A 211,718-nucleotide genomic window follows, 5' to 3' on the forward strand; every position below is an offset into this window, starting at 1 on the left:
AGCTGATCACGGCTGGCCATATAAAGAAAATCGATGACCACGAGGCAGACAAGACGACTGAGTCCTGGTACGTGCCCCACCACAAGGTCACCCACAACGGAAAGAACCGCATCGTGTTCAATTGCAGTTATCAGATTGGACTACAGAATCTGAATAACCTGCTCCTGCCCGGCCCGACACTCGGCCCCTCCCTCCTCGGCGTACTGCTACGTTTTCGGCAGGACAAAGTGGCCATCAAGGGAATGTTCCTACAAGTACGACTGATGGAGGAAGACAAGCCTCTGCTGAGGTTCCTTTTTTTTTTTGATCCACTTTTTCTCCCATTTTTCTATATTTTCTCCCATCCCAATTTCGTATCATCCAATTCAACCCTCCCCTGTCACGAACGCTGTTTCTTGCCTCCCACAAGCCGGCTGCAATGTGGACTAAGTCATACATAGCACAAGTCCCCTCCGGTACTTGAGGTAACAGCAGTCGCATCTTTTCACCTGCGCAGCTCGATCTCTCAGTGGCGAGGAGTAACGCGTGGGAGGCTCACGCTGCCCCCGACACTTCCTGATTCTACTGCGCAGGCGCACCAACCGACTTGTAGGAGTCGCTTGTTCACAACGTTCGATCCCCACCCTTCAGTTTTCCCTCCCCGTAATACGGCCAATGTGTATTACTGCGGACGACCAGCTAAACTGAAAACAATGTGGAGAGCTGGATTCGAACACGCGAATCCTAGCGTCTCCACACTGGTGGCGAGTGCCTTGCCCACTACACCACCTAGCCGCCCTCCTCTGCTGAGGTTCCTGTGGAGAGAGAGGCTCGACGACGAACAACCCTCGATATACCAATGGGAGGTACTCCCATTCGGCACCACCTGCAGCCCGTGCTGCGCCACGTTCGCGTTACAGAAGCACGTGGCCGAAGACCCCGGAGCCGACGAGGAGGTCAGACACAGCGTGGAAAGGAGTTTCTACGTGGACAACTGCCTACAGAGCATACCTACGCCAGAAGAAGCCGAGAGCATCCTACTGAAGCTACGAGCCTCACTGGCCAAAGGTGGATTCGACCTCAGGCAATGGGCCAGCAGTGACCCTCAAGTCCTCCGAAGCCTCCCCCCAGAGACCAAGGCCGCGAGCAGCGAGACCTGGATGGCGACCACCCCAGGTGAAGCGCAAGAAATGACATTGGGCCTCGTCTGGCGTTTCAAAACGGACTCGCTTCATTACAAACACACACCCCTGACCACGGATCAGGGAAGGTCCAAGACTCTACCGACCACTCGGCGGAGTGTGTACCGAACACTCGCCAGCCAGTATGACCCAATGGGATGTATCCTACCTTACACCACTCGGGCGAAGATGCTGGTGAGAGAACTGTGGGACAAGGAGCAGGGCTGGGACGACCCCATACCCGAGCACCTGGCTTCCACCTGGAGAGAATGGGAGGAAGAACTCGACTCACTCCGAGATGTGACCATCCAACGGAGTTACTTCCCCCCTACAGTGCGGCTGGAGACGTGTCAGATAGACCTGCACGTCTTCAGCGACGCCTCTGAAGTGGCGTACGGATCGGTGGCTTACCTGAGAGCCCGCTCGAGGATAGCTCCCCGCAAGCAGCAGTCGATCCCGCGACTAGAGCTCTGCGCAGCTCTGGTAGGCGCGCAACTCGCAACGATGATACAAAGTGAACTCACCATACCGGTGCGTGAGACCACCCTATGGTCAGACTCTATGACCGTGCTCACCTGGATCCAGTCCGACTCCTGTCGGTACAAGGTTTTCGTCGGAGTCCGAGTCACCGAGATCCAAGACCTGGTAGGAGCAGCATGTTGGAGATACGTTGACACCAAGCAGAACCCAGCGGATGTCATCACACGGGGGATGTCCTTAGACGACCTCACACGTCCTAACCCTTACAGTGACGGTCCTGAGTTCCTCAAGCTCCCGGAGGAGAAGTGGCCTACCCCCACACCACGGGAGGCGAACCAAGATGAGTCAGAGATCAAGAAGTCTATGTTCTGCGGGCTGACGCAAGCCCCGGCTCCAACGGACCCGAACCTAGACGACTGTTTAACTCTTGAGAGTGCTCAGAAAAGGACATTCTTATGGCACCACCCGGAGACTCCCCCCACCACAGACCTCGACGCATCGAACTACAAAGAAGCCGAACTTCTTCTGCTAAAGAGAGCCCAAAGAGACTCATTCCCAGAAGAACTAGATTGCCTGACAGGGAAAAGGCCAGTCCCCTCAGACAGTCGACTCCTCACCTTGGCCCCAGAGCTCGACGCCCAGCACCTCATCAGGGTGGGTGGTCGATTGAGACGGGCCCCGGACGTGACCGAAGATGCTAAGCATCCCATCGTCCTCAACAGCCGACACAAGATAACCGAGCTGATCATCCAGAAGTACGACGAGGTGGTGCACCACGCGGGGGCCGAGAGAGTCTTTGCTGAGATCCGACGGCGCTTCTGGATACTCCAAGGGAGAGAAGCTGTACGTCGATTCCAACGGACTTGCCCAACCTGTCGCAAGTGGAGGGCACAACCTAGTATTCCGATGATGGCCGACCTGCCTCCCTGCCGCCTCCAACTCGGCGAGCGGGCCTTCCACTCCACGGGCGTGGACTGCTTCGGCCCATTCAACGTCAAGAAAGGAAGAGGGACAGAGAAGAGGTGGGGCATCGTGTACAAGTGCATGACCACCCGAGCTGTTCACATTGAAATCCTCCAGACCATGAGTACGGACTCATTCCTCATGTCCTTCCGGAGATTCCAAGCCCGGAGAGGAACCCCATCAGTGCTGTTGTCCGACCAAGGGACAAACTTCAGAGGAGGAGACACAGAACTGAGAGAGAGCTTCCTGGCTATGGGTGAAGAACTCAAGATCCGCCTCGCTCCTGCTCAGGTCACCTTCCAGTTCAACCCACCGAACGCCCCCCATTTCGGGGGAACGTGGGAGAGAGAGGTCCGTTCCATAAAGACTGCTATGTACACCGTACTTGGGGCCCAGACCGTGGTTGAGGAAGTCCTGATGACGGTCCTCACAGAGATCGAGGGCGTCTTGAACTCTAAGCCCCTCGGTTACGTTTCAAGCGACGTAGCGGACATCGACCCCGTCACCCCAAACTACATCTTGATGGGGCGGCTGGACCCTGCCCTTCCTCAGGCGGTGTACAGACAAGACGAGATGAACGGCCGGAGAATGTGGAGACACAGCCAAGTACTGGCCAACCAGTTTTGGACCCGCTTCCTCCTACACTATCTACCATCCCTTCAAGCCCGTCAGAAGTGGGTAAAGGACAGGGACAACCTGAAAGTGAATACCGTCGTAATGATAATAGACCAGTCACTACCCCGAGCTACGTGGCCGGCCGGCCGTGTGAGCAGAGTGATTACTGGTTCCGATGGGAAGGTCAGAGCGGCAGAAGTCATCGTCCAAGGGCGGACCTACACCAGACCTGTAGCTAAGTTGATAGAGCTGCCGGAGATCCCTGACTCCCCTGACGACGACCATGACCCACTGACTTTGTAGATTGTTTCCCACTCCCCATAACACAGTATGGAGAAGTTGACTTGACATTAATATTAATCTGTGCCCATTTATTTACTAATTAGGTGCGGACTAATTAGGAGGCGGCTGTTCTGAAGGGCCAGATTAACACTGAGAATCTACGTTTATTATTTTGTATAACTTGTATATTATTTATATATATAAGCTATATACCTTTAAGCTTCCGTTTGAATCATAGTATTATTCGCTCGCCTCATTGGACACCGCCCTTGACATTGGCGGCGCCAGCAGTCGCGCCCCCCAGACAAGTTCAAAGACGTGTCCGGGCAAGTTCAGACATGCCCTTAGCCGGCACATTGATTCCGGACAAGTAATTCGGTTGCGCTCTAGAAATCACTCTGAGTATATATATTGTAGAAGGCGCAGCAGCCATAGTGTGAACCTAATCTAATGTGCAGCTGTGTGTGAACTTAACGTAACGAGTATCAGAACACGAGGTGAAGTGTGAAGTAACCTAACAGCAGAACGAGTGGACATGTGAGCAGTGGAAGCCTACCCGCGGTGTATCGTTACGGATAGCTAGTAGCTACTTAGATACAACCCTAATATTGTAGAACCATTGTTGGTGTATTATAGTGACTTGTGTAAGTGAAGTAACGTGGAGAAGAGCATAGTTAAGACCATTGGCGTTTGGATCTAACTACACCTGAAGACCTTCATCGGGCTAGCTTCTAGGACCGATGAAGCTAGCTAGCTATCATCACTGCCGTCGGGCTTTGGATTACGAGCTATTACCCTGCCATCGGGCACTTGGATTACAAGGACTGGATCCGTACGAGAACCCCTTTTCTTCAGTGACCGCAGGAGTATCCGACTATTCTTCAATTCCTCTGGAGCTTACCACTCCGTGGGGGAAATCATTGTCTCCAGCTATACCCCTCGCTTGCCCTGTATCGCCTTCTCACTCCATGCAGAGCTCCGGTCGAGTATTCTTAACCTAGGAATTATTCATTCCCCCTGACTTTGATACTCTGACATTCTACTATCATTCACTATTAAAAGAGCAACGTACTAATTCAGTTGTATATTGATATTGCTATTAAAATACTGTAAACGTGATCTCTTTGTCCCCGTGCCGTCTATTGAGTGTCTGCCATATTTAACTAACTGTACTGTCTGGCAAGTAATAATATTAAACAATCTTTAATACAGTCCGGGTTTTGTAACCCCTCAGTTACAGCCGCCATCTTGAAGTCCCAGATGAGCAGTTTTTAAGCTGGGTTTTAGAATAGTTAAGTTATTTAAATATATTATTAAATTATTCAAATTTTGTTAATAACACATTTATTATTGCTTATAGGGACTTTAATCTTCAGAAATGTTAGCGCAATATGCCAATTGTGTTAGCGCGAATTCGTGTTTTTATAGTAAAGAGACATGACATTCTGCCTATTGGTTGGAAATTGTGTGCAAGTGCTGCCCAAGAAATATGACCTCAATCATATGCTGGCGCTATAATTGAACCCTTGCACTGAAGAACAATATAACAATATATACAAAATACAAAAAAGATCCAGGCGGAATTCTATAATGGTAGGTAACAAGGGGTTGAAGAAATATTGTCTGAACTGTCAGATGCAAACTGGCTGTGTGACTTTACTATGTTGTGTGACATAACCGAGCATCTTGCCCAATTGAATCAGAAGCTGCAGGAACGCAAACAAGTCCCACCCAAATTATTATTATTATTTTTTTTACTTTATTTTTTAGCGTTTATCGCTTTTCTGCATGACCGACAGAAACAGGTTGAAATGGGATGTAGAGCAGGGGAAGACATTCTGAGAAATGACGGCGGGTCCGGGAATCGAACTCGTGTCCCCCAGATCCGTGACGAGCACGGTTTTCCCCGACGCAGAAATAGCGCAGAGATATGCGGTGAGCTACGGGAGCTCCCCGTCCCACCCAAAACTTGACCAATATAGTTGGATGTATGGCCTCTGCAAGGTTGTGTGCAGCCATTTGTTTTTGTAACATGCTGTAACATCTGTCCCACATGTTCTTAGCAGCTCACACTTGTTGGTTGCACTATAGTTCTGCCCCTCTTTACTGTGACAAAAAGGTTTTGAACAAACTTAATCTCATAGCTTGTATTTGATGATATTCTTTGTTATTTACTTGAATTGTTTGATCATTGATTGCTGGCGTAATATGGGGTTCTTAACCTGATAAACTAAAAGGATGCATGTTAAAATAACATAAGCTAACATATATATATTTTTTTTTTACATCTATGCAAATGCATATGCAATATGTGTAACTTGAATAAGTAATAAATACAGAAACAATATGTTTAACAATATGTAAAGGAGTAGTTACATTTATTTTACATTACATTACATTTACATTTATACGGTCTTTGGCCCTTTGATGGCAACCATAATGCTGATGTGGCCCTCGGTGAAAATGAGTTTGACACCCCTGTATTAAACCAATGTATTAGACATCAAAGGGGTGGACATGGCCGGAGGGGAACGGAAAATATCCTGATTCACAGTCCTAATGTATTGATATATTTGACGCAACCAGAACAATATTTCCCTGAGCTGATATATATGGTTCATTATCAGGGTACAAATTCTATGTAAAAAAAAAAAATTCTCACCTTCACCTACAACCCCTCCCAAGAAGTAAGGGAAAAATACAACATCAAATGGGAAGCAGAATCAATTACATATCGCTGCTGTCGGGACAAAACCTCATAACTCCAAAAACCCAACTTTTCAGCAGATGAATAAAACGAACACAGATGTGAGGGTGAATAGAGTTAGGAGGTTTAGACAGATGATCGGTTTAAAGCCCAACTTCCAGGTTAAACCCTACTGATCAATTATGGGTAGTTTACATCATTGGTATCTAATTTAATTTTTTTTTTCTTCCATTTGACGCCGGAAATTTCACTCAGAAATGGTTAAAAAGGTCCACACACGAATAACATGCACGAGCAAATCTAAAAGCTTATCAGACGCTAGCACGGCCGTGACGTCACTTCAGGAAACGTATGCCTTATGCCCGTCCGGGTCATAGTACTACTCGATATATGGCGCTGGCTAACGTTAGCATTATGTCTACTGTCGTGAACCATTTGAGATCGGGGCATGTAGAGGAGTTTGGGGAACGAGTAAAATCATGTGCAGGTCCTCTTCTCAGACCTGTGTGGCAAAGCACTGCACACGCATCATGCAAGCTACACGTCGCTGCATGTTGATCAATGGTGGCCCACTCGGTGCATCACAGTGGGCTACTATTGTGCTAACAACGTGCCGCGGCGTCCAGCTTGTCGGCCGGCATGAGTGCTCGATTTGGGGTGGTTCTCTCCTCTTTGTGTGCCCCCGTTCTCGCGGGTGTCCTGCCGGGGAGCTTGTGGACGCGACAACAGCGGCGGCCGTAGGGTGTTTGAGCCTGTAGCGTTAGTTAGCTCATAGCTATCGTGTACCACTAGCGTTACGGCGGGCTCGAGCACCCTACGGCTGCCGCCGTTGTCGCGTCCATGGGCTCCCCGGCAGGGTACCCGTGGGGACGGGGGTGTACAGAGAGGAGAGAACCATTTTATAGCAATACAATAGCTACCAAGCTAAGCTACCGGTATGTTAGCTTCTAACGGTGTATACACAATATGTACAACGACACAATGATTTACATTATTACAAATATGGTAACGTGGTTGTGGCTTTTACAAATAGTGGTTAGCTTTAGAGATGGATGGCTATGATCACGGAGCAATAGTGTTGTTAGGTGAAACAGATACATTTTCATTCGGCTAGTAGTAGCAAGGCTCTCTGCCTGCAGTGCCTGCCACTAGCTGTGTGTGACTCTCAGAGCCCCCTGGTGAGCCCCCTGGTGCCCTGCACCTGTTGTGACGACATCATTTCGATTACACGCGCACGTTATGAACCATTGATTAAAATATCCACGTGCGTGGTGATTGTGTTGGGCAGACAAAATGTTTGATAAAAACGCTAAAACTGGGTCAATTTCAATACTTTTTTTTCCCTTCTTCATGAAAGTCACCGTTGGCCTAGTCCACATTGTTTATTGAACAAAAATACAACATGAAGGTTGGCCTTTAATGCTTTCCCATTGTTTAAACTTTGTAAAACCCACACACACATATGGAGGATGATCTACGGAGTTGATTTATATAAAAAAAAAAAATTAAAAAATGGAGTTAGGTTAAAGTTAGGTTTTGTCCCGACAGCAGCGATATTTAGGATTAAATATACCAGATTTGAGATTTGAAAAAGAAATCCAAAATTAACTATGAATCTCTGATATCGATCTGATATCGATCAAAGCAGACATAGCAAGATGGAATCTGCTGCCTTTCCTGGGCCCGAGCTCTAGAATAGACTCAATAAAAATGTCAAACACTGCCTGTAGAGGTCACAGAGAAACAACTCAGAGTGGGACAAAATGGTTTCACGGTTCGTGTGATAGGGGAAAATACCTAGAATTAGACTCAAAACACTGACATTATATTTTAAAAAAAGGGGGGGGGAATGGCTCTCCCCTGCCTTAAAGATTACTTCTATGCAGCCCAACTAAGACCATTGGTGTGTTGGTGCTATCCTGATTATAATGCAAAATGGAAGGACATAGAAAGTGACCTGATTAGAGGAGTACCTATACAGGCATTGCTTGAAGACTGGGGCCTGATGAATAATCTGACTGATAAAGAAAACCTATGGATCAAATTGCCACTCAAGATATGGAACAAAATATAAAAAATTAGAGACATGAAGCAAGGGTGTTGAGATGGTGTGCACACGACTCAGAGGGGGGGGGGGGGGGGGTTGAGAGATGGAAGCAGAAAGGTCTCACATTCCATTATAAGCTGTATACCAAGGGGTAATAGAGTTCTTTCAGGAACTGAAATTGAGACATGGATTTGAAAATCCCAACCTCAATAGATATCACCAAATATGTCACTGTTTAAATCAAACCATTACAAATAACTAGGGATGTCGTGATCGGGATCGGGGGCCAATCACGTGATTTTCAGAGGATCGGGATAAAAAATAAAAAATTATTTTATTCAACAAACATGACCATGTTCACGTCTTAAACTCATACTGAGGCCTTAGTTTTGGTTTTAAATTACATATCATCATTAATTTATTTGTCACACAGCAGAAGAATTTGCCAAAACAAACGCATTTCCTTTGATTTACACCGTCGCACAACAGTGACGTGTGCCGAAAATAGCAGACCTACAAGCTCACAACGCGTCGCTCCCGAAACACCGGCAGGTCCACCTGATAACTTGTAACACCTGAGCAGCTAGACAAAATGTCAGAAGTTTGGAAGCATTTTAAAATTGAAACCGAAGCCAGTCCAATAGCCAGTTGCAATGTTTGCAAGGCGGACGTTCCGCGTGCGTTCAACGTTATGTGATTAGAGCGAGCAAAGGAATGGGGGACGGCTGGTGCTCTGCCAAACAGCTGTATTGAATGCCTCACTTGAATGAAGAACGTTCACCTGGATAACGTCAACATTCGCTTTGTGAGGATTATTCGTCTGCGTTTCAGACCAAAATGGAGCAAATCATTACGTAAGTCGATCACTGTGAATGTATACTAATGTGCAAACAGATTGAAAATGTGAATATTTCTCATTTTGCTGCGTCCCAATTCTCCCCTTCACGCTATGGCTTGGCCCTACGGCTCCGTTTCGCGCGTTCCCGCGAAGTGTAGGACTGTCCCATTTCTCTTTGGATCAAGGGGTAGTGACGTTCCAGGCCTCCAAATATGGCTTCAAGGGAAGTGTGCCGAGATGCAGGCTCGGAAAGAAGGGAGAGATGGTATTTCCCAGAATGCACTGCAAACCTTTCACAAATCTAAAGAAAAAGAAAATGGCGGAGTGGTACCAGTAATTTAGATAAATGGAAGTATTGATTTTGAACGTAACGAATCATTAAAAAAATATACAGTTAACTGGAATATGTTAGTTTCTTACACATAGTTGGATTATGTAATTGGTTTGTCATGACAAACCAATTTAAAATCGCGAATTTGTTATCCTGGCTATAACCCTAGTTATATGATTACTGGCAAAGCGTCTATGGGATTGATTGATTGGCAATTTTATTAACAGATTGCTGGGTACAATACAGTACGGCTCAATACACACAATTGGGATGCAGACCAGAGAAAGACTTTCATCTTGTCAGGGTCCCCCCTTTTCAATTCATCATAACATTTATGACATACATATAAACAGTACTGTTACATCCAGATATTTATGACATACAAGATATACAAATTTACAGTACTGTTTAAGAGACAGAGTTTCTAAAAGAGTATATACATTTGAGGGGGAGGAAAACAGATCGCTTCTTGGCCCTGTTTCAACGCATGGTTGGCAAAATGCCAGAACAATAGTGTGGGTACTGTATTGGGGGGGGGGGGGGTCAATTAATTTATTAAAATGTATTTTCTACAATTGTTAATATTTGCAGTGCATTTGTATTCTCTTTACATATACATGTGAATGACTAGAATTTATATCAAGAGAACCTAGAAGTAAAAAGTTAATATGTACTACCACTACCAGTACCATGTAATACACTGCAGTACTCTGTATTAACCTGCAATACCATGTTGTACCCTGTTAGACCATGGTCATATTCTGTTGTATCATGTAGTACGCTATACTGCCATGTAGTACCATGCAATACCATGTAGTACTACTGTATATGCTTTATTATAGTCTCACCCATTAATTTTCTATTTGACTGACATACTGTATAAATATAAAGAACCTGACTAACGTTTGATTAAACTTGTGCTACAAAATAACAACACAAAATGTCAAGAGTTTGATACCAAAAACCTTTTTATATACAAGCATAAACACTGAAGACATTCGTTATAATGTACATGGTATGCAGAGCAAGCTTCATGGTCCTTCTGATGTAAGCTGCCTGTAAGTAATGTAAACAGTCAGCGTGTGGGTGTGTTGCGTCATTACGCTGTCGGCAACTGAGTGCTTAGTGCTGTCCCATTTCGTAGTGCAATTCACCCCGTGTGGCTCCGCTCTGAATTTTTATTTTATTTTATTTATCCTTTATTTATCCAGGAATGTCCCATTGAGATACAAGATCTCTTCTTCCAGGGAGTCCTGACCAACACGGCACACAACAAGTAGGGTGACTCCCATCAAGGGCACTCCAAGACGAGGGAGGGGTAGGGCCAAGCCGTAGGGCCAAGGGGAGAATTGGGACGCAGCCTTAGTGTAGCTTGAATGGAAAAGAATGATGAATGAATGCCAAAGTACAAACAAAGTCTCAAGCGCGCGCCGGTAGTATCGCGAGAGGTTAAGCGTTGGACTGTGGCGTCAGAAAAGACACTCCAGGCTGCACTTGAATGCACAGACTGGAGTGTGTTCCGTGATAACACAGCCAATATTAACGAATACACTGAAACAGTGCTTGACTTTGTCTGTACTCTGGTAGAAGAAACAATCCCCTCTACCACAATTAGAGTTTACCCAAATCAAAAGCCCTGGGTAGATAAATCCATCCGTGAGGCTCTGAAAGTGCGCACCTCAGCCTACAACGCCGGGCTTGTGACAGGCAACATGAATGACCACAAGGTGGCGAGATACAACGTCAGGAGAGCAGTAATAGAGGCAAAACGGCGTTATAGGGATAAAGTTGAACTTCAGTTTGAACAGGCTGACTCTAGAGGTATGTGGCAGGGCCTCAGAACGATGACAGATTACAAAGGCACCTCCCTCAAACTGAACAGTGACATCTCCTTAGCAAATGATCTCAATACCTTCTATGCGAGGTTTGAGGCTGCTGATGGAGATTCAGTGTTCAGGATAACAGAACATGAGGTTAGGAGGACCTTTAAGAAAGTGAATATCAGGAAGGCAGCAGGACCGGACGGCATCCCCGGCCGCGTCCTTAAAGTCTGTGCCGACCAACTGGCCCCGGTATTCACTGACATATTTAACCTGTCCTTAGAACAGGCTGTCATCCCCACCTGTCCCCAAGAAGTCCACCATTATCCCTGTACCCAAAAAATCTACACCCGCTTGCCTCAACGACTACCGCCCTGTAGCTCTCACCTCCATAGCCATGAAGTGCTTTGAGAAGCTAGTGAAGGGCTACATCTGTTCCTCCCTCCCCATCAACCTGGACCCCCTGCAATTTGCATATCGCCCCAACAGGTCCACGGAGGACGCCATAGCCCATGTGCTGCACACAGCAGCATCACACCTGGACAAGAGGCAGGGGAACTATGTGAGAATGCTGTTCATCGACTACAGCTCAGCATTCAATACCATAGTCCCCTCCAAACTCATAGCCAAGCTCAGGGACCTGGGCTTGAACTATGACCTCTGCCAGTGGGTCTTGGACTTCCTGACGGGTAGACCCCAGGTGGTAAGAGCAGGCAACTGCACCTCCTCATCCATCACGCTCAACATAGGGGCCCCCCAGGGCTGTGTTCTGAGTCCCCTCCTCTACTCCCTGTACACACATGACTGTGTGGCACAGCGGAACAACAACACAATCATCAAATTTGCTGATGACACAGTAGTGGTGGGCCTGATCTCTGCCAACGACGAGAGGGCCTGCCTGGAAGAGGTAGAGAATCTGTTGCAGTGGTGTCAGGAGAACTGCCTCTCCCTGAACGTCAGCAAAACAAAAGAGATGATTGTGGACTTCAGGAGGTCGGGGGTCAGAGACTACAGCCCCCTCAGCATCGACGGGGCACCGGTTGAGAGAGTGAACAGTTTCAAGTACCTCGGAGTCCACATATCCGAGGACTTGACATGGACCACACACATTGACAGTGTTGTGAAGAAGGCACGGCAACGCCTCTACTTCCTCAGGCGCCGAAGGAAGTTCCAAGTCAGTCAGAAGATCCTTAAGAACTTCTACTCATGCACAATAGAGAGCATCCTGACTGGCAATATCACCTCCTGGTTTGGGAATAGCACCGCACAAGACCGTAGCAGACTACAGAGAGTGGCCCGTTCAGCCGAACACACAATTGGAGGGGGGCTTCCCACTCTCCAGAACATTTACAACAAGCGGTGCATGGGTAAGGCTAAGAGAATTATCAAAGACTCCAGCCACCCAAACAACTGCCTCTTTGAACTGCTGCGGTCAGGCAAGCGATACCGGAGTCTCATGGCAAGCACAGAAAGACTCAGAAGAAGCTTCTATCCCCAGGCCATCAGGATGCTCAACGAACAATAACACTATGTAACAACCATCAAATGCACTCACAGCACACACATCCACACACAAACAACTCACTGCAGCACCCACTTTACACACTTTAGAACACCTAAACACACTTTATATTGATTGGTAAAGAATTTGCACTACAACCCATACCTCATTACACCTTACTGTAAATTGTACCTAAATTGTACCTCATCCCATTTCTGCTTTGCATTGCACTATATAGTATATTGTATATTAGTATATTGTATAGTATATTGTATGGTAACTCAGTTACTTCTACTCTGCATTGAACATTGTACATATGTACATACTGAACACTTGTGTCCACGTACGTGACTTCTATTTTTTACTTGGTATACTTATTTTATTTTATACTTATCTATTTTTGTCTAGCACAGTCTCTGGAGCGTAACAGAAAGAAGCATTTTGTATAAAAGTATTCTGTACTTCTGTATGACAACTAATAAAGAAACTTGAAAACTTGAATGCCCCTTTTTGTGTTTTGTTAATTTTGTGAGTCACTGTGAGTCAGATTTACACAACTTGCTACAGAAGAGCGACTAAAGTCCATTCAACTAGAATTGCTATCAAATTTAATTATTGGACCAAGCTTATCAAACGTTGCATGAAGCTTGTTGATATCTTATTTAGTTTTCAAGATATTGACCAATGAACTTCAAAAGGGCGTGGCTCAGCACAGAAATAGATCAAAGTCAACAACCGTTGGGCCAATCACCTAAAACTTGTGTAGTGTAGTAAGTACCTGACACATACCCTGGAAGTACAACTATGTTGCGCTACAAATAAAAAAAAATGGCTGTGGCATAACACAAATAAGACTATAAACAAAAAAGTGTTTGTCCAATCATTATGAAACTCACAGGATATGTATCATAACACTATGGAACCACATGTGTAAAACTATTTTGAAATCACCCAATAGGTGGTGCCACCAGTTCCAAATACGTGCATGGGCCTGGTGCATATTTGGCCATAAATCAATGACAGTTTGTCCAAACTAGGGATGGGAATTTTAAGGCATATCAATATGCAATTATTCTATTGAAAAACCTTTGGTTAATTGATATCATAAGCACACCCAACTAGCCTAAATTACCATAATTCTCCAACTTACAAGGTCAGCCCCTCAATCGTGAGTGCCGATGCCTCCCTAGCGAACAAACTCAACTCCTTTTATGTGCGGTTTGGGGCAAGCAGTGGCGATGTTAGCTCACCGGCTAGCGACGTCACTGACGCGCCGGCTGCCGCGGCGGGGGGTGGGTTCCGCGGCAGCCAGCACGTCAGTGATGTTGCTAGCCGATGTGCGGGGGAGAAACACACTCTCTCGGTGACGGAACACAGCGTGAGGAGAGCGTTTATGGCGGTGAACACTAGGAAAGCTGCAGGCCCAGATGGGATAACAGGAAGAATACTTAAGTCCTGTGCTAACCAGCTAGCCCCAGTGTTCACCACTATATTCAACCTATCCCTGGCCGAGTAAGTGGTCCCTGCCTGCTTCAAGGTGTCCACTATAATCCCTGTACCAAAAAACTCCTCCCCAGCAGGCCTAAATGACTACAGACCGGTGGCACTCACCTCTGTGGTCATGAAATGCTTTGAGAGGCTGCTCAAGGATTACATCTGTGCCTCCCTCCCTAGTACCATGGACCCATTGCAGTTTGCATACAGGACAAACAGGTCCACTGACGACACGGTCTCCCAGGTACTGCACGACACCCTTTCTCACCTTGACAGTCAGAAGGGGGGCTATGTGAGATTGCTGTTCATTGACTATAGTTCGGCTTTCAATACCATAGTCCCCAACAGACTGGCTGACAAGTTGATCGATCTGGGTCTGAACCCCACCCTGAGCGCCTGAATCCTGGAATTTCTGACCGACAGGCCCCAGGCGGTCAGGGTGGGTGGACATACCTCCAACTCAATCACCCTGAGCATCGGGTCCCCCCCAGGGCTGTGTTCTCAGCCCCCTGCTGTATTCGCTGTACACACATGACTGTGTGGCCAGGTTCAGCTCCAACTCCATAGTGAATTTTGCGGACGACACGGTGGTGGTGGGTCTGATCTCTGACAACGACGAGAAGGCCTACCGGGAGCAGCGCCTCTACCACCTGAGACAGTTAAGGAAGTTCAGAGTATCGGGGAAGATACTCCAGTCCTTCTACTCAGGAGCTGTAGAGAGCATCTTGACCGGAAACATCACTGCCTGGTATGGGAACAGCACGGCACAGGACAAGAAGGCCCTACAGAGAGTGGTGCGCTCAGCCGAGCGTACCACGGGTATTGCGCTACCTCCCCTGCAGGCTCTATACAACAAGAGGTGCAAATCCAGAGCCTGCAGGATAATGAAAGACCCCCACCACCCCAATAACAGCCTGTTCCAGCTGCTGAGGTCAGGCAGACGCCTGCGAACTCCAGCTACTAGGACGGAGAGGCTTAGGCTAAGCTTCTTCCCCCAGGCCATCAGAGCCTTGAACAATGAACATTGAGAGACACAGAAACTGAACTATCCACACACAAGCACATACACGACACGCACGCTGAGCACGCTCACACACTAGCAGCCACTTTAACACTCATGCCGCACACACGCACACTTATGGCCAGAGGAAAGGCCACTTAAAGTAGTATAACATCAGGAACAGTGTATTGCACTACTAAAGCTACCTAGCATGTCGTATATGCTCTGTAAATACTAATGTACAGATACCGAGATGGCACACCATGTACCTGTTTATTGCACTGTTTTATTGGATTCTATTAATATGTTGTACCACTGTATTTTATTGGATTCTATTATATGTTGTACCACTGTATTGCACATCGTCGCGGGCAAGACCAGCCGCATTTCATTGTATACCTGTATGCCGTGACAATTAAAACTCTTGACTTGACTTGACTTGAGGAGGTTGATGTCCTGGCATGCTGGTGCCGGGATAACAGCCTAGTCCTGAACATTGGTAAGACCAAGGAGCTGATCATGGATTTTAGGAGAATACAGCAGGGGGGACACACGCCACTGTGGATAAATGGGGCTGTCGTGGACAGGGTGAGCAGTTTTAAGTACCTGGGAGTCCACATCACAGAGGACCTGACATGGACAACACACATACTGTAGACACTGTGGTGAAAAAGGCAAATAACATGTCATGTGAACCTCCTAAAACCCACCAACTTTTGCCCATCTAAAGGGGGGCCCGGATCATTCTAGCCGTCCCTGTCTCGTTTCCCTACGTTGGAATTGCAATCGATCAAATATCACCAGGTGGTCTGTGTCTGAACTGGAATTGCATTGGCGTGAATACACGTTTTCCTTTTTTGGTAAGGGCTCCTCCTCCTGCTGGAACAGAAATCGATCACCTCGAAATTCCGTTGCCGCAGTGTATTTACTAGGGATGTCTGATATTATCGGCCTACCGATATTGGCATTAAAATGTAATATCGGTATCGGTTTTCAAAAAAATAAATAAAAGTTATATATTTTTTTCTTTTTACATTTATTTAACCTTTATTTACCCAGGCAAGCAAGTAAGAACAAATTCTTATTTTATTTATTGTGAAAAGTATGCATAATATTGTGTTTTTGGGAGGGGAAACCCTGCATATATCGGTATCGGTTGATATCGGTATCGGAAATTAAGAGTTGGACAATATCGGTATATTGGATATCGGTAAAAAAGACAATATCGAACATCTCTAGTATTTACCATCGAAACGTGTATAGACATATACACTGGTAATCGCGATACGATCACTTGGAATTATTCTTTTTGGAATACCTTCTGGCTAAGGTAAGGTATATTCTATGTCTATTTTACCGAACCTGAAACGTGTTTTTGCTAACAATCACAGTTTTGTGTTTTACCGGACGTAAAACATGTTCGACAAACACAATCCCGGTTTTGAGTTACAGTAAAACGACCCCCCCCCCCCCCCCCCACATGATGATTTTGTGAAGGTACATGGTATATATATAATACCTTTGATTTGGGAGTATTTGGGGTTTCAGGGGATCAACCAGAACGGTTTGGGCTTATTGCACATAACGCGTTTTTATCTCGCAATCTATGGAAAAAGACTGGATTATCTTGGAAATGTGCAATGTTTAGCGTGTAATAAACTACAAACTACAGTGTGTAGAAACAAACTATTTTTTTCCATGTTGGACTACAAGTAGTGTCTGTCAAATGAGTCACACCATTGTCTCTACAGCTATAATACAGAACACACACACAGCTCTGCAAACATCGTGAAACACAGCGAAAATTACCATTTTAAGCTGGCCTTAAAGCGGCAGAGATGGGGACAGCTTATGGCGCTGAAAGTGTTAAGAACCATCCCAAATCGAGAAACATTTGAATTTTGCCTGTGTCAACTACCATCCCAGGACCTTGAATCTGTTTTTTTTTTATTTATTTTTAGCATTTTTACCGCTTTTCTTGGTCACACAGGACCGACAGAGGAGAGGGCGAACGGGAGGAGAGGTGGGGAGGACATGCGACAAATAACGTTGGGTGCTGGGATCGAACCCGGGTCGGCCGCGTAGGTGCGCGAGGCACTATGGTATGCGCCACGAGGGCGCCCCTTAAATCTGTTTTCTAACCATCCTAGACACAATCTTTATTGTCCCCAAGACACCGGGATGCCCTTCATTTCAAGTCCTGCATTCATGACTATACTTCATGACTATACTTACTTGACTATACAATCACTATTTTAAAATATGGTGGCAGCTCAACTTTGGAAGGGGAACAATTGCAGCTAGTATCAATACAACACAACAGATGCAACACCCCGGACTGATTGTCGTGAGACACAATATTGGTACACTGGGGCAACGGCATGAGGCCTAATCTTTTGAAACATGGTGTGGTATTGTTTGTTACGTCAACAAAATTACGCCAAAGCACTTAGAAATACTACATTGACTATGAAAGTGGAGATGCTCGTCCTTCTCAAGTGTTCACTGCAGTGCACTCACATTTGGGGCACGTATGGGGCAGGCAGCAGCTCCATGTACCACCCCACTGTCTCACAAGCATTCCACTCCAAACACCAACATTGACATTTAACAAGCCTGGGGGTGTGATTCAGAAAACCTGAATGGTGTTTTTATTCAATTATATGTTGTCTATTTTCCCCGTTTTAAAAACACATATGAATGTGAACCACTCTCTTATAGCAGCAGCATCTATTCTTTATGGAATCCATAGAGGATGAGGCATGGTACAGGTAAATGGGGGTGGGGATGTGTGCAGAGAGGGAGGGAGGAGAGGGACGGCGGGTTACAGGGGGTGGAGGGAGGCATGTGCTGAATTCCCTGTCACCTTGGTTAAGAGGCTGTCTCCCTCCCCACCGCTCAAGCTTAACCACATTTCTGCCAGGGAGAAACGTGTCATTTAAAAAAAAATCCCAGCTAATACAGACTCATTCTGTTCCCAAGGACACCGTGCACCTGGAGGGGAAAATATACTGTGACATAGTAGACCTGACTGTTAGACAAACAAAAAGTAATGTTTGCTACAATATTCTGCCATAACTTAGGGACAAAATATCCTATTGTGATTGCTGTTTTGCCAGTTTCTTAACTCTTTAATTGCCAGACCCGAGATATCTCGGGTTAACTCGTCAAGCGTTGGACGCCAGACCCGAGATATCTCTGGTTTTGGTCTTTTTTTCTTTTATTGGCTATTTGTATTCATTATTCATCCACTGACATTGGTGTTGCCATAGGAAAGGATTTTGAGATCGCCAAAGTGCAATACCGGCCGCATCCTGCCAGATGGCAGTGTCGCCCACCCTTTGAAACCTTATATCTAACTCTGTGTTACATTCAAATGTCTCCGGGCGCTATATTTAGATGGAGTTGAGTAAGTCGCTTCATCCGACCACTTCGAAACGCATCTGGCACACTCGATCCATAAGTTGTGCCAAATTATGTCCGGGACCAGATGGACACCAATACTGGAAATCGCAATCAGACAATTGGAATATTTTTTTTGGAATACCCCCGACCACAGGTAAGGACTATCTGACATACATTTTTGCTTGATCCAACAATGTTTTCATATCCATCCAGCTGATCGGCTTCTGTAGTGTTCAACACCAATGCTGTTACTGGCCATCAAAGCATAAAAAAACTACTGTGCGTGCACAGGTCCTACGCACACTCCATGTTGATAAATACCAATGTTCTTACCGTCTATGCTTGTGCATGATTGTAAGCATTTGCATACTGAACCGCCCTTAATTAACTATCATATGGTCATGAAACACCCCCATGGAATGTAGAATAATGGACTAAGAGGACTTGAAACTTCACTGAGAGCGAGTCCTCCGTGATCAATCTCGCTCTCAGTGAAGTTTCAACGGAGGTCATCTATCTAACCAACAACAAATTGAAACTAGAAAGCATTCTTACTTGGAAACATGACACATAAAATAATAGTATTTCGCTTTTTATTTTAAACAATATTTAATCGCGTTTGGAGGTGGGTGTTCTGCGTCTGGTTCGTTCAAATTGATAAGTCCCACACTTTGCTTAGAAATGATCGTACGCACGGTTTACGCACATATCTGTGCGTACGCACCATTGAAAAATGAGGGCCCTGGCACGTTAGCTACAAGGCCAAGACTAATAGCTGGCACTGAATGAGTAAGGCCTTGGTTAGTAGGACAGGACCATTTTTTAAAATGCTTTCAGTAGTTCTAGAGTATCTCCCATTTGACTTGATGACCTCCACAGATGTCCTCATATCATAAAGAATTTATAGGCCCATGGGAGGCTAGTCTGACAGACTACTTCACCCATGTGTCAAACTGCATTAAAAACTGCCAGTATTGCAGCCTTTGAGATTTAGATTTAGCATAGTTTCAAATTGTGAAATCAGATTTGATATAGAGTAGACTATATTCACAGCTCTATAGTAGCAGGCAAAACCTTCAGTCTCTATTTCCCGTTTTTCCTCATTCTCCTACTTTCTTTTTTGTTCACACGCTGCTTTTATTTCGGATGGTGAGTGATATGGCCTGACTGATTGGGATCAGGTGAATGCAAGGGCTTACCCGTTCTCCTTTGGTGACTGACTGCCAAGGTGCTTCCTCCTTGACTGGAGCCACTGCACCATAGTTCATGAGAGGGACTGGGGTCTAGATTCTAGAAACAAGGAGACAAGTTTGGAACTAACTGCCACAGCCCTGCCCTCTGCTGGCAGTCGACATGAATCTCTCTCTCTCTCTCTCTCTCTCTCTCTCTCTCTCTCACACACACACACACACACACACGCGCGCACACGCGCGCACACACACACACACACACTCACACACACACTGAGTTGCTCATTTTCATTAGCGTCATCATAACACTCAACCAGAGACGAGCCATTGATTGATTGATTGATTGAAAAGTTTATTAACAGATTGCAGAATGGGTACAGTACAGTACAGCTCAATACATACAATTGTTAAGGGGATGCAGACCAGAGAAAGACTTTCGACTTGTTTACATCAGGGTCCCCCATTTTCAATTCATCATAACATATATGACATACATGACATACAGATAGACAGTACTGCTACATCTATACATTTATGACATATCAGATTTGCAAATACAGTACTGTTTGTGATACAAAAGTGTCCAGAAAAGGAGTGTATATACATTTGGCATAGAAACTGTACATTGGAGGAGGTTGGTTGGGTGGGGTGGGGTTGGGTGGGTTGGGTGAGGGCTGTACATTGGAGGTGGGGGGGGGGGGGGGGGGGGGGGGGGGAAGGGGACACACACACATTTTACACTGTACATTGGAATATTGACAAAGCCTTACTTGGTCATTTACTGTACAACTAGGTTAGGACATTTGTAGGGGCCAGTTTCGAATTGCAGTCTCACGTAGGTGTTTTTTGAGAGTGTTTTTGAAGGTGGGTAGTGATTCACATTCCTTTACAGCTTTAGGCAGGGCGTTCCACATTGATGTGGCATAATTGCGAAACGTGTTTAGTCCCTTGTTTGATCCGAATCTGGGTTTTACATGATTTGTGGAGCTCCCTCTGGTATTGTGATCGTGGTATTCACTGACCTTTGGGAAGTATTTTGACATGTACATGGGTACCTTGGTCGCGTAGTGTATCTTGTAGACCAGGCCCATTGCAAGTTGCTGTACTCTGTCGTCTACTCTAAGCCATCCTAGGTTGTCAAAGTGGGCAGGGGTGAGGTGGGTTCTAGGAGTCAGGTCAAGTAGTAGTCTGACTAGCTTGTTTTGAGATGTTTGTAATTTGTTTTTTAGTGCCTTTGAGGTGCTTTGGTACCATGAGGTGCAAGCATAGTCGTAGTACCCTTGAATGAGTGCTCCTGCTAGAGTCCTCAGGGTATTCTTGTTTACCAGAGCGGAGATCCGGTACAAGAATCGCGTTCGCTGGTTGACTTTTTTTATTACATTGGATGCCATCTTGTCACAGGAAAGATTAGCCTCTAGGATGGAACCCAGGTAGGTAATTTCATCTTTCCTTGTGATAATATTGTCACCCACTGTAACCGAGAAGCCGTCGGTCTTGCTGAGTTTGTTATTTGAACCGAAGAGAATGGACTCTGTTTTGCCCATGTGTAATGATAGTTTGTTGTCGGCGAGCCATATGCAGATTTTGCCTAGTTCCGAGCTGAGGGCTTTTTCAACCTGTAACTTGTTCTTGTCAGAGACCAGCAGGGCTGAGTCGTCCGCAAACAGGAACAAGTTGCAGTCACAAGCTGACGACATGTCATTTGCATAAATTAGGAATAGTAGCGGTCCTAGTATGCTTCCTTGTGGAACACCACAGCTCACTGTGAGGGGGGGGGGATAGTGTACCGTTTACTTCCACCATCTGTTCCCTCCCCTCCAGGTAGGATTGTATCCAGCTCACTGATAAAGTATCAAAACCAATTGCTTTTAGCTTGTCAATCAGAATGGTGTGATTGACAGTGTCGAAGGCCTTCTGTAGGTCCAGCATGACCATGCCGCAGTATTTGCAGTATGGTGTGATGGGAGAATTATAGTTTATGTATTTTGCGCATAATCACCAGAACTATGAAAGAGGATGCTGATGATAGCCAGGCTGTAAGCATCCTCTCCAAACGAGGGCAGCCTCCCTTCTGCATTAGCAGCAGGCTTCCTCGGCCACCGCAGTATCGTATTCAGCTCAATAAACTCCATGTACGCCTGGCTGCAGACCTCACGGGGCGACTACAGGCCAGGGTTTAATACTATTTACTATTTACAACAATAAAACTCTGTTTCGGATGTTTGTTATTTATCAAATATCATGATCGACCGCTGTACCCACTTGACCCACTATGACCAAATATGTTTACACATTTGCACAAGTTGTCTAATGTTAACTAACGTTAGCCTATAAACATCACTGAACACTTGCAGTCAGTGCAATTTCGGCTCACAAACTAAATAATAATTCTGATTTATAATTTGTTTTAACTCACCTGGGTTTCAACGGTGAAATATGTCAATTAGCAGGAGTTCATCAGGGCACTATCTATCTACCTTCCTCAAAAAGTAAGCGAACGCTTCCACGTGCCTTTCGCGTCAGTCGTAGGTGCTAGAGTGATTATGCATGCAAATTGGGGTGGGGTCAGTGGTTGAGAGGTGGTCGTTTTCATATAACTAAAAACTGTTTTGTGTAACTTTTATTTATCTTCAATATCTTCTGAAAATATTCAACATGTATCATACTGAATAATGATCTCTAATACGAGATGTAACTCCTTCAAACCTGATATGATACTGCATAATAATGAGCTGATACTACTATCAACTTGCATGGATTATTCATTTGATTCATTGCATTTACTAATAATTCGTTTTGGCAATCTGAAGGTCCCAGAATGGGTTGACACAGTGAAGCTTGCCAAACACAATTACTGGATGTTGTTGTGATGATAACTGGAGTAGGTGGGTGTGACTTTTTTTCAGTAACACAAAAACATATTTTTTTCTTACCTCAGGGATTTGTTTGTTAGTGTTGCCTAAAGCTTCTCAAATGATGTCTTTATAAACCAAATGTATTTAGTTGGCATTTTTGCGAAACCATTGAGTCTTTCCAAGTATTTAAGGAGGACAGATGCTTTAAATAACACAACAATTACAATTGTATGACATGAGGGTGTTCCCTTAGCTGCAAGATACCGTAAGTATGTTTTATGCCGCTGAGCGCTGACTTTATTTTAAGCAACATCTAAATGCCATTATTATTGGCATTGAACTTAAAAAGCTTAAGCTAAGTGGTTATATGCAACCAGTCACTGGTTTACTTTGTACATGCCTTTCTTATGAATCAAGTTTTGTAACTGTATGGGTCAATGGCAGCATCCACTGCTTGCCACCTGTACCCGCGGGGAGGAGTGGGCGTGGGCTCCATGATCTACGGCAGTCACCAGAGGAATGGTGTCTGTCCCTCCCTCTTTAGCGTGGGCTCCAGGAATGTGGCACCGAAAGTTCTCCAGGCCCTGAAGGCCCTTAAGATGGTGGAACGAGACCCCAACGGGTGAGGGGGGGTGGTGACAGAATATCATGGTTATTTGAGATATCGGAATGAAAAGGTAAATGGGTCGTGGTGAAAATTATTACCGTTAGCAGTTTGTTTCTGTACCTTTTACTCACTAACATAATGTTAGTTTTAAGGAAGACCATAGCTCACATGGTGAATGTTGTACTAAATGTTGTACCGGTACTCACAGAGGACAGAGACTCACCCCTCAAGGCCAAAAGGATCTGGATAGGATTGCCAGTCAGGTGGGTTGTTGTTGGATCTGAATCAGCATGCCTCTCTCCGGTTGACATGAGTTACCGGTAAGTGTCCCTTTTGTTCACTAAAAGATGTCTGTTCTTTCTCCTCTGTGTTCAGGTCGCCTCGGCAAACAAGAAGCAGTGACCTTTATAAGTCAGACGTGAAAAGAGAAGCATGTCTTCCCTCGCCTGCTCTGAATGCATGTTCTCATACTCAGAACCATTTGAGGAGGTCATTCACTGAACACAGTCAGCTGGATTGCTGTTATGGCGTCTTGATTATGATGCTCAAGTCTGTATGGCTCTCTGACACCTTTATAACCTACAGCTGAGAAAAAAATATTCTGTAGAGATTCAAGTCTACTTATAGAGTTCCAGTTCAATAAAGCGCTATACTACACACAGTTATGCGAGGTATAGTAGCTTTTGAGGTTTGTCTGTTCAGTTCATGCCCTTGGATTTCGTATGTATTCTTTGTATGTGAACATAAAGCCATATGAAGCTATGAGTGCAGTAGTTACACAAGATGGTTGTCAGCGGAAAAAGAAGACGTAATTTTAACAGCTGTAATACTGTGGCTCATTATAAACGATATACTCTATACTGTATATAGTTCATTTGCATTTTTCATTGAGTGAAAAGAGGTCACATGTGTACAGGTAGGCAAATGAAAACCAGAAGAACACAGTTTGAGGGAGATAATATCGGTTTATTCCATTTCTCAATACCTCCTTCAGTTAAGAGTTGTTTGGGAGTTGTTGTGTCCAAACATGTTATTAACGATCTCTGTATACACATCACTGAAGAGGGAGTCTAATGAACTGTTGTGTGGTGTGTAAGTATATGGCTGAGTACAGGTATGTGTGCCTAATACCACACATGTATGTATGTGTGAGTGGTGTGGGTGTAACGTGTGCATGTTTAGTTTTGCATGACGCTGCTGATCCAGCTGGTGTAGCTGCACACGCGGGTGTAGACGCTGGGGTGTCCCGGCATGGCACAGTTGAAACCCCAGGACACCACACCCTGCAGGACGCCGTTACACACCAGTGGGCCGCCAGAGTCACCCTGGGAATACAAAGTAAGTAACCATTATTTATAAAGCACCTTACGGTACAATTTGTGTAACAAACATTACAATAAACATTTTAAAATTTAGAGAGAAAAAAGAGCAACTGCACAGTAAGACAGACACTTTAACAATAATAGACAAATAGTTAATAACAGAGTGAGAAAATGCTGGTGAGCAAATCCAGAGACCTTTCAAAGGGAGACTAACCAAGTTGTTCCCACTTGAGACATGAGCTATACACAAGCCCCCCACATTCTCACGAGTGCCAACTTTCTATTTGGATTTCCTAGTAATTGGTGAGTGTGCAACTAATTCTAACACTGCCCCTAATCCTAACTTTAACCATAACCATAACCTTAAACTAATTTCTGCCTATGTAAAAGTATCCACTTAGGAGACAGGAACTGTTCCATTTTCATCCCATTGGCACAGCTTTTAAAGTGTTATCTTCCTCTATTAGAGCGTATTTGGTAAATCACAGATAGAGGGAGACTTAACAGGGTTTAGGACTGGAATGACTGTTGTTCATTTTTATTAAATTTTTTTAATCTTTTCCCCCCTCTTTTTTCTTCCGTTTTTCTCCCATCCCAATGTTAGTCGTTATGCCAATTCCCAATCCCCTTCCTGTTCGCTGCGCACCTACCCCCTACGGTCGGTCTGGGAGAGTGGAGGCTATCACATGCTTCCTCCGACACATGTGTAGCCAATCAACCGCTTCTTTTCACCTGGCAGCGCGGACTCTCACTGAGAGGGTGTAACGTGTGGAAGGATCACACTACCCCCCTTAGATTCTTTCCTCGCTGAGCAGGCGCTCCGACCGAACTGTAGGAGTCGCTGTTTACAACGACCAGGACCCACCCACCAGCTTTCCCACCCCTAACACTGCCAATTGTGTTAGTATGAACGACCAGCCAAGCTGGTAGCAATGCCGAGAGCTGGGCTCGAACCCAGCATCTCCTGCACTTGTGGCGAGCGCCTTGCCCACTGCGCCACTTAGCCGCCCCGACTGTTGTTCATTTTGTTCTTGTTGTCCTGCACAAGAAAATATGCCCAGCCCATATGGATTTATACCATAGGACGCCAGTATTATGCATAACCATTCGCAGCAGCATATTACCACAAAAACATTGCATTGTTAAACAAAAACGTTTTTCTTGCTTTCTACTCCAAATCTTAGAAATAACAAGCATGACATTTATAATAAGCTGCAACCAGTTTGGCTGCAGGAAATCCCTCATTTCTACGGCTTCTTGCTGCCTGGATATGTGCTTTAATCTGTGCACTATATCCATTACACACAGACCAACACCCACTCCCCCACTAGCAGCAAATGTTGCTACAGTAAGAGCCCATTCCCCTACCCCCCCTGCTGCAACTGTGGTCCAGGAAATAACTTTTTCTCCCTCCCTCCCTCCAAATCGCACAGACGCACTTGTGCTGAGCTGCAGCAGACATATGCATAGGATGCGCCGTCTCAATGACCTACTGTAGTCGGGCATGTTATCAACAAATGTGCATGCTTGTGTGGAATTTATGTGTTCCATTATTACTGTCAATGTAATGATTGTGGAATATTTGTATAATGAGGCTTTGGCTGTATGTGTATTGTCACCGAATTTCCCCAAGGGGATCAATAAAGTTCATCCTTATCCTTATCCTTATTATCTTGCTATTATCTAGTGGAAAATACCAGTGTTGTAGACTAAGGATAGCTGGACATGTGTACAAAGTGTTGTAGACGTACAGTGTACAAGTAATGGCTTTTAAAAGCTGTACATTTTGACCATTTGGCCAACTGCTGTGAAATGTGTTGTGACTCACAACACATTTCACAGCAGTTGGCCAAATGGTCAAAATGGAATTGTGAGGCATCAGTCATTGTGGCAAATTCCATGTCTCTATCAAGTGATTTTTGCAGATAGCACAATGTGGCTGAATGACACAATGACACAAACCTTACACACACCTCTTCCCATCATGAAAGAAACATGTGTGTGAAGTTGACTGAAAATCAAGACAAAGCAGTCTTAAAATAAAACTTCACCTCCTGTACTTGTTACTTGTTGTTTGCACACTGATATTTACCATTGTGGCAAATTGCACGTCTCTGTCATGTACTATATCTCTAACTTGTTCTATGTCGTGGTGGCAAACTAATTATTATTTAATTTATTTTGGGACGGACCGACTTATACTTGCTGTTTGGTTGCAAAATGTGCCATTCTGTAATAGTGGATGAACTCTATTATGCAATAGCAGGGGTGTAAAGTACTTGAGTAATTGTACTTCGTTACAATACTTTTTTTTTTTTTTTTAACCTTTATTTACCCAGGGTAGGTTCGCTGAGCACAGATGCTCTTTTTCAGGAACGCCCTGCTTCACATTCACACAGTTCCATTCACACCTGGGAGCTGCCCAGTACAACCACAGTTGACACCATTGGCCACTGAGCAACTCCACTGGAGCAGTTGGGGGTTAAGTGCCTTGCTCAAGGGCACTTCAGCGGTTGGTGTGACTTAAGTACTGTTTTTGGGGATTTGTACTTTACTCAAGTATTATTAGGTTTGTATACTTGTACTTTTACTCAATTACATTTCAGAGAAAAAAATATATACTTTTTACTCTTTACATTTAAAATGCAGACCTACAAAGTACAAATCTTGCAGGTCCAACTATTTTAATTAGTATATTTGTTTCTCTGGCCGAACTAACGTTAACGATATTAATCCTGCGGCCGCACTTTATCCCCATCAATGGAAAATGAACCCGCCCATATACCCATGCTGATTGGTCCTTGTGCAAGACTAGAAAGCGGGGATCTTTGATTAAACACCTGCTATCAGAAGAATAGACAGTCAGAAAAAAAGTTTTTACTTTTACTTTTTAGTACTTTTTAAAGTACATTTAAAAGCAGAAACTTTTTTACTTTTACTCAAGTGTGTTTTTAGCCAGATACTCTGACTTTTACTTGAGTATGATTTTGAGACTGTACCCATACTTTCACTTAAGTATAATTTCTGGGTACTTTTTACACCCCTGTGCAATAGTAAGAGAATGAGATAATAGTGATAGCCATACAGTGTGAAAGAAAGCAAATATGTCCAGAAGGAGTACAGTACATGTGACAGACTGTTCACTACTCAGCTCCTTATAATTGTTGATTATATGAGAAGGTCAGTGTTGATGGAATAGACAACCTGACCACCCAACCCCGTTTTCTCCATGGTTTAGTCCAGCTCACCTGGCAGCTGCTGGCTCCTCCACTCATGAATCCGGAGCAGAGCATACCATTCTCATTGAACAGGTGTTGGTAGGCACTCTTGCAGATTCTGTCATCGATGATGGGCTGCCTCAGGCACTGCAGCCTGTCAGGGTAGTTTTCTGAGGAGAGGGAATGAACCAATATGCAAGTGTTAGACAGTGAACTAAGTCATGCTTCACAGTACCCCGCCAATAGCTTATGATGCACCATCAATTAAGATAATTTGTCATTCTAAGCCATATGATGTAGGATACCGCGTTAGTATTGATACAAAAAAATAACTATGAGACCCTTACAATACAACTAACCTCTACCTCTGCAAATGGCACCCAGGTCCATTGGCATAAGAGTGTGCGGTAGAATGTGAAACCTTACTGGTAAAAAAAAAAGGATTGAAGTCTCCTTCATCAGATATGCTGCCAGAGCACATGGTAGCATGTACAGTATGTGAAAGAGACTGGAGACAGACGGGACACCTCAGCTCTTCCTTCCCTCTCCTTCTTTCCTCTCATAAGCTGCGGCCCCTGTGAGACACCTTTCCTAACTCACGGCTGTTGTCGGATGTGTTTCCCCATCCAGACACCAAGCAGGGCTCATCGGCCACGGGGCAGCGGGAGGGCAGGGCCACGGTCTGGACGTAGCTGTTGATGGTGGCGGGGTTGTTCAGCTTGATCAGCATGATGTCGTTTTCCAGGGTCTGGCTGTTGTAGTTGGGATGCATGATCACATTGGCAGCACCAATCCACTGCTCGGTGCCATCGTTCTCAAAGATGTCGTGCTCACCCAGACGGACCTGGAGATCACTGGAGTCGGGCGGAGGGTGGGGGATGGGTTGAAGTTCAAGTTAGACATATTCAGTGTTAGTCTGTGCTTATTGCCAGTACCCTATTAAGTATTCTCATATTAATTAATTAGTATTACACTTACTCTACCTGCATTATGACCTCATTCTGTGTGTAGGTGATGATCACACATTTTATTGAGTTTTTACCAGGTATCTTAATTAAAACGCTATGATTTGTACTTACTTATAGCAGTGAGCAGCAGACACTACCCACAGGCTAGAGATGAGAGACCCACCACAGAAGTGGTAGCCAGCATTCAGAGACACCTGGTAGGGGACAGAGTTTCTAGGGCACTCATACCCTCCAACAACCTTCTCATCCTCGACAGGAGCAGAGACTGAAATAGTTGTGTGTCAAAGTTCAGCACAAGTGCAAAAGTTGAAAATACTCAAGTCTCTCAAAGGAATAAATGGAAAAATGGCTCTACAAAGATTACAGTTTATATTTGACTCTTATAGGTGTACAATTGAAACTTTTGACCCAAATACACACAAGCTGGTGTAAATATACACTGTGATTTAATCAAATTGTTACCTAGTACATACAACATTGTTCAACAAAGGTGTACAGATTAGCAAATCGATATTTCGTTCATGTACATCCATAGAACAGGTGCAGAGGATGAAAAACTACAAGCTTTGAGAATTCTAAATAAAAAATAAAAAAATTCACATTGGTCAGGTTGTCTTACATGCTGCTCCGAGCAAAGCCAGGAAAATCAGGGATTTCATGATGCAGAATGTCAGAGTGGATCAAACCCTGAATATATACTAGTCCTACCTTTCACTTAACCCCACCTATACTCAAGGTCTCTTAAACGCCATATCTAAGGATGGGAAAGAGACATATGTCGCCTATAACAAAACAAATCAGTCACCTATAACAGAACAGGAACAGATACAGTACATACATGAGGTAATGGATGTGTGAGTTTGACATACCTTTTACATTTATTTTTGTGGGATAACGTTAGGATATAACAGCTTTATCTTGGTCCTTTATCACTGGTTTGTTGAACATGAAGTTGACACATGAGAGATAGCATGTCCTGACAGCCATATTATTCCTGGGAAAAGTGACAGTTGAAAAGATGTGGTTTCAGCTATAATGCATGGTAGTACATGAAGTGAACCTCAGTTTAGCTCAAACGGTATCATGTTAATTATATTAACTAATTATTAATGTCACTCCTAATAGATTAACTAAGTAATAATAGTTTCATCAACACTTCAAGTATAACACATGGGGGATTTGCAATTTTCTTTGCATGTCAATTCAAATTCAAATGCAAATGCAAAAAAAATAAGGTATTTCCTGTGTACAATTTCACCAGGTTTTACTATTTGTTTGTACATAGTAGGTTCTCAGGATGTGCTTGATAGTGTTACAGCCTACACACAGGTGTCACAACTAATCTAGTGTTCTAGTGTTCGCTACTCTGCACTGGCTTCCGGTAACATTTAGAATTGATTTTAAGGTCCTCGTCCTTATATACAATGCCCTAAATGGAACAGGACCAAGCTACATTTGATTTGATTAGGGAGGCTAGATCATTAAATATTTCAAATAATATCAAGTAAACTAAAAACTAAAGCTAAACTAAAAACGTATCTCTTCACCTTAGCCTTTTAATACATTCTGCCACCTTACACATCCACACTGTGATTATTGTATTGTAATTTATATCTATTTTATTCTTGTTTTATTACCTGCATTGTTTTGACCCTTTTAATTATTCTCTGCACTGTTTTTACTCTGTCTATTTTTACTGCTGTGAACCATTTTGGGCTGCAATTCTTGTATGAAAGGAGCTATACAAGTGTATTATTATTAATCTCAACCTGATGGGTTGCAGAAGGGCCCAGGATGTAAATCAGAAATCCATACACAACTTCATAAGCCTGTTCCAAAACACCATCATGTCCATCACCATGTTACATCTCTAAAATGACATGGCAACCAGTAAGGTTTCACATTCTACCGCACACTCTTATGGCAATGTACCTGGGTGCCATATGCAGAGGTAGAGGTTATAGTTGTAAGGGTCTCATAGTTATTTTTTTGTATCAATACTAAACAGGCTGCAGTGCCTGAGGCAGCCCATCATCGATGACAGAACCTGCAAGAGTGCCTACCAACACCTGTTCAATGAGAATGGTATGCTCTGCTCCGGATTCACGAGTGGAGGAGCCAGCAGCTGCCAGGTGAGCTGGACTAAACCATGGAGAAAACGGGGTTGGGTGGTCAGGTTGTCGAATGAGGACAGTGCCGGTTAGCCTTCGGGAGAGGTGTTAGTTGGACAATGCCTAGGCTAACCGGCACTGTCCGCTTCCATTCATTGTGCTAAGCTAGGCTAACGTGCAGCCAGTGGCCAATGCTACTGAACTCAAGACCATCTTCATGTATAAGTGTACAATGGAACTAAGATAACCTTGCTCTTACCAAAAAGTGAGGTCACACTGTAAAGCTGCTACTGTAGAGAATGTCTGTTGGTCCGCTGAGGATGTTTCTATACAGTATGTATTAAAGTACACAACTGCTGCACAAGTAAACACAGGACTGGCCTTTGACCCTGGTCCAAACAGATGCACACCACACCGAGACTGGTTTCTCTGTAAGTAATTTGATACGTCTACTAAACTCAACCACATACCTAACCTCCCATGTTTAATTGACCTATGATGAACACAGTATCACTGCCTATTTTCCTGGGCATACCTAACAATAGTATTCTCTTTAATTTGACAAAAAAAATAAAAAAGTTAGTAGTTATTACATACATCTTACATCTTGGACACATCAGTGATTATTAGATCATTAGAACATGTTATTTATTATACAACAGCCTTATACCCAACCCCTCCCCTTGACATGTGAACACTTTTTCAGATGATCACTCACTTTTAAAAGAATATACAAATTGAATATAATATACTGCATTGTAGGCTTTATTTACAATTATGCTGTTTATATGTAGGATTTATTTTTGTTTCCTTGTTTTAATGTTGCACACATTTGAACATCTACTACGGTCTGTTATGCATTTGTTTTCAACCCTCAAGGTACAGATATGCACATGTATGGATATTTTAAGATATTTTATTTGTTTGTCGTCAAAAGTCCATTTATCGATCAGTGGTAAAGATGCCATTTTGTGATGTTGTGGTGTGAATAGGTATCAACTATTTCCTCATCACTACTTCTCACCGTTTTGTTCTCTCCCACCTTGACCGTCAGAAGGGGGGCTATGTGAGACTGTTGTTCATTGACTACAGCTCAGCGTTCAACACCATAGTCACCACCAGACTGGTGGACAAGCTGATCGAGCTAGGTCTGAGCTCCGCCCTGAGCGCCTGGGTACTGGACTTTCTGAGTGAAAGACCCCAGGCGGTCAGGGTGGGGGGTCAGACCTCCAACACCATCACCCTGAGCATCGGGTCCCCCCAGGGCTGTGTTCTAAGCCCCCTGCTGTACTCACTCTACACACACGATTGTGTGGCCAAGTTCAGCTCCAACTCCATAGTGAAGTTCGCAGACGACACGGTGGTGGTGGGGCTGATCTCGGACGACGAGGCCTACCGGGAGGAGGTTGAGGTACTGGAACGTTGGTGCCAGGACAACAGCCTGCTCCTGAACATTGGTAAAACCAAGGAGCTGATCGTGGATTATAGGAGAGGACAGCAGGAGACACACACACCACTGATGATTAACAGGGCTACCGTGGACAGGGTGAGCAGCTTCAAGTACCTGGGGGTCCACATCTCAGAGGATCTGACATGGTCAACACACATAGACACAGTAGTAAAGAAAGCGAAGCAGCGCCTCTACCACCTGAGACAGTTAAGGAAGTTCAGAGTATCGGGGAAGATACTCCAGTCCTTCTACTCGGGAGCTGTAGAGAGCATCTTGACCGGAAACATCACTGCCTGGTATGGAAACAGCACGGCACAGGACAAGAAGGCCCTACAGAGAGTGGTGCGCTCAGCCGAGCGTACCACGGGTATTGCGCTACCTACCCTGCAGGTTCTATACAACAAGAGGTGCAAATCCAGAGCCTGCAGAATAATGAAAGACCCCCACCACCCCAATAACAGCCTGTTCCAGCTGCTGAGGTCAGGCAGACGCCTGCGAACCCCAGCTACTAGGACGGAGAGGCTTAGGCTCAGCTTCTTCCCCCAGGCCATCAGAGCCTTGAACAATGAACATTGAGAGCCACAGAAACTGAACTATCCACACACACGCTGAGCACGCTCACACACTAGCAGCCACTTTAACACTCATGCCGCACACACTTATGGCCAAGAGGAAAGGGCACTTTAAATTAGTATAACAACAGGAACAGTGTATTGCACTACTAAAGCTACCTAGCATGTCCTATATGCTCTGTAAATACTATGTACAGATACCGATGTCACACCATGTTACCTGTTTATTGCACTGTTGTTTTTTATTGGATTCTATTATATGTTGTACCACTGTATTTTTATTGGATTCTATTATATGTTGTACCACTGTATTGCACATCGTCGCGGGCAAGACCACCCGCATTTCATTGTATACGTGTATGCCGTGACAATTAAAACTCTTGACTTGACTTTGTTCCCCAGTGTCAATATTTAATAAATTATGTGAAACTTGCAATTTAATAATAATCCATTGAGCCCAAATCTTCTGAATAACATTTTCCTGCTTTGAATTCATTTAGACTTTAATGTCATAAAAAAAAATATATATATATATATATATATATAAAAAAAAAATAATAATAATTCCAACATCAACTATGATTGCTGCTATTGAACCTGGACAGCTACATATGTGCAATAATGTTGTTTACGCAGTTACTTAAGATTTTTACACAAATCCTCATTGTCCTTTATGTAGTGTCACATTCTATTTATCTCAACCACTTCAGCAATACTGTTGTATACAATACTGTAGTCACTTTTACACACAAATCCTCACTTCCATAGTGTTATCTCTTACTTGTTATTCTGTTTACTATTCTGTTACTTTATTCTACCGTTATGACAAATAGTGCTCTAATGTATCTAGTGCTGCTACTGCTTAGCTGACACGTTTCTCTCATCCAACACATTTCATTGTACAATTGACCTTGTGTTAACATACATAATGACAAATAAATACACTTGGAAATTGAAAGTCAGGAAATTCCAAAGATGTCTTGCTTGTTCCAATGGCTGCTATTCATTTAACATCAGCGATGGCAAAACTACCAATGTTCATAGTGATTAGAGGACCAAACGGCATCCATTTAAGATAAATCGTATAGCCTTCATTGTTTTACACATTAGTGAATAGAAAACTTGAGTGTATATCTTCAAACATGTCAAACTTTTATTTGGGCAAAAATCTAATAAATAAAAAAAAAATAACTTGTAGAAAAAGTTCTAAACAGGCTTAGACATTTTGTATACAACTATATACAGGCTGATGCGAGGGTTCACTAACATTTTATTACAAAATCAATTTAAATACAATGGTAAAACCAGTCAATAACATACACCGCATTAAACACAAAAGACTGCCAAAAGCACTATCTGAAAACATGAAGAGGTGGCTGGCATGTGTCCTATTACACATGAAGCTAGCAGAGTGTGGTTGAACACACCATGAGTTGGAACGCAAATCTTATCTGGTCTTCTATATGTTGTTGTGAGGTGGGACACCTGCAAGAGACAGAGGACAGAACAGAGGAGGGGTCATAGGAAACTAGCAGAAACTGAAGGGGGTAATTTGGAAAGATTCACACCTCTCTTTAGTCGAGTATTCACCAGCAAAGAAACCAGGTTAATAATTTACAACACATTTATTTTCACAACTATGTTTAATATTCATTTATTATCCCAATATACAAAAATACAAATAAATGTACTGTAGGGGTTTAAAACACAAGGGAGTGAGCACAGCACAAACACTATTCTTATTTATTTTTTTACCCTGGCACCATTGAACTTTGCTCCCTTATAGACCTTCAAAAAAAACACGAAACAAACAAGAAAAAACATGAAGAGCAGAAATAAACAATACGAAACCATAAGCAAATGTGAATAAAAGTGAGTCACAGCAATTCTGCCACTGAAAATAAAAGCATCATGTTCCAAGTTGTGACTGAAGGGGAAGGGGCCAAATTTCCATCAGCTGATGAAATACCTTGATGAAATACACCTTTCGAGTAAACCCCACCAGCACCTTCATAGAAGTAACAACGAAAACAACCTAAATCAGCTCACTAGAATGTGGACACCCGACAATTAAAAAACAGCTGCTTTAAAAATGTATACAAGAGGTGGCTTGGGTCAAATCCAAATATACAACGGGAATGCGTTTACTTTGCGCTGATGAAAATATCAGTCTTTACATGCCTATTATGTACAGCGAAAGCCGTGCTCATGGTCACGGGAAAGTAAGGTGCAAAAACAAAATCAAGATTCTCACCCCTCCACTGTAGCTTTGCATTTACAGAGACGCACTTTTCGCTAGTATAAGAATGGATCCCTCTTTAGAACAGAGCAATCTGAACATAAACTGCAACCAGGTATTTAATCCATTCGCCATTAACAAGTAGTAACTAGCATCAGAGTTATGGCAGGTGTCTGGCCGCGGCTCCACCAGAGACCATTCATGATGCATTAAAAAAAAACTCACGAACGGGGTGTATATGAGACGGGACGACCGTCGTGTCCAAGAAATACAGTGGCTTGAAGTAATTAACCACACCTTCCCCGTTAGAAGTCAACATTCCAGTAGCTTCAGCCATTTAAATAGCAAATAGTCTCAGAGACGCGACTCATGGCTCCGATTTGGTTTCTGTGACTGAAGGAAAGGCATTCAGTGGACAAACTCAAGGACAGGTCTGAAAAGATTGTGCGTGTCACCCATTCACCCGTCTTATAAATTAAACTAACTATGGCGTGGAGAGCTTCAATAGACCAGTTCTTTGTGTGTGTGTATAAGCTACTCCACTGCTATGGCCAACTCTCAGCGCTCGCCTTCACCATTTCCATTCAAGTCTAACCTTCTGTATTCAAGTACTCCCATCAAAATGGTTGCCGCTGTGCATTACGGGTAGCTTCTAGTTGAGGAAGCGGCGACAACGCCTCGTCCCACAGTTACAGCGCAGCTTACTGCTCTCGTCCTCGATAGGGAACTTGTAGTCGTAGGTGAGCTCCTCCCCCCTGTAAATCTTCCTCAGGGCAAAAATTACGATGTGCTTGTGGCCATCCACTGTGATGACGCGGGAGTAACAATTGGGGTCGCAGCAGTGGTTGATGAAGCGAGCTGCGTTGCCGTTCATCGTGGCGTCCACTACGTCAAAGTCGTCGATGCGGAACATGTAGCAGCCGATGCCCTGATGGATGAGGTGATGGGACAGTGACAGTCATTGTTATAACATCGGGCAGTATGACAGAAAGATCTGACCACAATATACTGTATTGGTCAGAATATAAGACTTAGACAACCCTGGCTATAAGACTATTTTTCAAGACACATTTTTGGAAAGATCTTGTTTTTATAAAGAAAATAGTTTCTGTCAATCTCCTCGAAGAGGAAGCTCACCACACTTTGTAACGTCATATTTCTTGGCTGTTCGACAGTTGTTTTGCACTGTTAAGGCATATTGCCTAAATGTTAAGGAACGCAGCATGATGGAAAGAGCTCGTTAATCGTGTTAATAGATTCTTCTGTTCCCTCGCTCTCCGTCACAGTACGCAGAAGGCGGGTATAAAATATATTTGAGATTCATTATAGTTTCATGTATAATAAAAAAAAAAGCATTTTCAAAAAACATTAAACACAACATAATAATTCATAATCTCCGCTTTTAAGCAGATGGAAATGGACACAAATAAATGTGTATATATATATAACATAATTATATATTCAAATGTTACAGGAGGGGGCTGGGCAATAAAACAATATTAAATACTGCAATAGAATTTGCCATTTTAAGATGAACACAATTGAATCTTAAAATGGCAAATTTTATTGAAATATTTAATAATATTGTTTCATCGGCCAGCCCTCCTGTAACATTTTATCCATGGTTACAACCAATCCCTGACCATGTACATTAATGCCGATAATGATTCTGCCATGTTGCTAATGCTGCCGACTCACCCTGCTGTCATAGTATTTCTCCCGCTTATCAGTGAGGACGGCCCGAATGACAATACCAGCGTACTCGATCACCATCTCCCCAGCCTCTAGGTTCCTCTTGCAGAACAGGCCACGTCCATGAATTGCAGACCTAGGATAATTTCATGAACTGTTTTGAGTGCAGTCTTTAAGACAGACAGCATGCTATGTTGATGACAAGTTATTGTTCTCATCAGCCTCTAAGAATAGGGCTGCAACTATTTACTATTTTGATAGTCGATTAATCTAACGATTATTGAAACTATTAATTTGATTTAACAAAGCAACATTTTATGCAAAAAAACAAATGTTATTCCTCGTCTTGTACAATGCTCTTTCAAACAACTTGCAAATTGACAGTTATACAAAACAACAAAAAGCAAACAAAAATGTATGCTACACATCACAAGTGCAATTTCTTTTTCTTTATAAACAAAAACCTGTTTAAGGCTTCAGTTTGAAATTAGCTGAACGGTTTAAATAATAAAAAGAAACACACAAAATAGGTGTTAACAGGCTTTGCTATACATCAAATGGCTTCAACAACATACCATGGACGTGTAACATAACACGGACACAACTAATCGATTATAAGAATTAGGGCCGTCAAAGGTAACACCATAATAATGAGTTAATGCAAATTAGTTTTAACGGCACATATTCTCTTGACACAACGCACGTTCTGTTATAATATCCCTTTGCCTGAACTGTAGTTTAGGAATCAGCTAGTAACATTAAGTCAGATGGCGATAGCAAACAGCAATGGATAAGAAAAAGGTTTTGAATGGCAAGTTCAGCTACAAAGCCCTGCCAGATGGGTTCTTTGACAAGGCCAAAGTTATTTGCGATTACTGTCGATGTGAATTACCACCGGAGTACATCTAATCTTAGCTGGTAATGTCAGCCTTCTTGTAGTCTCGCATAGCCAGACCTCTTTCCACACACTACGTTACACTACTTTAGTGGTGTGCCAGCGCTTCTTGTAAGCCTTTGCTTGGGGCTGCCTGTTATGTAACGTTAAGTCCATCCATCCTTGCCAAGAAAGCGGCTTGGGAATCGATATAAATCCACATTTTCAGTTATTCTTGCTGACAGAAACGGGCTAATTATGACTTATTTTCAGCTTGTTAGCAACTCTAGCCAGTTGGCGTGCTAATGTTACTGTTGTAAATATATGAACGCTCTGCCAGAGTAGCGAGATGGCGATGACAAGTTCTGAATAATTAAGAATGGTCTCGCTTGATGTCAAGAGTATGTTCTGGCACTCAAAGAAGCAATACATATAAACACTAGCTGCATAGCTATGCTGATGTAGCATGATGAAAGATGCAAGATAACCAACAGTCAAAGAGGTAGACAGAGTTGCTGTAGTTACCTATGACCTCTGACCACGGCAAAAACGGGAAGCAACAGGGTTTATGGGAAATGTGGTATTATCATCATGAGAATTAGGCTACCGATGTTTCAGCAATGGTCTCATTTGTTTACTTTATATAGACCTTTTCTAACTTGACAACACACATTCTAAATAGGCCCCTTTGTATTTCCTGTTGCTATGTTTGTTAACACTTTGCATGCCACGCCCGAGAGTATTCGGGTTATTAACCCCCGGGTTGAATGCCCAATCACGAGAATATTCGTTTGTTCTCTTTTTTTTTTGCGATCTGAAATCATATTTCATCAACCGTGTCTACCGTTGGAAATTCAGCTACCTCAGGCGCTCAGATGTGAAAAAAGCACCCCCTATCGTCTCCCAGATGGTAATTAACCTTTTTGGATTGAACTCAATGAAAATGAATGAGAAAAAAAAACCTGCACTCCACATTTTACTTCTCACTCATGCAACCGGCGTCTACCAGCTTCATGCTGGACTCTCGGAGCAGCGGGGAATATGTGTTTTACAGTATACACAGTGGATCACTAAAAGGAGCGATTTTTTCGAATGGCGATCAGGAATTGGAATAATCCATTTGGATACCATCTGATCTCAGGTAAGGAATCTATGTTACCAGTCTAAGGATAATCAGACCCGTTTTCACGGATATATAAGCTTTTATGTGATATCGCTGTTTGACTGTGCGCGCCGTCAGGAAATAGGAGACTCGATTTTCGGCTTGCCGCAAGAGCGTGCATGCGTACACATATACTATCGATAATCTAGCGTTTATTTGAAAACAATTCATAAATAGGCCGAAAAATCGTTCTAGAATATTCCAGGAAAAGGCGATTATCAGGGAATCTCTTCTTTTTTCCGTGAAACAGAGTGCTTTTCAGAATGGTAGAAAACGGAAATGAACCGATAAAAAAACAATCTGCTACGACAATGTTGACTGGAAAATGAGTCTTTGATAAGCGACGGGCAGATTAGACACATAGCCATAATTTAAAACATAGATTAGGCGATATTAACGCTCGCCTTCACCATTGAAGTGGCCCTGGGCATTCAAGGGACTAATAATGAATTAAACTTGGGCAGTGAAAGTGTTAATATACTGTTTCAACTTGACAACATAAACATGTTGAACAAAACTGTTCCCTGGCAACAGAATTCCAGAGAAACCATCTATACAGTTGCTGACAGAAAATAAACAGGGGCCAAAGCTGTTCCCCTAGCAACAGAGACCTTTTCAGAATATTCTGTAGCAATTCCGTTGTTAGGACAGCTTTGGCCCCTGTTTATTTCCTATGAGCAACTGAATTAACAAATTGCAAGGAAATACAAAGGGGCCTATTTAGAATGTTTATGTGGTAAAGTTAGAAAGGTCTAAACGAAGGTATATATTTTGTTGAACATTTTCCTTTTCTGCTTCAAGGTACATTTTGAACCGATAAAAAATGCCATTGTAGCGGAGATTGTGCTCGTCACCAATGCAAGAGGCTGCGGTCTCGACTCCCGGAGTCAGCATTGCCTTGGCTCGGGCTGATCGCTATACTAACTCGTTTGGCTGAGTTAGGGGGAGGGGAGCCGTGGGGTAGGGGTGGACGGTATGGTCTAAAATGTATATCACGGTATAATTTGAAGCATAGACGGTAACGGTATATATCACGGTATCAGTGTTTCCGTTAGAATAATTTTTTTTGCCTGATAGGCAGGCTATATAAAGAATGACATCCTCAAGGCATGTTGATTTATAATATTTTAACTTAAAACTAGGCTACTTTTGCGTATAAAGTCATTATATTCCAAATAAAATAAGTCCCGAGTCGAGACTCCGTGCTGCTCCCATTGCAAACAGCGGGGCTGGATGCTGGATTTTGCTAGAAGCATATGTAGCTGCAGAGCCGCAGAGCCAGGGGCGCTTTCAGGTCTGGTCACAGGCCCGCTCAACAGCGCCCCCCCACCCAACGGCTGAATTGCCAATGGCTGAATTGGAGTATTGCACAGTGCCTCCTAAATAACTTTTTCCAGTTTGCACATATCTATTATCTATGACTAATTCTATCTATTTTTAGGGGCAAATGCGATTGAAATAGTCGCGCTGTGGTTACATGACGTCATTGCTATTTTAGAGCTGCTCTACCGGTTACACGGTATAGTCAAAATCCATACCATAGAGCAAATTCATACCGTTTATACCGTATACCGTTTATACCGTCCACCCCTACCGTGGGGGGGTCCTGGGCGTTGTGGACAGCGACCCCTACAGTTCGGTCGGGGCACCTGCTCAGCAAGGGTAGGATCTGGAGAGAGGTAGTGCGACCTTCCACACGTTACACTCTCCCGGTGAGAATCTGCGCGGCCAGGCTGGCTGACGGCTGGCTGCACATGCGTCGGAGTAAAGCATGCAACAGTCTCCGGCCTCGCGGACCAACAGTAGGGGAAAGTGCGCAACAACCAGGAAGGGGGTTGGGAATTGGCATAACGACTAACAGTGGGATGGGAGAAAAATCGGAAAAAGGAGGGGGAAAAAGATAAGAATAATAAAAAAAAAATGCCATTATTAACACTATGATCGCCGTGGACGAGTTTACACGTCATTCCTAGCCATGCTCATTCTGCCGAAGACGCCGTAACTCGTCTTTGATGTCAATATTTCAGAAATCTGTCATCGAAATCATATTTCCTTTCCGGAGCCCTGAGACACACTGCAAAGCTCCACTCAACTCTCTAGCGGTTCAAGAGCGCCATCTGGTGGCCGATCGGCAGATCGCCAAACGGAAATTAACCTTTGAACCGGTAGTGCTCATCCATATGTGGTCCGGGCACTCGCTATCGTTAGAGAGACTCCGTATTGACACAGTGAACATCGATCGGTGCAAATAACTCGAAAAAACAACATGATTTGGACGTATATACTATTATACAACCTGGAAATGGATCGGGCATTTCTCCATGCCATAATAGAAAAAATTCTGTTCCACGCTCATCTGCCAGCGGCGCGAGGAAGCCACGGTAAGATTCAGCGTTATATTCTAACGTGTTCTATATAAACTGCTATGATGAACATATGACCCACTCTGGATGAATCATCTAACGCTGCCCACGGAATTATAAACGATCCCCCGCCCATCCGGTCATCATCAGATGATGCGTAGAAACTTCTAGAACCACGTCCAGTTGAATTTTTTTTTATCTCGCACAGATTCCTACAAAACTGTATTTGATCATCAATATAATGCATTTAGGGCTATAAATCACGTTCTGAAGAAAGCTGCCGAAAACGATAAAAACATACTTATACTTTAGACCATATTTTAGTATGAATATGTGAATGAAAAAGTTTAACGTTGCTACACCCTGAACAATACATATAGGACATTGAATGGGCCATAATAATGGCAATTTAGCAATAGAATTAAAAAAGTTATAGCCCTGCAAAGAAGGGGAACTTCTCCATAGACAAATAGAGCTGGCGAGGGATGGTAAATTATGAATTTAACCCATGGCGATTAAAGTGTTAATCACAATTAACTATGGACAATTAATGGTGCAATTAATCACGATTAAATATTTTAATCGATTGACAGCCCTAATACAAATATTTTTTATAATTGATTAGTCTATGAGATGTTGCAGGCCTATCCAAGAACATTACCTGTAAACTCCTACAGCTTCCTTGGAGGTTTTCTCCAGGTGTCTGAAGCGCATGGCCATAGGAAGCTCCGTGCTGGTGGCTCTCCTGTGGGTGTGGGACATGGAATTTGGTTTATTTTCTCACTAAGCAGCGAACATCATTCTCCTGATGGTGCTAAGCGGTCAATAGCTGTTCCATCTGCAGGGACCCTACAAGGACACTAAAATACACTGAATCTCTAACTTTTTATGCCTTTATTTACTTGTTTTTATTAGATCATTTTAATTATGATTAATATTGTACATTTGAAAATATTTGTTTTACGTTTTATAGATACACTTATGTACTCAGGTCTCTCTTAAATTTTGTATGTCAATGTGACTTAACTAAATTAAATAAAGGTTTATAAACAAACCAAACAAATAAATCAAGATGTGCACAGAACAGGGTGCACACTAATGGAAATCGCTGAACAATAAGAGGGGAGAAGTCACACTATTCTCTCCATTTGCCATTGACATTTATTTTGCACCAATGATTTAGCCTTCACAACAATAAAGCTATTTTACGGTTAAATGTAAAATGTTTAAAAGCACTCAATCGCCATATTATACAGTGTAATTAGGAATGTATTTGCATATCCCTCTGAGACACTAATACATGTGGGCATTTCACCACTAAGGTTTAGAATGAGGGTCAGCCATTTGCTGCATTTCTGTAATAAGTAGGGGGTTCAGTCTTGACCAAGAACACCTCAACAGGGACAGACGCATTGGCTGGAGCAGATATTGAACCTGTGACCTTCCGGTAATGAACCTCTAACCACAAGGCCACCTTTTGGACGCATTTCACAGCAAATGGAGAGAGAACAGAGCAACCTACCCCCGTTTTATCATCCAGGGATCAACAAAGCAGCGCTAGTATTAATTGTGTAACCTGGTGGATTTCAGTGGGATGTCGTCATCCTCTTCATCACCAGGGAAGCATATGATGTCAGGGAGCTGTCTGTGCTGCGACGCCAGGAAGTTGAACATGTCGAAGGTCGACTTCCTACATGGGAAAAACAAGTCATGATTTTAACATTATTTCATCAAGATTTTAATTACCGCATTGGCCCAAATATAAGACGACCATGTTTTTTCCCACTCATGTTTGAAAAAAGATTTTTTGAAGATCAAATCTTGTTTTTTATAAAGAAAGTACAGCCTATCTGACCAGAATGTAGGATACAATAAAACAAAGTAGGTGCAGTATTATACACTGCTCAAAAAAATAAAGGGAACACTTAAACAACACATCCTAGATCTCGATGAATGAAATATTCCAGTTGAAAATCTTTATTCATTACATAGTGGAATGCGTTGAGAACAAAATAACATAAGAATGATCAATGGAAATCAAAATCATTAACGCATGGAGGTCTGGATTCAGAAAAATAAAAGTGGAAAAATCAGATCACAGGCTGATCCAACTTCTGTGGAAATTCCTCAAGACAATTTAAAATGAGGCTCAGTAGTGTATGTGGCCTCCACGTGCCTGTATGCACTCCCTACAACGTCTGGGCATGCTCCTGATGATGACGGATGTTCTCCTGAGGGATGTCCTCCCAGACCTGGATCAGGGCATCAGTCAACTCCTGGACAGTCTGTGGTGCGAGGTGGCGTCGGTGGATGGAGCGAGACATATGTCCCAGAGGTGCTCGATTGGATTCAGGTCTGGGGAACGGGCAGGCCAGTCCATAGGATCAATGCCATCGTCATGCAGGAACTGCTGACACACTCCAGCCACATGAGGCCGAGCATTGTCATGCATGAGAAGGAACCCAGGGCCCACTGCACCAGCATATGGCCTGACAATGGGTCTGAGGATCTCATCCCGGTACCTAATGGCAGTCATTAGAGACTACAGTTGAAAATTTGCCAACCTGGCTAAACTGGCATATTTACAGTAAAATGTTCCTTAACACTTGAGCGCCACGCCGTGTTTTCCTTTTTACCCCCTTGAATGCCACAGTCCACTCCCAATGTTAACGTTAATATCGCCTAATCTAGGTTTTAAATTATGGCTATGTGTCTAATCTGTCCGTCGCTTATCAAAGAATCATTTTCCAGTCAGTGTTGTCAAGGCAGATTGGTTTTTTATCGCTTCATTTCCGCTTGAGAGCATTTTGAAAAGCACCCGTTTTCAGGTGAAAAACAACATATTCTATGATAATCGCCTTTTACTGGAATATTCCAGAACGTTGATATTTGTTGGCCTATTTATGAATCGTTTTCAAATAAACGCTAGATGATCAATAGTATACGTGCACGCACGCACGTTCGAGCCGCTCGCTGATAATAGCTGCTTTCATTTCCTCATGGATTTTACAGTGAAACAGCTAGAGCACATATATCTCCTTGAAAACGAGTCTGATTATCCTAACACTGATAACATAGATTCCTTACCTGACATCAGATGGTATCCAAATGGTATATTCCAATTCCTGATCACCATTCGAAAAAAATCAATAAGTATATTGATCCAACGTGTGTACAGTATAACCCATGCTCGCCGCAGCTCAGAGGATCCAGAATGAACTCTGGTAACTCCGGCTGCATCAGTGGACTGGAAAATGTGGACTGGAATATTTTTTCCCCCCCATCCATTATCATTGAGTCCAGTCCAAAAGGGTGGGAGACGATAGGGGGCGCTTTTTTCACATCTGATCACCGGCGGCCCCTGGATTTCCAACGGTAGTGAAGGATTTGGGGTGCTTTTTCAATGTATGTGATGTATAGATTGGGGGGAGTGACCACAGCTAAAACGGTGCCGGGTCAGAGAGGTCGAAGTGCATGCGGACGGTGGAAGCAGGAGACGGTGGTTCAGTAGAGCAGGGTGATTGTTGTGAGGCACACTGCCAGCGAGAGAATGTTTGTTGACATTCCTTGTAGGAACATCTGAGATAAGAGTGTCTCCCAGAGCAGGAGGGAGAGAGGTTCATCTTAATGAAACGTTTAATGGTGTGAAAGGTTATTAACGCAGTTGTCATGACAACGCGGCACATGACAACCAGAAAGGGGTGGGCTATCGTTGCTACGGCGAGGATCTATAAGTCGAACGGTGTTTCCGGGTGTAAGGCAGACTAAAATCTGACTGAGACTAAGAGGGAAGAAACCAGAAGAGACTCTCTCTCCTCTTGTCACGGAGGGGGGGGGGGGAAGAATGCCACATCATCTTTAGCTTCGGCTAACGCGAGGAGGGTTAGGCTAAAGACCAGGCCTGAACACTATTGGACTGAATAACAAAAGGACGATAGACGAACACACCGAAAGATCATTAGAATAGACTCTTCAAGGACGATACAATTTGATAACATCTGATAACATCTGATTATGAGGTTCTGTTTATAGCAATAAAACAACGCTTCTCCTCATAAGGTATTTCACGGTGTCGAAGTGTCGAATTCTTACGGAGGTGGAGAATTAGTATGGTTTATGGATTGCACTAACGGGGGAGATAAGGATCTTATCAGCCAGTGTCGGAGAGACGTCAGGACCATTAAAATGACACAACGCAGAGGAATTGGATGGAGGGCCAAACAGACGAAGACGTGATACTGGCCAGTTTGATCAGGATCTTACGGGTTTTCCCCATCGGAAAGAGACTCCCTGTTCCTCCATTCTGTGTCCACAGGACCATTGAAGAAGACGAGTCCAGGCAGACCTACGGACCGTGGACGGGCTGGGCCGAGACCATTGGAGGAGACGAGTCCGGAGACCTACGGACTGTGGACGGGTTGGGCCAAGTGGAAGACGGCGGCGACCGGGGGGGGGGGGCACAGGAGGGCACGATCCAGAGACAATCCAGGGATCATCCGGAGACAAGTACCAGAGATCGAACAGGAAGATAACCGGAGTCGACGACCATGTGGAGTGTCGTGTGTTGATTGATAAACCCTTTAGTGACAATCAAGGTCCATACCTGTGACAATCAAGGTCCATACCGTGAGAGTGAAGCAGTTAGGCTCTAGAGTGAGGAGGTACATAGAGCTATCCGGTCTTTCCACAAAACGGGGGTACGGGACAGGGTTTTCCATTTAGAGTCTAATGATGGTTGTAACTGAGGGGTACAATTCCCTGACTGTATTGATAAGTATGGTATCATTAAACCACTACCGCTTTATGTACTTTAACTACTGGCCATACAGTACACGATATCTAAATATGATGAACACTTTCCCACAATGAAATCGGGTCCACACAAAGGTAATAATCAAATATTTAATATATAGCAAAAGGTACATATAATAGTTACTATTACATTTATGATTTGAATGCACTTGTAAGGCAAATGAGTACTCGTAGGCAAATCAACACTGAATGTCCAATCTCTGGTTACGCAGGAAGCAAGTATACAACCTGGCTCTTAGGGAATTATAACGATGGCACACTTAATGATTATAGCTGGATATACTGTAGGGGTCCTCCCGGTTGTAAGCCGGTAGGGGGGGTAGGAGAGCCGTCGGCAGTATCCCGTCTGGTCAACGATGTCTAGGGAGACTTCAAGTACAGAAGACAGTGCAGTAGAATCTTGATCCACAGATGAATACACCTTGGCTCTCTTGTAGGCTGTAGCTGTAGCTGTAGCTGTAGGTCCACAATGAAGAAGAAGCGAGGCGACCTCAGTCTGGTCTGAGCGCCGTCTCACCTTGACTCCTTTCGGGGTAAATCCAACACTCACCGGTGTTGGCGATTATCCGCTCCACAAATCAAAGTACCAAAGCAAATATATATTCCATGCCGCATAGGGCTCAGCAGTCGTCGGGTAGGTAATCCAATGTACAGGTCCACTCGGTCCTCGCCTAGAACTCCTCGGATGAAAGCACCACGTGTGGTCTGCCCAACCTGGCTAAGACTCTAGATAACACGAGGAAGCGACGGGGATGCTGCTCACTTTAGAACTCTAACCGCACGATGCACCATACATAATAGACTATTATTACTTAATAGAAATACGGTGCCAAACTCTGACAATTCAGCTATTACTTCGCACGAGGTCTCAATGCTATTCTAAGGCCAAACAGGCCATACTACACCGCACGCGGTATCGTGGGGTGAGGCTTCACGTTCTGTTACTTAGTTGGGTAGAAGGGTAAAGGACTAAGGGATAAGAGGACTTCTACATTTACTTGCGCCATATTTATATGCACGGTGAACAAATAGTGCCACTCTCTTTTCGGTAGCCGTATTCCTGCGCAGAGCCGGGGCTAGTAGAGACATGTCTCGTCGGTACCATTGAACTTGGCTCCAAGGGGCTTGTCTCCTGGCGCCAGGTCCTTGTCCAATAAGAGAATGAACTATTATGGGCTATAGTAGACTAAAGGGATATTCCGTGTATATGTACAAGGAATATACAAGGGATATCAAACGATATACAAATACTATTCAATATATATCCATAAATAAATATATATATTCGGTTTAATCTGATCCTTCACAACAATGGTGTTGGTGGCACTGGGGGAACCATACATACAGGGGTGCCACAGATGGCGGTCCCGTTCAACTCCTCTACCATGCAAGATCAGGTTGTACGACTCTCTCAGAAAGCGGGGGCCGGGTTGGAACGGGCAGTGGTCTCCACCATGCTTCGGCCAGCCGAGGGCCTGGGGTTGGGGGTAGACACCAAGTATGATCCAGGGGTGGTATGGGCGGGAGAGCAGGTGCCGGTGTCGTTAGCGCAGAACACACGGGGGTTTTATTGTCTGTCCAGGCAGGGGGGGACCAGGGAGGTGGGTACGAGTTTGTGTAGTGTGAAGACCACGCGCTGTATACCGAAAGGTATCCGAGGCCTGCACGCCTTGGAGAATGCGTTCTGGGTTTGTGGAATGACGGCATATACGTCCCTCCCGGAGGACTGGAGTGGCACCTGTTATCTGGCATTTGTTCTCCCAGGAGTGGTCGTGCACCGGACCTGGGAGTCAGTTGAGCGAATCCATGGTGTTGGTCTCCCCAGCGAGTCGAGTCAGCACTCCAGTCATCAGTATAGGAGGGAGGAGGTGTCAGGATCGATAGAGGGGTTGGTAACACAGCACGGGGTGGGGGAAGATCTCTTAATGTTCTTGTTACCAGGGGTGGGGGTGGAGCTGTTGACATGGGATGTGGGGAAGTTGGCGGGAGCCTATGGGGCTTTAGCCAATCGAACACAGGCAGCTCTGGGTCTGGTCAATGAGGAAATGGTGCAAATGCGTCAGGTGACCTTGCAGAATCGGATGGGTTTGGACATGATCTATGCTAAGGCAGGAGGTTTGTGCCGGGTCCTGAACACGACCTGTTGTTTCTATATACCAGACAATTCCAAACCCCTCAGAGAGCAGATAGAGTTGATACGGAAGATGGCGACCCAATTTTCCCCGGCCTCTGGCTCTGGGGGGGTCCTCTTTTTTCGCGTGGCTGTCGGGGAGCTCATGGTCAGCCATGTTAATGCAGTTGGCCGCGCCCATGGTATTGGTGCTGACAGTGGTGCTGGTGGTTGTCAGTCTGGTTCGTTGCCTGATCCAGCGCGTCTTGTTGGGGGGAAGAGGGCCTCAGTTACGGCGTTTACAGGGGGCCTCGGTGCCCATGGAAATGATACCTCTGTAAGGATAGTGAAAGGTATCCAAGGGGGGGGGGGGGGGGGATCTATTGATTAACCCTGGTATAATTTAGGGGAATAATTAATCCTGTATAATCAAGTGAACATATGTTCTGTCGAATCAAAAGGAGGGACTGAATAATTGTGGTGATTCGTCTGTGATTATAATACGAATTAATGTTGATGGGAGCAAAACAGTCACTCTCTGCATGGCAGAGAAGAGGTGTGACCCCTCTCTCCAGAAAGTGTAAGTAGGGCAAGACTGGAGCAGGTCGCTAGGCGACCCGGTGCCTAGCAGTCATAACAGCATTCCTGAGATAAGGATGGAGAGCAGGAGGAGGTGGGGGGGTGTTTCATCTTCAGTTGAGGAATAACGGAATGAGAGAGAGAGAGTGAATTATGAGGAGCTGATCAATTGGACTTTTATTAACAGACTTTATCAAATTAACTTTAAATGACCGGACCTTATCACAAGCTGCTGCGTATGTCAAGGAAGACCACATTATTCCTGTGAAACTACCCTGTCTGGTTGAATAAATGTTCTCCTTGATGACTGTCAACTGAATCGTGTGAGGTGTTCATTCTGCCTGGGGATTATCAGATGTTTCCGTGAGCACACCAGAGGGATCATTAAAAAAGTACACAACGCAGGACACTATCGTATAGCCATCACTCACTGGGATTATCGGAACATCTCGGTAGGCTCTGGTGATGCAATATGATTTCAGATCGCTAAAAAAAAAAACATTATAATAATTCCGAGATTAGGCCGCCACGTGGCTTTCAACGTAACTATCGTAAACCCGAGATTAGCCGTGAGTGGCGCTCAAAGTGTTAATACAGTATGCACTGTCTCTGTATTTTAAACCAATAAATACAAATATGGCTAGCACATAGAGGTCTGTGCGGCCCTCCAGGGATATGCCTCCCCAGACCATCACTGACCCACCGCCAAACCGGTCATGCTGGAGGATGTTGCAGGCAGCATTACGTTCTCCATGGCGTCTCCAGACTCTGTCACGTCTGTCACATGTGCTCAGTGTGAACCTGCTCTCATCCGTGAAGAGCACAGGGTGCCAATGGCGAATCTGCCAATCCTGGTGTTCTCTGGCAAATGCCAATCTGGCTGTTGGGCTGTGAGCACAGGCCCCACTTGTGGAAGTCGGGCCCTCATACCAACCTCATGGAGTCTACTTCTCACAGTTTGAGCAGAAACATGCACATTAGTGGCCTGCTGGAGGTTGTTTTGTAGGGCTCTGGCAGTGCTCCTCCTGTTCCTCCTTGCACAAAGGACCAGATAGCGGTCCTGCTGCTGGGTTGTTGTCCTCCTACGGCCCCCTCCACGTCGCCTGGTGTACTGGCCTGTCTCCTGGTATCTCCTCCATGCTCTTGACACTGTGCTGGGAGACACTGCAAACCTTCTTGCCACAGCGCGCATTGATGTGCCATCCTGGATGAGCTGCACTACCTGAGCAACTTCTGTGGCTTGCAGACACCGCCTCATGCTACCTCAAGTGGTGAGGGCACTGGCTAAATGCAAAAGTAACCAAAAATCACCCAGAAAGGATGAGGACAGGAAAATGGTCTGTGGCCACCACCTGCAGAACCATTCCTTTATAGGGGTTGTCTTGCAAATTGCCTCTAATTTCCACCTGTTGTCTGTTCCATTTGCACAACAGCAGGTAAAATGTATTCACAATCAGTGTTGCTTCCTAACTGGACAGGTTGATATCCCAGAAGTGTGATTGACTTGGAGTTACATTGTAATGATTACTAGGGATGTCCCGATCACGTTTTTGCTCCCGATCCGATCCCGATCATGTGATTTTTTTTTTTTTATATATCTTTTCCCCCCTCCATTTTTCCTCCGATTTTCTCCCATCCCAATGTTAGTCGTATGCCAATTCCCAATCCCCTTCCTGGTCGCTGCGCACTTACCCCCCACAGTCAGATCATCTGGGAGAGTGGAGGCCATCATGTGCTTCCTCCGACACACGTCCAGCCAATCAACCGCTTCTTTTCACCTGGCAGCGCGGATCCTCCCTGAGAGGGCGTAGCGTGTGGAAGGATCACACTATCCCACTCAGGTCCTATCCGCGCTTAGCAGGCGCCCCGACCGAACTGTAGGAGTCGCTGTTTACAACGACCCGGACCCACCCCGCCAGCTTCTCCCACCCTCTAATACAGCCAATTGTATTAGTGTGAACGGCCAGCCAAGCTGGTGACAACCCCGGAGCTGTGTCAGGCGAATCCAGCTCACAGCTCCGGGGTTGGTGACAAACACAATCGCCGCTACGCCACCTAACCGCCCCGATCATGTGATTTTGAGTATCTACCGATACCGATCTTTCCAGATAAAAAAAAAAAAAAAAAAATGTATTCAACAAACATGACCATGTTCACGTCTTAAACTCATACTGAGGACTTCGTTTTGGTTTTAAATTGCATATCATCATTCATTTATTTAATGTCACACAGAGCAGAAGAATTTTGCCAAAACAAACCAATAGTATCCAGCTGCAGAACGGCAGACCAGCCACACTCTCAATCTTCGGAAAATCACGTGATCGGCCCCGATCCCGATCACGTGATCGGATTGGGACATCCCTAATTGATTACCTTTATTTCTTTGAGCAGTGTATATATTTACACATTTTAAATGAAACTGTTGTTTACAGGAGATATAAATGCAAACATTTATTTATCTGAAACTCTTTTTTATTAAACCGATAGGCCTATTTCTAATTGAAAAATAGGTTATATTTAAATGAAACTGCCTCATTGATCACCATGATCTTAAAATGTGAATTATAACTCCTCTCAGTCCTGACATTTGCTAACTTGGTCTGAAACCTACTAATTAGCCAGTGGATTCAACATTAACATCACTGTCTTATTGAAGGCCCTACTGGGCTCCGTTTCTAATCTAGTGTGAAGCCACTGATATCATATGAAGAAGTACACAGAGTTCATTGACATATGTCATACTAGCTTACTGGGAAAGGGGTTAAACATAGGAATGAGAATAAGACATTTGTGCAATAATACAAGTATAAGAATAAGACATAACAGGTATAATGTACATACAAAAAGCATGGTAAGACATGCTAAGGTCCTGCGATAGTGCAATACAATGTTAGCTACGGATGAGGCACTGGGTCTTATGTACACTACTATACAATGCTATACTATACAATCTACAGTTATACTATGTGTCCTTATGCTAACTTGCTATATCCATCTATTTACTATACAAGAACCACTCCCGTTCTTTTTGTGACCTTTTCATTGTGTAAAGTGACCGTTGAGTGTGAGCGTGTGCAGCATGTGTGTGTGTGTTGTGTTCATGCTAAAGTGACCGTTAGTGTGTGAGCGTATACAGTGTGTGTGTTGTGTGTGTGCTCATGTGTGCTTGTGTGTGGAGAGTTCAGTGTTCAGGACTCTGATGGCCTGGGGGAAGAAGCTGAGCCAAAGTCTCTCTGTCCTAGTTGCTGGTGTACGCAGGCGTTTGCCTGACCGCAGCAGCTTGAACAGGCTGTTGTTGGGGTGGTGAGGGTCTTTCATTATTCTGCAGGCTCTGGATTTGCACCTTTTGTTATATAAGACCTGCAGGGGTGGTAGTGCAATACCCGTAGTACGCTCAGCTGAGCGCACCACTCTCTGTAGGGCCTTCTTGTCCTGTGCCTTGCTGTTTCCATACCAGGCAGTGATGTTTCCAGTCAAGATGCTCTCTACAGCTCCGGAGCATCTGACAGCATCTGCTATTAGATCTCAGATGAGGAGAACAGTATCAGTTGTGTGTGCTTTTAGATCTCAGATGAGGAGAACAGTATCAGTTGTGTGTGCTTTCAAGTTAGACTGGGAAGCCACAGGCTAATAGCAGCAGATGAGCCATGGACTGGGCTCCAAGGTCGGGTCGGCTTAACCGGCGAAAGAAATATTGCCATGCTCTAAGACAAACTCTAACCTTAACCAACTCCGAAAGAATGCCTAAACTTAACCCTAACCTTAACCAACTCCGAAAGAATGCCTAAACTTAACCGGCGAAAAAAAGACGTTTATATAGAGAGGCGATACATTTATTAAACGTAAAAAATATATATATATAATTAAAGTGATTCGAACTTGTCACCAACTGGACCGCAGGCTCCACAGCAAGCTGGCGAACGAGTTGAGCTAACCGTCGATGTTAAAACAGGGGGGATTGCGTGCGGCAACCTGCGCGCCGCTACCGCGTCGCCGCAGGGGTGTGCTAGGCGCAAGATGGTTGCCTTAAGTAATGAAGCGGGCTAGCTACACATGTGTCGGAGGAAGCATGTGATAGTCTCCACCCTCCCAGACCGACGGTAGGGGGTAGAGTGCGCAACAACCAGGAAGGGGGATTGGGCATTGGCATAACGACTAACATTGGGATGGGAGAAAAACGGAAAAATAAGGGGAAAAGATAACAATAAAAAATAATAAGAATTGTTTACATCTTGTACAAGGCTATGTTTATGAAAATAAACATCACAATCGAAGGAAGTAGATCACGTTGCCAGTGTCAAATTCTTATGAGACGGATTGCATGGACGGGGTTGATACAGTGTGTGACAGCCAATGTGAGATAACCAAGTATCGATGACAAACATAAACAAAACGCAGAGGAAAGTCACGGAGGAGCAGGTAACGAGCTGATTAGAGGCTGAAGAACACTAATGTATCAGGGTGTAATTTGTAGCAAAAAAACAAACAAACACTGCCTTATATTCTGGACAATACAGTAATCTAAAAATTCTAAATCCTTTACATATAAATACAAATAGATTTGATAAGACATATCACACATCACACATAGGTGGAACAATTTAATCCAAGAACAATTAAAAATCTAACTCTCTGATCACCCGGCTCTCTGATTGTAGTTTATGAATTTACAGTGTAAATGGGAAAACAAATGTGATGGGACTGCATCAGTTAGCGATAATATAATATAATAATATGATATATAATATATGCAATTAACATCTTAAACCAAGTTATTAGTTCACAGCATTACGGCTCTAAATTAAGTCACATCAATTTAGTTTTTAATGACTGCAGCTTGATGAAGCACTGATCGTTTCACACCCCTAATTGACCTAGCTTTCCCTTGCATTCAACCATTTTAATTGCAGGTTCAAGAAAAGAGGGCAGGGTTTGAGATAGGCCAATACCCGATAATATAATCTAACCATTTTCCTGATGGATGAGGCGGTTATCTTTACCGTGTGTGGACTTCGGCGCGGGCGCAGCCGCTGGGGTTGAGCGGCAGCTCCTCCTCAGTGACGTCACAGCAGTGGAAGCGGAAGCGGTGATGTTTGCAGCTGGCGGCGCCCTGAAGCTGCTCCAGTAGGAAGATGACGGCGTCATGGACCACGCCCAGCACCCGCTGCCCACTTATCCCGCCCAGCGGAAGATGCTTCAGGTGGAAGCCGGCGCGTGCCTCCAGGACACCATCGACCACTGCGCGCCATGCAACTGAGGGAGGAAAGGAGAAAGGGAAGGACGAGGAGGGTTGCAGAAGTGTTAGTAAAGGGAAGGAATGGTCGACAGGTGCTCTTTGGAAGGTTCGAGAGCGTGGTTTTATTATGCAGCCTTCACTAACTTTTGTGAATAAAGCAGAAACCAAGTCTGTTAATTGAATGCAGGCTATGCACAGGCTTTTTATTGTGGCTCGGCAGTGAAGAAAGAGTTCTTACCCTCTATGCTGTCTGCCTTCACGCTGAAGCCGTCGTCGCTGGTGATTTCAAAGCGCAGGTGGGGCTGGTTCATGTACGTCCTCTTATCACATTTAGGTGGTGGTGGTGGTGTCTCCTCATCTGAGCTAAAACCTGAGAGGAATGAAATACATTTATAAATCGCAGCTTCTTACATCCCCATGTTCAGAAAAGTAGGTGGATTTCTTCTTCTTCAGTGCTGAAGCCTCACCAATTCAAATTGGTTGAGAATGTCACTGAATTGATTTGATTTCCAACTAACTGGGGACATGCCCTTTTTAAACCCACATATCCAGTAAGCCCACTTTCATTTTAAATACCAAAAAAGAGAATTAAAAGCTGAACACCAATATACAAGTGCAGCTCAATAAATTAGAATATCGTGGAAAAGTCAATATATTTCACTGTATTGATGCAGTAATTTGTGCAAAAGGAGCCCCAACCAAGAACTGAGTGAACATACATGAACATACTTTTCAGAAGGCCGACATTTCTATATACATTCTTTTTTTCAAACTTTCTGAGATACTGAATTTTGGGCTTTCACAAGCTGTAAGCCATAATCATCTAAATTTAAACAAATAAAGGCTTGAAATATTTCACTTTGTGTGTAATGAATCTATAATCTATGAGTTTCACTTTTTGAATTGAATTACTGAAATAAAATAACTTTCCCACGACATTCTAATTTATTGAGCTGCACCTGTATGTTGTGTGCAGTCTTAAATAACACTAAAGAAACTGCCAAATGATACAAAGGATAAAGAAAAGATACGATACAAAAATAAACTGGTCAATAAATGTAAATGTGGAGATGACTGAGGAGACTAGGGCTTCAAGTGTAGTCAATGTCAGACTCATAACTGTGAGCTGGTTTATGGCTTCTCAAAGCCAGTCCTTTATGTACAACAGTGATATTTTCTGTTTTGATGGGACAACAAAATGGTCCAACATTATTATTGGGAACCCGTCTGGTCACCTACCTGAATAAGGGCTCCATTCAGAGAGGTCTCCATGGCGGGCACTGACCCACACGTGGGTTTTCTCCTGAATGGTGTCATTACTATGAGTGCTGGTGTAGACCGAAAGGACATACAAACATTACATATAGGCAAAAACTGATTATTTTGAAGCAGAGACACAAAATCCTCATACTTTAAAGCAGGGATCGGCAATAGGCGGCCCGCGGGCCGACATTGGCCCGCCAGCAATAATTTCTGGCCCGTCAGATTATTTTGAGAATATGATATTTATGTGACGCGCGGGAAATATTCACTCGGGACGCCAGGGTGTCTTTTATTGTGAAGCTGTATCTATCTACCGGTAGTCATCATGTCTGTCACTATAGCCAATTGAAATGCTAGAAATGGTCACGTGGACTGGGAGAACCAATGGAATAGTCCCACCGGGCCTGTGTATATTTCCCGAACGCACGTTCACTTCCGCGTTCGAGATGCGAGCGAGTTAAAAAGAAAACGGGGAAATATAACGCTTCTTTTAATAAACAGGAGCAATACTTAAAATACGGGTTTATCGCAACAGGTCGGTGATTCTTGCGTGCCGAGCCGACGTCCTCTCTGCATAATATGTGGCGACAACAACAACAACAACAACGAGGCAATGATGACAACTGTGTTCAAGTTGGCAGATAAAGTTCAGATAAAGCATTCAACGCCAATCTGGAATTGGAGGGCGGCGAGTAGGGATGGGTACCGAATTCGGTACTTTTGAGGTACCGAACCGAAACACGTCGGTACTACCGAGTATCGAATCAAGTGAGAAACCGAAAAAAAAATAAAAAAAAAATAAAAAAAATAATTTTTATTAATTTTCTTTTTATTTTTATTTTTTTTTTTACTTTTTTCTTTTCATGTCAACGTTCACACGCACAATATATGCTTACCTAGGATTTGACTTGATTCAACAACAAAGCAGTCAGAGCAATGACAAGCCGAAAACTGTCGAAATTGTAGTTATTTGAAGTTTGGATTTTTTTTTACGACTGAGGTAGGTAAATTAAATTTCGACAGTTTTCGGCTTGTCATTGCTCCGACTGCTTTGTTGTTGAATCAAGTCAAATCCTAGGTAAGCATATATTGTGCGTGTGAACGTTGACATGAAAAGAAAAAAGTAAAAAAAAAAAGTAAATAATTTTTTTTTTTTTTTTTTTTTTTTTTTTAAAGTACCGAAAAAAGGTACCGTTGGGTACCGGTATCGATTCACAGGTACCGGTACCGGTACCGGTATCGGTTCAAATGTGAAAGGTACCCATCCCTAGCGGCGAGTGGATATGACATGTTTCAAACATTAGCAGGGATTTTGGAGGACTTAACAACAAACAAGGTATGGTGAGTCGTGTTTTCATGCATTTTGATCTGTGTTCATCACACGCCGCTGTGATCTGCAACAGCTGATCTGCTGTTCATGATGAATGAATGAATGAATGAAAACTTTATTTAACAGATTGCAGAATGGGTTATGGGTACAATACAGTACGGCGCAATACACACAATTGTTAAGGGGATGCAGACCAGAGAAAAACGTTTGTCTTTTTTCAATATCAGTATATTAAATTAGCCATTGTTTTTGATCCTGGCCCGCCAAGCAACGGCTTGGGGAAAATCTGGCCCGCGGCCAAAACTAATTGCCGACCCCTGCTTTAAAGTATATAATGTTATTATATCTTAAGATATTTTCACATGAATAAAATTGTTTTGCCACTCTTTCGCCAGTTGATATAACACAATAGTGATTCCACCCATACCCAGTTCATCAATGTTTTTACATTTGCTGTTCTAAACACTTCTGTGTCTGGTAGTAGGACATTCCTGGGGAAATCCTCCAGTACACAGGAAGTGATAGGTTTTCACTTTACCAGCAACAACAGCAGTTTATTTTGAATGAATAGAAGACTGACTCAGTAGTTAGCATGAATTTTCAAGATGGAAAGCAAGTCAATACAGCGCAAAAGACGCAACAGCAATGATCGCTCATCGCCGATAGATGTAGCTAAAACAAAGAAATGTTTAATCTTGCAGATGACCAATTTAACCCCTTAAGCCCGAGCGGTCTGGTACGAGATTGATATCACGCCATAAATAGATGAATACAGAACATATGAATTAATGGTGCGTTTTTCTCTCTCGAATGTAGCCAAGAGTAAAGACCGGAACCCTGTCAAAACAGCAGTCAAAGTGTATATTTTCAGCAGTACATTTGTTTCCCAATGATTTTAAGTGTTATTAGTAAAATTATGAGTTTATAGAACTCTCTGTGCACTCCACTGGCTGATATTGACGCGAGGAAATTGCGCCAGCCAGCGTCAATCATCTGACTTCCAGCGTGTAGCATTTTTTTCCTCTTTATTTTCGGGATCATATCTCATGGGTCGAACAAACCTGAATGTTATTGCCATAAAATAGAACATAGTTTCTTTACCTTTCTGTGAACATCTAGCAAAAAAACGCGTTGCAATCTGATGAAAAATGGCAGCGCTATACTGTACTTACAGTAGATTTCATTCATGCTTTTTGCTGCCCTGTCGGGGGCGCCTGGTGGTACTAAATCCAGATTGAACTCTGCCATTGGAAAGGGGAGAATTGGCCCGATCCATAGATGTGTGACTTGGCCATAATAAGGTAATTTAGAGGCCTGATATTCTATATTATATATTCATATTTCAAATTGCATGTGTCCGGATGGTAAAATTCAGTACTGTATCTACAAATCCCCCTGTAAATCATCTGCCCTTTATACATTTTTTTTAGATTTATTGTACACGTTATCTCAAGAAGGTGCTGAATGAGCTCAGTGGCAATTTTACAGGTCTGGTCAATGTTAGCATGCCATGGTGTTATTCACCATCAAAGATGAAAAAAAAGAAGAACCGTTTTTTATATTCTCCTTTGGTTCATTACAATTTACTCAAGCCTAGTAACAGACACACTATTTCAGACACTGGGACTACATTGCCTGAGATCCATAGATGTCCCTAGATACCAAGAACATGCAAATTGACCTTGTAGAAGTGGAGCAATCTTCCATTTATGTAGGTATGTATTTTTAGGCAAATTTTCAGAAAATATACTGCTTTTAAAGGGATGGGACATTGTCATCATCAGTATTCTGAATTATGATAATATCAATATGTAATGCTAGACACAGTATGGGGAAGTCCATCTAACCTCATCACCCCGGGTTCTCCAGATTGTGGAGTGTTTGTTTTTGGCATTTCAAGATTTTCAGGAGCCTTCATCTGGTCCAGGTCAAGGACCTCCTTCATTGTTGGAGCTTTTATCCTAACACCACTGGCTCTGTGGAAAGAAAGCCAAGAGCTATGTAGGTCACTGGTGAAATGAAAGCAACAGTTAAATAATATCAGAGGTGTCATATCATATGCACTGTAGTGCCTTCTTTCAGGACAATGAACAACGCCATGTCATTTTTGAACATGTTGACTGTTGTAGTGTTGCACGGTATACCGAAACGTAGGTACTTTTTCGATACTTTGTTGGTAAAAATGGTTCAGTATTAGAATTTTCCAACATTTAGTAGTTGCAATAGCGACTGGTTGGGGTGCATGTTCAATAGGAAGGGCATCTGGGGGAGAGCATGAATCTCTGCATGTGTTATGCACTTCAAGAGAAACTTCTAGCTGTCAGGTTAAAAGAAGCGGCTGGTGACTCCACATGTAGGAGGAGGCAAGTGGTAGTCTACACCCTTCCCAGACTGCCAGTAGGGCAGCACAACAACAGGAGGGGAATTGGCATAACAACTAAATTAGGTGATGGAAGCAAAATTATTAAAAGACAAAAAAGATGAATAAATAAAGACACCTTTCCATACCTGCTCTCATCCAGCTCATCCAGTTCATTTGAATGCGTTGGGTCACTCAAGAAGTCTGTCCTGCATCTCTTCCTGCCTGGATGCTCAGAGACAGATGACACTCTCTTAACGCGCACCTGGGAGTGCGATGAGGTGGATGCGTCAGCACTGGGCTCGTTGAGGTGGCTGCTAGGCGTCACTGCATTGGCCGACTGGTGCTTCTCTAGGAAGTGTGGGACCTGGAACAGGGATGGACTAAGGATTCTGGGCTGTGTCCGTTGAGCATATCCAAGGATGATCGGCTGTGTCCTCGCCATCTCTCTGTGACTGGCCATGGCTCTGTCAATAATAGCTTGGGCCGTGCCTCCTTGGCTGCCAGATGACATTGCTATGCTGTTCACGGGCATCGCTCTGATGATGACCTTCCCCGAAGAGGACACGGTGTGTTTGCTGGTGGAGATGGTGTTGGTGCTGATGCTGGGGCAGGGCGACATGAGCAGAGGGGAGACAACAGGGCGCTGCATGGTGGAGATGGTGTTGGTGCTGATGCTGGGGCAGGGCGACATGAGCAGAGGGGGGACAACAGGACGCTGCATGGTGGAGATGGTGTTGGTGCTGATGCTGGGGGATATTAGCAGACGGGGGACGCCAGGGCGCTGCATGGCATTGCTGTTGTGTAGCATCTTGGCAATTTGGCTTATTTTGTTGTAGGAAGGAGAGTTTGGATTGAGTGCCTGGAAGGTGTTGGACCTGGGGTCTTTGACCAGAATCTGACCCTGACGGTTGACCAGCAAGACCTGTGGGGAGAGGGCCGTGGAGGTAGCGGTGTTGGAAGCGCCAGCCTGAGTACGGATCACTAGCTGGGTCCTCGGCTTGCCGTCGAGGCGGATGGCGATCGGGCTCGCCTTCACTGCTCCAGGCTGTAGAGGAAAAGCACTCAAGCCGTTGATTACAATAGGGGAAGTGACCGTGAGTGGTATTGTGCCAATGGTGGATGGAGACATGGAAACGGATGCAATGTTGACGGTCTGCGCAGGTCGATGGGGCAAAGGTGGAGGAAGAACCTTGGGAGCAATGTGCATCACATTTGTTGTGGGCGCACGTTTTTGAATGGGTTTTATAATGATGGTTTTAACCTGAGGTATGGGTACTTTTTTGGGTGAGGGCTGCGGTGAGTAGTCAGGGTCACCCAAATCATCAAAATATGAATTTCCTGATGAACTGGTGTCATCCTTGTCAAGGTCGTTATTGTTAGCCAGGTACACCACCGAGCCGTCGTCGGCCGAAATAAAATGTCCCGTAGACGGATCCAAAAGGACGTCTTTTTGAGAAGCGGACGTCTCAGAGTCTATCAGCACTTCCTCTTGGACAGACAGGCCGTTGTTTGAGTCGCACAACTGCAGGACATCGGGTGAAGAAGATGCTGCCTTAGACCGAGTCGAGTCGCACAACTGCAGGACATCGGGTAAAGAGGACTCTGCCTTAGATTGAGTCTCACACGCTGAAGTCGTTTCTTGGCCTGTTGGCACTTTTATCACCGTGAAGATGGATTCCAGTCTCTTCAAAGCAACGGTCAGCTTTTTGGTGGGCATAATTGGATTAGACTGCACTGCTTCTCCAGTTTCACCCCTTGCCTCCAGAGTGTCACCTTCAACCGCCTCGCTTCCGTCACTCTCTGAGCCGCCGTCAGCCCCGTCCAGCTGCGAGATGGAATGTGTTGTGGGAGGCTGAGAGAGGCCTCCGTGTTCCGAGTCCTTGGAGGCCTCACGGTTCACCACCGTGCGTGAGAACTTCAAGTACCGACTGGCATCAGTATCCGGAGAATCATGCTCCTCGCTCTCCATTTGCATTTCCTCATCTTGTACCTCGCCCTCCACCACCCCTCCGAGAGCCACGTTCTCATTGAGCAGGGCCTCGTCAAATTCGAGCTTGGCGTTAAGCACAGAGGCAACCGCTACTTCTGTGTCTGCGTCAAACACGATATAGGGCAGCTCCTGGGCCATCAGCTGGGCTACCTCCTCCTCCAGACTGTCGGGAGCCAGAGAGATTCCATTGGTGGTCGCCACTGCTGCATCCTCCGCCTCGGAGGAAGCCAGGAAGTCTTGGGGAACCTCAGAAGACACCGGTGTGGTGATTTTGAAGGGCTGTCTGACTTTGGGGGAGTGGCTGTTGGTGCCACGGTGTGGCGAAAGCCCTGGGGAGAGGGTGCTAGAGGGCGACGTCGGTGGAGAGCCCCAGCTGGGCGATGCTGAGTTCCGTCTTAACTGCGGGGGAGACAGGCACGATATGAGGTCAGATGATCCCGGAGGGGAGCTAAACAGGATGGACCGTGGGTGGAGGGTTCCGCCCGAGCGGAGTGTCATTGATACAGAGGGGTCATTGTCTGTGGGGGAGGAGTTGCAGCGGCTCCGTGACGACAGTCTCCGAGGCCGCCGGCTGTCCTGCAGGTCCCTCATGGTCAGGATGGGGTGGGATTTGGGAGGAGCTGTCCCTGCAAAGAATGATTTGTGATCAGTGATGACAGCTGTCATTTTCCAAGAAAACATAAAACTCAAATAACAAAAGTCTTAGGCCCCGTTTAGACGGAAACGCTAGCAGGTGAATCCGCAAAAATATTTTTTCGGATGTGCCTTTCGTTTATACGGAAACAGCGTTTTTACGGGGTGAAACCGCAAAAAAGTGAGACTACCTTCCAGGGTGGAATTCCTAGAAACGCAAAAGCTTTGCACTCTCGTCTAAACTGTTAAAACGTATAAATCTGATAAAACGATGACGAAAGGGTTGTCACGGCTCTGGTCGCGCGTACTGCTTACGTCACAGGTAGCAGGTATGCGCCAGTAGCCGAGACGTAAACAAAGCAAGTATGTCTGACTTATATCAACGGAGATCACCTGAAGGCTACATTGGCAGTACTTTTAACCCTTTCACTGCCACACGACAGAAGGTTAACCCTTTACTATCACACAACCGGCTGTCGTGTGGCAGTGAAAGGGTTAAATACACAAGAATCTGTCCCGCGGCGTGAGTGGACCCACTGTCTGTGAGTGACTCTGCTTTGGTGCAATCACATTCCCCATCCACAGTCTGCGAATCAGAGGCAGAGTAGGGCGGGTCTTCACAGCACGTCATGTGACATATGCGCCAATCGTGTGACAGTGGGGCTCCGTCGTCTCGAGTCGTTACAGCGTCGTCTGCACGCAGAATTCCATCCCAAAACGCTCGTCTAAACGTAAAATTAAAAGTGAAACCGCAAGATGACTTTTGCGGTTTCTGTTCACAAAACGCTCGTCTAAACGGGGCCTCAGTTGACCAAGATCCTAACAACCAATTAGTCAACAAAGACTGAGATAGTATTTTTCACTCCAAATTTCATTACTTATGACAAATCAGTTAATTGGTCAGGCTGATATTCAGATAAAAGCAATTGGACTTTACCTGGAGACGGAAGGGGTCGCGACGATCCACCTGCTGGTCTCCTGGTCTGTGTGAGACCAGGGGTTCTGGTTCCAAGCGGATGGTCCTGCTTTGAGGTAGGCGAAGGGGTGGTGTCCACTGGTGAACTGCTCGCACTTTCAGTCAGTTCCATTTCTGGCAAGGAAAGAAAAGCAAGTTCAATTCATTTTTGCCAATGACACGATGAAAGAAAAAAAAAAAAAAATCCAATAAATTCCATATGCGTTTGCTCACCTGAGTTATAGTTGGGACTATGTTCTATGGTGTGATTGTTTTCTTTGTCCCACTTTGGGTCCACCTCCTCCCCAGGTAGAGGGGAGCACACCTCTGTGACCTTGCAGGTGTACTTGCAACGCCTGCGGGGGTCCACCGTGCTCCAGTACAACCGCGAACATCTGGAAAACAGAAGAAACGGAGAGAGTGAAGGGGAATTCATTCTCCAAAGAGTAGTTTAACCTCTTAAGCCCGACGGGTCCGGTACCAGTCCCAAAATGACATCATGTCATAAATCAATCTGTCTAGACTGTATGACAATGTTCGCCCCCCCCCCCCCCCAATTGTATCCAACAGTAAACATCCTAACCATGTCACAACAGCAGTCAGTGTATATTTTCAGCAATACGCTTGTTTACCAATAGGTTAAAGTGCTATTAACTCAATGTGCGCCAGAGGTCGCTGTGGGCCATGTGGTAAGAGCGCCACCGCTTTAAAGAATAGGGATACATGGCGTTGTTTGCAGGGCTCAAACCATATTTTATATCATAGCTATGGATATAAAACGATTGCCCATTTGACATTGAGTATCTATCGTTCAATTTGTGAAAAAGAAAGAATTTTTTTCATCTATACATTCCCGTTTTATACCGTGGTGAATATGAGTATAATCCTGTGTAATCCCAGCGTTTAGTGCATTTCAATAGAAACCGTGGCGTTCCTCGCCTGGATCAACACTCAATCTGAAATCAACGCTATATTATCGGTATTATGTTTCATCATGCATGCATGAAAGGGGGGGGGGGGGTTTATATGCCTCGATCACCAACGGAATACTACACACACACATACGTCCGAATCGCGGGGAAGGGATTCTTCGATCAACGCAAGATTGATACCATATAGCCCTTACCTTGACTAGGATGAGCTCCAAAAAGAACATTCCAATTATCTGATCGCCATTCCAAGTATTGATGTCGATCGTGTTGCCAACATAATCCACCAAAGAACATGAACAGGGAGTGCTTGATTATCCTCAATCCATGTGTTATAACCGCTCGCCATGCCCGACTAGGAAAACCCGGACTGGACTTTTTAGATCCGACGTACAGACCAAGCCAGAGAGTTTCTAAGGATGTGCAATACCGGCCGCAAGGCGGCGGTATTGGACGTTTGCGATCTCAGACTCATTCTAAATGATAACACAGGCTCCCTCGATGGATTATGAATGGGAATATCGAATAAAATAAATAACGATAGAAAACCCGACTTTCCTCGGGTTTGGCGCTCAAGCGATGGCTTGTTAACCCGACTTAATTCGTGAGTGGCGTCCAATGAGTTAATGAAATATGAGTTTAGGAATTTTATTCAATAGATCGCAAATTTCGACAGGAAATAAATCCGAGCGACCATTTTGCTGTAGTCATTATGATGAAGGAAAGACAGGGCTTTCAATGAGCATTGACATTTTGAAAAACTACATCTCCTAGGGTTCTCCAGCTTTCTTAAATGTTACTTGTCCTTTCGGACAAGTTATGTTTTTGTAGGTTTTTATTGATTTTTGCTACCGGGCAGTCCAATAGAGAGAGAAAGAGAGGAGGAATGGGAGATAGATCGGGGAAGACATTCGGCAAAGATCACCGGGTCCGGGAGTCGAACCCGGGTCGGCCGTGTTGCACCGTAGTGCTGTATGCGGTGCGCCACTCAGGCGCCCCTGGGTTCACCAGCGTTCTGGAATCAAATTACTTCCCGATTATAATTTTTTATTTATCTTATTTATCTGGATTATATACCACAAAACTGAACATTATTGGCATAGTTTGGAGCGCAGTTAGTGTGTCTACCTTCTGTGAACATTTAGCAGCAATCGGCGTTGCAAACTGATTCCAAATGGCGGACCTGTCGCAAAAATAAAAAGCTGACTGTATTTACAGTAGATTTCATTCTCGGTTCTTCATGCACGCCTGGTGATAAATCCAAATTGAACTCCGACATTGGAAAGAGTAGATTTGGCCCGATCCATAGATGTGCAAGTTGGCTATAATAAGGTAATTTATAGGCCCCATATTCTATAATAATATTTCAAATTGCATGGGTCCTGGGGCGGCTAAGTGGCGCAGTGGGCAAGGCGCTCGCCACTAACACAGGAGATGCTGGGTTCGAGCCCAGCTCTCGGCGTTGCTACCAGCTTGGCTGGTCGTTCATACTAACACAATTGGCAGTGTTAGGGGTGGGAAAGCTGGTGGGTGGGGATTGGACGTTGTGGACAGCAACTCCTACAGGTCGGTTGGTGCGCCTGTGCAGCAGAATCAGGAAGTGACGGGGGCAGCGTGAGCCTCCCACGCGTTACTCCTCGCCACTGAGAGATCGCGCTGTTCAGGTGAAAAGATGCGACAGCTGCCTCCTCGTGTACCGGAGGGGACACGTGATGCAAGGCTTGGTCCTCACTGCAGCTGGGAATACATTCACTGAGGTCCATAAATGTCCCTAGATACCAAGAACATGCAAATGGACCCTGTAGAAGTGGAGCAATCTTCCATTTACTTATGTATTTTAGGCGGATTTTCTGAAAATAGGGCTCCGGGCTTAAGAGGTTAAGGGGAGGGGAGGTATGTATTTTAGGCGGATTTTCTGAAAATAGGGCTCCGGGCTTAAGAGGTTAAGGGGAGGGGGACACACACACTTCAATGTCTGTTTTCATCATGTGCTGCACAGGAACGTATTTTGTGTAAATGGTGGACATTCATTGAGACTTAAGAGTTCACTCCATGAAGAAAGTATGTAAAAGTAAGAAGAGCCAGAGAGTGAGCTGCAGGCGCATCCCCTTCACCAGACAACAAGTCAGACTGAAAAACTATCCCAAGTAGCTTTTTTTATGGTTGAGCGTTATGGTTCACTGTGAGATACCGAGTGTTATTGGTTACTTACTGATAACCGACAGGGTACAGCATTCTTCCATTTGACGAGAGCTCTGACAGAGCGCCAAGTTTCTGGATCTGCAGAGAGCCTGGAGAGAGACATAGATGGTTCGATTGATAGCAGTAATATATATATATATATATATATATATATATATATATATATATATATCCCCTCATAGATACACCTTAGTATATATGGATCATGCCATTCAAATGCAAACCAGAGAGTGCTCCGACACACGTACCTATGGTCATGTTTATGGATTCTGGCTCGAGGCCCGTCAGGAACTTTCTCCGCAGGGTGATGCCTTCAAAGTCCACGTAGACACGCCGAGAAACTTCAAACCCGTCCGCAGGGACCATCTGGCACAGGTACATAAATCGTGAGGCATTAATGCTACACAGCCAGTCAGCATGTGTGGGGGGTGGGTTAGTGATGTGAGTAAAGAACATTATGCCTTTGAGTGTTTCCCCTAAAACAAATGTTCATGAAAAAACCCATGAAAAAAGAGATGAGGTGCACAGGATGGCAAATTCCCACGGTCGGCTTCGGTCAGATGGCGCAGCAGGTGGACTGCAATTTATATAAAGTGAACAAACGTGTACTTCCTCCATCGACTGGACTCATACTACTATTACCACCACCAGGGCTTTACGCTAACTTATTTTTGCACATAGCACTGGTGCTACAGAGGTTGCTAGTTTTGTAGCACAGGCCAAAAACTTTAAGTATAAAACATCTCTAAAATAACAAAAAAAACACAAGTAGTGCAGTTCATTACTTAACACTTTGATTACCAGCCATGCGGTGCGCCTTACCCCCGTTAAATGCCACCACCCACTTCAATGATAGCGTTGTGAACGCATAATCTCTGTCTTAAATTATGGCTATGTGTCTAATCCCCCCGTCGTTTATCAATGACTTGTTTGCAGTCAACATTGTTGAAACGGATTGTTTTTTTTAATCGCTTCATTTCCGTTTTATAGCATACACAAAAACGTTGTAATTTTTCTGCCTATTTATGAATCGTTTTCAAATAAACGCTAGATTATTGATAGTATATGTGTACTTATGCACGCTATAGAAGCGGGCTGAAATATCGATTCTCATTTCCTGATCGCACACACACACACACACAGGGCAAACGCTGATATCTCTGTGAAAATAGCTCTGATTATACTAAGACTGGTAAAATTAATTCCTTACCTCAGATCAGATGTTATCCAAAAAGATTATTCCAATTCCTGATCGCCATTCCAAATATCGATTGCGTTTATTGATTCAGCGTTGGGTACTGTAAATACATAATCCACGCGTTTTCCGGGCCGGCAATCACAATGGATTCTTCAGTTGGCTTGACGGAAAAGTAAAATGAGGAAACTGGCCTGCCCCCCCCCCCCCCCCCCATCAGTCTAAAGTAATGGGGTGCAGTTACACAGGGAGAGACGATAGGGGGCGGTATCTTCCCAATTGAGCTCAGAGTCTGCAACACTAACCTGAGGCTCGATTGATGAAATATGAATTCAAATCGTCAATAAAAAAAAATACGACAAACAAACGCTATATAGCGTTGGCGGCATGAACTAACGACAAAACGCGTGGCTAGCACTCAAAGTGTTAAGCATCGGGCAAAAATGGGGCTATTTTTGTTTTTGACGATTGTATACCCAAAGTAATTTGCGATTTATTATACTTTATACTTATAGCACATGCATGAATCTGGTCCCTTTTAAAATGTAACATCCTGAAGTTTCTTACACAATAAAGAAAAATCACTTTGAGTGCTAATGAAATAGAGTAACAGAGGTTTGAACACACTGAAGTAAAGGTTTTGTGTACTCAAATTTCTTTTTACTGGTTGCCAGATGCCTGTTTTTAAGTTACAGCTGAGAGATAGGAGCTGGAAAACATAATGGTTCCATAGCCTGAAGTATTATGTACAAGTGCAAAGTTCATAAAGATCTCATGGAAAATGAATGTTTTACAAAGGTTTTTGTAAAGTGTGTACCAGTAAAAGTGTGGCATGATTATCCAAAATGGCCATCCACTCCCATTCATTCGGAGGCTCTTGGCAAAACAATGGGCTTCTTCATCATCTTGCGTCACCTTCCCCCACTGTCAGCGCCCGTCTGGGATCGCGTTCGGAGCAGACGCTCCTTGGCTACAACGGTGGTCATTTTCGCCATCAACAGTGACTGGTCAGTTCAGGACTGCTCACAAACGGGTGTGGTCACTAGTCAGAAAGGCTCGTCAAGGGGCGCCCTCGTGGCGCATACCATAGTGCCTCGCGCACCTACGCGGCCGACCCGGGTTAGATCTTAGCACCCTCTCCTCTGTCGGTCCTGCGTGACCAAGAAAAGCTGTAAAAATGCAAAAAAAAAATGCAAAAATAAAAAAAAATAAAGGCTCGTCAAATGACGCCGGATGTTTCATCTTGTAACTTGAGAATGGAATCACGCAATAGGTCGAGTTTGAGTGTGGTGACGATCGAAAGGTGGCAAATTCCACATTCCAACAATGTATTGGTCCGATGCTTAACCGTTTCGTGGCCAACCACGTATATATACGTGTTACCACTCTGTTTTGCTTTTATTCCATTTTAATATCCTACTCAATGTCACGGAGCTGTATGCACGGAGCTGTTGGCTGGAAACGGCATATCCGGACTCCGAAAGTGCAGTACCGGCCAGATCCTGGTATTGGCGCTGTCTCGATAATGCAGTTTTCCGTTGCAGACTGGGTGTCACTTTTTTTTCATTCCGGGTTAACTTTTCTGTTAGCCTGAAGCTATGGCTTTACCAGATTGCCTGGAATACTTTTTTGTGACGCCGAATTCAGTATGCAGTAAAGGAATATAGCATCAGCCAATGGACATATCGATCTACCAGATGGCGATCAATAACTGGGAAATTATTTTTGATTTGACGTAAATTTCAATCTGATCGGGCCTCGTTCTCATAGCCATCCACCCGGTCAACGTATGTTGTTGCAATAACAAATGCAGTTATTGGTAATCAATAATCAGAAACGACTTCCCTGCCCCCCCCCCCCCCTTTCATGCATTCGTGGTGGACCATGATACCGATCATATGCATTTTGATTTTTAACTCTAGCTTATGTAGGGCCGAAACGCCAATCGATTTAACGTTATTAGCTTAGCGCCCTATAACTAGCTTTGCAGGAATTACCCTAGACCATTCCGATATAACGTTCATATTCACGACGCTATAAAATGGGAACATATTGATGAAAAAATTATTTCTTTATGGCATATTGAAGGGAAGGTTTATACTGTCAATTGACAATGACAATGGACACATAGCAATAATATGAAATATAGATTTAGCTCTACAAACAACATCACACACAATGAAAACTTGTAATGAAAAGCTGGCCTCATAGAGTGGGATTAGACGGGCCCCAATGGCCATGAATATGTTAAGAGGTTAAACAGGTATGTGACTGACAAATGACATGAATGTTGCATACAGGGCACACAAAATCCAAACCTTAACCTCTTTAGCCCGAGCGGTCCATCGGTGGACCACAAATGACATCACGTCATAAATCAATCTCTCCAGACTGTATGACATTAACGGAACATAGGCCAATCTCGGTTACTCTCTTTGTCTAGGAACGCCCATGGCCAAATTCAGCCACGCCCCATTTTTCGTAACATCCTTTTTTTTTTTACTCTAAACCGTTGGGATTTTGACGTTGAAATGTAGGTGATGTGAAATTATACTTATTTTAGAGTATATATATATATCAAATTTCATGAGTATTCATCTATATTTAGTCATCTAAAGACTATTAGATATGAACGTATATGTACCAGTAAGAAGTTGGAATCTGCAAACTATACACAGACAAAAAGGCCAAGGATCAGATATGTGACTCTACAATTACCAAAGGAGAAAGGAGGGATGGCAGTACCCAGTTTAGAAAGCTATTACTATGCAGCACAGCTTAGAACAGTAGCATGCTGGTGCAATGTGAACTATGAGGCCAAATGGAAAGATATAGAAACCAAAAGAGAGGGATTCAAAGTGCAGGCACTGATAGGAGATAGGGAGCTGTTCAGAAGACAGGAACAACTACTAGATCCAATTACTAGGGATGGGTACCTTTCACATTTGAACCGATACCGGTACATGTGAATCGATACCGGTACCCAAAGGTACCTTTTTTCGGTACTTTAGTATCAAGAAATTTAATTTACCTACCTCAGTCGTAAAAAAAAATCCAAACTTCAAATAACTACAATTTCGACAGTTTTCGGCTTGTCATTGCTCCGACTGCTTTGTTGTTGAATCAAGTCAAATCCTAGGTAAGCATATATTGTGCGTGTGAACGTTGACATGAAAGAAAAAAAAAGTAAAAAAAAAAAAAAAAAAAAAAAAAAAATTAATACTTTTTTTTTTTTTCTCTGTTTCTCACTTGATTCGATACTTGGTAGTACCGACGTGTTTCGGTTCGGTACGCCTGTACGTTAATGCCAAGCAAGCAGTGCAAAAATGCTTCCGCATTCGTCACCGCACGCTAGTGCGGTAAAGCGCCCTTCTTTTCAGACAAATGCTACCGTGCGTGCACCGGCGGCGGCGTGCTCGCTCAGGTGCGTGCGTGCGCCGGCGTGCTCGCGCGAGGTGCCCGCGCATGCGCATGAGATCCCGCCTTGGTTGGAGCTCAATATATATAAGTCACCGCCTCTTATTCACTATCTGGCACTAGCTCAATTGGCAAGGACACATGGCTGTGGATCCTATGGCTTGTTTGCTGGCGAGTTCGAATCCCATCGAAAATATTTTTTAACGTGATTTTTTTTTAACGTGTATTCTTTCGCCGGTTAAGGTTAGGCATTGTTTCGGAGTTGGTTAAGGTTAGAACGGTTAAGTTTAGGCGCTGTTAAGGAGCTGGTTAAGGTTAGAGTTTGTCAAAGAGAATGGCAATATAATTTCTATGGTTAAGGTTAGGCATTGTTTCGGAGTTGGTTAAGGTTAGAACGGTTAAGTTTAGGCGTTGTTAAGGAGCTGGTTAAGGTTAGAGTTTGTCAAAGAGAATGGCAATAGACAGCCTATTTCCGCGCGACCTGGGCGCTGGGCGGCGGAAAATGAAAGGCGCATTACTGCATGCCACTACGGTAAGTTTTTGCACTGCTTGCTTGGCATAAAGCTACACGCGTTCGGTACCTCAAAAGTACCGAATTCGGTACCCATCCACCAGATTCACTATAAACATATGGAACACAATAGTAAAGAAATACAAGCTAGAAAAAGAATCTAAGATACTGAGATGGATAGCACACGACAACAAATTCAGACCAGGGATAGAAGACCATGGGTTCAAGAGGTGGGAACGGGGGGTATAACAGCAATGTGCACAATGACAGAAGGAGGGGAGATGCAGACTCTACAAAAATTGAAAGAAAGATACGGACTAGAGAATAGGGACCACTTTAGATATTTACAGATTAGGGACTACTATAACAAGGAAATAAAGCAAGATAGAGACAAAGAACAGAATGGGGTAATTAAGATAATGGTAAAGTCATACGAAGGACGGAAGGGGAGGGTGATATCAGCACTATATCAGGCAATAATGGACAGTAAGGGAAATACAACATTGTATGTAAAAGAAAAGTGGGAAAGAGAGTTGGAAATAGAGATAACAGAGGAGGAATGGTATGACACATGTAAGACACAACAAACAACCACAGGATCAAGGATATGGAGGGAGTTTGGGTGGAAAAATATAATTAGATACTTTATAACACCAGAAATACAGGGCAATTACTAGGGATGGGTACCTTTCACATTTGAACCGATACCGGTACCGGTACCTGTGAATCGATACCGGTACCCAACGGTACCTTTTTTCGGTACTTTAGTCTCAAGAAATGTAATTTACCTACCTCAGTCGCAAAAAAAAAATCCAAACTTCAAATAACTACAATTTCGACAGTTTTCGGCTTGTCATTGCTCCGACTGCTTTGTTGTTGAATCAAGTCAAATCCTAGGTAAGCATATATTGTGCGTGTGAATGTTGACATGAAAAGAAAAAAGTAAAAAAATAAAATAATAAAGTATATTAAAAAAAAAAAAAAAAAAAAAAACGGTTTCTCACTTGATTCGATACTCTGTAGTACCGACGTGTTTCGGTTCGGTACCTCAAAAGTACCGAATTCGGTACCCATCCCTAGCAATTACACACCAGCAAAGAAAACATGTTGGAGGGAGTGTGGACAGGAAGGGGCGAACCATACACACATATTCTGGGGATGTCAGAAGATAAGGCACTACTGGGAAGAGATAGGAGGGATAATAAATGAAATAATAGGATATGAAATACCCCAGGGAGGCCAAGTGTTGTATTTGGGGAATCTGTCACAAGAAGGAATCCAAGGGGAAGACAAATATTTATTTAAGATATTGATAGTGGCAGCCAAGAAAGCTTTAACTAAACTGTGGTACAAGGTAGAAGGGCCGACAAAGGATCAATGGATAGAGTTGGTAGAGGGGATACAGGAAATGGAGAGAATCACACATCTGCTGAGGCTGCAAGAAGAAAAGTTTGAATGGAAATGGGGAAAATGGGAAGAATACAGGAGGGGAAGTAACGACATCACAGAGGTTTGAAAAGGATACAAGGAAATGAATAATTTTGTGTATTTGTTTTATATTTATGTACTGTGTATTGTCTATGAATGTTGTCTATGTATGTTGTTGAAGAAATGAAAATAAAAACTTAAGTTTAAAAAAAAATAAAAAAAAAATAAGTTGGAATCTTTAGAATGTGTTTTGGGCAACGGTGTTTTCCAAGTACGAGTAGCCTCTAATCGTTGTCCGTTAACTCCCTAGTTGCCCCAAGATAACGTCAAATAGTTTGGCTATGTTGCTAGCCATATAGCCAGTGTTATGTCTGACGAAAATGGGTAAATACATTGTAATCTTAAGCAGAGATCTAATTTTGTCTGACGTGATGAACGAAGGGGCGCAGAAATATTATAAGAAAAAAAGATGTTGCATGAAAAATAATTAACTGTGATTTTGAATGGTTTTTAACTTGACACACAGATATCTAACGTTAACGTTATCCTTTTATATATGATTGTATAGTTTCAATTCCCCTTGTGTTATAAAACCAAGCATTATTCAGCATTATGAAAACTTCGTGTTTCCTTTTGATTATCATTTAATAACCTGTATCTGCTCTGTCCCTCTTTCTTTATTTGTGAGGGGAGGGGGCTTTGTGGGAGAGGGCAGTAACCGATTTTTATGAGACTACTGATTCGGATTATATGAGTAACAAGTTAGGGGCATCCATTAGAGATAGATAATATGCATAAGTTTTACAAATGTGTTCTCTCTCCGTGTATATAAAGAAATCAACTCTCTCTTAAAGACCTGTGAACATCAGCTACTCTCAAAAATCTGAAACATAGACATTTGTTGTTTGTGGCTTTGTGGGATGGGGGACTCAGGGAGTAACCGTTTAATATACATTACTGATTCAGATTATATGAGTAACAAGTTAGGGGCATCCATAGAGATAGATAATTCTCGCTCTCTCTCTAAAAAAAAAACGGAGGTCAGAGCAGGCAGGTGTAGTGCGAGGCGGGCAGCCACAGTGTTCGGGGTCCCTAAGTCCAGCCTGACCGACCGACTCAGCGGAAGGGTGGCTCTGGCTTGCAACATCGGCCGGAGAACCTATCTGACCCCTGAAGATGAGAGTTCCCTGGTGGAGTACTGCTTGTACTCTGCCATTATGGGTTTCTGCTGACAAGGCCGCAGATCCTGGCCCACGCTCTGGCCATATACAACCTCCGCCACACAGGGAACCAAAAAACATCCCTTGGCCAGACGTGGTGGATCAATTTCCGGGAGAGGCAACACCATCGCCTCACGATCCGGATCCCGGACACCATTGACCGTGGGAGGGCAGCCTGCGCCAAGAGGGGGGCCATAGACTAATATTTTACGCTCCTCACCAGCACCATGGAGGAGTACAGGCTGAGGGAGAAACAGTCACATTTATAACTGTGAAGAGACAGGGTTTCAGCTGGACTCCAATCGGAGGAAGGTCGTCGTGCCCCGCGGGACGAAGCATGCATATAGGCAGGCCCAGGGAACACATCACAGTCCTGGCCTGCCTCAAAGCGGCTGGGGAGGACGTCCCCCCTTTTATTATTTATAAGGGGGGCTACCTGGGAGGGACCTACAATAGGGAGGGAGTCCCCAATGCCCTCTACGGTAAGTCGCCAGCGGGGTAGATTGACTCTGAACTATTTAGGAAGTGGTTCACCAACCACTTCCTGAAGCATGCCACGGAGGAGTGCCCGCTGCTGCTCGTTATGGACGGTCACCAGTCCCACCTGGATCCAGAGCTGGTCCGGACAGCACAGAGGGAGAGGGTCATTCTCCTGTGCCTACCGCCCTTTTATTAACTATTTTTGACCGCAACAATATGCGAAAATGTTCTATGTTATGTTATATGCGTAAATGTCTGCTATGTGCCTAAAGTCAAGACTCGACACTCCGTGTGTGTCCCGACCCCACTTCTCCTAGTCTCACACACAGCTGTCTATACACACAGAAGCATACTGGTAGTACAACAGTATTTCAGAATGCATGTTGCCAACGCAATTTGACGGTGGCGGTCTCAGCCGGTTGCTACTGGATAGAACAGAATGGTAGCCAACACTCATGATTTGTGATTGATTGGTTAATTATGAAATGTTAATCTTATTGTTTTTAACAGTGTTTTTGAGAAAGTATTCAAATACTCGTTCAGAAACACCAAGGCATATTCAAAGCCTGTAAAATGGTATTCGGGACAGCCCTACACGATAGAACAGAATGGTAGCCAACACTCATGATTTGTGAGTGATTGGTTAAGGTGAGACACTACAGGTGACTAGGGTAAACTAATAGATATCACAATGAAAGTTGAAAGTTGATTACTTATATTAAGACAAGACTTTTTTGTATTACAAGTTTTCTGAAATTGTATGTTTAAATATGCAAATGTGGCATGATCTACTTAAATATGCACACATTTGCATATAATTCCAGGACAGAAATCTGAACATTGGATAAATCCATTTTCAAATTTATAGTTTCATTTTGTTGACATATTAGAGCCAAAGGTTATTACAGAGGGGATTTTGGATATCCTTTTTATCACTCCATAAATCAGAAAATACTCCATTCAGTCCATTTGTATGGTAAAATTCCATATTTCGCCATGTTTTTAGGAATAACATGTGATATAAATCAGGGTATGAATTAGTGCACTGCAACCTTGCCCAGGCCCGACGGGGCCCGGCGGGTTCGGGCTGGGTAGTTTTTTTTTTTTAATAAATAATTCGGGCTCGGCCGGGCCCGGGCACCGCCGTTTTTTATTTTTTTTATTTTTGTATTGCGTTTTTTTTTCTTTCTTTCATATAACTAGGGTTATATGATAACCTTCGTTTTAAGATTCGCTTTCTCTTTTGCGCCAGAGAAACATTTGGATGTAATTACTGCAGCGCGCAGAGAGAACTCAGGGGACAAGTTCAACTCGATTGGTTGTGTTGGAATATAGCCAGTTGGCGAACGTTTTAATTTGTTCTTGGGATGTATGTAGCCGGTTTTGTTAACGGTGTTCAACGCGTTGCTGACGTCTGGTGAGTGATGTTTACTATTTGCTGGGTCGCGACTGCTACTTGTTTTGTTGTGATTTTCATTACGTTGCTCTGCTCGAAATCTGATTTGTGTTTTCTGTTTGTTTGTTTGACTGAGTAGGCTATTGTGTGTTGTGTGTGTGTGCGTGTGTCAAAGAAGATTCTATAGCCTTCAATACGTTTTACGAGGCTGATGTGTGACAGTGTGAGTCAGTCTATATAAGCGAGCACTGGGAGAGACGGCATTGCGAAACAGGCTATGTAAATGCTTCTTAGTTTTGTTTATTTATTACGTTCATATAAAACCGTGTTTCGAATATTTAAAACAAATACAAAAAAAATTATATTTTAATAATAATAATAATAATAATAATAATAATTTTTTTCTGGTTTTCACGCGGGCTAGGGCTTAAAATATTATTTACAGTCGGGCTTCTTTTCGGGCAGGGCCTGAAGTTCAAGGGCTCGGGCAGGGCTCGGGCTTTATTTCAAGGCCCTTGCAGACCACTAGTGTTACAAAGGGTCAGATTAAACCGAATATATGTATTTATTGATTGATATATATTGCATAATATTTGTATATCGTTTGATATCCCTTGTATATTCCTTGTACATATACACGGAATATCCCTTTAGCCCAGACCATAATATTTCATTCTCCTATTTGACAGCGGTCCACCGGCGCCAGAGCCGCGCCTCCGGAGTCAGGTTCAAAGTCACCGTCAAGACATGTCTGGACATGCCCGGCCTTGCCCAGGGATACGCGACAGAAATGAGATTGGCACTAGTTTGTTCACCGTGCATATAAATATGGCGCAGGTGAATACAGAAGCACTTAGTCTTACTTAGTCAGAAGTCAAGAGTTACCCAATAAGTTGAAGCCTCACCCACGATACAACGTGCGGTGAAGTATGGCCTGTTTGGCCCCAGAATAGAGCATTGAGACCGCGTGCGAATTAATAACTGAATTGTCAGAGTTTGGCGCTATACCGTCGAGTGCGACATATTTCTATTAAGTCATTAATAGTCTATTTGTGTATAGTGTATCGTGCGGCTAAAGTTCTACAGTGACCAGCATCCCCAACGCTTCCTCGTATTAGCTAGAGTTCTTATCCAGGCTGGGCTGCTTTCATGGCGCTTTCACCCGAGGAGACCTAGACGAGAACCGTGTGGACATGTACACTGGATTAATCTACCCGACGACTACATAGCCCTTTGCGGCTGGAATATATTTGCTTTGGTCCTGTGATTTATGGAGCGGAGAATCGCCGACGCCTGCACGTGTTGGATTTACCCCGCGAGGAGCCAAGTCGAGTCGGCGCCTCAGAGAGCCTGAGGCCGGCTAGCTTTCTTCACTGTGGAGCTACAGTCTACGGAGAACAGCTGTATTCGTCTGTGGATCAAGAGGCTATTGCACCGTCTCCTGTACTTGGAGTCTCCTTAGTCATCGTTGACCAGACTCTCTACTACCGACAGATCTTCTACCCCTGCTGGCTTACAACCAGGGGGACCCTTCCAGTATCTCCCGCTATATATTACTAGTGTACCATAGATATAATTCCCTAAGGTTCAGGTTGTATAATTACCTCCTGCGTAACCAGAGAATGGACATTCATTGTTGATTTGCCTACGCACATTCCTTTGCCTTACAAGTGCATTCAAAGTATAATCGAGAAGTATTATGTACCTTTTGCTGCAATAAATACTTAAAGACAACTTTGTATAGAACCGGTTCATTGTGGGAAGTGTTCATTATATTTAGATATCATGTACTGTATGGCCAGTAATTAAAGTACATAAAGCGGTAGTGGTTTAATGATACCATACTTATCAATACAGTCAGGGAATTGTACCCCTCAGTTACAATTGGTCCTTCGAGCCGGAGGGTAACTAGTGTAATATTAATATAGTGGTATTAATATTGACATGGCCTATGATGAACACTCCACAAAACGGTTCTCCTAAAGTAGATCGCCCGCAGCGTAGACGGCAGACACCTCAGTACTTAGAGGATTACGTTGCCAATATACTACCTAGCCTTCTACAGACGGTAAACGCGGAAAAAGTAGATAGTAAAATTATGTCCGACCCTATCGCCCAGGCTACCCCGCCAATAGAGGCCCTAGTGGGTTCTAACGTAACTGACCAAGCTCACGGTAGGGACCAGGAGGGACCTGACACGACTTTACCCCCCGCCAAGACCGAAGAAGTAGTCCCCGGAGAGCTCCAGGATAAAGACAGCCCTCCAGGGATGGAACTCTACCCGCTACAAGAAGAGGAGAGCACCCCGGAGATGGATCTCCAGGACTCGCCACAGGAGAACAGATCTCCAACGAGTACTGCCGGGAGCCGATCGCCTCGAACGGCGTCTTCCCCCAGCGAGGCGGACAAGATGCTGGCGCAGGCACTCATCGCCACCCTGGCAGCCTCCACCGAACGCGATCGACTTCAAGCGCAACAGACGCGCGAGCGCGAACATTCTGCAACCGAGCGAGAGCGCTTCCAGGCGCAACAAAGGAGTGAAGACGACCGCATAAGACTGGAGACCAGACGCCTCCAGACGGAAGAGAACATTGAAAGAAGCCGCGCCGATGCACAGCACACCGCCGCCAATGCACAGCGCGACGTCGCAAATGCACAGCTCCACGCCGCCCATGCCAGCGCCAACGCACAGCGCGACGCCGCCCAGGCCAGCGCCAATGCACAGCGCGACGCCGCCAATGCCCACCGCGAAGCAGCGCGCGACGCAGCCCATGCCCAGCGCGAGGCAGAGCGCGACCGGCTGCAGGCGCAGCTGATGGACAAATTGGTTGCCATGGCGACACCCCCTCTCTCCGCACGGAGCTCCCGGAGATCGTCACGACAAGGGTCTAGGACACATTCCCCTACCCGACCAAGCGACCCGGGACCCCGCCAACAGGAGGATCCTGTCCACGTCTCCGAACCCCCTCCCCGGCCGGTCCACACGAGACCCAGCAACCGGGAAGAACCGGACCACGCCGAGAGACTGAACAGAAGACTCCAGGTCCTAGCAGAGGAAGAGGAAGAGGAGGAATGTCAAGCCGACCAGCAGCAACGTACTCTGGACCAGGAGGCCCAGTACAGCCCCGACCAGCAGCAACGTACTCTGGACCAGGGGGCCCAGTACAGCCCCGACCAGCAGCAACGTACTCTGGACCAGGAGGCCCAGTACAGCCCAGAAGTCAGCCCCGAGGCACTGCGCTACAAACCCCCGACTCAACTCACGGGTGAGTTTGACGCACCGCCAGCCCAGAGGAACAGCACCTGGGTACCCGGCCCTTGGTACCCACCAAGTACCAGCCCAAGACGACACGTAAGAGGAGACTCGCCTAGGAGGCCTCTCCCCCAACGCTCACCGATGTGCCAGTCATCCATGGCATCGTACCTTGGCACACCGACGTTCCCGGACTTCACACACGAGAACAGAGCACAGTACACAGAGCTACGAATGTGCTTAGAGACAATGATGTCCGATGTAGTTGATAAACCGTACAAATATGCTATCCTACTGAAGCACCTCAAGGTGCCCCGAGCGCACAATATAGCGCTGGCCTATGCCACCTCTACTACCCCATACACCGCGGCTCTAGCAGCACTCGACCAAAGATATGGACGCATATGGGACTACGTAATACAAGAGATAAGGCATATTGACCGCCTACCCCCAGCCACAGACAATCGCTCACTAGATGACCTGTCTATCAAGGTACAATCCCTGGTAGGGATGCTGGGGGCGCAAAGAAAAAAGGGTATGCACGAACTGTACGCGAACTCTAATGTCGAGAGGATTTTAGAGAAGCTTCCGCCCGCCCGACAAGAGCGCTTCAGGCGGCAAAGAGACCACCGTGATCCTAACGGTCCCGAGCCATCCCTCCTAGACCTAGCCGACTTCCTGGCGAGAGAAGTCAACAGCCTACGGTTGGATACGTTCATGCGGAGCACACCAAGCTCCAGAGAGGGACCTAGGGGAGCAAACGATGGCCGCAGATTGGTGACCGTCATGCACCAATCAGAATCAGTACCGAGCAGCAAGAACCACAGTACCCCCTCGACGAAAGAGGACCAGTGGAAGATTGAGTGCCAGTACTGTGAGGGAGAACATCGGCTGTACCAATGCGACACTTTCGGGAAGCTGACCACGGACGAGGCGAGTCAGTGGATCAAGGACCACCGCCGCTGCTTCCGCTGCGCGCGCAGCCACCTAGCAGCTGAGTGCCGCTTGAAAAAGAAGTGCAGCAGGTGCGGTGGCACCCACTTGGAGGTCCTGCATGACATCAACAGGCGTCAGCCAGGACAACAGAGTGGGCCCGTCGCGGTAATGTACCATGCCGAGGCGGTGGCACCAGTACCGAAGAGCCACCAGACCGCTCCCTACTGTACCTACTGCGACGGCGGACACTGGCTGGCACAGTGCGCCGAATATAAGACACTGAACCCCGTCCAAGTTGACCAGTGGCGTGAGGCGGCCCAGGCGGGCGCCGCTTACTGCGCAGGGGCGGCCCAGGCGGGCGCCGCTTACCGCGCAGCACGGTGCGGAGCCCACCAGAAGATCCAAGGCAACCGACCAACAGGAGTGCTCCACATTGACCAGCATAGCGGGACCCCCCCCGAGTGCTCCTCAAAGTGGTCAGAGTGCTCCTGAGCTACGAGGACAAGGTCCTGGACACTTACGCCGTCCTGGACGATGGGTCTGAAAAGACTCTCCTCCTCGCTTCCGCAGCAGCCCAGTTGGGCCTGCGGGGTGTCAAAGATACCATGACCATACGCACCATCAGAAGGGACCAGAAGACCATAAAAGGTGAAACGGTCTCCTTCAAGATGGCAGCGGTGGACCAGCCCGAGAAGCAGTATAGTATAACCAACGTCTTCACCAGCCACGACATAGGCTTGTCTCAGTACACCTACCCCATCCCACAGCTGATGGCTAAGTATGTGCACCTACGTCAACTACCTATACCGCTTATCGACGGCGCCACACCGACCCTGCTCATCGGCTCCGACCACGCAGACCTCATTCTCCCAATTGGGGCGGCCCACATCGGACCCAAAGGATGCCCAGTCGCGGTTCAGACCCGACTGGGATGGACGCTCCAGGGCCCCCTCTACGGACTTGACAGTCAACCCACGTCTACACGCTGCCTACACACAAAGGCGAGCGACACCGGCCACTCCCTCGTACAGCAGAGGCTATTGACATTAAGCGAGAGGCCCGTGAGAGAACCGTGGGCACCAGAGGGAGTTCGGAACTCCACCCCCCTCAGCTGCGCTTCAGACGTAGCTGACCTCGAACCCAGCACCCCAAGCGACTCCTTGACGGGGCGGCCGGGACCGGCCCCTCCTCAGACGGGGTACAGAGCAAACAAGAGAAACAGACGGAGGAGGAGGAGGCACAGCCAAGCACAGATCAAAGCAGTCTCAGGCCCGCTTCCTCCTAAGCCCCCCTTCATCCCGTCCAGTCGTCATGACCATAGACCAGTCACTACCCCGAGCTGCGTGGCCGGCCGGCCGCGTAAGCCAAGTGACCACTGGTGCCGACGGAAGGGTCAGAGTGGCAGAATTGCTCGTCCAAGGGCGGACCTACAACCGACCCGTGGCGAGGCTGATAGAGTCGCCAAGGCTCCCCGACTCGCTTAATGACGACCATGACCCCCTAACTTTGTGAACTGCCTACCCTCACAACGGACATTGAGTAGTGGACAGTGCGGTTAATCTGTCTCTGCTTAGCTAATTAGGTGGGACTAATTAGGAGGCGGCTGTTACAAAGGGTCAGATTAAACCGAATATATGTATTTATTGATTGATATATATTGCATAATATTTGTATATCGTTTGATATCCCTTGTATATTCCTTGTACATATACACGGAATATCCCTTTAGCCCAGACCATAATATTTCATTCTCCTATTGGACAGCGGTCCACCGGCGCCAGAGCCGCGCCTCCGGAGTCAGGTTCAAAGTCACCGTCAAGACATGTCTGGACATGCCCGGCCTTGCCCAGGGATACGCGACAGAAATGAGATTGGCACTAGTTTGTTCACCGTGCATATAAATACGGCGCAGGTGAATACAGAAGCACTTAGTCTTACTTAGTCAGAAGTCAAGAGTTACCCAATAAGTTGAAGCCTCACCCACGATACAACGTGCGGTGAAGTATGGCCTGTTTGGCCCCAGAATAGAGCATTGAGACCGCGTGCGAATTAATAACTGAATTGTCAGAGTTTGGCGCTATAACGTCGAGTGCGACATATTTCTATTAAGTCATTAATAGTCTATTTGTGTATAGTGTATCGTGCGGCTAAAGTTCTACAGTGACCAGCATCCCCAACGCTTCCTCGTATTAGCTAGAGTTCTTATCCAGGCTGGGCTGCTTTCATGGCGCTTTCACCCGAGGAGACCTAGACGAGAACCGTGTGGACATGTACACTGGATTAATCTACCCGACGACTACATAGCCCTTTGCGGCTGGAATATATTTGCTTTGGTCCTGTGATTTATGGAGAGGAGAATCGCCGACGCCTGCACGTGTTGGATTTACCCCGCGAGGAGCCAAGTCGAGTCGGCGCCTCAGAGAGCCTGAGGCCGGCTAGCTTTCTTCACTGTGGAGCTACAGTCTACGGAGAACAGCTGTATTCGTCTGTGGATCAAGAGGCTATTGCACCGTCTCCTGTACTTGGAGTCTCCTTAGTCATCGTTGACCAGACTCTCTACTACCGACAGATCTTCTACCCCTGCTGGCTTACAACCAGGGGGACCCTTCCAGTATCTCCCGCTATATATTACTAGTGTACCATAGATATAATTCCCTAAGGTTCAGGTTGTATAATTACCTCCTGCGTAACCAGAGAATGGACATTCATTGTTGATTTGCCTACACACATTCCTTTGCCTTACAAGTGCATTCAAAGTATAATCGAGAAGTATTATGTACCTTTTGCTGCAATAAATACTTAAAGACAACTTTGTATAGAACCGGTTCATTGTGGGAAGTGTTCATTATATTTAGATATCATGTACTGTATGGCCAGTAATTAAAGTACATAAAGCGGTAGTGGTTTAATGATACCATACTTTCATCAATACAGTCAGGGAATTGTACCCCTCAGTTACAACTAGTATGAATGCGATATCAACAAACCCTTCTGTAAATACCTTCAGAACATATATATGAATAGAACTGGAAGTATGAATAGAACTGGAAGGAGTGCTACTGAAGTGGAGATTTCTGGCTCAGAGTATGAGGAAAAACTCATTAAAACTAATTTTTGGGAAAACGCCTTCAAAGTTCGGTATTGTAAAATGCCATAATTATTTTGTTGAAACAGCTATTTACAAACACAATACCTAATCAAACCATTAGTAATTGACAACCTAAACATGCCTGATAACTGAATAATAATAATAATAATAATGATCTTATTGAACTGATGCTCAAATGATGTATTGAGCTGTACTGTACTGTACCCATTCTGCAATCTGTTAATAAAATTTGCAATCAATCAATCAATCAATCAATGCTGTGTCGTAGCTCCACCTACAGGCCTAATGGAGAACACCACAATGTGTGAATGAATGGGTGAATGTGAGGTATAACGTGTAAAGAAGTTTCGATTGATCGCAAGACTACACTGTAAAAAAAAATATATAAGTTACCAGAACTTAACAAGATTGAGTTCAGTTACTGTGCATTAAGGTTTTCAGTTTTCAATCCATAATAAGTTAACAGAAAAATAAGTACACAACCACATTATTTCAACCTAATAAAACTATGTTTATTGTCATTGTTTTAAGAACACAAGTTGACTTGGTAATTGTTGAAGTGCCACAAACTACAGTGACACTTTTTGTATTGACATCCTGTTCTCTCTTTATTGTATATGCTTGTATATGCTGAAGGACCATGTATATCACAGTAGTACAATTGTTCCGTCCTCTGTTAAATACTGTGGGCTTCAGGATGGTGTAATTACCTCCCCCGGACAGGTCCTATCTTCTGCAAGACACATTCCAGCAGAATGAGGGGGGCAGTTATGCTTTGTGCCTACTAAAATGATCAGTGTATGTTGATTGCACATATTAAATAAAACTAGAAAGTATAATCAATACTTACATACTATGCATCCTACTATACTATACATCCTATACTATATTATATATCCTATACTATACATCCTACTTCCCTTCAGGAAGGCAGTATATTCAGCGTGAAACTCAGGGCGCTTATCTGACCTTGGGGTGTCTGCAAGGAAAGTGCAGCGCTTTCTGCAGCATTTAACCCTTTACTATCACACTACCGATAGAAGGGCCATCATACAACGGGTAATGATTTAACTACATGTGTGATGTGTAAACATATAACCATGATTAAGTATATGTGTATTGTATATGTCTGTATTGTACATATATATATATATCTGTATATATTTATAAGCTTACAGGATATTCTTGCTAAAGGCCGGGACCAGTGCAGAGGCAGATGGATTCCTAGGGGGTTCCCATAGCACAGTAATCTGTAACTTTTTTTAGTTACTAACTAGTGGAGTAGCGATGAGCCAATGACAAAGACACACATTGAAAGAGGGAGTGTTTATCTGTGCTTAATATATATGGCGCTACGGACTGTGTATATAAGGTACTGCTCGCTCGCTCTTAGGGAAGAGACTTTTTTTAGCTCCAGACCAGAGTTGAGCGGTGTATGGAACCTGGTCTGGCAGTTTTGCAGAGTATTTCTCCCTTTGATGATACTCTAGATTATATCTCTTTTCTGACACACAAACCCGTAGTCGTCTGTCCACGAGGGCTGGAATGCCCGAATTTCCTTTGCTTTAACTTTCTTAACGGGGGTTGCCATCATGAAAGACGGCACATACAGAATGCAACCGCAGCACTGTGTGATTACCTGGGAACTGCGTGCGGGCGCGGGAGGCCAGCTGACTGCTGACAGCTGAGCACCATGGGAACAGCTGTATAGCTGTCATAGGGGTGTGCAAAACAGTCGACTTACAAAAAATAACCGGTGGAAGGATTTCAACAAGATAAATGCGACAACAGTGCAAAATATTTCACTATAATATTTCAAAGCAAAGTTAATTTTTTTTATGCTGCCAATGAAAATGCTCCCGCGGGCCAATGCGGGCACGCGTGCCTAGGGTTGCCGACCCCTGTTCTAGAATATAAGTATGTTTTTATCGTTTTCTGCAGTAATTCATAGAACGTGAGTTATAGGCATAAACGCATATATAGATTATCAATTGCCGTTTATTCCCTAGACACGCTATATAAAGAAATTCAACTGTATATGATCCTATACGTTATGCGTCATCATGCACGGATGAAAGTGGGGGTCGTTTATAATTCCGTGATCGTCAGTAAATGCTTTATGTAGTATGGGTGATATATTGATCAGATCGGTTTGCAGTGAAATGAATAAACAATTGGGCTGAAAATAGCGTCAGCGTCCTCTTACCGTGCGTCAATGAGACTGGCAGTGAAAGATCCCAGGTATAGGACGTCGATCGCCTAGGTCCATTTCCGGTTTGTATGTCGCAATAAACGCCGAAATCATATCGATTATTAAGTTTATAAAGCGATCCATTATGTAACATAGTGTCTGTCGGGAGCCTTGCGACAATATCTGACGGCCGGATGAATTTAATCGACGCACAGCAGCCATATCCTGTTTACCAGTGTAACTCGCCCGAACATCCACCAAGCGGCGATATTGAGCCGTCGTTGTATTGAGCCGTAGGGTCCAGCTGCAGCGCCGGAGGTGTATATATGAATTATGAATGCCATGGCGAAAAAATGAAATATGATCTCAATATCGCTGTACAGCGTGGTTTGGCAGACAATGCATGGCCGGCAATAACGCTGTACAACGTGATTGGCGGGGAATGTGTTAATTATGAAATGTTAATCTTATTGTTTTTAACAGTGTTTTTGAGAAAGTATTCAAATACTCGTTCGGAAACACCAAGGAGTATTCAAAGCCTGTAAAATGGTATTCGGGACAGCCCTACACTAAATATGTTTTAATAAATTATCTGCATTTTAAACTATTAACGCTGACTCATTCCTTCAGTCAACTCAAGAGTATGCTAATATTCCATATGTTGTTTATGATATTAATTGAAAATTGCATATGAGAGTATTATATAGTAATAACAACACAAGCTATTTATCATTTTTGGCTGGTAAGCCAAAAAGTTAATTTTGTTCCCTGCCCTACTTGGCCTATTACGTGCTTCCAAGACCAAACAGCCAACGGGGGGCATTTTCGAAAAAGTGGCCACCTCCGCTTCATCTCCCGGTGACCGGACCAGTCACCTCTGATGGTGAAAATGATTGACTGCTTTTGTAGCCAATGAAATTCTGAAAATTACAATAATGACATGAGGGATATTTCTGAGGATATATCTTTTTTTATCTAGCGAAAGAAGAATACTCGAGAAGACTCTCCTGCGCATGAGAATGCATTGGTACCAATAGCCATTTTGGATAAATATACAGAATAAACACTCATTTTCCATGGGATTGTTATCAACTTTGGACCTGTACCAGACTAGACCCATTGTGTTTTCCAGCTCATACCTCTCAGCTCAGGGGGGGAAATCGATATGTAGTAGTATCACGATACTTTGCGTGGCGATACTGTATCGATACAGGGACGTCAAGTATCGATATTTAATTATTCATAATTTGTTTTGTATAAGGAAGTTGCATTGTTCATTTCAATACCTGTAATAGTACAGTAGTCCACACACACACGTGCATTCAGGTAAGTTGGAATATGACTGTAATACAAACAGTTCAGTTTGTCAGGTACATGCAACACAGATTACAGTGTTTACATCCGTCTGCTTGAGAAAATGTTCTGCAATAAAAATTATTAAAGTGAGATGAACAGACTGAACTTTATTTTATTAGATAAAACATGTTGACAGTTTTACTTTGCAGTTGAAAAAAGGTAATAAATAAAATGTGATAATTTTTTTTTAATTAAAAAACAAAAAATTGAATGGAAATATATTTTCAGTGTCCTCCAGCGCTTTGGTTTCGGTGACAGGTTTCGTTCTCTTATTGGAATGTTGTATGCTCATCCGAGAGCTTCCATTCTTACCAATGCTGATAGGTCTGACTCCTTCCCACTCCATCGCGGCATCCGACAAGGATGTTGTATTAGTCCATTACTGTTCAATTTAGCCCTCGAACCCCTGGCTATCAGTATCAGGAGTCATCCCAACATCACAGGAATAAAGTTGGGAAAGTATGAGAGCCGTATTTCGCTATATGCGGATGATGTGGTCCGTATCTTGCTGATCCTGCCTCCTCCGTCCCATGCCTCCTAGATTTAAATCAGGCAGTTTGGTACTTTCTCTGGTTACTCCATTAACTGGGAGAAAAGTGTGTTCATGCCCATCTCAGGGAGCCTAGACTCTTCCTTTACTGACAGCTTACCCTTTAAAATAGAACATGACCACTTCACCTATCTGGGAGTAGTTATACCAAAGGATCCCAAACTCCTATTTAAACTGAACTTTGGTGAAATGGTCTCAAAATTGAAGAAAAATATGGAGAGTTGGAGAATTTTGCCAGTGTCTTTGGTGGGGCGCGTGAATGTCATAAAAATGGTGGTTCTCCCCAGGTTCCTTTACCTTTTTCAGAGTGTGCCAATTTTTTTGACTGCCTCTTTCTTTAAACAGATAGACACTATACTTCTGCCATTTGTCTGGGGCTATAAAGCACACCGTATTTCAAAAGCACACTTGCAGAAGCCAAAGCATATGGGGGGGCTGGCCCTGCCGGTATTCCAGCACTACTACTGGGCTGCTAATGCAAGGGCCATGACCTTCTGGCAAGATTACTTCATACTGATGTTACAGTAGCCATGGACGCCCCCAGGTGGCTAGACATGGAGGCGCATGTGAACTTAAAAAGCTCTCTTCCTGCAATGTTATTTTCTAAGTGTGTTACGATTAATAAGATGGCTCTCAACAATTTTATCCTTCGGAACTCACTGAGAATACTGAGTCAAATCAAAAGGGTTTTCAAAGTACCTTCAACCTCGGCATATTCTCCAATATGTGATAATCATAATTTCCCCCCTGGTCAATCTGATATTGTTTTTTCACTATGGAAGGGAAAGGGACTGGCCACTATCAAAGATCTATATGTTGATCGTCACTTTGCCTCATTTAACAAACTTAAAGGAAAACTCCAACATTTTGGGAAATTAGCTTATTTAACATCTTCCCTGGAGTTAGACAAGAAGATACATACCTTTTTTGTCTCTGTGCGTGCATTTAGCTTTGGGAACAGTCGCTCCGTTAGCGTAGCTTAGCTTCATCACTGGAAGTGAGGGAGGACAGTAGCCTGACGTTCCCTACAGGTTTGTTGATATTCTCATTCCTTCAAAGGATCCGAACCGATTGAAGTTTATGGATACCATGACTTAAAATCCTCTTACCTTGACGATTAAAAGCCTCCCCAATTTAGAAAACAGTATTCCAATGGCTGGTATTGATAATATAATACTAACTGCTGCACGCTCGGAGCTAACCGGAGCTAACACAGAACAGGATGGTAAAGCAAATATAATGACTTCCTTTCTGGGGGTTTCAAAATAAAAGTGCGATGTTTATAGCAGCGGAAAATGTTTATTTTGTACATTATCTAACGTTAACATGAACCTAAACTAACTTTAGGTTAGTTGTAACGTTAGTTTAGGTTCGTGTTAACTGCACGAAGGTTAGAAATTATGTTCGCAGTAATATCCCAGACTTTGAGACATGTCCTGCTGATTACCAGTTTTATAATCTCATGAGCCGATGACCAGTTTCAAAACACCTGATCTCCGATTTTGTTTCATATTTCTCGGTCCAATCTATGGCTTCCTCCGACCACATTAAAGATGTATGGTCCACAGAGCTTAGTATGGAATGTGGGAGGAGGGACTTAGCAGGATACATAAATGTTCTATTAATGCCAGAGTCCAATTTATACAGTTTAAGGTCATTCACAGACTACATTACTCTAAAACCAAACTGCATAGAATCTATCCCTCTGTATCGCCTCTCTGTGATCGTTGCATGTCCGCAGAGGGTAATCTTTCACATGTTTTGGTTTTGTCCCAAGCTATTTAAGTACTGGGTAGACATTTTTGACTGGTACACCAAGGCGTATAAAAGAGAGATTGCCCCAGACTGCCTTCTAGCTCTACTCGGCTGTTCAGCTAACACTGCGGAATTACCTTACAATGAGCAGGAGGCCCTGATGTTTGGTATGGCTGTGGCCAAACGAATTATCCTTAAAGGGGAACTATCTTATAAATGGCCTTTTTGAGTGTTTAGCATTGTTTCCTAGCTATGTGAACTTATATTAATATGATCTATGTCTCAAAATTCTCATATTGGCGCATTCTTCCAATTCTCCTCTCACAATATTCACCCTCACTGAACTGAGTCGTTTGAAAATGTGCCTATATGTGATGTCATATAGTCACTGCTGCATGTTAATGTTCAGGCGACGACGCCGCTGCGCAGTGGTTTAGGAGCCCAGGCTCAAAACAGCTCGAAATCTTGAGGTAGAAAAATTCTGTTTTTGAGGACTTGATTAGAAATACAAAACAATGAATAAAAAAAATATATATATTACAGAGGTGTTCCATAGACTCACAGGAATTGTGTAAAAGTGCCCAAATAGTGAAAGAAATAGTAAAATAGTTCCCCTTTAAGGAATGGAAAGACACGTCGTCTCCAAGTTTTAAAAGATGGCTCACTGAGATAGTCTCCTCTCTGCAGCTGGAAAGCATCCGTCACAGTAGGTCTGAGACCTCAAACAAATTTGATATGATATGGGGGGGGTCCCTTTTTGGAATGCTTAGCTAGAACATAAGTGCTTCTCAATGTCCTCCTGTGTATTTTCTGTACCATGTATGTATATATATATATATGTATATATATGTGTATGTGTATATATGTAATGTGTGTATATATATGTCAGAGAATCAGCCCCTTGCGTCATTAGTGTATAGCATATGACATGGTGTATGTTTGTTCATTGATGTGACAGTGTCTGGCAACATACTGTTTGTGTTCTTTTTATTTATTTTTTTATTTTCTTTGTGTTTGTGATTTGTCTTGATGTGTGTTTGTGAAACTATAAAAGCTGAAAATAAAATATTATAAAAAACAAATTCTGCAATACTCAGCGTATTGCGATATACCGGTATTTAGTACCGCGATACTATTGTATCGTATCGTGAGGTCTCTGGCGATTCCCACCCCTACCAGGTACTAGGGATGGGTACCGAATTCGGTACTTTTGAGGTACCGAACCGAAACACGTCGGTACTACCGAGTATCGAATAAAGTGAGAAACCGAAAAAAAAATAAAAAAAAAATAAAAAAAATATTTTTTTATTAATTTTTTTTTTTTTTAATGATTTTTTTTTCATGTCAACGTTCACACGCACAATATATGCTTACCTAGGATTTGACTTGATTCAACAACAAAGCAGTCGGAGCAATGACAAGCCGAAAACTGTTGAAATTGTAGTTATTTGAAGTTTGGATTTTTTTTTTACGACTGAGGTAGGTAAATTAAATTTCTTGAGACTAAAGTACCGAAAAAAGGTACCGTTGGGTACCGGTATCGATTCACAGGTACCGGTACCGGTTCAAATGTGAAAGGTACCCATCCCTACCAGGTACCCAGGTGGGCTATCTCCCAGGGCTTTCTGTGTGGAGTTTGCATGTTCTCCCCATGCTCCCCAAGGCACCTCTGTAACCTCTGTTACTCTTTTTACTACTTCATTAGCACTCAGTGACTTTTCTTTATTGTGTAAGCATGTTACCTTTCAAAGGAGACCAGACTCATGCATGTGCAATACGTATAAAGTATAATAAATAGCTAATTACTTTTTTCTTAGTCTGGTTTGTTCATACAGAATACTGAAAAATAAGAGAAATCAATCAATAGTTTTTTTTCTCCAATGGTCAACTTTTCTGGAATGTACTTGAAAGTACTGCGTTTTACTTTTACCTCAAACTTTGTTAAAAATTACATTGATCTGTGTAGTAGTTCATACAGGATTTTGCTGCTTAACCCTTTCACTGCGACAATACACAGAAGGTTAACCTTTTCACTGACACATGACAGCCGGTTAACCCTTTACTATCACACAACCGACGGCGACCGGTCTCGAATTAATTCGAATTTTTTTTTAAAATCATATACAAAAAAAATTTGGCCTGGCAGGGATTCTCGTGTATAATTACAGGGGAACACTGGAAGCCTTCTTTGGAATAACCAGGAGCTTTATGTTTACTCTGTGCACTAGTCTGGTATGTTGCATTTGTGTGGTTGCGATATTTTGTCAATCTTGAACACGTTCATGAACTTGTTATTGGTTTCAACATAGCAGGCCCACCAATGGTAAGGGTCAAACAACCAGCAAGACTCTTCAGTTTCTGCTGCAATAGGAATGTATGTATGTATGTATGTATGTATGTATGTATGTATGTATGTATGTATGTATGTATGTATGTATGTATGTATGTATGTATGTATAATTTAATTGGATTCAAATAAAGCTTTCAAAGTGTGAGTGTGTGTGTGTGTATATTTGTTCCAACTTCCAGCCACCAATACTTCTCCCAGACCTACCATGTCATTGGCTAGGTTGTTGTGCTTGTAGCAGTACACCTTCCTGTCCAGTTGGAACACACAGTTGTGGGTGCGGGCACACATGAAGTGGTAGTTACGCTGGCAGCTGGAGAGACAGCAGCCCACAGTGGCCCCAGACTGGCCACATCGATCACACCGCTGGAGCGGGGAAGAGGGAACAGGTATTATTATTACAACATGGTAGAATTCCTTTTTTTAAATTTGATTGCAATTGACATTTCATAATGCACACAGACCAGCGCAGACCTTAAATTCTAGAAGCTATGATATCTAGCTATTCAGGCCCGGTAAAAATCTAAACTAACGTTAGCTGCTAATATTAACTAAGCTGGCCCCAAAACAGTTCAACTAACCCTGGAGCAGCTCATAGCTCATTTTTATTTATTTTTTTCAAATCACAACTATTTCAATAAGCTGGGAAGTGCAACACTATTTTGTAAATAAAAAAAGTGGGTAAATTGGGTTTAGGTGGGTTCACTACATCCCCCCGACTATGGTGCTTCCTTACCAGGTGGCGCCCCCTTGAGACAGCACTGTGCACCTGCAAAAGAGCGCCGCTGTCTTCATACACCTCTGCAGACCAGAGGCAGCAGTTGACATGGGCCCAGTCGTTCTGGCCCAAGTACAACAGCCGGCCGGCATCCTATGGAGAGGAAAAACATATTTGAGGGAGTCAAGTGTCATGAGCAGAGCATGACACAAAGAGCAGGGAAAAGGACATTCAGGGAACAATGAAGCCAGATTCAGTGTTCGAACCTTTTTCAGCAAGAAGTCGCAATTAGCTCATCCACATGCAAGTGATGTTTTTCAAACTGTTGATTTTCTGTCTGGCATTCCAAATTCTATATGTCTTAATGTTTAATTCAGAAAATAAATACAGTTGGCAATTTAAAGTGACCATATTCCAGTGTATTATCATCTAAACTTGAAGGCAGTTTTATTAACTTAAAAAAATAAGTGATATTTGATATTCAAAGGAACATAGCTGCTCAATATTAGAAGTACATAAATAATAAATGTGTAAAAACTGTCTACATGTCAAAATCACAGAGGAGTCCTCATATAAACATAAAATAAGTCCTAAAATAAGCTCCATCTACTGTACGATAAGGCAGTGGAACTCACATTAGGTGTTGAGTCTCCGCACTGTTGGCACAGCACACATTGCCTCTCATCCTTGAACCAGGTGGAGTCCGACTCGCTTGTTCCACCTGCATTATGAAAAGGACACAAATACATCCGACACGTTTATAATCTCAAGACTACACATGTTGTCAAGCCTTTATAAGCATTGGAGAACACCAAGCCAGTCCGGAGTTTTCAGACAGCATTTCATAATGCGATACAAAACAGCAGTGTTTTTTCGTACCACGTGAACAGCGAGGGGGGCCCTGCGATGCCTCGGGCTGGGGCGTGGCGACCGAGGACAGGGGAGGGTTGGAGTCTCCCTCCTGGGGGCCCCCTGGCTCCTTGGGAGGCTGGTATGTTTTCTCCAGGCACTGTGCATAGCTGTGTTCCATGGAGGGGGGTAGACATGCCTCGGGAAGCATGTCACTGAGAGAGACAAGAGAGGGAGAGAGAAATACAGGGAGAGTAAGACCATAGTATGGTCATAGGGTCAGGGAAAGACATGCGACTATTGTCTACTCTCTTACAATGTTCCCTTTCGTGCCTGACATTTTAAAGGTAGCCTTGTTCATGACGGTAGTGTTAAGGAGCACTTCAGGTACTCACCCCCTGGTGCTTTGAATTTGGGACGTTATTTCTTCTTATTGCATGTCTCCACAGTGAACACAGAATTAAAAAAAAAAAACTGTAGAAATACTTGATGAATTGAAGTTAATTGAACCGGAAATGTTTTTTGTTAGCAAGGTTTTCGCAAAAATGCATGCGTTTGTGAAGTACTGAGCATATGATTGGATAAACGAGACTTGGGATTATTGCATGAGTTGTGAAAGTTTGTAAACCGATATCTTGATACAGTTCTGCTGTTGTTAAACCAAATCACCATTAACTTCAATTCATCCAGTACTTCTACAGTTTTATTTTGGATTCTACGTTCACAGTGGAGACATGAGAAGAAAACAAAATATTCATGAATCCAAGGCATCACGAGGTGAGTAATTGATATACAAATTACCATTTTTGGGTGAAGTGCTTCTTTAAAAAAAAGTAGTTTTGTTCTTTTGTTGAACAGAGTTATTGGAATGGATGGGGAGTAAGTCATTCCTTGGGAATTCCATACCTTGGGAATACTTTGGCGAGTGGGTCCCAAATGTTCAGATTGTATCCCTGGTACCAACTGAAAACCTCCTCCAACAACTGAGAAATAAGAAAACCTGAGTCAGAAGTGTCTTTCAGAAGTCACAATATGCCCGTTTCCTAAACACAATCCTGAACAACCTTTCATTAAAGCAGGTTCTCTATGCATGTCACATTTAAAAATGCTGTTTTTTTTTTCCCAGACCTTAATTTCTTAAGTCTATCTTCATCCATAGAAAAACAAACAAGGATGAGTTTGAGATGGGGTATAAGGAAGCAACCCTTATCTAGTCCTGCCCCTTTCTTACAATATCAAAACATTTGAAATAAAACTCTTACTACCAAAAGGAGGGAAAGAAAATAAAAGGTTAAAAAAAACAAGACAACCATTTTTTGTTCAGAATAAATTAAAACATTCCCTGAGAGCAACTATCTATAGTTCCTCAGTTCTGTATTTGTTTATCAGTGCTTGTTATCCATCTATTTCTGAACTGTACAATGCTATTGCTCTTTTTCTGTCCCACTTGTAGTCCATTCCATAAAGCTTTTTATCTTTTTATATCATTTTAAATCTTTATTTCGAACATGTAAATACAAACAAAATAAAACAAAAACAAATCATTAATCTCTAGCAATGAAATGAAAACAAAAATAAAATAATTAAATAAAGAGAACATAACTCAATTTACATGTTCGAAAAGGAGTAGGAAGAAGTATACACTTATTTAATCCTACCCCTTTTCCACTACTGAAAATGAATGTAATTTCTTACTAATTTAAAACCTTACAAAATATATATATATATATATATATATATATATATATATATAAATGCAAAACATATATATATTTTTTTAACATTAACTCATTGGACGCCAGTCACGAGTATAGTCGGGTTAACTCGCCGACGCTTGAGCGCCAATCACGAGTATAGTCGTTTTTTATTTTTTTATGCACTTTTTGTCCCCGTTTTCTATTTTTCTCCCATCCCCAATTTCGTATTATCAAATTCTTCCCTCCCCTGTCTTGAACGTTGCTAGACTATGCCTCACACAGGTCGGTTGTAGTGAGGACAGAAGCCTTGCATCACATGTCCCCTCCGGTACACGAGGAGGCAGCCTGTCGCATCTTTTCACCGCAGCAGCTCGAACTCCGTGGGAGGCTCACACTGCCCCCGTTACTTCCTGCTTCCGCCGCACCGGCGTCACCAAACCGACCTGTAGGAGTCGCTGTCCACAACGTCAAATCCCGACCCACCGGCTTTCCCACCCTCTAACACTTGCCAATTGTGTTAGTATGAACGACCGGCCAGCCGGTAGCAACGCCGAGAGCTGGGCTCGAACCCAGCGTCTCCTGCGTTAAGAGGCGAGCGTCTTGCCCACTGCGCCAATCAGCCACTCGAGTATAGTCGGGTTTTAATCGTTATTTCTTTTATTAGCGATATCCATTCATTTTCATCCATCCAACCTGATGTTATCATTGGGAATGGGTCTGAGCTCGCAAAAGGGCAAATAACGCAGCCTATCGTCTCCCGGATGGTATTGCACATCATTGGATTGGATTGGCTGGGGATGTGCATAAAAAAAAAAAAGTCCGGTCCAGGTTTTCCTTCTCGGGCATGCAGTATCGTTATACCACATTGACTGGGGAGACTGGGAGCAGCGTGGATTATGTGTTTTGGATATATAACGGATCAATAAACGCGATCAATATTTGGAATAGCGATCAGGAATTGGATTAATCTTTTTGCAGGACATCAGATGTGAGGTAAGGAATTTATGTTACGAATCTTGGGTTAATCAGATGTTCCTTTCACTGCCATCGGCGCGTGCGCCGACCAATGCACGGATAAGCGATTTTTCAGCACGCTTCTGTATCGTGCATGAGGACACATACTATCGATAATCTAGCGTTGATTTGAAAACGATTCAGAAATCAGCCGAAAAATGACAACGTGTTTTGTGTATTCCACTAAAGGGCTATTATCACGTATTTCTCTGGAATTACTAGAAATCACCAAAACTATACTCTTATTCAAAACGGTATAAAACGGAAATGTACCGATGAAAAAACAATCCGTTGTGTACGTGTTGACTGCAAGCAAGTCATTGATAAGCAACAGGTGTATTAGACCCATAGCCATAATTTAAGATATATTTTAAGCACTCGCAAATCTCCCCGTCCTCCCATTGATTAAAGCAGCGACCATCTAGCCATAATTTCCCGGAAGGGGCGTGGCGCTCAATGAGTTAAGAAAAGAAAAGAAACATGTAAACACCTGTGAATGTCCAATCCCTTCCGCATCCCTGTGCCTCGTGAAAATGATTTCTTTATAACTCAGTTTGAATTGATTTATGTTTGGACATTGCTTTAGCACAATATTCAGACTGTTCCACAGTTCACTCCACATATGGAAATGCAATGTCTTCTCCTGGTAGTACGTGCACTAAGAACTTTTAAGTTGAGTTCTCCCCTCAGATTATAACCCCCCTCTCTTTCAAAGAACAGTTTTTGAACGTTTCCTGGAAATAGTATTCCATGTTCAGTACAACGTATGCCTTTATTCAACTAAGCCATTGCAGTATATACCTGAAATCACTAACCATAACAGATAGAAAAATATGTCAAAATGATACTTCAGCGGTCCGATGGCAACTGGTCTCCAGGCAATACCAGAGACTTCAGCCTACCTTGCGGTAGTGCTCCCTGGTCTGATTGGTTGGTCTCTGGTCCTCAGGGAGAGACTCCTCCTCCTTTAGCCACTTCCTCAACATCAACACAACATCTGCATGAAATGATTTCTGATTGGGCGATAAAACAAGAGAAGACAGAATGGTGGGGGGTTAAACAAGAGAACATTTCCCTTTCAATCCAAGTCAACGTCTGACATCTCAAACACAGAATACATTAGTACAACACATATGGGAATATTAGTACTAGGCACTGGAGCAGTGTTTCTCAAATGGGGGTATGCGGGGGTACTGCAGGGGGTACGCGAGAACATTTTGAAAGGTGTCAAAGTAAAAAAAAATAAAAAAAAATAAAAAGTCAGTCATGAATAATTCACAAATTACATACATTCAATTAAAATCTGCAGTGATTAAGCTCTTTTCCAGGCATAGTCCGTTTCTTTGCTTTATTTTTATCTGGGTCATTGCAGAAAATGATGTGTCACACAGATAGGCGGATCCAAATTATGAATAATTCACAAATTAATATACCAATATAATACATTCAATTAAAATCCATATTTTAAAGTTCAATAATCACCTTTCTGAAACATTGATGTGAGCAATGTTATTTCCAATAGCAGTGAGCGCAATCACGTTATCAGTCGGCTAACGTTACGTCGATTGTAACCCAAAAAAAGTAACGTCCTGCCACTCTGTAATTTGACGTCATTCACTTTGAAGCGTGGAATGAGAGTTTTCAAATTAACGTTAGCAAGCAAAGAAAATGGATAGGTGGTTGAAACGTAGCAGCTGCAATGCAGCTGAAAACCATGTGAAAGAAGTCTGCAAGAACATCTCTTGGATGTTTCATGTGACCGTGGTCTACAGATGAAGTTCGAGGGATGTACTCTCACACAGTTTTGGGTGTGTGTGAAAAAGGAACAGCCAGAGCTAGGAAAGAAGGCCTTGGAACAGCTACTCCCCTTTGGATCCACCTATCTGTGTGAAACATCATTTTCTGCAATGACCCAGATAAAAACAAAGCAAAGAAACAGACTATGCCTGGAAAAGAGCTTAATCACTGCAGTTGAAGTTTTGGGTTGGTCAAGGGGGTACTTGGTTGAACAAATATCTAAGAGGGGTTACAGTAGTCAAAAAAGTTTGAGAACCACTGCACTAGAGGATCAGTGGGCTCTTACCAGTGAAGTGTAGTGACCCCCCACCGCCTTCTTGCTGATAGCATGTAGATCACAGACTGGTTGATGTCGGTCCACTTTGATATCTTTCTCATTTGCCTCTTCACACTGTAAGACAGAAACACAACTTGGTTAAGAGAGAGTGCCACCCAAGCCAGTCAGCCAGTCAGCCAGTCATGTTCTTGTAGCTATATTAACACATTCCCGGCCATCCACGTATATATACGTGATTGGGAGCCAGCGCTTGACGGCCAATCACGTATATACGTGTTTAACTAGTTTTTTCTTTTATTCAATTTTAATATCCTATTCACTGTCACAGAGCTGTATTTTGGCTGGAAAAAGCATATTGGGACTCGGAAAGTGCAGTACCGGCCAGATCCTGGTAGTGGCGCTGTCTCGAGAATGCAGTAATCCTTGTTTCAGACCTGGTGTCACTTTTTTTTTCCCGCTCCGGGTGGACTTTAGCTTGTGTAGGGACAAAACGCCAATCGATTTAACGTTATTAGCTTAGCGCCTTATAACTAGCTTTGCAGGAATGATCCCAGATCATTCCCATATAACGCTCATATTCATTAGGCTATAAAACGGGAACGTATTGATGAAAAAATAATTTCTTTATGGTATATTGACGGGAAGGTTTATACTGTCAATTGACAATGACAATGGATACATAGCTATAATAGAAAATATAGATTTAGCTCTACAAACAATGTCACGCACAGTGAAAAGTTGTAATGAAAAGCTGGCGTCCTAGAGTGGGGCCCGTCTACCGTAATCTAATGGCCGGGAATGTGTTAAGGGTGTACGTTTTATTATTATTTTTTTTTTTACTTTATTCTAGATGGATAAAATAGGTACATGGACAGGAATCCAATACAATTATATGTCAAGCTTCTTCATTAGGGTTACACTTTCCTTGATAATTTTAACTCAAAACAATAAGGAGAGCTGCCTGGTGAATTTGGGGGAAATTTCTACTTCTGCTAAATAAAAACTTAAAGGAACACATCAACATTATGGGAAATGCAGAAAAGAAGATTAGACACCAATTTCCATTCTGCATGTTCAGTATAAAGTTATTCAGCTGCAAGCTAGCCTAGTTTGTTAGCACAAATTAATGAAATAATAATAGATTACATTTATATATCAAAGCGCTCCCCACAATGTAGGGTGGAAATTGCCTCCTTCACCACCACTGGTAGCACCCAACCTTGGGCTATGCAGGCTCACTGGCTGCCATACACTGGCACCGGGCACACTACACAATGGCTGAACGGCTCAGGAGACAGGGATTGATATCAGCCAATTAAGGGGAAGGGATGATTAGGTGACCTTGATGTCAGAGACCTGATTGGGAATTTAGCCAGGAACGTCACTTGGAACTTGACTCATGTAATCAGGAAATTATTTATTAGTTATTATTTCTAGTTATTATTTCTTAAAAAGAAAAAGGTAACCAGATCTACCAGAGATATAGAATTTGCCATAACCTTCCAGGCTGGGAAAATTCTAATTCAATGTCCATTCAAATTCAAAGACTTTTCACAATTTCCCCACGATTGTATTTGCTTTGAACCTCAAATCAGATGAGCGGCTGATGAACCTCACCTGCTTGCAGACGAGGAGGTGCTGAGCGGCAGGGGAGGAGAGGAGGTCGGCCAGGACCTTCTCCACCCCGGCCTTCAGCCTCCCCTGCAGCTCCTCCTTCCACCGGTTGGGCTCTGCCTGGGGCTTGCAGCAGGGTGAACAGGTAAACACCACACCACCGGACGGGCTGGACATCAGCTCGAACAGCTCCTCTGGAATAATAGATGGTTTCAAATCAGACTGTTTAACTGTGTTGAATTTGACTTAATTTCTTTCCAGGCACATGATGAATGTAACTTTATGAACGCAAACACACTGTGGTTGGCGAGTTACTTACCAGAGAGTCCTTCACATTTGGGATGCACCCAGTGGCTGCACTTTGAACACTGCATCATCCGTTTGTCATGGCTGCTTTTGTCATAGCACTTCTGGCAGACAGTGCAGAAATTACCTGGTGGTAGATGCAGATCAACTGTCAACCTTGGTAAAAGTATTTAATCATTGTGTTTGTTTGATTTGTAAAAGAGCCAATGCCAATAAACCCTGTATGGCTAAAACTACTTTTCTTTGTCTGTGGTTTGTGTTTTCACAACCCCTTTCAGTCCAAACATTAGGTGTGACCACAGATCTCATGTAGGGATGTCACGATAACAATACCAGTATCTGGTCAAATACTGTCCTCATGTACTCGTAAAACTACTCCGATAATACTACTCAGTGCCATGTTTGTTCGGGAAAACACAAAGTTGAATGTTAAAATTTGTATTATATTTATATTATTTTAACTTAAAATGTCAGCAACAGCATCATGTTGTATATTTCATTTGTTAAAGTGAGGAACATCTGATGAAAATAAATAAATGAAAAAATTGGGACATCCCTAGATGTAGTCACCTCTTTTATGGAGGGAAGTGCAGTCTGGACAGAGGTCCAGTTCGTGGTTCCAGGCCAAGTCCCAGCTCTTTCCTGGAGTCACGCCACAGCTCTTACAGTGAATACAGGCCATGCACACCTGGACATACACAGCAGTGGCAAATGATGCAACACGGAGGAGAAAACATTTAAAAAAAATTAATTAAAAATTAAAAGCACAGATTTTGTTTGTTGATTGAGTTTATTGTGACAGCAGGAGAAAATACAACATTGTAGAACCAGAGTTTGGTGCAGTTAAGACATGATTAAATCCAACACTTACCCAAGGTAAGCTACAGTTGATGGGCTTAGGGTAGGTCGGTCCCAAGCATTTAGGGTGGTAAGAATTTTGGCATCTCCTACACTGCAACACAGGCTAGACAAGAGGAGAGACATGATACATTAGACTAGAAGATATATTATTTGCATACATCTAACACAGGGGTATTGACCAGGGGTCTGTGGACCCTCATTAATCATTGAAGGAGTTCTAGGGGGACCCCAGAACAATAGGATTAAAAGCCCAATGAGAGAATATGTAAAAGTGGCCGGTCATGTGATGCCTACTGCAGGGTAGAGCTCATTACCATCATCACCACAAATTATCTGGTCCATGAGTCATCATTTTCACCTAAAAAGTAGTTTACCATAACCCTTCACTTTTTATTTTACCTTTATTCAACCAAGCAAATCAATTAAGAACAAATTCTTATTTACAATGATAGCCTGGCAAGAGACAACGCCTCTTGAAGGGAGGGGGGCTGAAGAGGAATTCAGGATTAACCGTTTCTGCGGCAAAAACGAGTTAACTCTATAGTTAATCGAATTCTGCCAACAACGAGTATACTCGTTATTGGATCAGTTTTTCTTTTATTCGCTATTTCCATTCATTATTCATCCTGCTGTGCTGTAGGACTGGGTGACACTCTTGCCTCTTTTCCATTGCATAGTACCTACTCGACTCTACTCTACTCAGGTACTTTGTTCGTTTTCCACTGCAGGTAGTACTCAGTTTGTCTCCGTGTGGGGAGGCGGCGTCTATTCTTTTACCAACGAACTTGCATTTTTCCACGATCTGATTGGCCACTGACGTTTCTGGTCATGTGACATCTGCGCCAATCGTGTGACGCCTGTTTCTATCACTGGTTAAGCTTAGGCACTCTTTCGAAAGTTGGTTATGGTTAGTTTGTCTTAGAGCAGGGCGATAGAACACCAGCCCTGATTCCAAACTCTAACCTTAACCAACTTCGAAAGAGTCACCTAAGCTTAACCAGTGATAGAACTAGGTGTTAGGTAGTTTGCAGGCTGTTCGAGGGGGAAATAGGCGCAGAAACAGGCGTCACGCGATTGGCGCAGATGTCACATGACCAGAAACGTCAGTGGCCAATCAGATCGTGGAACTAAGCTTAACCAGTGATAGAACTAGGCGTTAGGTAGTTTGCAGGCTGTTAGAGGCGGAAATAGGCGCAGAAACAGGAGTCACGCGATTGGCGCAGATGTCACATGACCAGAAACGTCAGTGGCCAATCAGATCGTGGAAAAATGCAAGTTCGTTGGTAAAAGAATAGACGCGGGGAGGCGGGGCCGCTGGCGTACAGCATGAGAGCTCCGTGAGCATAGCTATGTCCGTGAGGGCTTGGAGCAAGCCAGAGTAAACACAGTTTTCAATCAATCAATAACAACATTAACCAGACTCTCGTTGTGTCTATTCTGCTAACGTTACCTCTCGTGTCTATTCTACTAGCGTTAACGTTACCTCTCGTGTCTATTCTACTAACGTTAACATTACCTCTCGTGTCTATTCTACTAGCGTTAACGTTACCTCTCGTGTCTATTCTACTAACGTTAGCGTTAGGTAATAACCGGTTTAAAATGGATGATGATGATTACCTCACGTTGGGTCTATTCTACTAGCATTTACGTTACGAGTACAAACAATCAATAGCGAGTTATATTGATCTTTGCACGCTATGTACGCTAGCCGCAATGCTAACTATTATAATGGTAAAACGCAATCACATTAGCACGTCTTTTTGTGAGACTAAAATATCCGCTCTTGGTGGTAAATTGTGTTGATGTTGATTTTGTTTCATCAATAAATGAGGCAGAATACACAGTGAATGTATCTTTTTTTGTTTATTGCACTTGTTCCTGCTGCAAACATAATGAAAGCTACGCGAGGCTATATAAAGATGGCGGTTTTGTGTTTTGTGGAGGACGTCCCCTGTGTAGCGCAATGATAACGTAGTGACGATTCTCTCTTCTGACCAATCAGTGGTCTGCAGTGTTTCACGTCACTTTTCTGGTATTGCTTCTACTCGCTTGGAACCTCGACAAAGCAGGTACTAAAAAAGTACCAGGTACCATCCGCAAGATTTTGGCAATGGAAAACCGAAAAGGCTGAGTAGAGTAGAGTAGAGTCGAGTAGGTACCATGCAGTGGAAAAGGGGCATCTGAGACCGCAGCGGTCCGATACCGCCGCCTAATGCCTTGCGGCCGCTATTGCACCCCGTTTGAAACCATGTGGTTTCTTTTGTCGGCCGAGCTGAGCCGTGCAGGCGGGGTCTAAATACTCCGGCAAGACTCCGGCTTATATCGATGCATCGACTAGGCTAACTTTAGGTTAGTTGTAATGTTAGTTTAGGTTCGTGTTAACGTTAGATAATGTACAAAAAAAACATTTTCCGCTGCTATAAACGTCGCACTTTTATTTTGAAAACCCCAGAAAGGAAGTCATTATATTTTCTTTACCATCCTGTTCTGTGTTAGCTCCGGTTAGCTCCGAGCGTCCAGTAGTTAGTAGTATATTATCAATACCAGCCATTGGATTACTGTTTTCTAAATTGGGGAGGCTTTTAATCGTCAAGGTAAGAGGATTTTAAGCCATGGTATCGATAAACTTCAATCGGTTCGGATCCTTTGAAGGAATGAGAATATCAACAAACCTGTAGGGAACGCAAGGCTCCGGCCCCGCCTAACTTCCAGTGATGAAGCTAAGCTATGCTAACGGAGCGACTGTTCCCAAAGCGAAATGCACGCACAGAGACAAAAAGGGTATGTATCTTCTTGTCTAACTCCAGGGAAGATGTTAAATAAGCTAATTTCCCCAAATGTTGGAGTTTTCCTTTAATGTTATTAGCTTAGCGCCCTGTATCTCGCCTTCCAGGAAATATACTAGTCCAAATCCCATATAACGCTTATATTCACGAGGCTATAAAATGAGAACGTATTGATGAAAAAATTATTTCTTTAAGCCATTTTGAAGGGACGGTTTATGGTCTCAATTGACAATGAGAATGGACAGATAGCAATACTATAAAGTATAGATTTAGCTCTACAAACAACCTCACATACAATGCAAGTCTGTTTTGAAATGCTGGCCGTTTAGCGTGAGATTAGACAGCCCCCAATGGCCCCGAATGTGTTAAAACATTTGTGACATATTATTGTACAACAACTAATGTTATGCATGGACATTTCCTGGCACATTTGGAGATTCGCTAGCATGACTTTCATCTATTATGTAATGGCAGTTTCACTTTGTTAACATTTTGGATTGCATTTGAGAGGCAAGGGCAGCCGTGTGTGTGTGTGCGTGTGTGTGTGTGTGTGTGGAGCTGGTGGGGTGTGTGGGTAGAAGTCAGGTGTGTGTGGCCAGCGGCCGGTAGAACATCGTTGCTTACCTTATAATTAATTATGCGTGGGATACTAATGTTGCTTGGGCTGTCTTGCTCCACGAGGACAAGCCTCATCAAAAATATCGTATAGTTTTGCGGCACAACGTGTGCAAACGTAGTTGGTCCAACTGTAACCTGGTAACACATCATACCCCTTTGGGGACTGTTTTCTTTCTAAGGGCCCTTTCTCACTCACTCATTCTGTCCGTACCGGTCGCGTACCGCCCTCATTCCGGGTCAGAGTGCGAACCCCCCACCCCCCTCTCCCCCCTCTAGTTTGTGTACACACTGCAGTCTTGGTTCGCTTCGGGTTCTGTTTACGGTTTGCCTTTTGAGCGTTTACGCTTGCCGTAGGCAATGATGTCACGTTCGAAAATGTAAACAGGAATGTCTTAACACGACTGCGGACTCTGGATGCTGATATAAAATGAACAAATTGCCAATAAATATGAAGTTATATTTGAACCTCTGTTGTCAAGCCTTGTCAATATAACCCACCCCATTTTATAACGAATGGATGGTGTTGTAGAGTCCGCTTTTGAGCGTTTTAACGATAGCGCTAAGCTAACGGCTAAACGCTAGTTAGCTTAGCCTTTACTAGTAACATTGCTGCATCGATTAGCATTATATTGAATGTCATTGATCTACTGGTCGACCACGGCCGACTGGTTGGGCACCACTGGTCTAATAGAAATAAATGCATTCGAACAAGAAAGTATAGTATACAGCAATGGCTAACGGCTAACGCTAGTTAGCTAGCCTGTTCAGAAGCTAACATTATCCCATCGCTTGTGGCAATTATATTGCATGTCATTGATCTACTGGTCGACCACGGCCGACTGGTTGGGCACCACTGGTCTAATAGAAATAAATGCATTCGAACAATGTATAGACATAGCAATGGCAAACAAAATTGCCAGGCCTAACCGCCCCCACTAGTGCGCACCTGAGACCACCTATTTCACCGGCCCCAGTTCAGCGCCCCCGGGGACGAATCAGCGGGGGGCGGGGACGGGGGACAGCGTTCTCACTCAGACAGACACACCCTTTTCTGATGCGAGCCGGGTCTGATTCGACACAGAGCAGTGAGTGAGAAAGGGCCATGACATAATTAGCTAATGATACAAGCATACTTTATTAGGGTGCTATTGTATTGGTTAGGATTCATCTTATTTTTATTCACTAAAAGTATTGAGGCTCAGCAATCAATCAAGTCCTAGACAAACCAAATTTGGTAAGTGAGTTTGTACCCTTGTATAGGCTTATTATGGCTATATTTTTCTACGCTACTGAAATTATACTGGGATTATAATTATACAGGTGCAGCTCAATACATTTGAATATTGTGGAAACGTTTATTTATTTCAGTGATTCAATTCAAAAAGCGAAACTCTCATAGATTATAGATTCATTACACACAAAGTGAAATATTTCAAGCCTTTATTTGTTTTTATTTTTGTTGAGTATGGCTTACAGCTCATGAAAACCCAAAATGTAGTATCTCAGAAATGTTTTATATTACATAAGACCAATAAAAAAAAAAACACTGAAAAGTATGTTCACTCAGTACTTAGTTGGGGCTCCTTTTACACAAATTACTGCATCAATGCGGCGAAATAAACTGACTTTTTCACGATATTCTAATTTATTGAGCTGCACCTGTATATAATATTGCTTTGGTGAAATGATTGTTACTGCAGGAAGGGGTGACCCTGAATAGTCGATTATTGGATTGAAAAATATAAAATCCCAGAGTATCCCAGTGAAATCCACACATTCCATTTAGGCTATGGGGTGCTGGGCGTACTGCTGAAAGAATAGAATTAGAATTGGTGCCATAGAATTTAATAGAATTTAGTGCAGGACTAAACTATTTTCTACTGTCACGGGCCACAGTGTGTGGACTAGAGCTGGAACTAGAGCTGGATAATGTGAGTTTTATGGATATTGTTTAAATGAAAGATCAGAGTATGGACTTAATTTACAATTAGACCTACAGGTATATAAGTAAGAGTCATTTTACTTGCATATAACTAATGCTTATGTTATGCAAAAGCGTGCATCCTCCTAAGCCAGCTGTAAATGATGCCGAGGGCCGCCGAGCCTGAGACTAATATTGTCATGACTTATGTTTTAGTACTGCTGTTTTATGTGTGTGGTTTGATGCATATGGATAGATCTATTTTATAATCTATTACATTAGCCCTCTGTCTTTACAATATGTCTACTAAAAAATCCAGAGTAACCTAAAACGTCCTTGAAATGGTCTATTGAGCGAACTGGAATCGTGCTATTTGTTTCAGGACCTAGGACAGCAGCAGAGGCCTAATTTGTTTTGCGCGTGAGTGCTCTTTCTGACATAATAAATATGACTAGTGGTATGCAGCTGTCTTTTATTGATTTTTAAATGCTAAAAGTTAACATATCATGACCAAATCAGATGAGACTCGGAATGGTGGGGATATGTTGCTTTTTCACAGTGGTAAGAAGAAAATGCATACCTGCATACCGTCACATCCCTAGAACACACCTAATACACCAAATATGAATACAAAGTGAATGCATTTGGTATGCCCCGATTTAACTGTATTTAAGATATTTCAAGGCCTAGAAGTTGACATAAATACAAAAAAGTTAGACACATGATCATGTATTAAAGAGCAGTAGTAAATGCATGTATACCTTTTTGCTCTTGCTTTTGCGGCCACACACACGACAGAACTTGCAGCGCCTGCAGCACCAGTTCTCCTTGTTCTCCTCCTGGGGGCGCTCATCTGGCCCGAGGCAGAAACTGTGGAATGGCTCACAGCAGATCTGGCAGTATATCATCTGATGGGGAAAGGACGGGGGTAGGAGAAAGCAGTTAAGGCCATGTGACGTGAATGTGTCCCGAGATAAGTCGGGTTAACTCGCCGACGCTTGAGCGCCAAACCCGAGAAAAGTTGGGTTTTCTATCATTATTTCTTTTATTCAATATTCCCATTATAATCCATCGAGGGAGCCTGTGTTATCATTGGGAATGAGTCTGAGATCGCAAACGTCCAATACCGCCGCCTGCTGCCTTGCGGCCGGTATTGCACATCCTTTGGAACTCTCTGGCTTGGGCTGTGCGTCAATCTAAAAAGTCGAGTCCGGGTTTTCCTTGTCGGGCAGGACAAGCGTTTATAACGCATGGATTGTGGAGAATCAAGCACTCCCAGTTAATGTTCTTTGGTGTATTATGTTGGCAACACGATCGACATCAATACTTGGAATGGCGATCAGATAATTGGAATATTCTTTTTGGAGTACATCCTAGTCAAGGTAAGGGCTATATGGTATCAATCTTGCGTTGATCCAAGAATCCTTTCACTGCAATCCAGCGTTTGTGTGTAATGTGTGTGTAACGTATTCCGTTGGTGACGATCAAAGCAGAGAAAAACGACCCCCCACCCTTTCATGCATTCATGATGAAACATAATATAGAAACGCCACGTTTTTAGTGAAATGCACTAACCGCTGCATAGTGTAGTTTTCTGGGATTAGACAGGATTACTCTAAAACTATACTCATATTCACCACGGTATAAAACGGGAATGTATGGATGAAAAAATTATTTCTTTTTCACAAATTGAACGATAAGATACTCTATGTCAAATGGGCAATATTATTATATCCATAGCTATGATATATAATATAGTTTGAGCCCTGCAAACACCGCCATGTATCTGTATACTTTAAAGCGGTGGCCTTCTTACCACACCTCTGGCGTCCAATGAGTTAAGGAGCCACATTGACAATTGTATTTTTTGAAAGAGCCATATTACAAAAACACCCTGTTCCTCAACCAAACCAACAACAGCAGGCTACCAATAGGCGATTTACAACCGATGAAAAAGCATGTACTGCATACTGTACCATTAGGTTACCGTTACCATGGCAACCTTGATAGACTAGCAGTGTTTAATGGATGATTGTCATTAATGGTTTCCCCTGGCAATTAAAGGTGTCCCTGGACAGACAGCCCATAAGCACAAAGTCCATGTATGTAATGTTAGTAAAGTCCTAAACAACTGTAGTAAAGTCCATAAATAATAAGAATAATGTAGTAGGCTACAGACAGCCTGATCTGTGTTTGCATCCCTGTATAGTTAGTTTTTGATAGTGTAAGATATCTGTAGTTAAGTGTTTTTGACAGTGTTAAGATAGTTAGTGTTGTTGACAGTGTTAAGGTATAGTTAGTGCTTTTTGAGGGTTACAACATAGTGTTTTTTCATAGTGTTAAGGTTTAGTTCAAGTGTTTATTGATAGTGTTGAGGTATAATTAGTGTTTTTGATAGTGTTAATATATATATATTTCTTTATAGTGTTATGGTACAGTTAAAGTTGGATGAAATACCTCATGGTGTCCTTTGCTGGCACAGAGCAGACAGACAGGCTGAGGTGTGGTGGGGATAGAGGTGAGGACACTCAGGCCACCCATCAACCACACATTCTGAACAACACAGTCCTCCTGATGAGAGAAGGCAAAGAAGACGAGAGGAATGAAAAAAGAGAGCGAGATAAAAAGAACAAAATACGGTTGTGCGTAGGCTTGGGCGGTATGACGGTATACCACAGTATTTAGAAATACAGACGGTATTGAAAATCAATACCGTCAAAATCACAGTTGGGTTTCAGTTTCTATTTACACTGAAACGGAGTTTTCGACGGGGACTGCAATGGTTGTAGTGCACACACACAGCATGGCCAGCAGAGGGCAGTTTCCTAATGATTGATTGGCTATTGTGAGTCACGTGAGGAGAACACAGAGGTCTTAGCGTCACACTAACCTGTATGCTGTATGTAACTTCATCCAGCACAACGAGACGAGAGACAGAGGCACTTCTTTGGTAATGTAATATAAAACGGGGTGAGTGAGTGTTGACATTTCTTTTTTGATCCACTTTTTTCTCCCATTTTCTATTTTTCTCCCATCCCAATTTCGTATCATCCAATTCAACCCTCCCCTGTCTCGAACGCTGTTTCTTGCCTGCCACAAGCCGGCTGCAATGTGGACTAAGTCGTACATAGCATGAGTCCCCTCCGATACTCGAGGTAACAGCAGTTGCATCTTTTCACCTGCGCTGCGCGATCTTTCAGCGTCAGGGGTCTACGCTTTGGAGGGGCGCCGCCGCCATCGCTTCCTGATTCTACTGCGCAGGCGCACCAACCGACCTGTAGGAGTCGCTGTCCACAACGCCCGATCCCCACCCATCAGTTTCCCACCCCCTAATACTGCCAATGTGTATTAGTACGGACGACCAGCTAAACTGAAAGCAATGTGGAGCGCTGGGCTCGAACAGGCGAACCCAGCATCTCCAGTATTCGTGGTGAGCGCATTGCCCACTGCACCACGTAGCCGCCCCAGTGTTGACATTTTGTTATCCTAATGCAACTGGCTCACGTTGATACCTGAATGGTGGCTAACTAGCTACCGTTAGCTCACGTTGATACCTGGATGGTGGCTAACTAGCTACCGTTAGCTCACGTTGATGCCTGGATGGTGGCTAACTAGCTACCGTTAGCTCACGTTGATACCTGGATGGTGGCTAACTAGCTACCGTTAGCTCACGTTGATACCTGGATGGTGGCTAACTAGCTACCGCTAGCTCACGTTGATACCTGGATGGTGGCTAACTAGCTACCGTTAGCTCACGTTGATACCTGGATGGTGGCTAATGCCCCTTTTCCACTGCATGGTATCTACTCGACTCTACTCTACTCGGCATTTTCGGTTTTCCATTACCAAAGTACCTGGTACTTTTTGGGTACGTTTTGGGTACTTTTTTAGTCCCTGCTCTGTAGAGGTTCCAAGCGAGTAGAACTGGTACCAGAAAAGTCACGTGAAACAGTGCAGACCACTGATTGGTCACTCGTTGGAGCATCTGAACAAAAACAGAAAGCCACCATGTTTAATGGCTCGCGTAGAATTTCATTATGTTTGCAGCAGGAAACAAGTGCAATAAACAGTCACTGTGTATTCTGCCTCATTTATTGATGAAACAAAACCGACATCAACACAATTTGCCACCGAGCGGAGAGTTTAGTCTCAGAAAAAGATCGCTGATTAAGCTTGTTGTTAGGGTTAGGGACGTGAGTGGTAACGTTAACTTTGTTGTTAGCCTAATGCTAACGTAAACGTTAGCAGATAGATAGACTTGTAGAATAGACACAATGAGAGGTAACGTTAGCGTTAGCAGAATAGACACAACGAGAGTTGATTGAAAACTGTGTTTTACTCTGGCTTGCCAAGCTCATAGCCCCTTTCGTGACTGTGATGCACCGAGTGAATCCACAGTCACTTGCTCCTCAATAGGAAACCAACCTAGATTTACCATGAAGGACTGGTTCTGGCCGAACCGTTCGTTATACAAGTATCACAGAGACATTTCAAAGGTACTCAGAGTTGCACGAGGGTTTCGGACAGAGATACGGGATGGTTTGAAAGCTCTGCGTTGCTAATAAACATTTTAAATATTTTTTATAAACTGCTCAACACTGCATTATTTCCGGCGTTGGCTGCCTGGTGTGATCACAGCGCATGCGCATCATGCACCCAACGCCGGAAATAATGCCGTTTTGAGCAGTTTATAAAAAATATTTAAAATGTTTATTAGCAACGCTGAGATTTCAAACCATCCCGTATGTCTGTCCGAAACCCTCGTGCAACTGTGAGTAGTGTACCCTTGAGATGTCTCTGTGATACTTGTATAACTAACGGTTCGGCCAGAACCAGTCCTTCAGGGTAAATCTAGGTTGGTTTCCTATTGAGGAGCAAGTGACTGTGGATTCACTCGGTGCATCACAGTCACGAAAGGGGCTACCAAGCTCACGGACCTCTGAGCAGGTCCTGCATTATTATGACATAGCTATGCTGGAGCTCTCATGCTGATCACCAGCGGCCCCGCCTCCCCACACGGAGACAAACTGAGTACTTAGTACCTGCAGTGGAAAAGGAACGAAGTACCAGGTACCTAAAGCAGGTAGAGTAGAGTAGAGTAGAGTAGAGTCGAGTAGGTACCATGCAGTGGAAAAGGGGCAATGCTACCGTTAGCTCACGTTGATACCTGGATGGTGCCGGCAGTGGCTACCGTTCTGTGATTTGTTTACTTCGAGGTTGAAGAAAGTGCACTTTCAGGTTGAAAGAACGGCCCTAATCTCAACGTGTTTCAATATAAGCGAGCGTTATGTATGGTGATAACGAGTATATTGTTAGCTCCGCACCCCCCCCCGCTGATGAAAATGAAAGTCATACCGTCATATACCGTATACCGGGGTATTATGTCGGCAGGGTATGACGGTATGAAAAAAATGATACCGCCCAAGCCTAGTTGTTTGGCAATATCACTTTTTGTTTCCAAACCACCATATAAACTGTGGTATATAGATTATCAGTATTTTACCGACTTGCATAAGGTGGCACACTTTATTATAAGGATAATTTCTGTATACTACTAGGCTTGGGCGGTATGACGGTATACCAGGGTATTTAAAAATCCTGTCGGTATGATTTTCAATACAGTCAAAAATACAGATACGTTTCTTTCTAGATGGGATCGTCACAGCGAGCGTGATGTCACAGACTATGCGCCATCGAGCGTGATGTCAGACTATGCGCCATGCAACGTATGTGGGCCAGCGTTTCCGTTAGCCGGTAATTACCGGTATTTGGCCGGCAAAATCTGTTGAAGTCCGACAAATTTAATCTCTCCGGTCATAGTGTCCGGTGAAAATAGTTCCCTCTGGGCACAGTTTGATTATTTGAATTGTATTTGGATGGGCTGGAGTTGGGTGGCCTATGCGATGAACGAAACAATCATTGCGTTTGTTGTCGTTGCTTCGCCAAGCAGCCGGTCTGGTAATGACGACGCTGTGTCAGTGAGAGCTTGCTGCTGGATTTGCGGAAGGCATGCAGCTGCAGACCCACAGAACCCACCAGCTTTGCTGGCACAGTGCGGTCCCCAGACCTGGAAAGCTGCTCTGCGGGTCTGCAGCTGGATGCTTCTTGCAAACTAACTGCAGGCGGCTGGCCGGCTCGCGCTGATATTGTTGGACCGGCTGCTTGGTGGAGCAACGATGAAACGAATGTAATGAATCGTTCGTCGCATGGGCTATTTAATTTTGGCCTGTTTTGGTACGGTTCGGGTGGTCAAGTTGTGCTTGGAGGGAGTTGTTTTCACCGGACATTATGACCAGCACCAAGTCGTTGGGAGGTGGAGATATACATCACGCAAACCCACGATAATGTTGCCGTCTCTCTGCCAAATTTCTCAGTTCTTCGCTTGATATAATTAATACAAATGTCCAATATAACGGAATTCGTTAGCTCATAAAAATGTGATTATAACAGACTGCTGTTTATTAAGGTCGGGCAGACTGCCCACCGACACCTCAAGTCGGCAGCAGCACGCAGTCTCGAGGGACTTATTTTATTTGGAATATATTAATGACTGTATATACGCAAAAGTAGCATAGTTTTAAGTTAAAATATTATAAATGCCTTGATGATGTCATTCTTTATATAGGCCTATCAATTGTTTTTAAGCTCAATATAAACTCTGACCGGAATTTATCCCATTTGTCCGGTAGATTGAAATCTACCGGACACTCGGACCTGCAAAAAAAAATTCTAACGGAAACCCTGATGTGCGCGCTGTGCAGTTTGTTTACGTTGGTAACACGTGTCATTAAGGAATTTAGGTTAGAGGTTGAAGAACGGCCCTAATGTCAAAGCGTTTCAATATAAGCATCTTGTATCATTCTTAAGATACCAGTTATGTTGTGGATGTAAATTAATGTGTGCTTGCTTATGTAGAAACAATGCATAAGATAACGAGACCTTTTCATTATAACGTCTTGCAACTACGGTTATGATTAAGATATCAAGTATTTACTCCCGGAAATGTATGGTGATAACGAGTATATTGTTAACTTAGCTCTACCCCCACCCCCCGATGAAAGGCATACCGTCATATACCGTATACCGGGGTGTGATGTCAGAAAGGTATGAAGGTATGAAAATAATTATACCGCCCAAGCCTATATACTACCTTCATCATCCTGCCTGGATTAAGTCATTGAACTGCTAGCTGGTATACCTGCCTACTTTTCAAATATTTTGCAATTCAAGACATTAGTAAGCAATATATTTCTAAGAAAACCGTACCAAACCGTACTGTATTCCCCCCCCCCCCCCCCCCATGCTGCTTTGACAGCAAAATTTCCCCAAGGGGATCAATAAAGGATTATCTTATCTCGTCTTAAAATGGATGAAATGGGAGAATATTTATAGGTTTTCCTAGTCAAGGAATCAAATCGTCTGCTTGCATGTAATGTGGTATTTAATATTGTTAATGCTTATATAAGTTGTTTTTGCCAAAAGTAGATGCCATCATCTCCCTGTTGCCACATTGTGTTATCATCAGCTGTAAGTGAGAGCCATTTGGATCCAGTGACCTCATGCACAGGGACACAATGCACACAAGAGGTGTATTTTCATCTTTCAATGTTGGAAGCACAGCAGCTCTCTCTACCGAGTCGATGTATACAACTGAAGCACTTGGTTTTAGAGATTATTTTTAGCATCCCAATAAACAGTAACATTTAAATACTGCCAAACAGTGCAAAACATACCTTGAAGTCAACACGGATTCTGTGTGTGGTCTGCAAGAGGACCTTTTGGGGAAATCCATTAGTTAACCCCGCCAGGGTGTTCAGCGGTGCATGATCTGCAGGATTCTGGGAATGAAGGAGACAGTGTTGGTCAGTTCTGGGTTGGTGTTGCAGTACTCCATCTTTAACCAAGTTCTCCTCCTCTTCTTCAGGTGGCTCCTTTGGCTGCTGGTCCCACTCCTCCTGGTGGCTCTTCTCCTGTACTTCCGTGTTTGTCTCAAGAGGCTGAGGGTGTGCTTGCAGAGTCTGGTGTGGCTGCGGAGCTTCCTGCAATACAGATTCAGACAGCCGGCGCAAGCACAACCGCAAAGGCGGCTCTGTGGCCCTCTCCGACAGAGCCGCTTGCATTCGAGGCTGGGGTGATTGCTGGGCCGGCAAAGTTATAGACTTGCCTAATTGCATAGCCGATATAGCCGCTTGCACTATAGACTGGGGTAAACGGTGCAAACGCAACTGCAAAGACCGCCGTGGCAGCGGCCGGGACACGGGCAGTGCTAGCATTTCTGCCTGGGGCAATTGCAGAGGTGGCAGATTTACAGACTTGCTTAACCAGAGAGACGCCTGTTCAGCAGACTTGTAAATGAGTAAATGAGGCAAACGTAGCTGTATAGGTAGCGGTGTTAATGGCTGGGGCACCGGCAGAGCTGCTCGCATTACAGGCTGAATCAATTGTACGGGTGACTGTGTTACAGAACACGATGAGTGTGGGGAAGACCGCTCCAGAGACTGGGGTGACTGCAGAGGCAATGGCAGGGCCAACTGCATTAAAGACGGCGGCAATGGACTCCCAGGTGGGCTGGAATCTTGGACGGGCTCCCTCCCTTCCATCTCCCCCTGTGCCTGTGGAGGAGGGGACTGCCTAAGCCAAACAGCACGATAGGTTTCCACAGTCACGCTAATACTATGCATGCAACAGCGGCGACCGGCAGCGGCAGAGAGTTAAGAGAGGTGGACTATCACTATCAGCACCACTAACCTTTGAGAATCATCTGTTCACTTCTGGGCAGGAATGACAATGGAGCAAAAGGTTGAGGGAACCCAATTACTAGCAGCATTATGGCCACTCACACCAGTGAAAGAGGTTGGGAAAATACCACTACCCACCTAATTGATTCTATGAAAATAAATGACCAGTAATTCTATATATAATTTGATACTTGCCCATCAAAAAAGACATAGCTAGGTCTAAGATTGTACATGATATTCTTGATTCAAATGGAGTTGAACAGATATTCCAATGGTTGTGTTATTCACCTAAGACACTAAGGCAGAGTTCATGGTAGGAAGTGCTGCTTTGTTTTCTTGGTGTTCCAAGTACAGTTCTTATGGGGAAGAATTTGTATGGTCTGTCCACTTCAAAGCGCAATTCTTGTGGGGCAGAGTTTGTATGTGTTCTCCCTATATTTGGAGTCATTTGGTGTTATGACAATATTGATAATTTTTCTACTGGGCAATATACCAATATTTATCCTATATCTGCATCATCGTGTAGTGCAACGTTTCGATTTGAGAATGCTAATTAAAAATGTGTTTAATTTTTACACTGTATCTCACTGTAGAAGACAAACTTAAACTGATAAAAAATGTGTCCATTATAATTTCACCTCAAACGTATGACTGGTTTCATTCATGTATTTTTATGTACTTTGAAGTTGGACAGGTTTGAGGATTAAAGGGAGAAGCCAGGGAAACTAGAGGCACTGTAAATGTTACCTAGAGTGTTTTTCAGTTACAGGGAGTAAAACACAATGAAACAAGGATTTGATCAAGCCTGCTTTCAATATCCCCTCAACATAAAATAAAAAGGACTTCTCTATCCACAATCGTACTGCAGGCACAAACTCCCCTGACAAATTTTTCAATCTTTCTATCCCATTCATTCCATCAAGTGCCTTCCACTTCACTAACTAACTTAACAAGTAAAGCTTTAACACTTTGCCTGCCACTCACGAGATTTCTCTGGTTTATTTATAGGTGGTTGAAAGCCACTCACGAGATTTCTCGGATTTTTATTTTTTTTAGCGATCTGAAATCATATTGCATCACCCGAGCCTACCCGAGTATAGCCGAGCGGCGCCGGCGATCATTGTGGAAAAAAGCACCCCCTGTCGTCTCCCAGATGACATAAGTGATTTTGGAATGGACTCAATGAAAATGAATGGGGAATCCGGTACTCCACATTTTCCAGTTCACTGATCCAGCCGGGGTTACCACAGTTAATTCTGGAACCTCAGAGCCCCGCGGATCATGGAGTACTACTGTATCGCGTTGGATCCATACACGTATCGATTTTTTCGAATGGTGATCAGGAATTGGAATATACCAGTTGGATACCATCTGATGTCAGGTAAGGACTCTATGTTATCAGTGTTAGGATAATCAGAGTAAGTTTGATGAAGTTATAAGCTGTTTTGTGAAATGTCTTCTTTCGGTTTCACTGAAAAAGTCTGAGAGGAAATCAACGGAGCGATTATCCGTGCGCGGCCGTAATGTGCTTGCGTGCACGTATAATATTGATCATCTAGCGTTTATTTGAAAACGATTCATAAAAAGGCCGACTAATATCAACGTTGTGGAATATTCCAGTAAAAGACGATTTTCATAGAATGCTCCAGAATGAGCTGTTTTTTATCTGAAAACGGGTGCTTTTCTAAATGCTCTGAAACGGAAACGACGCGATAAAAAAACAATCTGCCTTGACAGCACTGACTGGAAAATAGTCTTTGATAATGCGATGGGCAGATTAGACACATAGCCATAATTTAAAACATAGATTAGGCGATATTAACATTAACATTGGCGCCGATGGTGGCATTCAGGGGGTAAAAAGGAAAACCCGGCGTGGCAGTGAAAGTGTTAACTGTGAAAAAAAAAATGCGTGTAGGACAACAAGGAAGTGACACACTGAAGCACTAAACAGTTTACCGGATGTTCCTTTACTTAAGAACCAGTTTGCATAATTTTACCATGAACACACCCTCATTGACGCTTAGGGGTTAATGTGAAAAGCAGGAAGGTTAGTTTTCACTTCAAGCGCAAGGCATTTTAGAAAACAGTGACACATGAAGCTACAGACAGGACATCTGACAAGAAAAACAAAGTGAAAAGGATTAAAACGGCTCATTCTTCACACAGAGATGTTAAAATGAGAGAAAGCTTATGTTAGGGTGCTGTTAACATTACTGATGCAGGCAAGTGGGAAAATGTGTACGTCATCGTTACCTTAAGAGTCCTAGGCCTTCCCACAGGACCTCTAGGGCCGGTGCGACGATGCCTCACCATTTCAATGGGAACGTCTCCTGGAACTGTCCGGCTGTGTTGAGGGACAGGATCTACAAAAGAGAAGAAAAAAAAAGAAAGAAAAAAAAAAGAAAAAAGGGATCTTGGAACCAAAAACTTAAGTCGGTTTACATATTGTAAAATAAATTTTATATGGTTTTTGCCAACATGACTGTGGGAAAAGACATGTGTGACAATGGTTAAAGTGATTTTAATTACATGTCTGAAATTATTATTATTAATATATTTTTAAATAGAGGCCCCTCCCCACAAAAAAAGATATAATACAATCAATAGAAAGAAACGACATCCAACATCAATTCCTCCATTCCCCCTCCAAAATGTCCACTAATAAACAAAAAATGCTATTACTGTTTTAAACCAGAGTAAATAAAGCTCCACAGCACCAGTCCCCTCTGGTTATAACGTATGTTCTCTATGGTGGAAGGTTCTGGCAAATACAACTAGCCACAATCATTTACATGTGCAACACAGAAATCCATGTGCATATATTTAATATAAAATGTATCTCAAGTTTGTTGGTGTGTTTGGGCCTCATCTTTGTTTCAAATGGCTGTTCAAACTAGATACAATAAAATCTTTGTGGCTGGTCTTCATTCTTTCCAGAGGCTCCAACCCAGGGTGTCTACATCAAGTTAAACGAAATACTTTTGACATTTTAATGCCAGTTAAATTAAACTTATGGACAACTTTGCAATAAAAATAAACACTAAATGTGAAAATACTCTTCTGAATAAATAGGTATACTGGCAGTTCAACGTGATTAGTAAGGCACATTTACAATACCTGGTTGAGAACATTTGTCAAAATATTTTGTGTGTGAAGAAATATATTTGCCCTTAATGCTGCAGTGCAGAATTTACATATACATAAAATGGCAAATGTAAGCCCATATATTCTGCCCATATTGCCCAGCCCTAGTAAATCCACCCTAAAAGCAAAATGAGCAGTCTCTGAGGCAGTCTGTTGTCATAGGGAATCTAATCATCTTGACTGGACAAGATGATTGCCCTACTTTTTACAGCTAGTATTTTGCCCATATATCGGTGGCATTAGACAATTATTTAACCCGCAATATTTCTTAATTGTTTTGTCCATATAGTTCCTCAAATTTATATTCTGAATAGGGAATGTGCAAGGAAACCCACGATGTAAATCACCAGTTCAAATGATGGGTGCAATAACATTCATCAACACTTTGTGCGGCAAAAATACTTGTGTATCGTCGCCAACACTTGGGCGCCAAAATTGGATCCGTTGATCTTTTTCCTTTGATCCCCGTTCTCGCTCGGAGCTCCCTGGGTCTCCCTGGCACAGCTGCCTACGTTGGAATTGCAATGACGATCGAATCCCGCCAGGTGGCAGTATCACCTACCTTTTGAACTGGGGATATCAGTCGTCTTCCAGTACAGAGTTACCTCCGGCTGCTTCCGCCTCGGACTGTGGATCAGGACATAGCAATCGGCCGGAGATTTGGTGCCTCAGAACAATTTCCCCCCGTATGGTAGCCATGCCCAATATACACGAGATACACTGGGATTTATTCATTTTGTAGTACCTACTTTTTTTTTTTAATCTAGTTTTTCTCCCATTTTTTCTATTTTTCTCCCATCCCAATTTCGTATCGTCCAATTCTACCCTCCCCAGTCTCGAACGCTGCTAGGCCATGCCTCCCACAAGCCGGCTGCAATGTGGACTAAGCCTTACATCACGTGTCCCCTCCGGTACTCGAGGAAGCAGCAGTCGCATCTTTTCACCTGCACAGCGCGATCTCTCAGCGTCGGGGGTCTACGTTTGGAGGGCACGCCGCCCCCGTCGCTTCCTGATTCTGCTGTGCAGGCGCACCAACCGACCTGTAGGAGTCGCTGTCCACAACGTCCGATCCCCACCCATCAGCTTCCCACCCCCTAATACTGCCAATTGTATTAGTATGAACGACCAGCCAAGCTGATAGCAATGCGGAGAGCTGGGCTCAAAACCAGTCTCCTGCATTGGTGGTGAGCGCCTTGCCCACTGCACCACCTAGCCACCACATTTTGGAGTACCTTCTGACTGAGGTAAGGTCTATTTTAGGTAACCTGCTGGTATTTTTTTTTAACCTAAGACATGCTTCTGTACCGATCACATTTTCGTATCTTACCGGACCTAAGACATGCTTTTGGTAACAATCGCAGTTTCGAGTTCAAACAACCCCCCCCCCCTTGATGATTTTGTGAAGACACATATGTATATGGTATATACTTTTGATTTGGAAGTATTTAGAGTTTCAGGCGAGCAACCCGAACGGTTTGGGCATAATGCATTTAACGCGTCATATCTCACGATCTGGGAAAAAAGACTATTTAGATTACCAGATTATTTTGGAAAGGGGCGATGTTTAGCATGGATAGCGCACAAACTACAGTATGTAGAAATGAACTGGTTAGTCACTGTTGGACTATGAACAATGCCTGTCAAATGAGACATACTATTGTCTCCATAGCTATAATACAGAACACACGATGGGTCCGCAAACATCGCTAAAATGGTCAATAACACTGGCGCCATTGAGTAGAGATGGGGAAACAGCATGGCGGTCAGTGAAAACTTGTATGAATGAATGAGAAACTGTAGTGTTTGCAGGTTAGCCAACTAGCTAGCTCTATGCCATCCAGACAGGCTAGCTATCTATCTAGCTTCATTGCATCCAGAGAGTTTAGCTTAATTAGCTAGTCCCATGCCACCCAGAGAGGTTTAAAGGAACATGCCAACTTGTTGGGAAATTAGCTTGGAAGTAAGTGTGCCAGTGTAACGGTCACAAAATACACTCCAAATACAACTCCAAAACTTTCCTGTAAACATGTTCACAGTGATTTCATCACCTCAAAAGCCCAGTTAAAAAAACAAAAAAAAACAGGGCTTTTGAGGTGATGAAATCACTGCACAGGCAGTAGTGGTTTTGCAAAAAACTGTTCAGAGTATATATCTGCTTAGAAAACGAAAATGTCTAATTCTTTATTTTTTTCCCTCCATGTGATAAATACACAGGTCACAACATGTTTACAGGAACGTTTGAGTTGTATTTGGAGTGTATTTCATGACTGTTGGGAACTAGGCTACACTGGCACACCTACTTCCAGTGAATGGCGCTAAGCTAGGCTAACGGTGCGGCTGTTCCCTAAGCCTAATGCATGCATAGAGAAAGAAAGGGTATTATCCGCTTGTCTAACTCCAGGGTAGATGGCAAATAAGCTAATTTCCCAAAAGGTTGGCGTGTTCCTTTAACTTAATAGCTATCTTCATGCCATCCAGACAGGTTAGCTTAACTAGCTAGCTTCAAGCCATCCAGACAGGTTAGCTTAACTAGCTATCTTCATCCCATCCAGACCAAACACATGACGGTCAGTCATCAGGGACAAAGTCAGCAAACACAAAGAGCAAAGACTGTAAAGTGATAACCCGAGGCATTCAAATACAATTATTTTACAGAGCACTTGGGGCGATAATTTTGGACCCTGCTTAAAGCATTCAATATAAAAATATTTAAAACTCTCCAAACTAAATGTATGATTATGTAATACTTTTTAAGGCCTTTTGTTAGTAAATGTAGATTCAAGACATTTTAAGGACCCTGTCAACCATAGAGAAAAGACTTCCTGAACCCGAGAGGAGGAAAGTACTGCGAAGCTCCACAGAACTGGATACCCAAAGACCTTTCAGTCTGTGTATCAGGTAGAGCTCTACAGAACTGGATACCCAAAGACCTTTCAGTCTGTGTATCAGGTAGAGCTCTACAGAACTGGATACCCAAAGACCTTTCAGTCTGTGTATCAGGTAGAGCTCCACAGAACTGGATACCCAAAGACCTTTCAGTCTGTGTATCAGGTAGAGCTCTACAGAACTGGATACCCAAAGACCTTTCAGTCAGTACATCAGGTAGAGCTATACAGTGACTAGTAACCTTGGCTTTTAACTTGGGTGCTGGGAGCAGCTGCAGGAGGCTTGGCCGTGAACTCTTCTCTACTTGCTGCAGGCGGCTTGGCTCTGAACTTTTCTCTACGTGCTGCGGGCGGCTTGGCTCTGGAATCTTCTCCACTTGTTTCCATGTCAGAGTCGGACTTCAGCAGGCTGCTGTAGGAGCGTGGCGTGATGTTCCGCCGTGACTGTCTGAGGGGGGTAAACGTCGACGGGCCCTCGTCTGCCTCACTTTCATTGCACTCCTCTTCAGTTGACGTGGCCCGTGACGACCGGTAGCGACTCGCCTGGACTGAGAAAAAGATTGTTATTACAAAAACTATTTTATGACAGAAGCTAAACAGCTATAATATACTGTATATATTCACATGTCTACTCATTTGTTTGCTTTTGTTTTAACTTCAAGAATAATAATGGCTATGTGTCTTGTTTTGTAGTATAACAGCCTAATATGAATAATAATATATGAGTCTCAATCACCACTAAGCACAAAAACATACGTTTTAATGGTTTTGGAGTCATATCTCGTCTTGGTCCTTCCTCGCTCCAAATCTGCGCACATTTCCGGTATCTGAGGGACGAGGGAAACATGGTTTTAAGACGACCCTTTGCGGTAAACTGCATGTATATTCATCTATCGATGTGTGAATGAGGAGGGATGTATCCGGCTACCAAGAACTTCATCGACTTTCAAATTTGGCAGTTGATTTGTCTTTTTCAGACTCCCTTTTCAAACTTATAGCTGGACTGTTAATGTTTTGCTGGAAAGAAATAAAATAAAAAGGGTATTTCCTCTTTTCAGAATCGCACAAAATGATTGGCCTAAAGGTGGCTTGTAGAATTCAATCTAAGCAATGTTAACCTCTTAAAAACGCAACAGCCCGTACGTTTTGCCCACCGGCGCGATGCGCCACTTTGCCGACTTCTAGCGGCTCGGGTGTGCATATTTACACAATATATATATCGAATTAAAGCCCTATTTGTTGCCTGTCGATTGCCGTTTCAGACAACAAAATCCATTCAGCGGTTCTCGAGTTACATGCCGATATGTGAGGCGTGCGCCAAAGTCTTTAGCAGACTTTTAATTTTTTCGAATACCACTCCCGACTCCCGACGCTCTAGCTCCGTCAATCATTTAGCGATCGCTAAAATTATTGGACAGGGTTGTAAACAGAGTGTGGCTTTCCAATGATACCCCACGTGGGGATGAGCGAATCAGGGATCTAGGTGAAAAGTCACGAGCGAAAAAGGAAGTAAAAAATGCGCCGAATGCATTGGAGTCTATTGCCGCTTTTCCACTGCATGGTACATACTCTACTTGACTCTACTCGACTCGCTATTGGTACCTGGTGCTTCGATCGATTTCCACTGCAGGTAGTGTCAGTGTAGCTGGTCGTCATAGGGTGCCGTGACGTCACCTTCAACGCGAGTCGTGACACACACACACACACACATATCGAAGCTAGCTATGGATCCAGTGCCTTATTAGCTATTGTACACTAGCCGGAATGCTAACGGTTATAATGGGAAATCCCAGTTATATGTCGATACTGGCTACGCGTCTTGCTCGCTATTGGACTAGCTCGTTTATACATATTGTATACATTGAAAGTATTTCCCATGCACCTTACATCTACCCAGCCACGCCCACTCCCGGTCATGTATATAACCCAGTTGTTTACAGAGTCGGAGGTTTAATTGTTTTTCTCAGCAAATTTAGTTTAGCGATGGCATTGCCACCAACCAAACAGTCCTTGTCAGAACTCCACCAATGCCCCCACTGCCCGGGCCTCCACCACTCACCGCGGGGGATCCCTGTCATGGCAAGCAGGTGAGCCCCCGTGGCGTGCGGTGCTGGGTTTGGGCCGCCCGGATGCCATAGCGGGTCCCTCAGACGTGAGGAGGATCCCCGGTCCTGGTGGCGTGAATATTAAAGGCAACCAACTTGTGTACAGCCTTTCGTTCAGCGTTTCTCCGATTGGCCACACGGCCACGTGACCGCGCTGCCGCGCGGCAGAGAGTTGCACCGCCTGCAGCAGCGGCCGTCTTCCGTTGGCCGTCGCAATGACTTGTTTTGTTTACATCAGGGTGAATGCTGTTGTATTCGCAAATATGAGAGCCAGCAATACGCAGCTCCAGTTAACCTAATTTATACCGTAATGAATCATTAAAAAAATATACCGTTAACTGGAATATGTTGTTTCTTTACACATATGTTGGATTATGTAATTGGTTTGTCATGACAAAACAATAAAAATCGCTACTTTACATCAGGGTGAACGCTGTTACGCTGCCACCACCCACTTCAATGACAGAGCTCTCATATTTGCGAATGCATAAACTATATCTTAAATTATGGCTATGTGTCTAATATGGCTGTTGCGAAGTCATTGATAAGCGACAGCCATATTAGACACATAGCCATAATTTAAGATATAGTTTATGCATTCGCAAAATATGAGAGCTCTGTCATTGAAAGGGCTTCTACAAGCCTCCACTGATGTACAGTGACGAGTGAATCTGGTAGTTGGTTTATGACGTTAAAAACGCGAAATAACATAACGTTACAGCGTACAGTTTCTAGTTAATCAGTCAGGCGTCAGCCTCCACACTGATGTACAGTGACTGACGTTAAAAACGCGAAATAACATAACGTTACAATGTACAGTTTCTAGTTACAGTAGTGACGCGTGAATCGAGATAGTCCTAACAGTGTTTATTATTAAGAGTCAGATAGTCCTAACAGTGTTTATTAGTAAGAGTCAGATAGTCCTAACAGTGTTTATTATTAAGAGTCAGATAGTCCTAACAGTGTTTATTATTAAGAGTCCTAACAGTGTTTATTATTAATTAACGTCATAAACGAACTACCAGATTTATTTTGCACCAGGGAACTTGAAGGTTCCTGCCGCGCTCGCGACAAAAGGGGGCGGGCTAGCGGCGTGGGGTCGTGGCCAATCAGAGAAAAGCTGAACACAAGTTGGTTGCCTTTAATATTCACGCGTCCTGGTGTCCCCATCAGTCTGGGCAGGCCACCCACCAGCCCGGGTGGGGTCTCTCTGATGGCGGATGACTTGCGGCTCAAGCTCTCCGCTCACGCTTGCTCCCGTCGTTCGATGGTGAGCGAGTGTAGCGGGTGGTCAGGGGAGGAGGTTGAGTATGCGGGGCCAAACGTCTTCGGTCCCGCAAAGACCCCGAGCCCGGAAGATATTTGTTTGGAGGAAGAGAGGCAGCAGAACAGGCTTCGCTCTCTTCCCCAAGCTGATGGCAATGGTGTCCACAGCCAACGGTGCCCGTTGCCCGAGCCCACGCGGATACCTTGTCCCTGATGGCATGGTGGGACACTTCTTTCGGGAGAACCCATGTGGCAGGCTGGACATGCTATGCCCAGGGCTTCCCCCTATCGACGCCTACGTGGCCCGGGGACAGGTGGTGTCCCACATCCAAGGCCTGACGCGTTCCCACCTGCCTTTTACGCAGGTGGAGGGTCGGGTCCGGGGCTTGAAGGCTGGCGTGCCACGGCTGGACAAGCCGCTGGCAGCAGTCCTCTGCCCCGACATGATGTGGCACCCTAACCAGAAGCCGAGGGGGAAGTCGGCCGGGCAGCTGGCGGTGTGGGCCGACAAAGCCTACATCGCCGCCACCCAGAATCTGGCCGCTGCGACCAACATCGCCTAGCTCTCGTCCTTCCAGTCGAGGCTGGGCCCTGGGCCCCAACCATTGTGAGGTCCTCGCCCAAGCCCTGGGGTCTATCCTGCACCTGTCCCAGCTGCAGGGCATAGCCTCTGAGAAGATGATGGCGCTGGCTACCCTGCAGGGCTGTACACTGCGACGAGATTATCGCAAATTGCCCCTTAATTTGGCCCGTGCGAGTGGAAAATTATATTTGGGGGCAACCTTGCGAGTAGTGATTTCAACCCTTCATTCGCATTTCACTCCTAAATTAATCCATACAAATTGGATACAAATTTTTTTTAAACATTAGCCTACAACCAGGGCTGTACAGTGCGACAGTGCGCGGTGCTATGAAAAAATCTGTCGGCAATGAATGAATTTACTGCGATAGCCTGTGTGGAAAAAATATTTGTGTGTGACATGAATCTGGGCAACGCAACTTGGTAGTTGTAGTCTATCGTGCGATTAAATACCATGTCCCGTCTGTGTAGAATCCATACATCCAACACCAAATCCCATAATTCCTAGCGAACAATCTAATCGAAACTCAATGTTGCATCGTCAAAGAAGAACTTCCTTTCAATAAGTTTAAGCCGCATGAGGCGGCAGGAGGTGACGTTGCGGGACTAGGCCTAAACCGCCTGTGATTTTGTCTTGGGAAATGGAACCATGGGGCTCTCGTGTGCACGTTTTTAAACAACGTAGCCTCAGAGCCCACGGATGGGGGTTGGGTCTCATGTTGGGTTTTCAAGCGATAAAGAGGACATATGCTTTGCGTATGTTTTTCACTTATAAATCAACACAGGGCTAAAACACTATTCCGGTTTCACCTGGTATGTTTTCCCAAATTTTTTCTGGTGGTCGTAAAGTGGACCTCAGCGGGTACATTTATCGGGCCTACATGCCTTGCTCCGCCAATTGGTCCAATAGCGAGCAAGACGCATAGCCAGTATCAACATATAACGAAGGTTATCCTGTAACCATAGTTATATGAGTACTGGCAAGCGTCTTGCTTTGCGACCCTGAGGACCCTGGTCTTTCGAATTAAATTCAGGCTCGGGCGGAGGAGCACAGCCACGCCACAGGGTTATATACGTGACCGGGAGTGGGCGTGGCTGGGTAGATGTAAGGTGCATGGGAAATACTTTCAATGTATACAATATGTATAAACGAGCTACAGTGTAGTCCAATAGCGAGCAAGACGCTTGCCAGTACTCATATAACCTTCGTAACATTAGCACATAAGCTAACAAAATTTGCGATATTTTTGTGAGACTAAACTCTTTGTTCTTGGTGGTAAATTGTGTTGCTGTTGGTTTTGTTTCATCAATAAATGAGGCAGAATACACTGAGTATCTTTTTTTAGTTTACTGCACTTTGTTGCATACAAATTTGTGTTTTTGTGCAGGAGGCCCCCCGTGTAGCGCAATGATGACGTAGTGATGATTCTCTCTTCTGACCAATCAGTGTTTCATGTCACTTTTGGTACCCGTTCCACCCGCTTGGAACCTCGACAAAGCAGGTACTAAAAAAAGTACCCTGTACCGGGTACCATCCTCAAATTTCAGCAATGGAAAACCGAAAAGGCAGAGTAGAGTAGAGTCGAGTCGGTACCATGCATTATTATTATTATTATTATTATTATTATTATTATTATTATTATTATTATATTTTTTTACATTTGACCAAAATAGCTCTATATCACTCTATGGACCCAGGGTGTTTTTTCAGCCATAATTTTTTTTGGAAATATACTTTTGGATATTGCAACTACTACAGAAAAACGTGAATAACAAGTTTTTCTACAACTCAAGTTCAGACCTATGTTACTCTATTTCATTAGCACTAAAAGTGAATTTTCTTTATTGTATCAGAAACTTCAGAATGTTATCTTTCAAAAGAGACCCGGCTCATGCATGTGCTATAAGTATAAAGTATAGTATTTTGGTTTGCAAAAGAAAGTATGCAGTCCTCAAGTTCAAGTAAAAAAATTGCCACTTTTGGGGGCGGCAGTTAAGAGGTTAACAAATACTGTGCTCAACACGGCTAATGGTACATAGCAGGCTGTTAACCAGAAGACTCACTGTAGTGAATTATCAATGAAACACGGGCAACTTACATGCAGCACTGGCGCTTGGTGTTGGGCCCACCAAACTTGGGCTTATCGCGACAGTTCAGACACTTGCCACAGTCGTGCTTTATATGGCAGGTTGAACACTCTCCACATCGCCGGGTCTTTTTCCCGTACATTATTCTGCGTTTTGTCTGTGGTGGCAAAAGAAAGCTTGTTTAAAAACGAGAATTTTGAGTATTGTGCTTAATGACCATTGTGCATTTAGTTAACTTAGGACTCACCCTTCTAAAGGAAATATTTTTACTGACACGACACCTCCCTGAGGTGACTGTCCAGTGAGAGCCCTCCAGATCAGAGACGTCATCATCGTCATCTCCAGCATCTGGAAGTAAGGTGAGAGAGGAGAGCAGCAGGTGAGTATCTTATGATTAGGGGTCGGAGATATAGTGGATTTACATAGGACTTAGCAGTACCTTTTTGCCTTCTCCATTCCAAATTCAATAATCCCAAATTCTTAGTCCTGTTCTCTGCGTTTTGAATCATGTGTCATTTAACCATCCAATAGTAACTGTTGTAAATTCTAGTGACAATTGTAGCAACAATACCTGGAGGTAATATGCAGCGAACTAGTGTAAAAATTACTTTATATCTCCATGAGTTATTTATATGTATCGACTATCGTGTGATATCTCTCCACTCCACAGGAGATACGATTACAATACATTTTTATATATAGGCCTATATATATATATACACACATAATTTAGATCTTTTATCCTTTTTAATAAAATAGGCTCAGGAATCAGGATTGTTAAAGCTAATTAGCCTAATAAACCATGTCAAAAAGTAAATTTATACACACACACACACACACACACACACACACACGGAGAATACATGTAGTTTATAGCAGACTTAATGATTTTACAATATTTTTGTTAATGAAGTGAAATATTTATTATCATCAACTATCCAGTTCGTTTTTATAGTGTAACTTTTGGCTACTTCATTGATCATCATCATTGAACGTACTCAGCCCACCCCCTTTCCACCACGAAACCGAAACAGATTTCTCCTCTCCTGTGCCTGTGAGCTATTTAGCTTAGCTTAGTTAGCAGCTAAGGTTTTACCGTGACGTGGGCATACAGGAATGATGAGGATGCAAAGCATGTTAGACGCATTGGACCTGTTGCTTGCAGAGTTTTCACTGCACATAGAAACAGCGCAACTCACGAGAGGAATTGTCACAAGGCTGTCAAAAACAGGGCTGAAGAGCTAGATGTCATAGCTTCTAATATTTAAGGTGGGGGTATCGGTATCGGGCTCAGCCCCTCCCTTGCAGCTGGAGTTGACATCAAACACGGAAGTTATCAAATGCAAGCGAAACGCGCCCTGTCGAGTGCCTGGCTCTAGGGAGAATCACGAATAGTGGTTTAACCACATAACGTGCACCGGGACTTATACGCACGCGCTCAAACATTTTCACGCAATTCACGTCTCAATGTCTAGCGGCTGCATTTTTCGAATAAGGGAACTAGGTGAAAGTTGATGAGCGAAATCAGACTTCAGAATGCACTGCGGTGGATGAGGAAATGGATTTTGGATCTGGACCTGTACTACATAAGACTTCAGGCTATGGAACCAGCTTTCCAGCTCATACCTCAATGCTGGAATATTGGAATATGGAATCTTGCAACCACTAAAGAAAATTGTGAGTACAAAAGGAGAGTATAATTTTTTTTTTATCTACTTTTTCTCCCCTTTTTCTATTTTTCTCCTGTCCCCAATTTCGTATCGTCCAATTCTACCCTCCCCTGTCTCGAACGTTGTTAGGCCATGCCTCCCACAAGCCGGCTGCAATGTGGACGAAGCCTTGCATCACGTGTCCCCTCCGGTACTCGAGGAGGCAGCCGTCGCATCTTTTCACCTGCACAGCTCGATCTCTCAGCGGCGAGGGTCTGCGTGGGAGGGACGAGTCTAGTTTTTTACCAACGGATTTCCAGTTCCGCGTTCTGTAATCCGATTGGCCACTGACGTTTCTGGTGCGATCTGATTGGCCAATGACGTTTCTGGTCATGTGACCAGGGTTTCCGTTAGAAAAAATTGTTGCCGGTCTCCGTGACCTGCAAGATTTCAACTACCGGACAAATGAGATTAATTCCGGTCATAGTTTATTGAGCTTTAAAACAATTGATAGGCAGGCTCATGTCATCCTCAAGGCATGTAGATTTATAATATTATTACTTAAAACTAGGCTACTTTTGCGTATACAGTCATTAATATATTCCAAATAAAATAAGTCCCTCGATACTCCGTCTCCGTGCTGCTGCTGACTTGAAATAAAATAGACCGCGTATGTGGCAGTCGGTCCGACACTGAACAGCAGTCTGTTATAATCACATTTTTATGAGCTAACGAATTCCGTTATATTGGACATTTGTATTAATTATATCAAGCGAAGAACTGAGAAAGCAGAGAGACTGCAACATTATCGTGGTTTGCGTGACTACTCTCTCCACCTCAATGTCACGCGGTCGAAAAGGGCGCTTGTCTATTGGACAGTGGAAATGTGTGTGTGGCTGCGATCCTGTGTGTGCGCGCGCGCGTGTGTGTGTGTCTGTGTGTGTACTGCGGAGCCCAGATCAGCGGAGCCGAGTTTTGACATGGCATTGATCCATTGTTCTATTGAAGCACATTACCTACCACCATCCTCTCGCTAAACAACTTGTAGACCACGGTGTTTTTATGAGTGCCCACAAGTAGCCGTTTTAATAATATAATAAGCCGCGCGCCTCGGTAATAATAATAAGCCGCGTTTTTTCTTCCTTCTTCCCAAGATGCACAGACATAGAGAGAGAGAGAGATAGATAGATAGATAGATAGATAGATAGATAGATAGATAGATAGATAGAGAGATTAGATGCAGTGTGCTTGTTTTGCAGTGAGTGCTGCGAGCAGTGGTAATAATAATCACTTCCTATATTTGGTTCGCGTTTGGTCCGATGAAGCGAACCGAGACCTACGTTTTTAAAGCTCTCGCTGACAACGTCGTTGTCATTATTAGAAGCATCGAGGAAACAAATGTAATGATCGTTTCGTTCATCGCATAGGCTATTTAATTTTAGCCTATTTTAATACAATTCAAATAATCAAATTGTGCTTAGACTCAGGGAATTATTTTCACCGGACATTAAGACCGGAGAAATTAAATATGTCGGACTTCAGGAGATTTTGCCGGACAAATACCGGTAATTACCGGCTAACGGAAACGCTGCCAGGGTTTCCGTTAGAATTCTTTTTTGCAGGTCTGAGTGTCCGGTAGATTTCAATCTACCGGACAAATGGGATAAATTCCGGTCAGAGTTTATTGAGCTTAAAAACAATTGATAGGCCTATATAAAGAATGACATCATCAAGGCATTTATAATATTTTAACTTAAAACTAGGCTACTTTTGCGTATATACCGTAATTCCTCTAATAGTAACCGGTATTCAATTAAAAACCGGGTCTCTATTAATGACCGGGTGCGCTGTTGAGCTAAGCAATTATAAGCCGGCCTCCTAATACAAGCCGGGTATATTTAGTTATTGTTGTTATATGCTGGCCTGGCTGTGCAGTAAATACCATATAATGGTATGGTGTTAATGTTTACCAAGAGAGTAAGCCTACCTCAGAATTGTATAAAATAAAGTTATTATTATTATTATACCAGTATTGTGATTGCACTATTTTACTTTATTTTACTTTTTTTGACCACCTGTAATTGCACTGTTTACTACCGTATTTCATACAGTACTTGGTTTCAATAAATGAACCCAGTACATTTTACTGGGTTCAAACTGACACAAAATGTTGATTTATTCATTATGATCTGTTTGAAAATTAGAAATATAGGCCTCTCTCTTATACATGCCTCCTCCTAATACAAGCCTGGTACCCGCTACAGTTGAAACAAATACAAGCCGGGGTTACTATTAGAGGAATTACGGTAGTCATTAATATATTCCAAATAAAATAAGTCCCTCGAGACTTCGTGCTGCTGCCGACTTGAGGTGTCGGTGGGCAGTCTGCCCGACCTTAATAAACAGCAGTCTGTTATAATCACATTTTTATGAGCTAACGAATTCCGTTATATTGGACATTTGTATTAATTATATCAAGCGAAGAACTGAGAAATTTGGCAGAGAGAGACGGCAACATTATCGTGGGTTTGCGCCGTGATGTATATCTCCACCTCCCAACGACTTGGTGCTGCTCATAATGTCCGGTGAAAATAATTCCCTCTAAGCACAATTTGAATTGTATTAAAATAGGCTAAAATTAAATAGCCTATGCGATGAATGAAACAATCATTACATTTGTCGTTGCTTCACCAAGCAGCCGGTCTAATAATGACATCCTGTTGTCAGCGCAAGCTGGCTGCTGATATATTTACGTGAAGCATGGAGCAGGCAGAATGGTGTTTTTAGGTCCGGTCTGGAAACCGCTCAGCAGCGCCCCCACCCAACAGCTGAATTGCCAATGGCTGAATTGGAGTACTGCACCCTGCCAAGCCATGCTTCTCGCAAATATATCAGCAGCCAGCTCGCGCTGACAACAGGATGTCATTATTAGACCGGCTGCTTGGTGAAGCAACGACAAATGTAATGATTGTTTCGTTCATCGCATAGGCTATTTAATTTTAGCCTATTTTAATACAATTCAAATAATCTAATTGTGTTTAGAGGGAATTATTTTCACCAGACATTATGACCGGAGAGATTAAATATGTCGGACTTCAACAGATTTTGCCGGTCAAATACCGGTAATTACCGGCTAACGGAAACGCTGGTCTGTACACAGTAGGCTATGTGTGCTAGCAGAGCTAGACTCCAGTCACGAGTCACGGTGCACATGTGCAGTGGTTTGTCCACCAAAAAAGCGCCAAAAGATCGAAAATAAACTAGCAGAGCCAGAACTGTTCAACTCCCCTGGAGCCACAGCCAGCAGAGAAGCCGGTTTACATTTAGCTTTTAAACCAGCTGCAGCTTGATAACTGGAGTGTGAGGGGATGTAACACTAAAGATGGCGGCAACGACAAAGAATTGCTGCAAAATAAACATACATCTGTTGTTTATAAAAAAAAAATTAAAAGAAAAATTATAACAATTTCGATAATTATCGATATCGAGAAATATGATAACATTATCATATCGTTATCGCGATATGATTTTTTGCCATATCGCCCAGCCCTAATTGGCAGTGGTGCTAGTCGTAATAGTAATCCAGTATATTTTTATATTTTCTAAAAAAATAACCCAGTTCAACACAGGTAACCACTTTTGCTTCATTTCTTTGATGGCTCAAATGTATGCTCTAGTCTAGTCGATTTTGAGCACAAAGTTCATCATAGATCTGGCCTCTTTATTTTGCTCTCAAAGTGCACCAGATTGATGCATTTAACTTTAAAATGTACAAAGAAAATTATTTCCAGGGGAGCATGAAGGGGTGGGACGATACATCGATCCAGATCGATATATCGATCTATTATCAATAATCAAATAGGATCGATGCCACGTAAAAAGATCGATTCATATTGCGATACTCTTATTTTGAAAATCCGGCGACGGATCGCCCCGCGCCCAGTGTTGTGAAACTCAAACTCCGTTTATGTGCAATCCTAGGGGAAACACTGTACTTCCACCTCCGCAACATCGCCAAAATTAGACACTGCCTCTCCCCCCGCTGCTGAATCCCTCATACATGCTTTCATTTCCTCCCGCCTAGATTACTGCATCTCCCTTCTCACTGGGATCACCTCCCGCTCCCTGCATAGACTCCAGATGGTTCACTAACACCCGGTCCTGTGATCACATCACTCCTGTCCTCCACTCCCTCCACTGGCTCCCAATTAAGGAACGCATTGACTGACTGACCTCCTTCTCCCTTACCGCCCCAACCGATCTTTCCCGTCATCAAAACTAAAAAGGGTTCGAGACCGGGCATTCTCACAAGCTGCACCTCTGAAACACCCTCCGTCAGACCAGCAGACGCTCCCTCACTCTCCACCTTTAAATCCCGACTCAAAACCTACTTGTTCTCCCAAGCAGTCAACCTTCCCTACCCAGTGTTTCCCTTATATGCATTCAGCAGCAGCGCTGCACCGCTGCTGAATTAGGACCGCCGCTGCTATGAACTAGACTATTTTAAAAAAAAATCTATTTTTTTTATTATTACATTTAAAAAATATATATAATTTCATTTGGGCTGTGGGGGGTGCTTAAAGTAAAAGACTGACCTAAGAAAAATACTGCAGGGAGACCATCTGGCCGCTTGTATGGGTCTCAGCATCAATGGGCCCCCTACCAGTGAATTCCCCTACCAAAGAGCCCTGGAGCTTTTCTTTCAAAAGCCCAGGAAAATGAAATGCTCTAAGGCAGAATGTAGCCTATGCCACTGAGACTTCTTAGGTGTAAATTGCTGTTGTAGTGTTATGATTTGTGTATGTTAGACAGTTAGTATGTTAGTATTTATATTATCTATTAAATCATCGATATCTATGTTCAATACAAATAGTGTACAAGTGTTGAGGCATGTCATTAATCTTGACATTTACTTTGATTACAAAAATGTATCTTATCAAGTGAACATATCTTGTATTTGGTACAATAAGTCTATATTGAGTAGAATTATCTTGAATGATCTTATCCCACTGGCAGATAATTTAGCTTTTTTCTGATTTTGGTCAATTTAATCTTGTTTTAAGAAAACAAGATTAACATTTTCTTAAAACAAGATTAAATTGACAAATCAAGAAAAATAAGCAAAATTATCTGTGGAATAAGATAATTCAAGATAATTCTACTCAATATTGGACTAAGGGGCCTTTCTCACTCACCAATCGGGGTCGAATCAGCGCCCCCGGGGACGGGAGTGTTCTCACTCAGACGGACACACCCCTTTTGGATGCGAAGCGGCGCTGATTCGGAATACCCCCCGCTGAACCTGGGACGGTTGAAATAGGTTGTTTCGGGTGCGGGCCAGTGGGAGCGGGGGGCGTGACACACACAACGTCATTACTGTAATATGCTTTCATGCTTGCTTGAATTTTGGGCAGATAAAACCACACAGCAACAACTGGACAATACCCACAAAAACGATATTTATGGACAATTTGAGAGTTCAGACCTCAACCAAAAACAAGCATTGTGGAGCCTCACAGCTCAGTGGATGAAAACATGAAGCCACATTACAAACGCACAGCACTTCCCTGGCTCGCATTAGGCCTGGCAATTTAGTTTGCCATGCTATGTCTATACATTGGTTTCTTGTTCGAATGCATTTATTTCTATTAGACCAGTGGTGCCCAACCAGTCGGCCGTGGTCGACCAGTAGATCAATGACATGCAATGTAATTGCCACGAGCGATGGGATGTTAGCTGCTGTACAGGCTAAGCTAACTAGCGTTAGTCGTTAGCTTAGCGTTTAGCTGCTAGCCACAATGCTATACTGTTATACTGACATATTCCATTCACGTTAGCATGTAAGCTAACAAAACGGCACCGATTAGACTAAACACCGCTTTTGGTGTTCAATTGTGTTGATGTTAGTTTTGTTTCATCAACAAATGAGAGGCAGAACACAGTGAATGTATCAGTTTTGTTTATTGCACGTTCTTTGCTGAAAAATAAGTGCTACAGTGCCAGTGGCTATACTAGACTAGTACTAGGCTAAGCTAACTAGCGTTAAACGTTAGCTTAGCGTTAGCCCTGGGAAACGCTCAAAAGCGAACTCTACAACACCATCCATTCGTGATAAAATGGGGTGGGTTATATTGACAAGGCTTGACAACAGAGGTTCAAATATAACTTCATATTTATTGTTATTTGTTCATTTTATATCAGCATCCAGTCTCCACCGTGTCTCTCAGTCTCTTCCTGTTTACATTTGAGCGTGACATCATCGCCTACGGCAAGCTTGCAAGCTCAAAACGCAAACCGTAAACAAAACCCAGAGTGCTGAGTGTGTACACTGAGTGTGTACACAAACTAGAGGGGGGAGAGGGGGGGGGAGTTCGCATCAGATCTCGGAATGGACTAGAACGGAACGGAACCGAATGGGTGAGTGAGAAAGGCCCCTTATTGTACCAAATACAAGATATTTTCACTTGATAAGATTTCTTTTTTTTGCAGTGAACAAATATGCAGCTACCTGGGCCTCCAGAGCACTTCTAGTGTCAGCGGACACACCAAAAACATCCTAGCAAATTCACACGCACATGACTCCATGAACATGAATAACTTATCTCGAACAATTCTAAGGTACCGTAATTCCTCTAATAGTAACCGGGTCTCAAATACAAGCCGGGTCTCTATTAATGGCCGGGTGCGCTCTTGAGCTAAGCAATTATAAGCCGGCCTCCTAATACAAGCCGGGTTACTAATATACTGAGCTGCATACTGAGCTAGTTACTTGATTTCACTTTGAAAACGTTGAAATGACCAGTGACCACCTGTAATTGCACTGTTTACTATTTCATACAGTACTTGGTTTCAATAAATGAACCCAGTACATTTTACTGGGTTCAAACTGACACAAAATGTTGATTTATTCATTATGATCAGTTTGAAAATTTGAAATATAGGCCTCCCTCTTATACAGGCCTCCTCCTAATACAAGCCTGGTACCCGCTACAGTTGAAACAAATACAAGCCGGGGTTACTATTAGAGGAATTACGGTAGTTTTAAAGGAAAACTCCAACATTTTGGGAAATTCGCTTATCTTCCCTGGAGTTAGACAAGAAGATACATACCTTTTTTGTCTCTGTGCATGCATTAGGCTTAGGGAACAGCCGCTCCGTTAGCTTAGCTTAGCTTCATCCCTGGAAGTGGGTCAGAGTTGTAGCCTGACGTTCCCTACAGTGCCCTACAGTAGGGCTGGGCGATATGGCCTAAATATGATATCACAATATTTTCTGACCTTTCGGCGATACACGATACGCATCACGATGTTTTTCTTTTTTTCCCCAAAATCCATTATGAGGCTTACCAAGACAGTATTTGAGTTTGCAAGCTAACATTAAAGACAAAATAAAATACCCATGCATTTAGCATTTTTATATTATATATTAGATTTAGATTATTGGATTATTAGATTATATATTGCATATATTTAGCAATGAGATATTATATGATTTAGATATGAAATATGAATTGAAAATGGGGGACCCTGATGTAAACAAGACGAAAGTCTTTCTCTGGTCTGCATCCTCCAGTCCGCTGTTGACTGTTGTTGTATTGAGCTGTACTGTATTGTACCTATGCTGCAATCTGTTAATAACGTTCTCATTCAGGCGGTTAGGTGGTCGAGCGGAGATTGCGTTCGTCACCAGCCCCGGAGCTGTGAGCTTGGTTCGCCTGTTCGAATCCAGCTCACAGCTCCGGGATTGTCACCAGCTTGGCTGGCCGTCTGCACTGATACAATTGGCTGTATCAGAGGGTGGGAGAAGCTGGCGGGGTGGGTCCGGGTCGTTGTAAAACAGCGACTCCTACAGTTCGGTCGGGGCGCCTGCTAAGCGCGGATTGGACGTGAGGGGGATAGTGTGGTCCTCCCACACGCTACGCCCTCTCAATGAGAATCCGCGCTGCCAGGTGAAAAGAAGCGGTGATTGGCTGGACGTGTGTCGGAGGAAGCACGTGGTAGCCTCCACTCTCCCAAAATGATCTGACTGTGGGGGGTAAAGCGCAGCGACCAGGAAGGGACTGGGAATTGGCATACGACTAACATTGGGATGGGAGAAAATCGGAGGAAAATGGAGGGGGAAAAAGACCAATAAAAAAAATAAAAAATAACGCTCTCATTCATTCAGTCGGCAAACAGAATCATTTTGATTGACAGTCGCGTCTGCCAATTACGTCACATCGCTTGCACCCGCCCTGCTGTTCTTAGCACCAATCGGCAAGCGCGTATTCATTTTTTACTTCCGCCATTGGAGAGCTCAATGACAATAACAATGGCAGCCGTAGCTCGCCGCGGCCGACGTTTAGCTTTTAGCTCCGCAGAAGGACTAAACGACTGGAGGCATAATGATTTTACTGCAACGGATGTTATAATAAAAGCCTTTCCATACATCTGTCTGATTGAAAACTTTATTAACAGACCGCAGAATGGGCACAACTGAGTCAGCACGAGCTGAGATATGAACGACTAATGCTTCCTATATAGGTCGACCTCGGTCGTTGCTATGTAAATACGCTGATGTTATTGAAAGTGTAACTATATAACGTTAATGCCACAAAACGAATGCCTTTGTTATCATAAGTAGTAACTTTTGATGCAGTAGTGTGTGTGTGGGGCGGCGCTGTTCAAAAGTGTCAACGTGTGGACCAGATTGACGCGACACAAGCCTCTTGGGCAAAACATCACGATATCCACGATACGTTTAAAAAGTGTATCGTTAATGAACTGTACCCGATATTTATATAATATCGTCATATCGCCCAGCCCTACCCTACAGTCACGAAATACACTCCAAATACAACTCCAAAACGTTCCTGTAAACATGTTGTGACCTGTGTATTTACTAGGGATGCACGATATTGATTTTTTGACACCGATACCGATAAATTTATGCTCCTCAAGCCGATATCGATATTTATTGTATTATAATTTTTTTTTAAATGTATATATATATATTATTTTTTTAATCAATTTTTTTTTTTTTTTTTTTAGTATTTATAAGCTCCGACGTCATCGGTACTGCTATCGGTACTCGAGAAATTATGGAGTTTTTTTTTTGAGGAATTTAAACGTCTTAAACTAATCTTGTTGGCCGTTTTCATCTCTCCTCCCTGGGTCTTTCTCTGCCTGCGCGAGCCGGCTGTGCTCTTACACACACTCACTCACACACACACACTCACTCACTCACTCACACACACAGCTCTGCTCTCGACAGCACCCGTGTGTGTGTGTGTGTGTGTGTGTGTGTGTGTGTGTGTGTGTGTGTGTGTGTGTGTGAGTGAGTGTGTGTAAGAGCACGGCTCGCGCAGGCAGAGAGAGACCCAGGGAGGAGAGATAGAAAACGGCCAACAAGATTAGTTTGCGATAGGGATGCTCGATATTGGCTTTTTTACCGATACCGATATTCCGATATTGTCCAACTCTTAATTTCGATACCGATACCGATATCAACCGATACCGATATATGCAGGGTTTCCCCCCAAAAAAACTGAATAATTTCAGGTAATTAATCATTTCACTGGATGCATTCAAAAGGCTTTCTAAATGTAAGCATTATCTGTGCAAAATATGATAATTAAAAAAGTAAAAATTAACATTACATATCTCTTGTTGTTGAATTAAACCAACATGCATACTTTTGACAATAAATAAAATAAGAATTGGTTCTTACTTGCTTGCCTGGGTAAATAAAGGTTAAATAAATGAAAAAAAAAAAAAAAAAAAATCCCCGATACCGATATTTTCCGATATCACATTTTACTGCCGATATCGGCCGATAATATCGGTCGGCCGATAATATCGGACATCCCTAGTTTGCGACATTTAAATTCCTCAAAAAAAGTCTGGGTCTATTTTACTAAAGTCGATGCTGACAACGCTCGTTGCCACAAGTGCAACAAGACATTTGCCAGTAATGTATAAGCGCTGGTACTTGTCAATGTGGCTGGCGGGGAGCAGCTAACGTTATAGCTCCGAGTAGAATAATGGCCGACAATCTGGAGGTAAATAAACGAACGAGAGCTTCTGATTGGTGGTAAGAAGAAGAGGTGGGTGCAAGCGGAGGGACGTAATTGGCAGATCGACTGCCTGTCTCCGAATGTAACGTGACTACGTCACAGCCAAGAAGGGGAGCGCTGGGTTTGTGAAAAACGCCCTGTTCCTAAACCACACGCTATCAGTTTTACCACAGTACTGGCAAAACGGGAGGAGGCTATAATAAAAACAAGCGCCCTTCATCCAAATCCACCCACACCGGATTTCTTTTAACCAAAAAATTTATTATATGTTATCGGAGCTATCAATAACGTTATCGAGTTTATCGGGATGACGTCATAATTGCTGATATCGGCCCGATAATTATCGTGCATCCCTAGTATTTACAACATGGAGAAATAAAAAATAATTGAATTCGACAATTACGTTTTCTAAGCAAATATACTATTTTTTGCCTAACCACTCGTCTCTGGGCGCAGTCAGTGATTTCAACGTGTCGCCGTGTTTGTTGACATTCTCATTCATTCAAAGGATCCGAACCGATTGAAGTTTATGGATACCATGACTTAAAATCCTCTTACCTTGACGATTAAAAGCCTCCCCAATTTAGAAAACAGTATTCCAATGGCTGGTCTTGATAGGCTGCTAGCTAACGGAGCTAACCAACAAACACAGAACCGGGCGGACACTAAAGTAAATAACGAGAGCAATGACTTCCTTTCTGGGGGGTTTCAAAATAAAAGAGCGATGTCTATAGCAGCGGAATACGTTTATTTTGTACATTATCTAACGTTAACACAAACCTAAACTAACTTTAGGTTAGTTGTAGCGTTAGTTTAGGTTCGTGTTAACGTTAGATAATGTACAAAATAAACATATTCCGCTGCTATAGACGTCGCTCTTTTATTTTGAAACCCCCCAGAAAGGAAGTCATTGCTCTCGTTATTTACTTTAGTGTCCGCCCGGTTCTGTGTTTGTTGGTTAGCTCCGTTAGCTAGCAGCCTATCAAGACCAGCCATTGGAATACTGTATTCTAAATTAAAAAAGGTATGCATCTTCTTGTCTAACTCCAGGGAAGATGTTAAATAAGCTAATTTCCCAACATTTTGGAGTTTTCCTTTAAGTTATTTCTCCAGCAGCGTGCGCCAATATGGATTCCGGCGGCACGTGTGCACGCACAAATATGGATTCCGGCAGAGTGCGTGCAGCACAGCTGTTGATTTTTTTTTCAGGGGAAACACTGCTACCCATAACCACCCTCCAACCTACCACCTCCCTTTCCCCTTCGCTACTTTCTCTCCGTTTCTTCTGCCCTTCCCACACCCCTTCCCTCCCCTCGGTTTCCCTTACTTACTCCCCTGATTGTCTCCCATACTGGCTTCTATATTTGTTGTTTCTTACTCATGGTTTTATGTTCTTGTATATTCATACTGTTGCTTTGTTTCCCTGTGGTTCTATGTTTCTCTGTTCTTTGTTTTGCCTATTGTCAGCGTCTTTGAGTCATTGAAAAGCACTATACAAATAAAATTAAATTATTATTATTAAATATCTCCGCCATTTGTCATCAGATTGAGACGCAGATTTGTTTCTATATGTTCACAGAAAGGTAAAGAAACAAACTACGTTCTATTTTATGGCAATAACGTTCAGGTTTGTTCGACCCGTGAGATATAATCACAAAAATAACGTCAGAATATTGCCCAAAAAAGAAAGTTGCTCAAATAATCCAAAGTAACCAAATGGAAAGGTGGGATGTGACTCCAAACATCCATTTTCATAATTTCATCCATCAATGCAATGATTTGTTTTTTCAGCAGGACCCACTGAATCCTTCCCTAAATGGAGTGTACCTACTTTCTGCCGCAGGTGAAGGGGTGATGCCCTCTCTCTCGTGGAGCGGCAGGGCGCTCAGCCTCGGTATGTCGTCTGGTATCATGGCACGGGGTTGTCCCAAAGCCACTGCAGCCGCCCGACACACGTGCTTGATCCGCGGACCGCCCAGCGGTTGTTCCTGCACACGGAAAAAAGGAGCCTGTGAAAACACCCAGAGCCAGGGACCGATGGACTGACAGTATATGGTGCCTGAGAAATGTTCTAACACCCGGAGCCAGGGACCGATGGACTGACGTGCAGCATATGGTGTGATGCCATGTTCTAAATTGAACTCTGAGGTGATCATGGGATATTTTAATTGATCTGGATCGGGTATATTAAGCTCAATGAAATTCAGATACATTTTTGTTAAACCATTATGAGAAAGCTGTAATGTGAGCTATTTTCTTCTTTCAGCAGACTATTAAATTACCAAGCATATCTTACCTATATTGAAACTTTAATATAACTTGAAGTGTGCACTGTGCTGCTATATTATCTAGAAAAATACAAATATGGGATCGGAGATACCGTACTTTTCGGACTATAAGCCGCGGCTTTTTTCCTCATTTTTCGACCCTGCGGCTTATATAACGGTGCGGCTTATATGTGGACAAAACCCGAAAATCGAAATATTGCTTTTTTTACTGCATTGAAATGTTATTTATCTGTTCCCTTATTTGCTAAACTTAATACAACTTGTAAATGAGTTAATGTTATTTGTCCGACAGTATTGTGTCCCAATGGGAGTCATTCTCTGTAGAGGTGGGAACTTAAAGCTCAATATAAGAACGGCCATGCACCACCACTCACAGAATCGAGAAAGAGCAATCAATCTGTCAATCCTTTCCGTGTCCGGGCCGGGTGAGGTTTCCCGTGTTGAGTCAAATTAAGCCGCAGGCTCCACTCCTTACATATGGTAATTAAACATTAAAACACATGCGGCTTATAGTCCAGTGCGGCTTATATATGTACACATCATTCAATTTAGCTGCTGCGGCTTATAGTCGGGTGCGGCTTATAGTGCGAAAAGTACGGTACTCATTATTAAATGACTTGGTATCGGCAGATACTCAATATTAAATTACTTGGATCAGGACTCGGTATCGGCAGATACTCAATATTAAATTACTTGGTATCGGCAGATACTCAATATTAAATTACTTGGTATTGGCAGATACTCAATATTAAATTACTTGGATCAGGACTCGGTATCAGTAGATACTCAACATTAAATTACTTGGTATCGGCAGGTAGTCAATATTAAATGACTTGGTATCGGCAGATAGTCGATATTAAATGACTTGGTATCGGCAGATACTCAATATTAAATTACTTGGTATCAGCTTAGGGATGTTAAGTAAGGGATAATGTATAGCTACGAGGTCATTGTCGCAAAATAATTGACCGACACGGAGTTTAGAATACCGAGGCGCCTCGCCGAGGTGTTCTAAACATAGTGAAGGTTAATTATTTTGCGACAATGACAGAGTATAGGCTATACATTGTCCCGCTTATTACATGGCTAACTTACTAACAATATACCCAATTCATTTTACACCATCAACAAGACGAGATCAAATGCAGACGCAGTTGTTGTGTGGCTCCGCTGTCATTATTATTATCGCCGGCAGCCGGCAGGTGTGTCTGATTGCACTGATGCAGTGTGTGTCAGTGGGCTTGATTGCTGCAGCTGCGAACAGCGGTCATTATTGCTCGGCAGAGGTCCGTTATCGAGTAATAACGGACCTCTGCCGAGCGCTATTGACCAATCACAATCAAGCATTTCAGCTAATGTTAAAACGCCATGTAATAACAATTAATAAAAGATTGATCGTTAAGGATTTACTCGAACACGTGACATTTACTCGATCTACTATCAAACAATATGTTACAATGTTGTTGTAGTAGAATGGTGTATTTTCAAAGCATGTTTCAATGAACAGATAGGGGCGCATTATAACTATGACGAGGAAGCAACTACCTCTGTGTCTGGAAAATAAGCGATGGAATGTACAAAATTAAGCGGCTAAGAGAAGCGTTGATTTTGAGCTGCGACCCACAACGGGCCGAAACATTTTAATAAAATAATAGCCTCATTAAAAATGCTCTTGTTGCTTTGTTAGTAGTTTTGTTTTCAGCGTTTTATGCACGTAATCCGTTCTTTAGTTAGGCCTATTGGACATTTGTCAACAATCAACATAAGTAGATTTTTCGTTTATTTATTAAGTTAATATAAAACCCTGTTTGGAAAAATGCTTTTGATTCTTTTAACACTTTGTGCCAGCCACGAGAAATCTCGTTATTTCATGCCATGCGTTGAGTGCCAATGATGAGAAATCTCGTTATTTAATCATTATTGCTTTTATTAGCGATATCCATTCATTTTTCATCAATCTAGCCTCACGTTACCATTGGGACTGTCTATGAGCTCAAACAGGGAAAATACCGCCACCTATCCTCTCCCGGATGGTAATGCACCCATTGGATTGGACTCAATGAAAATGGATGAGAAAAGAAAACTCCAGAATCCACATTTTACTTCTCAGGCATGTAACCTGAGCCGATCGGATTCATTGTGGACCCTCAGAACAGCGTGGAATATGTGTTTAGAGTACCTAACGTTGGATAAATAAACACGATCGATATTTGGAATGGCGATCAGGAATTGGAATAATCTTTTTGCAGAACATCCGATGTGAGGTAAGGAATCTATGTTACCAGTCTTGGGGTAATCAGAGTTTTTTTCACAGCGGATCACAACGTGTCCCCTATGTGTGTATGTGTGTGTGTGTGTGCGCTGACCAGGAAATAGATTATTGATTTTTCAGCCCGCTTCTCTAGCGTGCATAAGTACACATATACTATCGATAATCTAGTGTTTATTTGAAAACTATTCATAAATACGCCGAAAAATTACAACGTGTTTTGTGTATTCCACTAAAGGGCGATTATCACAGAATCTTATTTTTTTTTCTGGAAATTTCCAAAAACAAGCGTTTTTCAAAGCGGTATAAAACGGAAATGTAGCGATTAAAAAAACAATCCGTTTTCATACATGTTGACTGCAAGCAAGTCATTGATAAGCGACGGGTGTATTAGACACATAGCCATAATATAGAATATAGAAATAGCTCCGCGAAAATCATGAAATATCGGAAAATCTGTCTAAAAAGGCTGGCACTCAAAGTGTTAAGTGGCGAGTGATTTTCTTTTGTTGCCACATCGTCTACACAAATGTGTTTTAATATGCCTAAGCGTCTACATTTCTATTAGGGCTGTCACTAACGACTATTTTGTTATCGATTAATCAGTTGATTATTTTATCGATTAGTCGATTAATCTAAAACATTAATTTACCAGAAAAATCAACAAAATTGATTATATTTGCAATTGAATATTTCTAAATGTTTAACACTTTAACTGCCACACACGAGATATCTCGGGTTTATTAATATGTGGTTGAAAGCCACTCACGAGATTTCTCGTATTTTTTATTTTTTTTGCTATCTGAAATCATATTGCATCACGCGAGCCTACCCGAGTATACACGAGCACCGCCGGCGATCATATGTGGAAAAAAGCGCCCCCTATCGTCTACCAGATGACATAAGGGATTTTGGAATGGACTCAATGAAAATGGATGGGGGAAAAATCCGGTACTCCACATTTTCCAGTCCACTGATCCAGCCGGGGTTACCACAGTTCATTCTGGAGCCTCTGAGACGCGCGGAATCATGTACTGCACTGTACACACGGTGGATCTATACACTTATCGATTTTTTCAAATGGTGATCAGGAATTGGAATATACCAGTTGGATACCATCTGATGTCAGGTAAGGAATCTATGTTATCAGTGTTAGGATAATCAGACAAATTTTGATGAAGTTATAAGCTGTTTTGTGAAATGGGCTCTTTCGGTTTCACTGTAAAAGTCCAAGAGGAAATAAACGCGGCGATTATCCGTGCGCGGCCCGAATGTGCTTGCGTGCACGTATAATATTGATCATCTAGCGTTTATTTGAAAACGATTCATAAATAGGCCGACGAATATCAACGTTGTGGAATATTCCAGTAAAAGACGATTTTCATAGAATGGTCCAGAATGAACTGTTTTTTATCTCAAAACGGGTGCTTTTCTAAATGCTCTAAAACGGAAATGACGCGATAAAAAAACAATCTGCCTTGACAGCACTGACTGGAAAATAGTCTTTGATAAGCGACGGGCAGATTAGACACATAGCCATAATTTAAAACATAGATTAGGCGATATTAACGTTAACATTGAAGTGGATGGTGGCATCAAGGGGGTAAAAAGGAAAACCCGGCGTGGCACTCAAAGTGTTAATGAGTATCCTCATCCTTTTTAGCTTTAGATTTAAAAAACGACAAGCCTGAGAGTTTTTACCGGCCATAAATAGCTTTTTTGTATATTTCCATGCATTATTATATGTATTGTGTGTTATCTCTCCACTCCACGCTATGGTAGTGCTTGTGCCAGCACCGGAGATACGATTAAAATGTATTTTTTATATATAGGCTATATACATAATTAAATCAATATCTTCCTTTTGAATAAAATAGGCTCAGGAATCAGGATTGTTAAATAATAATAATAATGAATTTTATTTATATAGCGCATCTCAATGACCCGAAGTCGCTGAACTAATGTTAAAGCTAATTAGCCTAATCCATGTCAAAAATAGTAGCCTATAGTAAATGTATGCATGCACACACACGAGGGAGAATAGCTTATAGCAGACTTAATGATTTTACAATATTGTTGCTAATGAAGTGAAATATTTACTATCATTAACTATCAATTTCATTTTTATAGTGTACATTTTGGCTACTTCATTGATCATCATTGAACATCACTATTAGAACTCCATGAAACAGATTTATCATGTGCCTGTGAGCTAGCTTAGCTTAGTTAGCCGCTAACTTTAATTAAGGTTTTTAATCGCGACGGGCATACAGGAATGGCGAGGATATAAAGAATGTTAGACGCATTTATTGGACCCGTTGCTCGCAGGGTTTACATAGAAACAGCGCAAGTCGTAAGAGTAGTTATTACAGGCTGTAGAACGCAGGGCTGAAGAGCTGCCATAGCTTCTAACATGTACGGCGTGGGTATCAGGCTCAGCCCCTCCCTTCCAGCTGGATTGTAACACGGAAGTTATGAAATGTGACTGTCGAGCTCTGGCTCTAGGCAGAATCACGAATAGTGGTTTAAGAGAAGTTAATTCTATTTTGAACGTGATTCACTGTGCATTAGTTAGATTACACGTTGCGCATGTTGACTTTGAACGTCTGCCATTTCCACGGCAAAAGGCACATACAATTAACAATACGGCATGTCGATCATGAATATGCAAATCGATGCAAAAATGACAGCCCTAATTTCTATATGTTTCATATGTCATGCAATGTTGTGAGAATGCAATATGTTGCTGCTGTGGAAATCAACCTTTTGATTGAGGAAATAAATACACTTGTTAGTTTGGCAAAATTGGTCATTTTACAATTACTTGATTAATTGATCATTAACGTTATCAATGATCAAGTAAGGAACGTGCTTAGAATTTGCAACCCTAGTATTGGCAGATACTCAATATTAAATTACTCGGACCGGGATCGGGAACAGACTGGCACACTACTAACAATACTAGGCATGTGCTGATTTGATAAAAAAAAAAAAAAAAAAAAAAAGTTATATGATAAAAACCCATTGACAAATCTAGCCTGAACTATCATGTAAATGCTTGTAGCTACACTTGGGAGAGATTGGCATCAGTAGATAGTCAGTGTTGTGGCATCGGTAATCAACAAGACTAGGTCAAAACCTAGTATATGGCTGGATCGTGTATGGTCAATAGGGGTGGGATATTACCTTTTCCACTGCAAATGATGTCCCCAATGAAAAACCTTTCAACATCTGCAATAGAAATATATAAACATAATCGGTTTTTATCTAATAAAATAACATTTTCAGTCTGTTCACCTAATTCCAATCATTTTTATTGCTATAAACTGGGATTGTCAAAAAAAAATCAAAACTTAATATTTAATAAATAAATAATGTATTATTATTACTTTATTATTATTTACATCTTAGTGATGTAAAGCACTTTGAACTGCAATCCCCTGTATGAAAGGTGCTATACAAAGTTATTATTATTTATTTAGAACATCATATATATATATATACACAGTCACACACATATCTATAAATGTTATGTTTATTTAAAAAAATATGTTTAACAAATTAACTAAAAAGGGTACACATCTATATATTTAAATACAAAATAAATAAAGGTATTGTATTTTACAAAATAACAAGTATAAAACAAGGGTAAACAAACCACTCTAGCAGCAATCAACTATTCTGCTAATAGTCAAATACACTCTTTGTAGATAGTAGTGTTTCAAGAGCAGAGGGGAAAATGAGCTCCACTTTCTAACAACCTGCCCAGTGTGCCCACTGTACCAAGATATAATAGACATTTATACAACGGCATGCAATTTTCTCGATTCTGATTGGCTGAAACTGTCACACGTGGGTATTTGTAATAACCCCACGCTCTTGGTCCCAGGACCCGCCCACAACCGAATTACTATCACTCCACCGTGCAAGTTTTTAGAAATGCAAGCAAGATGGCAGACAGTAAATGTTACGAAAGGATATGGTGATAGGGTTATAAAGACTAAATAAAAAAACGATTCTGTCACGACGAATGTGTTACGGTAGTTTCTTAAACAATGTTGGATGATGTAATTGATGGGTCATGAGTCATTGTGGAACAAAATAAAAAGCGTGCGAATTGATTGATTGCAATTTTTTTTTGAATTTTTTGTACCTACTTTCTATAGAATCAGCTGAGAGGTGCGCTGTTTTAAGTGAGCGTAGGTTATTGAATTGATTGATTGATTGATTGCCAATTTTATTACTGTCCGACTTGTTTCCAACTGGTTAAGTTTAGGCACTCTTTCGAAGTCGCTCTTTCGAAGTTGGTTAAGGTTAGAGTTTGTCTTTAGAGCAGGGCGATAGACCACCAGCCCTGATTCCAAACTAGGGATGCCCCGATCACGTTTTTTGCCACCGATACCGGTCACCGATCGTCGTGAGCCATATCGGCCGATACCGATCCGATACGATCATTTTTTATTAAAAAAAAATTAAAGATTATTTTATATATATATTTTTTTATATATATAAAATACATAATTGTACTTGTATTATCTGCGAGACATCGCCACCACGCAACAAGTCAAAATGCTCGCTATCTGCAAACAGCTCCACTGTCTGTGTGTACTGAGTAGCCTCCAGCTACGGCCAGGATTCTCCGGCGCTGCAGCTGGACCCTCCGGCGCTGCAGCTGGACTCTAGTATTGGTATAAATCACATTCAGCAAGCCCTCAGCTCGAATACGCATCGAATCAATGTTATAAGACATTGATATCAGGAGCTATCTGTAGCTACTGCTAGCCGGCTATATAACGTTAAGACGACGCCTCAGTGAACTATTTAGTTCAATGGGACATTTCGTTTTGAACAGTGAACTAACACGAGCTAGCTAACGTGAGCTAACGGAGGTATCAACATGCACTACTAGACTTGCTGGAGCATTTGTTGATATCAGGAGCTATCAGTAGCTAGCCGGCTAGATACCAGTTAGACAATGCCTACTAAAAGTGAATAGTTGACTGGGTAATTTTGTTTAAACAGTAACGATAGCTAGGTAGCTAACGTTAGCTCACGTCGAATGCACTATAGACTCGAGCAGAGCCTCTCAGTCCTGTGTTTACAAACTGTACACCGGTGCAGGCGGGGCAAGGGAGGAGGAGCAGCGGCAGTTTGCAGGTCCTGTGTGTCTGAGACAGACAGCGAGTGAGATCTCCGCTTGATCGGTTTCCACGATCGGCGAATATGACTCATTATCGGAATTTACAGATCGCATATTTATACTGATTATCGGCCGATAACGATCGGTGGCCGATCGATCGGGGCATCCCTATTCCAAACTCTAACCCTAACTAGAGCCATATGAAATCCGCGTTCACAGAATCACGGAATTGAGCAATACAAATGGAATCAAATGTAAAAAAAAAATAAAATAAAAAATAAATTATACTTTTTATTTTATTTTATTTTTTATGTTGTGGGACTTGTACAGCACTTTGTTCAACTTTGTCAATGCTGTAAAGTTTAAACCTTTTTAAATCTTAGACAAACAAAACACTTTGCTTTCATGAAATATTACTCAGTTTGGAGGAAGGATATACCAGACTTGGAAGTAGATTTAGATTGGGCTGAAGTCTGGGCAAACGTTCGGCTATCTTCATGCAACCCAGATCATCAACAGATTAATCTTAATTTTATTCATAGGACTTACCCGACTCCTATACGACTGAACCGAATGGGGCTTAAACAAGACTCTCGATGTTCCTTATGTTTAAACGGTGATAGTGGTACATTTATGCATATGTATTGGGAATGCCCTCCTGTTAAGATATTTTGGGAAGAAGTAACCACGCTATTATCAGAATTTTTATTTCTGACAATACCTGTACTGCCTTCTGTATTGTTGCTGAATAATGTCTCTCAGTTATCACACTTTGTACATGTAAAGAGGCTAGTCTTGTCCGGTCTTACGGCTGCCAAAAAGCCAATAGCATCACTCTGGATTCAACCGGATAAAATGTGCCGGAGGGTATGGATTCTTACCTATCTTGATGTGATTTATCTAGAGATATCTACCGCACGAATCCTAGGTGTTAATGAAGCCAGCATAGCAATCTGGTCAGTTGTGGTGGAGAGGATAAAGCATTATATGAACTTTTAATCCTCGATGTCAAACGGTATAATGGATGCTATCCAAGAGGGGGTCCTGTGGGGGGGAGCGAGCAAGAGCATAGTATATGTATTGTAATTAATGTGTATATTTTTTATCTACATCTATTTTGATTTAAAAACTGGGCTGTCATTATTGTTAGTGTTATATCGGTAATAGTCCTGTGATTTATAGTGGATTTATACTGTTAATGTGTGTGTGTAATGACAAAAATATAATAAAAAACATTTGTTAAAAAAAAAATGCAATATTGTAAGCAGTCATTTGAGGCTTTATAAAAGCAGCACAATGAACACAAATCTGTCAGTGCCGAGGCCGACCTCATCTTAAATAACAAACAGCATTGCTTGTTGTAATTAACAAAGAGGCAGAGTTGATTTTGCAAAAAAAATTAAAATAAAATAGGGGGCGGCTAGGTGGTGTGGGCAAGGCGCTCGCCATCAACGCTGGAGACGCTGGGTTCGAGCCCAGCTCTCGACGCTGCCACCAGCTTGGCTGGTCGCTCATACTAACACAATTGGCAGTGTTAGGGGTGGGAAAGCTGATGGGTGGGTCCTGGGCGTGTGGACAGCGACTCCTACAGTTCGGTCGGGGCGCCTGCTCAGCAAGGGAAGGATCTGGAGAGAGGTAGTGCGACCTTCAACACGTTACACTCTCCCAGTGAGAATCTGCGCTGCCAGGCTGGCTGCCGGCTGGCTGCACATGTGTCGGAGGAAAGCATGCGACAGTCTCCGGCCTCCCGGACCAACAGTAGGGGGGGGGTGCGCAACAACCAGGAAGGGGATTGGGAATTGGCATAACTAATAACAGTGGGATGGGAGAAAAATCGGAAAAAAGGAAGGGGGGAAAAAGATAATAAAAAAAATATATATATATATATATAATAATAATAATAATAATAATAATAATAATAATAAATAATAATTTTATTTATTTATTTTTATCGAATTTTATTTTCATATTCGAATCCCATGCCCATCGAACGAAGCTTCGAAGCTTCCAAGTATTTAAGACAGCCCTATTAAATGGACTGTTATATCTTATTAAATTGTGGACATTTATTCATTCCCACTTATTAGACACTATTTCTGATGGTAAAATGCGCGTACAAAGCAAAAAAACTGAATTTGGAAGAAAAAAAAATTTGAAAAAAAATTTAACGGATTTCATATGGCTCTACCTTACTTAACCAACTTCGAAAGAGAGCGACTTTATTAACCCATTCCCCGTCAATAACGCTGTTCAGCGTTATTGCCCGCCATGTGTAGTCTGCCAATATCGCTGTACAGCGTGTTTCAAGTTCATATTTTCGTCATGGAATTCATATTTCACCCACGGAGCCTTGTCATATGCTGCGGGAGCCATCACAACTATGCAACGCTTCAATACCGCCACCTGGTGGCCGATCTGCGAGTTGCCAAACCGGAAATGCACGTTGGAGCTCGGTCCGTCCCCTAATTCCATCCGGCCACTCGTGTATCGTCCCGGGACTCAATCCACACACCGTGGACATGGATTGTTGCCATAACTCAATAAACAACATGATTTGGGCGTATATTAGTATTATACAAACCGGAACTGGATCGCCTCGATCCCCACCACATAACTGGGATCCGTTTGTTCCACTCTCATCGCCCAACGGTACGAGGAGACTGACGTGAGTTTCAGCGTTTTTCTTTATCATACAAACTGCTCTGATCAATATATCACCCATACTACATAAATCATTTAACACTTTGATCGCCATGGGTTAAATTCATAATTTACCATCCCTAGCCAGCTCTATTTGTCTATGGAGAAGTTCCCCTTCTTTGCAGGGCTATAACTTTTTAAATTCTATTGCTAAATTGCCATTATTATGGCCCATTCAATGTCCTATATGTATTGTTCAGGGTGTAGCAACGTTAAACTTTTTCATTCACATATTCATACTAAAATATGGTCTAAAGTAAGTCATAAGTATGTTTTTATCGTTTTCTGCAGCTTTCTCCAGAACTTGATTTATAGCTCCAAATGCATTATATTGATGATGAAATACAGTTTGATAGCAATCGGCGCGAGATAAAAAATTTCAACTGGACGTGGTTCTAGAAGTTACTACGTATCATCTGATGATGACCGGATGGGCGGGGGGGTGTTTATAATTCCGTGGGCAACGTTATACCATTTGTCTAATGTGGGTCATATGGTCATCAGAGCAGTTTATATGGAATACGTTAGAAAATAACGCTGGATCTTACCGTATGTTCCTCGCGCCGTTGGACGATCGGCGTGGAGTAGACAGTTTTCGATTATGGGATGTTGATCCTGATGAACCATTTCCAGGTTGTATAATACTATATACGTCCAAATAACGTTGTTTATTGAGTTAGGGCGAGCGATTGATCATCCAGTGTGTTGAGATGGAGTCAGGCTACCGATCGCGAGTGCCCGGACCGATTATGGATGAGCACTTCCTGTTTGGCGCGCCCCTCCCTCTTGGCCAATCTGCCGATCGGCGACCGGATGGCGCTCTTGAACCGTTAGACAGTTGAGTGGAGCTCACCAGTACATATCATGGCTCCGGAGGAGAAATATGATTTCGATCACAGATTTTTGAATTATTGATATCAAAGACGAGTTACGCAGGGGAGCTCCAGTAGCTCGCCACGTACCGCGAGTGCTATTTCAGCGCCGTGGACAACCGTGCTCGTCACGGATCTGGGGCTGAGCGAGTTCGAATCCCAGACTGCAGCCGTGCCTTTCCCAGAGTGTCTTCCCCCCCATCTGAACCCTTTCAGCCTGCTTCTGTCGGTCGAACTTGACCAAGTATAAATGCGATAAACGTATAAAAGAGCCAGGGAAATGGGCAAAGTTTAAAAAAAAAAAAAAAAAGACGAGTTACGCCGTCTTCGGCAGAATGAGCATGGCTAGGAATGACGTGTAAACACGTCATCTGCGACCATAGTGTTAACACTTTGGGTGCCATGGGTTAAATTCATTATATACCATAGGTTGCCGGCTCTATTCGTCTATGGAGAAGTACCCCTTCTTTGCATGGCTATAACTTTTTAAATTCTATTGCTACATTGCCATTATTAGGGCCCATTCAAAGTCCTATATGTATTGTTCATTGTGTAGCAACGTTAAACTTTTTCATTCACATATTCATAGTAAAGTATGGTCTAATCATGTATAAGTATGTTTTCATCTCTTTCTGCAGCTTTCTCCAGAACTTGATATATAGCCCCAAATGCATTATATTGATGATGAAATACAGTTTGATGGCAATCGGGGCGATATAAAAAATTTCAATTGGACGTACTTCTAGAATGATCTACGTATGATCTGATGATGACCGGATGGGCGGGGGATCGTTTATAATTCCGTGGGCAGCGTTATATCATTCATCTAGTGTGGGTGATATGTTCATCATAACAGTTTATATGGAATACGATCAAAAATAACGCTGAATCTTACCGTATCCTCCTCGCGCCGTTGGGCGATGAGCGTGGAACAGTAATTTACCTATTATGGTATGTAGAAATATCGGGTCCATTTCCAGCTTGTATAATAGTATATATGTCCAAATCATGTTGTTTATCGAGTTATTGGCAATCGATCGCTATGTATTGTGTCGAGATCGAGTCCCGTGAGCCAAACAGAGTGCCCGGAAGTAATATGGTCGACCAGCACAACCTCCATAGCACTTCCTGTTTGGCGATTGCGCCGATCGGCCACCAGATGGCGCTCCTGAACCGCCAGAGAGCTCAGTGGGTCCTCCTGGTGGATCTCAGGCCAGCGGAGGGGAAATATGAATCCGATCGCAGATTTTTGAAATATTGATATAAGGACGCTGTACAGCGTCTTCCGGCAACTTGAGCATGGCCGGGAATGACGCTGTAAAGCGTTTTCCGGCAGTCAAAGTTGTTAATGTCGGTCACGGAATTATAAACGACCCCCCCCCCCTCCGTTCACCGTTTAGGACCATGTACAGTTTAAATTTTTAATATAACGTTGATCGGTATCAAACTGCATTTGACAATCTAATATACCGTAATTCCTCTAATAGTAACCGGGTCTCAAATACAAGCCGGGTCTCTATTAATGGCCGGGTGCGCTCTTGAGCTAAGCAATTATAAGCCGGCCTCCTAATACAAGCCGGGTTACTAATATACTGAGCTGCATATACTGAGCTAGTTACTTGATTTCACTTTGAAAACGTTGAAATGACCAGTGACCACCTGTAATTGCACTGTTTACTATTTCATACAGTACTTGGTTTCAATAAATGAACCCAGTACATTTTACTGGGTTCAAACTGACACAAAATGTTGATTTATTCATTATGATCCGTTTGAAAATTTGAAATATAGGCCTCCCTCTTATACAGGCCTCCTCCTAATACAAGCCTGGTACCCGCTACAGTTGAAACAAATACAAGCCGGGGTTACTATTAGAGGAATTACGGTATGCATTTATGCCTATATCTCACGTTCTATGAAATACTGCAGAAAACGATAAAAACATATTTATACTCTAGACCAGGGAGGGGCAACTGGCGGCCCGCGGGCCGCATGCGGCCCTCACCGACGTTCCATGCGGCCCCAGGCCAATATATAAAAAAAATAAATAAATAAAAAAATTTGTATTTTTTAATTTTTAATTTTTTTGTATTTTTTTGTATTGTATTCGACTAAGAAGAGTTGGCAGTCGACTATGGCTCCTTTCGATCGATTAGTCGACTATTTGACTAATAGGGGTCAGCCCTAGTGTGGACATATGAAACGCTGTTGAAAGTGCCGTGCAGCAATATGGGGGTTTTGATAAACTGTCGGCTGTTGTTACCGATGGAGCACCGGCAATGAAAGGAAAACGCACAGGATTCGCCGGGCTTCTGGCAGAGTGGCGTTGAGTGTCCAATGCTGCACTGCATTATACATCAGGTAAGATCGCTAACATAATTTCCATCTATTGTGGGTCACTAATAATGACCAATGCGAGTCGAGTGTAGTCAAATTATATGCGAGAGTCGTTAAATCGTTTTTCTTTTTTTTTATCTGATATAGGAGGCTCTCTGTGCCAAGAAGCTTGACTACTACAGCCATGTTATGGATTTGGTTACCAAGGTTACCAATCTAATTCGTGGAGGCAACAGGTCACTAAACCATAGAAAGTTTGTCTCCTTTTTGGAAGAGATGGACACTGATTATGGCGACTTGCAGCTACACACAGAAATCCGATGGCTGAGCCGTCGGAAAGTACAGGAGCGACATTGAAACACTGCAAATGCAATTCAATGATCGGTTTGAAGATTTCAACGGCATGCAGTCACGGATAGCGCTGTTTGCCGGCGCCCTCACCGCTACGGTGTCAGAGCAGCCCCCACCGTTGCAGCTTGAACTGTGCGAGCTACAGTCAGATCCTTTTTTTCAAGCAAAGAGAAATGAGAGGGGAATTTCGTTTTGGAAACTGCTACCTGAGCCCCGCTTCCCACTCCTCAGGGACTTTGCCCTCTCTATGGCCAGTATGTTTGGGAGCACATACATATGCGAGAGCAATTTCTCAAACATGAAGCACATCAAGTCAAAGGAGAGAAACAGGCTGTCGGAAGAAACATTATTTCATCTGATGCAGATTGCATGCACAAACATTGATGTTGACATTCCTGCTATTGTGCGCCAACAAGAGAGACCACAAGTGTCTCATTAAAGACAGGGGGGGAGGAGATGATGAAGAGGTGTAGAGGGGGGGGGAGGAGGAGATGATGAAGAGGTGTAGAGAGGGGGGAAGAGATGATCAAGAGGTGTAGAGAGGGGGGGGGGAGATGATGGAGAGGTGTAGAGAGGGGACCATTATTATTATTATTATTATTATTATTATTATTATTATTATTATTATTATAACCATTATTGACCCACTGTGGGGCGAGGGTGAATGTCATGCCAGTTTGATAAAGGGTCAATGGGAGGCATGTAGTATTGCACTTTACTTTACTTGCACTTTACTTGTTTACTTTTGTAGTGTTCAGATAACACTAATAACACAAAGCAGCATTCCTGCTGCATTTCACTACAACAGACAAAACATTCCTGAGTGCTTCATATCCATAACATGCATTTCAGTGTTATAATGTTTTGTTTAGTAGCAGGATAAAAGTTTATACATTTAACAAAATCATTTATTATTGCACTTTTGATTTACTGTTGTAGTGAAATGCAGCAGGAATGCTGCTTTGTGTTTGTTGAGCAGTGGGCTTTAAGTTCATACATTTATTTTATTAGAAGCCTTAATTATAATTGATCATTTTTGTATATATTTGGGGTTACACAGCAATACTTTTAAATTCAGCTGTTTATAAATTCAAAAAGTTGAAATTGCATTACTAAATGCATTTGAAATGGAATAAAAACAAAGTTACAACAAATTATAATTGTTTATATACCTTGTGACTATTAGGGCTATTTGAGTGATGGGGTACTACTGGCGGGACTGCCGATAAACAATGCGGCCCCCCAGATTGATTGTGGACATTTTGTGGCCCTCACCATATACAAAGTTGCCCACCCCTGCTCTAGACGGTATTTTCGTATGAATGTGTGAATGAAAAAGTAAAACGTTCCTACATCCTGAACGATAGATAATTGATGTTGAATGGGCCATAGTAATGTCAATTTAGCAATACAATTTAAAAAGTTATAGCCCAGCAAAGAAGGTGAACATCTCCATAGACAAATAGCGCTGGCAGAGGATGGTTTAAGATGATCAAAGTGGTGGCAGAGAATGGGTTAATGTTAAGCTGTAGGAATATTTCGCCTAAAGGTACATGCCTAAGTAAATGGAAGATTGCTCCACTTCTGCAAGGTCAATTTGCATGTTCTTGGTATCTAGGAACATCTAGGGACCTGGGGGTATGTATTTCCAGTGTCAGAAATGTTGTGTCTGTTACTAGGCTGAGTAAATTGTAATGAAGAAAATGAGAATATAAAATATGATTTATGATTTTTGCATCTTTGATCATGTTAAATCTGCGGGGTACGAGAAAATGCTCACTGAGCTCATTCACCACCTTATTGAGATCATGTGTACAGAGAATCTAAGCAAATGAATAAAGGGAAGATGATTAAACAGAAGGATTTGTAGATACAGTAATTAATGATAATCGATTTGAACACTTTGGGTGCCGGGAAACGCCTAAACACGTCATTCCCGGCCATGCTCAAGTTGCCGAAGACGCCTTACAGCGTCTTTAATATCAATATTTCAAAAATCTGGGATCGGATTCATATGTCCCCTCCGCTGGCCTGAGATCCACCAGGAGGACCCACTGAGCTCTCTGGCGGTTCAGGAGCGCCATCTGGTGGCCGATCGGCGCAATCGCTTAACAGGAAGTGCCGTAGAGGTTGTGCTGGACGGCCGTATTACTTCCGGGCACTCGCTAATAGGTCCCGGGACTCGATCTCGACACACTACATAGCGATCGATTGCCAATAATTTGGACGTATATACCATTATACAAGCTGGAGATGGACCGGGTAAATCTACATCCCATAATGATAAAATGTCTACTCTACGATGATCGCCCAACGGCGCGAGGAGACTGGGGTGAGTTTTAGCGTGTAAAGTTACCGTCTTCGATACTAACTGCTATTATCAACATTTGACCCACATTAGATGATTGGTATAACGCTGCCCACGGAATTATAAACGCCCCCTAGCCCATCCGGTCAACATCAGATGACGTGTAGTAACTTCTAGAAGTATGTCTAGTTGGAATTTTTTATATCGCGCTGATTGCCATAAAACTGTATTGCATCATCAATATAATGTATTTGGGGCTATAGATCACGTTCTGGAGAAAGCTGCAGAAAGAGATGAAAACATACTTATACATTAGACCATACTTTACTATGAATATGTGAATGAAAAAGTTTAACGTTGCTACACAATGAACAATACATATAGGACTTTGAATGGGCCCTAATAATGGCAATGTAGCAATAGAATTTAAAACGTTATAGCCCTGCAAAGAAGGGGACTTTCTCTATAGACAAATAGAGCCGGCAACCTACGGTTGATAATGAATTTAACCCACGGCAGCCAAAGTGTTAATTATAAATTCATATTTGACCTTGAACTTGACCTTGACCTTATTATGGCCAAATCATACATCTACGGATAGGGAAAATGCTCCTCTTTCCAATGACAGGGTTGAATCTGGATTTAGTCATTTCCTTGCGGTTTTTACGATAATTAGCATTTTCCGATAATTTTCGTATTTCCGCTAAATCGTATAAAACATCGGTAAAGCGGTTAGGTGGCGTAGCGGAGATTGCGTTCGTCACCAACCCCGGAGCTGTGAGCTGGATTCGCCTGTTCGAATCCAGCTCACAGCTCCGGGGTTGTCACCAGCTTGGCTGGCCGTTCACACTAATACAATTGGCTGTATTAGAGGGTGGGAGAAGCTGGCGGGGTGGGTCCGGGTCGTTGTAAACAGCGACTCCTACAGTTCGGTCGGGGCGCCTGCTAAGCGCGGATAGGACCTGAGTGGGATAGTGTGATCCTTCCACACGCTACGCCCTCTCAGGGAGGATCCGCGCTGCCAGGTGAAAAGAAGCGGTTGATTGGCTGGACGTGTGTCGGAGGAAGCATGTGATAGCCTCCACTCTACCAGATGATCTGACTGTGGGGGGTAAGTGCGCAGCGACCAGGAAGGGGATTGGGAATTGGCATACGACTAACATTGGGATGGGAGAAAATCGGAGGAAAATGGAGGTAAAAATGCAAATATACACTTTGACTACTGTTTTTGATAGGGTTATGGTCTTTACTCTTGGCTACAAAATAATAATTAATTAATTTTTTTTTTAAACATTAACAGATTGCAGAATGGGTACAATACAGTACAGCTCAATACACAATTGTTAAGGGGATGCAGACCAGAGAAAGACTTTCGTCTTGTTTACATCAGGGTACCCCATTTTCAATTCATCGGGACATATATGACATACAGATAGACAGTACTGGTACATCTATACATTTATGACATACCAGATTTGCAAATACGGTACCGTTTGTGATACAAAAAGAGTCCAGAAAAGAGAGTATATACATTTGACGTAAAAACTGTACATTGGAGGTTGGGTGGGTGGGGGGGGGACTATACATTGGAGGTGGTTGGGTGGGGTGGGGTGGGGGGTTGGGTAGGAGGGGTGGGGGGGGAACACTGTACACCTGTACAAGCAAAACTGTATGTACATTGGAATATTGACAAAACCATGCTTGGTCATTTACTGTACATTGGAGGGGGTTGGGTTAGGACATTTACAGGGGCCAGTTTCGAATTGCAGTCTCCCGTAGGTGTTCTTTGAGTGATTTTGAAAGTGGGTAGTGATTCACATTCCTTTACAGCTTTGGGTAGGGCGTTCCACATTGATGTAGCATAATTGCGAAACGTGTTTAGTTCCTTGTTTGAGCCGAATCTGGGTTTAACATGATTTGTGGAGCTCCCTCTGGTGTTGTGATCGTGGTATTCACTGACCTTTGGAAAGTATTTTGACATGTACATGGGTACCGGCTTGGTCGTGTAGTGTATCTTGTAGACCAGGCCCATTGCAAGTTGCTGTACTCTGTCGTCTACTCTAAGCCATCCTAGGTTGTCAAAGTGGGCAGTGGTGAGGTGGGTTCTAGGAGTAAGGTCAAGCAGTAGTCTGACCAGTTTGTTTTGAGATGTTTTTAATTTTGTTTTTAGCGCCTTTGAGGTGCTTTGGTACCATGAGGTGCAAGCATAGTCGTAGTACCCTTGAATGAGTGCTCCTGCCAGAGTCTTCAGGGTATTCTTGCTTACCAGAGGAGATCCGGTACAAGAATCGAGTTCGTTGGTTGACTTTTTTTATTACATTGGATGCCATTTTGTCACAGGAAAGATTAGCCTCTAGGATGGAACCCAGGTAGATAATTTCTAGGGATGCCCCGATCAAGTTTTTTGCCACCGATACCGATCACCGATCGTCTTGAGCCATATCGGCCAATACCGATCCGATATCGATCGTTTTTGAAAATATATATATATATATATTTTATATAATTTTTTTTTTAATATATATATATTATATAATTATACTTGTAGTTGTATTATCTGCGAGACATCGCCACCACGCAACAAGTAAAAATGCTCGCTATCTCCACTGTCTGTGTGTATACGCTTTGGTCAAATCACATTCAGCATGCCCTCAGCAGGGTATATCTGCGGCTCTGCAGATATACCCTACTCCCTCAGCTAGCCCCGTTTGTGACTGCGATGCAAGCCGGGGCTCGAATACGCATCGAATCAATGTTATAAGACATTGATATCAGGAGCTATCTGTAGCTACTGCTAGCCGGCTAGATAACGTTAAGACAACGCCTCAGTGAACTATTTAGTTGAATGGGACATTTCGTTTTGAACAGTGAGCTAACGTGAGCTAACATGAGCTAACGTGAGCTAACGGAGGTATCATACACTAGTACTAGACCAGTGTTTCTCAAAGTGTGGGGCGCGCCCCCCAGGTGGGGCGCAGAGGCATGACAGGGGGGGCCTTGAGATTTAAAAAAACTAATATATATTTATATAGATTTTTTTAATATTTTTTTGGATTACAGAAAATTATCACTAAAGTGCTATCTGTTGCAGCTGCACTGTTCTCCATGAAAATACCAAATTTGGATAAGTTTGACAATTTCTCAAAATCTGAAAATCATTATTTAATAAAACACAGAAAAGGCGGGCGGTCAGGTGGCGTAACGGAGATTGCGTTCGTCACCAAACCCCGGAGCGGCTAGATTCGCCTGTTCGAATCCAGCTCACAGCTCCGGGGTTGTCACCAGCTTGGCTGGCCGTTCACACTAATACAATTGGCAGTATTAGAGGGTGGGAGAAGCTGGCAGGGTGGGTCCGGGTCGTTGTAAACAGCGACTCCTACAGTTCGGTCGGGGTGCCTGCTAAGAGTGGGATAGTGTGATCCTTCCACACGCTACGCCCTCTCAATGAGAATCCGCGCTGCCAGGTGAAAAGAAGCGGTTGATTGGCTGGACGTGTGTCGGAGGAAGCACGTGATAGCCTCCACTCTCCCAGACCGCCTGTGGGGGGTAAGTGCGCAGCGACCAGGAAGGGGATTGGGAATTGGCATAACGACTAAACATTAGGATGGGAGAAAATCGGAGGAAAATGGAGGGGGGAAAAGATATATATATATATATATATATATATATATATATATATATATATATATATATATATAAAAAAAAAAAAAAAAAAAAAAGCTTCCCGACACATCTCCATCCAAACTCTTGGAAGAACTCATTGAAATCTCATCTGATACCACCTGGAGAGCTAGTTTCAGAGTGTGGTGCTGAGTACCAAGTATCTCATGATGCAGCATGATGCAGCAGTTAGGTTTGCTTATTTCCTATGTTCGCTTTGTAAATTCCCAGTCACTGAGTGAAGATCTGCTGTTTTACAAATATGTCAAAAACAGAGCGACAGCTGATGAGCTCTTCAAAATTATTGACAGTTACCTGACAGAACATGGACTGAAATGGGAGAACTGTGTGGGCTTTTGCTCTGACGGTGCGCAGGCCATGGCAGGGAAAAGGAGGGGGCTACAGGCGCTCATCAAGGGGGTCTCGCCAAACGCGCAATGGATGCACTGTAAATTCACAGAGAGGCGCTAGCGTCAAGACAGCTTAGCCCTGAGCTGAATGAGGTTTTGACAGAAGTTATAAACGTGGTAAATTTCATCAAAACCCGACCCCTGAAAGCGCGCCTGTTCTCTGCGCTGTGTGAGGAGATGGGAGCGGACCATTCTGCAGTGCTGTTTCACAGCGAGGCAAGGTGGCTCTCGCGAGGGAAGGTGTTGTCAATTTGAAAGGTCACGATATTGGTGTCAGGGCTGTACACTGCGATCATCTCGTCGCAAATTGCCCCCTAATCTGGCCGGTGCGAGTGGAAAATATCATCTGGGGGCAAGCTTGCGAGTAGTGATTGCAACCCTTCATTCGCATTTCAGTCCTAAATTAATCCATACAAATTGGATAAAACATTAGCCTACAACCAGGGCATAATGTTGCGGTTGTAATTTCATTAGACAGACCAGCGCGGACCTTTAATAACATGCAATTTGATTGACACGAGCAATGGGCTAACGTTAGCTGCTATCCACGGTATCCATTAGGATTATGCTAAGCTAACTAGCGTTAGCTGCTGCTAACCCTGGACACCAGTCAAAGCGGACTCCACAACACTAGTTCCATTCGGGAGGAAAGGGGGTGGGTTATATTGACAACGCTTGACAACAGAAATTTAAACATAACTTCATATTTATTGGTTATTCGTTTCTGTTACTGTATATCATCCACTTTCCATCTCCGTCTGTTAAACGTTTCCTGTTTACATTCGAGTGTGACGTCATCACCTACGGCAGCTTAGACCAGTGGTTCCCAAAGTCGGGGTCGCGACCCAAAGGTGGGCCGCGAGCAGCCACGGGTGGGCCGCGAGATGATTAAAAAAAAATAAAAAAAATATATTCTTTTTATTTTTTTTTATTTTTTTTTTTTTGTCAGGCCACTGAACTTAGAAGCAGGCCAGGGCAGTGTTTCTAGTTGTATTCTAAAATTCTATTCTATTGTATTCTAAAATGTGACTATATGGTTTTATATTAACTTAATAAATAAACAAAAACGAAAAATCTACTTATTTCAACGAACATTTCAAACTAAATAACAGATTATGCACATAAAACGCTGAAAACAACCGAAGCAACAATAGTATTTTAATGAGGCTATTATTATTATCATTATTATTTTGCAACAAGTTAGCCCTCTCATAAATAGCACATATAAATTAATAACTAACTTGAACTAACTTAATAGGATTGAAGTGATATTTGGCTTAAAAAATCGATCGCATGGCAAAAAAAAAAAAAAAAAAAAGCCAGACGATGTGCATTGGGCCGCGGCTCTCTGACGCCTTATTTTCTGGGCCCCGGCCTGAAAAGTTTGGGAACCCCTGGCTTAGACGATCAAAACGCGAACCTAGAACAAAACCCGGAGGGGGGGGCTGGCTCTCTCATTCGTTCTCGCCCCCTCTCTCTCTCTCTGACTGATTGAAAACTTTATTAACAGATTGCAGAATGGGTACAATACAGTACAGCTCTCTCTACATTCAATGATTTAAAGTAGCCAAACGTTACAGACAGTATAAATACTAACTGGATAGTTGATGAAACATTTAATTTCATTATCTGAAATATTCTAAAATCATTAAGTCTGCTATAAGCCATTATCCCTTTGCGTGTGTGATTATTATTTTCTCACAGTAGTGTGTATATATATATATATATATATATATATATATATATATATATATATGTGTGTGTGTGTGTGTGTGTGTTTGGCTAAAGTGGATAGAAAACACAGTACTGTGCAAAAAAAAGGCACCCAAAAGTTTTTATATAAATGGTCTTAGATGTAAATAAATTTTTTATTAGTGTGTCAGTAGACTACTCTTAGTACATTTTCATTCAATTATTTTTTAAAGCATCTTCATGGTTTAATAATGCAAACATATGTTGCAGGGACTTATTATAATCATCATATTGGCGTGACTGTATGCATCAAAGGGTTAAATCAAGCATTTTTAAGTGCTTTAGAGGAAATGTCAAAATATTGCGATATATATCGTGTATCGTGATATGGCCAAAAAATATCGCGATATCATTTAGAGGCCATATCGCCCAGCCCTACTATAATGGTAAAATAGTTATTTAAAAATTTGCCCCTAAAAAATATTCTTTGCCCCTAAATTTCTCATTTAGGGGCAAGTGTGCCCCTAGTGAAAAAGCTTAGCGTACAGCCCTGGGTGTTATTTCAATAAATTTAAACATGGCCCATTTCATGACTATTTTGTTGGAGCGAGGGGGTTGGGCCCAAAATATTTTGGTCCGCCAAAGGGGGGCCTGACAGAAAAAGTTTGAGAAGCACTGTACTAGACTATTGCTGGAGCATTTGTTGATATCAGGAGCTATCAGTAGCTAGCCGGCTAGATACCGTTAGACAATGCCTCATCATGTATTAAACTAAAAGTGAATAGTTGACTGGGTCATTTTGTAACGGTAGCTAACGTTAGCTCACGGAGGTCCCAGTGTCCCACTAGACTAGACTAGACTAGTGTTTACATGGGTGCGGGAGGGGCTGGAGGAGGAGGAGCAGACGCCGCAGCTCTCTCCGTGTGTCTGAGACAGAACTCAGCGAGTGAGATCTCCGCTCAGAATTGGATCATGTTTTTTTCGATCGGTTTTGACGATCGGCGACAATAAAGCATCATCACCGATCGCATATTTATACTGATTATCGGCCGATAACGATCGGTGGCCGATCGATCGGGGCATCCCTAGTAATTTCATCTTTCCTTGTGACAATATTGTCACCCACTGTAACTGAGAAGCCGTCGGCTTTGCTGAGTTTGTTATTTGAACAGAAGAGAATGGACTCTGTTTTGACCATGTGTAATGATAGTTTGTTATCAGCGAGCCATATGCAGATTTTGCCTAGTTCCGAGTGGAGGGTTTTTTCAACCTGTAACTTGTTCTCGTCAGAGACCAGCAGGGCTGAGTCGTCCGCAAACAGGAACAAGTTGCAGTCACAAGTTGACAACATGGCATTTGCATAAATTAGGAACAGTAGCGGTCCTAGTATGCTTCCTTGTGGAACACCACAGCTCACTGGGAGGGGGGGGGGATAGGGTACCGTTTACCTCCACCATCTGTTCTTTCCCCTCAAGGTAGGATTGCATCCAGCTCACTGATAGACCAATTTCAAAACCAATTGCTTTTAGCTTGTCAATCAGAATGGAGTGATTGACAGTGTTGAAGGCCTTTTGTAGGTCCAGCATGACCATGGCGCAGTATTTGCCCGCATTCCACGTCTTGTTTGATGTGGTCGTACAAATAGAGAAGGCATGCGTCAGTGGAGTGGGATGTTCTGAAGCCAGATTGGAATTCGTAGATTAGATTTTTTTTCCGCTAAGTACCTTTCGACCTGTTCGTAGACAATTTTTTCCATGACTTTCGAGATGGAGGTAAGAATAGAAACAGGGCGGTAGTTGCCTGGGTCTAATTTGCTGCCCTTTTTGTGCAGAGGGGCCACCCTCGCAATTTTGAAGTCCTTGGGGACGTGTCCCTGTTTTATGGAGAGGTTTATTATGTGTGTGATGACTGGGGTGATGGCGGCTGCCGAGTCTCTGAGGAATTTGGAGGGGATGTTGTCATGGCCACTGAGGCCTTGTTAGGTTGGAGGGCGCTCAGTTTTTTTGAGTACCTCATCTGTTACCATTTCCAGCTTGAAGTCGTCTTTGCGGACCCCTAGGTTTTTGTAGTAAGCTACTATGTGTTCTACCCCATAATGCCCTGAGTGGGAGGGTAGTTTGTTTACCAGTGTTGTGGCTATGTTTGTGAAGAAAATGTTTAAGTAATTGGCTACATCCAGCTTGTCTGTGATGAGCGTGTTGTCCGTCTTTATGTTTATGTTTGAGAATCTGGTTTTAAGTTTTTTACTGCAGCCTAGTTGATTATTGAGTAATTTCCAAAGTTCACATGGTTTGTTTTTGTTTTCCTCAGTTTTGTCATTGATGAAATTCTTTTTAGTAGTTTTGATCATGGAGTTTACGTCGTTTCTTAGTCCATTTCTTTCCAGTTCGAGTTCAGTCACGTGGGCTTGGAGTTCACTGCTCGTGCTTTTGGTAAGCTTTGACTGACTTTTACGAAACTCTGATGTGAATCGGTACTCTGTAGTACCGACGTAATTCAGTCAGTTCTCTTAAAAGTACAGAGTTCTTCATCACTTGGCGACAGACATTCATGTTAGTGAGCAGCTACTACAGCTGTGAGTTAGTTAGTGACATAGAGGTGCTTCCATCTAGAAACTAGGACCCAGTATAGGCGTTTTGGCAGATATGTCCAATGAGATTTAATGAACTATGATTAGCGATTAGGTAATTGTAGACTGTCGATAGGATCTGTGGCCATTTCTCCACCTGAGAGGATAATTATTTAAATCAGTTGTAATCCGTAGGCATATTTTCAACCAAATAATAGTAACGGACTGTGCATCATTTGCCAGACCTATTCCACAGTGTAACAGTGGATGAAAACGGTAAAGGAACTGTGTACTTCTTCCACCACTGCCTACGCACACACACTGCCCAACAGCCCCGCCTCCTCTCATCACAGTGCTGATTGCTACTCCTCTCTCGTCCTGAAAATAGTTTGCAGGTCTCGTCACTGTTAGCTTGTTAACCTCTTTATATATATATATATATATATATATATATACGTTATTGGGCGCCAATAACGTTCAATTTTAATATCCCATTCAATGTCAGGGACCTGTATGTTGCCGTTAAAAGGCATACTGGGGGCGGTTAGGTGGCCGAGCGGAGATTGCGTTCGTCACCAACCCCGGAGCTGTGAGCTGGATTCGCCTGTTCGAATCCAGCTCACAGCTCCGGGGTTGTCACCAGCTTGGCTGGCCGTCTGCACTAATACAATTGGCTGTATTAGAGGGTGGGAGAAGCTGGCGGGGTGGGTCCGGGTCGTTGTAAACAGCGACTCCTACAGTTCGGTCGGGGCGCCTGCTAAGCGCGGATAGGACTTGAGGGGGATAGTGTGATCCTCCCACACGCTACGCCCTCTCGATGAGAATCCGCGCTGCCAGGTGAAAAGAAGCGGTGATTGGCTGGACGTGTGTCGGAGGAAGCACGTGGTAGCCTCCACTCTCCCAGATGATCTGACTGTGGGGGGTAAGTGCGCAGCGACCAGGAAGGGACTGGGAATTGGCATACGACTAACATTGGGATGGGAGAAAAAAAGATTAAAAAAAAAAAAAAAAAAAAAAAAAGGCATACTGGGACTCCGAAGGTGCAGTACCGGCCAGATCCTGCTAGTAGGCAGTATCGAGAGTGCAGTAAACCCTGTTCCAGACCGGGTGCTATGTTTAAACTGCTCCGGACGGACTCTTCTAGTAATGGGAAACCTAGGGCTTCACCCGATCGCATTGAATCGTTTTTGGGACCCCCGGTCCATATGTTGTGGTGGGTTATGTCGTGGACCAGATGGACATAGGATGGATCAGATGCCGATCAAATAATTGGAATATTCTTTTTGGAATACCACCGACCACAGGTAAGGACAATCTGACGTCAATTTCAGCTTGATCGTGCAAGGTTATCACACCCATCCCCCTGATCGGCATGTGTTGTGGTAATAACAAATGACGTTACTGGCAATCCAATAATCAGAAACGACCCCCCCCCCCTTCATGCATTGATGATTAAACATAATTCCTATGAGTAGGGGTGGGTACCGAATTATGTACTTTTAAGGGTCCCGACCGAAACACGTCGGTACTACCGTGTATCGATTCTTCTTTATGGCATATTGAACGGAAGGTTCATACTGTCAATTGACAATGACCTTGGATCCATAGCTATAATATAAAATATAGATTTAGATTCTACAAACAACGTGACGCACAGTGAACGTTTGTAATGAAAAATACTGTAAAGAACAGGGCTTAGGGTTCGTGGATAACTGGTCCTCTTTCTGGGGGCGCCCTGGCTTGCTGAGAAAGGACGGCGTGCATCCTAACATGCAAGGCGCCTCTCTCTTATCTCGCAATATAGACAAGATTATAGCTTCGGGCTGACAGCCACCCCACAAGCATGCCAGGGTGCAGGCTCTTAGCGAGCCTGCTAGTCATGCTAAACCGATGGAGCCTGCCAATCCTTATACCTTTCTTGCTCGGTCCCTCCTCCACCAGGCTCCCCACTCCTCTCTTTCTATCTCTACCCTTAAACCTGTATACCCAATCAAAACTAGAATATCCCGTTACGCTCCGCTTTACCCAGCTCGTCCTTGTGCGATAAACCATGCCAACTTAATTGCGATTAAACCGACCCGCATGGCTGAAAACCGTGCTGCTAAGTATACAGAGTGTGTGAAGGTTGGCCTTATCAACATCCGCTCTCTGCCAACCAAAGCTCTTTTGGTAAATGAACTGATAACAGACCATAGTCTCGACCTATTGGGCCTCACTGAGACATGGCTTAAACCTAATGACTTTCTGCCCTTAAACGAGGCCTCACCCCCTAATTTTAGTAGCTCCCACATCGCACGCACCTCCAAAAAAGGAGGCGGAGTTGCTCTAATTTAAGACTCTAAGCACAACTTTACATCCGACGCAAACTGTAAGTTTTCCTCGTTTGAGGTGCTCCTGTTGCATCCCTCTCCACCCAGCAGAAAGTGTGGCGGTCTGATTCCTACCTCCACTGCATCTTTTGTAATGGCTGTCCTATACCGCCCCCCAGGCCCTTACACCCTCTTCCTAGATGAATTTTCAACTTTCATCTCTTGTTATGCGCTCAGATAACATTTTAATTGTTGGTGATTTTAACATTCATTCCAACAAAACTCTAGATCCCCTAAATAAGGCTTTTACCGACATCATTGACTCTGTCGGTCTCATTCAAATCGTTGACCAACCCACTCACAGTGGTGAGAACACCCTTGACCTAGTCCTAGCCCACGGTCTCACTGTGTCAAATTTGACCGTCTCCCCCTATGTTCCTGCTCTCTCAGACCACTACCTCATCAAATTTCAAATTGATCTGACGGTTTCTCGCCCAGACAGTGTAGAATCCTACATGAGCCGTCGTATTAACGCCTCAACTGTCCCAATTCTAGTCAACTGCCTACCAGACACCCTCTCTCCCTTCCTCTCTTACTCTGGCCCCCTTGATCTCTTTACAGACAAACTTAATGCCGCCCTTCGTAGCACGCTCGACATTGTCGCTCCCCTTAAACCTAAAATTAAACGTGCTCCGCAAAAACTAACTCCCTGGTTTACGGAGGAAACGCGCTCCTTTAAAAAGGCTTGTCGCAAACTTGAACATAAATGGCGTTCGACCAAACTCGAAGTATTCCGCCTCGCCTGGAATGATAGTTTACGTAACTACAAAAAGGCACTCTCACTTGCCAAAACCTCATATTTTTCCAGGCTCATAAATGAAAACAAAAACAACTCAAAGTTTCTGTTTGACACAGTTGCAAAACTTACGCAGAAACAACCAAGTGCCCTAAACCATGCGTTCTCGGCTAACGAATTCATGACATTTTTTACCAAGAAAATTGACCTCATTAGAGATGAAATTGTTGCTTTACTCAACAATCAGAGTCCCTCCCAACCTCTGACGGGCATTCCCCCCGACTTTGATTCCAGCCATACGCTATGCTGCCTTGAAAACGTCTCACTTAGTGCCCTCTCTAAACTGGTTGGCGCGGCTAAACCCTCAACCTGTCTGTTTGACCCTCTCCCAGCAACTCTCATCAAAAAACTCTTCCCAACTCTAGGCCCTGCCCTACTCAATATCTTCAACACCTCCTTGTCTACTGGCGTGGTGCCCCTGGCCTTTAAATCAGCCGTCATTAAACCACTACTTAAAAAACCGAAACTCGACCCTCTAATCTTGAAAAATTACAGACCTATCTCCAATCTTCCATTCCTATCCAAAGTGTTAGAACGGATCGTCGCAACGCAACTTACTGACCATTTATCAAACAATAATCTTAATTAATCATTTCAATCTGGCTTTAGAGCCTTACACTCCACCGAAACGGCGGTTACCAAAGTCACAAATGACTTACTGCTCTCTCTGGACTCAAACCTCACTTCTGTGCTCTTATTGCTTGATCTCAGTGCAGCCTTTGACACTATCGATCACTCGATTCTTCTAGGTCGGCTTGAGAATCATGTTGGCATTCGGGGTCTCGCACTAGCTTGGTTTAAATCCTATTTAACTGATAGAACACACTGCGTGGTCTATAATAATTTAACATCCGAGACCCTCCTAGTGCAATGTGGTGTCCCACAAGGCTCTGTCCTGGGCCCTTGGCTATTTTCGATTTACATGCTACCCCTCGGCAATATCATACGCAAATTTGGCTTAAACTTTCATTTTTACGCTGATGACACCCAATTATATATACCTATTAAGCCAAATGATTCCTCCCAACTACAAAACCTTGAGGCCTGCTTGCTTGCCGTCAAAAAATGGATGTCGCAAAACTTTCTACACCTTAATGCAGATAAAACTGAGATGTTAATTGTTGGCCCCCCAAACCACAGAGGCCTGTTTCAGGACATCTCCCTCAACTTTGATACCTGTCATGTATCCCAGAGCTCCACCATAAAAAACCTTGGAGTCATTTTTTATTCCTCCCTCTCATTTAATGCACATATAAAAAGTCACCAAAATTGCATTCTTCCATCTTCGTAATATCGCAAAATTTCGCCCCATTTTAACTCTGGCTGATGCTGAAACCCTGATTCATGCTTTTGTCTCATCACGTCTAGACTACTGTAATGCACTTTTTTCAGGCCTACCTAATTCAAGCATCAAAAATCTTCAACTCGTGCAAAATGCGGCTGCACGGATACTAACTAGAACTAGAAAATTTTATCACATCACACCAGTTTTGTCCGCCCTACACTGGCTTCCTATCCAAGCCCGATCTGACTTTAAAGTGCTACTCCTCACCTACAAAATTTTAAATGGGCTTGCACCGCTCTATCTATCCGATCTCATCTCCCGATACTCGCCCGCTCGTGCTCTGCGCTCACAAAATGCGGGGCTTCTATCGATCCCTAGGGTTAAAAAAGAAATCCGCCGGCCACAGAGCCTTTGTCTACCGCGCTCCCTACCTGTGGAACAAATTACCTGCCGTCATCAGGTGCGCCTGCTCTGTCGAAGCTTTTAAATCCCTGCTTAAGACTCATCTTTTCTCTCTCTCCTTCAACCTACCCTGATCTCACCTGGTCGGGGACTGACCTTTAGATTAATCTGTCTAGTTTAGTTAGGGTACTACATGGTACTACTGGGTAGTTTAGTTAGGGTACAGGGTGCTGCATGGTACTACAGGGTACTGCATGGTGCTACATGGCACTACAGGGTACTACATGGCTCTACATGGTACTACATGGCACTACATGGCACTACAGGGTACTACAGGGTACTACATGGTACTACATGGTACTACAGGGCACTACGGGGTACTACATGACACTACAGGGTACTACAGGGTATTACATGGCACTACGGGGTACTACATGGCACTACAGGGTACTACATGTCTGCTCTTTTGCAGCACCACAAACATGGGAACTCTCTAACTCTCCCCCCCCCCCCCCCCCCTCCGCCCCCTTCCCTCCCCCCTTCCCTCCCCCATCTCTCTGAGTGCCCGTCTCCTGGCGCTGACTAAGGTGATGGATGCCTCGGGGTCTTGGCCAAGATTGTAGTGACTGCTCTACATGCACCTCCGAGGCCTTGGATCAGTTATTTACCGTCGTCTGTCCGTGGTCCCGTCAACTGATTAACAGTATTAACAGACTGTTAACAGATTAACAGTCAACGCGGTTTCATTGCTGGGTTAAGTACTTCTATTCTATTCACATAATATGCTTACTTCATATATCTACTCCATTCACATATATGCTTACCACTTGTATCTATTGCTATGTCCGCCCACTACAATCACATGAGCTGTCTAACGCCTGTCCCGTCTCCCTGTCCCCCTATGACTTGCTGTCCTGGAGTGCTGACCGGAGTGTCGGACATCCCGTGATGAAGGCCGGGAGGTTGCGACCCCCTCTGCGTGCCCCCCTGTCTCCGGATGTCTCGTAGTGGTGACCGGAGTGCCGGACGTCCCGCGATGATGTCGGGGAGTTCGCGACCCTCTCTGCGCCGCCCCCTATCTCCCTGTCTCCGGCTGTCCCTGAGCAATGACCGGAGTGTTGAATGTCCTGTGACTAAGACGGGGAGGACGTGACCCTCTTTGCGCCGCCCCTGTGCCTCAAATAGATCCGCTATCAGCTCTATCTTTAATCTTTCAAAATGTTCAGTTGCTATCGCTTTTAGCTTTATCTTTAATCTTTCAAAATGTTCAGTTGCTATTGCATGCACTCATCTGTGTTTCACTACACACATGAGTGCATGCTTACCAACTGTCCGTCTGCAACACTACTATCACCAACATCTAAGAAGGGAGATCCCCCCTTGAATGGCCCTTCTAAGGTTTCTCTCCTCCACACTGCCTGTGGAGCTTTTTTCCCTATTGTTAGGTTTTAGTGAGTTTTTCCTTACCTTCGCGTGGGGTATGTCTGGGAGTGCTTGCATTCTTAAATTTTTTTTTTGCATTCATCTAAAAATGTTTGGACCTTATGGTGTTCTTGTTCTGTTCTTGACTTATTGTTATGTTTTCTTCTTGACTTGTTTAAAGAAGACCTGTACGGCCCATGGGGACATTAACGTGTGTTGTCGGGCCTTATAAATAAATTTGATTTGATTTGATTTAATGGAAAGGCTTTCCTAGAGTGGGGCCCATCTAATGGCTAGCCAGGAATGTGTTAACGATTGTGTGTATTGAGCCGTACTGTATTGTAACCATTCTGCAATCTGTTAATACAATTTTCATTTAATCAATCACCTGCGCGGTGCCTTTGTATTAACTACATATAAATATTTATATAATTGTTTGTTTTATAGACGAAGGTTGCAACATAATTATGTAATGTAATGTTGTTGGCTGTGTAACGGAGAGCAGCCGCCAAGGCAGCGCAACTCCCAGTCCTGACTAATTATTAATTTAATTAATAATCCAATCCACTTTATTTAGAGCACATTTAAAAACAACAAAGTTGACCAAAGTGCTGTACAAGTCCCACAACATTAGTTTAAAAAAATTATAAACATTTGTAATTCCGAACCTTCGAATTATAATCGAATCTCGGCCCCGAAGCTTCGACGGCCAAAAAAAGCTTCGAAGGTCAGCCCTAGGGCGCACATTCTCCGATCAGAATGTTAAATTCATAACTGTGAGAGACTTTCGAACACACGGCGTGAAGAAAATAGGCTACACAATTATAATAATTATTATTACTTACTAAATAGCATGACATTCATTTCAGATCACATAACAATCGGAACATAAACAATAGGTCCTAAATAAATGGGGGGGGGGGGGGTTGGCGTGACGTGATTGTGGGCAGCTCTAGTTGGAGGACTACGATACTTCGATCGCACGCACATTAGGTTTGCATCTAAAAGCGCATAATGTAGTGCTGGCCCCGACGCACCAGCCAAAGAGTGGTATTGAGCCGTCGCTAAACAATGCCCACTTGCCCTTCGCATGTGGGTGTAACGAATGCCTGACTGAATACAACACAAAGAATGTGATTACTAGCCAAACACAGACAATTAAACACAAGACACTCAAGGTTACCTGAGGTTCAGCATATCTGGCCGGCACTCTGACTCTCCTTTTCCTCCTCCCACTTGCCGTCACCCCTAACTCTCTGGAACCCACCTGCATTGTTCCGGATACAGTAAGAAATACAGGATTAAAAAAAGTAAGCTCAGAATTTTGGATCCCTAGCCCCATTTCCTACTTACCAATTATGTTGGTAGAGACCAAGCTTCATGGTGGACACCTGCAGCTCCAGCTAGTTATCCACAAAACGAATGCAAAGTCAATGGGGCCACACGCCAGTCAGTAAACACTGATGCCTACTTTAAGTAGGTCAATTTGTTTTTTTACCCCCCAGAGCTTGTACAGACTGGAGCTTGGCCCCATTGATTTGGCATTACTTTTGCAGCCACAACTACGAATATTCTAGTATAAGAAACAGGATGGATTGAGCTGAGAAAGGACAACCGACAACACCATTGGTAAGTAGAAAATGGGGCTAGGCGTCCACATTTCTGAACTTACCCATTTAGCACAAGGCCATTACATACCAATATGTTAGCATATAATTACCAATCTTACAAAGTAATTTGAAAATGATCATATTTGTACGATAAAGGCAGCTCGCTCGTTACTGGCACAGAAAAAGCCCATTGAGAGGCTGAAACAGGACTGAAACAGAGGTATAGAGGCTGAAACAGGGGTATAGAGGCTGAAACAGGACTGAAACAGAGGTATAGAGGCTAAAACAGAACTGAAACAGAGATGTATAGAGGCTGCTACAATGCATAATCTGAGTGTTTTTTAATAATAACTTTATTTGTATAGTATATGTATATTTACAGTATCACAGTGTTGATGTAATTAGTCTAGGTGGAACAACAGTGCAGCTTATCGCTCTAAACAGAATAGAATAATGCCGAATTACTGTTTAACAGTTTTAAGCACCTCAAAGACCTATATTAACTTGAAAATGACTAAAAGATGTCCCCTTTAAATAGGAAATATTTCAGATCTCATTCTGTGAGAAATTGTTGTCATTTACTTGTTACTATTCATTTAGACAACAAAATTGTATACCACTCAATCATAATTTCAGCGTGATATGATCCCATTGAAAAACAGCTGGCTATACAATAATTATTGAATTATTCTCTAGCTCCACTACCAAGGGATTCAGTGAAGCAAAACACTGCAATATTGAATCTGTTTTTATTTTACCGTGTTCATCAAGAACTCTCACCTGAGACGACTTCAACTGTTTCTGCTGATCGATCTTTATAAGTTGGACCTTGGCTCTCTTGAGCAAATGGAGCATCCTCTTATTGGCTCCAGTGAGGCCGATACGTTGGCTGGGCCCGCTCCCCTCCATCAGCATGCTACCACAGGCACCTATGGGTTCAACTCCATATTTTTCTGAGGACATAAATCATGCGTCATTAATTGATAGTAGGGTTGGGTACTGAACTTGGTACTTCTAACTTAAGGGTACCGACCGAATTACATCGGTACTACCAAATACCGATTCACGTTAGATCAATCGGTGCCACATTTCGGTATCTTGAGAGCAGGTAGATTTAGACCCACCCAGGTAGAAAATAATCTGAATGACGCGTAATTGACTCATTTCATAATGCACACAGACCAACGCGGACCTTCAATTTGAGAAACTATGACATCTAGGGCTGCAACGATTAGTGATTATGAAAAATCTTCTACGAGATATTGTTGCGTCATTAAAAAAAATAAAAAAAAATATTATAATTTTTTTTTGCACTACCTATCTTTGTGAAAGTGGCTTCTCAGCTCTGGTCCAGCCAGCTGAAGACGTCTTAGCTTAACATAACAGACCGACAGTAAATTTGGGGGAACTAATGGGATAACTGGGGATGTTGTTTGGTCCTGACAAGAGTCTCAAAGCAACTCTGAGGTCATGCTCAATGTCCAATCTGTTCCTCTGCTCTGTCTTCAGCTGGACCAGAGCTGAGAAGCCACTTTCACAAAGATAGGTAGTGAAAAGAAAAAGAAAAAAAAAGTATATATTTTTTTTTAAATATAATTGTTTTTCTATTAGGCTACGTTTAGACGAGCGTTTTGGGATGGAAGTCTGAACAGAAACCGCAAAAGTCGTCTTGTGGTTTCACTTTTAATTTTGCGTTTAGACGAGCGTTTTGGGGTGGAATTCTCCGTGCAGACGAGGCTGTAACAACTCGAGACAACGGAGCCCTGCTGTCACACGATTGGCGCATGTCACATGACGTGCTGTGAAGACCCGCCCTACTCTGCCTCTGACTCGCAGAGTGTGGGTGGGGAATGTGATTGGACCAAAGCAGAGTCACTCACAGACAGTGGGTCCAGTCATAATAGTTGTGATAGCCGCGGGACAGATTCTTGTGTATTTAAAAGTACTGCCAATGTAGCCTTCAGGTGATCGCCATGGATAGAATCAGACATGCTTTGTTTACGCTTCTAGGCTACTGGTGCATGCCTGTGATGTAAGCAGTAGGCGCGACGAGAGCCTTGACGACCCGTTCGTCATCGTTTTATGCGGTTTGACAGTTTAGACGAGAGCGCAAAGGTTTACCGTTTCTAGGAATTCCACCCTGGAAGGTGGTCTCACTTTTTTACGGGTTCACCCCGTAAAAACGCCGTTTCCGTATAAACGAAAGGCACATCGGAAAAAATATTTTTGCGGATTCACCTGCTAGCGTTTCCGTCTAAACGGGGCCTTAGTCGACTAATCGAAAAAATTATCGACAGATTAGTCGACTACCAAAATAGTCATTAGTTGCAGCCCTAATGACATCTATTCAGGCCTGCGCTCGACAGCCCTGTGTTCGACAGCCCCTCTCACGAGTTGCAGTGTCTATGTGCAGTAAAAACTCTGAGCAATGGTCCAATGTGTCTAATGTGCTTTGCATCCTTACCAAGTCACAGTGAAAACTAAACTAACGTTAGCTGCTGATGTTAACTAAGCTGGTCCCAAAACAACTCAGAAATACTCTGGGCAAGGTCAGTTTTAATTTTCACAGAGAAATACTCTGGGCGAGATAACTTAAGTTTTGTTTTGTGAAACTACAACAACAGTGATAATTTTTAAGTAGCCAAACGTTACACTATAAAAACAAACTGGATAGTTGATCATAAATATTTAACTTCATTAGCTGTAATATACTAAAATCATTAAGTCTGCTATAAGCCATTCCCCCTTTCTCTCTTGTGTGTAATATGCATATTATTATTACGGTCCCATCTCTTGGGTCTTTGGAAAGACCAGATGAGGTCAAGTTCAGACCTCTGTTACTCTATTTTATTAGCACTAAAAGTGATTTTCCTTTTTTGCATTAGTAACTTCAGAATGTTATCTTTCAAAAGAGACCAGGCTCATGCATGTGCTATATGTATAAAGATAAGCTTTGCAAAGAAAGTATGCAGTTCTCAAGTTCAAGTAAAAAAAAAATGCACTTTTCTCTGTTAACACATTGACCGCCAGCAGCAGGGGGCGCTGATCCCCCTTCAGTGCCAGGTCTTTATTCAATGGATATAGTTTTAGAATGCCAGACTTGCGAGTCCTAAAACTATATTTTATATTATAGCTATGGATCTAATAACACAGTCGACTGTCAGTGAGTTGCTTATGGTCAACAAGCAAAAAACAGATTGTTTTTTCATCCGTACATTTCCGTTTTATACCGTTTTGAATGAGTATGGTTTGGGTTAGGGATGTCCCGATCCGATCACGTGATTTTTTTCAACAAAGATGACCATGTGCACGTCTTAAACTCATACTGAGGCCTTAGTTTTGGTTTTAAATTGCATATCATCATTTAGTTTTTAGATTACTCCGGTTGCAATGCCTCGCTTGAATGACGTGATGCAAGTAAGGCTTGGTCCTCACTGCAGCCGACCAGTGGGAGGCATAGTCTAGCAACGTTCGAGACAGGGGAGGCGAGAATTGAAGGAAGAATTGGTGAGGCGAAATTGGGATGGGAGAAAATTCTTTAAAAAATAAATACAAAATTATTAAATATATATATATTTTTTTAAGATCGGATCGGGAAAGATCGGTATCGGTAGATACTCAAAATCACATGATCGGGATCGGATCGGGAGTCTTACCCCGAAAATCCGATTGTTAGAAAAAGCCTCACTTATGACCGGTACAGCAAGCCACTGCAATCGTTACATAAACATGTTCCATGTTCGGTAAAATAGACATAGGGGGTTCTTACCTTAGCCAGAAGGTACTCCAAAAAGAATAATTCCAATGATCCCATCTGCGATCGCGATTACAAGTTTATATGTAATGTAGGTTGAGGCGAGCGTGTCTGCTTTTGCGATTGCTTTGGGAGAGCTCCTCCCCCACAGAGCCAGTCTCGATGCCTCGATGCATTCAATGACAATAATGCTGCCTTCCTATCAGAGTTCAAATGGTAGACGATACTGCCATCTGGTGATATTCGATCGACATTGCAGTTCAAGCGTATGTGGCTGTGCCAAATTGATTCAGATCGCTTTGGGCAAGTCTGTAGTGCGGGGATCAAAGGAAAAAGATCAAACGATCTAATAACGTATATATATTATACGTGATTGCCGTTCAACGCATGGCGAGCAAACACGTATATATACGTGGTTGGCGGAGATTGAGTTAAGATGTTAAACATATTATCAACATGAACTTTGCATGCCCAACATACAGGGAGCGAAATTAACTTTTTGACTCACCGGCCAGTGGCGGGTAGATGGGAAGAATCTACCCGCCAAGCATATTTCTTACCTGCCAAATTTTTTTTGATTAAAAAAAATATATATATATTTTATATAAAAAAAAATGTAATAAAATATATAGTATATAATCATACTTGTAGTTGTATTATCTGAGAGACATCGCCACCACGCAATAAGTCAAAATGCTCGCTATCTGCAAACAGCTCCACTGTCTGTGTATACTTGAGTAGCCTCCAGCTCCAGCAAGGATTCTCCGGCCCTGCAGCTAGACCCTATATTCAGCTAGACCCTACATTCAGCATGCAAGGATTCTCCGGCGATGCAGCTGGACCCTATTGATAACGTTACGGTTCTTTTGTCAAATCACATTCAACATGCCCTCAGCTAGAATACGCATTCAATCAATGTTACAAGACATTGATATCAGGAGCTATCTGTAGCTACTGCTAGCCCGGTAGATAACGTTAAGACAATTTAGTTTACTGGGACAGATAGATCTAATGTGAGCTAGCTAACGTGAGCTAGCTAACGAGGGAACGGAGGTATTAGGCCTAACAAAAATAATAGTTGGTTTCAGGTTGGTTGTCAGTTTGGCCATGGGTAGGTAGGGAATTTATTTTATTTTATTTTTTTATTTTATTCTTTCCCACGGCGACTATGGATAGGGAATTTCTTTATTTAATTAAAATGTTCACAACAACATGGATGCATGTACTCTGCCAGCATGTTTAATATCCATAATACTAAATGTTTGACTAAGATTTCTATGAAACTTTATTCTAAAAAAAAAAAAAAAATCTGATTTTTTTTTTTTTTTTTTTTTTTAATATATAATTTTTTTTAAAAACTCATAAAATATATTGGGTCGCACCTAAATCGGCAGGGTCGGTCGGCAACCTGAAACCAACCATTATTTTTGTTAGGCCTTATGCACTCGAGTCGACTATTGCTGGAGCATTTGTTGATATCAGCAGCTATCAGTAGCTAGCCAGCTAGATACCGTTAGACAATGCCTCGTCATGTATTAAACTAAAAGTGAATAGTTGACTGGGTCATTGTTTAAACAGTAACGGTAGCTCATGGAGGTCCGATATAGACTAGAGCAGACTGCCCGCATATCGCAATGGTGGCGTTTCAGGAAGTAAACAAGCCAAATGAGAGCTTCCGATTGGTCATTTGCTTTCTTTCTCATGAAACCAGTCACGTCACTCTACTGTGATTGGACCGTTGACTTGAGTGCAATGTGGGACTTGTAGTTTTTTAACGATCTTGCGGCGGAGAAAAAAAAGACGAGAGAGGCTATAATCTGTACTCGCACAATCAAAATAAGAGTATCGTTATGAACTACACGTCTACACGCCACACGGCGGGCAGCCCTCTAAGTGTCAAGCGCCAAAGGTAAAAACTGAGCGCCCCTGGCGGGCGGCGGGCTTTAGTTTCGGTCCCTGCCAACATACCAATGTGGACAAGATTAGGTCTGTGAGAGATTCATAGTCAGTATCAGTACATTTTCAGAATACGGCCCAGCCCTAAACAGGAATGATACAATCTCTCTGCCATGACAGTAGCAACATATGAAGAATCACGACACTGCACTACAGTGCACAGAGCTGCTGCGATTACCGCATTACCGCGGTATCGCCGTTACATCACGGCCACCGCAGAGTAGGCTGAATACCGCATCACCGCTGTTTTTTATAATAATAATAATAAAGTACCCTCCTCTCGTTGGGCTTGCGGCTCTGCAGATATACCCTACTCCTCTATCGAGGTTCCAAGCGACCCGATTGGGTACCAGAAAAGTCACGTGAAACATTGCAGACCACAGATTGGTCAGAAGAGAGACGCGTCGCACGTTGGAGCGTCCTGCAGTTTTTTACATCCTGAATGTCAGCCATTGATCAGAGCTCATCACAATACGGCTAATAACGTTAGCTTTAGCTCCCCGCCGGAGTGGACTACCATCGCTCCTCAGGAGTACTAAACGAGACATAATGATTTTACTGTCTGCAACGAATGTTATAATAAAAGCCCTTCGTTCTATACACTTGTCTGATTGAAAACTTTATTAACAGACCGCAGAATGGGACAACTCAGCACGCTCTGAGCAAAGAAAGGAACTGAGATATGAATTGAGTATTGCTTGCCTTGCTATGGTCCGGTAAATACGCTGATGTTATTGAACATATAACTATATAATGTTAATGCCACAAAACGAATGCCTTTATTATAAAGTAGTAACTTTATAGTAATAATAATAAGAAAGGGTCGGGGGGGTAACCACCCCTGCCCGCGACACCGAGTGAACGGCGCACGACCAGAGGGGAAACTTCGAATCCGTGTTTCACTTTCAATAACTAATGCGTGCGTGCTTGCCAAATCCCAAACAATATTCATGCTGCAAAGTCATCCTCTAAAGATAGACATTTAGACTAGAGGCAGGCTATATGCTATAAAGAGTAGACTACTAAAAAAAAATGCATGGGAAATAATCTAATTGCGATTATTCTGACAGATATTGCAATTGCGATTTGCGATGCGATTATAACATATTTAAAAAAAAAATTACAAGAAGAATGTTGCTGCTTTCTGTAGTCGGGTCCCAACTGCAAAATTACTGTATTACCCTGTATTATACACTTTTACTATCATGTAGACCAGTGGTCACCAACCCGTCGATCTTGATCGACTGGTCGATCTTTGAGACTGTCCCTGTAGATCTTTCCATGAAAATTTAAAATTAAAAAAAAAAAAAAAAATTCTTACCCTGAGTCCACATTACAGTTCTACTTTTGTTTTGATGTGAAAAGTGATGCTGCACTTAGCACTGACTGAGAAAGTACACATACAGTTCTACTTTTGTTTTGATGTGAAAATGATGCTTCACTTAGCACTGACTGCACTTAGCACTGACTGCACTTAGCACTGACTGAGAAAGTAAACATTACAGTTCTACTTTTGTTTTGATGTGAAAAGTGATGCTGCACTTAGCACTGACTGAGAAAGTACACATTACAGTTCTACTTTATAAAATGCTAATTGTAAATATGTTTGTCAATGTTAATAATATGAGAAAGTCCACATTACAGTTCTACTTTTGTTCTGATGTGAAAACTGATGCTGCACTTAGCACTGACTGCACTTAGCACTGACTGAGAAAGTACACATTACAGTTCTACTTTATAAAATGCTAATTGTAAATATGTTTGTCAATGTTAATAATATGAGAAACAAGTCCACATTACAGTTCTACTTTTGTTTTGATGTGAAAAGTGATGCTGCATAAGATGACTGCACTTAGCACTGACTGAGAAAGTACATAATAGTTCATAATAGTTCTACTTTGACGTTTTAATGTTGGACCAAAGCATTGCATGTAATTAGAATACAGGCAAATAAAAGTAATTTAGTTTAAAGTACAATCTTGGCTGTCTTTTTCTTTCAACGCTTCAATAGGTAGATCTAGCCTTCACCAAAAAAAAAAACGTGATCTTGGGCTTAAAAAGGTTGGTGACCACTGATGTAGACTATTCTGCTTTGTGTTTACATGTGATGGATTGTATACACATTTATTATGTTCTTGTGTGATGTATCGCACATTTTATTGCTGTCATCTTGGCCAGGTCTACCTTGCAAAGGAGATCTTGTATCTCAATGGGACTTCCTGGTTAAATTATATAAAAAAAAAAAAAAAAAAAATGAATTGCAGGCTTGGCGATTTGATAATTGCATCATTCCAAATCGCGATTTCGATTAAAAAACTATTAATCGTGCAGCCCTAGCGTGCGGTAATAACCGCGGCGGTAGGAAATATTTTGCAAATTTGTGCGGTAAGGAAAACATCAATACCGCGGCAGCTCCACAGACACAAAAATGGATGGACATTGGACAATAGATTAAATGTGAGTGACTTGATTAATATGAATACTTACTTTTAATTTCCACGTCATCCAATCCCACTTCTTTTGATGATGCAGCGGCGGAGTTGATCAACACGGCTAGCTTCCTCACCACACCAGGACAGTCCATCTCCTCCATGGTTAGCTTGGACCTCCTCTTCCTCCTGGCTGGATAAGTCAAACTGGAGCTTTGACTCATGTCCTCTTCACCTAGAGCATCAGACTGGCCCTTCTTCTTCTCTGCCAATTTGGAGGTCAACTTTTTGAGTTTCTGATAGACGTCCAGGTGGCTGGAGGCTGGACTGGACTTCGACAAGGTCTTCTTCAAGGAGCCGGTCTTCTGAGCAGTTGGCTTGTCGTCGCTACATATCGATTTGAGATCCGATTCCAACAAGCTGCCATCACATGATACTTTCTGACTGGCCCCCTCCTTATCTTGGCTCCTACGCATCTGAGATGGAGAGCCTTTTGCAAAGTCATCATCCAGGAACCTCTTGGGGGCCTTGATGACCCGGGAAGACCTACCACTAACTACAGGCGTGGGGGTGTCATTGGAGCTCAGCTGGACTGGTCCAGTGGATGAACCAGGCTCACCTTCTGACTTAACAGTGTTCTGACCTTGCAAATGTGGCCCCTCTCCTTCCTGGTTTGGTGCGGCTGGAATAAACTCTGGTAAATAAGTGTAAAAGGTAGACCTGGCGCGTTTTTTACGGACAAGTTTGGGACTTTTTTGACCAACCTTAGAATGCTTAGTTTTAACCTTATTGAAAGGCTTCCTCCTACGCCGCACAATACCCTTGCGCGGTGTTTTAAATGATGTTCTTTTTGTGGGGGATTCTCCTGCCGTGGCCTTTAGAGGCGTTGTTGACTCTCGTCCCGTCTCAGCCTTAGAAGCACCCATATCCTTGGACACTTCCCTATTCTGCTGCTTACGAAAAGCTCCCAGGGAGAGAGCGGAGTCTTGAGAAGTATCACCTGTGTTGTTCCCATGCTGGGACCCCCTTGTGCTCTTTACAGACCACAGTGGCTGAGCTTGCGGTGCCTCCAAGTCCTCAGACACCTCACCGGGCTCTTTAACCCTGGAGACTTTGCCTTTGACCACTGCCACGCCACATACCTGTTTAACTTGCTTGGTGCTGCTGGATAAGACTGAGCCCTCGGCTGTTTGGTGTCGCCTATTGCCCTTCCTAGTAGCTACTGAAGGAGTGTCAACAATATCTAGTGTCCTTCGGATGGAGTCCCCTGGTTTTGTACAGGTATGTGCCCCTGTGGCCTGCTGCCCCTGCTTGACCCCTGGACTGGCAGCTATCTGTTGCAGAGGCAGTTTAATGGCTATCCTGGGTTTTGCTGTGCCTTTTTCTGGACTATCTGCAATACCCTGGGCCCGTGTATGGGTCCTCTGTACAATTTTGCCTATGAGAGCCTGCTTAGAACCCCTTGGGACAATTTTTCCTATCAAAGGCTTTGCTCCCGGAGAAAGGTCTGGAGCAGGTGGAGGCTTTCCTTGGTTGACTGATGTTGGCTGTGGAGGACTACTTGGAACTTCCTGCGAATGAAGTGTAGTGGTCCCAAATCCAGTGAAGTCTTCATCCTAAAAGGGAGAAACAAATGCGTGAAAATGAAGTTTAACAGTGAGTTAGCATTGGGTTAGCATTTAAAAACGTTATGAGCAAAACGGGCAAGATATGTTGTGCTGTTCCTGACTGCCAAGCAGCGAATACGTCCTTGCATTCATTCCCTGATGATGTCGTGATCCGTCATCAATGGGCCAAGTTTGTGAGCTATGGCAATCGCGACTTGTGGAGACTATTAGAAGAGGACAAAACAAATCACACTTATGGATGATAACGTGCGTTTTCACTAGACTACATTGGACTCAACAGAAATCTTGATAAGTGTATGCGTGTTCGCGCGAGGGGGAGTCGGATTCGGCACAACACCGGTCGAGGCATTATTTGTCGCCGAGTTGAGAGCTCCCCAGAGTCCAGACTACAGCTGGGCGATCGCCTACAATGGCGATTGCCTAGAGCGAACTATTGAATATTATTATGAAGAGAAAGAGGACAAACGGTGATGATCCATCCATAACATAAGGTGCGTTTTCACCAGACTATGTTGGATTCTAGTATTTTCAAACAGGCTGGATGTAACGTTAGTTGGTGACTGTCATGAATTTTTTTGAGAAAAACCTTACAGATGTGTTCCATAGACTCACAGGAATTGTGTAAAATTGTCCAAATAGTGAAAGAAACGGTAAAATAGTTCCCCTTTAAAATAGTTCCACGTACGAAACAATGCACCTCAAAGTTATTCAAATTACAATGTGCATTTTATTATGATTTATCAATACATAGCCTACATTTCTTCTACTACCACTTCTGCTTAGAGCTGTGGTCATGATTACAGATAGAGCAGTCTGAAAATCAAGACTGATCTGACACAACTGTTCAACTCCCCTGGAGCCACAGCCAGCAGAGAAGCAGGGTCTGCTAGTTTATTTTCTATCTTTTGGCGCTTTTTTGGTGGACAAACCACCGCACATGTGCACCGTGACTCATGACTGGAGTCTAGCTCTAGTCTAGATCGGCCACCGATAGTTATCGGCCGATAAATCAGTATAAATATGCGATCAGTGATTGGTGATAATGCTTTATTTTCGCCGATCGTCAAACCCGATCTCACTCGCTGTCGCTGAGTTCAGTCTCAGACACCGGGGGCTGCGGCGTCTGCTCATCCCTCCAGCCCCTCCTGCACGCATGTAAACACGGGTCTACTCTAGTGAGACGGGACACGGGAGGACGGCGTCTCCCTGAGCTAACGTTAGCTTAGCTACCATTACAAAATGACCGAGTCAACTATTCACTTTTAGTTTAATACATGAGGCATTGTCTAACCGAACGGTATCTAGCCGGCCAGCTACCGATAGCTCCCTGACATCAACAAACGCTCCAGCAAGTATAGTAGAGATGTGTATGATACCCGTTAGCTCGCGTTAGCGCAAGTTAGTTCACTGTTCAAAACGAAATGTCCCATTGAACTAAATAATTCACTGAGGCGTTGTATTAACGTTATATATCCGGCTAGCAGTAGCTACAGATAGCTCCTGATATCAATGTCTTATAACACTGATTCGATGCGTATTCGAGCTGAGGGCTTTCTGAGCACAGTGACGTTATACCAATAGGGTTCAGCTGCAGCGCAGGAGAATCCTGGCCGTATCTCGAGGCTACTCGAGTATAGGTCCAGCTGCAGCTCCGGAGAATCCTGGCTGTAGCTGGAGGCTACTAGAGTACACACAGACAGTGGAGCTTGTTGCGTGGTGGCGATGTCTCGCAGATAATACAAGTACAAGTCTAATTATATAATATATATATTTTATTAAAAAAATATATAAAATTAATTTAAATTTTTTTTAATCAAAAACGATCGGTATCTGATCGGTATCGGCCGATATGGCTCACAACGATCAGTGATCGGTATCGGTGGCAAAAAACGTGATAGGGGCATCCCTATCCGATACCATTTTTTCCTTCCCGATCCGATTCCGATACCTAAGCTTTGGGTATGAAGGCACCGGTTCAGTTAGCTAGTAACGAGATGGGTGTATGTTGTGAATTTTGAACCACAATAAATATTCAACATTCTCTTTTGAGACTCCGCCTCAGACTCTTATCCTTTCACACTTGGAACTTGCTGTACATTGCTTGCAGGTCTGCAGCCATTATTTCTGGATTATGAATAGCCCAAACTTAAGCCAAGGTACCATTATCAAGCTAAGCTAGCTGACCTAGCTTGTCTTCCCTGCAAGGTTTTCACATTGACATTTGATAACGTTAGTCAGCTAACGCTAGTCAGTAGCTACTTGGCTTAAATCCGATAAAGAAAGGACAGGCGATCATCTGATTTGATGTAACGTTAAAGCGGATGTTGTTCCAACTAGCTAGCTTTTCAGCCAGGGAACAAAATAACCACGGCCAAGCGCCAAATGCGTGTAGATTTAAGGTTTGGCGAGTAAAAATGTGAGGTCTGCCCGCCACCTGGCGAGTAGTTCATATCGATACTCTTATTTTGAAAATCCTGTGCGGGTCTCATTTCCGCCCCAAGCGCAGTCATAATATCTGGGCTCCGGCAGCTAGCAATGTTTGGTTCATATGATACTCTTATTTTGAAAAACCCTGTAGCAACTCCGCGAGTCATATGATATCCGCCCAGTCCGTGGTTGTGAAAGCAGAGCAGCGCTTAGCCCCTTTCGTGACTGCGTGTAGCCTGGGGCAGGGCTGTACCGCAGTCACTCTCACGTAGACCGCAACCAGTGTCATAATAAGGTACCAAGCGTGGACGGGGGGCTCGCGGTGGGTAAAAAATATATCAGATATGAATTTCAAAGATACCCAGCATACAATATGGGTTTAACACATCTTTACAGTGTGGTCTGGAAGCTCGGAGTTGCTAATAAACAGTTTAAAACATTGTTACTAGGGATGCCCCGATCGATCGGCCACCGATCGTTATCGGCCGATAATCAGTATAAATATGTGATCGGTGAATTCCGATGAGTCATATTCGCAGATCGCGGAAACCGATCAAGCGGAGATCTCACTCGCTGTCTGTCTCAGACACACAGGACCTGCAAACTGCCGCTGCTCCCTTGCCCCGCCCGCACCCGTGTACAGTTTGTAAACACAGAGGACTGAGAGGCGGCTCCTCTGCTCGAGTCTATAGTGCATTCGACCTGAGCTAACGTTAGCTACCTAGCTATCGTTACTGTTTAAACAAAATTACCCAGTCAACTATTCACTTTTAGTAGGCATTGTCTAACGGTATTTAGCCGGCTAGCTACTGATAGCTCCTGATATCAACAAATGCTCCAGCAAGTCTAGTAGTCCATGTTGATACCTCCGTTAGCTGACGTTAGTTCACTGTTCAAAACGAAATGTTCCATTGAACTAAAAAGTTCCGTCTTAACGTCATCTAGCCGGCTAGCAGTACCTACAGATAGCTCCTGATATCAATGTCTTATAACATTGATTCAATGCGTATTCGAGCTGAGGGCTTGCTGAATGTGATATGACCAAAGCACAGTAACGTTATACCAATAGGGTCCAGCTGCAGCGCAGGAGAATCCTTGCTGGAGCTGGAGGCTACTAGAGTACACACAGACAGTGGAGCTGTTTGCAGATAGCGAGCATTTTGACTTGTTGCGTGGTGGCGATGTCTCGCAAATAATACAAGTACAAGTCTAATTATATAATATATATATTTTATAAAAAAAATAAAAATAATAATTATATAAAATAATTTAAAAAAAAAATTATCAAAAACGATCGGTATCGGATCGGTATCGGCCGATATGGCTCACGACGATCGGTATCGGTGGCATCCCTAATTGTTACTCCACGAGTGGTACTCACAGAGCGAGCCGTGTATTTCCGCCTGTAATGCCTGGACCAGGCAGCCAAATGCCTGGTGCGCATGCGCGGTGACACCAATGGCGGAAATACACGGCTCGCTCTGAGAACCACTCGTGGTGGAGTAACAATGTTTTAAACTGTTTATTAGCAACTCCGAGCTTCCAGACCACACTGTAAAGATGTGTTAAACCCATATTGTACGCTGGGTATCTTTGAAATTCATATCTGATATATTTTTGACCCACCGCGAGCCCCCCGTCCGCGCTTGGTACCTTATTATGACACTGGTTGCGGTCTACGTGAGAGTGACTGCGGTACAGCCCCAGGCTACACGCAGTCACGAAAGGGGCTAAGCAGCGCTCTACACAGCAGTGCGCCTACACAACCGGAAATAAGACTGTGGTGTTTTTTTTCTTCTGAGGTAAACTGAGGATTACTGAGGATGGACAGATAATGTTGATATTCAAATATAAAAAAGTTTCAAGAAGAGTGGAAGTTTGAAGACAGACTACAATATGATGCGGGGGTGGTGAGTTGAAACAGTGTGTGTGTGTGTGTGTGTGTGTGTGTGTGTGTCCCGACCCCACTTCTATGTTTCAATAAATTATTTGCATTTAAACTATTAACGCTGACTCATTCCTTCAGTCCACTCAAAGTTATGCTAATATTCCTTATGTTGTTTATGATATTAATTGAAAATAGCATATGAGAGTATTATATAGTAATAATAACACATGGCGATATACTAAAAAGCTATTTATAATTTTTGGCTGGTAAAGAATTTGCATAGCTGGTAGTTTTTAAAATCTACCAGCCAAATGGCTGGTAAGTCAAAAAGTTAAGTTTGTTCCCGGTTTCCAGCTAATGCTATAATAACAGCAAGCGGAACACATCCGAGCTCCCAGTCACACCGCTCTGTCGGGACAATGGAATTTAACTCATTGGACGCCAGACCCAATGATCAGGCTAACTCGCCATCACTTGAGCGCCAATCACGAGTATAGTCGGGTTTTAATCGTTATTTCTTTTATTAGCGATATCCATTCATTTTCATCCATCCAGCCTGATGTTATCGTTGGGAATGAGTCTGAGCTCGCAAAAGGGGCAAATACCGCACCCTACGCCTTCCGGCTGGTATTGCACTCCACTGGGAATGGTATAGTTTTTTTTCTGGGACGATCCAAGCCGTGCGGGCGTGGTTTAAATAATCAGCCGTGGTAACCCGATTTCAACAATAGATCTGCGAGGCCGCGGTATTGATGTTTTCCTTACCGCACAAATTTGCGAAATATTTCCTACCGCCGCGGTTATTACCGCACACACACAAAATAAAATAAAGTTTGAATGCATTTTTTTTTTTTTAGTAGTAGTCTACTCTTTATAGCATATAGCCTGCCTCTAGTCTAAATGTCTATCTTTAGAGGATGACTTTGCAGCATGAATATTGTTTGGGATTCGGCAAGCACGCATTCGTTATTGAAAGTGAAACACGGATTCGAAGTCTCCCCTCTGGTCGTGCGCCGTTCACTCGGTGTCGCGGGCAGGGGTGGTAGGCTGGTAGCGCCCGGCAGTTACCTAGAGCCATATGGAATCCGCGATCACGGAATCGCGGACGGAATCGCGGAATTGAGCAATAAAAATGGAATCCACTATAAAAAAAAAAAAAAAAATCTTTTTTTTTTTTATGTTGTGGGACTTGTACAGCACTTTGTTCAACTTTGTCAGTGCTGTAAAGTTTAAACCTTTTAAAATCTTAGACAAACAAAACACTTTGCTTTCATGAAATATTGTAAGCAGTCATTTGAGGCTTTATAAAAGCAGCACAATGAACACAAATCTGTCAGTGCCGAGTCCGACCTCATCTTAAATAACAAACAGCATTGCTTGTTGTAGTTAACAAAGAGAGGCAGAGTAGATTTTGCAAAAATATAATTTTTTTTTTTTTTTTAATAATCAAATTTTATTTTCATATTCGAATCCCATGCCCATCGAACGAAGCTTCGAAGCTTCAAAGTATTTAAGACAGCCCTATTAAATGGACTGTTATATCTTATTAAATTGTGGACATTTATTCATTCCCACTTATTAGACACTATTTCTGATGGTAAAATGAGCGTACAAAGCAAAATACAGAATTCAGAAATATTAAAACGGAAAAAATGGAATTTGGAAAAAAATAAAATGGAATTTGGAAAAAAATAAAACGGATTTCATATGGCTCTACAGTTACCCCCCGGACCCTTTCTTCTTCTTCTTATTATAAAGTTACTACTTATGATTAACAAGGGCATTCGTTTTGTGGCATTAACGTTATATAGTTACACGTTCAATAACATCAGTGTATTTACCGGACCATAGCAAGGCAAGCATTACTCAATTCATATCTCAGTTCCTTTCTTTGCTCAGAGCGTGCCGAGTTGTACCCATTCTGCGGTCTGTTAATAAAGTTTTCAATCAGACAAGTGTATAGAACGAAGGGCTTTTTTTTTTTTATCCACTTTTTCTCCCATTTTCTATATTTTCTCCCATGCCAATTTCGTATCATCCAATCCAACCCTCCCCTGTCACGAACGCTGTTTCTTGCCTCCCACAAGCCGGCTGCAATGTGGACTAAGTCATACATAGCACAAGTCCCCTCCGGTACTTGAGGTAACAGCAGTCGCATCTTTTCACCTGCGCAGCTCGATCTCTGTGGCGAGGAGTAACGCGTGGGAGGCTCACGCTGCCCCCGACACTTCCTGATTCTACTGCGCAGGCGCACCAACCGACCTGTAGGAGTCGCTGTCCACAACGCCCGATCCCCACCCATCAGTTTCCCACCCCCTAATACGGCCAATGTGTATTAGTATGAACGACCAGCTAAACTGAAAGCAATGTGGAGCGCTGGGCATTCCGTCATTCGTGGCGAGCGCCTTGCCCACTACGCCACGTAGCCGCCCAGAACAAAGGGCTTTTATTATAACATTCGTTGCAGTAAAATCATTATGCCTCGTTTAGTACTCCTGAGGAGCGATGATAATCCACTCCGGCGGGGAGCTAACGTTAGCCGTGTTGTGAGCTCTGATCAATGGCTGACATTCAGGACGTAAAAAACGTATATGCGCTTGCCGATTGGTGGTAACACACTCACACTGCAGGACGCTCCAACGTGTGACGCGTCTCTCTTCTGACCAATCAGTGGTCTGCAGTGTTTCACATGACTTTTCTGGTACCCAATAGGGTCGCTTGGAACCTCGACAGATGAGTAGGGTATATCTGCAGCAGCGTTTCCGTTAGCCGGTAATTACCGGTATTTGACCGGCAAAATATGTTGAAGTCCGAATATTTAAATCTCTCCGGTCATAATGTCCGGTGAAAATAATTCCTCTAAGCACAATTTTATTATTTGAATTGTATTAAAATAGGCTAAAATTAAATAGCCTATGCGATGAACGAAACAATCATTACATTTGTTTCATTGTTGCTTCACTCTGATAAAGCGCAGATGGCGCCGCTCAGATGTGAATCTTTTTTTTTCTTTCTTTTTTTGAGCCTGTCTGGCCAGCCATCATAACGACAAACAGGTAGAGAGAGATGGCCAAACAAGCTAAACTTAACAAATATTTCATGAAACCAAGCACAAGCAGGTCTAATAATAATGACATTGACAACGAAGATGAGTCTTCTGAAGTCAGAGATCGCCGATGCTCCCGCGGAAAATAAACAGAAAAGTCGAGCGTTCAGGCGGCGGCCCGAGTGGAAAGTTAAATTCTCCTGGCTGAGGTACGACATTATAGTCTAGTAGTCTAGCCTCTATGATGTACGAGAGATAACATTGATTGAACGTACACAAAGTACACTTTATTGATTGAACCACAAAGAGCATCCCCAGTCTGCTGCTACCGTTGCGAGCCTCGCAGACGTCCGTCCACCTGTTCCAATGGGGATATATCAAAGTCGAACCAACCAGACGACCCGCTGTTCTCGCACAACGAGAGACGGGGTGAGTGAGTGTTGACATTTTTTAATCATATGCAACTGTTGGTTGACTGCCGTGTCACATAGTAATGCATATTATTGATTATAACTAAATGTAATGAAATCAACAAATGCGTTACGAGCATGTGGCTCATCCTCTCTGCATGTGGCGACGAGCTAGCAAACGAGGCAATGTGATGATCAACTACAGTTTGCTGTGTGTGAACTGTGAAGTTGAACATTATGATATGTGTGACGTGTCTGATACAACGAGGTGAAGCGATGTCGACTCGAGATTCATTTGGGGGTGCGTGTGACAGCTGCTGCAGCGGGAGCCTGCGGGGCGGGAGCTTGATGCTGGATTATCGCACTAACTTGGGAGGCGATAAGATAGTAATTTGATTCTGCAAATCAATTTCTCATTCTTCGCTTGATGTAATTAATACAAATGTCCAATATAACGGAATTCGTTAGCTCATAAAAATGTGATTATAACTAGAGTTGTTCCGATACCGATACCAGTATCGGAAAAGCCGCCGATACTGGCTAAAATGCTGGTATCGGCGAGTACCCTCTAATGCTGCGCTCCGATACCATATGACGTAATTTATCAACAACACTGTGGTCTGTTGAGTAAGCATTATAAAACAAACGGGTGCTTAATCGATTAAAGTGTCAATGCCATTTGTCATTTTAACAGCAGATACTTTCTTAAATGTCATCGTCCCGACAGAGCGGTGTTGACGGGGAGCTCATGGGTTCGCTTGGTGGCTGGTGTTATTAGCATTGAACAGCTAACCGAAAGCTAGCTTTAACATTACCTTGGGCCTAACAAAATTAATAGTTGGTTTCAGGTTGGTTGTCAGTTTGGCCATGGGTAGGTAGGGAATTTATTTTATTTTATTTTTTTATTTTATTCTTTCCCACGGCGACTATGGATAGGGAATTTCTTTATTTAATTAAAATGTTCACAACAACATGGATGCATGTACTCTGCCAGCATGTTTAATATCCATAATACTAAATGTTTGACTAAGATTTCTATGAAACTTTATTCTTAAAAAAAAAAAAAAAAAAAAATCTGATTTTTTTTTTTTTTTATATAATTTTTTTTAAAAACTCATAAAATATATTGGGTCGCACCTAAATCGGCAGGGTCGGTCGGCAACCTGAAACCAACTATTATTTTTGTTAGGCCTTGGCTAAAGTTGGGGCTATTCATATAATCCAGCAATAATGGCTGCAGACCTGCAAGCAAAGTACAGCAAGTTGGCAAAGGAGTATTCGTTAAATCACAATGTCACCAGTAACGTTACAGTCTTTTCATATACCGGCAGCTCATGCTATGCTAACTTAGCTCACGTTGACGTCGTCATTGAGACCACCTCGCGTACACAATTAATGACATGTTGCGGACAGCCATATCGGTGACAATGTTTAGCTTTTAGTGCCAAATGATAAGAGTCTGAGGCGGAGTCTCAAAAGAGAATGTTGAATATTTATTGTGCAAAAATCACAACAGATCCGACTGCTACTGAAACGGAGCCTTGTAGACAGACTGAGTAGGGTATATCTGCAGAGCCAGTGGGTAGCGAGTGCAGCAACGTATAATGTCCGTGTGGATCATTGGAGTAGCCGAGTAGGGTATATCTGCAGTGCTGAAGCCCCATACTCATTGATTAATGATACTAATACAAATCTATACAATCACCTGTTGTTGAATAAATACCATTACTTTCTAGTTATTACTAAAAAACAGTATATATAAAACAGTATTTGTTAAAAAAAAAAAAAAAATTATATTTATAAAAAAATTATATAATATCGTTTTTTTTTTTTTTTTTATGTATGCACTGGTATCGGATAAGTATCGGTATCGGCCGATACCCAAAGCTTAGGTATCGGAATCGGATCGGAAAGGAAAAAATGGTATCGGAACATCTCTAATTATAACAGACTGCTGTTTAAAACTCTGACCGGAATTTCTCGAATATGTCCGGAGATAGAAATCTTGCAGGACACCCAGACCGGCACGAATATGTTCTAACGGAAACGCTGATCTGCAGAGCCGCAAGCCCAACGAGAGCAGGGTACTTTATTATTATTATAAAAAACAGCGGTGATGCGGTATTCAGCCTAACTCTGCGGTGGGCGTGATGTAACAGCGATACCGCGGTAATCGCGGCAGCTCTATGTGTGTGTATGTGTGGCTGTTTTCCGTTGGGTGGGAGGAACGGCGCGCTGGTCTAAACAACCTTGCATGCGTGCACGAGGAAGGATAATAATTATGATCTAGCGTTGATTTCAGGAAGATTCGATAATCAGCCGAAAAATGACAACGTGTTTTGTGTATTCCACTAAAGGGCTATTATCGCGTCTTTCTCTGGAATTACTAGAAATCACCAAAACTATACTCGTATTCAAAACGATATAAAACGGAAATGTACTGATGAAAAAACAATCCGTTTTGTACATGTTGACTGCAAGCAACTCACTGATCGACGAGTGTATTAAACCCATAGCCATAATTTAACATATATTTTAAGCACTCGCAAATCTCCCACTCCTCCCATTGATTAAAGCGGTGGCCAAAGTGGCCATCTAGACCTATATCGGGCATATAGCTCCGGCGCTGAATGAGTTAAGAAAGTGTATCTGCTGTTAAAATGACAAACACCATTGACACTTTAATTCACAGTAGATTAAAAACACTTTCATTTTATAATCCTCACTCTCCGCAGGAGATAAATGACGTGGATCGGAGGCTAGACTTGACGTGTACTCGCCGATACGATACCAGCATTTTAGGCTGTATCGGAGGCATTTCCGATACTAGTATCGGTATCGGACCAACTCTAAAAACAAGTTTTAAGTTTGCTTCATAATTTTGCTTCCCAAAAGCTTCTGCAAGCTGAAAGTAAAAAACTATACTTATTTTTACACATCCAATTTCTTTTTAGCTTATCAAACAAACAAATTTTATGTTTTCAATACATCTCACCAGACTATTATAAATTTGTATCCGACTTCACCACAAGATAATTTGATAATTGATGTAATTTCTCAGTCGGCTGCTTTCTCTATTGAAGGAACCATGGTAAAGCACTTACTATAGTGTTACTCCATTACTGTGTTTCTCTGTTGCATTTATTTCATATTAGGCTACATCGAATGGAGCTGGCTATGATTTTTTTTTACATCACGTTACATGGATTTTTTTTGTTAACATTAATTAATGTTTTGTTAGCTGAACATGGGTTAATCCAAGTCATGTTAGTTGCATTGAAATGTATGGTAATGTAGTTAGAGCTGTGAATCTTCACTGGCCTCACGATACGATTCAGCTGTCCTGTCCACGATTCGACTAGATTCGACAATGCATCTCGATGCAGCTCAATAATATATTACATCCTCAATTTTATAATCTATATTACTGCACATGGCTACTTTTTCATCAATTAATACAAGCAGTCAGATACATTTACTTTTATTTAGAAAGTTCCTAAATCAGAATGTCAAAATAAATGTCTTTACTAGTGTTGCATGATACAGATACTAGAAAGTATCTCGATAGCCAGCTGTTAAAAACGGTTCAAAACTATTTTTATTAGTATCAGTATCAATACTTTTAGAATAGCCTGATGCTGTATTTTCTATGAGTTGAGTGGATGCATGACCAGAGCACTAGCTTTATTAATACAATAATAATAATAATAATAATAATAATAATAATAATAATAATAATAATAATAATAATAATAATAATAATAATAATAATAATAATAATAATAATAATAATAATATATTTGATTTGTAGGGCGCTTTATAGTTGTGGAGCAAATCCCAAAGCACTACATTGTAAAAGACCATAAAAGCCTTTTTTTTTTATTATTAACACTTTGATTGCCTAAGGCTAAATTCATGATATACCATCCCTTGCCAGCTCTAATGGAAAAGTTCCCCTTCTTTGCAGGGCTATAACTTTTTAAATTCTATTGCTAAATTGCCATTATTAGGGCCCATTCAAGGTCCTATATGTATTGTTCATTGTGTAGCAACGTTAAACTTTTTCATTCACATATTCATAGTAAAATATGGTCTAAAGTTTAAGTATGTTTTCATCTCTTTCTGCAGCTTTCTCCAGAACGTGATTTATAGCCCCAAATGCATTATATTGATGATGAAATACAGTTTGGTAGGAATCTGTGCGAGATCAAAAATTTCAATTGGACGTACTTCTAGAAGTTTCTACGTATCATCTGATGATGACCGGATGGGCGGGGGATCGTTTATAATTCCGTGGGCAGCGTTATATCATTCATCTAGTGTGGGTGATATTTGAATTGAATTGAATACTTTATTTTGACACAAATCGTATGACAAAAAAAACATTTTAAAAGACAAGACAATAACAGTGTCAATAACGCAGGTCAAAAATGGATAAAACACAATAAAGCCAAGGCTTGTTTCCATTGTGGTCCATACATGGAACATAAAAAGGCACAGAAACACAAATGGACATGTACACTGACAGGACACATTATAAAAACACCTAACCTGACAACTCATACAGTTAACTAATGTTAAAAGAAAATCCGCAAACCCTTAAAAGCAACTCATGATAAAAGAAATAAAAGCCAAGTTATGATAAAAGAGATAAAAAAAACATTTTAAGACCAATTTGAGTTGCTGCTGAGCCATGTTTTTAGGGCGGATTTAAATCCGAGAGGGGAGTTCAGGAGTTTTATAAATGTTGGCAGGGCATTCCACATTACCGTAGCCGAGTAAAAAAAAATGCATCTTTCCCCATGCATGTCCTGACTCTCGGCGGGACCAGGTCCGTGGGGCTTCCTCTTGTGGCGTGTTTGTGGACATCTCCTACTTTATTAAAATAATTTACTAGGTACTTGGGGACCGTTTCTTTTAGTACTTTAAAAACCAGTAGCATTTTAAGCTGGTGTACCCTTTCTTCAACCCTAAGCCATCCCAGCCTGCTAAAGTGGGCTGGCGTTAGGTGAGTCCTAAAGTGAAGGTTGTGCAGGAGTCTCACTAGTTTGTTTTGGGAGGTCTGGAGCTTTGTCTTCATTTGTTTTGATATGTTGCTGTACCATGAAGTGCAAGCATAGTCAAAGTGACATTGGATGAGGGCTCCAGCTAGGGTCCTCAGAGCGTTTTTATTTATGAACGAGGAAATTCTAAATAAAAATTTGGTTTTTTGATTGACCTTAGTAATAACTTTTTGTGCCATTTTTTCGTTAGAAAGTTTGTTATTTAAAATAAAGCCCAGGTAGGTGACCTACTCTTTATCCTCAATAATGTTTTCACCTACTCTAATTTTAAAACCCTGGGATTTCTTTAGGTTGGCGTTTGACCCAAAGAGTATGGCCTCTGTTTTTCCCAGATGTAGAGACAATTTATTGTCACTGAGCCAGGAGCAGATTTTTTTCATTTCACTGCTCAGGACACTTTCCACTTTAAACTTATCCCTGTCTGAGACCAGGAGTGCCGAGTCGTCAGCAAACAGGAACAGGTTGCAATCGCATGCCGATTTCATGTCATTAATATATATTAAAAACAGTTGAGGTCCCAAAATGCTTCCTTGGGGGACCCCACATGTCACTGGAAGGGACGAGGACAAGGTGCCATTGATGTCTACCACCTGTTCTCTTCCCTCCAGGTAGGACTTGACCCATTTGGCTGACTTGCTATCAAAGCCTATCGCTCTCAATTTTTCTAGTAGGATGGAGTGGTTGACCGTGTCAAACGCCTTTTGCAGGTCCAACATTACCATCCCACAGTGATCATATGATCATCAGAGCAGTTTATATCGAACATGTTCAAAAATAACGCTGAATCTTACCGTATCTTCCTCGCGCCGAACTGAAATATTCCTATTATGGGATGTAGAAATACGCGATCTATTTCCAGGTTGTATAATAGTATATACGTCCAAATCATGTTGTTTATCGAGTTATTGGCAACGGATCGCTATGTATTGTGTCGAGATCGAGTCCCGGGACCTATAGAGAGTGCCCGGAAGTAATATGGACGATCAGCACTTCAACCACATAACTTCCTGTTTGGCGCTTCTGCCGATCGGCCACCAGATGGCACTCTTGAACCGCTAGAGGTTTGAGAGGAGCTCAGAACTGTGTGTGAAGGCTGCGGATGGAAAATATGATTCCGATCACAGATTTTTGAAATATTGATATTAAAGACGAGTTACGGCGTCCTCGGCAACTTGAGCATGGCGGGGAAGGACGCCTAAACACGTTTGGCACTTAAAGTGTTAAAACATTTCAATTATCCATTATGTTCCGTCACTGCATCAATGCAGAATCGTCCACGTCCGCATCGCGATGCATCTTAGAATTGAGAAATTTCCACACCCCTAAATGTAGTGTGATGATGTCAAAAACAAAAACAAATTTTAAAATGATGACTCTCATTTCTATAAGAATTTATATATATATGCGCTTATCATTAATGTAGAATTCATTTTTAATATAGAAATTCAGACAATTTAGTTAATTTAGAAACTGTAGTTAATTGTAATCGTTAACTCAGACAACAGAATTGTGTACCACAATATAATATTCTCATTGCAATATGATTGATCAACAGTAATATTTAATTATTATTATAATTTTTTAATAGGACCATGACAATTGTATTACAAGATAAAGACGTACAAATTTGTCATATCACATTGTAATTTGTACTGGAAAACTATACTGTCAAAACTGATATGATATGACCAGATGGGCAATACCCAGTCCTAATATCCACCATCAATCCCTAGTAAATGGACTGCATTTATATAGCACTTTTATCCAAAGCACTTTTAAATTCACCCATATGAATGAGATATTGCACACTACACTACTATACCAACCATCCACAGGCACATATCAGAGGAGAGGGTTTCCATCCTCAGACAATTACTCACATCCATCTTCACTCACGTTTCAGAATGGTGCAGAATGATGCAGTAGCATTCCAGAGCAGGTGAGTGAGCAACATTAATTGATCAGTTATACTACTACTAGACTAGTACCCCTATGTCTTGTGACTCTTATTACAGTCCACTCTAAAAGGATTGCATCAACCGTGATGTCACATGCCAATGCCCCTCTTATCGCACTCCTACGCAGAAAGTTGGACTGCCCACAGAGGAAGTAAACTAACCAGTGCTATGCTACTTTTTTTAATAAACAGAGAGCTCTCAATGAATGACAGATGTGTGCAGAAGCCATGCATGCTACTACACATGAGAAGTGCGGTGCTACTTAAATGGATGGCGTCATGGCTTATTGTATATAGCCCATTGAAACAACACGACTGAGCTTGCAAATCTATGGTTATGATGACACCAGGACTACTATGATACATTTCTATCACAGCGTGTTCATCATTCCTGGTAGTAGCATAACAGTTACATTTGTCACACATGGCACGTTTAGCAGAGCGGTCATGTTATGGTTTAGCGGCAGCCTATATGCCAAGCAAACACTCAAATGTGTCTGGTCCTCTTGTTTGGAAGTAACAGACATTCAAAACACTGTACAGTCAGCTGACAGGTGCAACGTGGATACTGTACGTTATCTCAGCGGTGGCAACGTTTTTACTACGATAAGATGATCAGCTCTCAAGAGAGCTCGACGACTGGTTCTCTTCTGTGTTGTCTTGTTGTGTGAAACATAAAAACGCATTTTAATTGTGCCCTCTGCACACACAACAAACTAGTAACCAAGGTAAAGTTAACTATAAGATTGACTGCCGCCAAATGTTCCGCCCTAACTTAAATCATGCAGACAAACAGTGCCATGGTTCCTGATGCGGCTGTATCGGCTTGCAGGCGGAGCATCAACCTACAGAGCCAGACGGCTGGTCTGAGCTAATAACTTGGAGGCTTGTTGGTTGCTGATCATTGATCAATCCATCTATCTGGCCCTGCTAACGTTACATTGTCTGTTTCATGTTCTGCAGCATGGCTAACTAAGCTAGCTAACTATCTGCTAAAGGCATTATTATCTGATGTTTAAATGTCCTTTCGTGGCACAAGATTAGCTGTTAATCGACCACAGCCAACGCATGGGTTGATTGACACGGTTATGTTAACGTTAGTTAGCTAGCTTTTAATCACCTCTTCTTCACTCCCACTCGAATAGAATCCCGCATCTCTCTGGCGCCTATGCTTCTCGGTCACCCCGAGCAGGCGCAGCAGAGACGGGTCCTCGCTCAACGCTAGTCCGATGTTTACGGGCCTCGGGCCTTCGGTGACAATATTTCCTTCTTCTGAGCCCAACCTTCCGCGTCGAGGACGTTTCTCTCTCCGCAGCCGGCTACGGGGCATTGAAGGCCGGCCCGGGAAACGAGCCCGGGCCGGTAGCGGGTTGTTGGAGCCCGCGACATTAGGGGGAGATGATAATCCGCCTCCCGATGCCGCCATTATTCACTACATCAACAACAACGACGACGAGGTGGCTGGCTGCATGTAGCGCTGATGAGACAAGATGGAAAGGCGCGAGATAGGAAGTCCCGGTGCATCATGGGAAGTCTGGTCAAGGGTGCTAGATCCCATGGCCCGGAAGAAAATTATTACATTTAAAGGTTTTAGGCAGTAGGAGTGATTGAGGTTAGGGATATGTTTATAAACAAAATCATGACACAGCATGGCCCCGTGTGATCTAGCATCAAACCTGGTGAAGCCAGATGAACAAGATCAAATTATGTTTCTACCAGAGACCAGAACTCTAGGCCATGGAGCTACAGAACCAATAGGATCCCTACAGAATGTATTTCAAGGCCATGGCGCAGCCTTCGTAATTAAATGAGCATTTCTCAACAACAAAAACAATTGATTTACATTTACATTTACATTTAGTCATTTAGCTGACGCTTTTATCCAAAGCGACTTACAAGTTCTGTACGACAAGCCATCAGGAAGGGCACAACTCTATCAGCTGAGCAACAATGTTCATCAAAGTGTTGAGTGCTACAGTGTAGGTTAGTTTATTAGGACAAGTGCATGACAGTACGGTTAGTTAGGGTTAGATTTTTTTTTTTTTTTTTTTTTTTTTTTTTTTAATTCAGATAATGGTTGAAGAAGTGCGTCTTTAGTCGACGGCGAAAGATTGGACGTGATTCGGCTGTCCTAACTGGGGTGGGTAGTTCATTCCACCATTGTGGGGCAAGGACTGAGAATAGGCGACTTCTCTTTGATGACCCTCCCGGAGCTTGGATAGGAGTAGGTCTGAGGCGGCCAGAAGATGCAGAGCGTAGGGGTCTTGAGGGTGTGTAGTTAGAGACCATTGACCGGAGGTAGGCGGGAGCGGTTCCCTTTGCCGCACGGTATGCTAGGTCGAGGGCCTTGAAGCGGATTCGTGCAGCAATGGGGAGCCAGTGCAGGTCCCTAAGAAGTGGGGTGACATGGGCCGACTTCGGTAGGTTTGAGATCAGGCGGGCCGCTGCGTTCTGAATGAGTTGAAGAGGCTTAGTGGCAGTGGCCGGGAGGCCAGCGAGCAGTGCATTGCAGTAGTCGAGGCGGGAGATGACTGTTGATTGGACGAGGAGTTGGGTGGCTTCTTTTGTCAGGAAGGGGCGTATCCTTCTGACGTTGCTCAGGAGGAATCGGCAGGTTCTGGTCGTCGCTGCGATGTGAGCAGAGAAGTTCAACTGGTCGTCGAGGACAACACCAAGGTTCTTGGCGGTCGGGGACGCAGTCACAGCTGCATTCTCGACTGTGATTGAAAGGTCGGTTAGGGGGGAGGATTTGGCCGGCAGGTGGAGCAATTCTGTTTTGCTTAGGTTCAGTTTGAGGTGGTTGGACGTCATCCAGGCTGAGATGTCGGACAGACAGGCCGAGATCCGCACAGAGACGTGGATATCTGAGGGAGGGAAGGAGAGGAAGAGTTGAGTATCGTCGGCATAACAATGGTAGGAGAAGCCATGAGACGTGATAATGTTACCCAGTGATTTAGTGTAGAGGGAGAAGAGAAGGGGTCCTAAAACCGAGCCCTGGGGGACACCCGTCCGCAGGGGGCGGGTGGCCGACAGGGTCCCTCTCCATGACACTTGGTAGGAGCGGTCATTGAGGTATGATGACAGCCATGTCAGCGCAGAGCCAGCCACTCCCATTCCTGCGAGGGCCGCAAGGAGGATCTGGTGGTTGACTGTGTCGAAGGCTGCAGATAGATCTAGGAGAATCAGGACAGAGGAGAGGCCTTTCGCTTTTGCTAAGTGAAGTGCCTCTGTGACCGCAATGAGGGCTGTCTCTGTGGAGTGACCAGTCCTGAAGCCTGACTGATTAGGGTCTAGGAGGTCATTCTGTAAGAGATAAGTAGTAAGTTGGTTGGATACAGCACGTTCAAGTGTTTTAGAAAGGAAGGAGAGAAGAGAGACAGGACGGTAGTTGCCTATGACAGTAGGGTTCAGGGTTGGTTTTTTTATGAGCGGCGTGACTCTGGCTTGTTTTAGGGAGGTGGGGACCACCCCCGAGTTGAGTGAGGAGTTGATGGTTGCAGTTAGGAATGGGAGGATGTCTGGTGCTATGGTCTGGAGGAGTGGGGAGGGTAGCTGGTCCAGCTGGCAAGTAGTCGGACGGTTTGACGTTACCAGTGTCAGGGTCTCTGCTTCTGTAATGGGAGAGAAAGATGACAGAGTGAAGGATGAGGTTCTCGATTCAGCATTTGGAATGGGTGGGGGTTGGGAGAAGGAGCTGCGGATGTTCTCCACTTTTTCCTCAAAGAAGATCGCAAAGTCTTCGGCAGAGAAAGATGAGGGAGGGGGGGGTGGGGGGGGAGTGAGGAGGGAGGACATGGTAGCATGCAGTTTGCGAAGCACATAATCTCAGATCTCAAAGTATTGCATAACTTTAGTTTGACAGTTATTGAGTTAATGTGTTTCAATTATGTCTCTTTAGTTTTTGTAATTTGTAAAAAATAAAATAAAAAGACATTATGAGCTAAATCATTTTAAATGTTTACTCATCAGCGCACAGGCCCGGACTGGTCATCGGGACGTTGCTGAAAAAGTTAGATGTAAAAATGAAAATTGACACAGAAAGATGCTTAAAAATAGCCTACTAGCTCTTGCAGTGATTTCAGTCATCTGCCAGGCTACATGGTCTGTACGGCGGGCCGGTGTGGGCCAGTGTGAGTCGGTGTGTGGGCCACTAATGTGGGGCGGTGTGTGGGCCAGTGTGTGAGTCGGTGTGTGGGCCACTAATGTGGGCCGGTGTGTGGGCCAGTGTGTGAGTCGGTGTGTGGGCCACTAATGTGGGCCGGTGTGTGAGTCGGTGTGTGGGCCAGTGTGTGAGTCGGTGTGTGGGCCACTAATGTGGGCTGGTGTGTGGGCCAGTGTGTGAGTCGGTGTGTGGGCCACTAATGTGGGCCGGTGTCTGGGCCAGTGTGTGAGTCGGTGTGTGGGCCACTAATGTGGGCCGTTATGTGGCCCAGTATGTGGGCCGGTGTGTGGGCTGGCAGTGGCGCCGGCAGGATTAAATTCCATAGTATGCATGCTTGCTCGCACAGAAACAGTCCATCCAGATGATGTAGCCTACACAGCGTTCTACTACAGATACACTACCCAGAGCGCAACAACACACAGGTGACAATAGTGTGTGTGTGCGCGCGGGCCGGAGTGACTCTGAACGTCTCAGGCTGAATTTGTGAAACACAGAAAAAAGGCATTTATAATGCATGTCCCCTTTAGATCAACTATCCAGCCCCCTGTCAACTGTCAAATGATGTCAACTGTCAACCTGAATTAACATTCAGTATTCAATATGGTCTGATATTAACATTCAGTATTCAAACTGACTCAAACCTCACTTCTGTGCTCTTATTGCTTGATCTCAGTGCAGCCTTTGACACTATCGATCACTCGATTCTTCTAGGTCGGCTTGAGAATCATGTTGGCATTCGGGGTCTCGCACTAGCTTGGTTTAAATCCTATTTAACTGATAGAACACACTGCGTGGTCTATAATGATTTAACATCTGAGACCCTCCCAGTGCAATGTGGTGTCCCACAAGGCTCTGTCCTGGGCCCTTTGCTATTTTCGATTTACATGCTACCCCTCGGCGATATCATACGCAAATTTGGCATAAACTTTCATTTTTACGCTGATGACACCCAATTATATATACCTATTAAGCCAAATGATTCCTCCCAACTACAAAACCTTGAGGCCTGCTTGCTTGCCGTCAAAAAATGGATGTCGCAAAACTTTCTACTCCTTAATGCAGATAAAACTGAGATGTTAATTGTTGGCCCCCCAAACCACAGAGGCCTGTTTCAGGACATCTCCCTCAACTTTGATACCTGTCATGTATCCCAGAGCTCCACCATAAAAAACCTCGGAGTCATTTTTGATTCCTCCCTCTCATTTAATGCACATATAAAAAATGTCACCAAAATTGCATTCTTCCATCTTCGTAATATCGCAAAAATACGCCCCATTTTAACTCTGGCTGATGCTGAAACCCTGATTCATGCTTTTGTCTCATCACGTCTGGACTACTGTAATGCACTTTTTTCAGGCCTACCTAATTCAAGCATCAAAAATCTTCAACTCGTGCAAAATGCGGCTGCACGGATACTAACTAGAACTAGAAAATTTGATCACATCACACCAGTTTTGTCCGCCCTACATTGGCTTCCTATCCAAGCCCGTTCTGACTTTAAAGTGCTACTCCTCACCTACAAAATTTTAAATGGGCTTGCACCGCTCTATCTATCCGATCTCATCTCCCGATACTCGCCCGCTCGTGCTCTGCGCTCACAAAATGCGGGGCTTCTATCGACCCCTAGGGTTAAAAAGAAATCCGCCGGCCACAGAGCCTTTGTCTACCGCGCTCCCTACCTGTGGAACAAATTACCTGCCGTCATCAGGGGCGCCTGCTCTGTCGAAGCTTTTAAATCCCTGCTTAAGACTCATCTTTTCTCTCTCTCCTTCAACCTACCTTGATCTCACCTGGTCGGGGACTGACCTTTAGATTAATCTGTGTAGTTTAGTTATGGTACAGGGTACTACATGGTACCACTGGGTAGTTTACTATAGGGTAGTTTAGTTAGGGTACAGGGTACTACATGGTACCACAGAGTACTACATGGTACTGCATGGCACTACAGGGTACTACATGGCTCTACATGGCTCTACATGGCACTACATGGCACTACATGGCACTACAGGGTACTACATGGTACCACAGGGCACTACAGGGTACTACATGGCACTACAGGGTACTACAGGGTACTACGGGGTACTACATGGCACTACGGGGTACTATAGGGTACTACATGGCACTACAGGGTACTACATGGTACTACATGGCACTACAGGGTACTACATGTCTGCTCCTTTGCAGCACCACAAACATGGGAACTCTCTAACTCTTCCCCCCCCCCTCTTTCCCCCCCCCTCCCTCCCCCCCCTCCCTCCCCCTTCTCTCTGAGTGCCCGTCTCCTGGCGCTGACTAAGGTGATGGATGCCTCGGGGTCTTGGCCAAGATTGTAGTGACTGCTCTACATGCACCTCCGAGGCCTTGGATCAGTTTTTCACCGCTGTCTGTCCGTGGTCCTGTCAACTGATTCACAGTATTAACAGACTGTTAACAGATTAACAGTCAACGCGGTTTCATTGCTGGGTTAAGTACTTCTATTCTATTCACATAATACGCTTACTTCATATATCTACTCCATTCACATATATGCCTACCACTTGTATCTATTGCTATGTCCGCCTACTACAATCTCATGAGCTGTCTAACGCCTGTCCCGTCTCCCTGTCTCCCTATGACTTGCTGTCCTGGAGTGTTGACCGGAGTGTTGGACGTCCCGTGACGAAGGCCGGGAGATTGTGACCCCCTCTGCGTGCTCCCCTGTCTCCGGAGGTCTCGTAGTGGTGACCGGAGTGCCGGATGTCCCGCGATGATGTCGGGGAGTTCGCGACCCTCTCTGCGCTACCCCCTATCTCCCTGTCTCCGGCTGTCCCTGAGCAACGACCGGAGTGTTGAATGTCCCGTGACTAAGACGGGGAGGACGTGACCCTCTTTGCGCCGCCCCTGTGCCTCAAATAGATCCGCTATCAACTCTATCTTTAATCTTTCAAAATGTTCAGTTGCTATCGCTATTAGCTCTATCTTTAATCTTTCAAAATGTACAGTTGCTATTGCATGCACTCATCTGTGTTTCACCACACACATGAGTGCATGCTTACCAACTGTCCGTCTGCAACACTACTATCACCAACATCTAAGAAGGGAGATCCCCCCTTGAATGGCCCTTCTAAGGTTTCTCTCCTCCACACTGCCTGTGGAGCTTTTTTCCCTATTGTTAGGTTTTAGTGAGTTTTTCCTTACCTTCGCGTGGGGTATGTCTGGGAGTGCTTGCATTCTTTCATTTATTTGCATTCATCTAAAAATGTTTGGACCTTATGGTGTTCTTGTTCTGTTCTTGACTTATTGTTATGTTTTCTTCTTGACTTGTTTAAAGAAGACGTGTACGGCCCATGGGGACATTAACGTGTGTTGTCGGGCCCTATAAATAAATTTGATTTGATTTGATTTGAATATTGTCTGATTCAATATTAACATTGTAGTGACTACATTATGGGTTCGTGTTCTCCTCTTACTGTGTTGTGTAGTGGGAGGGAACTACTGATCTGGCACCGCGGCCAGAGGGGACAGTTATTGCGGTTGCACTTGCTGTTGTGATCATTACTGTTCTGGCGATATACATGTGCTCTTGTTCTGTATTGACTGAAGTCGTTTTGTGTATTAAACAAGCATTACACTGCCTACGATTATTCCTTTTTCCTCCGGCACTACACTGGTGACCCCGACGTGGATTTTTGTTACAGCGATTGTGTACAAAAACCAGCATTCTTGCAAAATGTCCGGGCGAGGAAGACGTTCAGGCCAGCGGCAGCCATCACCATCCCGTGGTGCGCGCACTCCCACTCTCAAACTACCAGAGTTCTGGGATTCGACTCCTGCTGCATGGTTTGCTATTGTAGAGGCGCATTTCAACAAGAGCAACGTGGATGACGACGACGACCGGTACAACCATGCTGTGGCAATGTTGGGCAGCTCCACCGCAGCTCGAGTGGTAGGTTTTTTGTCTGCTCCCCCGGTGACGAACAAATATGAGCGCCTCAAGGCCCTGCTTCTAGAGACATTTGAACTGTCCGCTGCGGCGAGGGTGCGTCGCCTATTTGCTATGTCGGATTTGGGAGACGAGAGACCAGTGGCGGACTGGCCATCGGGACGTTCGGGACGAATCCCGATGGGCCGGAACCAAAGTGGGCTGGTCCAAAAAAAAAAAAAAAAAAAAATCTTTTATTTTTTTACTTTTTTTTTTACTTTTTTTTTTTTTTTACTTTTTTTTTTTGTGCCAGTGTGTGGGCCAGTGTGTGGGCCACTAATGTGGGCCGGTGTGTGGGCCAGTGTGTGGGCCAGTGTGTGGGCCAGTGTGTGAGTCGGTGTGTGGGCCACTAATGTGGGCCAGTGTGTGAGTCGGTGTGTGGGCCGGTGTGTGGGCCAGTATGTGGGCCAGTGTGTGTGCCGGTGTGTGGGCCAGTGTGTGAGTCGGTGTGTGGGCCGGTGTGTGGGCCAGTATGTGGGCCAGTCTGTGGGCCGGTGTGTGGGCCACTAATGTGGGCAAGTGTGTGTGCCGGTGTGTGGGCCAGTATGTGGGCCGGTGTGTGGGCCAGTATGTGGGCCGGTGTGTGGGCCAGTATGTGGGCCAGTCTGTAGGCCGGTGTGTGGGCCAGTATGTGGGCCGGTGTGTGGGCCAGTATATGGGCCAGTCTGTGGGCCAGTGTGTGGGCCGGTGTGTGAGTCGGTGTGTGGGCCACTAATGTGGGCCAGTGTGTGTGCCGGTGTGTGGGCCAGTGTGTGGGCCAGTATGTGGGCCGGTGTGTGAGCCGGTGTGTGGGCCAGTGTGTGGGCCGGTGTGTGGGCCAGTGTGTGGGCCGGTGTGTGGGCCAGTGTGTGGGCCGGCAATAAAACAATAAACAAGTTGCATAAACTAAATCAGATTAAAAATGATCACAGTTCTGGTTTGCCTTAAGATGCAGTTTAAGATGGGTCTTGAACATGGAGTATGTAGGGCACTCTCTAATCACAACTGGTAGGCTATTCCAGTAGTTACCACTTTTAACAGAGAACACAGTTTTTGCAATGGTAGTATACCGAAAAGGCACCTTACAGTCCCCTCTACTGATGGCCCTGGTGGTAATGCCAGTGTCTCCTTTCTGTTGGATGAACTCATTCAATGGGGGAGGGGCAAGTCCATGCAGAACCTTGTACATGAAGCAAGTATATTTGAAAACTTGGAAATTCTCGAAACTTAGCATGTTATGTTTTTCTAAAACATTACAGTGATGAAATGAAATTGGTTTCCTATCAAATACTTTTATGGCTTTTTTGTAGAGTAATTCTATTGGTGTAAGAGTAGTGACATATGAAAGAGACCAGTTGATAAAACAGTACTCGATGTGTGATAAAATCATTGAATGCAGAAACATCCTTGCAGCATTAACTGGCAGGCAGGGCCTGATCTGCCTGAAGTTTTCGATGTTAAACTTGACTGTGTTTGTCACTTTCTTCACATTACTTTTTGAAGGTCAATGTAGAGTCCAATGTGACCCCAAGATACTTGAATTAATGTACAATGTCCAGCTCCGCCTCTCCCAGAAACACATTGATTGATTGATTGATTGATTGATTGAAAAGTTTATTAACAGATTGCAGAATGGGTACAGTACATCTCAATACATACAATTGTTAAGGGGATGCAGACCAGAGAAAGACTTTCGTCTTGTTTACACCAGGGTCCCCCATTTTCAATTCATCATAACATATATGACATACATGACATACAGATAGACAGTACTGCTACATCTATACATTTATGACATATCAGATTTGCAAATACAGTACTGTTTGTGATACAAAAGTGTCCAGAAAAGGAGTGTATATACATTTGGCGTAGAAACTGTACATTGGAGGAGGTTGGTGGGGTTGGGTGGGTTGGGTGAGGGCTGTACATTGGAGGTGGGGGGGGGGGGGGGGGGGTTGGGTAGGGGACACACACACATTTTACACTGTACATTGGAATGTTGACAAAGCCTTACTTGGTCATTTACTGTACAACTAGGTTAGGACATTTGTAGGGGCCAGTTTCGAATTGCAGTCTCACGTAGGTGTTTTTTGAGAGTGTTTTTGAAGGTGGGTAGTGATTCACATTCCTTTACAGCTTTAGGCAGGGCGTTCCACATTGATGTGGCATAATTGCGAAACGTGTTTAGTCCCTTGTTTGAGCCGAATCTGGGTTTTACATGATTTGTGGAGCTCCCTCTGGTGTTGTGATCGTGGTATTCACTGACCTTTGGGAAGTATTTTGACATGTACATGGGTACCTTGGTCGCGTAGTGTATCTTGTAGACCAGGCCCATTGCAAGTTGCTGTACTCTGTCGTCTACTCTAAGCCATCCTAGGTTGTCAAAGTGGGCAGGGGTGAGGTGGGTTCTAGGAGTCAGGTCAAGTAGTAGTCTGACTAGCTTGTTTTGAGATGTTTGTAATTTGTTTTTTAGTGCCTTTGAGGTGCTTTGGTACCATGAGGTGCAAGCATAGTCGTAGTACCCTTGAATGAGTGCTCCTGCTAGAGTCTTCAGGGTATTCTTGTTTACCAGAGAGGAGATCCGGTACAAGAATCGCGTTCGTTGGTTGACTTTTTTTATTACATTGGATGCCATTTTGTCACAGGAAAGATTAGCCTCTAGGATGGAACCCAGGTAGGTAATTTCATCTTTCCTTGTGATAATATTGTCACCCACTGTAACCGAGAAGCCGTCGGTCTTGCTGAGTTTGTTATTTGAACCGAAGAGAATGGACTCTGTTTTGCCCATGTGTAATGATAGTTTGTTGTCGGCGAGCCATATGCAGATTTTGCCTAGTTCCGAGCTGAGGGCTTTTTCAACCTGTAACTTGTTCTTGTCAGAGACCAGCAGGGCTGAGTCGTCCGCAAACAAATTAGAGTGAGTGACCTCTACTGGTGACTTTGTGAACATCATACACACTGTTTTATTGGTGTTAAGTGAAAGACATGCTTTTGTTAGCCAGTCTTGAATGAGACATGAGACATCAGTGAATGAGATTCACGTTTCCTCCCAACCGCGAGTAGGCCTAGAAGCGCAGAAATGGAGAATGCAAAAAAAGAAAGGGTGGAGCTGAAAAAGCTAGAATTGCTAGTAAAAGACGCAGAACAATGTTCTAAAATTACAGACATGTTTAGTAGAGGAAGGGCTGGCGTTAGAGTAGCTGCTGCTGCTAATGATGATGAAGTTCAAGTGGAAGGAACCAACAGTAACATGACAGGTGCGTGCAGTAGCCTAGTGCATATTCTACTGTTGGTGTGTGCCGGTTCATGAGGGCTAGCTAGCCTATACTAGTTCTTGCAGTGATTTCAGTCATTCTATTACAAGACAATGTGCTTTCCGTATTCCTGATTCCTTACAGCACGTGGACGTAAATAGTCGTGACTCGTGAAGTTTTTTCTCTGACTAAAAGTTTAGTTAGCAATGTTAGGACTAGTGCCCACCACAGCATCAGAAGCTAAAGTGCGAACCTAGAGAGCCAATCAGAACCTAGGACGGGCTGCAAATTAATTGGCTACTAATATTATAATAGTAAATACTCAAATAAAATACTATTATGTTCCCTTTCAAATTTTCATGTTGATATAATATTGGTAATCTAATTGATTGAATTGATTAGTTGCCATTTTACATGCTTAAATAAGATGTACCTTAGAATTCCCAACAGTTAGCCATGTTCTCGATTAGTCTCATCTACATGTTTGTAGATAACCACAGCTAACTAGCTTAAGCTAACAACTAGGTCAACTACTACCCCGTAGTTAAACAAATGTGATTGCATATAACAGCTAACTGCTACAGCTAAGTTGGTAGTTAGCCTATTCCATTAATGTTGAATGTATTTATGAAGGTTGTTGATGGTGGTTGGCGCTGAATAGCAGACATGATTCCGTCAGTCTGCCACAGGGAAGCTGTGTTTGCTGATGCTGCTCACGACCACCAGTAGCGTATGACTGTGTGAGTGTGAATGCTTGATGGTTTCTGTGAAGCGCTTTGTGGAACAATGCTGATATACAGTTAAGAATGAGTAATTCGCTTTTGGTTTTTAAGAAAATGGTTTGTAAAGCTATTTTTGAAAACTACAAGGGTGAATAATACTGTTTTTTTTTTGCTATTTTCTTTTATAATACTGTTTTGGAGTCTTAATTTTTTTTTAATTTTTGTTAAGAATATAGGACAGGCATAGGCTATATAAGCATTGCTTCAGTCTGTACCTTCTCAGTCACTGTAAAATCAAATATTGTTAAATGATGGTGTATATTGTATTGTGTGAGATGATGACTGAATAAACTACTACTACTACTACTACTACTACTACTACTACTACTACTACTACTACTACTTTGGGTGTTTTCAAAAGGCTGAAAAACGCTGTATGAATTCAAGCCATTATTATTGATAGCTGATGTTCTTCTTATGCAGTTGACTCTGAGGAAAGAGAGAGAGCCCAGTCCAGCACAGCTGACCCTGAGGGGAGAGAGAGAGCCCAGTCCAGCACAGCTGACCCTGAGGGGAGAGAGAGAGCCCAGTCCAGACAGACAGACACACAGAGAGAGAAAGAGAGACAGAGAGAGAGAGAGAGAGAGAGAGAGAGAGAGAGAGAGAGAGAGAGAGAGAGAGAGAGAGAGAGAGAGAGAGAGAGAGAGAGAGAGAGAGAGAGAGAGAGAGAGAGAGAGAGAGAGAGAGAGAGAGAGAGAGAGAGAGAGAGAGCTCTTGGAATGGGTGTCTGGGAGGAAGTGGGGGTCTTTCGATGTTGATTAAACGGCAAGCAACTAATGTCATGAGTGCCAAATTAAAGGACAATAAATCCAATCTAACTGAAATTGTGTAGCACAGACCTTTTCTATGGATCAAAACCTCAATATTATTATGGTGTAGTTAATACTTCATGTATCCTTAATCCCTAGGCTAATGAGGCACTAAGATGTTAGTAAAAAAAAAACATATGCCAATGACAGGAAGTAACGGTATATGTATGTGTGTGTGTGTGTGCACTGTGCATGAGTGCACATCTAGGGGCGGTGTGTAGATTTGGTCTCCCTGATGTTGACTCCTTAGCCACAGCCTTGGGTTGTTTAATACTGGACAAGTGTTTCATAACGGCCGTTGTGTGGGCCGGTTTCGGGGCCGGTGCGTGGGCCGGTGTGTGGGCTGGTGCGTCTGAATGTCCCGGGCTGAATTTGTGTCCCAGTCCGCCACTGCGAGAGACCCTCTGTGCGCATGGAGAGGATGCTAAATCTGCTTGGTACCGAAGACCCCATGATCCTCTTCACGGAGCTGTTCATGCGCACACTGCCAGCCCAAGTTAGGATGGCGCTGGCCAACACCGCCATCGTGGGGCCACGCGCCCTTGCCAGGGAGGCGGACGTTTCGTTTTGGCCATGCTTCAGCGGTCCGCTGACCTGCTTGCTCCCGCGACCGCCCCGCAACCGGACCGTCGCAGGAGAGCGAGGGATGACGCCAGGCCTTCTGGCCAGCACGGTAACACAGCGGGCCATTGTCCATGCCACCATGCCACGTTTGGCGCCAAGGCCAGACGGTGCCGCTCACCCTGCACCTTCGGACCTACGGGAAACAGCGGGGCCGGCGCTCAGTAGTGGCCCTGAGCGCTGGCGTCACCAACAGGCTGCTCTTCATCCGAGACACCGCCTCTGGTCGCAGTTTCCTTTGTGACACGGGTGCCCAGTGGAGCATCATTCCGGCAGAGAGATCGGATGTGGCAAAGGAGGAGCGCGGTCCGCAGTTGGCGGGTGCGGACGGCATGCCCATCTGCTCTTACGGCACAAGGGCGGTGGACGTATGCTTCAGAGGACAATGCTTTTCATGGGATTTTGTCATTGCGGCCGTCACATTTCCCCTCCTTGGTGCAGATTTTCTGTGCGCCCACAACCTGTTAGTGGACGTGGGGAACAGGCGCCTGGTCAATTCACAGACTTTCGCTTCCTTTGCCTGTACGCAGGGGGAGGCCGTCTACAGCGGGTGGTCCAATACACTCGCCGAAAGTGACCAGTACCTTCGGCTGCTCGCAGAATTCCCCGACCTTAGCAAGCCCACTTTCTCCGCGCCCACGGTGAAACACGGGGTGGAGCACCACATTGAGACCAGTGGGCCTCCCCTCCACGCCAGGGCCAGACGCCCCAACCCGGAGAAGCTGGCCGTCGCCAGGGCGGAGTTTGCGCACATGGAGCAGGTGGGCATCGTTCGGCGCTCGAACAGCCCCTGGGCGTCTCCCCTGCACATCGTCCCTAAGTCAGATGGTGGGTGGCGCCCATGTGGGAACTACCGCCGCATCAACGACGCATCCAAGCCTGACCGCTACCCGGTCCCGCATGTCCAGGACCGGGTAGCCCTCACCCTCGGCGCCCACTGCTCTCACCACGGACGCCTCTGACTTTGCTGTGGGAGCGGTGTACGAGCAGTGGGTTGGGGACGCCTGGCAGCCTCTTGCCTACTTCAGCCGCCAGCTGTCGCCCAGGGAGCAGAGGTACAGCACGTTCGACAGGGAGCTCCTCGGGCTGTGGCTTGCTGTCAGACACTTCCGTTTTTTGCTGGAGGGACGTGAGTTTACGGCCTACGTGGACCATAAGCCGCTCGCGCACGCCATGTCCAAGTCGGCAGAGCCGTGGTCTGACCGCCAGGAGCGCCAGCTCGCCTACGTGTCCGAGTTCACCACAGACATCCAGCACGTTGCTGGGAAGTCCAACCAGGTCATCACTTCCTCTTTTGCCACATAATTTCCAGCACCCTCTCCTCCCGGCCT

General features: G+C 43.5%; 3 protein-coding genes across 4 annotated transcripts; 1 reads left to right on the plus strand and 2 right to left on the minus strand.

Annotated features, from left to right (window-relative positions):
- Window positions 1-23,125: 23,125 nt before the first annotated feature.
- Window positions 23,126-23,697, plus strand: LOC311226512 (small ribosomal subunit protein eS19-like; the record flags this gene model as incomplete). Its single annotated transcript, XM_084311934.1, has 3 exons — window positions 23,126-23,310; window positions 23,504-23,558; window positions 23,671-23,697. The coding sequence occupies 3 exons, from the start codon at window positions 23,126-23,128 to the stop codon at window positions 23,695-23,697; spliced, it is 267 nt and encodes an 88-aa protein (XP_084168060.1).
- Window positions 23,698-24,473: 776 nt separating this feature from the next.
- Window positions 24,474-29,462, minus strand: LOC311226513 (trypsin-3-like; the record flags this gene model as incomplete). The annotated part of the gene is made up of 5 exons (XM_084311935.1): window positions 24,474-24,620; window positions 27,866-28,005; window positions 28,436-28,689; window positions 28,915-29,068; window positions 29,423-29,462. The coding sequence occupies 5 exons, from the start codon at window positions 29,460-29,462 to the stop codon at window positions 24,474-24,476; spliced, it is 735 nt and encodes a 244-aa protein (XP_084168061.1).
- Window positions 29,463-33,584: 4,122 nt separating this feature from the next.
- On the minus strand, window positions 33,585-198,275 carry LOC311227688 (histone-lysine N-methyltransferase 2B-like). 2 transcript variants are annotated; one of them, XM_084313440.1, is made up of 38 exons: window positions 197,940-198,275; window positions 180,459-182,016; window positions 173,042-173,214; window positions 171,835-171,918; window positions 145,525-145,569; window positions 139,613-139,769; window positions 126,326-126,426; window positions 126,090-126,235; window positions 120,796-120,866; window positions 120,282-120,587; window positions 116,264-116,373; window positions 113,003-113,107; window positions 107,727-107,840; window positions 106,031-106,177; window positions 99,955-100,047; window positions 99,654-99,771; window positions 99,097-99,210; window positions 98,781-98,971; window positions 97,173-97,277; window positions 95,992-96,102; window positions 93,285-93,361; window positions 92,409-92,593; window positions 92,165-92,250; window positions 91,548-91,682; window positions 91,019-91,177; window positions 65,916-66,033; window positions 65,678-65,756; window positions 62,771-62,931; window positions 62,519-62,671; window positions 59,105-61,574; window positions 58,444-58,572; window positions 55,243-55,331; window positions 54,242-54,373; window positions 53,768-54,020; window positions 42,843-42,956; window positions 41,928-42,011; window positions 36,874-37,003; window positions 33,585-36,103 (listed from the first exon to the last, which is right to left on the minus strand). In XM_084313440.1, exons 1-38 carry the CDS (start codon window positions 198,243-198,245, stop codon window positions 35,828-35,830), a joined length of 8,985 nt encoding a protein of 2,994 aa, XP_084169566.1. In that variant the 5' UTR covers window positions 198,246-198,275; the 3' UTR covers window positions 33,585-35,827. The 2 variants fall into 2 exon arrangements, with proteins under 2 accessions (XP_084169566.1, XP_084169565.1); XM_084313439.1 differs by having other exon boundaries at window positions 113,003-113,881.
- Between the last annotated feature and the right edge of the window lie 13,443 nt (window positions 198,276-211,718).

The sequence above is a fragment of the Notolepis coatsorum genome, assembly GCF_963971535.1.
Source record: "Notolepis coatsorum genome assembly, chromosome: 4".
NCBI classification, from domain to species: Eukaryota; Metazoa; Chordata; class Actinopteri; order Aulopiformes; family Paralepididae; genus Notolepis; species Notolepis coatsorum.

What these genes read in the sequence shown, in the direction of transcription:
- LOC311227688 (XM_084313439.1), bottom strand. Translation starts at nt 198,245, where the DNA reads ATGGCGGCATCGGGAGGCGGATTATCATCTCCCCCTAATGTCGCGGGC. An exon ending in ATCCATAAACATGACCATAG is followed by an intron (nt 65,757 to 65,915) that starts GTACGTGTGTCG and finishes GTCTCTCTCCAG; the next exon opens with GCTCTCTGCAGATCCAGAAA. An exon ending in GAAGCTGTAGGAGTTTACAG is followed by an intron (nt 37,004 to 41,927) that starts GTAATGTTCTTG and finishes AAATTATCCTAG; the next exon opens with GTCTGCAATTCATGGACGTG.